General features: G+C 38.7%; 11 protein-coding genes and 1 long non-coding RNA gene across 16 annotated transcripts in view; 7 read left to right on the forward strand and 5 right to left on the reverse strand.

Annotated features, from left to right (window-relative positions):
• Window positions 1-2894: 2894 nt before the first annotated feature.
• Window positions 2895-9700, reverse strand: serpinf1 (serpin peptidase inhibitor, clade F (alpha-2 antiplasmin, pigment epithelium derived factor), member 1). Its single transcript, XM_063011581.1, has 8 exons — window positions 9630-9700; window positions 7566-7645; window positions 7302-7488; window positions 6538-6693; window positions 5356-5559; window positions 4967-5106; window positions 4049-4259; window positions 2895-3781 (listed from the first exon to the last, which is right to left on the reverse strand). Exons 2-8 carry the CDS (start codon window positions 7629-7631, stop codon window positions 3516-3518), a joined length of 1230 nt encoding a protein of 409 aa, XP_062867651.1. The 5' UTR covers window positions 7632-7645; window positions 9630-9700; the 3' UTR covers window positions 2895-3515.
• Window positions 9701-10760: 1060 nt separating this feature from the next.
• Window positions 10761-18381, reverse strand: serpinf2a (serpin peptidase inhibitor, clade F (alpha-2 antiplasmin, pigment epithelium derived factor), member 2a). The gene is made up of 8 exons (XM_063011981.1): window positions 18353-18381; window positions 14992-15063; window positions 14390-14627; window positions 14161-14304; window positions 13880-14068; window positions 13027-13169; window positions 11739-11940; window positions 10761-11550 (listed from the first exon to the last, which is right to left on the reverse strand). The coding sequence occupies exons 1-8, from the start codon at window positions 18359-18361 to the stop codon at window positions 11189-11191; spliced, it is 1359 nt and encodes a 452-aa protein (XP_062868051.1). The 5' UTR covers window positions 18362-18381; the 3' UTR covers window positions 10761-11188.
• A 12879-nt stretch (window positions 18382-31260) lies between these two features.
• On the forward strand, window positions 31261-45351 carry slc13a5a (solute carrier family 13 member 5a). The gene is made up of 12 exons (XM_063011033.1): window positions 31261-31392; window positions 33067-33195; window positions 33786-33922; window positions 34161-34354; window positions 35236-35419; window positions 35532-35654; window positions 36224-36436; window positions 38082-38188; window positions 40802-40923; window positions 41285-41446; window positions 43573-43710; window positions 43795-45351. Exons 1-12 carry the CDS (start codon window positions 31288-31290, stop codon window positions 43918-43920), a joined length of 1740 nt encoding a protein of 579 aa, XP_062867103.1. The 5' UTR covers window positions 31261-31287; the 3' UTR covers window positions 43921-45351.
• A 1279-nt stretch (window positions 45352-46630) lies between these two features.
• med31 (mediator complex subunit 31) lies at window positions 46631-49003 on the forward strand. The gene is made up of 4 exons (XM_063011805.1): window positions 46631-46792; window positions 46964-47038; window positions 48199-48295; window positions 48561-49003. The coding sequence occupies exons 1-4, from the start codon at window positions 46771-46773 to the stop codon at window positions 48775-48777; spliced, it is 411 nt and encodes a 136-aa protein (XP_062867875.1). The 5' UTR covers window positions 46631-46770; the 3' UTR covers window positions 48778-49003.
• A 2502-nt stretch (window positions 49004-51505) lies between these two features.
• Window positions 51506-65100, forward strand: LOC134330283 (multidrug and toxin extrusion protein 1-like). The gene is made up of 18 exons (XM_063011340.1): window positions 51506-51560; window positions 51600-51730; window positions 52406-52507; window positions 52603-52671; window positions 53063-53211; window positions 54309-54351; window positions 55511-55555; window positions 55745-55842; window positions 56102-56199; window positions 57618-57731; window positions 57823-57890; window positions 58699-58807; window positions 59102-59177; window positions 59506-59575; window positions 60097-60229; window positions 60349-60443; window positions 64684-64762; window positions 64850-65100. Exons 1-18 carry the CDS (start codon window positions 51506-51508, stop codon window positions 65074-65076), a joined length of 1761 nt encoding a protein of 586 aa, XP_062867410.1. The 3' UTR covers window positions 65077-65100.
• A 3867-nt stretch (window positions 65101-68967) lies between these two features.
• slc47a1 (solute carrier family 47 member 1) lies at window positions 68968-81693 on the reverse strand. Its single transcript, XM_063012134.1, is given in 17 exon segments — window positions 68968-69298; window positions 70170-70303; window positions 70496-70590; window positions 71527-71659; window positions 72433-72502; window positions 72621-72696; window positions 72945-73053; window positions 73415-73482; window positions 74315-74428; window positions 75534-75631; window positions 76120-76217; window positions 76327-76371; window positions 76854-76896; window positions 77498-77646; window positions 78696-78764; window positions 78914-79015; window positions 81523-81693. Coding segments are annotated over 17 exon segments (1905 nt in total).
• A 13816-nt stretch (window positions 81694-95509) lies between these two features.
• Window positions 95510-99359, forward strand: tmigd1 (transmembrane and immunoglobulin domain containing 1). Its single transcript, XM_063012135.1, has 5 exons — window positions 95510-95612; window positions 96750-97022; window positions 98426-98710; window positions 99080-99183; window positions 99342-99359. Exons 1-5 carry the CDS (start codon window positions 95510-95512, stop codon window positions 99357-99359), a joined length of 783 nt encoding a protein of 260 aa, XP_062868205.1.
• Window positions 99360-110965: 11606 nt separating this feature from the next.
• si:ch211-122l24.6 (uncharacterized protein LOC557261 homolog) lies at window positions 110966-113640 on the forward strand. Of its 2 annotated transcripts, none has more exons than XR_010015044.1 (5): window positions 110966-111083; window positions 112134-112244; window positions 112461-112592; window positions 112989-113103; window positions 113476-113640. XR_010015044.1 is itself a non-coding variant. In XM_063012048.1 (5 exons), exons 1-5 carry the CDS (start codon window positions 111020-111022, stop codon window positions 113593-113595), a joined length of 552 nt encoding a protein of 183 aa, XP_062868118.1. In that variant the 5' UTR covers window positions 110971-111019; the 3' UTR covers window positions 113596-113640. The 2 variants fall into 2 exon arrangements, 1 of the variants encoding a protein (XP_062868118.1); XM_063012048.1 differs by having other exon boundaries at window positions 110971-111083; window positions 112451-112592.
• A 684-nt stretch (window positions 113641-114324) lies between these two features.
• On the forward strand, window positions 114325-122433 carry LOC134330347 (uncharacterized). 4 transcript variants are annotated; one of them, XM_063011437.1, is made up of 7 exons: window positions 114325-114497; window positions 115287-115435; window positions 116401-116727; window positions 117156-117445; window positions 117567-117662; window positions 120898-120937; window positions 121442-121500. In XM_063011437.1, exons 3-6 carry the CDS (start codon window positions 116410-116412, stop codon window positions 120926-120928), a joined length of 735 nt encoding a protein of 244 aa, XP_062867507.1. In that variant the 5' UTR covers window positions 114325-114497; window positions 115287-115435; window positions 116401-116409; the 3' UTR covers window positions 120929-120937; window positions 121442-121500. The 4 variants fall into 4 exon arrangements, with proteins under 4 accessions (XP_062867507.1, XP_062867505.1, XP_062867506.1 ...); XM_063011435.1 differs by lacking the exon at window positions 120898-120937 and having other exon boundaries at window positions 121442-122433; XM_063011436.1 differs by lacking the exons at window positions 120898-120937; window positions 121442-121500 and adding an exon at window positions 118764-119106.
• Window positions 115038-222711, reverse strand: plrdgb (PITP-less RdgB-like protein). The gene is made up of 22 exons (XM_063011434.1): window positions 222670-222711; window positions 192639-192737; window positions 177198-177302; window positions 164983-165053; window positions 160479-160699; window positions 156029-156218; window positions 154256-154378; window positions 149495-149682; window positions 148299-148441; window positions 147792-147962; window positions 146034-146159; window positions 144315-144463; window positions 138749-138859; window positions 138042-138158; window positions 136693-136841; window positions 136467-136616; window positions 135645-135828; window positions 134125-134247; window positions 132042-132433; window positions 128495-128793; window positions 128334-128391; window positions 115038-115442 (listed from the first exon to the last, which is right to left on the reverse strand). The coding sequence occupies exons 1-19, from the start codon at window positions 222692-222694 to the stop codon at window positions 132095-132097; spliced, it is 2784 nt and encodes a 927-aa protein (XP_062867504.1). The 5' UTR covers window positions 222695-222711; the 3' UTR covers window positions 115038-115442; window positions 128334-128391; window positions 128495-128793; window positions 132042-132094.
• Window positions 222712-226218: 3507 nt separating this feature from the next.
• Window positions 226219-229175, forward strand: LOC134330720 (uncharacterized). The gene is made up of 2 exons (XR_010015028.1): window positions 226219-226334; window positions 228252-229175. It is a non-coding gene; the product is annotated as an uncharacterized LOC134330720 (long non-coding RNA).
• Window positions 229176-236444: 7269 nt separating this feature from the next.
• mrm3b (mitochondrial rRNA methyltransferase 3b) overlaps window positions 236445-240546 on the reverse strand; it is a 5846-nt gene continuing 1744 nt past the window's right edge. The window contains exons 2-5 of the mRNA XM_063011611.1: window positions 240509-240546; window positions 239447-239614; window positions 237051-237961; window positions 236445-236550 (exon numbers count right to left, since the gene is read on the reverse strand). The exon at window positions 240509-240546 is cut by the window's right edge and continues 207 nt beyond it. Coding sequence (XP_062867681.1) covers window positions 237399-237961; window positions 239447-239614; window positions 240509-240546 — 769 coding nt within the window. The 3' untranslated portion in view covers window positions 236445-236550; window positions 237051-237398. The remainder of the gene's footprint in view (window positions 236551-237050; window positions 237962-239446; window positions 239615-240508) is intronic.

Consider the following 240546-nt stretch of genomic DNA (forward strand, 5'->3'; position numbering starts at 1 on the left):
ATCCCTGTTGCTTGTGCACCTTTTTCTACCACACTTTTTCCTTTCACTCAACTGTCCATTAATATGCCTGGATACAGCACTCTGTGAACAGCCAGCTTCTTTAGCAATGATCTTTTGTGGCTTACACTCCTTGTGGAGTGGTAGGCCACATAAAATGACAGAGCGAGGTCAGCGGATGCATAGTGCACAGAGGTCGCCAACTTTCTGCAGAGTCAATCGCTACAGACCTCCAAACTTCATGTGGCCTTCAGATTAGCTCAAGAACAGTGCGTAGAGAGCTTCATGGAATGGGTTTCCATGGCCGAGCAGCTGCATCCAAGCCTTACATCACCAAGCGCAATGCAAAGCGTTGGATGCAGTGGTGTACAGCACGCCGCCACTGGACTCTAGAGCAGTGGAGACGTGTTCTCTGGAGTGACGTGTTCTCTTAGTTCCAGTGAAAGGAACTCTTAATGCTTCAGCATACCAAGAGATTTTGGACAATTTCATGCTCCCAACTTTGTGGGTACAGTTTGAGGATGGCCCCTTCCTGTTCCAACATGACTGCACACCAGTGCACAAAGCAAGGTCCATAAAGACGTGGATGTCTTTATTTTTCTCTCTGAAGTAAGGGATGAACAGCACTAATCTGCCTAAATGCTGCTAAAGGAACAGAAAAGAATACAGAAATGTACTATGTACTATGTACTATGTACTATGTACTATGCTAAATGAACAAACACACAGAAAACAAGCTAATATTTATGTAAGTAAAAAATAGAAATTTTAAAATAAAGTTTACTATGCTAACAGAAGATAGCAGCTGGCCCTCAGATTAGGTAAAGAAACAACACGTGCATTTGAACAGATAGTTGGGTTGATTGTGTTAAAAGTGCTGGAGATAACTCTTTGTGCTGAATCTAAAGGCCTATAATACGTTTTCCAACTGTCTCTTAAAAAAGTGTTTCAGACCTTTCCCAGAAGAAAACACAATTTCAGACTTGCTGGGAAGAGCACATTCTGATTCTCCAAGACTGTTTCAATTTGCTTACACTGAAATTTCCCATGACATATGTATGACTAAAATGCCTTTTTAACTGCTGTTCATTTAGTAAGAAAACACCATCTGTTCTGAATAACAGTTGCATAACCATTCAGCCAGCCAGCTGGACAGATCTGTAAGCTGGACAGATGGTTTTCATTTTCAGATATTTTAGTCTGGGAAAGGTCTGGGAGAGAAATGATCATGGCTGTGTCTGTTGCACACTTCAGAAAATGTACTTTTTAAGCATTAATCTTAAATATTAAAGCTCATTTGATCAAAAATGAGCAGGGCAGTCTGGAGCATTGTCCTGCTGGATAGACCACTGCTCAGAACTGAGAAACATTGTCAGAGCAGAAGAATAATTATCCTAATTATAGAATAATTGTACCTCACCAAATTTGATATGTAGGTGTCGACAGGTCTCTGATGACCAGGTGTTGGGCCATGCTGCAAACTGGTCCCATCAAAGAAGATAACCTTCAGCTTTCTATGGTCCGGTCATTAAGGTGTTTTACATTAATTAACTTTAGCCTGTTTTTTTTTTTTGCTTCTTACTAATGAAGGGCAATTTTCAAGTTCTGCATGACTTAAGCCCTGCCACTAGGATCTATGGCGAGGAAGTTTCAAATCATTCCCACCCTTGTCAGTTTGCCATTTTTATAGTACACTTTATATCATCATACTTAAATGTTACTGGCATTCTAATAAGTTGGCGGTCATGCTGATCAGTGTAATGTCGTTTTTATTATTTGCCAGTCCATAGCTTTGTGCTACCCATTGTCTGCTGCTTAACCAGTGGTGTAACTAGGAGCTCATGAGCCCCAGTGCAAAAAAATTTTTTGGGCCCCCTCAGCAAATTTCAGATATATAAAAGCAATGTGCAGCAATGGGGGGGGCAGTGTGGTGGGGGGTTGAGTTCATGTCGTGGAGGGCCCCCACCTGCCATGGGCCCCAGTGCACCTGCCCCCCTGGTAGTTACGCCCCTGTGCTTAACCTTGTTCTTATGATCCTTTAACTTATTTGGACATCTAGGCCAACTTAGATATTTAAATTACAAATAGCTGCCTTCTAAACAATACGTTTAATTAGAAAAAGAAGTTAAATATAAACAATGTTTTATTTACATTTTACAAAGTTATAACCCTTTTTTGTAGCTTCCAAGAAATGGTGATACATCTAATCCCTTGGTGGAGATGTGAAATTATCAAACAAACAAAAAATTGGCAGCCTCTTTTATTTCCTAATACTCAGACGATGCAGTAGTCTAATATGCTAGCCCTCTCCCGGTGACAGGCCTGAGTTAAGAGTCTCAGCGGTGTAACTGGCTGTGTCTAAGAGAGAAAAAGCCAGATCAGAAGTCACCTTACTGCTGCAGCAACAGTGACCTTAATTGTCTTGTCAGGATGTTGGCATGAGTGGCAAAGGATAGAAAGAGATTTTTTGCTGAGATTATGCTGTGCGTGATCCGCCATGTATGTGTAAGCTCTCTGTTAGAATCCACTGCTAGCAGATGTAAAAAAGCAGCTGGCATCACATGTTTTGGGAAAGGCATGTGCTAGCCTGCATCCCTTCTGGGACCTTTCTGCTGAGGGTGACAAAACAACCAGCAGAGGCTACCAGAGTGCACAGGAAAATTGGGCAAATGCACATTGGGATAATGAAAAATCAAGCCCCACCCTAAGACATTTTACATATTTCTTACATTTTCATATTTTTACACATTGTTTCATTAAATAGATAATCAACCACAAAGACGTTTTGACCCATCTTTAACAAGGAGTCAAATACTTCTAGAGTTTAATATAATTCATATTCTTTGACCCGATGCACACAATTGTAAATATCCCTAAAGAACAGACAATACAAAGAATATTTTTGCAACTTTTTATTTAGCTTAATATACACATTTAGATAGCTGATTCTAAATATTCAAATAGGGATTGCCAAGCACCAAAAAGAATTTGACAAAAATATACAGTTGGGATTATATTTAAATCAAAAGGAATAATGAAGCATTTCAATTTTTAATCAAAATACTTAGCCAATTTAAATAAACTGTTAATAATAATGAGGTTAGATTGCTGGTGTTTGATGGTAATTTGCCAACATGGCAAAGCTTGGCATGGCAAAATATGAGCTTATAAGCTCGTATGTAATGTGCAGTATAATTCAATAAGTGGATGATTACTAAGCATAATATGACTAAAACCTGCTGATTTGTTTCTGAGCATTACTGCTGACCACTGATAGGCATTTGCAAACCTGTGTTTATGTGTTTATTCACAAGTACAGACATATTAGGAAAATGTTTATATAAGTACTTGTGTTTTCTGTGTAAATGTGCTTTGCTTGATCTCTGTATAGATGGCTGAACATGCATTAAAGAGCACTGCAGAAATGTATATTGGGAGTCTGTACAGTAATCAGATAGAAGCCTACAGCTTTGTGGTATGTCAACATTTACTTAAGTGTGTATGCATGTGTGGTGTGTTTAAGCGCTCGCCAGGTCGCGTGGGTTCAGTACCTTTCCAATGAAAAGTAGCGCCCCTGATGGCTCATCGCGAATCAGGAAAATGAAGGGCCGGTTCACACGGTAAGAAAGGGCCAGTGATTGGCCATTGCCTGGTGAGGTAGTGCTGGCATACTGGCTACCCTCTGGTGCTGTCTCCATGACAACTTTCTGACGGACTGTGCTCAGTTTCACTGGTTGAGCTGTGATTTTGGTGAGGTCTGTCTCCTTCAGCCATTCAGCCAGTCCTTGAAGTAGAAAAGCAGAGGGAAGGCAGAAAAAAATTAACAGTAAAGTGTTTTTAATTCTGTAACTGACAAATCTATCATTTCAGTCTGCCTGTCTCTAATCTGTTTATAATTGTTAAGTATATCAGTAAGCATTGCCAGTTGTCCGCATAATTCTTACCTGAAACTTGTTCTAAAATGATGAGTACATTTTCATATCACCCAGTACATATGCTTACTGATAATCTCAAACCTAAAATATAATTTAGGGTGATGTCTGTGCCTTACCTATGTCAGAGAGAGGACCCAGCAAGTCTGTGCTGTAGACAAGCTTAAGTACAGGAATGCTAAGCTGCACCTGCGCTGGATGGAGGGTATTGGCCAGGTCTTGCACAAACTCTGCAGTCAGTGCCTCCTCAATCAGAGTCAGATTTTTGGTCACCTCGTCCGGCAGGAAAATGTACATGCTGACTCCATTCTCCATTGGAACTTGTGCTATCTTTAATTAAATTATTGGGGGAGAAAAAGACCAATAGTTAGTTTACCCTACAGAATATAATTTACCTCATTATTTTACAAATATAACTGGATTTTTGCAATCACATGATAGCTACCACACTGTAAGGGTGAGTTTTAGTTGTTCCCTTAGAGACACAAAACTGAAAGTGGACTAACTTGCCATTACAGTATTTATTCATTTACTAACAGATGCTTGAGATTCATTAAAGTGAATTTGACTAATGGTAAGACTGGAATGCCTTTTTCATTGGGCTGGGAATGGGCTTCATTTTAATGATGGCTTTGTTGCTATCCAGACTATAACCTTTAACTTAATATGGATAGATAATGGATAGATATATTAGATCATTCATGTTTGCCTTGTCATTTTTTAATATTAGAGACATTTGTGGAGGTTAAACTCTACTTCTTTGTCTTCTTTTTTCAGAGAATACAGAGAAAACAGAGAATACTGGACAAATTACATTAATATGTCTTGATAAATCTTATCTATAGGCCCTAGCCTTTTTCCCACAAGTGGTTTATGGACAAAAACAGCTTTTTTCAATGCTTTAGCAGTAAAGCAATATTATTATAAAGCATTTTTAAATAAAAATGTTACTGTTCCCCTTAAAAACTAAAAAAAAAACATTTAACATAAAGCTATTTTTTTGACTACAGCAGAGAACAAGAGCTATTGATTTTTACCGTGCAGCCAAGGTCTGAGTCAATGCCCATCCTTAGTGGGTAATTCGCTTCCTGCATCATGGAAATGCGTACTGGTGCCTGTCCATCCAACTGGAACTCATCCATCTTACTGGCCTGGCTGAACCTGGTTACCCACTTACCTTATTAAAACAGCATCATATAAAATGAACCAAATTAATAAACCTCGAACTGGTCTCAGGAATTCAACATAATATTACTAGAAATATTGACTTTATTGTTATAAAAAAGTCAATAAAGAAAGGCTTTATTGTTATACATGCAAAAACAAGTGTATAGTATAATAAAATTATTTTCTTTGCTCATGCCAGCTACTGATTTTAGAGAGCAGTGTTTAAAGAAGCATAAACCAGTTTTAGGAAGCTACTGACCTTTAAAGTACGCTGCTCCTACAGGGACCACTGATGGATTACGCGGGAGGGCAGATGAAAGGACACGGTCCACTTTGCCACCTGTCTGCTGTTTAAACCAATCATTGATAGGCTTTAGTTCCCGAGCTCCGCCCATAACAGTTTGAGGACGTTCCCTGTACTGCTTTTCTACAGTGTTGAGAAAATCCATGCTGGGTTGTAGTCCTCAAGAAAAAAACACCAAAATTAACATATAAATACTGTATCTTCTTCTTTCATAAAAGAAAGGAAAATGTATTATTATGAAATGTAAAAGTAGCTGTTTGATTTGAATTACGTTTTATGGCTTCCATTTTTGATTGAAGAAAGAGGCAGTGCAAACATTTTATTTGAAAAAAACCCACAGTCACATTTAAGACCACTTATTTAGCTGTCGTGCTGTTACACTGACATGTAGGGGGTGTTCGAAAACCTAGTGAGCTGCCTTGCTGTCTTATTGCCTACATAGGCAGCTGCTAAGTAGAGAGGATTCTAATCATTGACTTATAAGGCAGGTTATTCAAACGCGCTACTCAGACAGCGATTCCATCAGTTTTCGCTAACTAAGCTAACACAGATATCCTCATGCCATTCAAACCAATGGGATGGGGTGGCACAACGTGCTAGCATGTCAACTAACATCTCCCTCTGTGTACCGAAAACGGTTAAATTCGCTGACAAGCCCGAATTTGCAAATAAATTCACTTGTACACTTTTATACAAATATCAATAAATCAATAAAAAGCAATAATAATTTATTTACGTTTGAAAATAATTCATTTCTCTGCACTGTCCTCCATGTTTTTTTTTATTTTTCTGTGAGAAAAGTTGTGCCGCATTGAATGCTGGGATTGCCTTCACTGCTAAGGAAGCATCAGATGCTCACTCGTTCTTGAGTCGAAATACTGTTAAACTTTTAAGATACCTTACTAGTGAGGATATTAAGGCATCTAAGAATTCGAACAGCCTCCTTCTCTGGAGCATGCATAGGATGATGTAAAATGCTGTCTATGTAGAGAGCTCCCTAGGTTTTCCATCACACCCATAGTTGCAAAACACATGTGAATTTAGCAAAAATATAATGTAACACTACAGTATTATTATATTAACAAGTGCAGGACAATTTAACAATTCACTTTCAAGTTCACTCTTAGTCAGACTCACTTCTGGCCACAAGGAGGCGCTCTACAGAGTTGAAGCCTTTCCCCGCGGCTCTAAGAGAGGAGAGCAGGTCTCCAAGAGTGGAATGAAGCTGCGTGTCCTGCAGGGTGTGGTAGCGTAGGACGCGGAACATCTGCTTCATAGCACGCTCAGACGCTCCTGAAACAGCACAAACGTGTTATTAACAAGTCTTAACACACAGTGTGTGATTATATCCAACTTTCTAGTGTGGCATTATGCTGTGATTTAAAATTAAGTGGCATGAAGCTAAACAGCATTTTTAAAGTTAATGTTTCTTTTTGTCAGATGAGCCCAGGTGCTGGAATAATTACAGACACATGATTGTATACACATATTTATTTATACTGATTTTCATAAAAGAAAATGAATTAAAAAATGTAAGCTAAGTTACACAGGTAGTCCCAGCGGGAAAAAATATAGCACATCTTAGCAGGAAACCCAAGGGGTATAATAGCATGTTTTCTTGCTTTCATTTTGATTTAATTTTATTGACGGACTCGATGTCAAGGTTTTAGGTACAGCCCCCAAGCATATGGATGTCCTACGAAGCATGTTTGCGAAAAGTGGAACAGACAGTGGAATTCAGTCAGGTAATCAGTCAATCAGAGAATAAAATGCCTCTTGTATTCTGCAGCAAATGAGGGAATACTGTAATATACCAAAAATTATTAAAGGCACCCCATATCACTGCTGTTAGTATTTACTAAACATCGCTTAAATTCTCAGTTACAAAAATGCAAGCTCACCCATAGAAAGCTGTGTGAAGACAGCTGAGATGCTCACGGGTGACAGGAGGACACTAGCCTTGGAGTTGCGGGTAGCCAATTTACGAAACAGGTTGTAGCCAAAGTCAGAGGTTGCGGCAGCCAGCTTAGTACGAGGTGTAGTGAAAAGGTCAACCACCTCCTCCTCACCTCCTTCCTCTGCCTCTAACTGAGAGATGAATTGCAAAGAGTCGTGTGTGGGGGATAAACATGATATTTGGATATTTAAAAGAAAGGCTGGCTTACCAGTTGAGCATAAGAGAGGGAAAGAAGACCCCATAGACACAGCAACACAGCTGTCCTCTTCATCATGATTGACAGAGATGCTACACATACATAAAGACATACATGAATACAGACATAATACCAGCTAAGGTACAGATTCTTCATGATGAACACCTCATTAGGTTCAAAGTTTGTGAACCTTTCAGAATTACTTGTAAAACTTGCATTGCAATTCAGAATAATTAAGATAATTAGTTATGCTACACACACTGCTGTGCTACACACAGATACACATGTGGAAAGTTCATCATGCAGTTAAACTCAGTACTGACAGAAGTTTAAATGACATTTTAAACAACATTCAAACAATGACTTCTTTGTCGGTTATCCGTTAACTGTTTAATCACTGAACTCCTGACTACAAAAAGTCTACTACTGCTGCTATTACACCAATGCTGATGGAGGTAAAACACAACCAAAAAAATGGCAAAAGACCTGGAGAACTCTTTAGAATTTGCTGAAACAGACACCACACAAACATATGTTAGTGCAGGAGTTTTCCACCATGGGGTCGAAACGATTTTCCTGACACGTAGGTGTGATTTAAAAAAAATATTTTTTAATATTAATATAAATTAAGGTGTTAAATAATACTTTACTTTTTCTTGCAATGGTTCAGTACCCAGTATAAAGCTTCTGCATATGTATTTCCAATCATGCAATAAAATGTCTTGGTTGGAAAATAGATCTGGTTCATATGCAGGTCAGTCCATGGTGTGTGGGTGTGGGTGTGTGTGTGTGTGTGTGGGGGGGGGGGGGGGGGGGGGTTGAGTTGGGTAACATAAGTAACATGCACAAATGTGTAAATAAATTATAGTACAAATTATACTAGAAAACTAGACTATTACTGTGTCTAAATGAGTGTTATTGTTTATTGCATATTAGTAATGCACAGCTTTTCTTACATATATTTTTTGTAAATGAGTTCTAAAAGCATGCATGCATGGAGGTATGCAGCCTGCAGCCTAACTGTTGCATCAGCTTTGATGAAGTACATCAGTTAGTTAGAAACAAGGACAAGGTGGTGCCTGCACAGCACCTTTCAAGACACACACACATATATTTTCTTAATGCGTGTGTTTCAGCAGCACATCTGGTTGTCATTGAAGTTGAGTTTTCTACTGGAAATACAAAGAACTTCCATCAAAGAAATAAGCCACATCCCACTCATCCCACATTCCAGTTTCACATGTCCATCCAACTACAACACTGACTCCACTATTTTGGAATTTAAGAAAAATAAACGTTCACTATAGGCAGAGGCAGAGCTCTAAAAGCAAGACTGAAAAACTAAAAACTGGCTCGAAAATGGTTGTAAGAATAAATGGCCATTTATTATATGGCTTTAAGATCAATGTTTAAAACATCCAGCATATGCATATATTATTTTAATAAAAGCAAATTAAGATTTTGACAACAAATAAAATAATGAATTTTCTGTCACTTCTACATGCATTATTTTTACTTGTGCAAAACCTTTCTGATATGTGATATTTAGTCAATATATAATGTGCATAAGTATTCTTCATAAATAGACCAAAAAACCCCAAAAAACTGTTTTAACCAATATTCGTAAATATTCCTAAAAACATTTTTTTAAAAAGACTTTAATAACATTTTATATAAACGAATGATGAAATATTTATTTTTGTTTAAAAACAAGTAAAACAAAATATTTTAATAGGTAAATCCTAACTCAGAGATTTATGCAGTAGCTATGTTCTTATTTAAACTGTCTGTACTGTCAAGATGTAGCAAAAAAAAAACAGGTTTGTATTACTGGATTGCCCCATGTGTGGTTTGTCAAATATAAAAGCAGCCTGTTATACTGTTTTTAAGTGTATGGAAAATGTGCACTTTTGGCTTTGGTAAAAGACCAGTGCATAAATACGACTACACCAGTGAATAAATACGACTGCCCCACCCTATTCACTCGTCAACTAATAAAAAAAAAATCTTTACTTAAAACGACGTTCAAATCAATAAATATTCCTAATATATAGAAAACAGTAAAAAAAAACTAACCTATTCTTCTGGGTAGCTCCAATTTACCTCGGTTCCTCCCGAACGCACCTCTATCCCGCACAGCACTCTCACTTGTATCGACTGAAGATTTGTTTCCTGCAAACGACTCCGCTTAATTGGAATCGATTCCCAAGTACAAACGAATCAAACGTTATCTAATCAGGCTAGTAAGAGCAGAAGAAGGTAATGCTCACTGTTTAAAATGTAAACATATTCCGCTTAAACGTCACGTTTTGCCTAACTTAAATGTTGTGTACAATGTGTACAAGACATTTTATGTGTAAGTGTTCACGTATATGTTTTATTGTATTGCTTTAGAATGTAAGAGAATGTTAGCTTGCCAACATCAGCTAACGCTTTTGTTTATAAATATAATCTACCGTATGTCTCTGCTTTATCCAGTTAAATATCGCAACGTTTTCTATGAATACTATTTAGACTCATTTTATTTGAAAAGTACAGCACATAAATTAAATTATAGCTTGTTAATAGACTTTTGTATGGAACACAAAAAAACTAATTATTTTAAAAGTGGAACCAACACATTTTAATGTTTATATAACATGATTACAACTGCAATGTTCAAAGTTCATAATGCAGTTTTAAAACTTGCCTTTTGGTTAGGTCTATTTAGTGAAATGACATAGTACTACTAAGCTCTGGTTTCCTCCCACAGTCCAAAGACGTGCAAGTGAGGTGAATTGGAGATACTAAATTGTCCATGACTGGGTTTGATATAACCTTGTGAACTGATGAACCTTGTGTAATGAGTAACTACCATTCCTGTCATGAATATAACCAACGTGTAGAGCATGACGTTAAAATCTTAATAAACAAACAAACAAACAAACATAGTACTACTATTTATATACTACTTACTGTACTGAACTAACTAGAGTGCTGTAATCACACACTCTAGTCATAACTGAGAACTGGGATTGCTTGGAAATTGAGCCATTTAATTGTAAACAGTGGTGATCTCTAGTATTACTACCATGGCCAGGTATACATGGCCAGGTAATTATTATGTATGACATCTGTAATCATTTTGACGATTTCACAGCTTAATGTTGCCCTGCTTATTAGCATTGTAGTTTAAATACATGTAGAAAATAACAGTACACATGTTAATTTAATGTTTAGTGATTTTATTTTTACTACAATTTTTTGAAACATCTGACCCAGGAAAAAACAACAACTTTCTAACAACATGCAATTTTGGCTTGACAGACAAAAAACAAAACAAAATACTGTACCAAAATGAATAAAATATGTATATCAGCAACCCATGTACAATGAGATGGCTGAAATGTTTTTTTGTTTGTTTTTAAATGTCCCATTCTATAAAACACTATAACTAACATATAGTAATCAGAGGGTTTAAGTACCCAGTTGGATTTTTGCTGTAAGTCCTTGGCCATTTTGGCTGACTATCATACAGTGTGCATGTAAAGGTACAGTGTGTGATAGGGACAGCTCAATTAATTTCGTGATCTTCCTATAGGCCATCTTTCCCCCACATGTATTATTTGAGAGGTCATGTTGTTTTCTTTTTTACATCAGACATGGATCATATTATGAAAGGGGTTATCATTCTGTGGCTCATTGTTTAGCATCTTGCTATTGGAAGGCCCTGTGGTTTCTGGGTCTTCACTTGAATTAGCCGTTGCTCTGGGATTTGGGTTGGTGACCATTCCGAGGAAGAGTGGTGTGTGTGAAACATCATCCACTATGGCAAAGATGAATGGCATATTGACAGCAAAAATGGGCACAGTGCGTACAAGAGTGATAGATGTAGCAGCCGATGCCTCTGCTCCCTGCTCATTTAACTCCACACTGGAGGCATGCTGAACACCAGAGACTACCAGTGGGCCCACTGCAATACCAGACAGGTCAGGCCCAGAGAACAGAGAACCGAGACCTGAACAAGTGAAAGAACAAAAAGAATGAAACAAACATTTCTTAAGGCTCTAGATCATAGGTTCTTAACACATAAGCCGCGGTTAAAAGTTTATATTGTAGAGCTGTTAATGAATGTATGCAGCCTGCTTTTAGCTACCACTTTGAGTTAAAAAAAAAAAAAAAGAAGAGAAAAGACTGTACTCTTACCCATGCTTATGAGTGGTTGTTGCAAATCCTGTTTATATTCAAGTTTAAACTTGGGCAGCTTGACAATCATTGGTATTTCACTTGGAAGACGTTTATATAGGTCAGAGATGTTGAGGTTGGAGGCAACTTTTGACAAATTATGTGATGGCAATGGCATGACCACCAGAAGGCTTGTATTTCCTTGAAAAGGGAATCGAGCAACCTAGAGTATAAGGAATACATGTAAACATTTTACTAAAGTAGGGGACATGTACTTTGAATTTAAAAAGCATTTAGACCCCTTGGTTTTTTGCACATTTTATTGTTTTGTAGATTTAATTTGGAATGGATATAATTGACACTTTTACCCATCAATCAACATGTAATCACCTATAATGACAAAGTAAACAAATTAATTAAAAGTTGACAAATTAAAATGTATTATTGTAATCAGAACCACAAACCATTTGGTGTGGCACTGTGGTAATTGTGGAAGGGTACAATCTGTTTGCATTGCTTTGTTGATGTTTGAATTGGACATAGTTTGCCATGAAAAAAAGACATCATGAACTTCAATAAACTCTCTGTGGATCTCTTTGATCAATGCTTAGATCAGGGCAAGGATTTAAAACAATATCTTAAGACTTTTTGTATTCTCAGAATCGGCCTTTATCATTTTTACAAGAAAACCCTAAACCTTCCTAGATTTTGCATCCGGTCACAAAGGTCCTTTGTCAGGAAGGTAAGAAAGAACCAAACATTCACTCTAAAAGAGCTTTTAAAAGTTCTGTGGGAAGATGGAAGAACCTGTTGGAGTGTTGGATAAATCAGGCTTTTACGACATTGTGGCAGGACAGGGTAAAAGGCATATGACAACCCACTTAAAGTTTGCTAAAAGGCTCTGGCAACATAAGAAAAAAGATTTTCTGGTCTGATGAAGTAGAGTCAACACTTTGGGCAGAATAGCATGCACTATGGTAAAATATGGTGGTGGCAGGATTATGCTACTGGTGTTTTTCTAAGTGTCAGGATTAAAGACTACATGAAAAAAATATGAGATGGATGAATGCAGCCAAATACAGGAACATAGTTCATCTTTTAACACAACAATGACTTGATGAATACAGCAAAAACAACATACAAAAATGTGTTGCTCTGAACCCCATCAAAGGTTTTGAGTACTTTTGTAAATAAGGGAAACGTTTTACCTTAACTGCTAAATACAATTAAAAAGTCATTTTCCAGTAGTTTAACCACATAGTTTAACAAATCCTAGGCCCCCAGGATGAATGAAATAACACCAGACTACCTGTATGCCTTGCTCTCCATCTACAAATGTGCTGAGTGGATATTTGGATCCCATCATCATGTCCACCCTTACAGATGTCTGTCTGTCAACGTAAAAAAGATCCTTGGCAGTAAAGCGTTCGTTAAAACGAGACTTCCACTCCCCTAAAAACAAGACTTAAGAGTTGATTTCTGCAAATATAAGTGGTTTAATAGACTTGCAAAGATAATCAGATAACTATTGCTTTATGATATTCGGTTAAGATGTAATCAGATAGTAACTATTGCTTTATGATATTTAGTTAAGATATAATCAGATAGTAACTATTGCTTTATGATATTCAGTTAGTAAATAAAACAGGTACATTTAGCTTTATGATCAATTGCATTTTTCGTAAAGATGGATAATGAGAAAATGTCTATGTGGTTTAAAAGCTTTATTGCACAAAATAAATGACTTAATTGTAAACTATGATCAAAGGCAATTTATTGTAAAATAATTTTTACCCCGACATTTAGTATTGTGGAACCTCCAGATTGTATATGTTGTAATCAAACGACTTTTGTGTAGATTTTAAAGTGTTACAGATCATTGTCCTTCTGGAAAATCTAGTCACAAAACAGTTTTACATTTTTTGGCAGAGGCAGCTAGATTTTAAAATCTTCTGATATGGCATGTACTTTTATTATTGCCAGAGGTAATTAACCATGAATACATTTTTACCTTTATCAGTGGTGTCAAACTGTTGGAGCTGATTGTAATAAATTAAATTGACTTCTGTGTCAATTAGAAGACCTCATGTACTTTCATGACATCATACAAAACAATCAGAATGAAATTTAAATCAGACCTTGCAAATTACACTGTGTCTTACCTTTAAAATGAACAGCATTTATCAGCATTAATACCACATTGGGTGGAAGAGTTGACAAAAAGTTGTGAATGTGATTATTGGTGGTGTTTTCCACCCACTGATTAACTTCCTCTATAGAAGTGAGTGGTGTGGGTGATGACCTAAACAGCTGAAGAGATCTTTCCACAAAGTCTTTCTTCAGAACAAAACCTGTTAGGGATAACAAATGTACTTACAACTAGGGTTTACTAAACAATAATGTGTAATGTAATGATGTGTTATATTGTGAAGTTTAAAGATACCTGGTTTGAGGTAGATACGAGAGGCCACTTTTACGGCCTTGGCGAGTAGTTCTTCGTGGAGGCAGCTTACGATTTTGTAATAATCAGGTAACAAACGTGCATGCAAAGCTTCTAGTAGCTGATCCTCCGTTTCATTCATGGCACCTGTTAAAAACTATTTTAGATATTCAGAATATTTAAATATTTAGAATGGTAAAACTTAATATCAATCACATGTAAACCCACTTACCCACAGCTAACTGTGTGAGTGCAAGTGAAATACTTAAAGGAGACAGAACAACATTTGGTTGTTCAGGCCCAGGCTGTAGATTCTCAAGTAGCTTCAGACCCAATTTAGTTATAGCACCACCAACTGCTTGCTGAGTCGCTAGACTAAAGGCATTACAGTCTTTCTTAACCTGGTGCAAGAGACTGTCGTAAGGGTGAGAAGAACTGTCCAGAGCAGCATTCGCCTTACGTACATCACCCTTTATAAGAATAAGGAAGAAGAAAAGAGAAAAGATATTTTTTCTGTAGATTTAACGTAATTTTTTTATATATATATGTTTAGTAGACTTATTCGCTACAAAAAGTGCTAGACACGTTTGTCCAAAGTTGGTTACAGAAGGGATTTAATTTACTGCAATTAAGGTCAGAGCTAGACAGCATCTACTTTAATTTTAATTTTAATAGTTTGAAAATGAAAACAAAACTATACTTCAGGTTTAGAAATGGATTGTTTAGAAATGGACCACCTGGTTTGTGGTATTGCTTAACTATTAGTTTTTCAAAAGCAGTACAATGAATGTCATGTTTTTAGACATTGTGTTAAACATTAAAGACTTGTCTTACCGTCATTCCACATCTAAGTAAACAGATCAGAATAAACAGGGAAGGATGGAGCTTCATATTCTCAACAATTACCTAAAAATATAATTTGCATTATGTTAAATAATTTTAGATACATATAAAATGTCACACACAAGTTGTTTTGATATATAAAAAAAACAGACCAAAATAAATCATTACAGAACTTCTTTCACCTTTAATTTGACCGATCTGTACAACTAAACTGAAAAACAAACTGAAATCTTTTATGGGGGTAAAATAAAAAACACCACTATGTTTTACTGTGGGTATGGTGTTCAGACTTGGTTTTATCAGCACATAACACACATGCTTTTGGCAGACATAATGTAGGTTTTTGCAATGTACCTTGGCTTGGATGTTTTTCTTGCCATCCTATCCCACAGCCCAGACAAATGAAAAGTATGGGAGATTGTTGTTAGATGTAGTACACAACCAGCGCTTGCCAGAAATTCCTTCAGTTCCTTTAATGTTGCTCTAGGCCTCTTAAAAGCCTCCAAGACTAGTTTTCTTTTATTGGAGAGATGTCCAGTTCTTGGCAATGCCACCATTGTTCCATATTTTATCCACTTGTTGATGACCATCTTTTATGTTATATGTAATGCCTTGGATTTTTTTTATACTTTTCTGCTCACTGATGCTTTTTAACAATGAGATCCCTTTATTGTTTGTAAGCATTTTGTGGAACATGGTAAAACCTTACTAACAGCTGAACTTTATATGGGGTTAATCAAAGTCACTTTAGTTGATGGCATGTCTGTACTGACTACAATTTAACATAAGTTTTTTAACTGAATTGCAGATATTATAAGTCACAATAAAGGTGGAAATAAATCTGAAATGATTGATCTTGGTCTGATTTTCTTACATCAAAAAACCCTGCCACTTAAACAGTGGTGTATAGATCAACTATACATTTGCATAAATTACAGACATTGCAATATATACATACTTTAACAACAAATTCATTTACATTAATAAATTGTATCATGTACACCCATACACGTGTATATGCGGTTAGAAATATCCAACCCACCAAACAAAATAAGGACTTATAAATCTAACTTTTTGTTCTGCATAGATAATTTAACTTTAAATCAAGTTTTTATCAGTTAAAGCAACAGCAAAATGACTAAAGACAACAAATGGTCTAGTATATAATGCAACAGGATATTTTATTAATACTGCCATGTCACAATTATTTAACCCTACATAATATTACTGAGCTTAAAACCTACTGCTAGCCTTTATGATCTATAGTTTGGTTACAACATATGTAAACAATTAGGAACTTATTGACCTCCCTTAATTTGCTTTAGCTGTGATGTATTTTATAAATACCACACATGGATTTGTGTTTAAGGTGTGTTGCAACCCTGGTGAAAACTAAAAAGCTGTCACAAAAGCTGAGATAGGACATAATTTTTTTTTCCATCAAAGGGGCACTGGGTAAAGAAGATTTCCAAAACCTTTAACATTTCTAGAGACTATTGGGAGTACTGTCTGCAATTTCAAATTGGGGAAAAAGCCCAATATTTCATCCAGATGCCTTAGCAATCTCATGAGGACAAAAAAAAAATCCATGTGTTACTGCAAAGGCTTACCGAATCAGCTGATAAAGGCTGGGGAAAATGTGTCAGTGGCAACAAATAGATCACTTAACCAATGACTTTATGGCCAGACTCCTGTTGACACCAGTTACCAATTCACCTGCTTATAAAGAATGTTTTATTTTGCCCCGTCTAAACTTTGTGCTGACTCAGCTTAGTTTGTCCATTAAATAAAAGTTCAGGAGAACTAATGAATCACATTTTACTAAATGTACTAACTTTTCTGGGAATAAGATTTAAATATATGCTGATAAGCCAAACATTAGGATCACCCACTAAAAATGTGTATGGAAATGTCTTTTTTGTTACAGTTGTGTATGTGATGGCTAGGGATACAATAACTGTTGATAGTGGCTGATAGTGGTTACTTATAGTTCACATATTGAATGCAGCAGATATGGGCAGGCATAAAGACCTGAGTGACTTTGTTAAGGGCCAAATCGTTATGGCCAGGCAACGGGGTTGAAGTACCTCCAAAACAGTAAGGTGCGTTTACAGGCAGCAGTGGTTAATACCCACCTCTGAGGAGAAACAAGCCACAAATCGCTGAGGTTGTTTTCCAACCAAGACTCATTGATGTCAGAGAACATAAAGGCTGTGGTGTTGTGATGGTATGGACCAACAAAAAGGCTACTGTGGCTCAAATTTGAAATTTGTATACTGATCATTTTAATACTGGTGATGAAATAAATGTGTCACAACACTGAAATCTTGCACTGAAATCTTTTGTGTATGGGGCTGTATAGTCTCCTGTCCACTTTAGAAAAAAACAAAATGATCATTCAGGCATTGGAACTGGACATCAGAGCAATTGAAGAAGATTGACTGGTCCAACAAATTCTGTTTTCTTCAAGATCATGTGGATGGCCAGGCATCTGCACTGTTTACCTGTAGAGGAGATGGAACCAGGATGCACCAAGAGACAATCCACTTTGCAATGTATGGATCCTCCTTCAGATATCTTTTGTCTTGTGTTATAGATATCCTAGTAGGTAGGAGCTGTTTTGAGAGTGGTTCTAATGTTTTTGTGTTATTGGTGTGTGTGTGTGGCAGCTGTAGGCTATGCTTACGTTTATGCTCATGAGGTTTTTACTTTTTGGGCCAAGCTTTTAAGGCATTTGGCAATGACCATGTAAAATACTGTCTCTCCTCATCAATGTGTTTTGACTTGCAACCACTGTTTCTCTTTTTTGATGCTAACTGTCCAAATTTGACATACAGTGCAAAAGAGTTGTATGAATTAAATAATAAATCTGGTAAGCTGACTGGTACACTTACAACTGATCTCTTTGGATTTTAAATATGTGTGATTTCAATGTATATATATATAGTCACTGGCCACTTGGCCCTCTGTTTTGGAATAGTGTAATTTTGTACCACATTATTATAAAAAGGACATGTTCTTTGAATTATGGTTTGTAGCTTTTAACAATTAACATTTTTAAAAATTGCAAATAAAAAACAATAAAAAAACAATAAAAAAAACAATAAAAAAAATATAATTACATAAAATTTTAAATGCTAGCTTTCACTTGTATTGGACCCAGAGCAAACACTGTTTAAGTTTAATGATTTTCTTTTTGAATAAGATACCTTTATTTTTTGCAAGGTATCTTGCAGTATACAAGATGCATATTTAATCTCCTCTCACATATTGATTAGTGTGCTATATGCTAAGCCATTAATATGGTTTATTTAAGATTTAAAACAAACAAATAAATAAAACTTAAACTTACCAAACCCATGTTTGGACTGGAAAGTGGTGAGAAATATGAGGGATGTAGCTCCTGAACAGATCACTGAAGCTCAACCACTTTCAGGCACCCCACTGCTGGTTAATGTTTTATTTATCATTGATTTATGCCTCGACATGTATACATGAACAAATTGAAATAAAAATATAACCCAGAGAGTGTGTTTATAGATTATTTCCACCATATGCTTAAGAATGTGCCTAATATGTATAAAACCTTAAAGGCAAGATAGTAAAGATTTATTGTTTCTTCATATTACACAGTAGTAGTAACATGGTTAAAAATCTACAATTTGCTTATCTTGTGTGCTATGGACTGTTGGCACTTCCACCCACACAGGACCTTGAAGCCTTTTACCCCTCTGCACTACAGGCAAGGGGTTCCAAAGGCAGTCACTTTGGGTGCTAAATATATCCAGTGCGTCAAAACGAAACTGTAACTTTTTACTAAATGTAAAAGTTTTAAAGACATAACGGTTTATAAAAGTGCACAACGATTTAACATCTGGAGCAGTTTTTAAAAGAGCAGTGCTTTTATAATTGCTTTAAAAAATAACACTGAGTTTGCACAGTTTAGTGTCAAAAGTTATTTTTTTGTTATTTATATTTTTAGCTCTTACATATCCTATGGGAATGTACATTGATCAGCCATAACATGTGTTGTGCTAGTATGAGTGGATCAGACACAGCAGCGCTGCTGGAGTTTTTAAATACCATGTCCACTCACTGTCCACTCTATTAGACATTCCTACCTGGTTGGTTCACCTTGTAGATGCAAAGTCAGAGACGATCGCTCATCTATTGCTGCTGTTTGAGTTGGTCATCTTCTAGACCTTCATCAGTGGTCACAGGACGCTGCCCACAGGGCATTGTTGGCTGGATATTGGTTTGTGGACTATTCTCAGTCCAGCAGTGACAGTGAGGTGTTTAAAAACTCCATCAGTGCTGCTGTGTCTTATCCACTCATACCAGCACAACACACACTAACACACCACCACCATGTCAGTGTCACTGCAGTGCTGAGAATGATCCACCAAACAAATAATACCTACTCTGTAGTGGTCCTGGGAGAGTCCTGACCATTGAAGAACAGACGGACTACAGTCAGTAATTGTAGAACTACAAAGTGCTTCTATATGGTAAGTGAAGCCGATAAAATGGACAGTGAGTGTAGAAACAAGGAGGTGGTTTTAATGTTATGGCTGTATGCTATTATCAAATTGGAAAAAAAAACGTGTTGACCACACCATTGTTTAGATTTCTAATAAATTGAACTAAGAAACTGATCTGTTAAGGCAGATCTGACACCTTATATTATAGACTTTAATATTTACTTACTATCTACCTCACTTTGAATAGATGAAGTTAGCCTACTACACTTTCTTAAACCTAACTCAGTCAATTGGACTACTGGAGCTTTGTGAAACGCGTTATTTATTGGTATGGTGACATCTGCTGGTAAATCCGTGTCATTGTATGTTCTTCATTTGTTCTTTTGCCTGCACGTTTCATAAATTAAAAAAAAAAGTAATAATTTCGTGTAATTGCGTATAATCTGTGTGCAAAATTTCAACTGCGTTGAAAAATAGCTGCATGCAACACAGTGCAATTAACCAAAGCAGTCTTACATAACTTAAATAAACTTAAATTGGTAAGGATTTTGTACCAGTAGTTTTTTATAAAGTATACTTCTTTACACAATCAAGAGTAAATGTTTTACCATGACCGTATAAGCTGTTCTGCGGCCTTTCTCATATTAAACTTTTGGTGACCGATAACACTTATGCTCCAATATAATACTGTAAACTAGCATATCATGAAAATGCTCAGCCTATTTGTTTTTACATTAGTCCCATAGAACAACACCTACTGAACATCACAATATCAGCTGTACACCATGCTACCTGTACATGTTTTAAAGAAGCTATTTTAGGCTTCATCTTTTTAACTTAAAAGTTTTTAAATGCACTCTCACTTTCATCCTTTAAATGGAGTAAAATTATCACAAGATAAATTAGTTACTGTAGCATGGACACTTGTATAGACCTGTCTTTTATTGTAAACATGTGAATCAATGGTATAAATCAGCCTTCATTGTAACCCCAAGTTGTACCATATTACTGCTGATATTTAAGTCTCGTGTCTTAGCCAGGCGTTTAACAGTCTGTCTGAGAAAATGTCTGAGATAGAGAAGGTCGAATAGAGATCAAGACACTGACAAGAGCAGTGTAAGAATACAGAGAAAGCAGCGGGGTCTAGATACATGCTGAGGCTCTACTCAGGAATTCATTATGCAATCAGCAGAGGTACCAGAGTTCATAGGGAGACTGAGTTCATCAAAAAAATACAGCAAGTTTCATACAGCAGTTAGCTCAGCACGTAGGTTTTGCAGGCAATGATGTACTTTACAAGTCAATGTGCAACATACACGTATAACACTCAAATTGCCAGGTATAAAACGGATAGTTCCGGTGTTCTGTCGATTTATCCTACCCATCGATTTGTCCTACTGAGCATGCGCACATCGGTTTTGACTCGTTGCGGGGAACGCCTATAATTCTGTGCTACCTTTGCCTAATTTATTTGTTCTAGCGGTTAGTAACGTATGGTTTCGTTTTAATTCTTTAAAAAGTTTAAAGTTTAAGTGTATGTAATGATGTTATTATGTGACTTTAAAAAAAAAAGCTATATAAAAATATTCAAAGTGCTTAAATGAGCTGTACTTGATTGATTACAGTTAAATAACTGTGTATCTTAATAATGCTGTGTTAACGTTGTATTTAACCACGTTTATACATGCCTTTGGTAATTTTAGATGCGTTTTTCATACATCTAGAAAAGCCAATCATTTTTAAATAACCATCTGCGACCTTAACATTATGACAACACAAAATGTATTAGGTTATTTTTCAGTTTTGTGCTTTATTAGCAGTTCAATATGTACAGTAACGGTTGTTTGAAGTTAAAGTTGAGTTTAAAGTGAATTACTGAATGAATATGTTGAGCATTTATTACGTTTTTTATGTACTCAGTTATTTGTATATGTACAACTATTTTTTGCTGCTCCCCTGTCAGTTTAGTTCTAATTATTTGAGATTAAGATGTTCTTCGGGTTAGAATATTATTTACTACAAAATCAAAATGTACATACATCATACACACATACACATATATATATATATATATATATATATACATACTGTATATACATACATATACTGTATATACATATAATACTCACTACATAGCCAACACTACATATACACACTACATAGCCAAAAGAACTCGCTTGTAGTTCTACAATTACTGACTGTAGTCCATCTGTTTCTCTGCATGCTTTGTTAGCTCCCTTCATGCTGTTCGTCAATGGTCAGAACCCCCACAGAGCAGGTATTATTTAGGTGGTGGATCATTCTCAGCACTGCAGTGACACTGCCATGGTGGTGGTGTGTTATTGTGTGTTGTGATGGTATGAGTGGATCAGAAACAGCAGTGCTGCTGGAGTTTTAAAATACAGTGTCCACTCACTGTCCACTCTATTAGACACTCCTACCTAGTTGGTCCACCTTGTAGATGTAAAGTCAGAGACGATCGCTCATCTATTGCTGCTGTTTGAGTCGGTCATCTTCTAGACCTTCATCAGTGGTCACAGGACACTGCCCACAGGGTGCTGTAGGCTGGATATTTTTGGTTGGTGGACCAATCTCAGTCCAGCAGTGAGGTGTTTAAAAACTCAGCACTGCTGTGTCTGATCCATTCATACCAGCACAACACACACTAACACCATGTCAGTGTCACTGCAGTGCTGAGAATGATCCACCACCCAAATAATACCTGCTCTGTAGTGGTCCTGTGGGGGGTCTGACCACTGAAGAACAGGGTGAAAGCAGGTTAAAAAGTATGTAGAGAAACAGATGAACTACAGTCAGTAATTTTAGAACTACAGAGTGCTTATACATGATAAGTTTTTCAGGATGAACTCAAGTTCATATGCATGTATAAATAGCTGGAGGTAATATTGTTATTGAACATTTTAAACTAGTTAGAATTTTGCTAAACCAGATTTTGCCACTGTCTCCATTAATTAATAGGAATTATAAAGCCAAGTGAACTTCATGACAGCAGGGCTGAGTGGTGATTTAAGACAATGCAGAGGATTACTGCATAAGTTGCTCCATGCTGCAAGACAGAGCTGACAAGAGCATGATTGAAATGATAGATATTTAGAGCAGCTATATTATACAGATATACAGATATATTTTATCTAATTTTACCTTTATTATTAAAAAGTTATTGTGAACATTATTTACTGATTTGTACAGCATTGTTACCTGTTTTACTCAGGTGCAGTGTGACAGTAGATGGGTACATTTTAATGTGCAGAATATAACAAATCACACCCAAAATACATATGTAAAAAATGTAGACACATCCACCAGAGACTCAGGATGTGTTGTTGTTAATAAACTAGTTTAAAAATTACACAATTATTTGAGATGTATGGGCTGTATAGTGGCTCAGTGGGTAGCTTTGTTGATTCACAGCAAGAAGGTCCTGGGCTCCATTTACAGGTGGATTCTTTCTGTGAGGAGTTTGCATGTTCTCCCCATGTGTATGTGGGGGGTTTTTTCCGGGTGCTCTAGTTTTCTCCCACAGTCCAAAGACATGCAAGTGAGGTAAATTGAAGATACAAAACTGTCTCTGACTGTGTTTGATATTAAATGTGTGAACTAATAAATCTTGTGTAATGAGTAACTACCTGCCCTGTCATGAATGTAACCATGATGTTAAAATCCTAATAAATAAATTAAAAATTAAGATAAATGTCTGAGAGACAGGTCAATAAATCAAGTGTGCTACCTATCATTTGTAATAAAATATAAGCCCATCGAGATGTGCTAACACTATTTATAATAAGACATAGATCTATCGAGATGCGCTGTCTATTGTTTATAATAATATACATACCTATCGAGATGTCCTACCTATTGTTTATAATAATATACATACCTATCGAGATGTCCTACCTATTGTTTATAATAAGATACATACCTATCGAGATGTCCTACCTATTGTTTATAATAAGATATAGAGCTATCGAGATGTCCTACCTATTGTTTATAATAAGATATAGAGCTATCGAGATGTCCTACCTATTGTTTATAATAAGATACATACCTATCGAGATGTGCTACCTATAGTTTATAATAAGATACATACCTATCGAGATGTCCTACCTATAGTTTATAATAAGATACATACCTATCGAGATGTGCTACCTATAGTTTATAATAAGATACATACCTATCGAGATGTGCTACCTATAGTTTATAATAAGATACATACCTATCGAGATGTCCTACCTATTGTTTATAATAAGATACATACCTATCGAGATGTCCTACCTATTGTTTATAATAATATACATACCTATCGAGATGTCCTACCTATAGTTTATAATAAGATACATACCTATCGAGATGTCCTACCTATTGTTTATAATAAGATATAGAGCTATCGAGATGTCCTACCTATTGTTTATAATAAGATATAGACCTATCGAGATGTCCTACCTATAGTTTATAATAAGATACATACCTATCGAGATGTCCTACCTATTGTTTATAATAAGATATAGAGCTATCGAGATGTCCTACCTATTGTTTATAATAAGATACATACCTATCGAGATGTGCTACCTATAGTTTATAATAAGATACATACCTATCGAGATGTCCTACCTATTGTTTATAATAAGATACATACCTATCGAGATGTCCTACCTATTGTTTATAATAAGATATAGAGCTATCGAGATGTCCTACCTATTGTTTATAATAAGATACATACCTATCGAGATGTGCTACCACTAGTTATAATAAGATACCTATAATTTATAATATGATAGACATAATTTTAATAAGAATAGATCGATAAAACTTAAATATTTACTACAGGAATACATTTCGATAGGGTAGGACAAATCGACAGATAGATCTATAAATCTGCGCTACGGTAGGAAGTTTCGATAGGGTAGGACAAATCGACAGATAGATCTATAAATCTGCGCTACGGTAGGAAGTTTCGATAGGGTAGGACAAATCGACAGAACACCGGTCCTAAAATCTGATTGGCTGAGCCGTGTTCGAAGCCGTTGTAAAATCCCCGATAAACGCACACCTATAACCACCTCACATCATTCCATATTAATAGATGAAAAAGAAAAGAAAAAGAAAAAGTGAATGTTATTTTCGCCCTCCGCTTCGCGTCGTGCCAAAAACGTCATCCCCGTGCTAAAATCACAGTAACGCACGGCCTCTCGTGGCTTATTGCTTTAGTATACAATAATACTCATTCCTGGTCTTTCTAACACCATTCTCAGGTTTAATATTATTTGTATTTGGGGACATTCCTTAAGAAACACTGTGTTTGTTGTCTTCTCGCTAACCTAACCTTGCCGGGTTTAAAGTACTTCATGTAAATTAACCTCTAGGGGGCGCTGCAATGCCTTATTAGATACAGCAGACGCAAGCAACTGTTAGATTGGTTGTTTATTAGGATTTTAACGTCATCTTTTACACTTTGGTTACATTCCTGACAGGAACGGTAGTTACTCAATACACAAGGTTCATCACTTCTCAAGGTTATATCGAACACAGTCGTGGACAATTTAGTGTCTCCAATTCACTTCACTTGCATGTCTTTGGACTGTGGGAGGAAACTGGAGCACCCGGAGGAAACCCACGCGGACACGGGGAGAACATGCAAACTCCACACAGAAAGGACCCAGGACCTTCTTGCTATGAGGCGACAGTGCTACCCACTTAGCCACTTATTATTATTATAATTAGTATTAGTAGTAGTAGTCGTTAAAAAATATTAATTAATTAATTAATTATTAAAATATTTCTTTCAGTGTCATAAATTGATTATTCAATGCTGTGGTCATTTATGAGGCGCTACTTTTGGAGCCATTACCAGCTATTTAGTAAAAAGGCTGCCTATCCCTGTTACTGAGCTGTAACATTGTGACTTCTGTTTTTATTTGCTATTTGTCCATGTTTGTATATGCTACCCAACCCTATTATCTTGTTTCCTTTGGAAACATTATATCATTATTTATTTTAATTTTATTTAATTTAATTCATGCTTGTCCCTTTTTTGTTAGTAGTATTTTAGCCACAGTATTGTTCTACCTTGGTCCAGCATCCTGCACTTCATTTGCAGGCTTCACCTTGCACCCCGTTAAAATGTTAAAAGTTTTATACTCATTAAAAATAAAAAAACACAACACAAACAAAAAACCCAAGGGTTCTGAACACTTTCAAATTTCATTATAGCTAATGATAACTAAATGACTGATTATTACTTTTCATCATTTTTTAAACTTGAATTGTTTGTGAACAATATGTTAAAACCTTTTCCCAGTCACATGGCATCTAGCTTTTAGAGGCAATGTAAAAATTGTAATCTTTGAGAATCAGTGGGAACAACTCGTCATTTGATGTACATTATAGTTAGTGTTTACTGTTGCTGTTTCTGAAGATCTTACTCTTAACCTTACTTCAACACACCTGCATCAGATTGTGATAAAGCCTCTGCTGATCAGGTTTCCCCACAAATTTGTAAGGTCTTAAAGAAATATCATCCATGACCACATACAGAGCCCCATTGTCAGTTTCTCAGCAGATCTGTTGGCTTGCCTCGCCTCTCACCCTGTGTAGAGTTTCAGCAAGACCAACACAGTCGATCCTCATTGTTTATCTCAGTGTCACTTCTCCTCTTACACTCCACACAGACAAGACCTTCTGTCTACCTGCCTTCTATTTTATTTCTCTATGTATCTATCATTCAACTTTCCTCTCCTAGCCCTGCCTTTATGCTTGCATCTGGTTATCTACAGTATATTATTACTGTTTCCTGACTTCTTTCTTGGGTCAAGGTCCTAATGTGAGGACAGAATAAATAAAACTGACACAATCTGCTGATATTTGGATTTTTCAATGAATCAGTTTGAAGAGGGTAACATCAGGCAAATTACACCATTGGGTAAAATGGACTAGACATTATTAGTCTTATGTGTCTAGTCTTATGCATTATGTGCAGTATTCTTGAAATATGTTTCAGATCCACTATGACCCTGACAGGATTAAGCAGCAAAGACTAAGCATTTGGTGTTAAAAAAATCTCCCAAAGGTAGTGAGAGGGCTGTACAGGGTCCTTGGGACCAGGGTTCAAATCTCCCCTCTGGTCTGAAAAGGTGAGCATATTCCTCTAAGCATTGGTCCTCTGGGGTTTTCATACCACCTAGTAAGACTATGCAGAAGATTTGGCTACTGTAAATGGTAATGAATTGGTGCTCTGTCCAGGTATGTTTCCACCTTACACTCAGTGTTTTCTCATGGCATCACGAAGAACCAAAGTGAGCACAGGCACAATGTAACTGAATACTTAAAAGATGGATTTCTGTGGTGACATACAAATAGTATGGTAGGGTTGATTTGAACAATTTGTTTTTGTCTGACAAGAGTGGAACCCACTTGTTGTGCATTCTAAGACGCTGTTATTGGAGTCACCACAGCCTTACTGTCCGTTCAAATAAATCTGGTTATTCTCTAAACTATCATGTAAACAAGGCATTTATGCCTGCAGAATTGTACATGGAATGTACATGGAAAAGCAACATCCTTTAAATAGTGCTTTTTCAAATGTCCCAACAAACAACATTGATTTTATAGCGAGTGCTTAGTTTGATACGTATCTTATTTAATTGTGCTAATTAATGTCTTCACTGCAAGGAGGTACAGAACTTAAACTATGACAAAGATTGTCATTTACTGTGAAACAAAACAGATACAGTAAAAAATTGCTAAGTCATTCTTTCTTAACCTTTTAATGTTCTAATCCATACACCTTATCTCCTGCTTTTCAATCCTTAACTGCTGATACTGTCAGTGCAAGAATGTATAATTTTCAGAAAAAAATGTCAGTTCATTTGAACCATAAACTTGCCACCCCTTTTACAGGGATAAAGAACTGTAAATCATATTTGAATTGATTGTCAATCAGTGGGTAAATACATCAAGATGAGAGAATGACTTGGCCAGTGTAAAGGATTGCAAACATACTGGTTTTATAGCTTAGATCTTTAAAAAATGAATTCCACATTATTGTATAATAAATGGTATTGCTGCACATATTGTGTTTTTGGCATCCCTATGGTTGTGAATATTGACCAGTGTCTAGTCCATTTGACTGTATCGTTTTGTCTTTGTACAGTGGGACAGTGGTAGCCCACTTTGTAGAGCTTTGGGCTATCAATCAAAAGGTTGTAAGTTCCAATTCTGACTCTGCCATACAGCCACAGTCCTTAAATAAACAACATGTTGAACTCCAAACAGACAGTAAAATGGAGCTTTTTTATATTTCAAACATAGACCCATTGACCTTTTAATATAGTGTGCAAAAAGTCAAGAAGTCTCAATTCAATACTTTTCTGAATTTTATAAATTATATTAAACAAGCACATACACCTAACTCCTCGTTTCATAGTTGTGAATATTTCATACATATACATAAAAAGAGATTGCTAGAGGGATTTTATGTGTGTGTGTGTGTGTGTGTGTGTGCATGCACAAAAAAAAGGGACATCAGTACAATACATTTGGTGGTTTTGTGCTTTGTACCAATGGCTTAAATGACAACTGAGCTTGGGTTTTCTTTGGAAATAAAGGCCAATGTGCAATACCAAGGTAAAAGAATTGTTAAATAAGTGACCAGGGGTTGAAAGTACATCAACACAAATGGTTAAAATTAAGTCCTCTCTCACAAAAACAAATTAGAACATGGCTGCTGTCAAAACACAGCAAACAGCTGGCCACTAATATAAAGGCAAATAAGAAAAAAAATATAAGGGAGACTTGGACTGAATTACATAAGCAATTTTATTTAATTGTTTCAATGCTTCTCACTTTTATTGTCACTGAATGCAAAACCAAAGGTTAATATGGAGAAGCTAATAAATGGCATGTACTGTATTTGTGTTGTTGGAGAAAACCAGTGCAAACGTGGGGTAAACACTTCATGTCACACTTCAGGCAAAACTATTTGCTGTTCCAGGTGTCTTGCTATTATATTATGTATAGCAATGGTATTCAAACTGTTTATTTGCAGTTAATTAGTCAGTCTACAATTATGGAATGACAGGAAGAAGTGTGAGCACTTCTAAATGCCATACAGTGGGGCCAAAAAGTATTTAGTCAGCCACTGATTGTGCAAGTTCTCCTACTTAGAAAGATGAGAGAGGTCTGTAATTTTCATCATAGGTACACTTCAACTATGAGAGACAAAATGAGAAAAAAAAAATCCAGGAAATCACATTGTAGGATTTTTAAAGAACTTCTTTGTAAATTATGGTGGAAAATAAGTATTTGGTCAATAACAAAAGTTCAACTCAATACTTTGTAACATAACCTTTGTTGGCAATGACAGAGGTCAAACGTTTCCTGTAAGTCTTCACCAGGTTTGGACACACTGTAGCTGGTATTTTGGCCCATTCCTCCATGCAGATCTCCTCTAGAGCAGTGATGTTTTGGGGCTGTCGCTGGGCAACACGGACTTTCAACTTCCTCCACAAATTTTCTATGGGGTTGAGATCTGGAGACTGGCTAGGCCACTCCAGGACCTTGAAATGCTTTTTACGGAGCCACTCCTTCGTTGCCCGAGCGGTGTGTTTGGGATCATTGTCATGCTGGAAGACCCAGCCACGTTCCATCTTCAATGCTCTCACTGATGGAAGGAGGTTTTGGCTTAAAATCTCACGATACATGGCCCCGTTCATTCTTTGCTTAACACGGATCAGTCGTCCTCTCCCCTTTGCAGAAAAACAGCCCCAAAGCATGATGTTTCCACCCCCATGCTTCACAGTAGGTATGGTGTTCTTGGGATGCAACTCAGCATTCTTCTTCATCCAAACACGACGAGTTGAGTTTTTACCAAAAAGTTCATGATATTTTCCCAATCCTGTTCTGGATCATCCATATGCTCTCTGGCAAACTTCAGACGGGCCTGGACATGTACTGGCTTAAGCAGGGGGACACGCCTGGCACTGCAGGATTTGAGTCCCTCTCGGCGTAGTGTGTTACTGATGGTAGCCTTTGTTAGTTTGGTCCCAGCTCTCTGCAGGTCATTCATCAGGTCCCTCCGTGTAGTTCTGGGATTTTTGCTCACTGTTCTCATGATCATTTTGACCCCACGGGATGAGATCTTGACCCGAAGGGAGATTATCAATTGTCTTGTATGTCTTCCATTTTCTTACAATTGCTCCCACAGTTGATTTATTCACACCAACCTGCTTGCCTATTGTAGATTCACTCTTCCCAGCCTGGTGCAGGTCTACAATTTTCTTCCTGGTGTCCTTTGACAGCTCTTTGGTCTTGGCCATGGTTGAGTTTGGAGTCTGACTGTTTGAGGCTGTGGACAGGTGTCTTTTATACAGATAACGAGGTCAAACAAGTGCCATTAATACAGGTAACGAGTGGAGGACAGAAGAGCTTCTTAAAGAAGAAGTTACAGGTCTGTGAGAGCCAGAAATCTTGCTTGTTTGTGGGTGACCAAATACTTATTTTTCATACTAATTTTCTCATTTTGTCTCTCACAGTTGAAGTGTACCTATGATGAAAATTACAGACCTCTCTCATCTTTCTAAGTAGGAGAACTTGCACAATCAGTGGCTGACTAAATACTTTTTGGCCCCACTGTATATATAGTCTTGTTGCAAGGTGGTGAAGCAGGTCTTGTTGGTGCTACACAGTTCAGGTCCATGTGATTAAAATATACTTTTTGGTTAGTACTTTTACTCATAAAAACATGCCAGTAGGTGAACTATCTGCTCTTAATTGCCATTGGGGTGTGTGATGCCCTGTGATGGCCTGGCACCCTGTCCAAGGAATATTCAAACCTGTTTTTACACAGGCTTCTGTATAGAAGTGCAACAGGAAGGCAATCTTATACATTCATGACGGTATAGTATTTAACCATTTCTTACTCAAACTATGAACAAATTAAAAATGTCACATTTGTCCTTAAATATTGTCTATCCTAAGTGGGAATAGGCATAAATGGCCCTTAAAATACAATGTATTCTAATAGTTATGCAGTCTGAAACATTTAAAAGTGACAAATTAGCAAAAACAATAAATTGGGATGGGGAATTTTTAGTGGTATGTGGCAAAAAATTATTAAAATTTTGAATAACAGCAAAACACTGTCATTTTACTGAAGTTTTTGGCATCTTTTGGCACTAGGATGTACTGTAAATTACAAACTGTAAATTGGAATCCACTAACTTACTGTAAGAATTTTACAGTATATAACTACAAAACGTCACAGAAATAACTAAAATCTCAAGTCTATCACTGTTGTTTTTGTTACTTACAGTGCACGCGCGTGTCCATGCTTACACTTTTTACACAATTGTGTTTTACACACAATTTACACAGTTGACTTTTGTATCTATAAATGTGGACAAAATGTACGTAACAAGTGTAATGATTAAGTTTGAGACAACACAAATTATAATCATTAGTATTTTGTTGCAAAGCTGATGTTGGGAACTGCGGCTTCGACACGTCTATGACTTCAATTAGTCAAACTAGTGGTTGTGAGCGTGCATGCGCATTTATACGGGAGCGTGTACGTGAGCGTGAGTGGAGGAAAGTAATGAATGAGTGTGTGTGTGTGTGTGTGTGTGTGTGTGTGTGTGTGTGTGTGTGTGTGCAAGAGAGAGCGAGACAGAGCTCGAGCTCTGATTGGTAAACTGCGTTTCTCTCTCGCGCACCTTCTGAGAGGTCGTTCACAGGCGCGCGCACACAGTGGATTTTTTACTAGCGCACTTATCTGCAACATCATTAGCTGAAGATGGTTGGATCTCTGTTTAAATCCATTTGGGGATCAAAAAATGGACTTATTCTATTCTTCACTCCGTTTCTTCTCCTCCCGTTGCCTCTGGTTGTTGGAACTACGGTATGACAAACTTTTTTACTGTTTAATTAAGTTGTGAAAGTGGCACAGTTCAGTGACAGCACCGTACATTGTACTTAGACCAACTCTGGGTTGTGTCAGTTAAAACGTTTAAGCATTAAACTTTAAATAACAGAGGTTTGTACAGTGCAGTGAACATTTAAGGAGAAAAATGCTCAAGCTGGTGACTCTGTGACTCTTACCTGACTGACTTTTGACCTGTTAAATAAGAAGCAGCTGAAAGTTGTAGCTTGTGAACACTGCACTGCTGTGAGTTTTGGTTTGGTAAGTGCACAGACGGTGTGAGGACTGCGTGAAGCTGGCTCAAACATTTCTCTGTTTCTCTTAGGCTCTAACACACACACACACACACACACACACACACACACACACACACACACACACACACACACAATGCCCCCTGCAGCCCCCTTGTTGTCTTTACGCTTTGTGTCTTAAAGAAACGCGGATTCTATACCAAATGGTGGGAACACAGAGAGCTTCTCGTACTTAGTCCTTTCATTTCAGCTTCTAAAACATTCCTGTCATATCAGCAACTGATGGGAACACTGATGTGATCTAACATTAAGCAAAGTTAGCTAGTGCAATATGTATATAATTTCACATCACTATATTGGAGGGGACATTTTGGACATATTTGAATATTGGAGGGGACAGGCCTCCCGTAATATATTGTGGCGCTGGCGAGCAGGAAGGATAGCGTCAGGGCCGCGAACAAGCTGCCTCTGGCAGTTCATTCAGTGATTTAGGGACAGACATCCATTCATACACACATACATTCATACAACAGACAAACATATAAGCTACTTACCCAACCCTCACCGCAGCCACCCCACTCCCAACAACGGGATACACGGCTACGGTGAGCTTAGACACCACTGCCGCAAGGCTTTCTGGGTAAAGCCTGTGCCGACGCTACAATATATTGTGACTATTGCATTGTGCAAAGAGCACATGGACTGGCCTAGGAATGCAAATTTTACCAATTTCCTTTGAACGATAATGGACTGTCATTAGTCACTGGGTAAATCATTATTTACATGCTTATAGCATCTTATTAAAATATAAACAGATAAAGCAGATAAGCAGAGTTTTATCTTCATACTGGGGCATGAAGCAAAATATCCACATACTCTCATGTAAACAATTCAAGTTACACGCAGGTCAACAAGTACCAAGTTTAACATACAGTCACACTCCATACTGACACTAAACTTATTCTCAGCAGCCAAGTCTCATTTGTAAAATGGCCCTGAATCCATTCAAATGTTAAGATCACCAAACATCAAAATTCATTCATTCACTGTGTGTTTTACCACAGCTTTATACATGTCATGGTCACAATGGGTCTTATTCATTGGGCCAAAGGCAGGAAACATCCTGGACAGGTCGGCATCACAGGGCAGATACACACACACACACACACACACACACACACACACACACACACACACACACACACACACACACTTAGAGCAATTTGTAGTAACTCAAACTGGCCTGACTGCATGCTTTTGGACTTTGGGGGGAAAACAGAGAATCGAATTCAGATCATACCCACTGCTCCATTGTGCCATCCTCATTAAAGTATAGTTTTTAAAAAGAGAATTTGTGTTTTAAATCTTGTTATTCTTGTGGTCTTCTAATTCTCTACAGGAGGCCAGCTGTGCATATGTTATTGGGCTGATGGCAGTTTACTGGTGTACAGAGGTGCTGCCATTGGCTGTCACTGCTCTCTTACCTGCTGTGCTCTTCCCACTGTTTGGCATAATGGAGTCTAAAGATGTAAGTTTGGATACTATTTTTTATTCTAGCAAGGAATTTTAAGGAATTTTATAAATGTTGAAATAACCCACTAACGGATGATAGTAATAAATGAATGCATTCTATCTAAACTAATTGTCATCAGTTATCTTTTTTAACAGAAACGCACAGTTTAGGACTTGTAGCTGATTTTAGGGAAATTTAGAAGGTCTTATGGAAAAATGCTTTTTAAAAAATATAAATAAATGCTCTATGTCTGAAGATTTATTTTAGACAACTGAAAATAATCTTTTGCTAAATAGGACGAAATGTCACTACATACCAAAAACTCTAAAGTTCCTGTGGAGGAAGCATTATGCTTTGATCATGGTCTGAAAAGCTTGCAATCACTATTGGAACAACTAATTTAAAATTCTATAATTTTTTTCAGGAGAATGTCATTGTAATAAGTCACCTAAAGTTTAATACCAGATGCATTATTTGCATGTTTAATGTGCAAATTTTGCAAAAAAAAGTTTTCCTGCAACTGTATATTTTCACATTAATTCGTGGATAAACCACTCAAGCACTGGCTTCCTTGTACCTATGCAGTTGTATGTTACATGTACTAGGTGTGTATGCAATACCTGAAGGACACAAACATGCTGTTTTTGGGTGGATTGATGGTGGCTGTGGCTGTAGAGCACTGGAACCTTCACAAACGCATTGCACTGCGAGTTCTGCTGATTGTTGGAGTCCGGCCTGCTCTGTAAGTATCACAGCATGTCTGCCATAAAGCACCTTATCTGTAGATGTTTTCATATGTATTGTGCAATACCTAGTCATCTCAGTTGAGTGTTTTGTCAACACTGTCATCCTTTATCATTATTATCATTACTGCTGTGTATAATTTTTATTATCATTACTGCTGTGTATCTATTCATAAAAGAGATGAGTGAGAATCCAGATATGTATTTGTTATGGATTTCCTGGTTGTTTCTGCACAGGCTGATGTTGGGCTTCATGAGTGTGACTGCATTCCTGTCTATGTGGATCAGTAATACTGCCACTACGGCCATGATGGTGCCCATTGTTCAGGCAGTCCTGGAGCAGCTCAACACAACTGGAGAGGAAGAACCTGTAACCATTCCCTCTATAGATAATGAGGAAAAACTGCCTGAGAAACAGGCTGATGGCCAGGGTAAGAATAATAGTATGACCTGGGCACTAAATTCTGTGATGTGTTGAGCACAACTGCACCTTTCATGCCTTTATTGAACACTTTCATTAATCATTTACAGTTCATGCTGGTAGAAGTATGTGAACCTTTGGGCTTCAGTAAAATAACTGAGATTAGCACACAAGGACTAAGCTCCTTCTCAGAATGATCTTTTTTACGTAAACCATGCTTTGTTCATTGTATATTTCAGAGAAAAATAATTATGTAAATGCATGCAATTGATAAAGTTTATCGACATATGTACAGATCAGTGTAAAGACAAATCTTCAAACTGAAAAACTTCTTAGGAGTAATAGTGAGTTATACAGGATTCACACTACAAGCACAATGTCTAATGCTGGAGTAGGTTTAAAAAAAAAACAAGGGTAGCAGGTGCTCAGGTGGCACAGTAGTCTATTATGCTAACCCATCACCGCTGAGATCCAGGTTCATATGCCAGCAGTGCTATTGGCCCACCGGGCTTCTACACAGATATGATTGGCTTAGTAGAATCTGTCTGGTGCTTAATAACATTAAATACCTAAGTAAATCATCAAAGTAAAACAAACACAGTTTGTGTTAAAATAGCCAAGTAAGGTCCAGATCTTAAACCAATAAAGGTGCTGTGAGATGACCTGAAGAAAGCCATTTATTAAATAAATCCCAGAAATTGGATTGCAGTGCAAATTCAATTCTGCAGGGGAAACATTTAGTAGAAAGATGTTTGTCTGTTATTATAACTTGGGTAAAAATCAGACCCAAGGTGTAAAAATGTCCAAACTTTTTCTTGTAATTTCATGCACTGATATTTATTATACTCTCAGCTTAGTAAGATCTTTCTATTACTTCTTTCTTGTGTGCAGTGGTTCTAAAAGGCCTCAGTTTTTCAATGGAGGCTGATGCAGTGGACAAGTCCAGGGAAGCCAAGGAGAAGTTGAGCATGTGTAAGGGAATGACACTCTGTGTCTGTTATGCTGCCAGCATTGGTGGCACAGCTACATTAACTGGCACCGGCCCCAACCTGGTCCTAACGGGACAGATGAGCGAGTAAGTCTTATACTGTTTTTACATTCTGTTTCAAATTAAAACCTTTGTAGCAGGAATTTGCCAAAATTGCTCATGTTGTGCAAAATAATTTAAGGCTTATCTGCCTCCTTAGGCTTTTTCCAGAGAATCCAGATGTTGTGAACTTTGCCTCCTGGTTTGGGTTTGCCTTCCCCAACATGGCTATCATGCTCTTTGCAGCTTGGATCTGGTTGCAGTTTGTTTTTCTTGGCTTTAAGTAAGTGTTATCACCAAATGATCTCTATTTTATTCACTATCATAAAATGTTAATGAACACTTAATGTTAATGAAACAATCTTTATTGTCTGTACTTACTGGTGTGTATTTGGCTACTTGTGAACTTAGACATGAACAGTCAGAAAGTGCTATTTAAGTATGATTATTTTCCCTCAAAACCATTTACAAACAAAAATAATGTAAAAAAAAAAAAAAACAGAAACGTGTTGAACATTTTGCAGTTGTTTATTTTAAAATGCACTCAGTAAACAGTAAAAGTCATTTCTTTGCACTTCTTCTAGTTAATTAATTAATTTATTTATTTAGCTGATAATAACCATCAGAGGGTCAATGAATACCAGCTCAAGAGACTAATCTGGACAGCAGTCTGCTGTGTAAATAGCTCTAACACACTTCGAAAAGCTTTTTCTCAGTGTTTAATAAGCTGGCTGCTCGTTGACCACTCTTTTAAAGTATTTTTTTTTATGATACTTACTTTTTTTAACATTGGTGAATTTTGGCTACATTGCTCCTACCCTAATGAACTCTTCATTTACCTTTTCTGTGTAGTTTCAGGAAAACATGGGGCTGTGGCTCAGTAAAGACAGAGAAAGAAATTGCTGCATATAAAGTGATCTATGAGGAGCATCGAGGTCTCGGCCCAATGTCTTTTGGGGAGATCAGTGTTTTAACACTCTTCATTCTGCTAGTGGTGCTGTGGTTCACACGTGAGCCGGGCTTTGTGGTTGGCTGGGCAACGCACCTCTTCAACAGAGAAAAGGAGTATGAATTTACATGTCACACACACACACACACACACACACACACAGAGTAAATCAATTTTGTTACTCATAAACAGGGACACTCCATATGTAGAAAAATAAAACAAAAGATAAAATAGAAAAAGAAGGCACATGCCAGATCACCAAACAGAAGTGGTGTTTGTAAACTTAAATGTAAGTTTTATTTATTTTACCTTTAACCCACTGGGAAAGGACCAGATTTGGCATTTATAGGTGTTGGGGAATTTGTTCTTTTGTTGTTTACATGAAATTCTTACTACTTGAACTTTGATCCAATTATACTTGACTTTATCTGGATGCTGTGGTGGGCATCAGGTAATCTTGGTAAAGCATCCTTTACTAGACACTGGTCACTACCACTCATGTATTCAACATAATGTGATGTCTTAATAAATCACCAACATCAAAATAATACAAACATACATAAAATAGTAATTCAAAATTATTATTGATTTTAATTAAGTAAGCACAATTCAATTGTGACAAATTAAAAGTGTGACAAATTAAAGGGGTCTTTAGGTTGACATCACTATCTGAGCTCCACAATCTACATTAGATCTTCAAATCTTCAAAAATGACAAGATATCGTGACTGAATATTTTTACTTTTAGTTTTGTAATGATTTAAATAGGACTGCCTTTTGCAGAATATACTAATCAAGGCTACAATATTAAAATTTAGTTAGTACAAAAAATTAGTTAACTTAATTGATCACATGTTCTGTTCTGTCTAGTATTAGAACATTATTGTCTGATCCTACTGTCTTTTACTGTAATGTAAAAAAGAATCTGCCCTAAACACAAAATGCTTTTTTAAGATCCATGATGGTTTAAAATGTTGTTTAGAGGCAGGTCATTGTCAGATTATCTTTTTTTCTAATGTACACAATTTTGGAAAGAGAAAACAAAAACAGCTGAAAGAAATTCTGCACTAATTCGGCAGTTTTAAATAAAAAGAATGACAGACACATGTTAACATATTGAACATAATGTCAGAATTTATACATGTACGTAGATACTAAGCAGTCTAAGTGGGGCATAGCTACTGACATTGGGCCCTTTAAAAGAATATAGCTACTGGTCTTTCTTCAAACCTCATTTCCAGAAAAGTTAGGTCACTCTGATGTCATCTGATGTTGTGTGACATTCAGGATGATCGGAACAAAAAGTGAAAAACACGATTACTCACTAAATAAATAAAAAGCCAAGAAAAAAACAGAACAGAGTGTCTCGTGTACACAGATAACCTGCCCGTGAGGCAAATATACTAGAGTTTGGTGAAATAGATGAAGAAAAAAGAATCAGAGGTTGCTCTTTAGCCTGGTGCATCAGTATTTGTATATTGTCCTATCAGAACATGTGGCGTAAATCCCTTATCTAGGTCAAATGTTGATTCATGAATCGAATTTCCAGTAGGAAGCAATTAACAAATAGTGTTTGTGTACATTGTGCTACAGTGCTCAATAATTAAGATTTCATGTTCTTATCAGTTTTAAACCAAATTGTAGTTTTTAGAAATGTATTATACTAATATTTAACCATATTTTAATATTCTTAATTATTGTGATAAGCACATTTTGCTTTTATTCTCTTTTAACATGTTACCTTTGGTATTGCTCTGAACAGGTACGTGACAGATGCAACCGTGGCAGTGTTCGTAGCTGCTCTGCTGTTTGTGCTTCCCTCTAAACCGCCTAGACTGTTTACCTGGAGGTCACAAAGCTTTGATACAAGTAAGGCAAAGGCATTTCAGCAGCTTTTATGCACCCAAGCACATACAATTATTCAAATAAGTCAAATATATTGGTAACAAATAGGCAGGTAGGAGACAGGACTACAGTAGCAATTATTTAATATGTTTGCATGAAAGACAATTACAGTACACTGTAATTGGTAAATGCTGAGTTAGCAAAGCAAAAAAACTACAAAATGAATAAAATGAAAGTCTAAATGAGAATGTTTAAAATAACTTTGGGTAGACCTGACATGCCATTTATATGGATACACCTAAATAAAATGGGAATGGTTGGTGATATTAACTTCCTGTTTGTGGCACATTAGTATATGGGAGGGGGAAAACTTTTCAAGATGGGTGGTGACCATGGCGGCCATTTTGAAGTCGGCCATTTTGGATCCAACTTTAGTTTTTTCAATGGGAAGAGGGTCATGTGACACATCAAACTTATTGAGAATTTCACAAGAAAAACAATGCTGTGCTTGGTTTTAACGTAACTTTATTCTTTCATGAGTTATTTACAAGTTTCTGACCACTTATAAAATGTGTTCAAAGTGCTGCCCATTGTGTTGGATTGTCAATGCAACCCTCTTCTCCCACTCTTCACACACTGACAGCAACACCGCAGAAGAAATGCTAGCACAGGCTTCCAGTATCCGTAGTTTCAGGTGCTGCACATCTCGTATCTTCACAGCATAGACAATTGCCTTCAGATGACCCCAAAGATAAAAGTCTAAGGGGGTCAGATCGGGAGACCTTGGGGGCCATTCAACTGGCCCACGACGACCAATCCACTTTCCAGGAAACTGTTCATCTAGGAATGCTCGGACTTGACACCCATAATGTGGTGGTGCACCATCTTGCTGGAAAAACTTAGGGAACGTGCCAGCTTCAGTGCATAAAGAGGGAAACACATCATCATGTAGCAATTTCAAATATCCAGTGGCCTTGAGGTTTCCATTGATGAAGAATGGCCCCACTATCTTTGTACCCCATATACCACACCATACCATCAATTTTTGTGTTCCAACAGTCTTGGAGGGATCTATCCAATGTGGGTTAGTGTCAGACCAATAGCGGTGGTTTTGTTTGTTAACTTCACCATTCACATAAAAGTTTGATTCATCACTGAACAAAATGTTCTGTGTAAACTGAGGGTCCTGTTCCAATTTTTGTTTTGCCCATTCTGCAAATTCAGTGCGCCGATCTGGGTCATCCTCGTTGAGATGCTGCAGCAGCTGGAGTTTGTAAGGGTGCCATTTGTGAGTAGCTAATATCCGCCGAAGGGATGTTCGACTGATGCCACTCTCCAGTGACATGCGGCGAGTGCTACGCTGTGGGCTCTTGCTGAATGAAGCTAGGACAGCCACTGATGTTTCTTCATTAGTGACAGTTTTCATGCGTCCACATTTTGGCAAATCCAACACTGAACCAGTTTCACGAAACTTGGCAAGCAGTTTGCTAACTGTAGCATGGGAGATGGGTGGTCTCGTAGGGTGTCTTGCATTGAAATCTGCTGCAATGACCCGGGTACTGCGTTCACCAGACATCAACACAATTTCTATCCGCTCCTCACGTGTTAACCTCTGCGACATGTCAATGGCTGTAAACAAAGAGAAGCTTGTAAATAACTCATGAAAGAATAAAGTTACGTTAAAACCAAGCACACCATTGTTTTTCTTGTGAAATTCTCAATAAGTTTGATGTGTCACATGACCCTCTTCCCATTGAAAAAACTAAAGTTGGATCCAAAATGGCCGACTTCAAAATGGCCGCCATGGTCACCACCCATCTTGAAAAGTTTTCCCCCCATATACTAATGTGCCACAAACAGGAAGTTAATATCACCAACCATTCCCATTTTATTTAGGTGTATCCATATAAATGGCCCACCCTGTATAATGTTTTATGGAAGACAGTGAGAAAAACATGATACAAAAACTAGCCTACATGGCAATGCATTGTGACATTTAAAAAAATGGTAGCTAGTATATAAAACATCAGAGACACTTTTAGGAAGTTGTAAGGAAATGCTCCAAGTGTCCCTAGCATTCTTTATTATTTAATTTATTTACCTTTAGTAGCTGTGTTATATTGGTCATGGTTGTAGTGAATTAATCCTAGGTCAGGGTTGCACTGAATCTATCCCTGCAAAGCGGGATTGCAACTTGTATGAGAAGACTGTCCATAACAGATAATTACTTTCACACCCTCACAAAACCGTTTCAGACACAGGGCAAACAACATTAATTTACATTTACATTTTCAGCATTTAGCAGACACCTTTATCCAAAGCGACTTACATTACAGTATACAGTCTGAGCAATTGAGGGTTAAGGGCCTTGCTCAAGGGCCCAACAGCAGCAAACTGGTAGTGGTGGGGCTTGAACCAGCAACCCTCTGATCACAGGTCCAGTACCTTAACCACTAGGCTACAGCTTGCCCCTGAACTTATCCAGAATAAGTAGCTGGTGTTTTAAATTATACAGTTGGGTTTAGAAGCTAAAATAGAAGCGTATGTTTGCTGGGGATACTCAAAGCCTGGATTTGTAACTCCTTCATTGGACTATGAGCGTTTAGAAATTTGACAAATGTCCACATTGTGTTCCAGTACCCCAGACTGACAGTGAACCAAGAACAGCTTTGCTGACCTGGCAGGTGGTTCAGAAGAAGATGCCATGGAGCATAATATTGCTACTTGGAGGAGGTTTTGCTCTGGCCAAGGGCAGTGAGGTAAAAACACAGTTATATGTTGTTTTACATTCTTATGTAACAATACATTTAAATAAAATCAGAACCAGAATTATTGTTTAATTAGTTTTATCCAAAATCTAAACTTTAACTGGAGATTAGGAAAATAATATCAGGACGAAATGTGTGCATATCCACACAATATGTTTTGAAAAGCACAGAATCAAGCATTTGGCATGGCCCTGTCTTTTAACCTTTCAAATACTTTTTTAGTGTAAAATTGAGCTAATTAACCATATAACCTTTTGATGACCTTTGCTTACTTTATCTAGAGTGAAAATAATTCTAGAGCTGACTGTTCTCCATGTTTCTAATCTTTTTATACATGTATCCAAACATGTAGGACTCAGGATTATCCAGCTGGCTTGGAAGTCAGATGACTCCACTCCAAACCATTCCTCCATGGGCTATTGCTATTATTGTGTGTCTGATGATAGCCACCTTCACTGAGTGCGCAAGCAATGTGGCCACAGCTACCCTGTTTCTGCCTATCCTTGCCTCTATGGTACAGAACCTTTTTTAATAATACCTGTATGTATTGATTCGTGAAATTAACCAAATTGCTTCTACTATACAGATGTAATAGGAAATATTCAAACCACAAAACTCACCTTAAACGTTATTATAATGATGTGTATAGAATTGAATGAAGCTATAAAACAAGTCTCGGCAATTTTAATAACATAAATCAACATAATTTTGAGTTTAAATGAAAAATATCTAGTTAAGTAAAAGCACCTTTAATAAGTAATATTCGTAAGTGCTAACAGGCCTCTGACACCTCCTTTGTGGAATCTTTGCGTTTGGCTTGTCTTACTTGTGTCTTTGTGGCTTTTTTGGGACTTCGGTTTACTTACACCTTCCTAAAAAGTGTAAGTGAATAAGTGAGTCAGTATTTGATGCCCTGTGCTAAATTAAAGCCCTGTCTTTGGTGTATTCCACCAATATTATTGGTGTAGAAATGGGTTCAGTAAATGAATTAATGTGTGAACTGGGATGTATTGGTGCTTTATCATGTGTGTTTCCCGCCGTGTGCCCAGTATTTCTTAGTTGTACCAAATTTACTATAACCAGAATGAGGTGGTTATTATATGTAAATACTTAAATGAACTAGATATTTAAATAAGCTAAATAGATTTACAAATGACCTAAGGTTTGTAACTTGTCTTGAAACTTATTTACTCTTGCACAACTTAAGACAGACTTCATCTTATTTCCTTTTGGCACAAACTGCTGTTTTTAATGAATGTAGAACATTGTAAAGAAAGCCTTTGAAGGAAGAGATTTATATGGGCCATGGTTCATGTAGCTTACTGAGCAAAGCAATGAAGATGACATTGTCACAGAAAGGGTGAAAGAGCTAATGAAGGATTTACCTCACACCAACAAATCTAGCACTTGTGTTATTGTTGATCTTTTTTCTTCTTCTGAAAAACATCAGACTTCAGAATTAGAGCCAGCTCTTTCTTTCAGTCTGTGTGGATTTATTGCACTGTCACACTTTGTTTTTATGCCCACCATTAGATACAGACAACAAAACCTCACTCACGAGAAGATTTAAACAATATGTTTTTTAATAATATTATAATATATCTGCTGGTTAAATTTACCCAAAATATTCCTACTTTAGTATAAACTATATGCCCGACGTTTATGGTATCCCAAGCATAAGCTTATTGGACATTTCATTTGAAAGCCATTAAGAAGCTTGCTCCTCTTTGCAGCTTGTAACATCCTTCACTTTTCTGGGAAGATTTTGGAGTGTGTCTATTAGCAACTTGTGCTCATTTATTCAAAAGCTAATATGCAAGCACTGATCAGCACTGATTTTGGACAAGAAGGCATGGCTAGTAATGTTTTAGGTAATCTAGGAAGTGTTTTATATGATTATGGTCAAGGCTTTGTGCAGACCATTGGAAATCATCCACAGTAAACTCAAACCATGTCTTTATGGATCTTGCTTTAAACACAGGGCGACAGTCATGCTGGAACACTAGGTCGGAGGCATATAATTACTTTAATGCAATGGATTTTATACACGTTACTGCTGTGTATATATTTTATATAGTGTATTTCCTATCCTGGGAACACTCAGCACTGGGTGCCAGTCCACTGAAGGGAATTACAAACTAAATTACTCACTCCTAAGGGCAATTTATAGTAGCAAGTTAACCTGCTGGTATGGCAATGATTAATATGTTTAGACAGCCAATAGCAAATTGTTACCTGGTGCCACAGCAAGTAATATTAGTACACTAATTCTGTCACTGGATTTGGCTATAAACTGGGTTATATTTAGAGACCTCAAAAACCAACCTCTGGTTACAGTTGGTGGATTTTCATTATTACTACAATATAATAATTGCAATCACATGTGAGCAATTTCCTGCTGTACCCTAAACAGCATCCTTTATAGTAGAGTGTAACTACACCATTGGCAGTGCACTAATTTGATGTAGTATTTAATATAGAATTTGAGCTTTGCCTTTACAAGTTGTTGGATTGCCTCACAGTTGCTCAGCTTGGCTTGCAGGCAGTATATGTGTTTGTTTCTTAACCTTTATTTAAACGTCTATATTTATTATTTTTAGACACACTAGCCTAAGCTAACTTATTATTCTTATTTCTCAGTCCCAGTCTATAGGTGTGAATCCACTGTACGTCATGATTCCCTGCACCCTTAGCGCTTCTTTTGCTTTTATGCTGCCAGTGGCAACCCCTCCGAATGCCATTGTTTTCTCCTATGGGTACTTGAAGGTGTCAGACATGGTAAGTATAGTTAGCTAAGGTTTAGTAAAATAACTTGTATTTACAAATTCAGCTCTAAACTAATAAAGACTTTTTTCTCCTTAGGCCAGGACAGGTATTGTCATGAACATCATTGGTATCATGTGCATAACCCTGGCAATCAACAGCTGGGGGAAAATCATTTTCAGTTTAGACTCCTTTCCCACTTGGGCTAATGTCACAGAGGTTTGAGAGAGTGGACTCCACCAGCAGAACATCCATGATGCTGTATTCTCAGTGTCATCTCCTGTCTCCACTAAGTTGCTTTAAGCTAAAAAACTGAAGGTGGCACCAACACATCACACCAGTGACCGGTTTTGTGGATGAGCCATGAGCTAATACACTGTGCCAGGTGGACATGCAGTTTATTAATACATTTGTAATGTGCAAATAGCAATAGCTGTACAGTAACTACCTTAATGACCAATTTTATATAAGGGCTACAATCGTATTTGTATAAGATTTTTTAAATATTATATTTATATGCGTACATGTAAAAGGGTATTCTATTATTACTGCTTATTATTGCTATGATTAGCTATTCAGGTGAGCTTATTTTTATTATAGTATTTGTTTATGTAATATAAATGATAAAAATGAAATATTTTTCCATGGTAGTGCAGGTCTGTATTAATTTGGAATTAAGCTGGTTTGCCAATTTTTTCAATAATGTGTGTTGTTTGTGCTTCTCTGTTGTCTTATATTAAGTTTTATGAAGGCACTTAAAGTGACACATTGAGCCAAAAAGTCACTAACTGTATATTTTTATTACATATATTTAACAATGTCTAATAGCTTTTTAATTACTTTTACTTCAAATGTCTTTTAAAATAATTACTAAATTCTAATGCATTTACATTTGTTAGTTTTATACTTGAATATATGTTAGTTTTAACATGAAAATACAGTGGTGCAACAGTTGGTGTTGGTGCTTTGTATTAACATGGGTCTTGGGAGTTGTTTGATACTTGCTTAAGAAGTTTTGCATGTTTTCCCTGTTTTTTGGTATTTCAGTAAACTCCTTAAGACGAGCAGGGAGTGGCTACTCACTTAAGAACTGGTGTAGGTTAGTAAAAATGTAAGTGATAGCTCAACAGTTAAGGTACTGGACTAGTAATCAGAAGGTTGGTGGTTCTGTTGGGCCATTGAACAAGGCCCTTTATCCTTCAAAAGGCAGCATACGCCCTGGACATGTCATCAGTCCATAACATGGCAGAGACAGACACACCTACACAGAGGGCAATTTTAGTTGCTCCAGTTAGCCTGAGGAAACCGGAGCACCAGAAGAAAACCCACGTGGAGACGGAGAATATGCAAACTTCACTCAGAAAGGACCCTGGCTGCTGGGTAATCAAACCCAGACATTTCTGCTGTTAGGCGACAGCGCTACCCATCGCCACAAGTACTGCCCACAGTGTTGCCAACTCCTCAGTAAGGAAAGTAGCTATTGGCTGTCCTAGAAGTCGCTAAATGACGTCATTGCCTAATTTGCATATGATTTTGTATGATATTTGCATGTAATTGACGCTGTAGAAGAGGAATAACATCGTGGGAAAGACAAAAAGTGGGTAAAAAAAACACCCTAAATATGTTTAGAACTATAAATGAACATTCTTCTGTTAATTCGTGGTTTGTTTTTGTTTTTTAAGAAAATACTGAGCTACTCTGGGCAGGGTTGCCAGATTGCGACAGTAATTTTCACCAAAATGCATGAAAAAACGCCCAAAACACAGGATAAGCAGATGGTGTTTAGCATTTCACAAATAATAAACCAGTTAAAGCATCATGACCTACAAATTAATATCTTAAAATGTACAGATCAGTAATTATACATTATAAAGGACAAAAATTTTTTTGCTTGCATGTCTTTAAAGTAGCCTGCCAAGTTTGTAAAATGCATTATTTGTTAGGACACACAAACCTTTGCATGTAAATAAAAATAAACTTGCAAGCAATGAAAGTTCAACCTCTCGTACATATGAGACTTGCTTACCTTCATATTCAACTCAAATCACTTGTCTAACATATGAATCACTGTATTGATGGGCGTGGCAACAGTGTCTTGGACTGGAAAGAATAACCTGTCAATCAAACTTTTGACAACGGGTTGGATGTGGTGGGAGAAGGTAGGGAGAAGGGAGACCTATTTATATTCCACCTGCTTTAGCAATAGCTTTTTATTTATATTTTAAGCTGCCAAAATAATTACAAACCAGCCCAAATTTTGTCCACCTGCCAAAGTGTGTTTTTCCCTGCCAATTTCCAACAAAATCCGCTCATTTTGGTGGAAACCCGCCCAATCTGGCAACACTGACTGTGATACTGACCGCCCGTGCTTGAGGACAGTAACTGCAGAACAATGTGTGTTTTCACGTTCGAGTCTCCAAAAGTCTCCAATAACACCAGAAAAAGTCGCTAGATTTGTCGCTAGTCGCTTTTTTGAAAAAAAGTCGCTAAATATAGCGACAAAGTCGCTAAGTTGGCAACACTGACTGCCCAGTGTCCAATTTAATTAAAATATTGAGAATTATTGATGAAAAATGAGTGGTCACTTTTTACTGACGTAAACTTCATTTGCTTTCTGGGAATTAAATTAATATTTTTAAACAATTATTCATTTGTTTACATTTCATTTAAAGGTAAACGTTAAATAAAAATAGCATAATTTGTATCACTGCTTACTTAATTTACGAAATACATTCATATTTAAGTTATATATAAATGTAGCCTGTGTTCCAAACCCCACAACACACACTAAAAGTAGTCTAAATAGTGGAAAGTATCTAGTGCGTATTGTGTTATTTAAGACGCAACCAATAAGCCCACAAACAGATCAGAATGTCGTAAAATATACTCTAGCGTGTTGTTATGTACGTCAAGAAAAGCAGTTTGTTGGCAAAATGGCGTTGGTTGTAGTCTTATCTATGTTCCTACGCGTTTAAGCTTCAAGCCATTAAATAATACAATTAGAGAACATTTGTTTTGTCTAATATGTTTAATAAGTTTTGGTAAATCGACGTTGTTGGCATCAGATTGTGTGAAATGGCTGGAATCATGGAAACTGGTAAGTAGTGGTGTTTTTCCGCACTATAGTAGCAGTAAGCTAAGCTAGGCTACCTCAGCGCCGTGAGTAATTTAAACTGGGAATAAACAATAAGTGATGTGAGTCTGCAAACCAAAATGATTTATATCTAATGTTTTCTATTTTCTCCGCTTTCACTGTTTTTTCTCACAGAGGAGCAGGCAAGACATCGCTTTCAGGCTGAGCTGGAGTTTATTCAGTGTCTGGCAAACCCGAATTATCTGAACTGTAAGTAAGAGAATATTGATCATAAACAATTTAGGTGAACCGATGTTGTATTGTAGGTATTTAAAACAAAGATTAACAGTCAAGTGAGCGTTAAACCAGTTACGAACAAATGTAAATACGTGTTATAGTTATTTTATAAAGACATTTGAGGTAAAAGTCATTTAAAAAGCTGTTAGACGTTGTTCTATGTAATATCTATATACAGTTAGTGACTTTTTTGGCTCAATGTGTCACCTTAAGTGCCCGCATACAAGTTAAAATAAGACAACAATGAGGCACAAACAACACACATTGTAGAAAATTAAACACTACCATGGAAAAATATTTCATTTTTATCATTTATATTAGGGCAGCCGGGTGGCTCAGTGGGTATCACTGTCACTTTACAGTAAGAAGGTCCTGGGTTTGATCCTAGGCGGTCTGGGCATGAGTTTTCCTCCGGGAGCTCTGGTTTCCCCACCACAGTCCTAAAATATGCAAGTGAGGTGAACTGGACATATAAAACTGTGTTCATGACTGTGTTTGACATTAAACTTATGGTAAACTGATGAATCTTGTGTTACGAGTAACTACCGTTTCTGTCATGAATGTAACCAAAGTGTATAAAACATGACATTAAAATCGTAATAAATAAATAATTAAATATAATTTATATTACATAATCATTTACTATAATAACAATAAGCTGACCTGAATATCTATTCACAGCAATAATAAGCAGTAGTAAAACAATACCCTTTCACATGTATACATATAAATGTAATACAATAGTTAAAAAATTTTTATACTGGTATGATTCTAGCCCTTATTTAAATGGATCATTAAGGTAGTCAATGTACAGCTATTTGCGCTTGACTTAAATCAACCTAAACAGATTTTGAAAATTAATTGAAAAGACAGACAGCTTTAATCGCACAATGACTTATTCATACATTATTGATTTACCAGTTAAACATTCCTAGATATAAGCCTGTAACAATAAAGTATCTGTTTAACATGAACCTTGCTAACAAGGAAAATAAACATTTTAAGCTAAACATTGTTAGTTTTTATATTAGGCTAGATAATCCTAATTACCATTTCATATGCATCACACATATGAACACGAATCGCAGGTGTGTGGACCAATTTGTGTTTTTCTGACATGTTTCTTTTTACAGTTTTAGCTCAAAGAGGCTACATGAGAGAAAAGCCTTTCATCAATTATCTGAAGTATTTGCTTTACTGGAAGGAACCTGAATATGCTAAATTCTTAAAGTAAGTGCCATGTTTAAATAAGCTGATTATTGTATGTTATTTAAGAATTTGTCTTTGTTTAGTCTGTCAGTTTAAATTTACTGTATTTCTGTATTCTCAATAAACATTTCCTTACTCTATCTCTTGATGCATGCTCACTACTCTAGTTCTAGTAAACACCAGTCTAAGAACACAAATCTTCTGAAACCTTGTTAGAATAAGAAAAATAGGTGGATGAACAGGTTTGTGTGTGTGATGAATTCTAATCTTTTGTATAACTCATTAGATATCCACACTGCCTGCACATGTTGGAGCTGTTGCAGTATGAGCACTTCAGAAAGGAGCTAGTGAATGCTCAGTGTGCCAAGTTCATTGACGAGCAGCAGATCCTGCATTGGCAGCACTACTCACGCAAACGTACACGTCTTCAGCAAGCTCTCGCAGAGCAGCAGCAGCAGCAGCAACAGCAGACCGCTCCGCACAACAACACTGTCTCTAAATGAACATGTCGCACATTACCTAGTGATGTGCACAGAGAGCATGGACATTATGTAAAATATGTACAGTTTCTGCTATTTCTTGGTTTGGTGACACTGAAGTAGGTTTAACAGATTTGTTATTCAGACTGTCAGACTTACTTTTTATGTTTTGTTTAGATGGAATTGACATTTGTGCTATTGTTTATCTTATAATGCCAGGTAGTTCAATACAAATTTAAACCTCACCTGTAGGGGAAAGTCTTTTTTTTTTTTTTTTTTTTTTTTTTTTTTTTTTTTTTTTTTGCAAGACCCACCCCCCTTTTCATAATAGAAATTTTTATAGTTGAGCATCTCAATATAAGCATAATTTCAAATGTCTTAATTCTCTCCACATTTGTGCATGGTCATGTCTTGGTCCCCCTCATACCGCCAAAACAGCCTGTCACTGTCATACATGGACTTCCACAAGACCTCTGTAGGTGTCCTGTGTTATCAGACACTAAGTCATTAGCAGCAGATCTGAAAGCTCTAAGTCCTGTAAGTTGTGAGGAAGGGTGGGGCTCCATGCATCAGACTTGTTTGTCTAGCACATCCCACAGATTTTGATTGAGATTTAAGGAATGTGGAGGCCAAGTCTATACCTTGAACAATGTTGTGTTTTTCAAACCATTCATGAACAATTTTTGCAGCATGGTCTAGTTCAGATTCTCACATGCAGGAGGTGGGCAGGCGTCAAAAAATCTTAGTATAAAATGAAGCTAAAGATTGTCTGTTAAAATACTCGTTTAAAAACATTGTTTCCCCTAATCTGTGGCCAATTGAGTGTAACAAAAACTTTTCAAGTATCTGGGGATAAATAAAATATATTCTGTCCATAATATGTACAAGACAGCAATGTTCTTCAATAACCTTTTGCCTGAACTGTAACTTATTTGATCATTTTAAGTGATGCAACAGAGCTGCAAATCTGTCATGTATTAACATATTTTGTTAATGGTTGAAGTCTGATGTCACATTAACACACCAAGAAGGACAACTGATCGAAATATATTTTCATTAAAAATTTATTTTAAAAAAATCGCATTTATCACTCCGCATTAAAAGGTGTAATGATGATAATACCTAATAATAAATAACTAAATAAAAGTATACAACAGAAGTCTAAGTAATCAGACATAAAATATTTATTGATACATACAAGTAATTTTGATAACATAGGTTGACAATTTTTAGTTTCATATCTTAATCCTACAGTCTAAATGTTCATGTACACCATTATTTAACCTCCAGTCTCAGCACCTGGTGAAAAATCATTTTGACTTAATAACCTCTAATAAGTGATTTTGTTAAGTGCTAAAAGCTTCTGACGCCTGTCTTGTGAATTCTTTACCAATTTTCCTCATGTAAAGACTTTCAGCACATTGAGGTTTGATGCCTCTCATGCTGAAACTGCTTTCTTTAAATTCCTTCAAAGATTTTCTATGGTATTTAAATCTGGAGACTACAAAGACCACTCCAGTATATTTTAGGACTTATTCCTTTACTATGCTTTGGTTGACTGGGCAGTGTCGAAATGATTTTAACCAAGACATGGATGTTGGTGACAGGCTGTTCTGAGTATGTCAGAAACTGCTGATGCCCTTGAATTTTGTGAATCAGTCTTGTGATCATACACAAAATGGTGCAAAAAAGCCTTGTTGAGCATCTCATAAAGGGGCTAAAACAGTATGAGACCACGTTGGTCTTGTACCACTCCTTTTACCCAAAATACAACTGGAAAGTTGAAATTTGAGAAAACACTTTCTGCTCTGTTGAATTTAGATTTGTGCTGCAACATAAGATAATGTAGTATTAGATAATACAGTAGTATTCAATTAGGCTGATGGTGATGGTTGTTATTTATTATGGTGGAAAATATTTTCTGGTACACAGTGGATTTCCTATGCCAATTGAGAATTATTTGAATACCACACTTGAAAATGATTGTTGATCATGTTTAATCTTAATGGCTGCAATTTATAAGCTTTATAAGAAATACTTCCAGGGTAAAACTGTACCAAGTCTGGTATGCCAGATCATTTATGACAACCCCTATACAGAGGGGGCCCAAAAATATATACACACTACAACATGAAAAAAGCTTTAACGTTTTTACAATCTATCTGTTTTGTAATACAATCATGTTGATATGGATCAAATGTTAAAGTATTGTTTTTAATACCTAGTGGAATCTAAGCTACAACGCATTGAGGCTTATCTAGGAAAATAGCCTATCATTCGTATAGTGATTGTAATACAGTGGCCATCAAGTGTGCTTGCTGTGTATCATAGTTCACTATGTACTCTTCCAATAAGCTCCTATTGCTCCTTCAGTCTGTGTTTCTTTAACGCAACCTGAGCTGAGTCCTGTCACAGTTGGTATTTATGTAAGCTCAGCACATGGAGGCTGTCAGTGAGCTTCTCGTGGAGGTCTGAATTGTGCTGAACGGGGAACCCTAGTTAGCGTTTTGTTAAAAATTCACCTTCCACTAAGTCCACTTTGATGTACCGAAACGCCAGAGATTTTCCTCTGGTGCTGTCATATCCGTAAACTTTACCTTAGTCATCTAGATTAGTGATCGCCTGATCTTATTCACTAGATCTACTCCAGAAATCAGTTCCACTCCTCACTTCTCATCCAGCTCCTGGTACCTAACCTGCCTGGAGTGGAACTAAACTCTGGAGAAGGTACCGCAAGATTTAGACACTGATGATGGAGACAGAAACAGAAGTTAAGGTAAACGGAGTTGCAGCTGGAGAGGATCACAGTACAGATGTTCACTCTGGATCCAACTCACACAGTACAGATGTTCACTCTGAATCCAACTCACACAGTGCGTGCGCGAGTACAGGAGGATGCGCGCGCAAACTGCGGAGCTGCATTCCGGTCAATTACAAAGAAGAAATCGTGCAGTTAATTAAATTAGCAGGACCTGTGGTAAGAGCAAGCAAATACTAAACTGTTTTAACTAGTTATTAAATACAAGTGGGGCGAGTGCCTCAAAGTTCAAGGATGATGAACCGGGGTTCAAACTTTGTCTTGAGTGACGTAATAATTTTGCTATGTGATTGCATGTTTCTATTCCGGTTTTCTCTGACCCCCCAAAATATTCATTTAGATGTGGGCCTATGTAATAATTTGCAGTATACTGGTGTTCAGAGCATGTTTTTAGATAAATTCTGACCCACATCAGATTATATATTGTTATTATTATTATTATTATTACTACTACTACTACAAAAGTATGAATGGAGCAATTTGGCATGATTTTATGAAATATTTAAAACTGTGATGTCACAAAATCAGACAGCTTAATGTTTTTTTTGTCTTAAATCAAAATATTAGTACTTGTTATCAATAATTCATTTTTTAGTTTGCATGTTCTCCCCTTGTCCTTGTGGTTTTCCTCTGGGAGCTCCGGTTTCCTCCCACAGTCCAAAGACACGCAAGTGAAATGAATTGGAGATACAAAATTGTCCATGACTGTGTATGACATTAAACTTGTGAACTGATGAATCTTGTGTAACCACTAACTACATGTTCGGTCATGAATGTAACCAAATTACAATCAATTAACTAATTTGTGTTTCTAATGATTGTTTCTTTATGCAGTTTATTTCACAGTTAATGATCTTCCTAATCAGTTTCATTAGCACAGTCTTTTGTGGACATTTGGGGAAAACAGAGTTGGCAGGTGTTGCACTGGCCATAGCTGTAAGTAAAGTGACAAGTTACTCACTGTTTTATTAATAAACCTGATATTTACTGTAATGTAGAGTTCAGATTTGTGATTTCTTTTTATTTGTCAGGTTATTAATGTCACGGGCATTTCTGTTGGTGCTGGAATGGCATCTGCATGTGACACACTGATATCTCAGGTAAATGTTTTAACAATAACCAGAAAGAAATATATCCACAGAAGAAACATGTTTACTGTTGGCTGGTTGGCTGGCTATCTACTGGCCAGTCGTCTGATCAATCGACTGACAAATTCCCATTGTGAAAATGTATTAGTAAAAGTTTCTTGGGACATCAAGAATTAGATGTAGTAATAATTACCTGGCGAAAATTCTGTCAGATCTTTTTTGATATTCTTCTACATCAAAGTCCTTAGCAGCTGAGATGAAAGTACTGAAGGAACCCGAATGAACTGGATGACCAAACAACTGAATATATTTCTTACTTTGCTTTTTGAATGTACACTCAACTGTACCAATGTCAGGGGTGTTGTTATACCCACAGCTATAATTGTCAACTCTTTCTTTGCAGACATTTGGAGGAAATAATATGAAGCGTGTGGGGGTGATCCTGCAAAGGGGGATCCTCATTCTACTGCTATCCTGCTTTCCCTGCTGGGCCATCTTAATCAACACAGAGTCCATCCTGCTAGCTGTTCGACAGAGTCACAGGGTTGCCAGGTATGAACTGCATTCTGATATTTTTTCTCAAATTTGACAAAGACTTAAACAAAGACTTGGCTTAGTTTCCTAAGTCATGGCTTAGTCATGTTTGTCATTATTTAAACTAGCAATACATTTACTAGAACACCATCACTGACATCAGTGTGCCTTTTTCCTGATAAACCATGGAATTTCTAGTTTAACTTATTCTGTAAAACTTATACCATAACTGGTACACTAAGCTGTAATAAAAGACAATGAGTTTGTCTAGTTTTTCTGTTTCATAATTGCCCTTCAGTCTCTGGTAGTAAAATGAGTGTCTTTAATTTATAAGGAATGTAAATCATAAGCTCTTGTCTCCAAATACTTTTTTAAATGGCAAAATATTAATTGCACATTTATGGTGTTTAGTCATTGCTGTAACTGACAGTAACTGATTACATTAATAACTAACAATATATCGTCATAAGTATGACCAAAGGCAGACCCCCCTCCCAGTTATTGGGGCAGACGTTGGCCATATGTGGTCACCTAATCATAGGCTTGTTGGACATACCACTGCAAAACCATTAGCATTAAAATAAAATTGTGCCCCCCTTTGTAGCTATAATAGCTTCCACTTTTCTGGGAAGGCTTTTCTCAAGACTCTGGAGTGTGTCTGATGGCATCTGGGCCTATCCTACTGTTGAATAAGAAGGCCTGGTTTGTAATTGTAATGTTTCGATTTATTCTAAAGGTGTTTGTTGGGGTTGAGGGTTCTGTGCAGGCTGTTTACACCACACTTAAAAGTCATGCTTGGACCTTGCATTGTGCATAGGAGGGAAAGTCATGCTATAACAGCAAATGTCCATCCCCAAACTTTTACAACAAAGTTGGAATCATAAAATATACTTTTGGCCTTATAGTATATATATTAACGTTTGCCTGTTATACATATGGATTTGATTATCATATTGTTATAATATAGGTAATTATGTTTTTGGTGTATTTATTTGCACAGTGGATTGTCTATTAAATATATACCTTCTACACCATTTTTAGTGGATGTTATAACATTTGGCAAGGTTGATGTCCTGTTACAAAATTCATTTGGTGTCATGTTTTCTTCTCCACAGTCTTTCACAGTTGTATGTGAAGATATTCATTCCTGCCCTGCCTGTAAGTTTCGCCTTCAGCTTGTTTTTTTTTACCATCCATGTTTTTCATCCATCCACCATGCATAATAGTCCACTAATTAATATTGTATTTCTGTTGTTTTTTGTACAGTCACTGTTATGCTTTCTTCTTTATTTATATACCGCAGACCTGGTAAATCTGAAGATGTCCCTCATATAATACAAACCTCAATTTGTTGGGACAGGATGTAAAATGCAAATTAAATTAGAAAGCAGTCATGAATGTAAAATTACTTTGACCTGTACTTAAAGATATGCAGTATTATACTGTACCTTCTCACTACTGTTTTTTTTTATTTTTATAAATTTGTTACTGTTTTAAATATTTCATAATATTCCTTATCAACTTTATTGTTATTATAAGTCAGATCTGCATTATGTGACAGGGACAATTTAACTAAGAACATTGTGAAGTGTTATAAAACATTTATGTTTAGGAATAAAATCACCATCCAGTATTTTACATACTGTACTGTAACATATTTGGACACCCCTGTTTAATGTAGAGTTTACTGTTGCTTTCATCTAAGCAACTTAAATGTATGATCGAATAAAATCTAAAGGTAAGGTCTTGCTCAGGAGCCCAACAGTGGCAATTTGATAGTGTTGGGACTTTCCAATCATTAGACCAGTACCTTAACCATTTAGCTAACATTGCACTATTGTACCCAGCCATATGGTTATACATTCTTTATCCTTCATTAACACATATTGCCAGTAGAATGAGTAGAAATCTAGAGCTTAATGAATTCCATCATGAATTTTACTGTCATATAATGCCACACACACATTCACCCATACAGTCACACCTACGGCCATTTTAGTATGTCCAGTTGGCCTGACTGCATGTTTCTGGACTGTGAGAGGAAACCAGAGCTTAGAGAAACCAGAGAAAAAAATTAACTTGATATGGCCCCAATGACAAATTTGTAACTTTTAAATAAATTGGAATGCTGACTGCTTATCAGGCCTTATTACATACATCAAGACACAGCCCAGTTTTTGTGAATAAACAAAATCAGCAAACAAGAACCAGCACCCAAGCAAGAATTTTTGGAAATAAGATGTTTCGCAGGTTCACATACTTTTGGTCCTGTAGTGTACTTTATCTTTCTAAATTGCACTTTTTTGCACTTTTTCAGGCTGCTTTTATGTACCAGTTGCAGGCACGGTATTTGCAGAATCAGGTAAGGACTTTCTATCACATGCTGAAAAGAATTATACTAAAAAGAATAACGTTTAAGAATATGTAGATAAAATTTTATTAAATTATATTATTAAATTATATAGATATGACATTAAATGAGATGTAAATGCATTGTTGCTAGATTTAACATTTAATATTATAAATGTAATAATATTATTTTTTCCTTTAGGGCATTATATGGCCTCAAGTGATCACAGGAGTTGCTGGCAACATCCTAAATGCTTTAATAAACTATATCTTTCTTCATGTGTTCAACCTGGGTGTACCGTAAGTTTTTTTATTATTATTATTTCATTTCCATAGTTGTTTTTTAAAATATTGTCTCATTGCTTTGTGTCTTACTGGTTAGGCAAAGTATAGGAGTCTGTTATTATATCTTTGGTTGGGACCACATGTTATGAGAAATGAATGTAATGAATGTCCTACTCTGCCTCATTTTTCCTTTTTCCAATTTGTCAAATAAAAAAAAACGAAAGAAACAGTTTTGTTTGGGCATTTTGTGAAACTGTTAACACTTTGTGCACAGTGGTTCTGCGGCTGCAAACTCCATTTCTCAGTGCTCTTTGGCACTTTTTCTTTATATCTACATACGCCGGAAGGGTCTACACAAAGCTACATGGGATGGTAAGTCATGTGGTAAATAATGCTACATTATTGGTCCCATATCAACATTTCACTTGTTGTTTAAATAAAGCATAAAGCTAATTTAATGTATGCTCTGCTTTGAAATTACTGAAAGGCATTTCCCTTCTTCCAACGACACACTGGATAAACATAAAGTAGTTTTTTTTATGATTTTTATTTTTCATTTATTGAAGAACAAAAGAAGTTGGCCATGTGTAAAAAAAACCCCACCTCTCTAAACTGAATAAACCTTTTTTTATTATATATTAGGCCATGAGGAGGCAGACTTGATCTTGTACTTTGGATAACTGCCCTTGTTACATAACCCACTTGCACTTGAGCTTTATATTACTGATTAATGACCAGGTTTTTTCTTCTGAATTTTCTGGTAGAGAACAAAATTCCTGGTTCTGTCTATTATAGCAAGTCAGCCAGGCCTTAGGGCCACAAATAATCCCCACACCATCACACTTTCACCAGCATGTTTGATTGTAGGTATGATGTTCTTGTGTTAAATGCTGTGGTAGTTTCACTTCATGTGTAACAGGACCCGTGTCTTCCAAAAAACTCCACTTTAGACTCATTAGTCCATAGAATATTAGTTTTAAAGGCTTGGAAGGTATTTTCGTAATTTTGAGAAGTTTTTATGTTTTCCTGGTTCCTGGTCGAAAATCAAAATATACCCCTCCATGTCGATGGCACCTTCACACATCAGCAGTGGTCGGCTTACAAAATAGATTGCTTCATCGTCTGAACACCTCTGTTACTAATTCACATCTAAGAATCTGCAGCCCTTGCTTTCCCTACAAAGGTCAGCATTCATGATTTAACCATTAGAAATAGACTTGGTAATGAAAAGAGTTACAGGACAAAAACTATTGCTAACCAAGAGGATCATAAAGATTTCTAACAATTACCAACAAAACTGTAATGACCTCTAAGCTTTTAAGAATAACGGGAATGTTCTTGTTCCAATTTTTTTTACATTTCAGTTTAAATAACTTTTAACTGGTTTATACAACTTAGGCAAGCTGAAGAACAATATTTAACATGACTATGTGTCTCAAGTTTAAACTCACCTGTTTTAATACTTATTTTGTAACATTTTAACAGTGTAGAGTAGAATTTAGTTAGTCTGTACAAGACTTACACACATACTGATGAACATACTAAGACAAGATTTGTTATGTAAATCCCCCTAAACCAGCCATTTATTAATTTAATAATTTGAAGTCATGCTTTTGAGTTCATCCTGAGGATTAAAGAACATGGAGTTTTTGGTAATTCATACCTGTTAACAATATCTTACAAATAGCAAACATACTGTAAACTGCAATGTCTATTGTATGCTTTCAGCTTTTATTTTACTTGTGTTGTCTCTCTATTTACCTTTCATCCTCACACATTTACAACGACAGGCTGGTCTCGTGATTGCCTACAAGAGTGGGGTGCTTTTATTCGTCTGGCTTTACCTAGCATGTTAATGCTTTGTGTGGAGTGGTGGACCTATGAGATTGGAGGATTCCTGGCAGGTCTCTGTACTTCTTTATTCAGTTATATTACATTATAGCTTCATAACCTTTTACCGAGTCATTTGATTCCTTGTGTTATTTTCCATTACAGGACTGATCAGTGAGGCTGAACTGGGCGCCCAGTCTATTATATATGAAGTAGCCACTATTGCATTCATGGTAAGAACAAGACTAAATAACAGAACATATTACATACACATCAACACTTCTTATATAATAATAATAATAATAATAATAACTTGCCATTGTCATCCTAGGTCTGCTCAGTGGGGTCTTTTATATTAAACACATAAATGAGTACACATTATTAACATAAAAATATAGTCCAATAACTTAATATATAATTGCTATTATTATTATTATTATTATTGCTTATAATTGCTGATTGACCTGCAATCATATATTAAATATTAAATATTTATTAAGGCAGCACTAAAATTGTTCCTTCACTGATATAACACTGTATAACACTGCTAACTTCAGCTGTTCACAGTCATGTAAAGAGTCTCCCAACCATGTAATCCAGCACTGTCAGCTGGTCAAAGGGTCAAAAACCACAGTGAAAGTGTTTTGTAACAACACAGAACCTAGATATTTAATACTTCTTGTTATTAACCTCATGAGACTAAAAAGGTGCAACATTTCTGTTTTTCCTTCCTTAACTCAAAATATGCTTTCTGTTTGGTTTAGATAGTTTATAACAAGTAAAACAATCCTATTACATAAGCAAAATAAATGTTCTGTGGTCCTCAATGTCAGGTGTGATCTTCTGTAGTGCAGTTCAGTCAATGATTGAGGCACTATGGTAGAAAAGTATTACATCTTTAACTTAAAGTAAATGAAGACTCTTGTAAATAGAGACTCACAAAAAATGAGAAGCATACATGGCCAATAATATTATTAATAATTAATTGTTTAATTTTCACTCCATATATCTTCATATACTCACACTGTTAAACACTGACAGTTTCCTCTTGGCTTTGGTGTGGCAGCCAGTGTGAGAGTTGGAAATGCTCTTGGAGCAGGAAACACATATCAAGCTAAACTTTCCAGCAAAGTCTCCTTGCTCTGTGGACGTAAGTAAACTTGGGATCAATTGCTAACTTAAAATCTATAGTCTATATATGTGCACTATTTATCTTTTTAATTATGTGTCTTAAGTTAATATTGGAAGTGAAATTACCAAGAACTATGTCTAAACATCTATTCTCAATAAATATCTGGAGTTATGAGTAATAATGAGTATGCATGACGGCAATGTGAAAATTAATATAAATTATAAGTGTTTAGTTACAGTCATTGCAAATATAACAGTAACAATCAGAAACTGAAATGTTTGTTTTCTAATTTTTTTCATTTCTGCTTTCTAGTCCTTGTCTCGTGTGTTATTTCTGCAGTAATGACAGGATGTAAGGACTTCATTGGATACATTTTTACAACTGAACAGTAAGTAAACTAAGTTACTGTTATTGTGAAAGTGATAAAAAATCTGTCCAGGGTAATTCTGCCCTGAAAAGGTGAAACCGGTCTTACTGGCTTCCTTACCATGATAAAGCAGTTGATGAAAATGAAATAAAAATCATATTGTAAAATGCCTAATTCATTATTGGTCTAATTAATTATGGGCATATATTTGAATTTTTAAATAGTTGAATAAATGGGGTCAGCTTTTCCCTGGACAAGCTTCACAAATGCACTAAGGTGGGGCTGAACGTAATGCAGCTTCTAATCAATCTTCAGTGAACACTGATCAGTATTTTTATTTTCTCAACAGGGAGATTGTGCACAGAGTTTCCCAAGTCATGGCTATGTATGGAATAATTCATCTGTTTGATGCAACAGCGGTAAGAATTTTATTTATTTTGAACAGGGCAGTGGTGGCTCACCAGTTAGGTTACTGAACTAGTAATCAGAGGGTCGCTGGTTCAAGCTCTACCACCACCAAGTTGCCACTGTTGGACCTTTAAACATGGCCCTTAACACTCAATTACTTGCACTGTAAATGGATAAATTTAAATAACTTATAGAAAAAAGTCAGATGTAAAATGCTATAAATTTAGATATATTGGTAGATGTACATACATGATTTTGCTAAACATTTAAATTGAATAAAGGTCACTTTCTGTGAGGAGTTTGTCATTTTATCCTGACAAAATATGCCAGCAGGCAAATTGTCTACTTTAAATTTCCCATAGGTGTGAGTGACAATTTCTTTTATTTAAAAATACAAACTGCAGATTCAATATGTTAAAACAATATAATTAGTATTTGTACAATCCAGATGCTGGTGTGCTTTATATTTTTTGGTTATTGTTACTGATGATTAAAAGGAGACATTGCTCACATGTTTTTTGTCTGATCATAGGGTATAACAAGTGGTATTGTCAGAGGTGCTGGAAAGCAACTGCTTGGTGCTCTGTGTAATATTGTTGGCTACTATTTTGTGGGTCTCCCAATTGGGGTGTCCCTCATGTTTGCACTCAAAATGGGAATAATTGGTAAGCAAAATGAACCATTATCCTATCTCAAAGGTCAATTCATTACCATGTTCATTAACATATATTGTATGTGTTGTACTTATTTCTGTTCACCATTATTGCTTTGTCTGGTTGGCTAGGCTTGTGGACTGGGCTCTGTGTTTGTGTCTTCCTGCAGTCCATCTTCTTTCTTATTCTAATCTGGAAACTTGACTGGAAAAAAGCAACTGAAGAGGTAAGCCACTTTCATTCAATAAAAGAAATGTGGGCACTAATGCAATACAAGTATTCAGAATACTTGGATTTAGTTTAATCTTTTTTTGTCTTTTATAATTAATTTACATTTACATTTTCAGCATTTAGCAGACGCTCTTATCCAGAGCGACTTACAGAAGTGCTTCTATAGTGAACATTTTATTTCTCAAGTTTAGGTAAACAACAGTCAAAGAACATAAATCTGCTAAAACCGGTTAGAACCAAAGTGCCTTTTTTTTTTTTGGAAATGGAAAAGAATGGAACAAAATGTTAGTAAATAAGTACAAGTCAGCCTAAGTGTTTAGTAAAAAGGTGGGTTTTTAATCGTTTTTTAAAGACAGCAAGAGACTCAGATGTTCAGACAGACAGAGGAAGTTCGTTCCACCACTTCGGCGCTAGAACAGAGAACAGCCTTGATGCTTGTCTTCCTCGAGTCCTTGGTGGAGGATCAAGTCGAGCGAGACTAGAGGCTCGGAGGTTGCATGGTACAGAGCGGGGTTTGATTAGGCCACGAAGGTAGCTTGGGGCTGGTCCATTTTTGGCTTTGTAGGCAAGCGTCAGTGTTTTAAACTGAATGCGTGCAGCTACAGGAAGCCAGTGAAGAGAACGTAGCAGTGGGGTGATGTGGCAGTGTTTGGGTTGGTTAAAAACCAGACGTGCAGCTGCATTTTGAATGAGCTGTAAGGGTTTAATCGTGGACATGGAAGCTCCAGCCAGAAGGGAGTTGCAGTAGTCCAACCGTGAGATTACAAGTGATTGCACCAGAATCTGGGTAGCTTCCCTGGAGAGAAATGGACGAATCTTCCTGATGTTGTACAGGAGGAACCGACACGCTCTTGTCATGTTGGCTATATGAGGAGAGAATGTCAGCTGGTTATCAAGGACAACACCAAGACTTCTTACCTTATCAGATGGTCTGATCTGGGAGTCATCCAGAGAAATGACTAGGTCCTGGGTTGGAGACTGATCTCCAGGAATGAGCAACATCTCTGTCTTGCTGGGATTAAGTTTTAGATGATGAGCCGACATCCATTGTGAGATATCTTGCAGACATGCTGAGATGCGAGCTGAGACTTGCGTGTCTGAAGGAGGAAATGACAGAACGAGCTGAGTGTCATCTGCATAGGAGTGGTAGGAGAAGCCATTGGAGGCTATGACCTTGCCCAGAGAGCTGGTGTAGATAGAGAAAAGAAGTGGGCCAAGTACAGAGCCCTGAGGAACACCGGTTGAGAGAGTGCATGGGAAAGATATGGATCCCCTCCATGACACTTGGTAGGAGCGCCCTTCCAGGTAGGAGGCCATCCATTGCCATGCTGAACCTGTTACTCCAAGGTTGGAGAGAGTGGTCAGGAGAATGCTGTGATTCACTGTGTCGAAGGCTGCAGAGAAGTCAAGAAGAATAAGGACAGATGACAGTTTGGATGCTTTGGCTGCATGAAGCTTCTCAGTAACAGCTACAAGAGCTGTTTCTGTAGAATGTGCTGCCTTGAAGCCAGACTGGTACGGATCGTGGAGGTCATTCTGAGTGAGAAAGGCAGATAGTTGGTTATAGACAGCACGTTCAAGAATTTTGGATAGAAAAGAGAGGAGTGAGACAGGTCTGTAGTTGTTAATGTCTGTAGTGTCTAGTGTAGGTTTCTTAAGAAGGGGGATGACCTGAGCCTTCTTAAAAGCAGTAGGGACAACACCTGATGTCAGGGAGTTGTTGATGATGGGTGTGATGGAGGGGATTAGGTCCTGTGAGATGTCTTTGAGGATGGTGGATGGTATAGGGTCAAGTGTGCATGTAGTGGGATTGCTGGATGAGAGGAGCTGTGTAACCTCATCCATGGTGAGTGGGGTGAAGCTGGTGAGTGTGTTGGTGGGTTGAGGGTCAGTTGAAAGTGGGTCAGTCAGAGAGAAGGATTGATTGATTTTGTTGATCTTTTCCTGAAAGAATGTTGCAAAGTCAGTAGCAGTGAGAGGCAGAAGGGGGAGGAGGAGGAGGGTTTAGAAGAGAGGAAAAGATAGCATGAAGCTTACGTGGGTCAGCAGCAGATTGTTCAAGCTTGGCTTTGTAAAAAGATGTTTTTGCAGCAGTCACGTCAGATGAGAACCTGGACAGCAGATCGTGGTAGGAGTGAAGATCAACACCGAGCTAAGATTTCCTCCACTTTCTCTCAGCTGCCCTTAATTCTCTTCTGTTGCTGCGCAGTGCATCTGAAAGCCAAGGAGCAGGGTGAGAAGGTTTTCCTCGTTTGAGGGTAGGAGGACAGAGCTGATCGAGGGATGTTGAAAGAGAAGAGAGTATTAGTTGCGGAGTTGAGTGGAAGGGTAGCAAGCATGTCAGGGTTAGGTAGTGAAGTTAGGATGGTGGAGATCAGCAGGGAGGGAGATAAAGAGTGAAGATTGGGGCGTGTTGTAAGGGTGAAAGTGTGGTTGGAGGTAGGAAGAGTTGGGAGACAGAGAGAGAAGGACACAAAGTGATGGTCAGAGAGGTGGAGTGGGGTGAAAGTGAGGTTCAGAACAGAAGCTGGACGGCTGAAGACCAGGTCCAGAAGATTGCCTCCTTTGTGTGTCGGAGGGCTGTGGTTAAAGAGGAGGTTGAAAGATGAAAGAAGAGGAAGAAGACAGGAGGACTGAAGTGTAGGGAGATTAAAGTCACCAAGAAGAGTCAGAGGAGTTCCATCTGAAGGGAAGAAACTCAGAAGAACATCCAGCTCTTCTATGAAGTCTCCCAGTGCGCCAGGTGGTCTGTAAATGACAATGATATGAAGAGTAATCGGAAAAGTAACAGTAATAGCATGAAATTCAAAAGATGAAATGTTAAGGTGAGAAACATTCACAGTAGTGAATTGCCATTTCCTGGTCAGGAGCAAACCTGTACCACCACCCCTACCAGATCCTCTCGGTGTATGAGAGAAGGTGTAGGCAGAGGATAAGGCTGCTGGTGTTGCTGAGTTCTCGGTGGTGATCCATGTCTCAGTCAGTGCCAGGAAGTCAAGGCTGTGAGAAAGTGCAAAAGCTGAGATAAAGTCAGCTTTCTGGACGGCTGATTGACAGTTCCAGACCCCACCTACCACCACTGTTTGAGACTGTTGCAACAGTTGGGGGTAGATGAGGTTGCTGGCGTTGCTGCTCCTGTAATGTGCCCTCTGATGTCTGCAGGGTCTGTGAGATATAAGCACAGGAATGTTTGAGTAGCACATGCTGAGAAAAAAGTTTGATAGATTGAACAATGTCAGAGACTGATAGTACTTACCCAAGTTAGTTTAGATTAGTAGAAAAAAAAAAAAAAAACCTAGTGATAGAGAAGACCAGCTGCTAGACGGTACCGTCTGTAGCGGAGATTTAATTTTATACTAAGCTTAGCCCTGCCCCTCAATTCACACCTAGGCCTCCAACAATAGGCACCTGAAGCCACTTTAACCAATCAGCAAAACACAGATTAATGCATCAACAGACTATCTTTTAACAATAGTTAAATGCTACTTAAATGCTACTTCAATTCTAGCAGTGTTAATAATCAAAGTTACAAAGATAGAGTCTAGAACAAGTTACAGCAAAAAATATACACTTTAACCAGAAGCTTACCTTACCCAGGAATACAAATTAACACTATAAAAGTTACAAGCACTTTTTTTAGTGTTTAATGTAACACATGTCTTAGTGTGCATACTATTTGTTGCCATCAAACTGCATGTGCACTAATGATGAATTGGTGAACTGAGGAAACTTTATCTCCCACTATCAAAGTATGGGAGCAGATATTACCAAGTAATTGTATTACCATACTCAAGACAAAGTGTGCAGACGCATCTGATTATTGTTATATCTGTTATCAGTCATTATACTACTTACTATACATTTATTAGATCATTTCTAGACATTGGTTAAAACACTGATAACTATGTGCCTGTCCATTTAACTGCTTTTATTGACCATTGAGCTGGTTTAACAGTTGCAAAAATAAGTTCAGCAGGTTTGTGTCACAGTGGATCTGGCCCACCAACCATTACCCTAATTAATAAGACAAAGACATTGTTTGATTTAGGTGTTTTGCCTTTTTAAAATGTATTCTAAATGTATGTTTAATTGAATTACATTTGTTGTGTGTTGTATATTACTGTATATATTACTCTATACCTTTAGGACGGTCTGTTTAGTGTTAGAATTGTTCGAAACTACTTTGCCCAACCCTATAAATCAGTGCTACATCTGTGACTGTTGGGGACTTTCAGGCTTTAATAAGAGCAGGAGTGCAGGCAGAAGATGCCCAGAAGGAATCCTACGCCTTAGAAAATAAGTGCTCTGAGGAAGGTAATATGGTTTTATTTTCCTACAATGGCACTGATAAAATTATGTCTCAGACTGAACCTTATATAACTCTCTCATATCCCTTTACAGATTTATCACAGTCTCCCCATCCCAGTGAAAAAAAACAGACTGATACTAAAGTGGAGACTCAGGTCAAAGATGAAGAACTAGCTGAGGATGAAGCAGCGGTCACTGTGGGTAACGTGCTGACCACCAGACAACTGGTTGTCCGTCGAGGTCTGACTGCTCTCCTGATGATCCTCATACTCGCTGGAGGGATCGCACTAAATGAGTTTCTTACACGCCTTCTCAGATGAGCAGTGCCAACATGTTACCTTCCTTAGCAAATATTTTGAGAAACAGGGAGGCTGGAAATTATACCCTGGTCAGGAACAGGGGTTAGACTCTCTCTGAGAATGTGAAAACAAGAAGCAAAACGATAGCCAAACTACTGTTAATACCAGATTATTAGCTAGACCATGACTAACCTTTTCTTCCCAAAATACACAATGTAAGTTAAGCCAAAGAACTACAGAACAAGCTGTGGGAAAATAAGCCAGAAAACTTAAACTTGAAGTGACATTAAAACAAATGCTTGTTTTAATTGTGAAATTAATATTAGTTTTAACACAGTTATATGTTCTATGTTATTTTAAACATAGAGTTCTAGTACACCAAGTGATATGTACTCCATTTGGATTACATTTCTACAACTACTATATATGCATATGCACTGATTATTCTTTTTATTTGTTTACATACACTTGTAAGGGGCATAAAATTTTCTGTGCCCACATACATAGAACTAGAACTAGTGTTGCCAAGGTACAAAAAACTTCAAACTTTCAAGTTATTCTGAACAGAAATTATACTGAATTATCAGATGTAATCCATAATACAAGAACCACCAAAAAACAGGTCTGCCAGAATTTGAAGATGCTGGTGATGCTGGTGATACAGGTGATGCTGCTCATAGTCCAACAAGCTCACAAATGCCTGTTGTTTTCTTGTGCCTGTCTTGAACAAGAAATTTCGGCTTATTGCTAAGGTCCTGGAGCAGGGGACTTTTTGTTTTCTCTCGACAGTGATCCATGTTTCAGCAGCTTTTAATTCATGCAGACCTGTTGGTGGTGGTTCTTATTACATCACATTTGACCATCCTGGCAAATTTCCTTTCAGTTTAATGTAACCAAAAGAACAAAAAAAACATGTTTTAACGTGTACAATTAAGTTAATACATTTGTGTAGGCACAGAAAAGCTCTAGTCAATTATAATGGTTAATAAGGAGACAAAGTTAAACTGCAATGTTAAATAACATTTTGAATGCATATTTTGACTCAACATATTTCTACTAAAGCCCTTATTTCTATTTTCTATAGTGTTGACAGACACTATTAAATAGTTTTTCTTATATTGTATACATATTTGAAATGATCAGGAAAACAGTTTAGTATTTCAGTGCCACTTTGTTATATTATATAAGCACATATAGTATATTGTATTTTTGGATCATACTCAAAGTTGAGTGCACAGGTAGTGTTAAGTTAAAGCCAGATTTCTGGACTTGAGTTCTAACTTATCTTTGTTTATTGAGCAGTAATCACCTTTGTTCAATTCTTAATATGGTTTGCATTTTGCATTGTTAGTCTTTGAAAAACTTTGTTGTTCTAAATTTCTGACCTTAAGTGGTCAAAAAGAAATAAATTAATAAAACAAAGCCTAAAGCTGTGTTTTAATATATTTCTTAACATTTACATTTACATTTTCAGCATTTAGCAGACGCTTTTATTCAAAGCGACTTACACAATGAGCAGAACATTAACAGTGGTTCATGGCAGTGCATTGGTTTATTGTAAGTCTAGTGTGAGTCTTGTGTTTTCAAACAAATTAGTGCAGTTAATTTTCCTTGCCTTTGTTAAAGGAAATAAAATTAATAGGAAAGGTTTTTTACTGTCTGTGGGAATTTGTGCCTATTCAGTCAAAACAGCATTTGTGAGGTTAGGCACAGTTGCTATCGACATTTTAATTAATCCCAAAAGTGTGCACTGGATTAGAGTTTCATTACATAAAACAAGTTAAAACCATGTATTTATGAACCTCTCTGTTATGGGGTGGTGAGCGCCTCACAACAGAGAACAATACTGAGACTGAAAAGCCACTAAATTAAAAAAGGAATATAAAAATGAATTAATTAACAAAATAATAAAACTCAAGAAACTTCAGCTTAAGATACCCGATTCACCGGCGAGTTACAACCCAAACACTCACAGGAGAACCAGAAAGCAGAACATATACATTTACATTTTCGGCATTTAGCAGACGGTTTTATCCAAAGCGACTTACAGTTATGACTGAACACAATTTTGAGCAATTGAGGGTTAAGGGCCTTGCTCAGGGGTCCAACAGTGGCAACTTGGTGGTGGTGGGGCTTGAACCGGCAACCTCCTGGTTACTATTCCAGTACCTTAACCACTTAAAGCATAAACAAAGATTAATTAATGAATTAATAAAGCTGCCACATCACTATAGTTCTACCTTCATTAAACTCCTTCTACTTTCATGAGTACTCTTGTCCAATTGGATGCTTACAGTATAATACTCTAGGGTACCATGCAATGGAAAAGGGGACATTTGTACACAGGGTGTTTGTGTGTATGGTCTCTCCTCTATTGGTCCAGTTATTTTCTGGTCATGAAAGAGAATTTGCCAAAATGTGAATAGATGAAGCTGTTGGTGTTTACAGTGTGTAGACAACTATAACATTTATTTGATAATCCAGCCTTGTAAAGGGATCAGGCAAGTCCCATGCACAATAGTTTTGTAAAATCTTTTTGTAAAATCTTTACTTTTGCCAGCAATAAACATAAGGTTATGTATATGTGTAGCATTTAAATAAAACATTTAAGAAAAAAACAATGCGAGTTCTGACTGTAAAAAGCACACATTTATGAAAATTAATTCAAGTGAATATTGTTTTCATGAAATGTCATTGATCATTTGACAAGTATAACAAATAGAGAAATACAGGAATTAGACATAACTGGTAAAGTATGCTACATTCATAAAACAAGACAAATATTATACACTGACCTGCCATAACATTATAACCACCTCCTTGTTTTTACACACACTGTCCATTTTATCAGCTCCACTTACCACATAGAAGCACTTTGTAGTTCTACAGTTACTGACTGTAGTCCATCTATTTCTCTGCATGCTTTGTTAGCCCCCTTTCATGCTGTTCTTCAATGGTCAGGACTCTCCCAGGACCAATACAGAGCAGGTTTTATTTGGGTGAAGGATCATTCTCAGCACTGCAGTGACACTGACAGGTGTGTTAGTGTGTGTTGTGCTGGTATGAGTGGATAAGACACAGCAATGCTGATGGAGTTTTTAAACACCTCACTGTCACTGCTGGACTGAGAATTGTCCACCAACCAAAAATATCCAGCCAACAGCGCCCCATGGGCAGCGTCTTGTGACCACTAATGAAGGTCTAGAAGATGACCAACTCAAACAGCAGCAATAGATGAGCGATCGTCTCTAACTTTACATCTACAACTAGGCGGGAGTGTCTAATAGAGTGGACAGTGAGTGGACACTTTATTTAAAAACTCCAGCAGCACTGCTGTGTCTGATCCACTTATACCAGCACAACACACACTAACACACCACCACCATGTCACTGCAGTGCTGAGAATGATCCACCACCCAAATAATACCTGCTCTGTGAGGGTCCTGACCATTGAAAAAGAGGGTGAAAGCAGGTTAAAAAAGTATGTAGAGAAATAGATGAACTACAGTTAGTAATTGTAGAGCTACAAAGTGCTTCTATATGGGCAGGTGGAGCTGATAAAATGGACAGTGAGTGTAGAAACAAGGAGGTGGTTTTAATGTTATGGCTGATCAGTGTAGATTATCAACAGCTAATTACGATATAATCCACACAACTAATATAAAATCTGATCATATTTTGACCCTGATGCACAGTAAACCACAAAAGGAGCACTGAGCAGCTTTCCTCTTTGCTAAATCATTGCAATGGGTTAGAACGGTCTGTCTTAGCTGGTTCAACAGAGACTCCTGTTCAATGGAGTGTGAAATACTTATATACATAATTTAAGCCTGGTTTATGTTCCTTCAGATACCTTGTGAAACAGAAAGCTAATTCTTCTACAAGCTTGTACACTTTTTGACAAGAGTCATTTCAGGAAGTAGTTAGCTGGATGTTGGGAATGACAGTGGTGCTGGTGTAGTTCCCCCAGTCCACTGTATGGTTGCTCTTAAGGTGGAAGTATGCCTTTGGTGCAGGGCACGTCAGGTGAACAACGACTCCAACAATCAGCAGCAAGACCGCAGCCAGTAAAATCAGTCCTCTCCTTAGCACTAACTGTTGAATGGAGAGCAGGGATTTGGTTTGATCCTTATCCACCTCCCCATCCTCCACTTGATCTTTACCATGTTCAGTTTTCTCTTGTTCTTTGGTGCTTACTGGGCTGTAGGCATTTACTTTAGAGCAGCTGTTTACAGGTAGTGCCTAAAATGGGATAAGGAAACATTTCCAAGTAAGTTGAACAAAGTTATCAAACATCTACTGTATATGACTTACTACTAACACTGTTCATAATTCACTGTGGAAGAATCTTCACTATTTTTTGCAGAATAGCTTTAAATCTGACTCAACTGAGAGGTAGTTGCGAACTACTTGTTTTAAGTCTCATCCCAGCATCTCTACTGGGATTTCAGACTGTAACCAGGCCAACACTTTTGTTCATTTTTAGCTGTATGGAAATGGTCTTGCTTTTATAGCTTGGATAATTTTTCGGCTGCATATTATCACCCAGCCTCACCTCAAGAGGAATGTGTTTAATTAATTGTTATTACAAATTAATATTGGTCTAAAGTGCCACCCTGTGGTCAAACACTGCTAGATACAGTCAAAGTCAAAGTCTGCTTTATTGTTACTACTGCAATATGTACAGGACATACAGAGGATTGAAATTATGTTACTCTCAGACCCATGGTGCAACAATAAACATTAAATAAACACTAAACCTAAAATATATGAAAAATATAACAATTGAATAAACACACTAAAACGCAAAATATATTCGTATAGAGTCGTAAAATATGAAAAATATAGGTCCCGATATTAACAACCGAGACAGTAAAGTGACATAATGCAGCTTAAAGTCTTTGGGTATGACCAGTGCAGTTTTAAACAGTAATGCAAATTGGATGAGCTTATAGACAGGTTAAAGTGATGAGTGCGTTAACAGTTCCTGGGGATGTTAAAGTTTGGTAATTGACATGTTAAAGTTTGACAGGGTAGGTGTTTGATACACTGTGTACCAAACCTCCTGTGGTTAAAAATTATCATATGGATTAAATTACTGTAAAAAAAAAAAAAAAGGTGCTGCATCGGGCATTTTTTCTACAGTGTTCTCTCTATCAAGGCTCAGTAAGTCAGTGACTGAAACACCAAGTTGTGCCTTCTTTCCAATACATGCAACTCTTTCATTCCTCCCAGCACGTTTCAGGGCCTAAAGTTCAATAAATAAAAAAAGCATAAATAAGTTTACACAGGCTGTAGCTCTATACTGCAGCAAACTGTTTTAAAAATGCCATATTGAGAAAGTACATTTTATAGCCTTATACACAGCAATCTATGCAGCTATATATCTTTATAGTTTCTTACTGTAGCCACGTCTCAAGTGCCATGCCTTAATCCCTACCTGCTCTGTGACCTTTTGCCAGTTGAGTTTAAAAATGACAGTGATGAAAAAGCAGGCTTGGATGATTACACCAACCAGGAGACCAAGTGTTAGACCTAAGCAGAAAAGAAAGAAATTGTGCTTTAACTTTAAAAATCTTTAACATTGTAATTTGTTTAATTTAAACACATTAACCAGCATATACAAACTGTGGAGAACAAAACAGTAACAGTACATGTGAGAGTCACACATTTCAAGAGCACATCTAACCAGCCGAAAAGACTTGAGAGCTATTTAAAGTTTCCTCCTGATTGGGCATCCAGTTTAGAGAGACGGCCCAAACTAGACAAGGTGCTGGTGGTGCCATACACCTACCATTTCCTCAGCAGTTAAGGTACTAGACTAGTAATCAGAAGGTTACTGGTTCAATCCCCACCATCACCATATTGCCACTGCTGGGCACCTGAGCAGGGCCTTAACCCTTAATTGATGAAATTATATTTAGCCACCAGTGGGTCACTTGAGATAACAGCATCTGCAAATGCCACAAATGTAAACGTAAATGGACAATCCTAAAAAGCCAACGGATGACCTTTAACCCCTAATTTTTGCCAGTCATTAAATACTGTGGGGGATCTATAATAATATGAGGCAGTCTTGCAAAAATCATTACTAGTGAATATCTTTGTAAAATTCTACGAAATTCAACACATCTGAGGCAATATCACAAAACCAGATGCACCCTGTGACATGTTTTTTTCTGATTCAGGAAAGAAAATGCCCCATGCCCTGGTTTTTATGAACTCCAGGCAGAGGTAAACCTCTTTTCTTATTCTACTCAATCAGAACTGAACATGATTACAGTTTCATAAAAAAGTTCTGTAGTGCAAATGAGATCTACACAGATTTCATCATATATGTTTTTAAAGAATGCTTCAATTTCTTATAGTTTGTCCAATTCTTGAAACTAAAAAGGCTAGCGCTAAAAAAATTATCATATTTTAACTTCTTAAAGGACTGGGTAAAGAGTGTATGGCAGAAGTGGTGATTACCAAGAATCCTGAGCTCCACAGCAAACATCAGGGAAATTCCCAATGGCAGTCCAATACAGTAATAACAGACCAGGTTAGATACAGCTGCTATCTTCTACTTTCCTGAACCCAGAATAATCCCTGAACTCACACACTAGATTGAAAACAAAATCATAAAATAAGTGTAAAAAGGAGTGTAGAAAACTTAATTATTAAAATAAAGTCAATCTTTACTAATTGCTAACAGTATAAATATTATTATTATTAAAGGACTAATTATTAAAAAATAAGTAATTGCCATGGAACCACTTTAAAAAGTGTACAAATGATAGTAGGGGCATCCAAACTGGCTGGATTGAATAAACTTTAATCTGCAGCCAACTGAAAGTTTTAATGATATTTTCAGAATTAAATTTTGATGCTGAATCTGCACTCAAAATGCACCTGCAATTAATGTTAAAATTATTAAAAGGACAGCACTTCAGCTCCAGTGGTCTCTTAGGTGCTGCACAACAACATAGTTTCTGAGGTTGAAGATTTATTCTTAACCTTCAGTCATTGACTTTAAATAGTTTTGCTTGTTCTTTTTGTGGGTACTCTAATTTACTTCCAATAACATGCAGATGCACCAAATAGGTCTAACATACAGCATACGTAGATATGTGTCATTCAGCAGTTAATAATTGGAGCCTTGACAAGGGTTCTTTTCTGAATGAATAAGTTTATATTAACGTAATGAAATATTATGTAATAAAAATATAAAATTAATTCATCAAAACTAGTTTATTAATCTATTACATTGCAGAATTACTTGTTCAGTGGTTTCCATTATTGGCAATATTCATGTATTTATTATTATTATCATTATTATTGTTGTTGTTGTTGTCAAACTAATACAATTTTCAGGTGACAGTTATGATAACTCACCACTAGTGCATCAAAAAACTGTAGGAAAACATAGAATGTCATATTGTCTGATACAATCTCAATGATACTCCTGCAGGAAATAAAAAATAAATATTTTAAAAAACATGTAGTATCATGTAGTCTTTCCTGAATGACATATTTTTATTGATTATTCTTTACTGAATATACTAACTTGAATTATTACTTACTTATCAGTTGTAAAGATACGGCCCAACACTGATTTGGTAGAACCAAGCACAATCCCCTGTAACACAGCCAAGACTCCTAAAACAAAGAAACCAACAATGTTGTGTCAGAAAGTAGCCCAAAACAGCAGTAGACAAACATATTTTAAAAAATTGAGTGAATTTAGGTAAAACAGGCCTTCGTGTAAAATGTGCAAAATAAAAATTAAATATACTAGCTTAAATGCTGTTCACAACTATTACAAACTAAAAGAAAAGTGTTGCAATTTTTAAAATGAGCAGTAAAATCATAGCCTCCATCAGTGTTCTTGACATTATTTATCTTACCTGAAACAATGAGAGTCACTTTACTGGTGATTAAGGCTCTGGGGGTGTCTCCTGCACCCAAAGCATTGCCCACACGTACACATGCTGCTGCATGAACACCCAGAGGAAACTAGAAAAAATGTGTCTTAGTACATTTACTGTTGGACTTACCTAACACATAATGCACAGATGTTTGAAACACTGCTGGCAAACCCATTTGGGCCTGTAAATTAGCCAGCAAGCACAAAATAACATGACACTTAACTGTCATGCACTGGTTATATAAAACCTGATTATATAAGATGTGTTACAAAATGAATTAATGATAGCAAGACCCTATTTATAGCAGCCCTAAACGCTCTCTGTTGGCTACTGTTTAGCATAAAATAAACTAACAGCTAACAGGTAATCAAGACAAAAACACATAAAAAAAACTGTCAACACACATCTGTCAATAAGTACTAAAGAAATATTGAGAAACTCATGCTGACCATGTAAGTGATGGCTCCAAGTTCTATCAGCACATGTTGGGCAGCTAGGTCCACCTCCCCCAGCATACCTACCAATGACATAAAGAGTATGGTTTTAAAACATGTAGTGAAATAATATTTGTTATTTATTCTCTCACAGAGAATAACTGAGAAAAAGAAAGCGTGACAATAATGATTGTGGTATGACATGATATCATATTCAAGGCCAAATAGTGTGTGGATACTTGACTATGAGCTTGTTAGATGTCCCATCTCAAAACCAGGGACATTATTGTGGATTTGCCACCCTTCCCACCTGAAGCAGCCTCTGATTATCTGGGAAGACTTTCTATAAACGTTTTAAAATGCTTTTTGATATTTGTGCCTATTTAGTCAAATAAGCATTTGTGAGGTCAGGCACTGATGTTGGAACATCTCTACCAGCTCCGTTCGGGCCAATGGATTCTTTATGCTATTTTTTTTGTACACAGAGGCACAGCCATGCTAGAACAAAAAAAGAATCAAAGAACTTTTACTTTATATGATATAGCTGATATACACACTTGTTAGCAATAGCTTTGCTTTAAACAGCTAAACTTAATTAAAAGAATAGGCAGTATCAGTCTCCATTGGTCTAAAAGGATTTCACTATATTTTGAAAGATGAAAGCCATGCCAGGCACTGATGTTGGCTGATTTGTCACACACTTCATTTTCAGTGAGCATGTGTGCCACTTTGGTTGGCTGCTGTTGTTCCTAGAAATTTCTGCTTTACAAAAACAGACAATGTGCTTCCCAAGATCCCTCATTCTACAGAGATTGCATGGCTGTATACACTTTTTATTTCTATAGTAGCAACGTGTAGCTAAAATAACCAATTTCACTGGTTAGAAAATGTATCTACATACACAAACCCACACACCTGCGAGGAAACCTCCAATTTCATAGACCCACCACTCAAAGCAGAGCATGAGGGTACTAGGGATGGCGAGTCGCATGAAGGAATCCCACTCCTGCAGTGAAGCAGTTGACCAGCCTGAAGAGGGAGACACAACACATATCACTACATATAGATATACAGCTTTACTGCATCAGCAGTATACAGATATACATATTTACTGCATCAGCAGTATACAGATATACAGATTTACTGTATCACAGTATACAGATATACAAATATACTGTATCAGCAGTATACAGATATACAAATTTAGTTTGGTTCCTTATCATTTCACATACACTCAGCTCCAACAACATCCATGCCCTTTATAAACATGGATTTAAAAAGTTATGGAAAATTGTTTGTGCTTAATTAGCTCAATCTTACACAGAAATATAAATGTTAAAATGTAGTATTTTTAATCTTATTTAGGTAACAATGGTCAGAGGGACTTGGTTTTGTCGGTTTAACAAAAGGCTACAATGTTTTGCAAATTTTCAGCCATGATCCTTAATAACATTTTTCCTACGAGGCAGAAATGCATTTTTATCCTGGCATGTTACAGCTCGGCTGCTCAAAACAGCTCCGGTTGCTTACATTATACGGTTATTGTCTTTCAACCATAAACATAGCATATGGTGTTTTCAAACATGTAGATATTTTTTTTTGCCATTGACAAATGTATTCTTTTATTGTAGTAAAAAGTGATATTCTTAAAAAAAAGTAATAACAATGCCCATCTGTCCATGAGCTGAAGCTGAGGTGTAATTGGGCTATACAGCTATGCATCTGTTAAACAGAGTTTTGGAGTGGCCTAGTCAAAGTCTTAACCTGAACACAGAACAGTGGTGAGACCTGAAAGTAGTTAATGACTATAAAAATATATGTAAAAATTTAAACATGTTTTTTTTTTTCTTTTAAATCATCAAAGTTTTGGTCCACTAGTAAACAAGTTAATGGGGGTAATTACTTTTACACAGTGCCGTAGTGCTCTGGGGTATTTTAAAGTAATGTCAGTGTAAGCCTTGGTTTCAGATCAGGACTTTCTCAAAATATTGACACAGGCTTACTAGAGTAAATCTCTGTGTGTGTGTGTGTGTGTAAGTGTGTGTGTGTAAGTGTGTGTAAGTGTGTGTGTGTGTGTGTGTGTGTGTGTGTGTGTGTGTGTGTGTGTGTGTGTGTGTGTGTGTGTTTTGCTCACCACCCCATGTGCTGACATGCAGTTTTTTCCAGTGGATGTAACTGAACAGCAGGAGACAGATAGAGATGTGAGAAATACTGCTGGCTGCAGCTGAGCCCCTGCAAAAAATATACACAGCAATACTTCTAATGAAAAGCAGATTCATTATACAAAACAAATGTACAGCACTCTATACACACACACACACACGCACGCACACACACACACACACCTGCCACCAGGTGTGGAACAGTGGGTGACCATGTCTTACACACACACATATACACACACACACCTTTGTTCACTTTTATTACTTTAATTCAATACATTTTTTTTCTTAAATTGTTATTACCATTTGCGCTTTTCTTCTTACACTTTTATATGTAAATCTGTAACTTTATATATTGTATATTTTCTATTATTGTTGTTTTTTATTTTTTATTCTTATTTTACTTTATTCTTATTATATTTTCTAAATATGGTACCAGTCTTTGGCAATACAAATGTCCATATTTTGTCATGCCAGTGAAGCTACGTTTGAGTTTGAGTGAGTGAGTGAGTGATTGTGGTAAATTACAAGCCAGGTCTTTGAAATAGGTAGACCTACTTTACTCCCAGTCCCATCCAGAATATGAGGACATAGTTGACCCCCACATTTAATATGTTGGCTACAATAGCGGTGTACATCTGAGGCAGGATGATTCCCTGAAACAGAACATGATTTCTTTATTACTGCGCAAGCAACACATTGGTACACACTGTTATTATACTTATTATACTTAACATTGAGTCTGGGAAGACTGTAGCTCTGTACCTGGTTCTGAAGGTAAGCAACCTGCAGGTGATGCAAGAACATGGCCTAAAACAGAAAAAAAAACACATACTTTAAATAATCTACAAAAATAATAAACAATCTATTCATAAAATACATTTTCATTATTATGTAACATATCTACATTACATTTGTGAAGAATCAGGTACTTCTACATTTCAATATTTTAGTTTTTTTTGTCCTTTTGTTCTGTTACATATTTAAAGAAATTGAACCTTAACAGTCTGTGAGGAGTCTGGCATGTTTGTGTGAGTTGCCTCTGGTTATTTAAGTTTTCAGTTCTTTTATGTCCCAAAACATATTTACAGGTAGTTTGGTAACTCTAAATTGACCCTTGGTGGGAGTAAGTGGGTAATATTATAATTATAATTATAAGAATGGATTGGTGGTGTTGTTTGCAGGCTTCTGACCTACCACAGTGTTGGTTAGAGCAAAACAGATAATGGTGATGAATATTTTTTATTGAATGTAGCATTTCTTTACACATGCTAATAAATGCAATCACTTACTGGAACTGCTGGCAGGAAGGCAAAAATATACAATTCTGCAATTCTAAGGGGAAAAAATGTTGAAATTATACAATTTCTTCAAAATGTATTAATGAATCAATGTACTCATTATTTGTTAGGCGTGTTATAAGGTATGCCTGTCTTGTGTCTTCACTTATTAAACTTATTATCTTTAACACCTATCATATTGGGGCACTTTATTTATACAAACACTGACTGGTCTATTGCACAATGCATTATCCATGTACTATCCATTCATTATTAAAAAAGAGGCTGCACTTGACAAGTCAGTACAACTAGAGGAGGGCAGTGTAAATTTCCTCTTTATTTACATGGGCTCACAGATGCCTGATTTTGCCAACTGATTTTGTTCCCTTTTATTAAAAAGAGAAGATTGGAATACCAGCCCAGGAAGCTGCAGGAATCTTTTCTCAGACTCCAGGCCACAAATCGCTATGGCATGATTAGTGATCAAATTTCTCCCAAAAATTTTTTTGTTCTACCACATAAACTATTAGTATCAACTGGTTTTATTTCCTACAGTTTTATAACCTTTAAGAGACTGAAGAAATTACAGATTCAAATACTTTTTTTAAACACTGTATTTTAACAAATCCACTGTATGTAGTGATGAAACAGGTTACCTCGTGACCTCGGCTTCTTGTTGTAAGAGTAACAGAATGGACCTTGAGTTGATGAGGATTGCCCAGCATGGCAGGCAGAAGAGCAGCAGGATGAGGATACTTCTTTGCAGAATCTCCCCAACACGCTTCATGTTTTTACTGCCAAACGTCTACAGACCCAAACCACCACAGATAAACAGGTAAAATGTACATACAGCACAGATGTGCACAGACTGTCTATCTGTTTTGGCACTTATTTTTGTTTAGATACATGATGAAACCTAATTGATTTCTGCTTTAGTGTAATTTAAGAACATCTATTTTTTTAACCACTATAAATATTAGGGTGCCTGCGGTAGCTGGTGAACTTACCCGGGTTCCCAGCGAAGCAGGTGTTACAGACCAAATAAACAAAAGGCCTTAAATAAGAGGCCTTGTAATTAGGGCTGACGACCCGCAGCTGCAGCTGGCTTATTTAAGCCTGCGCAGTGCAGTAGTGGGTGTCGCACCTTTGGCTTTTGTTTGTGGCATGTTAGCGGTCTCCACTCACTTTTTCAGGGCAAGCTGGTTACCCCAGGTGACTTGTAGGTTGGTTGGGTGTGTAGGCTGAAAGGCCGAGGTAAAAATAGGTGTTTCTTTTACTTCTGGCAGGGAAAGTGTGGTGCGACTCCGTTCAGCCTTCGAGCTGAGTTTGTTGGCGGCCGTTTTGCCGGTCTTTGTAGTTACTCGGGGCTTTGCAGTTCTCTAATCCCCTTGCTTCTTTCTATCTGTTATAGATCGTCTCTCCCCGATACCAACATGCCTCGATCCTGCTAGACGTGCTTTCGGCACCCGCGTTCTTTATCACTGAAACTATTTTGTAGTTTAACTTTTTTCCCTAATTAGCGCTTCATAAGCACGCCGAGGTTTCCTTTCCATACACCAGTGTGGTGCATGGTGAGCGTGACCGCCTAGCTATCTAGCGATCGGGGTTCGCGTCTCATCTTTTGTGTTGTGTTTTTTCTCTTTTTCAGTTACTCTTGCCAGCGGGTATCGGCGGCGTCAATCGGGGTTCGCCCGATTGTTTTTTGTTCCAGTTTTTACCTTTTTCTTTGGTTCTTTTGATTTAAATAAATAAGCTTTTTATTTTTTTAAATCTGCGTTTTGAGTCCTCCTCCTTTCCACGTAACAGTAAACAGATAACTTATCATACTAAATACTGATAATACTAAAAGCTCACCTGAGACACCAATGTGTCACACGCCAGGGCAAGACCACACCCTGTAGCTACTGTGGTAACACTGACAGTCTGTGAAGAAAAAAGATAAGAAAAAGCTGTCACTGCAAGGGTTCTTTATTGTTATTATTATTACACAGCCTTTACTTTTATTTTGAAGCTACTAGTCACTACACATAGAAAGTATCCAGAATTTATCATAAAAAAATAAGACTTCTTACTGCAGAAGCCAGTGCAAATCCAGCCAATTCAGCATTCCCCAGGTGACCAACAAAGATGGTGATGACAAATGGCTGAAGGAAGTGTAAGATCCGGGAAGTGAGCTGCAAAATACAAATAATATAAAAAGAAGACTGACTGTATAAAGTATAAAACATTTTCAGAAGTTTACATACACTGGAACATGTATGTCATGGGATTTGTATGCCTTGGCATTTCATTGATTGGTTTGTTTGTTTTTTCTTTGTTTAATTTTACTGTGAATTTTCTGAAAAAAAATGTCAATATCAAGATTATTGTCAGATTATGATCAATTAAAGATTATTGATTTGGATAAAAGTTTCATAATTTCCTTTAACTTTATTGCTGACTACAGCAGATGACTGTCTGGGCTTTAAAAGACTTAAAGTGAGTAGATTTAAAGTAAATATAATTACTGTATTAAAAATTATATTAAATAAAAAAACACAGGTTATAGATACTTATAGATATTTATAAATAAAAAAAAGTAAAAAAAAAAATTATTTGTCTTTATAACCTGCACAGTCAATTATTTGTAGGTATCCTGATAATGCATTATCTTATAAATAGGCTTCATACAAGACTGTCCATTTTAAAATAGTTTCAGCACCAGCTTCAGCTTAGGTAAAGCTGAAAATACACCAATTGTCTTACTCTAAACTGGCTTTCTCATCCTGAAACATGTTTTCAATCTAGAAAAAGCCTAAAAGGCTCATCAGACTACATTTTCCAGGGCCCATTGATTCAGATGTTGTGCTGCCTACACAAGGCTATATTTGTTTGTGCACTGGTCTTGGGTAGACATGGTTCCAGGAAATTGGGCTGCCATAAATTCCAACTTTGTGAAGCTAAAGATGCCACTTTCCCCCTAAGACAATCTAAGAGCAGATGTGCTTTAATCTTTTCAAAGTTAATTGATGTCTTTGTCAGTGAGCTTTGACAGTTCATGTTTGGAGATAGATTGGAGATTTCCTTTTCATTTTAATAGCCCACTTAATTCTGGTCAGAGTCATGGAGGGTCTGATTTTACCAGGACACAGGGCAGGAATACCCTGGACAGGATGCCAAACCATCACAGGGTTTTAGCCATCCTCCCACAGATATCTGTGTAGACTAGTAGACTCTAGCGTGACCGCTGTGCCACCTGAGCAGTGCACCTGCAGATACATTGTCTTCTTGGAATTCATTTAACTCACACAAATTGTCATAACTTGTTCTAAACTAAAGCCTTCTTATAGTAACACCACACAAGGGTGGCCACCAGTTTGCAAAACATAACATGGAAGAATCTGTAGCGGGTACAATGTAAAAAATACTTTTGATACAACACAACGACAAAAAATATTCTAAACCTCCAGATTCTGAATCTTTCATTCTCCCCCTCCTCCAAAATAACATTTTACTGATAAATTCTGCATCTCTTTGTCACACCACATTGATTGTTGGGACTTTGGGGGATAATACAGACTCACTGACATCACTGGTCCAGTTGTCCATGAATAGCATTTTCTCATAAATGGTTTTAATAAGAGGAAATAAGCAACAATGCAGGTGTTTTGAAGTTTTTTGAATACGCAGCATATTGTTCCGCTAACTAGTGTCACATGTGACTGTTTCCCTTTAATTTTTAAAACATATTAAAGTAAATTCAGGTAAATTAATCACTTTTAGCTTCTTGCCAAGATATTTCTATTGTGTGTATATTCTGTATAACATAATTAAAAAGGAGAAATTAATTTTTTAGCACAAGCTCAAAAATACATTAGGTACATGAGGCCATAATTTACTGCTCTGATTTAATTTTAAAGAATATCAATTAAAGTTCATTATTTAACCAAAAAGATGCGTATTTATAAATTCAGACAAGGACCATATTTTTATTTGTAAAGAGCTTATGAAATCAAAATACAAGAAAGCTTTTTTTATCCAACCGTAAGTGTGTTTAGAACTTGCTAGATGTAACTCATGTGAGTTTAGTGTTTCAAATGCCCTGCAAATCTTGTACGTAGACATAGCATCATAGACTCTATTTAGTACCAGAAGATTTAAATAAAAATTCAATACATCTGCTGAGATTAGGTCCTGGTTGAATTTACCAACAATAATGTAATTCAAAAATATTTTTAAATTTACAAAAAAGTTGTCTGATAAAACAAAATTACATCCTTGGCATGACTATCCCATTCCCATGGCCTAAACCTCAATAAAGCCCTGTGGAGTGAGTTGCAAAGGTAATGAGCAAAAAAGGACCTTGGAGTCTAGAGAATGTAAATTCTGTATTGAAGAGTTATCTTAAATTCCTTGTGCTGGATCCTCCAATCTTAACTTGAATTCTAGGAAATGCCTTGGTGATTTAAAGTTATTGTTAATGTAGTACAACTGTGTGGCAGTTATTGTAAAACGTTTTTTTTTTTTTTTTAAACATTTTTATAAGTGTTTTTGCTTACTTAGAGGTAAATTTTTAACTCTTTAAATCCAATGTAACCTGATTTACACCTCAAAATGTGCTATTCTTGCACAAAACTTGTTGTACTTCAAAATTCACCAAGTGTGTAAGGTTTTTAAGGATGAAAGCAAGGAGATAACTCACCAGAGGCCCTGTTAGACATAGTACTTGATAGAGCTCCTCTCTGTAGACCAGGGGCACCCAGCGTTGCACAAAGCCACAGCGGAACAGTCGAGAACTGGGTGCTGTTGCCTCGGTGACCAGACCGGTGCCCGCCAAGGGGCTTGCAGTCTCCGAGATGCCAGCTTTATCCATTCAGTCTTGACAGAGGGGGAGAGGGGAAGAAAGTAAGACAGAGAACACCAGAAAAAGAAGTCCTGTCCAGCAGTGGGTCCTGAATCTGTGCTGTCAGTCCATGGAGGCCAAGTAACAAAAACAAGTGCAAAAACTAGAAAGGGGGAGAGAGAGAAAAGAGAGAGCGAGATATATACAGTGTATCACAAAAGTGAGTACACCCCTCACATTTCTGCAAATATTTCATTATATCTTTTCATGGGACAACACCATAGACATGAAACTTGGATATAACTTAGAGTAGTCAGTGTACAGCTTGTATAGCAGTGTAGATTTACTGTCTTCTGAAAATAACTCAACACACAGCCATTAATGTCTAAATAGCTGGCAACATAAGTGAGTACACCCCACAGTGAACATGTCCAAATTGTGCCCAAATGTGTCGTTGTCCCTCCCTGGTGTCATGTGTCAAGGTCCCAGGTGTAAATGGGGAGCAGGGCTGTTAAATTTGGTGTTTTGGGTACAATTCTCTCATACTGGCCACTGGATATTCAACATGGCACCTCATGGCAAAGAACTCTCCGAGGATGTGAGAAATAGAATTGTTGCTCTCCACAAAGATGGCCTGGGCTATAAGAAGATTGCTAACACCCTGAAACTGAGCTACAGCATGGTGGCCAAGGTCATACAGCGGTTTTCCAGGACAGGTTCCACTCGGAACAGGCTTCGCCAGGGTCGACCAAAGAAGTTGAGTCCACGTGTTCGGCGTCATATCCAGAGGTTGGCTTTAAAAAATAGACACATGAGTGCTGCCAGCATTGCTGCAGAGGTTGAAGACGTGGGAGGTCAGCCTGTCAGTGCTCAGACCATACGCCGCACACTGCATCAACTCGGTCTGCATGGTCGTCATCCCAGAAGGAAGCTGACGCACAAGAAAGCCCGCAAACAGTTTGCTGAAGACAAGCAGTCCAAGAACATGGATTACTGGAATGCCCTGTGGTCTGACGAGACCAAGATAAACTTGTTTGGTTCAGATGGTGTCCAGCATGTGTGGCGGCGCCCTGGTGAGAAGTACCAAGACAACTGTATCTTGCCTACAGTCAAGCATGGTGGTGGTAGCATCATGGTCTTGGGCTGCGTGAGTGTTGCTGGCACTGGGGAGCTGCAGTTCATTGAGGGAAACATGAATTCCAACATGTACTGTGACATTCTGAAGCAGAGCATGATCCCCTCCCTTCGAAAACTGGGCCTCATGGCAGTTTTCCAACAGGATAACGACCCCAAACACAACCTCCAAGATGACAACTGCCTTGCTGAGGAAGCTGAAGGTAAAGGTGATGGACTAAACCCAATTGAGCACCTGTGGCGCATCCTCAAGTGGAAGGTGGAGGAGTTCAAGGTGTCTAACATGCACCAGCTCCGTGATGTCATCATGGAGGAGTGGAAGAGGATTCCAGTAGCAACCTGTGCAGCTCTGGTGAATTCCATGCCCAGGAGGGTTAAGGCAGTGCTGGATAATAATGGTGGTCACACAAAATATTGACACTTTGGGCACAATTTGGACATGTTCACTGTGGGGTGTACTCACTTATGTTGCCAGCCATTTAGACATTAATGGCTGTGTGTTGAGTTATTTTCAGAAGACAGTAAATCTACACTGCTATACAAGTTGTACACTGACTACTCTAAGTTATATCCAAGTTTCATGTCTATAGTGTTGTCCCATGAAAAGATATAATAAAATATTTGCAGAAATGTGAGGGGTGTACTCACTTTTGTGATACACTGTATATATATATATACAGTGTATCACAAAAGTGAGTACACCCCTCACATTTCTGCAGATATTTAAGTATATCTTTTCATGGGACAACACTGACAAAATGACACTTTGACACAATGAAAAGTAGTCTGTGTGCAGCTTATATAACAGTGTAAATTTATTCTTCCCTCAAAATAACTCAATATACAGCCATTAATGTCTAAACCACCGGCAACAAAAGTGAGTACACCCCTTAGTGAAAGTTCCTGAAGTGTCAATATTTTGTGTGGCCACCATTATTTCCCAGAACTGCCTTAACTCTCCTGGGCATGGAGTTTACCAGAGCTTCACAGGTTGCCACTGGAATGCTTTTCCACTCCTCCATGACGACATCACGGAGCTGGCGGATATTCGAGACTTTGCGCTCCTCCACCTTCCGCTTGAGGATGCCCCAAAGATGTTCTATTGGGTTTAGGTCTGGAGACATGCTTGGCCAGTCCATCACCTTTACCCTCAGCCTCTTCAATAAAGCAGTGGTCGTCTTAGAAGTGTGTTTGGGGTCATTATCATGCTGGAACACTGCCCTGCGACCCAGTTTCCGGAGGGAGGGGATCATGCTCTGCTTCAGTATTTCACAGTACATATTGGAGTTCATGTGTCCCTCAATGAAATGTAACTCCCCAACACCTGCTGCACTCATGCAGCCCCAGACCATGGCATTCCCACCACCATGCTTGACTGTAGGCATGACACACTTATCTTTGTACTCCTCACCTGATTGCCGCCACACATGCTTGAGACCATCTGAACCAAACAAATTAATCTTGGTCTCATCAGACCATAGGACATGGTTCCAGTAATCCATGTCCTTTGTTGACATGTCTTCAGCAAACTGTTTGCGGGCTTTCTTGTGTAGAGACTTCAGAAGAGGCTTCCTTCTGGGGTGACAGCCATGCAGACCAATTTGATGTAGTGTGCGGTGTATGGTCTGAGCACTGACAGGCTGACCCCCCACCTTTTCAATCTCTGCAGCAATGCTGACAGCACTCCTGCGCCTATCTTTCAAAGACAGCAGTTGGATGTGACGCTGAGCACGTGCACTCAGCTTCTTTGGACGACCAACGCGAGGTCTGTTCTGAGTGGACCCTGCTCTTTTAAAACGCTGGATGATCTTGGCCACTGTGCTGCAGCTCAGTTTCAGGGTGTTGGCAATCTTCTTGTAGCCTTGGCCATCTTCATGTAGCGCAACAATTCGTCTTTTAAGATCCTCAGAGAGTTCTTTGCCATGAGGTGCCATGTTGGAACTTTCAGTGACCAGTATGAGAGAGTGTGAGAGCTGTACTACTAAATTGAACACACCTGCTCCCTATGCACACCTGAGACCTAGTAACATTAACGAGTCACATGACATTTTGGAGGGAAAATGACAAGCAGTGCTCAATTTGGACATTAAGGGGTGTAGTCTCTTAGGGGTGTACTCACTTTTGTTGCCGGTGGTTTAGACATTAATGGCTGTATATTGAGTTATTTTGAGGGAAGAATAAATTTACACTGTTATATAAGCTGCACACAGACTACTTTTCATTGTGTCAAAGTGTCATTTTGTCAGTGTTGTCCCATGAAAAGATATACTTAAATATCTGCAGAAATGTGAGGGGTGTACTCACTTTTGTGATACACTGTATATATATATATATATATATATACAGTGTATCACAAAAGTGAGTACACCCCTCACATTTCTGCAGATATTTAAGTATATCTTTTCATGGGACAACACTGACAAAATGACACTTTGACACAATGAAAAGTAGTCTGTGTGCAGCTTATATAACAGTGTAAATTTATTCTTCCCTCAAAATAACTCAATATACAGCCATTAATGTCTAAACCACCGGCAACAAAAGTGAGTACACCCCTAAGAGACTACACCCCTAAATGTCCAAATTGAGCACTGCTTGTCATTTTCCCTCCAAAATGTCATGTGATTTGTTAGTGTTACTAGGTCTCAGGTGTGCATAGGGAGCAGGTGTGTTCAATTTAGTAGTACAGCTCTCACACTCTCTCATACTGGTCACTGAAAGTTCCAACATGGCACCTCATGGCAAAGAACTCTCTGAGGATCTTAAAAGACGAATTGTTGCGCTACATGAAGATAGCCAAGGCTACAAGAAGATTGCCAACACCCTGAAACTGAGCTGCAGCACAGAGGCCAAGATCATCCAGCGTTTTAAAAGAGCAGGGTCCACTCAGAACAGACCTCGCGTTGGTCGTCCAAAGAAGCTGAGTGCACGTGCTCAGCGTCACATCCAACTGCTGTCTTTGAAAGATAGGCGCAGGAGTGCTGTCAGCATTGCTGCAGAGATTGAAAAAGTGGGGGGTCAGCCTGTCAGTGCTCAGACCATACGCCGCACACTACATCAAATTGGTCTGCATGGCTGTCACCCCAGAAGGAAGCCTCTTCTGAAGTCTCTACACAAGAAAGCCCGCAAACAGTTTGCTGAAGACATGTCAACAAAGGACATGGATTACTGGAACCATGTCCTATGGTCTGATGAGACCAAGATTAATTTGTTTGGTTCAGATGGTCTCAAGCATGTGTGGCAGCAATCAGGTGAGGAGTACAAAGATAAGTGTGTCATGCCTACAGTCAAGCATGGTGGTGGGAATGCCATGGTCTGGGGCTGCATGAGTGCAGCAGGTGTTGGGGAGTTACATTTCATTGAGGGACACATGAACTCCAATATGTACTGTGAAATACTGATGCAGAGCATGATCCCCTCCCTCCGGAAACTGGGTCGCAAGGCAGTGTTCCAGCCTGATAATGACCCCAAACACACCTCTAAGACGACCACTGCTTTATTGAAGAGGCTGAGGGTAAAGGTGATGGACTGGCCAAGCATGTCTCCAGACCTAAACCCAATAGAACATCTTTGGGGCATCCTCAAGCGGAAGGTGGAGGAGCGCAAAGTCTCGAATATCCGCCAGCTCCGTGATGTCGTCATGGAGGAGTGGAAAAGCATTCCAGTGGCAACCTGTGAAGCTCTGGTAAACTCCATGCCCAGGAGAGTTAAGGTAGTTCTGGGAAATAATGGTGGCCACACAAAATATTGACGCTTCAGGAACTTTCACTAAGGCGTGTACTCACTTTTGTTGCCGGTGGTTTAGACATTAATGGCTGTATATTGAGTTATTTTGAGGGAAGAATAAATTTACACTGTTATATAAGCTGCACACAGACTACTTTTCATTGTGTCAAAGTGTCATTTTGTCAGTGTTGTCCCATGAAAAGATATACTTAAATATCTGCAGAAATGTGAGGGGTGTACTCACTTTTGTGATACACTGTATATATATATATAGAGAGAGAGAGAGAGATAGAGAGAGAGAGAGAGAGAGAGAGAGAGAGAGAGAGAGAGAGAGAGAGAGTTACTTATTAAATAACCTGCTGCCTTTAGCCACCCAGTGAGCCTGAGACAACCCCGGCCACAATCAAGCTCTTTATAATTCCCTGTATTAAGTTCAGCATTACTAGAAAGTGGGAGGAAGACCTCGGCAACACTGTTCCACACTGCTGTAATCTTATCAAGAATGTTTGTGAAAAGAACAGAAAGTCTAGTCTTGGCCTAACCCGAAGTTGTAACCTATAAATCCCATCATTATTTAACTGGGTCAGGAATAAGCAGCAAAAGTGTAATGGTAAAGTGGCAGAGGGCCACATATTGACCCTTGAAGCACTGTGTGAACATTGAACTCAAGCAGCTAAGTATTAATCGCCCTTTGGTCAGAATTTTGTTCTGGGTCTAAGCACTTAATGGTCTTTTTTTTTTGCTTGGCACAATTCCAAATCAGGGGGTTTAATGGGGGAAATAAATGACACAAGATTTTTGTTGATCATCATTTATCTATCACTGATTAATCTTTAAGAGTATGACAATTGCATTACCTGGTAAAATTACAACACTGCATATCACATATAACCTTTGGTCATACTGTTCCTAACTGGCTGCAACCAGTGATGGCATAGTTAACTTTAAAAAGTAACTTAGTTACTTTATTGATTACTTGATTTAAAAAGTAACTAAGTTAGATTACAAGTTACTTTATTAGTTACATTCAGCAGCTGCCGTAATGCAACTGGAGCTGCGTAGGCGACTGAAGCGGAATAAGAAACAAGAAAGACGCGGAAAAAGAGTCCTCTGTTCACAAGTGTAAGTAAGATAAATAAAATAAAATTTTTAGAGACAAATAAATAACAAAAAGATGATAAACATCCAAATTTTGGCGAGTGGGGTTTGTAATGAGTCTGTAACTATGGTGATATTACGTCATCCCGTCCCCACGTGTAGTACGTAGCGGTGTTGTGTGCATACTGCACACTTCTGTACTGAAAGTATGTACAGTAATCCCTCGCTATATCACGCTTCGACTTTTGCGGCTTCACTCTATCGCGGATTTTATTTGCAAGCATGTCTAAATATAAATCACAGATTTCTGCAGACAAGGGGTGTGTTTGAAAAGCTAGCTCTCTCTCGACATAGACGCATTTTACATCATGCTGTGCGCGCTCCCGATTAGGAGGCTGTTCCAAATCCTAGATGCCTTAATATCCTCACTTCTTAACATTTCAATGTTATTTTCACTCAAAAACGAGTGAGCATCCGACGCTGCCTTAGTGATCAAGACAATCCCAGAATTCATTGCGGGTCAGGTGCTCCTCTCTCGCAGAAAAATAAACATGGCTGACGGTACGAACAAACGAATGGAGTTCTTTTCAAACTTAAATAAAATATTACTGATTTTTAACTTGTATAAACTTGTACCGAGTGTTTTTATTTGCAAGTTCGAGCTTGTCAGGAAATGTAACCGTTATCGTTACATGAAGAGAGATGTTATATTGACGTTAGCATGCTGTGCTACCTCAATCCATTGGTTTTAATGACAAGATGCTAAATGCTAAAGCCGATGGAATTGGGTTATAAAAATAACCATATAAACACATGTTTTTACTTCGCGGATTTTCACTTTTCGCGGAGGGTTCTGGAACGCAACCCCCGCAATCGAGGAGGGATTACTGTACTTCTTTACCGGCCGAGTAGTGCATACTTCCTCCAATCTAGTGCATACTCTGTAAGTATGCGATTCCGAATGCAGCTTGTGACTTAATTGTCGCATAGGCCAGACGTCACTCCCCGAGACGCAAAAATAGTAACGCACAGTAACTTGGATAAGTAACTTTAATCTGATTACTGGATTGGAAATAGTAACGCGTTAGATTACTTGTTACTGAAAAATGTGGTCAGATTAGAGTTACTGACATCAGTGGCTGCAACATTTAACCCCAATCAACTCAACAAGTCTTGCACAACTTTTATCAATCTATCCTATAAATGTATAGGTAAAAGTATTCAGTCCAAGATAGAGAATACAGAAAATAAAAATATACACATTACACACATACAAAAACTTTACCCGTTGTGTCTGGACCACTTTAAAACATTAACGTACCATTTTTTTACTTTTTTCTATGGATTTGTTTAACTGTCAAACTGTGTTGGTATTGGCCTTGCCCATTACTATCTCTCATAAGGAACCTTGTCATGTGCAAACTGCTCCATACGTACACCGACCAGGCATAACATTATGACCACTGACATCAGGTGAAGTGAATAACACTGATTATCTCTTCATCACGGCACCTGTTAGTGGGTGGGTTATATTAGGCAGCAAGTGAACATTTTATCCTCAAAGTTGATGTATTAGAAGCAGAACAAATGGGCGAGTGTAAGGATTTGAGCAAGTTTGACAAGGGCCAAATTATATTAGCCTTACGAATAATCTTAAATCCTATTATTTGTTGTTGAAGTTTAAAATGCAGTATTATCAGATTAAATAAAATACCTGGTTTTACAGTTTTACAGCTGGTACAGTTCCAAACAAAGCAACAGAACCCGCGTAGAGTTCCTAAGATCCTAGGTTCGATCCTCGTTTCTGGTCACTGTTTGTAAAGAACTTCACATGTTCACTTCTGGTTTGTTTGGGTTTTCGTAAGGTACTCTGGTTTCCTTCTGTCTGAATATAGTAGGTAAATTCAATTATTTGCCTTAAGGTATGTGAATAAATATGTAACTGTATGTTGCCCTGTGATGGATAATGCCCTATCCAGGGTGTATTTTTGCCATTGAAGTGTTTACAGGCAGCGCTGGATTCATAGCAAGCCTGACCAGGATGAAGGAGTTAGTAAATAAATTACTGGAATACTCTAATGTCATACAATGCCATCTGCTGCATTTACTATGGTACAGTCCACTCTATTCCAGTAATGTTTCTCATTTCACCAGTTCATTTATTGAATTCAGTAATTCAGCTACAGCAATCCAATTTGTAAACAACATGCAACCACAATTCAGAACCAACCCCTGCTGTTAGGGCTGGGATTATACTTCAGGTAATTCACTAGGAAGCAGAACAATCCTCGTGCTCTATGCACGTGTCGTATTAATTTCTTCTGATTCACAAACAATGTGCTGAATAAACATAGGGAACTCACAGCAAGTATAATCCTGCAGTGGGGATTACTGTAATTAGTTATTGCAATACATTCAAAATGTATTCTGAATGAATTCTGAGGAAGTTATACTTTTATGTATTTTTAAAAAATAATTTACTGAATATATTTAAAATTCTATTCAGTATTTACCCATAAATCTTCAAAATATTATCCCTGGTTACTGCACAGCATAAACAATCAGCATTGTTAGAAAATGTCTTTTACAGTAGCACTCAAAGAAAACCTTTGACTGTCACGTGCAAGGTAAACTTGAGGTTTATCAGATAGGCGTGGAGAAAGTAAAGATAACAATAAAAAAGTTGTATGGTGTTGTATATGTATCTTTTTAATCAAGCACAGATGTTGGTCAAAAAGCCTGGCTTGCAAATTGCAAGTTAACTCATGCTAAATGTGTTTAATAGGATTAATGTCAAAGGATCTTAAAGTTGTTTTAAGTTTTACAAATCATTTTATAGACTTTGCTGGGATGGCTCGGTGACTCAGTGGGTAGCACTGTCGCCTCACAGCTAGAAGGTCCTGGGTTAGATTCCCAGGTGGAGCGGTCCGGGTCCTTTCTGTGTGGAGTTTGCATGTTCTCTCTGTGTCTGCGTGGGTTTCCTCCCATAGTCCAAAGACATGCAAGTGAGATAAAATTGTCCATGACTGTGTTTGACATTAAACTTGTGAACCAGTATTCACAAGTATTTAGGTACATGTAAATAGTTTTGACCTACGATACACCCATGCTAACTATTTTGCAGACTGACAGATGTACACCGATCAGCCATAACATTAAAACCATCTCCTTGTTTCTACACTCACTGTCCATTGTATCAGCTCCACTTACCATATAGAAGCACTTTGTAGTTCTTCAATTACTGACTGTAGTCCATCTGTTTCTCTACATGCTTTTTTAGCCTGCTTTCACCCTGTCCTTTAATGGTCAGGACCACCACAGAGCAAGTATTATTTAGATGGTGGATCATTCAGCACTGCAGTGACACTGACATGGTGGTGGTGTGTTAGTGTGTGTTGTGCTGGTAAACAGCAGTGCTGCTGGAGTTTTAAAACTCCTACCTAGATGGAGTGGACGCTGCCCACAGGGCACTGTTGGCTGGATATTTTTGGTTGGTGGACTATTCTCAGTCCAGCAGTGACAGTGAGGTGTTTAAAAACTCCATCAGCATTGCTGTGTATTATCCACTCATACCAGCACAACACACACTAACACACCATGTCAGTGTCACTGCAGTGCTGAGAATGATCCAACACCCAAATGATACCTACACTGTGGTGGTCCTGTGAGGGTCCTGACCATTGAAAAACATCATTAAAGGGGGCTAACAAATAATTGTAATTGTAGAACTACAAAGTGCTTCTATATGGTAAGTGGAGCTGATAAAATGGACAGTGAGTGTAGAAACAAGGAGGTGGTTTTAATGTTATGGCTTAATGTTTGTCATTACAGAAAATGTTTTTACTGCACAACATGCAACGACGTTGAGCTCTGCACCATTTCAGCATCACACTGGTTGTTGGTTAGAATTTAATATAGTGAGTGCACAACACAAGCTATACAACTACCAACAGACAACTTGTTCTGGTTTCCTTTTAGAGGCTTTTTGAAACTTAGTAGAAGCTACAGCAAAATAACTGATTATTTTTACATGCTAAGAGGTTTAGCACTATGAAATACTGCATTGTATACATAAATATTGTATAAGACTGTTAATATTATCTGTATTGATAAATACAGCTTTATCTTCCCATTAGACCGAATGACAATGGCTCGTTAACATCTCTTAGCAGTTGTCTTGAGGACATAAAGAGGTGGATGGCTGACAATTTTCTTCAGCTGAATGAAAGCAAGTCAGAGGTTATCGTTTTTGGGGGTCATCACATCAATAGTGTCTCCAATAACCTTGGTCACTTGTCTACATGTGTCAAAACATCTGTGAGAAATCTTGGTGTTATCTTTGACTCTGACCTCCGATTTGATAAACAAATCAACTCTGTGGTAAGGAATAGCTTCTTCCAGCTCAGAAATATTGCGAAGATTAAGCCTTTTCTCTGCTATTCTGACCTGGAAAAAGTTATTCATGCATTCATTTCTGCAAGAATTGACTACTGTAATTCTCTGTATATTGGGATTAGTCAGTCTCTGTTGCGGCGCTTGCAGGTAGTCCAGAATGCAGCAGCAAGGTTACTGACTAATACCAAGAAAAGAAACCATATTACACCAGTCCTTGCCTCACTACATTGGCTGCCTGTTCAGCACAGGATTCATTTTAAAGTGCTTTTATTTGTTTTTAAAGCGCTTAATGGTCAAGCCCCGGCTTATCTCAGTGGTATGCTTTCTCCCGCAACCGCACAGCGATCTTTAAGATCAGCCACTCAGAATTTGTTGACTGTTCCTAGGGCTCGTTTGAAGCTAAAAGGTGATCGTGCATTTGCAGTTTATGCTCCGAGGCTATGGAACACTCTACCTCCTAATATTCGACAAGCACCTTCGGCCGCAGTTTTTAAATCACTCCTGAAAACATACCTTTATAAGCTGGCATTTGAACAGTGAGGAGCTGTGTTAATTTTAATTGTTTAGTCTATTTGTATTTGTTTTATTTTGTCTCTTTCTCTGTATTTTTATTTGGTTCTTACTTTTTTAATATAATGTTGTGTTATGTATGCTTATTCGATGTACAGCACTTTGGTCAACGTAAGTTGTTTTAAGAGTGCTTTATAAATAAAATTTACTTACTTACTACTTACTATTGTTCCGTAAGCTATGCCGCGTAACACTGAGGTCGCAGTGATCCAGCAGCGCCCTCTGATGGACAAAAGCCCGCTGTATCTGTTGTTTTCATAGTAGTGGTGCTGAAACGGTGCAAAAAGTAACTCGCTATGTGGTCGATATGTACAAGAAACAGATGGTGAGGCCACATGCTGGACATAAAAAAAACAACAATCCTGGTATGTTTTACTGACAGAAGTCTATTAAGGCAAGCATGTAACAATATAACAGTGAGGGAAACTAGGCCATATTAAACAGTAAGTTTTAAAGCTTTACTTTATTTATTAGACATATATTTTTATCCAGCGCAACTAATAACTAAGCTAATCAATTGGGGTTTTAGGGAAGTACAGTGTATGTTTTACTGATTACAAGTCCTAATAATAGGATGACCAGAAGTCCCACAATTTCAGGGAAATGTCTTCAATTTTCTTCAGCACTCGTGTCATTAGTACTTTGGCCAACAGAGGGGGCTGCTCGCTATAGCAGTTCTATCGACGTCTTCGGATTTCCTTCCTACCTTTATCTACTCAAATCTTAGAACAAAAATAAAACTAAATAAAATAACGACCACCTTTACGTAAAGATAAATCGTTTTTGATACTTATTGCCGTATGGTCTTATACTTGCTACATCTGCTGATAAACGGCATGAAACAGATGAATTTTCTCAGCTCATTTTTCTGACAGGAAACTTTCACAACTGCAATACTCACAGTTTTAAAAAAGGAAACACTTAATCAACACCAAGTCAATTAAATTTAAGACATATCAAGTGTCAGGAGAGGTTTATTGTCATTTCAGCTATATACAAGTACATATTGAAACGAAACAACGTTCCTCCAGGTCCAAGGTGCAACACAGAACAAAAAGTGCAAGACAATACAGTACAGTGCAGGTAGACAACAGTACAATAATACGAGAATGCTTAAAATAAAGAAAGAAAGACAAGACTAGAGACAAGTGTTGGTTAGTACATGGTACTGAGTAAATAATGGCGAGGTAGATTATACACAAGTTATGTGTATCAGTCAAGTCAGACTCATTTATATAACGCTTCTTACTATGAACATTGTCTCACATCAACTTTACCCCTGCTGAGCAAGCCGAGGGCGACAGTGGCAAGAAAAAACTCCCTTAAAAAATTACAGGAAGAAACCTTGAGAGGAACCCAGCAGGAACCCATCTTTCTTGGGTGGCCTAGAGAAGTTCTTTATTTTTAATCCTGTCTTTGAAGAAGACCTGGACATTATAAGTTCTGGACATTTTTGTTGCAACATGCCAGATTCCCGTCCCATCTAATAGGGGCACTCCAGATTTTTGTTGCGCCCTGCCAGGTTCCTGTCCCATCTAATAGGAGCAGCACCGTTGGCCCTGCAGTCTCGATCCGCAGTCATCAACCTCGGGAGGGTAAACAGGTTTCCGTCAGAACCAATCTGTCAATATAGCAATTGTGAATCAATTTCACCAGCTTTGGTGCAAATGAAAGTGGAAACGGGTGCACTGAAGAGGCAAAAACAAAACAAGACAAACTCTAAAAAGATATTGGTTTTGCAAATGGCGGCCACAGACAATTACTTCTCGTGCCATCACAGGAAAGTTTTCCCAGCACAATCTTAAGAGAAAGGAGGAGATGAAAAGACATGGTCCGTTACACGAGGAAAGCTAACCAGGGCCACAAAAGTGCGTCAACCGGAGGCATTTCTAGGATGTCATCTTTGGGTGGGCATTTTAATTATTTGGCTGGACAACAACAAAAATGTTGCTTTTCCTAATCAGGGTATGTAAACAAGGGTGTAGTCTGATTATGAGGAGGAGGCAAAAGGAATATACATCCAATTTTATGGGGGCTAAAGCCACCTATCCAGGCTGGAAGATTTACCTAGCTAACTAAATAAAAACTAATCATGTTATTTTATACCTATTTTATACTTATAATTTATACTTAGCTTTTTAATGTGTTGGTTTATTTTAAAAGAAAGAGAAAGATAATGCACAATTAGCACAATAATGGAAAAATAAAATTATACTTAACTAGAAAAGATATTGGGTCAAAAAGAGTCAAAAGAAAGGTCAAAAACAGTGAGGAGTTAGAGTAGGGGAAATGCAGTTTTAAGGAGGATTGAAATAAGAGTGGTAAAAAGAAATAAATAAGCAGACTAATAAGAATGAAGCAAGGAAAGCAAAAACAGTGAGGAAGAAAAGTATGTTATCTGATAGCCATAGATAGTTACAGTCATGATAGAGATAATACTCAAAGGGTCATCGAGGTGTATCCCATAAATCTGTTCTTTACACAATTAATTATAACTTAAGTTAATACAATGGTAATCAAAGTCATTTAACGCCTTCTTCGGTATCTAAAACTCAATGCTAAAATTGATTTCTTACACACACACACACACACACACACACACACACACACACACACACACACACACACTCACACACACTTACTGAAAGGCTATTTCTTGTTTTGTTTAGCTCTTATGGCTGAATTAAAGGGAATCTAAACAGTAATGTTCCAAAATCTTGTGGAAAGTGTTTTAAGCAGTGAAGGCTGTTAAAGCAGCAAGTAGAGAACTAACTGTATAAATAGCTATAAATATCTTTTTTTAAATGATATGTATGATGAGTACATTTAACAACAGATTTAAGGTTCTGGTGTCCAACTAAACATTAGTGTTTCATTCAGAGAACTGAATAAAAGTACATTTATGTAAAGATAAAAAATAATTATGTCAGCAGGTACGACTCTGTCCCTGCTTACCCCACCTGTAGAATTTAAATTGGTGCTGGCAGTACGTCACTGTTTGCACACCTTTAAAAAGGTGTATGACCGTGAGCCAAGGAAATGTAATTCTCTTATACTGCTATAAAATAGCTAACCTACACAATATAAAGCCCTGCTACGAACACTAAAGCCCTTTTAGACATTTACAGTGCAACCTTTGGATTCCCTGGAAGCATTATTAAAAATCTCTGTACAGAATCATTCATAAGAGTCACAGAGGTTTGGTAAGTAGATTTTACATGCTTTTATGTTTTTCTAATTAAAGTCACAGCAGTAATTTTATTTATACATTTATTGTATTTCACTGTGATTATTAAATAAGCTGTTTGTTTTAATCGTTTATATCCAGCTGAAGTTAAAAGAGAAATGCATGTCATGGCATTCTTGGGATTTCAATGTTTTTTTATTTCTTTTGTTTGTTATGAGTTTTGCTCAATTCTCTGACATTTAAAAATGTTTTATTTTTAAACCAGTTTAATGTGACCAAAGAAACTAGTGCCCAACTAAATAATAAAACTGTTGTTTTGTTTCATTTATTCTTTCTTTGTTGTTTAGGTTGAGAAACCTGGAAAATGAAAACATCCTTGTGTTTCCAGTTGTTCCTCATATACATCTACAGTTGCTTTGTCTACACTGACAATGGTAAGACTTAGAAAAACATCACAGAGCACAGGGTAATTTGCAAACATAGCATAAACAATCAGTTCTATCTTTGCCAATATTTCAAAACATTTCCTAACATTTCCAACAACAATCTCTGAGCTTGACTATAAATGTACGAGTGTTCTTCAAAAAGTTTCCACACTTTTTAACTAAATTAAATTTCAAAAACAAATGACATCACTTTTCTTCATAGTCACCTTCAGATGCATTTTTTCCAGCGTCGTACCAACTTTTTAATGCCATCAGCAAAAAATGTTTTTGGTTGAGCGTGTAGCCACTGATACACTGCTGCTTTCACATCATCATCACATGTAAATCTTCTTGAGCGGTCCAAAAAGTTGGAAATTAGATGGCGCTAAATCCGGATTAGAAGCTCTCTCTCAGTCCCGACCAATTACTACTCCTCCCACCCTCAACGTTTCCAACCAAAACATAAAAGTGCAGAAACTTTTTGAAGATCGCTCATATGTACAATGTAGTATAATGTGATACAGACTTTGTGTTTTGTTTAATTTTACCAGTCACCATTCAGTCCAATCCACCAACAAATGGAGGCTTCATTCAGACAGAACCAGAGAGTACAGTGTCTCTGACCTGCACTGTTGATGGATCTGCTGGTGCAGAACTACAATGGTACAGAAATGGACGACTGGTGAATCTCAAAAAGGGAAACAACTGGGATGTGAGCCACCTGTGTGTGGAACCAGTCACCAAAGGCGATAATGGAGCCATCTTTACTTGCAAGTTAAAGACTAATCCTGATGTGAATACCTTCATCCAACTGGAAGTCAACTGTAAGTTTTAGATATCAGGGATCCAATGGGGATTGTGAAATCAAAGAGTTTCATTCTTTCATTGATCTTTATGGGTACAAAGTGAAACACTCTCTTGACCCACAGCTGGTGCCTTAGCATATAACAAAATTCATCATAGTAAATACATTTTAGCATTAGGACAGTATACAGCCAGCTTCAGATTTCTGGCCTATACATGTTTATTAATCACTAATCAAATGTAAGGGCGGCACGGTGGCTAAGTGGGTAGCACTGTCGCCTCACAGCAAGAAGGTCCTGGGTTCGATCCCCGGGTCCGGGTCCTTTCTGTGTGGAGTTTGCATGTTCTCCCCATGTCTGCGTGGGTTTCCTCCCACAGTCCAAGGACATGCAAGTGAGGTGAATTGGATACACTAAATTGTCCATGACTGTGTTCGACATAACCTTGTGAAATGATGAATCTTGTGTAATGAATAACTACCGTTCCTGTCATGAATGTAACCAAAGTGTAAAACATGACGTTAAAATCCTAATAAACAAACAAACAAACAAATTATTTGTAATTTTGCTTAAACAGAAATAGAAAAGCTTATATATATATATATATAAGCTTATAGTATATAAATTACCTGTGTCACATATTTACCCTGGATATCAGTGTTGTAGTCCTGGTATTGTCTTGCTGCAATAACCATGAACTTCCCAAAAAAGACATCACCTAGATGACAGCACATGTCTTTCTAAACTCCCAATGTACACCTCTGGGTCAATGATACTTTCACACATATGCAGGTCACCCACGCAGTGCACTCCCATACCATGCCAGATGTTCGTTGCACCTTTCACTAATAACAGCCCGGATGGTCTTTTCCAGCTTTGACACAGACAGCTCAATATTTGTTTTACCTGGAATAAAGGTGAAATATAGATGTATCTCAACACAGAGATTTCAGCAGCATTTTTTGCATAGAAATGATGTATGACTTTCTATCTGTTGATGCATGTTCAATAATCCAGGTACACAAATCCACAAAGTTTAATCAGTTCATCTGGACACAAGTTTGTTGAACAGACACGTTTCGCCACTCAATCCAAGTGACTTCTTCACTAAAGAAGTCACTTGGAGTGAGTGGCGAAACATATCTCTACAACAAACTTGTGTCCAGATGAACTGATTCAACTTTGTGGATATGACTTTCTAGTTCTGGCTTCCCGGCACATTTCTTTATCAGTTAAATAAGGGTTCAAGAGAAATTACAAATCACAAATTCTTTATGTACTTCATGTTACAAAATGTCCCAACTTTTCTGGAATTTTTGGTGCTATGTCCTCAAGCATTAGTGGTTTGATCAGTTTTTTGTTTTTTTAATATTATTTAGAAGCATGGTTTATTACTTTACAGAAACCTTTTACATCTCTTGCAGATCCCCCTAACCTAAATGGCACAGAAGAAGTCCTGGCTGGAGAGAAAAGTGACATTGTTCTCTCATGTGATGTTCAGGCTAATCCATCAGTAACAGTAGTGTGGAAAAAGGATAGTGAGCTTTTGGACCTTTCTCTTAGTAACTACAAAACCAGCAATAATGGAATTACAGCTGCACTTTATATTTCAAACATTAACCATAAAATCCATCAGGCTGTGTACAGCTGTGAGACCACCTCGTCTATATATGGAGTAAAAAGCAAGAACTTCAAGGTCATTGTTGGAGGTTTGTGACTTATTATTAATAATAATGTCAACTGAAATCCAAATGTCCGGCTACACTTAAAGATTTATACAATCCTAACCAAATGTAAGAGAGATTTTATCAAACAACTTCCCAAGTTACATTTTTTTTACATACATACAGACATTTAGCCTACCATCGACAAGATTGGTAATGTAATAATTTAATATTATTTAGTTTACAACAGACGTTTATTCACCTTTGCTGCTCTGAATTAAAGGCACTGCTAAATACCAGAACTAGATAAACACTTTAACATTAAAAATTTAACATACTAAGCATTTTCTCATTTCTACATAAATGACTTTTAATGGTTTAAACTGACCACTTCAAATTTCATTTTACTTACAGATGAAGTGATGAAGTTTCCCCTGGGGCCTGCAATTGCTGGCGTGGTGATCCTCTTCTTTACATTTCTGCTCGCTGTGTTCTCCAGATGGAAGAAGATTGTAAAGGTACAGTAGTTTCAATTCTTTTTGTACGATGAGAATGTCTGAGAATGGGTCAGAAAAGGTAAAAAAGGAGATGAATATATTAATATATGAAACATTTAAATACATAATTTCTTGGCTGTTTACTTGCATTTTGCATGTGATTTTTTATTGTCTTGCAGTGCTTTAAAAAAGATTGATGCTCATCGAGGGTCATCGTTTAGGGTCATTGCTTTAATGGAATGCAAGTGTGAAGAATTTGTATTTTTTGTGCAAAAATTGAACAACAATTTTAAATTATTAGTAAAAATTGATATGTTTAAATAAAAAATATTTCCAAGACTGCCTGCATCTAGTCTTTGATCTTTTGGCTCAAGTAAAAAAAAGGAGTGGCAAAACATCTGTCATAACTACTGTAGTACTTGTTTCCTGTCTTTATGACCCTTGTGCTTTGAAACGATAATTAAATAGTACAAGTGCTCCACAAGGTTTTTAAGAAATATGTTACTCATTGACCACTAATTAAAAATGACGAACACAGTGCAATGACGTCTGTAAATTCCATGGCAATATAAACCCAATAAAATATACAGCTATATTAAATCCCAAGGTCGAGGTTAAAGATTTCTATTGGTACACATCAATAGCATCAAAGAAAATTCTAAATATGCCTCTGCTTGGTTTGATTTCTTTATTAGGATTTTAATGTCATGTTTCACACACTGTGGTTACATTCATGACAGGAACGGTAGTTACTCATTACACAAGATGCATCAGTTCACAAGGTCATATTGGACAGTTTTGTATCTTCAATTCACCTCACTTGCATGTCTTTGGACTGTGGGGAAAAAACAGAGCACCCGGAGGAAACCCATGCAGACACATGCAAACTCCATACAGAAAGGACTTGGGATCGAACCCAGGACAGTGCTACCCACTTAGCCACAGCTGTGCTTGATTACACAGCCAATAGGGTGGGCTAACCAGTAAGCACTTAGTTATCATACCATACATTTTTCATTCCATCTCAAACAATGATTGGGATCCCAGATTGATGATATCAGGCAGCTGTTTTAAAGCCTGTAAATCAAGGCAAAGGAATGTTACAGGCATGAATGATTCAACATGGGTTACACAAAAACCCACCACTAACTTCCTGTAAGTGTGGATGAAACCACAAAGTTTCAGTTCATGTGCAGTTCCCAGAGGTTTATTTTTAGTGACACATTAATTAAGTATCTTGCAGTCTCTCTCTTTGCAATCAGTTATCATGTTTTTTTTTTTGGATAGTTCTTCATACACTTTGGTACGTTTGCTTTCCAAAGTGTCCTAGTGTTCCATCATTCTCATTAAACCAGTCACACTGAGCTTGGATTCTATGCACCCTCCTGTGACATCCACTGTGTCAATGTTGTGTTGTGCTTGGACATAAAGCACAAAAGGCAAAGAGTGATTGTGTAGAATTGCTAACAGATTGCTAATTTAAAGTAAATGATACTTTAACTCAAGGACCAACATCTCTGTAGCTAAAACAACCTCATAAACCCCCTCCGGCTAGCACATTTTCTGGTAGAGCATTGGTCCTCAGGTCACCAGGTCCTCAGAAATGAGAAAGTGTTTCCTTATCATTGCACTACCTTCACCATGCTTAACTGTCAGTATGTTCTTACTGCAGAATACTGTGTTAGCTTTACACCAGACTGAGTGAGAACCATGTCTTTCAAAATGTTTAACTTTTTACTTTTAACAGATATTTGTTTTAAAAAGCTGTAATCAAGATGTTTTGGCAAATGTGAGATAAGCCTTATGTTCCTTTTGGTTTGCAATTTTTGCCCTGATACTTCTTGGTGGATCTCATTTTCGCCCTGCCTCTTTTTAAAGGTAAATTTACTGACACTGAACTTATCTGAGAATTTTTAGTAAGCTGGCCACTCCTTTCATATTTTCTTTATTTGGAGATAATGGCTTTCACTGTTTTGCTAAAGTCATAGAGTATTAGAAATGGCTAATGTGTTTTCAACTTAAATTTTCTTTTCTTTCAAAATGTGTGTGATTTAGCATGGCTAGTTATAATAAAGACTGTGTTTGTCTAGTTAATTAAAACCCAATTATCAATTAAATTTGACTAAATATTTGATTGAGCAATTAAGAGAGCAATTATTTTACACAGGGCCAGTTGGCCTTTAATTAACAAAATCAATTAAAATATACCTGTTTACTTAGGTTTGCTTTGCCTTATATTGCCTTATGTTCAAATATCTTAAGCAATTTACTTCTGCAAACACCCTATATTATCAAAAGTATTGGGACACACCTTCTAATTATTGAGTTCAGATCCTTCAAACAAACCAATTACTATCAGATGCATTAAAATGTAAAATAAATTATATGCCTTCAAATATGTGGCAATGGGCAATGTGGCATAGGGAAAGGTTATTTCTCTTTTCTCTATAATGATTCACTTGTGCACCAAGCAATGTCTATGAAGACATGGTTTGAGAAGATGAGAAGAAACTATGCAGAGCCCTGATCTTAACCCTGTTGAGAACCGCTGAGATTATGTGGAACGTAGACTGCAAGCAAGGCTTTCTTTTTCCACATAGGTGCCGGAGTACATTCCCACAGGCACACTCCAAATTCTTGTGGAAAGCCTTCCCAAAAGAGTAAAGGTTGTCATTGCTTTAAAAAGAGGATGGTGGTGCCACCATATTAATACCCATGGTTTCAGAATGCATCCAATATGTTCACTGTAATGTTTCTGGATACTTTTAGCCATAGATTGTATGTGAAAATTATAAAAATCAGAAAGGGCCAAATACACAAATACTCAAATACAACATGACATACCATGACAGCTCAATGTCTTGAAGGATGAAGCTGAAACTGAACATACAGTGAGTTCAGAACGTATTCAGAATCCCTTTGACTTTTGTCTAGGTCCAAAGCTGCAACAGTGGACAAAACCTGGAATTTATGGGGAAAACTAAAGCTAATTTTAGTATAAGAATTTAATGAAAGACTCCATAGTTCCTTGTCTATACTGGGCACTTCTCTTTTTTGAGGGTGCTCAACAATGCACATCTTTAATGAAGTGTATTTTATTTATTACATAATATCATTTTAATTGAAGGAAAAACAAATTCACGTTGGATAAACTTAAAACTTAAAACTGAGACAAATTTTAGCTAATTGAAGAAACTGATATCTAGAGTCTTTTGCTCCCTGAGCACCATGTAAAGTTTGGTTAAAAAGCAAACATTTACACTAGGATCACAGATTAAAATGCAGGAGTAAAATGGTGGCTTTCATCCGTTCCATCTCACAGCAGAAATACATGTTGCAAAACAACTCATTGCAGTCCTAAATGGTACCTTGTAGTGTTTTCTCCCATCACCTGTAGTTAGATAGGCGAAAGATTCATAATGGGTAAACAGACAACTTCTTGATTCTTTCCCTCACTTTACTAATTGGTGGGCTGGGCAGATTGTTGAGCTCTTGTCTTTAAAGCTTTACAGTATAGTATTAAATCCTGCCTCAGGTGGCAGTTGTTACCACTTATCCTTCTTCTAGTCCAGCTAGAGGAAATGCTATGGCTGCATCATAGGTTTCCGTCAGCTGTAATTCTCTGCAAGAGCAACATAAAAAATTTCAAATGTTCATCATATACTTTATTAAATGTAATATTTTATATTTGTTGTTAAATAATAGACATTTATTAATAAAATGCTTTTAACCAGGTGCTTGTACTTTGACAAGACATATTAGGCAATGGGCACTTCCACTGGTGTCCACCACAAACTGGTGACTTTGTTGGTTATTGTAAATGACCTGACATGACACTAGATAAAATAGGCACATTATCAATAATGGTCATCAGTGGGTTCAAGCATCCTCCACCAAATTTCATTCTATACATTTTCACACATGCACATACAATAAACAGTCAGTAAGTCTTTTGTATAATATATATAAGTAGAATTGATCTAAATCCACATGAGGGAAGTGGCACAGTCTGAAGTCATGATTTCAGTACCTAAATGGTTGAAGACTGGTGAAAGCACAACTGTGATTCTTCACATCCTTCCTCTTTTCTCATCTCCTGATCTGATGCTGCCTCCGGCTAGAGGAAATGCTGTGGTGGTACAAATGGCTGCATCATAGATTTCCGTTAACACTTTCCATGCACCCTATCTAACCACAAAAATATGGTTTATGATTTGTCTTATTGTTGTTTTTAATTGTTCAGATTTAGTTAAAACTTACATGTATACACACAAAAGGGCTATGAGTATATTAGTGCTTTTTATTTTCTTAAAAGATCTGAGTTTGTTTAGAATCATGGTCTTGTTTTTTTCTCCACTACATTTTTCAGTCACTTGTAGTGGGTCATGAAGAGGTGCAACATGTGGCTAAAAAGTATGTGGCCACCTGACCATGAGCTTGTTGGATATCCCATTATAAAAACCATAAACATTATTATAAAATAGCTTTAATTTGTTTTAAAAGTTTTGAATGGGGATGGGGTCAGGGCTCCATGCAGGTCGCTGGAGTTCCTCCACAGCAAACTTGTGAAACCATGTTTTAAGGACGTGGCTTCATGCACAGGGACACAGTCATGCTGGAACAGGTAAAGGCCTTCTCCACAAGGTTTACATCTAATTTATAATATCTGTTAACTTGTGCCATGAACTGTTGTTAAACTACAACATAATTAACTAACGTAGTAGCCTGGTTAAAGCCTGGTTACTCAGGAATTATGTTAAACTAAAACAAAACATAATAAGTGACTTTCTGGACACTTCATTTCATTTTGTCAAATAGTTATAAATGTGTTTTTTGCACCACATTTCCTTTAATTTCTGATGTTTTTAACTAAAACTAAAAGGAGAAGTAAGAAACAGATGATTCAGTAACATTTCGTAATCAAACACAAAAGACTGACATGCTTCACATGACCAAAGCTAAGGGTGGACATTTCATTTTCAGTAAAAACCCCCTTTATCAACTGGGATACTGGATTTTCCTCTGCAGTTATCTTAGTCATTGACCACAAAATTGCATCACTTAAAAATGCTGACAATGTACAAAGTTTATTCAGAAGGACATTTCTCTAAAAGGAATTCCGGACAGCAAAGCATCCGGGGCTTAAAAGTATTTAAGATGACCAGTGAGCATGAGGCGCAAAAGCACACTTCAGCTTCAGCCCTGCATTTATAGAAGATACGAGGTGATCTGAAAACAAACATCCCATCATGCATTTCAGCCAAAAACTGGGAAGCCTTGCTCTTATTCTGTGCATTGCTATAATGGGCACAAGTAAGTACTGACGATTGCTGTTTTGCCTTTTTTTTTGTGACAATTTGTAGCATTGCTAAATCACTGATATTTCACTATACAATTGGTTCTAAACATAATCTGGGATGTAAAGCAAGTTTTGTGGGTAACAAACTCTCATTAAAGTATAGTAGTTATAACCCTACCGTATATTGGATATTAAAAATGTTATAAAACTCTTTCTCTATGTGCTTCTCTCAGGTGGCCAAGAAAAAAAATCCATGTGCTGCACAAAGGCTTCTACTGAAAACATCACCACAACCATAACAGGATTCCAGCTCCAGAAAAGGAATCCTCCTTGTATCAAAGCTGTCATGTAAGTAGAAATATTTAAAAATTCACATATTAAAATGCCTATTAACTCATTTCCAGTAGCATATGAATCCTAAAATATACCTGTTTTCCTGCAGTTTTTACACAGCTGAAGGTTCCAAATGCAGTCACTGGAAAGAGAGCTGGGTGATCGAGAAGGTCAGGGAGCTCAGGAAACTTCAGGTCACTATGTAAGTAGTTCAGTACAAATTTCTACAAAACATGAATATGGTAAAGGATGCCCTATTGATCTGTCCCAAAATACTAGTTTAGTGCACATAAAGCATTAACTATAAAAATGTTTTATAGGCCTTTTGTTTTACTTTAGCAAATCTGACGAGATTGTTTTATTATTTCTTACAGAAAAGAGATGAAGCTGAACAGCACAACAGTGGTACCACAGACAACTGGCTCTTCTTAAAAGCAACTCTTAATATTTTGAATGTACTGTAATGTTATACTTTCAAAATAATGTTTTTATTTATGTTTTTCATAATATATTTATTTTATGTAAGTTATCCTAAAATATCTGACATATTTATTCAACATATGTATGTCATTTCCTTTGTAAATGATTTCTGATGTAAGAAAGATACATTACAAATGATGTTTTATAATTAAAATACAATAAATTACGCATTGTGTTTTCAGCATTTATTTACATCATAAATTGATTGTTTAATAAGTTATTAATGTTTCTCAGCAACCAACACTGTTTTCTTTTTTCTCTCTTTAAATTCAGGAAATTTTGCTTGTTATGTATTTTTCTGTAAGGGTGCATGTACAGTTAAAGCCAAATTGTTAAAAACACCAGAAAGAGACATGAATGCAAATAATCTTTTTATGTGAATGATGGGTGTAAATGAGTGTAAACATAAAATATATTGGGTTAAAAAGATAAATACAAATTGATATTAGTGTATAAAGTTCTATCAATTCATAGGGATGCAAATTTTGCCAATTTACTTTTAATTTTTTCCAATAACTCACTATCATAAGTCAACAGTTAACCATTAACAGGCAGACTTAGGCCTACAAAATTCTAAAAATTAAATTAAAAATATTAAAGTTTCATACAAACAAGTCTTATGCGTAACAAGGCAAATGTGGCAGTAATGTAAAATAAATATTAACATAAACACTGAGCAAAACTAGTTCCACATTCAGAATGTACATTTAAAACAAGAACTAACCTGCTAGTCAAAAAAATAAAAATTATTATGATGCAAAAGTAAACTCATATTTTTGTTGAAATAGTTACTTGTAAGCTTAGTCACTAGTGTTAGCTGCTAAGCTAATTGCAGTGATTTGTGTTTCTATAAGCACTCTGTATTTATATTTATCATATTAATATTGTAATACATACATTTTGGTCAGATTTCTTGTTTCTGGGTGCTTTGCTTTCTCACAACGTTACCATCATGGTGTAATTTCCCTCGGGATAAGTAAAGTCTCTATCACCACCAAGCGGCTAACTCGTAGTTCTGTTTGCTGGGTGAATAAATGTGTAGATTTTTAATAATGACCGAATACATTTGTCCTTGTTAATTTAAAATAAAAATAGGTGCTATTCTGTTTACATTTATAAGCACAAAGTCAAAAGAAAACAGCTCTTATTCACCAAAACACAACACACGGAATGAGAGCCTCATTACATGCACAGACGGAATGAGGGCCTCACTACGCATGCTCCGATTCACGAAACTGACTTACGTATTAGGGTCGTTTCGTGAATTTGCGTAAGGTGCGTAAAGTACGTAAGGTGCGTCTGTACTTTACCTATGATTATTCACACTATAATTTTTACAAAATTGCCCCTGCTTCTGTATGTGTAGAGAAAAGTATTCATAAAAGTACAATCTTCTGTCAGAAATAAAAAAAAAAAACGGAAAATATCTGATATACATTTTCGGCATTTAGCTTATGAATGCTGTTAACAGATGATCATTTATCCAAACAACGATCCCTGGCATCCTAGCTGAGTTTGTCTGAGTTTGTATGGTTTCCTCTCATTTCACTTCTGCTTCTCCAGCTTTCACCGAGAAAGAATAAATAAGTTATGTAAGTGTCTTTGCTGCTACTTTCACTAAACCGCTAACATAAACAATACTCGTCACCTCGCTAAACACAGGTGACTGACTCAGACCAGCAGCTAGTAATGAACTATTGAATCACTAAACCGACACATCATTCATGTTAATGCACATTATAATATTGCGTATTTACATTTAAATTAAATTCTTTATTGCAATTCCATATATAAAAATAATAATTTTTACTTGTTATTTATGACAGTTTTGATAATAAACAGAAATTTGACCAAATGAAGCGTTTTCAGAATGTTTGTGGTGTTTCTGCGCCATCATATGGATCTTTGCTGAGGTAACTTGTCCAGTTGTTATCCCTTGATGCATGCTCAATAATCCAGGTACCCAAATCCACAGTTGAATCAGTTAGAACTCTTTAATTTGGTTCTGAGTGTCGGTTCCTTCCCTGAAATCTGGAATCAAAGTCTCATAACACCAATCTACAAAAGTGGAGATAAATTCGACCCTAGTAATTACCGGGGCATCTGTGTGAACAGTAATCAGGAAAAGTTATTCTGCACCCTGACTGAAAAATATGTAGTTTAAAATTATTCCAAAATATTTGCACATTTTATTGATTTTAAAAAGGCTTTTGACTCCATTTGGCATCAAGGATTGTTTTATAAAATATTGGACAGTGGTGTAGGGGGTAAAACATATGATCTCATTAAATCCATGTACACAGAAAACCAGTGCGGAATAGGAATTGGCAATAAGAGAACACATCTCATCTCTCAGGAGCGTGGAGTGAGAGACAGGGCTGCTGTTTAAGTCCAACTCTATTTAACATTTATAATAATGAATTGGCCTCCAGTCTGGAGTGTAGTACAGCGCCCGGTCTCACTCTACATGACTTAGAGATTAAAATTCTGCTGTATGCAGATGATCTGGTCCTGCTGTCCCCAGCGCTAAGACCCAGATCTTAGGGAACCAAACACACATTTAGATTAGGAAATCATAAAAAAATTAAGCACACTAAAGATTATACTTTCCTCGGATTAAAAATGAGCTCAACAGAAAACTTTACCCCGGCAGTAAATGAACTGAGAGAAAAGGCTCGCAGGGCCTTCTATACCATAAAACGTCAAACATTCATCGAAATTCCAATTCAAATCTGGCTCAAAATTTTTGAATCAATAATTGAACCAATTGCTCTATATGGCAGTGAAGTGTGGGTTTCGCTAACACACCATCAATTCCACAATTGGGACAAACATCCATTAGAGATCCTGCACACAGTGTTCTGTAAAACCATCCTAAAAGTGCACAGACACACAACGAACAATGCGTGCCTGGCAGAATTAGGCCAATTTCCACTTATTATAAACATACCAAAAAGAGCAATCAATTTCTGGAAACATCTAAATGAGAGTGACCCCCAATCTTATCATTATAAAGCCCTGAAACACCAAGAGCTGAGCAAAGATACCAGTCCCCTCATCCAACTGGTCCTGAGTCACTGCACCGATACACCACTAACACACACCAATACACTACTAACACACACCGATACACTACTAACACACACAAACTTCAACTCCCTCCCAGACCCTGACAAACTGCCCCACCTACTGGGGGAGCACAGAGAGCGCTGCACACTAGCAGCACTCTACACACACACCTGCCACCAGGTGAGGGACAGTGGGTGACCATGTCTTACACACACACACGCACGCACACGTACTCACACACGCATACAACTAATTATTATTTTTATGACTACCTCATAACTGTTCATTTTACCATTTTTATTGTTACTATTTGCACTGTTTTCATTATTACTTTCTTCTATTTTATTTATTTATTTATTTTTGCATCTGTAACTGTTTTGTATGTTCTCTGTAACTGAGCTTTGGCAATATGAATGTCCTTATTTGTCATGCCAATAAAGCTTCCTTTGAGTTTGAGTGTGCACAAGAAACCGGGTGGTTTTATACGAGCTGAACGTGTTTTTACTTCTTAAAATATGATGAATAAATCACACACTGAACACAATATGGCTGTTTTCTTCTTTTGATAGAAACAGTTAAGAGTGCAGTGCTAAAATACTCGTACAGGAATGATAAACATGTGCATTTATAATTGACTGAAGTTCCACTTTTCTGGCTTTTTAATAAATAATAAATAATTTAAATTTATTTTCACTTGGAGGTTTTTCATACAATCATATACAGTACAATAATATAATAACAAAACTACATTTTCACGCACTTCTGTGGCTTACAAAAAATAAAGTAAACAAAAGTATTACTGGAGAACAAATGTTTTAAACTTTTAATTATTTTTTATTTTATTTTTTTTCATTTACTGCAGTAAAATATCCCCATACACACAGCCTCTCTCTCTCTGCTACATGTGCTTGGTCTCCTGTGCTGTTTAGTCACGTGACGGGTAACAAAACACAGCAGAGCAGGAAGGGAGGAGTGAGGTGAGGTGAGCATGTAAGATGTGAGAGGAGCTGCTACTGTATGTACAGACATGATCTTTACTTTCTGATGAAACGGGAGAAACTACTGAATGTTGCGGAGAAAAAGTAAAACTAAAGTATCGATCCCATCACACTAGTGTCGATCCGATTCCAATACCAACGTTGGTATCGATAATATCGATATTTGGATCGATCCGCTCATCCTAACCATAATTCTCATCACTATTCTAAACTGTCGGTGCTATCTAGTGTGCGCCACCGATACTGGGATAAATCCCAAATGGTTAAATGTCCACTTATTAGTGTACTGTTAAAAGAAAGAAGCAGCCTTAAACTCTAGTTACTCTACACCAGAGGTCACTAACAGGCGGACCGCGGTCCGGGTCCGGACCCAGAAGCTGTCCCATACGGACTCGGACCTACAGCCAAAACAGAAAGTTATGATTTGAAACCTGACGGAGCGCTTCTATTTTAACCGGCGCAGCTTCTGTACCATTTACGGTAGCGGTTTAGTGGATGAGAAAACGCACAGACACCAGAGATCACGTGACACCACTCAGCCAATCAAGTCTGTGCATTCCAGTCGGTAAACACTGCAACTCTACAGATGAGAGAGTTAGAGGCGAGTTACATGTGAAAAGACGGTGGAAAGAAAAAGAAAGATAGCGAACGTAGAACAAACGAAGGGAGAGATACAGACGACTGTGCAGGAGAAAGTTGAGAAAAGACGAGTGAGACAGGAGACAAATGACGCTCTCCAAAAAAGAAACGTGTACAGCGAAATTACAGCATTTAATCCGTGATGGAGAGACTCATTTCTGTTCTTACTTCCCACTGGAGCACAATTTATTTTTATTTTCTCCTAATTTGATAAGAGAAAGGTTTGATAAGGTGGGGTGGTCCGGGTCCTCTCTGTGTGGAGTTTGCATGTTCTCCCCGTGTCTGCATGGGTTTCCTTCGGTGCTCCGGTTTCCTCCCACAGTCCAAAGACATGCAAGTGAGGTGAATTGGAGATACTGAATTGTCCATGACTGTGTTGGATATAAACTTGTGAACTGATGAACCTTGTGTAATGAATAACTACCGTTCCTGTCATGAATGTAACCAAAGTGTAAAACATGACACGTTATAATCCTAATAAACAAACAAACATTTGATTTGACAGTCAGTTATTGATTACATGCAGATGTTGATACAACTACTAGGCTACTTATATATAATATATATCAATATATATATTATATATTATGCAATGATAGCTCAGTGGTTAAGGTACTGGACTAATAAACAAGGTTGCCGGTTCAAGCCCCACCACCACCAAGTTGCCACTGTTGGGTCCCTGAGTAAGGCCCTTAACCCTCAGTTGCTCATTGTGCAAGTCGCTTTGGATAAAAGTGTCCGCTAAATGCTATAAATATATATATTTACTGTATATATAGTTAAACATTCCGGACCTTTGTTTCAAGAAATTTTCTCTAACTGGACCTCTTCAAATTTTAGTTGAATACCCCTGCTCTACACGATACACTACTAATTAAACAACAATCCATTTGAAACTCAACCCAAACTGTTACTGTCTCTGCTCAGACACACAGACCGCGCGCTTCTTCATTTTCAAAATGTAACGGTTTTCTTACAGCTGTTTTCTACTGTTAGCCGTTTCTAATTGTTGTTAGTATTTTAAATCAATGTATGTAACATGGGGTTATCACTTTCTTACCCACGGGTCACAGAGCAGGAATCTTATGAAGATCCTGATGAAGGTAAGCTCGTGGTCTCATAAGGTTTCACACGGTAGAGATATTTAATTATATTTTATATTGATTCTAAGATGTATTACATTTTAATATCTCGCATGCAATGGCAAAGCAAGACATACCATTCTTAATTTTTATTTTTGTTATTGCCAGCAAACAGGTAACAAATACCACATTGAGAATTCAAAAGGCATTATAAAAATACCTAAACAACATGTAATGTAGTATATTGTTAAAACTAAACAAATGCTGATATGTCAACACATTAACCATTAATTGGGGACCAAAATGTCTAAAAAAGTGGAGTGAGGATATTTTTAAGATATTTTAGCCATTGTAAAATATATTAGTATGCAAAGGATTTTAAAAGCACTTTTAATGTTTACATTTGTATTTTGTTCTATATAGGACAATTAAGCTTTATGCAGAAATTATACTCTACAGTATATGATAGTATTTTAACATAACATGTGTTCTTTAAAACTTTATGTTGGGACATTAAAGGTGCTCTATTGCTGGAATGTCAAGTGTACAGTCACAAAGTCTATTAGTGAAATTGTGTCAGACACTTGGAAATAATGGAATTTTGTTTTGAATGTGTTTAATGTTATAAAACAAATATATAATACTGTAAACTGTGTCTTTCTCTAAAAAGGAGACTTAAAAGTTCACTTTTTACACAATGCGACATGATAAATGTGATAAATCTGTAACTATTGAAATTGGCATCAGAGAAAGAGTTTTAAGATGAAATTCTGATTTAGGATAATGTGTGATGCACACTCTCACATTATTTACTTTTGGATTTAATTAAGGTGCAATTTAAAACTACAATATTCATTGCCACAGAATTATTTTCTGATTAATCATATTCCATAGTTCAACGTTTAGTGGATTTTGACCCTTGGTTAAATATAACAAGTTAAAATTGAAATGCAACTAGGACCCTTCCCAGCTTTTAAGAATATTGGTCCAGCTGTTTTGTCTTCACAATGATGTTGTTGCAAAGAAGTGTAGAGAGTCTGTGCAAAAGTGTATGGAAAATATTTTTTGCAGAATCAGACCAATTTGATCTTGCCAGGGCAATCCAGACAACAAATGAGAAGTATACTTACACTATGGTCCAGCAAAGGATCCGTTCCAACCAGGAAATTGCCAGAATGCAGAGTAAGTAACAATATGCATTAGTTAGTTTGTTAGCTAAATGATTAACTGGTTAAGTGATTATACCTGTTAATATATTAATAAATTAGTGGCATGACTCAAGACCATGAATAAATACACCTAAACCTAGAGTTCTTTAACTGTCTTGGCTAACCGATTGTTTACATAGCAGTAGATGCTATGAAGTGAAGAAAACTGACTTCTTACAGACCTATTTAGAAACTGGAATACCACAGCCCAAGAACTACAGAAGACATTCCTTCATTGGACCTCCACAGACCTGCTGAACTTATGGCATCTGTTTGATTGGTTTGATGCCAACAAGGACAGACTGCTGGATTTTGAAGAGTAGTAAGTAAACAATATGAAATGCTATATTGTCTAGGCTCTAGATGGCAGCACAAACCCACATTTAATAGGTTGAACTTAAGACGTGTGTACGTTTATTAAATATGTTAAGAAAATAATCGATGATTGGTGTAGGATTTGGATTAGAGAAATCTGAAGTTCATTATTATATTTAAAAACAGCTAATCTATTGCTAGGCGTACTTAAGTCCAGTTAAGAGCAGGCCATCCAGTATAACAGGAATACCCAGGAAACCCAGACATAAAAAAAATGCTATAAAAAGCTATAATAAATTGTACTAGTAAACATGCATTAGCAAGAATACATACCTAAATATATGTAATTTGCCTTATATTTGTAATATTAAATTCCTTCCTCTTCACTTGCAATCTCTTACAGCAATGCATGCATTGATCACATTATGAACAGTGCCACTCCTGAAGAGCGCAAGGCCATGTTCGAGGTGGCTGATGTACACAAGAACAACTGCCTCAACTTTGAGGACTTTCTACAGGTAAAGATTTGTTATATCAAAACCTTGTTCTAATACTATTTTAATCAAGTTAAATTTAAAAGATTAATAAACAAACATCTTGCATGTTTGTAGTGTCACCCATGTGAGAGTTACTGCTTAAAGAGAACCATGGGAAATGCACACCTTAAATCATTTAAACCATTTAGTTCCAGTTATTTCTAGCAAAAACTGTAAACAGTCATTAAACATGACACATGAACATCTTGTCTTCTGTTTGGGGCTTCTAGCTTCCTATTGTTCCTTTATGTGTGTTCATCTTGTTGCTGGCCTTTTTTTGCTCTTTTAACTTTAACTCTTCCAAACATAATTGTCTTTTCCAATTAATAATATTTTATGTTCTCTCTCTATCAGCTAATGCAGGGAAAAATACATTCACCTGTGCCTAGCTGTTCTAATGCGGGGGATCAAGATCTTGTCAACATGGTGGCCAATATGGACACATTCCAGCAGATGTGTTATGGTGTCTTCTGAGCCTCAAACTAAGCCTTTGAGATATTAAACATGAATATATTACAATAGTACAACACACCTTTATCCAGGACCTTATAGGTGGATTTTTTTTAACATTAATGTTTGTGATGAGCTTTGTCAATTAGTCATATTGTTCTTTTAATCAAATTTGAAAATACAATTGGTATTGTATAAACATTATGAAGCATGTCAGACTTTCCAACACTACATTATTTAAAACAAAAAAAGAATTAATATTGTGATGTGTGTGTCCAGAATACATTAACATGGTTAGATTCTGAGCAATACGCTACATTAAAATTTAATGACCTACATTGATGTTTTTCTGGATTATGACTGAGAAACACTGAAGTATATCTTCCAGACGTGTGCCAGTTTGTTGTCTCTTTGAGTAAACGTTAGGAGCCAGAAAGGACAAGTCAAATAAATCAAAAGCATTTGCATTAGGAATAAAATGCATACTGATTTACCGTATTGACATTTCATAAATGTTCTCCTCAGGCTGTGTATTTAAAACAGTTTTGAGGTGAATTCATGAATAAATACATTCATTGATTAGGTAAATCAGTCAGTAGATCAGTGCACACATCAATGACAATAAAATTTCTCATTTTAGTGTTAAATAATACAAATCAAACAGTCATGTTTTGGCTATCACCACAAATCTTAATAAAAACGCTTGTACTTCAGTCAGTAATGTGGCAGTAGCATAAGGCATAAAATCTTACAAACAAGGATTAATTTCTTTTCATTACCTGATTAACCTGGTTGTGTTTTTGGTTGTTGGTGCAGCACTGGCTGGTGTGATGTCTAAAGTGAGTTAATCCACTAACCCTGGGGTCCAGGATTGGAATCTCTCTCGGCTGACTGAGCGTCTACATACAGACTTATAAACCTTTACGGTATTTAGAGGAAGCTTTAATCCATAACGATTTACAATTGTGACCGAATACAATGCAAGTATTTGAGGTTTAAGACCTTGCTCAGGGGCCCAGAAGTGGCAAATTTGAGCTCTTCATGGGAGGGGGGACTTGGCAGCGGCCCTGTAATGGATTGGCGTGTGCCACTGCATTACAGCCAGTAATTACAGGAAAGCAGGACCCACTGTGACCCCGTAAAACATGAGAATTAATGAATGAATAGGCCTATATGCACTGTGCACTTTTAAATTAAGTTTTTTTCCTACCAATATATGTAAGGTTTTGATGCGTTTAAGAATCAAATGCATTTTGAATTAAGATATTTATTTGTGGGTTACTTAAACGTTTACTTGAATTCGCTTACAAGGTTATTGTTAATTTCAAGTAAAGTATTGGATACTTTATACAACATTGGTACTGTGTAAGTATTAAATATTAACCTTTTTCAGTGTACATTGATATAAGTGCTGTAGGCTTGTACTTTCATTTTTTAAATTATTTTATAAGAAAAAAAAAACACACATTAGAGTAGGCTTAGCTAAAATCGTTCATTTCGACTGGGTTAACGCCAAACTAGCAATACTACTAAACAAAGAGTCGTTTAAGAGCTAAAAGAGTCGATTGAAATGATTCATTAAAAACACAAAACAAAGTAAAGTGAAGAGATGAAACTCATCTCCAGATTCTTTTGTTTGAGACGTGACATCACATTCGACCAATCCTGTTGCGGTATACAGTTAATGAACCAATCATAACGACGATGACATTTAGGAGGCGGGATACGGAGTGCTGTCCAATCAAAGGCATGGGAAGGGGCTCGAGGGTTGTGGTCCTGCGTAGGCTGGGAGAAGATCCGCCAAATTCAAACTGCAGACAGAAGCGGAGCAGCATCACTGCGCAGTGGGATAGCAGATCTCAGGGTAAGAGCTGTGGTCAAAATTAAAACAGTGTGTTTATATTCAGTTCTTCCCGAACGTTTGTTTACATCATAACATTTGTGTGAAAACATTTCAATGTTTCGAAGTGAACTGGTTTGATTCTTATATGTATTAAAATCACATTCAGTGGCACCTCACAGGGCTGCTGTTTGTAAATATTTACGAACGTGTTTAAACTATTTTAAATTCAGCTTCTTTTAACTGGTGCTCTGTGTGTTTTTAAAAAGAGCGCGGTGGCTGCTAGCTAGCCGAGTAGCATGAGAGGAAAGTCAGTTGTTGTTAGCTCCTTTGCTAACTAACTTAGCTAAAACGGTTCACTGCACAGCGTTAAAAAAAGCTACAGACTTAACACGTTTAAGATTTAAATTCAGTTAAAAATCAGGTTATTTTATTCAGTATTACCTTTTTTGTTTAGAAGAATGGCTGAGTAGCAAGTAGTGATGTTCAGTACGCGAAGAACCGAATCTTTGAAATGTACCGACTCTCGAGTCACTGTGAGGCAATCATGACCTCAAAGACTAATTGAGATTATGTTCACCAAACAGCAATAAATCGTCTAGTTTCACAACGGCAAACTCTGGTTTACGAAAATGTGTGTATTTAATTACTGGACTAAATAACTAGTTTGCAGGTTACATATTTTGCTGGGTGATTCGACTATGTGTTGTGTATTGTATTGTGATCATTGTTGTTTGTTTTCAATGTCTTATGTAAATTTGTTTGTATGATTGTTCCTCAAGAGGCTTTGCCTTTTGCCAGGCCGCCATTGTAAATAAGAAGCAGTTCTTAATGACTTGCCTGGTTAAATAAAGGTTAAATAAACCTATGAATCACTTCTATAAAAGATATAGACCATTTGTGCACTAACTATATAAAGGATTTTAAACACGTGTGTCAAGTAGCTTATTAGTTGGTCTGTACATTAATCATTCCTTTCTTTCTTTCAGGCCCCCAGCATGTCATCATCTATAACAAGTGGTGTGACTGAGCTCAGCTCCACAGTGTCTGGGATGTGGCGTTCCCACAGTGTGCTTTCTGAATCGGAGGGCGAGAGTTCCCCAGAGAATGTGCAGCAGTTCCGCAAGATGCGCTCCTCCACCTCACTGAATTCCCTGCGCATGTCACTGAGGAAGCGTTTTCCTCTAAAGTCTGTGCAACCCAACACTATTATTCCAGAGAATCCCACCTGTGAGTCACTACAGATCAACAAAAAACCCAGCACAGTGACCCAGATCAAACGCACTGCTAAGAACTCCATTGGCAATGCTTATCAGGCAAGTTTTCCCTCAACTGTGGGGCCTGCTGCCCATAGGTGATGTGTATAGACATTCTGTTTGGTACAACTGATTTGAATGTGCTTACTTGCTCTTCAGTAGACCCAAATACTAAGAAATTCAAAAATACATTATTTGAAAACAAAGCTAAACTTTCACTTGTGATTTTTAACTTTAGATTTGGGGTCTTAATTATTAGCAGACATTGGCAAAATTATCATGGCCAGGTGACTGTGTTGAAGTTACTCAAACACCAAGTGGTGCTAATAGGCAATCATGGTGAGTAACCACTGACAGTTGTCCAAGGAGGGACAAACCACTAATCACCATCAAGTTAATGGGCAGCCAAAGCTTGTTAAAAGAGATGCAGATATTAAGAAAAATATCAGCAAATTACTCACAGCAGTCTTTCTTTGTATATATTTCAGAAGTTTCAAAAGATCAACACTTCACGTGAGGAGTACCTGGTCAGAACTCCTGGCAAAACAGCAGAAAACAAATGTACTGCTTCAGCCACACGTACCCCCAAACGCCAGGTCATGACACCCAGGTGCACCCCAAGATCAGGCACCAAGCGCATGCCAAAAGCAGCAGCCACTCCTGAGTCCAGTGATGCAGCTGTGAGAGCAGTGAGAACGGGGGGCACTAGAAGGCAGCTGGTTCGCATGGCAGCACTAAGGAGTCCTTTTGCATCACCCAACACAATAAACCGTCGCAGGTGAGCAGTTTTTAAACTTAGATTGTTGCTTAATTTTGTCAAGTAGAAAGCAGATTTGAAAGTTTGTTAAATGTCCAGCCAAGTGCACTTGATTAGAAGATTGCATTATTTTTTTATGCAGGGAGTTGGATCAGGATCTGGATTGTGTATCAAAAGGCCTGATGAAATTAAAGCGCCTCTCTATGGCTTTTGATGATGTTATCGGGAGACAGGAACGGTGAGTAAAATGTCAGTTGACACTATAATACAATACTGGAAATGTGATAAAGTGACACGTTACTTTTCTGCAATTAATATCAAGAGGTCTAGATAGAGGTACAACATCTTGATAATTTTGTTGTTTATAAAAGTGTACCAGCATGAGTGTTTTTTTTTTCATGTGCCTAACATTTTGTATCACAATTACAACAAAATGTTGTTTTCCCTCTACCCCACTCATTTGGCAGCATTTTAAATAAGAAAGAACATATCATCTTAGAAAAATATAATCTTATTGGTATATTAAAATTTTCTTCCGTTTGATACAGGAGAATTGGTCTTTTTGCACATAAATTGTATTAAAATGGTGCAATTTATTTAAAGCTGTGTAATAAAAGAACCTTTCATTAAAAGTAGACAAGTGTGAAGCCATGCCTCAAGATTTTAGAGAACACATCATGTGATAAAGAAAATATTAATTAGTATTGTAATTATTATTTAGTATTGTACATGTAACTGCAAAACGGGCATCGTCTTGTGTGGCCCTCGATGAATCTCAGCGGTATCCGCACAGACATGCTAGGCTAATGTCCAGGGGTGTGTGGGGGGTGTCCCAAGCCTGGATAGAAATAAAACCGGAGGGATGCATCGGGAAGTGCATCCGGTGTAAAAACTGCAAAGTTTTGTTTGCGGACCAGAGCCATCTGTCAATTCAATCTGACTGAACTTTGACCCAGTTTGCAGCTGACCTTTTCTAAGCGCCTTCAATGAGGTAAAAGTGACTCAGGCAGTACAAACATGGAGGAAAAGCTGATTCTCACCATGTTTCAGTACCCTGAGCTGTATAACACAACTTTAAAAATGTACCACCTGCCTGAAATCTACAGCCAAACGCTGAGCAAAGTACAGTTTGTGCCCAGCCTCATCCAAATGTCCCCTTACTTTCCATGTATTTCCTTAAGACAGTAACTACACATTTCAACACCGTTTTGCAGTTCCTCTTTAGTGGTTCCCCGTTTCCTGTCTGTGATTTTGGGCGGCTGAGCAGTTTTCTCATTGGCTTTCTGCAGCTGCTCTGTGTTCTGCACAACCTTCTACAAAATATTCCTCACGCCCACAGGTTCAGCATTAGAGGAAGAAATGCAGACGTTTGGGGATGGTGGATTGAGCGCCTCTTTCACAGATTATGAACTGAATATTGTGTTTACACAGTAAAATGACTTATCCGCTATATATTGTGTATTAATTTAGTCACACTTGTTACTAGTGTAGCTGCTTGCCTGACTGTTTGTAAGATAGAAAGCTTTGATTGTACTGCATCAGGATGGAAAGCCCATGCTGGACTCTCATTATCAGAGCATGCAGTGTACCCCACCCCCTTAAAATTCCACACATAACTTCCTTCCTGCCAAGATTTTTCAACTCCTAGAAAATTCCTGAGAAGCAGTAGGGGCCTCTTTCCACTGCACAATGCATCTGAACTTTTGGCACCGGAAAACTGGATCTGTTTTTTTCATCTTTCAGTCGTCCAGTGCTACAGGTTCCAGCTTTAAGATAGACATCACTTTGTCATCTCACAATAATGAAACTTTACATGCTAACAATTTCAATTTACAATTTGACTATAGTGCTTGGGGGCCGCAGCGTATTATGATAGGTCATCGCCATTGAGATCTAGGGTCGAACCTTAGTGGTGCTATCAGCCGGCCAGGCCTCTACTCAGACATGATTTGGCTATGTCTAAGGATGGGGGTAAATTGGCCAAAGCCCTGCAGTGGACTTCCTGCTTTGAGTTTCACGGTAGAACTGCACCCACCATAACCCTGACCAGGATAAAGCAATTGTTAAGAAAATAAAATGAGTTTGATTGAATGTTGTAAATTGGATTGCTCTAACACATGGTTCAAGACACATGGTTCCCATTTAATTAATATGAGATTTTTTTCTCGAAAGCCTAGTCATACAAAAAGCTGATTTAAAAGGCATCACTTGTAGCTTGTACCTTCACCAGCTCAAGAAGCTTCAGTTTCTGTCTGTGAGGAGTTTAACCTGCACTTTTTTTGCTACATTTTCGCACTTAATTAATAAGCCTCTAGACATTTTCAGACTTTTGGCATTTCGTCTTGGGAATTTACACGTGTAAGTGTCTCAAGCCCTGAGGCATGAGGAAAATGTTGGTAAGAAATCAATTGTGTGTGGCTGATGTGCACTGACCTTTACTTGTTTAGCACTCGGGTGGCACAGTGATAAAGTAAGCAAGCCCACTACTGCAGAGAACTCAGGTTCAAATTTTAGTTGCACTTTCAGTCCCGATTCCATGCCTGAATAACATAAGCAAGGGTTGTATGAGGAAGGGCGTTAGATATAAAAACTGAAGTCGGGTATGCGGATCAGATCCACTTTGGCGTCCCCCAAATATATGAGATGTGAAAGGAGGAATAAAAATTGTGTGGTTTTGACTTTGGATATAATTTTTGTTATTTCCATTCAACATTTAACCGGCAATAATGACAAAGTGACCACAAGCTTTTAACATTTTAAATTCCTCTGCATCCTGTTAGCTTTAGTCATCCTTGAGCTGTGTCTAAAACTCAATTGTAGTTTTTAATTGTGCTGCAATTAAAAAAAAATTAGACATCATTTGTAAATGGCACAAACCTATGTCTCTGAGGGCCCACAATTTACACTGTATTGTCAGGATAAAAACCAAGCCATGAAGTCCAAGGAACTGTCTGTGGATCTCTCTTATTAATTTATGTAAAGGTATAGATCAGGATATAAAACAATATCTAAAGCTTTAAGTATTCCCAGGACCACAGTGACCTCAAAATGCAGTGTCATGTAGAGAAATAGTAGCATGCAAACAGAAATAGTTCAAAACGTAAGTGCTTCTTATCAAGTATCAGTGGTGGGTTCCCATACAAAGCTGTACCACTGTACGGAAAGGCACGATATGCTTCATGTTACCTCCTCCCCCTCTTAGAGCGGCCATACGAGTCCCAGGGAATGCAGGTTATAGCAACAACTATAAGAAACCCCATCCATCTTCATGTCAGGTTGCGTCTACTGACTGCATAGCAGCCGGTTACGCAAGTTGGTGCAACCTGGCAGACTGTCTTGCCATGGTTGCCAAAATAATGGGACACTACCAGTAAAAAGTGTACACAGAATATTTTTTGTTTGATTGTTTTCCACTTTATTTTCACTGTACGACCTAACCTGACCAAAGACTAACCTGTGTTTCATTTCGGCAGCAGCAAATTCAGGTACTCTGTGTTGGAGTAACGGCAAAAGGTAAAATCATTTGAAAAGCTGATCTAAAATGAAAGTCAGTTTGAAGTGCATGAAGGTTGAACTGTGATGTGAAAAGCTTTCATGCCAAACTATTAAGTTCAGCGAAAGTGCTTTGGGCTGCTGCACACCGCACACCTTTTTACCTAACTTTAAAAAACTGCTAAAACTCATGCTAATAGCTTTTGGGCAGTACAGTGCATGTCATACAACAGCCAAGATACAACATTTTCTCCAGATCTTAAGCTTAATTTATGCTTTGTCAGAAGAGCTGTGGAGAGCCACCTCAGATGTACCGTATAGAGTCTGGAGCATTAATGGTTACGCAGTACAGTTGGAGGTTCTACATCGTCGTCTTTTGGCAATGTGACTTATCTAATTCCACAAGTCCCCTCCCCCTAAATCACTCCTGTTCTGAAGCATAAATCAGGCTTTACCATTTACTGTGACAGTAAATAAAGTAAGCATCACAATGACTGTGGCTGGCACTATTTTTACTTTTTTTAGGAGTGAAGCTATGGAGCGCTACAAAAGAGTGTTGGCTCAGAGTTACTCCAACCAGAGCAACACCACGGAAAAATTCAATCCATCTTCTGTCCGCCAGAAGAGCCGACGAATCCGACACAGAGTGGCCAGCTGGACCGACGGTGCTGTGTGAAACCTCCTCAAAACCACATGATGTGGGACCCCACCCATTACCTACAGTTAACTTCACACTATGAGAGTATCTGAGTCTTTGTACATATGCATGTCACGGCCTTGGCTTGGTCCAGTAGTAGTGGCTTCCTGAGGGAACTTTTTTTTCCTCATGGTTACTGTTAGTTTCAGTGTGTGTTGTATAAGAACTATCTTCATGTTTAACTGCTTGTGTGATCTGTTGAGGTACAAGCGTAGAAGTATTAAGTCCATTTTATAAGGAGATCGCTGCCATGCTGTTACAGTGTAAGTATCCAGCACCAAATTTGCATTGTGAAAAAAACAAGTGTCAAAGTCTGACAAATGACAAGTGTTACAAATATTATAGTGTGATATAAAGGGCTCATTATCAAAATTATCTTTCTACTTTTGTATCAAAATGGCTTTTGTACCAAAGACTAGTAATAGGTAAATATCAGCAATGTTACACTTCTTAATTTGTTTAATACTAACACTAGTGAAATAGCAGGAGGAGCAGGAGTCTTCATCAGATAGTTTACTAATAAACTAGTTTTCTAGTTGCATTGTATTGTATTCACTAAGCTGCCTCTTTTATTGTGGCATTTCTGTTTCTTACTGAAAAAAGAAATCACTGCCACAATAATGTGACTTATCTGCATCTTTATTTTCTCTTTTGTAAGCTAAAAAAGTAACTGACACTAATAGCTGTGAACTGTAATCACACGGAAGAATACGGTGCAATTTTGTTTGAGAAGAAAACGATTTGAATTGCAAATAGTGTCAGAATGACCTGTAATACAAACATTAACCTTTTGTACCTATTAAAAAAACCTTTTTATTTATTTAGTTGTCTGCAACTTTATTTTCCTTTTTTTAAAAGATACACTGGGTGTGCAGTCAGGTGGTGCACGCCAGGGTTCAAATCTCAGCAGTGCTATCGGTTGGTCAAACGTCTACACGGACATAATTGGCTATGTCTGGGGAAGGGAGGGGGGTGGCCTCTGTGACCTGCAGTCACTACTGCGACCCTGACCAGGACAAAGCAGTGGTAAAACAAAATGACTTATTGATTAACACTTAAGAATTAAGGGTCATGCACACTTTTTGGTAAAGGTATTTGGACATCTGACCATCGGCCTGTTGGACATGCCATTTCAAACCCATAGGCATTAACATGAAGTTGCCTCAATCCCCCTAAAACGCCTAAACTTAATCATTAAGGGGTACTCACATACATTTGATTTTTAAGAATCTATAAACTTTATTAAATGACATTTTTGTGATTAAATAAGACATGCATACGGTAACTCAGTTTATACATCTGATAGTGTATAGTTAATGTAATCTGACTTGATTAATAATTGATTAATTATGTGCACATATTACAGAGCCAGTGGAACACTGGTGTATTTTCCAAGGTCAGAAAAAAAAAACAGTCATCTTAGGATAAGAGATTTTAAAAAGCAAGAAAGAAGGTCCTGGGTTTGATCACCAGGTGGGGCGGTCCGGGTCCTTTCTGTGTGGAGTTTGCATGTTCTCCCCGTGTTTGTGTGGGTTTCCTCCAGGAGCTCTGGTTTTCTTCCCACAGTCCCAAGATGTGCAAGTGAGGTGAATTAGAAATACAAAATTGTCCATGACTGTGTTTGACATTAAACTTGTGAACTGATGAATCTTGTGTAATGAGTAACTACCATTTCTGTCATGAATGTAACCAAAATGTGTAATAACATGACATGTTAAAATTCTAATAAATAAATAAAAAGAAGACTTACATCAGCTTAGGCTTAGATGCTGCTGAACAAAGAAAAAGAGCTTGTGATCCAAAATTGACACCTTAAAGCTTGATCAAAGTTTGTTGCAGATCCTGGAACCACAACAGCCTCCAAGCCCTTCTCACCAGCTGTAGTCAATCATAACCACTAATGAGAAATTTAAAAACCTTGCCACAATGTTTAATGAACTTATGGATCTTTCCATACCATTAAATGAATAATCAAAGTTGCTGTGGGGTGATTTACTGTTTTAAGTACGTCTGTCATTACAGAAGTCGTGTTTATTTGCAACCATTAAGAGAAGTGGATAAGCACACATTACTGCATTTTCCAGTTCAATGAAGCTTATCAATCTAGACAGCAGCAATAGATCAAGCCAGGATTTTTAATGCAGCATGTCAAAAATCAAAGCGTTGCATTTCTTATACATACACATGTTGGGAATCAATTATGTGTGTGTGTGTGTGCATCAGTCTGACTTTTTTTCTACAGAAAGGGTGAAAAATAAATGGAAAACTAAAATAAAATCAAGTCGCTGGGTTTACCTACGAGAAACCACTTTCATCAGGGTCAGAATAATCCAACATACACCGACCAGACATAACATTATGGCCATCTTCCTAATATTGTGTTGGTCCCCCTTTTGCTGCTCCATACGCAACAAACTGTGATGCACTGTGTATTCTGACACCTTTCTATCAGAACCAGCATTAACTTTTTGAACTAAAAAGAGGAATGAAGACAGTTAGAGTTTGGATTTCACTCAGCATCTTCCACACAGTTTTGATTGGATGTCTTTAATTGTTAAAAATGAACCAGTGTTTCGTTTCCAGCACTTCATATGCTCTCATACAAAAGATACCATTTTTGCAACAACACACTTGTTTAAATTATGTACAACTATATACAGTGTTACAGTACAAGTATGCCGCTTTGGCTCTTTGCTAGTAATGTACAGTGTTATCAGCTTCACAGAACAGATACAAAACACTCTGACGTCGTACATGCTGCAGCTGTTTGTGTACCAGCAGATACTGATATTTAAATCTAATACGTAAACAATCACTGTGCAATGTCTTAAGCATGGGAATGCAGTGGGAGGAAGGCATGTGGGTCATTTGGACACTTGAACGTCACTCTTAACAATGTTTTTTGTCTGTTTATCAAAATAAAATAACTCCGCAGACTCAGCATGCTCACATGTTTACATGCAGGTCATTCTAAAACCAAATTGTGAATAAACTTTATATATGACAACAAAAGACCTGCAGGAGAGTTAAACTGACACTGCACCATTCTACCATGCAGTGTTTTTTGCACAAAATCCGCATAGAGCAGTCATCAGAAAGAACCCTGACATGCAACCCAATAAAGAAAAAAAAGTCATCTGAACATCTCAAACAAACAAAAAAACACTAGATAGGACAGTGGCATTTTGGAAACAAATTAAATCATAATAATAATCAGATTCTGGCATGTCATTTAACATGTCATTTAACATTTTATAGAATTGTGCACTTCCAAGTTTGTGGAAATAATAATATAAAAGTCCACATGACAACACAAATCAGAGTCCATAAAGAAATAATTTAGCAGGCGAGAGAAAACCGAAGAAGTAGAATACACCCACAAGCACATGACGCACTGAACAGATGAGGCAGTGATTTAATTCAGGTCCCTGGGAATATACAGCTGTGCTAAACAAACAGTACCTTTTACCTTTGTGCTGCACATCACAAAATGTGGAAACAAGCCTTCCTAGACAAGAAAAGGCTGTTAAGGGCCATACAGTGGGGCCAAAAAGTATTTAGTCAGCCACTGATTGTGCAGGTTCTCCTACTTAGAAAGATGAGAGAGGTCTGTAATTTTCATCATAGGTACACTTCAACTATGAGAGACAAAATGAGAAAAAAAAATCCAGGAAATCACATTGTAGGATTTTAAAAGAATTTATTTGTAAATTATGGTGGAAAATAAGTATTTGGTCAATAACAAAAGTTCAACTCAATACTTTGTAACATAACCTTTGTTGGAAATGACAGAGGTCAAACGTTTCCTGTAAGTCTTCACCAGGTTTGCACACACTGTAGCTGGTATTTTGGCCCATTCCTCCATGCAGATCTCCTCTAGAGCAGTGATGTTTTGGGGCTGTCGCTGGGCAACATGGACTCCACAAATTTTCTATGGGGTTGAGATCTGGAGACTGGCTAGGCCACTCCAGGACCTTGAAATGCTTTTTATGGAGCCACTCCTTCGTTGCCCGAGCGGTGTGTTTGGGATCATTGTCATGCTGGAAGACCCAGCCACGTTCCATCTTCAATGCTCTCACTGATGGAAGGAGGTTTTGGCCTAAAATCTCACGATACATGGCCCCGTTCATTCTTCCCTTAACACGGATCAGTCGTCCTGTCCCCTTTGCAGAAAAACAGCCCCAAAGCATGATGTTTCCACCCCCATGCTTCACAGTAGGTATGGTGTTCTTGGGTTTTTCTTCTTCCTCCAAACACGACGAGTTGAGTTTTTACCAAAAAGTTCCATTTTGGTTTCATCTGACCACATGATATTCTCCCAATCCTCTTCTGGATCATCCATATGCTCTTTGGCAAACTTCAGACGGGCCTGGACATGTACTGGCTTAAGCAGGGGGACACGCCTGGCACTGCAGGATTTGAGTCCCTCTCGGCGTAGTGTGTATACTGATGGTAGCCTTTGTTACTTTGGTCCCAGCTCTCTGCAGGTCATTCATCAGGTCCCTCCGTGTAGTTCTGGGATTTTTGCTCACTGTTCTCATGATAATTTTGACCCCACGGGATGAGATCTTGACACGAAGGGAGATTATCAATTGTCTTGTATGTCTTCCATTTTTTTACAATTGCTCCCACAGTTGATTTATTCACACCCACTTGCTTGTCTATTGTAGATTTACTCTTCCCAGCCTGGTGCAGGTCTACAATTTTCTTCCTGGTGTCCTTCGACAGCTCTTTGGTCTTGGCCATGGTTGAGTTTGGAGTCTGACTGTTTGAGGCTGTGGACAGGTGTCTTTTATACAGATAACGAGGTCAAACAGGTGCCATTAATACAGGTAACGAGTGGAGGACAGAAGAGCTTCTTAAAGAATAAGTTACAGGTCTGTGAGAGCCAGATATCTTGCTTGTTTGTTATTGACCAAATACTTATTTTCCACCATAATTTACAAATAAATTATTTAAAAATCCTACAATGTGATTTCCTGGATTTTTTTTTCTCATTTTGTCTCTTATAGTTGAAGTGTACCTATGATGAAAATTACAGACCTCTCTCATCTTTCTAAGTAGGAGAACTTGCACAATCAGTGGCTGACTAAATACTTTTTGACCCCACTGTACCTTGCGTGTAGTAACTCGATGAAATTTAACTTTGTTTAACACTGAATTTAGTAACACACACACACACTTAACTACTCAGAATGTGTGTTGGTCAATCTCAGCAAATTTAGTTTAATGTTTACAAGGTTTCTAAGTGGAAGATGGTTGTATATGAGTAACAGGACTGAAAGTAACAGCACTGAGATTTTAACATAGAATTGATGAATACATGAAATACAGCAGCATGGAGTTCATGCTAAAAGCACAAGAACACTGGGAACAGTCTAGTGATTTATCCAAAAATGTTATTTTTAAAATAAACAAACAACAACTGAGAAAAGAATTAGGTAACGAATGAAGGTTTAGATTCATCTTCTTAGTCACTCACTCACTCACTTTCTTAACCTCTTATCCAATTAGGGTCGCAGGGGGGTGCTGAAGCCTATCCCAGCTTTTCACTGGGCGCAAGGCACACAGTAACACCCTGGACGGGGCGCCAGTCCATTTGCCTATAGGGCAATTCAGTGTCTCCAATTAACCTGACTGCATGTTTTTGGACTGTGGGAGGAAACCCATGCAGACACGGGGAGAACATGCAAGCTCCACACAGAAAGGACCCGGACCGCCCTGCCTGGGGATCGAACCCAGGACCTTCTTGCCGTGAGGCGACAATGCTACCCACCGAGCTGCCCTTCTTCTCAGTCAGAATTACAATATTATCAAACATACAGGGAGAACTTACTTTAGGTCTTCCCGTGGCCTTCAGTAGATATGGATCATGTAAATTTTTGGTGAAAATGTGACTTGACTGATGATAATATTTCCAAATTTCTCAGAAGGATGAAGTATGTTAGGCTAACAGGGCTGAGTGAAAATCTGGGACATGACTAAAATATTTATAGTATTATAGTATAGTACATATATAGTATTTTAACTACATTATTATAAATATATTATGGACAATAAATACTAAAAACATGATTGGGATATGGAGTTACCAAACAATGCAAGGAAAAAGCATTTTTGAAAGATTTTACTCATTATACGTCATTGTAAAGTGTAGTGTTGGGGGGGAAGCTTGAAAAAATAAAACATTTTCAGTGTTATAGGGAGTTTTATTAACGTTTTAAATCATATATCCTAAATTTGCTATTAGATCAATGTGCAGGACACTTTGCTCAATTAAAAAATTCACTTCAAAGTTAATTTTATATACATTTATACATATAATGTCCAAAGGATGGAAATAGCACTGATTTGGCGGAATGGTCCTATAGCAGTTAAACAGGGCAAAATTCATATTATGGTTTTAGATGAGATGGTCAGAATTTTGGTGTCCACTAATCACTGACCAAATTGTGTACAAGAGCCCAACGTGTTTTTGTACCTTTATCTGCTTTGAAAAAATATATAATAATAATAATACATTTTATTTATATAGCGCTTTTCAAGATACTCAAAGACGCTTTACATAAGACAATGGTATTAAAAAATGCATTTACATGCATTTTGTGTGATTTTATGTCACTCTGAATGAATGATGGGTCTGAAATCTCTGTTAATAAGCGCTATTTGCTGTCAGACTGGGATGGCAAGGCCACCAGAATAATTTGAACAAATACAAACCTGTCACTGCTGTGCAGCTATAAATAGATCTGGATCAGATGCTTACGCACACGGTTACCTTCACAAAAGACCAGCACAATAGTCAGCAGGGAACATGAACACCACATACAAATTGAGTTACCGTTATATTTTCTGCATGGCTGCTGTGCTTCAGCCTTTACCTGTCCATCAATCATAATTCCACTGTCCTCCACTCTACAGCAGTACCAGCTCGACTGAGACCTGTTGCTGAGTGATGGGTGAGATATCACACTCCACTCAATTACACTCCATCACTTCATTCCCTTCTAAGCACTCTATTGTTCAGCACGTTTCATTTCTACCAGCTTTTATGTGACCTCGTCTGCCGACATGTTCCCCGTGTCCCCATTAAGCAGGTGTTTGAAGTTTGAAGAAGAAAAGATAAACAGCTCCAGAATCAGGGCAGGATCATGAGATGGTCGACAGAAACGTGGACACACTGTGAAAGGAGAAAGGAGAACAACAGAGTGATCATTATGCAGCTGTATCAATTTTTGTGTTTCACAATGGCGTCTCTACAGCACACTAGGCTAAAGACTGAGGCATTATTTCATTTTTTTAATTTATTTATGCATTTTCTCCCATTTTCTTCCGATTTAGCATCGTCAATTTGTCTTCAGCTGCTGGGGATCCCTGATTGTATTTGAGGAGGGTAAATTTTCTAGTCATGCCTCTTCTGACACGTGTGCAGTCCTTAGCGGACCCCTTCTTTTCGCCTATGCAATGTCTCTATCTGCTAATCAGCATTTTTGAAGACCCCACCCACATTGTCCGGTCATCCCGCACTAGCAGGATGTCCAGTAATTACGGGGAAACCAGATCCACTGCAACCCTGATCAGGATAAAGTGGTGATAAAACATGAAAGAAATTAAATGAAATTACATCACTGGCAAGGAAAATTTTTGTTTCCGCTTGGCTGGCTTGTGTGCAATATTTTTTAAAAACAAGACAGCTTTGATGTACGTTGACTGTACAGAGGATTTAGAACGTATTCTGACCCCTTGACTGTTTGTGCACTTTATTTGAGGTAGATTTGATTCTGAATGAAAATAACTGCAACCTTCACCCATCCATCTACACTTCAAAGTGATTTTTCTATTCAGAGTTGTTTAAAATGTATTATAATACATTCACACTTCAGTGTTGTTTTGGCAAAGGTGTTTGTTAAAGATGTTCCTCTATGTGGCTACATTTATTCATCCCTCATTTCTCATCAGTGTCTTTCTTCCTGCCGCTGTCAAAACTCATAGCATGATGCTGCCACCCCCAAGTTTTATCACAGGGATGGTAATAGCTAGGCACGGTGCTTGCTGTTCTGGACAAATAGTTCAATTTTCATCTCATCATTCATCTCACATGACAAAGAGTGCTTTACATGTCATTTAGTAAACTCCAAGCTTTCGCCTTGCCACTCCGCCATAAAGGCCTTATTTATGGAGTCCTGCATAGATGGTTGTCTAACAAACAGGTTCTCACAGCTCTGCACGGTACCACTGAAGCTTTTGTAAAGTGGTCGTTCTCTCTTACCTCTATGACCAAGCACCTTCTTGCCCAGATGCACAAGATTTTGCAGGACAGCCAGTTCTAAGAAGGTTCAAAATTCTGCAGAGCTTCCTCTATTTCAAAATTTAGGTCACTGTGGTCCTGAGATCACTTAAAGATTATGATCTAAGCCTTGCCACAGTTTGATTACAGAGAACAAAAGACAGTTCCTTGAACGTCATGGCTTGTTTTTTTTGTCCTGACAATGCAGTGTAAATTGTAGACCCAGGTGTGTGGTTTTCCAACAATGTCCAATCAATTCATATTGCACCAGATGGACTCGACCCATCTGACCTCAACGTGAAGTGCAACAATAAATGGTCTGAATGCTTTTTTAAATTAGATTGTAGTATTAAATTTTTACAATTATTACTCTTATTATTTTTCCAACAGCTGCTCCTGTATATATAACAAGATGCGCCACAGCGGCTCTGGTCTGAATACCAGACCTGGTACAGTGTTTACGTTTAATGCCCTTCCTGATGCAACCCTCCTGTTTTTATCCAGGCTTGAAACCATAACAACATGTTTCACTTTATCATTATGGGTAATTAAGTGTGGCTTAATTAACAAATTAGCAATTACATCAATTCAAAATTAAATCCAGAACACATTAAAATGTGCAAAAAAGTCCACGGGTCTGAATATTTTCTGAATCCACTGCGCATATTAGAGTGTAACCATTACAACCAGCAAAACAGTTGTAAAATATTTACATTCTGCTATTACAATAGATAGTGTACAGGACAACAAGTGTAAGAAGAAAACAAAACAAAAGAGCACAAAATATCATTATATAAATCATATAATTAAATGCTTCATTTTAATTAAAATTACAGTTTATAATAACGATTAATTATGGCTACAGGATGTGAAACCTTAAAGCAGAAAAAAACACAGAATAGCCAGTTAAGGTAGCATACATGTTCCCTACAAGTGTATGTTAACATTTGACTTTACTCTAACATGAATATCTATACATTTTTTATAATACCTATGTGATGTAACTAGGTGAAGTTGCCTGGCAGGTATAGTCTGCCTTTCAAAGTGTAAATTAGAGTAATCAAACCAGTGTTTTTGTAGCTTACACGAATGCTGACAGCATTGTGAAAAAGGTTTTCTTTTTTTCTTCCTTTTTATGACTACTACCCCTACATAACATAACAAAAAGCACAGAATTCTGTAATGGATGCTGGGAGAAAAACAACTCAAAGCAGCCAATATGTAAGTACCATTATCCCACTGAGCCATGAAAAGTGCCTCAAAAAACCAAGTCCAGCTCAAGTCAACAGAGACAAAGAAAGCAATCATTTCCCTCAGCCGGAGCAAAGCTCACAATAAGAGTGAAAGCAGTTCTTCTCAGGCCTCCCGCCTGTGTCATGCTGATTGGCTTATTCAATCTCTGACTACTACTGGAGAAACAGGGTGACGCAGAGGAGCTCAAGTGCGTCAGCACAAAACTAAATGCAAGCTCTGTGAGTCAATGGGCCTCTCAGTTTCAGTCTGTTCCTACTTTGCACCAAATTACTGTCTGCACACTGAATCAAAGCATTTATAGAATGACAGAGCTTAAGTGGCAGAGCAAATAAACCGCTATGGCTCAAATACAACTTTTTAGGTGGTGTGCTAGTCTGATATTGAGAGAACATGACAAAATGACATCTTAGCAATTAAATCTTTTCTTCACACATTACTTAATAAAGGATGACTTCAATATTAGGGATTTTATTTCATTTTTCATATAATTTTATTGTCATGAACCATGTTATCCTGGTCAGAGTTGCGGAAGGTCTGCTTTCACCAGAAAAACAAAGGTGAAATACCCATCACAGTTTCAAACTGTTTATGTTAAATGATTAATTTTCTTTTGGCCCTGGCCATTAAATACCAATGGTGCAAAATACATTTTATTACTAGCAAAGTGGACGTTATTTTGCTAATCTTAAAGACAAAATCCAGTATATACAATATGTTTATATACAGTTTAGTAAATCAGTCTGTGTGGTTTACCACATGCAAACTCTTAATAAATCAGTTCTTGAATGCCAAGCTTAATAAATGGTGTTTGTAATTAACAGTGCCTTTTTTTCAATAAATGAAGAGGCTTCTCAAGAATCCCTGTGATAATTAAAACAAACTCTTACCAGCACTATGTCCCTTGTTCCTCCTTTCCCACTAACCAAGTAATCATGTCCTCTCAAAATGCGGCAGTAAAGCCGCCGGTTTCGTCATCCTGATCGTCAAGTTCAATGCGGATCTCAGGCCCGTCCCTGTGGCTCTCAGGCTGGCTCTGAGCGCGCTCTGGTTTTGGGGTTGAGGACAAGGAAGAGGGTGGAGAAGCCTGCTGCATGGACATAGCACGCCGCAGAAGTGGTGTGCGCTTGCAAGAGAGGAAATCTGCCGAAGGCGACAAAAAGTCGGGCTTGGTGGAGCGACCGAATGAGCCCTGGCGCAGGATCATGCGATTTTTCTTGGAACGTGAGCCATGTTCAAACTCCAGAGCAGAGAGGTGAGCTGCGTACCCTTCACTCAGGAACTGAGAAAGACATACAGGTAAAGAGTTAAAAGTGAGAAAAAAGGCATCAGTTATTTATTATTTATTAGTTTTTAATAGTTTGTACAACCTCCCTTAGCAGTCATAATGCATTTGGAACTTTAGTCCTAATCTGGGATTTCTAGCAGGTCCTGCCACAGTGTCTAAACCAAATTTATTTTTCATTCATTCATTCATGCTCATCAACCACTTTACCCTGGTCAGGGTTGTGATGGGCCCAATTCTATAGAGAAACACTAAACATAGGGCATGAATACCCCGGACAGGTGCCAATTCAATGCAGGGCTTTGACCATTCTCCGCTCAGACACAGCCAATGATGTCTGTGTAGACGCTAATCTGGCTGATAGCACCTCTGAGTTTCAAACTCACATCTCAGCGGTGGTAAGCTGGCATAATAGACTGCATTTATATTATATAATAAGTGCTAGCCGAGATGTTTTTATATAGTCTCAAGTCTGGACTCTGAATGACTAATCAATGTGTTAAGGCAGAAAGCGTAGGCATTATTGTGACCTACCACACTGTAATAGCAGCTAATGCTGAAACTATTTAAAGTTAATATTAGAACATCAAGAGATCTTACAAAAATCTTGGTGCTTAGCTCTTCTACTCCAGTGTCATTTGCTGGGACTGAGAGAAAGAGCCCTGCTTAACCGAAGTGCGCACTGGGAAGAAACTCATCAAACACAATCAGAGTAAGCTGCTGTCTTATTACAGGCTGAGATGAGTTTATATAGCGATGTGTATGTGAGAATGTGAGCTTGTCTAAGCTTAGTGGGATTTTAATGGTAGGGCACAAAGAGAATTATTTACAAGCATAGCTCAGAACCAAGTTAATGATTAGGGGTGTTGGGGTTGTTTAACATTGGAGGGGAAACAAAATGCTATTACTGAAATGAGCACCTCTGTTGTAACACAGAGGTCAGAGGAAAAGGACAAGTTACCAAAGGTTTATGGACTTTTGGTATTTTACCTAACAGTTCATTTAACCCTTTACAAGTCTCACCAAGAAAATAATGTTTAAAAAATTATTTCTTTGCATTTTCTACTTTCTTGGGACTAAACCATCAACAAGCAATTATTATTTTCTTACTAGTGCACACAGAATTTTTTATAAGCCTCTACCAAACAGTTAAGATGATCATAAAAATGATGCAACTTTTCATGGATGATTTTTTAGCTGCTAGCTTCAAGCTGACATATAGGTCATACGTATGTACATGTACATACATAAATTGGTCAATGAATACTGTACATACATACATGCACACGTCCATACATTTTCTATATATTGCTTGTATATAGTCTTATAGTTTGTATATTTTTGTGTTTAATGTTTAATGTATACATTGCTTGTATTCTGTATTTATACTAGAGAGATACCATCAGCCAGAACCAAATTCCTTGTGTGTATCCACATACTTGGCCAATAAATCTGATTCTGATATAGGTAAGAGAGGCTGTTTTCTTAAAAAAAGTGTCATTTACTAATATTTTTAAGTTTAACACAGGTCAACCAAGGAGTAGATACAGCCCAAACAATATTATTTAAACACATTTTTACCCAAGTATTTACATTTAAAGTAAGCTCAACCAAATGGGTCACTATCGTAATGCTAGATTAATAGTTATATCAAGGTTTTTGTGTACAAAAAATGACATTATTCATACTTGACACTGGTGTTTCTTTGATGGTCTTCCCACTATGTAGATATGAGAGGCTTCCAGTCCCAGAGCACTGTACACAGACATGTCCTTCATCGAGCCATACGCTGCACCGATCTTAATGTGACACTACAAAGCACAAACCATATGCAAATAAAATAATTATTAGTTACGGTAAACTATTTTATTGCCTTTTTTTCCTAACCAAGTCAATTCTACATTGCTCTTGCAACCTCTGACACATGTACAGTGACACATGCACATCCTAGTCAGGATTTCAGTGCGTCTGGTTTCCCTTTAAACAATGGTTGCAATGCAGTAAGTAACACTCCGGACAGGACGCCAATCCATTGGCCACCCCCCAAGGCACAGTTAGTCGTGTCTGTACGTAGACATTAGACCAGACAATAGCACCGCTGGGGATCCAAACCCCTGCATCCCAGTGGTAGTGGACTAGTGCCATGTATTAATAGCAAAAACCTAATTCCCATTTGAGACACACTTTGTCTTTAAAACAGATTTAATCCTTCAATAGGATTCATTTAGAAGAAAATCCTCCAGTTCCTTGTTGGATCAATCAAAAGATCTACTTTACAGTTTGCACTTCAGAACCTTCCATAATGGTTTAATGCTTTTAAATCTAGTAGTCTATTAGAGAGCTTTACTTTATATAATGCTTGAAAAATGCACCAATATCACAGAGTGTTTTCACCGTTAGTTTAACCTGATCCTGTTGAACAACCATGCACAAAAATTGCACCATACCAGGTATTGTGGGATGAAACATCCGTTGGCCTCCACCAAACACAAAGAAAGTAAATTGTGGCTATTATGGCAAACATTTACTCACAATACAATATTATTCTTGTTTTAATGGTGTCCAGATTTTGTGCTCCTTACACTTACAAAACAGAGGTATGCCTTTTTGTGCACTGACTTTTCATGCAAAAGGATTTCAGATACCAGCCCCGTCATAAAAGGCAGCTTTGTAAAGTCTATTATGTCATTTTTTATTACTTGTCACAGAAATTTCTATTCAACATGGGTGTTTTTGTAGATGTTCTTTTAAAGTGTTTAGAAACTGTAACTGTGAAGTGCTGTCTGTATCAACCTCTGCTTTCTTTTTCTAATGTGGTCATAAATTGTCAGATTGTTTCCATTGGAACATGAAATAATCCTCTGGTCTTTGTGAAGGATGGAACTGCAGCATAACATTCATGGTTTAGAGCAGATTTAAAAATGAATTGCTTTGTTGTTTTGGACTTCTGGTCACACTGAGCTACCTGAATTGTATGTGAAATAATTAACACAACTCAGGGACCCAACAAAGCATAAGAGGGAATGTCAAGAGCACTGAGCCAACTTGTTCCCATGTCATGAATAGATTTAGCATCCTAATTTTTAATTAATGTGACATTAACCTTTGTGCACCATTCACCTGCCTTGGATTTCAAAAAAATTGTGTTGCACTGCTTTTTTAATAATAAGTGTGTGTTTTAATGTGTGTGTGTGTGTGTGTGTGTTACCTCTTTAACAAGACTTCTAAGAAAGATGGTTTTCTGACGCAGGGGGTCGTGGACGAGCCCCTCAGCAAAAAACACCATGCCCTGGGGAAAGTTGTGCTGTGAGAGCCAGGACACCACCCTCTGTTTCTGCATGTCAGGTCGGCCAGTGATGTAGATGATCAGGTAACCAAGGTCCTGCCAGTGTCTGTAAACACAATGTCAACGAAACATATGGCTTTTAGTAATGAACAGGTAACAATTTCTTTATAATACCTGGAAGCTTTACTGCTCTCATGTTCTAAAAATTTACCTCTCTGTCTTAAACTAATTAAGCAGCTTGTTTGTTAAAATTTTTTTTTCCCTTTTTAAAATGTGTGGTGTATCTGTTCGAAACTGTCTAGACACTTTATTTACATACTACTGAAAACATTAAAGACTCAAAGTCCAGAAAGACAGGATCTGACATTTATGGTTTGGAGAAACTCCAGCTGCCTGCGCGAAGCCCTGACCTCAACTGAATGGGCACAGATACCCACAGACACACACTAAATCTTGCAGAAAGCCCACCCTCAAGAATGGAAACTGTTATAGCTGCAGGTGGGGGGAAAACTAAATATGAATCCTGATGGTTGTAAAATGGGATTTTGTTCAAACTCATGGTCAGATGTCCAGATACTTTTGGTCAAATAGTGTGAATGAATTTGGTAACAATGAAAATTTTTATGCAAGAGCCTAAGTGGAATCAAACATAGCCAATCATGTTTGTGTTGACGCCCAGCCGGCCGACAGCACAGCTGAGATTCAAATCCCAGCAGTGGTGAGTTCTAGCACATGCACACTTACCTAACCACATCTACAGCTCCAGGTCGGACTTTCGGATCACTACCCATGAGCGATACGCTGGCAGCAAAGGAGCCATCAATACTGAAAACCACACAGTCCATTCCTTGCGGCAGTACAGTCAGGAAGGCCTCTGCACTCGTCTGGTCACCTCTTGGAAATTTGTAAGCATTATGAAGATTATATTAATTATATTTGACTATTAATGCTCGACATAAAGAAAACTCACTTGACAACCATTTTGATGGGGTAGACACCAACGGATAGTTTTTTGTTTTGTGGAATGGTGTAGGTAACGCGTCCACTGTTGCTGGTCACCACAGTGTCGAAAAGCACCCAGCGTCCAGATCCAGGCTGGGTCGCCAAAAATATATCCACCTGATTGAAACAGAGTCCAAATTTTACTAGTTACTACATATGGACAGAAAAAAACACTGAAATGATTCGAAAATAGTTATTGCTTAGTTATGCTTGCATAATTTGTTCCTTAAAATTTCAGAATGGAAATTCAGTGCTTTGAGTATTAAGTAGTAATGCTGTTCAATACAAGGAGCTTTCATAATGTTTTATCAGGGCCTCTATTTAATACCAGAAAAAGCCCTGCAAAGTTTGGAATGTTTTCCTAAAACCTGACCAACCACCTCGACCTAAACAAGCATAAAGAGTGGCTGCGTCTAAAATCGCAAACTTAAACTGTACATACTACGTTAGAGGCAGTGCACACTGCTCGGCCGGTAAAGCAAGCTACACGCAACCTCAGACGTACTACGTCCGCCATCTTACCAACGTCACATGATGCATGACGTCACATCGCCACAGTTACAACAATTTTAAAATCAGACAAAATTAATTCTGTCGTTCTCCACAAAGCTACTCATAACGTTACTCAGGGTTGTACTTAATCATAACAATTAATGTTTGTCTTACTCTGCTTTCTGCCATCTTTCTTCTTTCTCTACGAATGCCTTTGCAGCTCCAGTTGAAATATGGGAGAGATTATCGGACCGCAAGTGTGCTGTGTCTGCATACTCAAAAATGGCTGCCCATGCTGTAGGTCATCCGGGTACTTTTCACATACTGTTTAATGAATACTACATATTTGAACACACTACCCACTCTTACGTACTGCTTTCGCGTACTGTTCAGTATGGACGTGTGCGATTTCGGACACAGTCTGGGTCTCTGTCAGAGGTCAAAGCAAACTTCAAAACCCAAAGCATACATCAAAAAGCACCCATGTCCAGAATTCCAGTAGAAAGGTCTAAGAACTAATTTACAGTTAATGAAAGAGCTTGATTTGAGTTATTGTCTTCACAGGGTGTACTAACAAATATTAAGAAGAGGGCACCAATAATTTTGTTCTGTTCTGTATGGAACGTGTAAATAGCAAAGCTTTTGTAATTGCAACAGTTTTCTGGAAGAGTGGTGCATTTTCTGAAACTAAAAGGCAGGGGTGCCAGAAATGCTTAACCAAAAAATGTTTATCTAACATTTGAAGCTAAAAGAATGAGACCAATAGCAAGTGTAACTTCAGTAATTCAATAAACTCTGTAATCTTTGATTTGGGTTAATAAGTACCTTCTCTCCTGTCAGGGTGACCATGTCCAAAGGGCCGTACATGAACCTCCCAACCAGCGTCTGTAGCCCATCCTCCGTCGCAATCACATCATGCACTCTGTGGTTAGCTGTAACATTCTGCAAACATTAAATTCAACTGTGAGAGTTACATCACCAGACCTGTTTATGGTTCACTCTGCCCAACATCCTGCAGTGCTATATGTGTAAGTGTTCTCCTGCACTGTGAAACATGACATTTCTTCTTCAGTCCACTCTATAAAGGCCTCCAGACAAATAGCTGGTACTTTTAAGAGCTGTGCTGCTTAAGGACTTTATAAAGGTGCAGGGCTTGAACTGTTTCTGAATAACAAAAAACCTGAAATCTAAAGAGCTAGAACTTTTTGAAATTTTGGGTCTGGTTTCCCTGGAAACACTAGGCATGATGCAGTAAAACAGAGCAGGATAACAACTCATCGCGATGCCTCTGCCTAACCCCCCTCCCCAAGACATAGCCAATCAAGTCTGTATGAGGGCGATAGCACTGCTGGGGATTGAAACCTGGATCCCAGTGGCAATGGGCTAATGTAATGGACAAATTACAGATTCTTGTTTATAATGCATTGTACAGAATGTCCCAACTCTTCTGGATATGCGGTTTGTGCACTGCTTTAGTAGGAACCTGGAATTAATACATAATTCAAAATACGGTTACAGTAACAGCATCTAACCCGCAATTTGACGTGAGTTCTTCTCCGGAGCCACTTCTCTCGAGGGCTGGACGGAGAGATGGGTACACAGCAGTCTGCCTCTCCCGCCTTCAGACAGTCACAGCGCAGCACCTGCACAAAAGCGTGTGTTACATGGTTTCTGTTCACCCCAGCACAATAAAAATGATCGAAAGCCTTTTGACCCACCAAACTTTTAAATCAACATACATAAAGCTTTAATTAATGTACGTTGAAGTCTGGAACAGCATTTACACTGGTAAAACATGACAAAAGTGAGTAAAGCTGTTTTTCACAGAGCTTTAATTCTGCCATATTAGTTACATTTACATTTTCGGCATTTAGCAGACGCTTTTATCCAGAGCGACTTACAGAAGTGCTTCCATAATGAACATTACCTTACTCTAGTAAAAGTCCAAGAACCAAAGGGTTTTTTTAAACGCAAGAAATAAATAAGAGCATTAGTAAGTACATGTCAGCTTAAGTGCTTAGTAAAGAGGTGATGAAGGTATTTAATTGTCTTTTGAAGACAGTGAGAGACTCAAATGTTCAGACAGACAAGGGAAGCTCATTCTACCACTTGGGGGCTGGTACAGAGAAGAGCCTTGATGCTAGTCTTCCTCGAGTTCTGGGTGGAGGATCTAGTTGAGCAAGACTAGTGGCGCGGAGGTTGTGTGGTAAAGAGCGGGATTTTACTAGACCTCGAAGGTAGCTTGGGGCTGGTCCATTTTTGGCTCTATAGGCAAGCAATTTAATAATCATGTAAGCTTTCGTTAAAGAAGAACATGATGGATGCTACATTTTGCTAAATAAAAAATGTCTGTCCTATGTATCAATCATCATTATTCACTCCATGTAATCCATGACCAAGTTTGGTGCAGAAGAAATCCCTGCCCAGAGCCCTGACCTCAAATCCTGTGAGAGGGTGAGAGTCCAGCGAGCTTATGCTTAGGTTTTATATATAGCATATATTTATTTTATAGTGTATTTGCCATGACACATTAGTTTTTCATTTAAAAAGAAATATGATTTCTTTCACACATCATCTACACTAGCTTCAAGATTTTCTTTGCAGTTTAATCGTCATGGTTCAACTGGCTTTGTACTTTTTAGGGAGATCAGAGTGAATGCTTGTTGTAAACGCAAGGGTAAAGTCCATTTGAAGTAAACTTGTAACCTCAGGGCTCAAAACAAGAAAATACTGGCAAGCTTTAGTAAACTGTTGTAACAAATAGGCTAACGTGACAAGAGGGGGCGGACACACACGCAGAGATGTTTTAACAATGTTTAATAAGAACAAAAGACACAAGACAGGTTTGCACAAGACAAGACATACAAACACATGACCTGCTAACTGCTAAGCATAATCCAAAGTCATGACCTGAAACCAACCAAAGATCTATCCAAAAGCAATCCTAAGAAACCAAAATAACCTCTGTCGAATGATCTGCAGCTGCTCCCTTAAATGCCATGGGCATTACACCTGAAACAAGGAGCAGCTGTGGATCATTAGCTACATTGACCAATCATACAGAGGAGGCGTAGGCTTGTCAACCTAAACAAATCACCTACAACATGTGCTCCCGGAGCACATAGAGGCTGGATTCTGGAACTGTACACAGTAACTGGCATTAACTACATAGGGCACAAAGGTTCATTACTAGTCTGGATGACAGTAAATATTTGTTTGACGTACACATTTATCGAACTGACTCAAATTCTGTCACAAAGTCACAAATTCTGCATATGGCCCAAAGTGAAAGTTCAAGTTGCTGCTATTTAAAGCAACGTAGCAGTTTGTTATAATTTATTTACAACACATACATACATACACAAACCCCATTTCTGGTAAAAGAAGAATCTGTGATTTCTTTATTCTCTTCAAAGACGAAGAGGACTTTCCAATTCAGCGAAAGGCGCAAGAGCTCATGGTATGATGGTATCATGGTATGGGGATGCATCAGTGCACATGACATGGGTGACTCATCATGTGACTGATGGTACCACTGATGTGAGGCGTATAATGGAATTTTAAAGACATATGCTGCCATCAAGGTGACATCTTTTCCCAGGAAGACCATGGATATTTCAGGAAGACAATGCCTGGCCTGATATTGCCTGTGCTACAAAAGTGTAGCTTCATAGACACAGAGGGTCTGTTAGAAAACCTAGTAAACTCACTACATAGGATTTTTCAAGTCATCCTAGGTGCACTCCTGAGAAGAAGTCTGTTTGAATGCTGCCTTATGAGGTGCCTTATTTTGAAGCTATAAACTGCCTGAATAACGAGGGAGTTTGTTTCCTTAGGCAATCCCAGCATTGTTTTTTAATTTGTATAAATCTGTACAAGTGTCATTTATTTGCAAATTTGGGCTCGTCAGTGACAGTTTAACCATTTTCGGTAAACTGAGGGAGATGTTAGCTGGCATGCTAGCGGGTCGTGCCACCTCAGCCAATTGGTTTGAATGGCCTGAGGCTAACTGTGTTAGCTCAGTAAGTGAAAACTTACTCTCCCATAAGTCGGTGACTTACAATCCTCTCTACTTATGCAGCTACCCAGGTAGGCAGTAGGCAGCAAGGCAGCTCACTAGGCTTTCGAACAGACCCAGAGTGTGAGTGCTTGACTGGCTGCCTGCCTGCAGTCCAGATCTGTCTCTTATTGAAAATGTATTGCACATCATAAAAAGGAGAATCAGGCAATGACGACCTTGGAAAGTTAAGCAGCTAAGATCTAGTAGCAAGCAAACATTGGTTGGCTTTACAACACAACTTTAAGAGAGTTCACAATTGTGATGCTATTTTTCAAACTGACCCTGACGCTGTAATATTCATACTGTCCGTCTGGCTATTAAGACCTGATTATTATGTTTGGATGCTGTGCTGCTGTTCAGCTCTGACCTTCGTGATGCCACATTGAGATTTTGCAAAATAAAAATTCTACCCTTGGGCTCCCACCTCCTTTCCAACAGACCCAGAGTGTGTATGCTTGACTGGCTGCCTGACTGCAGTCCAGATCTGTCTCCTATTGAAAATGTATTGCACATTATGAAGAGGAGAATCAGAAAAAGATGACCTTGGAAAGTTAGGCAGCTGTGATCTAGTAGCAAGAAATTCCACCTGCAAAACTGCAACCACTAGTCTACTCAGTCCCCAAGGATTAAAAATTGTAATTAATAGGACAGGTGATGTAACTTTGTGGTGATGATTTTAATTAGGTATTTCTTAATCCCCCTAGTGACATTCACAAGATGTGGCAGATGAATTTGACTTGCTATTAATCCTTAGAAATCTCCTTGGTGGTGGAATATTTCGGTTCCTTTGCTCTAAAAATAACTGCTCTCTCTTTCTCTCTCATTTGTCATTGTGGCTGACTTCTCAGAGGTCTTGTTCTTCTGTGTTTCATCTCTCTCTTCCTTCCCAACCTGCCTACTTAGTCTGGCAACCAGAGAGACAATTTTCCCAACTGCTGAGATAAGAATAAGCTCTGCTTTTCACTTCCTTTTAGTTAGATCCATAGTAAATCATGCGTTTCTAGAAATAACCCCAGGTTGGATTAAGGTATTTTCCTTTTTCCATTTTAGACAGAAAGCAGCACGGGCGACACGATGGCTCAGTGGGTAGCACTGTCGCCTCACAGCAAGAAGGTCCTGGGTTCAATCCCCAGGTGTGGTGGTCCGGGTCCTTTCTGTGTGGAGTTTGCATGTTCTCCCTGTGTTTGCGTGGGTTTCAATATAACCTTGTGTAATGAGTAACTACCGTTCCTGTCATGAATGTAACCAAAGTGTAGAGCATGACGTTAAAATCCTAATAAACAAACAAGAAAGCAGCACTATGCTTGGAAGACAATATTTTTGTTTTGTTTTTGTTTAAACAACATAGACATGTATTTTAATCATATTATTAACATGCATGAGAGGTGTGAGTCAGTGAGAGCTGACACCAGCTGTGCCTATCTTAATCACATGCAAATCTATGCGGCTCTACAACACAACTTTAGGAGAGTTCACAATTGTGATGCTATTTTTCAAACTGACCCTGATGCTGCAATATTCAAACTGTCCGTCTGGCTATTAAGACCTGATTATTGTGTTTGGATGCTGTGCAGCTCTGATGTTCAGCTCTGACCTTCGTGATGCCACACTGAGATTTTGCAAAATCAAAATTCTACCCTTGGGCTCCCACCTCCACATGGAAACAAATACAGAGAGGAAATAAAAAAGAACTGCAGAAGAATAGAAAACTGCAGCATATAAAGGCAAAAGAGAACTTTTACTCTATCTAGACACTGACCTTGAATACAGTAATACACCTAATAATGTTGCCATACAAAACAGCCCAAATGAAGGACTATGTTTATTTTTATGTATTTTATTTTTAAGGTCTAAGTTTAGTTTGGTGTGTGATCTAACTACCAACCTATCCATTAGGTTGATTGTTAATTACTAGCATCAATCAGCACTTTGATATGTAAAAATTTAAAGCAATATCATCCACAGAGACTAAAACATTGTTTCATGTTTTAAGAAAAATATCCTCATGGCAGTGTATGTCAATGATGAATCAAGACGAAGAACAGAGTGCATAATAAAGGCTCACTTAATGATACACGGAAACTTCACAATATGATTGGTAAATAAGCTAAGCTAGTCCTAACAAAAATCTGTTTGTCATACGCTTCACAAAGCTGGACTTAATGGACTTTGCATCATTTGCTTTCAGCAGGTGCCCTATATATTAAGAATGGCCATCACCCACAAACATTTAATTAATTAAAAACTATTTGCCGCTCAGTTGGCTCAGCGGTAAAACATTCTAGCACACCAGAGCTGGGATTTCAAATACACCGTATCGGACACAATTGGCAATGCCTGCAGCAGACGAATACTGGCCTCATGAGCTAATTCACCGAGCATGTGGGCAAAAAAAAAGGGGGTGGTGGACTGCGCATGTGTCAGATGGAGGGAGCTTAAGGCAGGCAAAAATCTCCAGCAGCGGAAGATGAATTGACGAATTGATAAAATAGCAACAAAATGAAACATTTCCAGTCCATGGGCACTGAGAAGTGTAAAGTGGGCAGTGATGTGCACTGGCTCGCAATCTATTATCCAATGAGTTCCAAAGACACTCAGTGGAGATCAGGTCAGAGCTCTGAACAGCCCACTGGAGTTCTTATTTTGTGGACGTGGGCACAGTTAAGCTGGACCAAAAATAGCTCCTTCCACTTATTTCTGCAAACAAATTGTAGGCATATAATTTATTTTCTAGCATTGATATGGTATAAATGGGGTCAAGGCACCCAATCTCAATGATACAAGAGAAAAGCAGAGTTTGCCCTAATTTTGATGACTGAGTGGTAGCTACGAGCTGTGTGACCACAGACTTGTTTTGCTAGCTGCAGCTATTTTGAGATAGCAAACAGCTCTAGCTTTGTCAGATGAAGAAGTAAGATAATGCTGTTAGGCTCAGCGTAAAAGCAAACAAGCTGTCAGCTTTAGATCTGCTAGAGCCAACTTTCCTCTGATGGAAAGGCTTGTCATTTTGTTTGCTCAGCTGATGATTTGCTACTGACCTGTCTGAGGATGAAGGCCACGGTGTCTGTAGATTCCCAGTAGGAGGCATGAAAGAGTTGAGGCAGGGCTACAGTTGGAAAAGCAGTCAGCACATCGGGACAGTAGAGCACGTAGTCCAACCTCTTTGTGCCCCACCACCCGCTGCATACTGTAAGAGATTAAACAGATGAAATGAAGTCAGGGCGAAGATACAATCACAGTGTCACAATCAAGACATTCAGTTAGATGCAGAAAAATAAAATATTTTTAAAAATCTGGCAAAGCCACAGGTTTTAAAAGCCAGAATAGAGACAGTTATGGTGAAAATAGGAAATTGCATCTTAATGTTTTAATATAATAACTTTTCCAATAGGGGTTAGTACTGTAAATGTAGGGGCAGTTGTAGCTTAATGACAATTGTAGCTTAGTGGTTAAGTTAATGGACAGGTAATCAGAAGGTTGCCAGTTCAAGCCCCACCACTGCCAGGTTGCCACTGTTGTGCCCTTGAGCAGCGCCCTTAACCCTCAGTTACTTAGATTGTATACTGTCACAACTGTAAGTCACTTTGTATAAATGTGTCAATGTGATCAATGCCGAAAATGTAGATGTTTACCAGATACAATAAATATGTATTTTTTTTACCATAAGAACTGCCTGGTGAAGGGCTGTGTATTACAAAGATGCTACAGGGAAGAGTTTGGTACAAAAGGTCTGATGTAATCCAGTAGGCAGTGGCAGCTCAGTGGCTAAGGCACTAGCCTAGTAGTCTAAAGATTGCTAGTGCTGGTTCAGGCCCTATCACATCCATGTTGCCCCAGAGCAAGGCCCTTAACTCTTAATCGCTTGCACTGTATTTAATCAATATTGTAAGTGGCTTTGGATAAAGTATCTGCCAAGTACTATAAATGTTAATGTAATTAATGGACTAGGCCGTTTCATGAATTAAAAGATGTTGAAATTGGGATGCATGATCATATTAGCATCAGCAAATATGATAATGATAATTATCTGAATTGGACCGGTGTACAGGTTGACTAATAACTGCCAAACTCTGGGCTTAATAAATGTTTAACCTTTTTCTACACAAACGGCACAGATGACTTTGCAGGACTGAAATAATTTTAATTACAGGTTATTTAGATTAGTTTTAAATAAAAGCAGTATGAGAGGACCTCAGGGAAGTGGTTTTAAAGGTAATCCATTTACTCTTTGTGGTAATAGCACAGAGGTGTGTATTAAAGGATTTAAGCATACCTCAAAGTTATAAAAGCATTTGATAGGTTTGATAGAAGCATCTTATGTAGGGGAGGACATGAAAGGGTAGCATTAAAAAGCAGACAGAGTGTGAGATTTCATGTTCTGTCTTTAGGCGAGACGCAAGAGCAGAGTGTGGTTTAGTGGGAGGGTTAGCACAAGGGCAGCGAAAACACTGCAAGAGCTAGCAGTCTTTAAGATAAAAGCTGGTCGTTATTTATAGACCTGTTATCCTTATGAGAACACAGACTTAATCACAGATTTAAGAGCAGTAACAATGGGTTGTACAAAAAGGTGGAAGTGTGGTTGACATATTAAATATTTGAGCACACATTTTACATTACAGCAATTGTAAATGTTGTTTAAGGATTTGAATCCAAGATGCTAAACTGGATTTTCTATGATACAAATGAAATGACATTCAATAAACAATTCCAAACTTAAGGATCTAAGGTTCAACATTTAGAATGAATATCAGACTTACACTGTGCGATAGACTGGCTGCCCTCAGGCTTGATGTTGGGAGGTGTAGGTTCAGCACTCCCCGATTTGCAGCTTGCAGCCTGAACATCTGCATTACTGCCTAACAGCTGTTTGACCACTGTGTCAGCTAGCGAGAGAACAGGATCAACCAACAGCAAATAAAACTTGAGCAATACACACTGTTATTAACACTCCCTCAGGCCACATTTCCACATATTACTGCTCCAGATGGAGCTCACTGCTCTTTCAAAGCAAAGAGATGAGTTTGGTCCAAGAGGTCTGATGTAATCCAGTAGGCAGTGTTAGCTCAGTGGCTAAGGCACTAGCCTAGTAGTCTAAAGATTGCTGGTTTAGGCTGCATCACTGCCAGGTTGCCACAGTTGAGCCCCAGAGCAAGGCCCTTAACTCTAAATAGCTTGCATCGTATTCGATCAAAATTGTAAGTCGTTTTGGTTAAATGGCCTGCTTAGTACTACGTACAACCCCAAATCAGAAAAAGTTGGGACAGCATGGAAAATGCAAATAATAAAAAACACAGAGTTTCTTACATTAAATTTGACTTTTATTCCATTGCAGACAGTTTGAAACTGAGATATTTCATGTTTTATCTGCTCAACTTCATTTCATTTATTAATTAATATCCATTCCTGCTTTTTAGGCCTGCAACACATTCCAAAAACGTTGGGACAGTAAAGCATTTACCACTTTGTAATGTTGCTATTCCTTTCCATCACATTTTTTCAATTAAGGTTTTTACATTATGAGTTGGCTTACTATTTAACTCACTGCTCCCTGCTTGTCTATAATGCTGGACACAACCATTATCCAACACACAAAGAAAAATCCACACATTCTTAATACTGCACCATGGGTAGCATGTTCAAATGTGTGAGTCAGAAAACGTAAGCCTCACTCGCCCAGCATGCAGTAATAATTCTGCTTTAACCCCTGTGTGAAGCTGCCATGACCTTTACCTGACCGTTTAAACATGTCTAATAAGAAATCATTTTTTGGCCCAGAGTGCTGGTGTTAAAAATAGAGAAAACCAGAGCCTGAGAGATTCACCACACTAACAGCTACTGAGCCCTTTAACCTGCACATTTTCAGCCAGACGTTTGTGAACTCCTAAAAAAAATAATGAAGATTCATTTGAGTTTGGTTCCCCTTTACTGCTTCACTCTTCTTTCAGGCTTTACCTGTAGATATTGGAACTGCAAAAGAGCAGCTGAGATTTGCTTCCACAGGAGTATAGGTGAGTATTGGTTGAGAACTGATTTTTTTCCCCTTTTCTCCCAATCCAGTCATTTCCAATTCCCAGTTGTGAGTCTGGTGCACCTTGCACAACCCCCAATCTGATCAAGGTGATCCGAATCACTATACACTCCCCCCAACAAGTGTATAATCCGTGGTCTTTTCTAATAACCTGCCACTTTTGGGTTCCCACCTAGAGCCATATCACATATGGAGAGTCACACTTTGCTCCAAATGACTCCCTCCCGACATCCCATGGGGGCCTGGACCAGTCCCAGTCCCATGACCAATTGTTTTTGTGTGGACGACCGGCCAAGTAGGTGGGAGGGTTATGTCAGGAACATCCAGAAGGCCATCCAGTGTGAAAACTGTGCCAAATTGGGTATGTGGACTACAATTATCCATGTGTGGCAACCGCTAAATACAGAATAAGACAAAAGACAAAAAACAAACAAAAACAAAACAGCCTAATAGTGTATGTGTGTGTGTAAAATATGTATATTATTACCAATAAGAGTAGAGCGTCCGTCTCCCAGTGGATAGCGCTGGTAGCGTGACACACTGAAGGGGGGCAGCTGGGTGAGAGGTGGGTAAAGCAGGGGTTCAAGTCGTGACGCTGACGGATCAGATGGGTAGAAGAGATTAAAGATCTGAGAGCAAGCTGGACGCAATTGAGCCACTGCAACGAGACGCACGAGACAGAGAAAAAAAAACATTTTACACACCCACTTGTAGCTGGTATCTACCATTTCACACCTCAATTTTTCCTGTATTACCGCAAAGCAGTATTAGCTAAGTTTGGCATGTGAAAGAAGCTAGAGAGAGAAATGAACCACAATGTTGGTTCAGGGAGAGGAGTACATTTTCTCAATCTAATTAATCTTGTTAGGTAATTACAAAGCCTGTAATAACCAAGTGAGAATTAAATCCAAATACACACTGTTAGTTCCTCTGCTGTATTACAAGAATGTTTTCAAATCAGTGTGTCAGTGGGTGTGTTTTGAGTGTTAATTACCTTGAACAGCAGGCAATACAGTTCTCCTCATGGCCAGCACCAGTCCCAGTGGGCAGCCCAGTAAAAAGCAGTCTGAGACTTCAAAGTCAAAGCAGCCTGGATTCACAGCCAGTGCAGAGCTACTCTGTTCATCCTGGGAAAAACTAGCAACAAAAGGGAACAGAAGCATTTAATGGTCAATGTACTGTAGATTGTTAATAGAGGGATTAAACAAAAAGCAGCACCACTGAACCGTCTTTGAGGTATACTTAAAAGAAATTACAAATACAATATGTATGCGTTATACATAGGGCCCTCCTCATGAAAAATGTGCTTAATTTCATGGATTTGTAAAGAAAAGTGCCACATTTCATGACAGTCATTAAATTACACCCATGAATAGAATGATAGAATAAATGGAAGCAATACAATACACAGCACAGCCTACACTAACAGTTGAATGTAAACCTAGAACATTCAGCAATGGTGCGAGGCATCACGTTAATTAAAATTCTTGCCCGTGTTTTGACACACCCGCCTCTGCGTCCACAGAATTGGTTGGGAGTTTTCCAAGCTCAGCTACCAGAGTCGTGTTTTAGCTGCTTTACACATCTTGGACATTTTGACTAACCAATAGCTGTAGGATTGCTAGGATCGCCTCATATTGCAAATTAACCCGTAAACGTGAGGCACTTGAAGGTTACACAAATGAAAAACATTAAAGCACTAAACACAAAAAGCAAATTGCATATTACACAGGAAAAGGCTCATGTCACGGTCCGTGATGCGATTATCACGACAGTGAATTAAGGTAGGGCCTTATTTATACATATTTTAGGGTAGGGGTATAAGGGGGTAATTCTAGCCAACATCATGACTTTTTTCCCATTTTCATAAACTGCTTAATCCTGGCCAGGGACACAGCAGGCCCATTTTTACCGGGTGACACTGATTGGCTACGTCTGAGTGGGGGGATGACCAAGGCCTTGCAATGGACTGGCAATCAGTTCCTGGTGTTACTCCATTGTGCCCAATGATTCCGAGGAAGCTTGACCCACCATGACCCTGACCAGGATAAAGCAGTGGTAAAACAGGAAAATAAAATCATGATGCTGAACTCAAATCTTAGCAGTGGGGATTAAAATTGTTAATAATTAAATGTAAAGAAAACAATTTCTACAAATGAGTAAAACTGGCCAGCAGATGAAAAGCCTAACCTGCTGAAGAAGACCTCTCTCTGACTTCCTGTTATATCCGTGTCACACGAATCGCTCTGTTTGCGGATGAGTGGATGACGGGTAGCTGGTGCTGCTTCGCAAGGAGCCGAAATATCAATGTTGCTCTTACTCAGGCGCTTGCTGCTCCTCAGAGAGGGACTCAAACTGCTCATCCCACCTGGCTTCTCCTAGCAAGATCAGAAAGATTATGAAGCTCTCCTTAAAGATATTATCTTCAGTGTATAAAGGACTGACAAAACTGGTGCAGTAGTTAAAATCTCTCCCACATGCAGTGGATATAAAAAGTCTACACACCCATTACACTGGCAGGTTTTTGTGATGTAAAAAATCAGACAAACTACAAAGATGAATCATTTCAGATTTATTTTAACCTTTAAATCTCCATCTGTGCAATTCAACTGAAAAACGAACTGAAATCATATAGAGGGGAAAATAAAAAATAAAAAAATAAAATAACATGGTCGGCTGTGTTCAGAATCAACCAATCCCATTCAAACAAGTTTAATACTAGTCAGTACCTGTCATCAGTTAAGGGGCTCTTATTAACCCCCCAAAAAATTCAGATTTACTTAGTTGAATCTTACAGCAAAAGCCATGATCCACCAAGGGCTTACAAAGTATCAAAAGGATCTTATTGTTAAAAGCTATCAATTAGACAAAGGGTACCAAACTTTTCAAAGGTATTACATATACTATAGAACATAATGAAGACGGTTATCAACAACTGGATACAATATGACACAACAGTGACATTACCAGGAACTGGACTTCCCTCCAAAACAAAAAACTTATCAGGGAGGCTACCAAGAGGCCTACAGCAACATTACAGCAAGTAGTACTACATGTGACAACACTCTCCTGTATTCTTTATATGTCTGGGCCATGGGGTAGGGTGTCAATAAAACATCCAGCCCAGCTATACATTATGTCGTGTGGGAAAATGTTTAGTGGTCTGATGAGGTTGAACGTTTTGGGGATAATTCTAAAAGGTATGTTTGGTACACATCACTAAAAGAACACCATACGAACAGTGAAGCATGGTGGTGGCAGCATTATTATTGGGTCTGTTTTTTTTCAGTCAAAGTGTCTGTGTGTGTTTGGGGGTTATGAACAGTTCCAAATAACACAAAACCTTCAGGTCTCTGCTAAAAAGATGAAGAGAAATTTTACCTTTAAGCTCAACAACAATCCAAAGCATACCTCAACATCAATAAAATACATCAATAAAAGAACGGCTTTACCAGAAGAAGATTAAAGGATTGTAATGGTCCACCCAGAGCCCAAACCTGAATCTAACTAAAACTTTGTAAAGTGCCCTGAAGAGGGATGTGCACAGGAGATGCTCTTGTAATGGCCAAACATTTCCAAGTCAAGACGTGCCATGCTGATAAACTCCTACCTAAAAAGACTGTATGCTGTTGCCTCTCAGGTGGCGCAGTGGTAAATTATGCTAGCACACCAGAGCTGTGATTTCAAATACATCACCAGTACAGCACCAGTTAGAGAGGAAGCATAACACAATTGGGAAAAAATTGGACACGTTAAAATCAGGAGAAAAAAGGGAGAAAATGCATTAAAAAAGACTGTATGCTGTCATAAAATTAGTTTAAGGGTGTGCATATTTATGCAACAATATCATTGTACGTTTTTTTCTCTTTTTCTAAAAGATTTCAGTTTGCTGTTAAATTGTATTGCAAGTCATATAGAAGCCCAGAGTAAAATTCTGTTCACACTTTTTTCCTGGTCTATTCGGGTCAATGCTTTTGTTGGACCCAGGAGTGCAAGCCCTGGTAAGCTGTGCGTAAAAAGCCCCAGAACTGCAACAATCAAAAACATGGAGAAATAGTGTGACTGGATCTGTTCAAATGCACTCTAAACAAATACATTGCACTAGCATTAAATTCAACACACAATAACGTCTACAACCTTAATGATATTTCAATTTACATTTGTTACTAATACATGAATTTAAAAATGGAATGTCCAACAATGATCAGGTGTCCACAAACTTTTGACCATACAGTGTAATGAAAAAATGCAAACAAGCACTAATTCATATTACTGTTATCTTCTTCCAATTTGCCAGAAGGCATTTTCAGTACTTGTAAAACATGCACGAGCTGACAAAGTCAGTGTTTTAAAAAGCTGCTGACATGCAAAAAAAAAAACCTGTACATTATTTATGTGTGCTGTGCCTAAAGCTTCGGCCGTTTGTAAACTATAGTCTTGCTGAGCTAGACTTTTACTCTGACTGGAGAATCGGTTGGGTGGGAATAGTGATTAGCAAGAACTGTAATGAATTCAAAGCTAATTTGCTATTTTTCTAACAATGCTATTAGAAGCAGCCACGTTTTAAATCACACTGTTTTTACTGAATGGTACACCCTATGTACCACATTGAACGCTTTTTGAGACATGGCCAGAAAATAAAGTGTAGGCGCTCAGGTGGCGCAGCGGTAAAAAACACGGTAGCACACCAGAGCTGAAATTTCGAACACATCAGTTCAAAACTCAGCTCTGCCATCCGGCTGGGCTGGGCGCCTACATGAACAACGATTGGCTTGTTGTTCATACAGGGTGGGAAGCTGGATAGGGACTCTCTCATGACTGATGCAAATATGACCTCTGCTTGTTGATTGATTGCTCCTGGACAGAGACAGAGTGCATTGATCAGGGTGTGTCTCTCTGTACTCAAATCTGATCTGCATATGAACTCGCCTAGTGCAGGTGAAAAGATGCAGTTGATTACTGCACACGTATCGAGGGGGGGTGTTAGTTTCGTTCTCCTCAATCGGAGCGGGGATCGGCATCAGTGGAGAGGAAGCATAATGCAATCGGGCAATTGGACGTGCTATAAGTCGGGAGAAAAAGGGGAGAAAATGCATAAACAAAATATATATATATTTAAAGAAAATCCTGTGTAAACAGTATCCACATGTAAGGTATTACCTGCATAATTGTATCATGCAGTACACCTGCCTAAAAAATGTAAAATTATGTTTCACCATTCTCTGTTTCAAGTGTTTTTCCTTTTATTTGTCACCCTTCTGTATATTTCTTTAAGCACTTGGAGCCGTTTATCCTCCAAAAAGCTAATATTTCACGCAGGCTTTAAGACTGCTCAGAGCTGAATGCTGCTCCTTTCCCTCAGTCTCAAAGTAGCTGTAGCTTCATCCACTAATGCAGCATGTGCTCTATATATAAGCGGCCCCCATCGTACTGCACAGGTGACTGAGCTCTCATTAAAGCATCAGAACAAAGTGGCCAGGCAGACCTGACTGCTGGGAATCACTGCCTGGGCAACTGCTGTACTCCTGCATTAAACTTGAGTCCGCTGGGAAAAAGAAACTCATTTCAGCCATAATAATTGCTCCAAATGTAGTGGCTAGATTGAAATCAGAGTCTGTTCTGGTAATTAACCCAGGTTTTAAAAATGTTCCAAATAAATTGTGCTGACGTCTTTTAGCAATTTTAGATGGATTTTCAAAGTAGACGATAAGTGGTGATTTACATACACTTGTTGGTACAGACATGTAAAAAGGCCTATGTAAAAGCCTAATGTTGGGCGCTCAGGGGCTGCAGCGGTAAAACACGCTAGAACACCAGAGCTGACATCTCAAACTCGTCGGTTCGAATCTCACCTCTGCCACCCGGCAGACTGCGCGCCTACACAAACATTGTGTTCAGGGGGTATAACAATCTCTGCTAGCTAATTGATGTTGCCTGCACAAAGACAAAGGATAACGGGAATCAGGGTGAGTCTCTCTGTACACAAAAGCTGAACCCACCACCGTTAAGATCTGACTTTGAATCTACTGCTATTGATCAGCCAGGTGCATACACAGACACAATTGGGGGTGTCTGTTGGTCAAAGAAATTCCTTATTACTTCTGCAACTGTGGCCTTTTTTTTCTTTATCCTGGTCAACTGGTCAGGACTGCAGTGGGACCGGTTTAACTGGGAAACACTGGGCACAAGGCTGTGATGATGCACGGCCAGCAGATAGGACCACCAAGATTTAAACCCTGGATACCAGCAGCAGTTGTTACCTTTCACTGATGTGTCTATAGCTGAACAGCACTAAAGCAACATACTATTTTTATACTTTATTTAATCTGCACTTTTACTGAGCAGTCATTTAAATATTTATTTATTTATTTATTTATTAGGATTTTAACGTCATGTTTTACACACTTTGGTTACATTCAAGATTCATCAGTTCACAAGTTTAATGTCAAGCACAGTCATGGACAATTTTGTATCTCCAATTCACCTCACTTGCATGTCTTTGGACTGTGGGAGGAGACAGGAGCTCCCGGAGAAAACCCACACAAACACAGGGAGAACATGCAAACTCCACACAGAAAGGACCAAGACCACGCCACCTGGAGAACAAACCCAGGACCTTCTTGTTGTGAGGCGACAGTGCTACCCACTGTGCCACCGTGCCGCCTCAGTAATTCTAACATGTAAATATTGTCAGCAAAAACACTTGTATCTTAAAACAAAACATGGATCTCCTTCATCACAAGATGGCCATGTTAACATCAAAACGATTTTCATTTCTTTCAGTTAAATTCAGACTGTATGGTGGATTTACAGACTTACAGGTTTCACTGTTTTAAAAGACTGAATGTTACAGGGAGAGAGAAAAACAAAAGCAGGCAGGCTAAAATAAAAAGACTAGAAGCTAAACACAAACAGGATGATGTGGATGTGTGGATGAAACTGTGTGTTTACTTTAAGGCTCTCTGTACTGTAGTTCCTGCTGTTGGCTTTAGGGCTCTCCTGATGCCTGTCACCACTAAAACAAAGTGCATCAAAACAGAGCACACCGCCAACACAGTCTGCCACCAAGCATACCTGAGAAAAGAGAAGACGTGAGAGAAAAAAAACAGTCATAATGTCACTGGCAATGTGTACTCACAGCATGAAATGCTAATAGTGATAATAATGTGTTTGATTAGTTTGATTTGCTGACCTCATTTCTGCCTGATTAGCATGTTCATTAGCTGCTCTTTAGCTTCAACGACAGCAACTAAACACTTTTTATTATCTGGAATTAGTTTGGGGGCTCGGGTGGCGCAGCTGTCTACCCCCCTTAGACACAGCCAATCATGTCTGTGTAGACGCCTATAAACCATTCCAGTCAAGCACCTATAACCTGTGTGTTATGGTTAAATATTTCAATCATTTAAATAATGAAATACATCAGCATAACACCTCCAATCACCCAATCACCATCCAATAACCCAGCAGATTTATTGGTAAGCCAGGGTAGATAGTTGAACACAAAGTGGCTTAATTTCAGACTGAATTATAAAATAGAATATAATGTTACATTGGCAGCATTTAACAGATGCTTTTATCCAGAGCGACTTATAACTATGACTAAATACAATTGAGGAATTCAGGGTTAAGAACCTTGCTCAGGAGCTCAACAATGGCAATTTGGCAGTGGTGGGGCTTGAACTGGCAACATTTCGATTACTAATTCAGTACATTAACCGCTTAGCTACCACTGCCCATCATTTAGTAACAGACAAGAACTGAAAAAGAAGTTTTTTCCACCTTTATCTCCCAATCTAACCAATTCCAATCCCGACTGTAAAACTGCTGCCGTTTGCACCATCCCCAATCTGATCATAGAGAGCTGGATCACCACACATGCCCAGTCTGCTGCTGCTTCTTACCAGCTGTCAGTGTTGGGTTCCACACAACGCTGTATCACCCACAGAAAAGCCAAGCTAAACTCCATGTGACCGCCAACAACCCTAACTGTGCCAAGCCAACTGTGTTTGTTTAAATACCAGTCCAGTTTGGTGTCTCTGCTGGGATTCAAACTCTCAACTCCACAGTGGTTTATGTATTTATTTATTAGGATTTTAACGTCATGTTTTACACACTATGGTTACATTCATGACAGGACATGTAGTTACTGGTTACACAAGATTCATAAGTTCAAGTTTAAAGTTAAACACAGTCATGGACAATTTTGTATCTCCAATTCACCTCACTTCTTTAAACCCACACAGACACAGGGAGAAAGGACCCGGACCACTCCACCTGGGAATAAAACCCAGGACCTTCTTGCTGTGAGGTGACAGTGCTACCCACTAAGCCACCGTACTACCCTCCACAGTGGTGTGCTAACACCGCTGCACCGTCCGATCGCCTCTTTGAGCCATTTTTAGCTACTCCACCCATCTCTGCACATGTGCATTTGCTGGTATGTATTCTCTTAGATGAAGCACTCAGACTGCGACTCTGAATATGTTTCTAGACTTGAAATGAAATGAAACCTCTGAATTTTTATAGTGTAATTACAAATTTCCTGGAGACAGACCACCACTATAGTTATGCCTAAAACTGATTGAAAATCAGATCTGACAGATTCAGTGCAACAGCTATTAGGAACCTAATCCAATTTCAAACAAATAAATTTAAGACCAAAGGCAAACGTCAAAGAGTGTGTTCTTTGTGTCAGTGCTTAGACTTTGTAAGAGTGATTACCTGTCCGGTGAAGCCGAGACCCTCAGGGGAATGAAGAAAGTCGGCGTAGACCCGATTGGCTTGAGTGATGACTGACGCTACAGCATACAGGTAATGAGGGGCTGCGGCGGCCAGGATAGGCAAAGCAGCCAACGGCAGATGATCCACGCTAGTGCAAACGCTGCTCTCGTCATAGCTGTAAGGATTTAAACTACAAAAAAGGAAAATTTAGGTCAATTTATTATGACAAGCCTTAATTATTTCCCAATAAAGCGCTGTGGCTTAAAACCCTACAGTGGATTGAAGGCCTGAGCAAGGTGTTACTGCCTTGTGTTCTGTATTTCCTAGGGTAACCAGAAACAGCATTACCACAATAAAGCGGTTTTCATTTTTAACAACCACTTCATCCTGGATCGGGTCTTGGTGGGTCTGGTTTTACTGGGTGTTTAAGCCTTACCCAATACTAACAAGTGTGAAAAAATAAATTACACACTTCAACCTGTGTAGCAATAGCCTGGATATGGCCAAGTTTTACAGGCATGTGCCGCTGTGCACAGTGCAAGCCCATAAAGACTTGATTTGATGAGTTTGGTGTGGAGAAATACTGATGGTCTGTACAGAACCATGACATTAACTCCATAATAAAAAACCTTTTGGATTAATTGAAAGTTTAAGTGCAAGCAAACCTTATCATGCAATATCAATGCCTATAGACACCTACTAAATCACATTAAAAACCTTCCCAGAAGAGAAAAGGCTGCAAATGGGGGATAAGACTTCATATTAATGGCTTTGGTTTTGGAATGGAATGGGCAACAAACTCATGTACTGGTATTCACATACTTTGACCAATTAGTGTCGATCAGGCATATTTTCAGAAATTAAATGAACGCAGGGCTATTTCTAAATTAAAAGTATGTGTTTCAATCATTCATTTATAATACAATAGCTGCAGGTATGACTGAATTTCCAGAAATGCAGTGACGTATGTGTCCTAAAGGTAAACGTGTGACCTTAGGTGTATATGTATGCATGTCAGATTGACCTCAACAGAAAAGACGTCATGAAAGACATCTTCCAGCCCAAACTTAAAAATAATCAATTTCAGATCTAACTCACTGATGTGGACTGAATGCTAAGTGCAGAGCCTTCTTTGATCTTTGAAGCATTACACAGAAGTGCAGGTCATTGCTTAAAGGCGTTCACACAGCCTTAGTTACTGATCATTTCATAACATCATCAGATCAGGTCATAGACTCCATGATGACATTTTTAACATAAATGTGAAGCTCGATCCTAATTAGAAATAAGTAGAAATTGCTGAATGTTCCCCACTTCAAAAAGCAGCTGAGAACTGGACAGACTGTGCTTCTTACAAATGTGCATGTCTGATTAAATTGGTGAAGCTCAAGTATTCCTCCTGTGTTTAACCCTCTACTGCATGGTTTTCTTTGCAACTTTTATTTAAAAATTAACTTAAGCAAACCTGATTTGCCCTTACATGGAAGGTGGGGCATTGTTTAACCAGTTACGTACTTGGATGGCATCACTTGACATTTATACAACCCAAAATCTTACTCTTTCCCACATTCCTGAGGAGTTTGAGTCACCTGCAGAAGGGTTCCTCAGAGTGGCAGTTTAAATAAACAATTATTATGATACGTGCTGAAGTTTAACCTTTAGTTAACTGCTTAGGGACGCAGGTTAACAAAGACGATTCATTTTGCAATGCAGCAAAGGCTGTTCTGTTATGCAGGGGGTAAACAAATTTTTTTTAAAAACACCACAAACACATGCACATGAGTTTGATGAAGAGGACATTGGAAGTCTCAAAACATTTGTTAAATAAGAACAAATGGCTTCAAAAAGGGAAACCGATGGCTGACTGCCAGTGATAGACGGGACAGTCTTTAGGTTCTTAGTGTCTTACTTCACTCCCTTTATATATATATATACTTTATATTTACTACACATAACCACAGATACATTCCAAAACCATGAGGAAAGTCTTTCCAGCAGAATGGAGGCCGTTTTTTGATGCAAGGGTCAGAAAGTTAATGTTAACTGCCATGAACAGGGGGATATACTGCCCAAATCCAGATCTGACAAGTTTGTAGAGGTACTGTATATCCAAAAGTCTTCTGCAAAGTAGTGAATAAGAAATGAAAAATGTAATTTTTTTTATTTAAAATTAATTTTAGACGAGCTCTAAAACATGTTTTTACTTAATTATTACGGGTGATTAAGTGTAAATTCACAGCTGGTTTAAGATCTAGACAGTTTTGACTGAAAGGGCAGTAAAATGTAATGGGTGGGCAATGGAGCTAGCAGAGGCAAGGGTGGAAACAGAGAACATAAATCAATGCATTATGTTTTCTTAGTGCAAGATTTAATAAACGTAAGATGCACAAGATATGCAAACATAGAGAAGTTACAGTAACAGAAACAAATTTAAAAGGCATGCAGAAAAAATATTCAAAGTAAATTCACTTAGAAATGAGAAACAACGCTCAGGTGGCGCAGCGGTAAAACACACTAGCACACCAGAGCTGACATTTCAAACTCGTCGGTTCGAAACTCAGCTCTGCCATCCGGCTGGGCTGGGCGGCTACATAAACAACAACTGGCTGTTGTTCATACAGGGTGGGAGCTGGATAGGGACCCCTCATAACTGAGGCAATTACAACCTTTGCTGGCTGATTGATGGCACCAGCACAGAGTTGAGGGATAATGAGGATCAGGATCTGATCTGCATATGAACTCGCCTTGTGCAGGTGAAAAGAAACAGACGGCTACTGCACACGTCTCGGAGGGGGCTTGTGTCAGTCTCGCTCTCCTCAATCATGGCGGGGATTGGCATCAGTACAGAGGAAGCGTAATGCAATTGGGTAATTGGATACGCTAAAAGTCAGGAGAAAAAGGGGAGAAAATGCTAAAAAATATAAACAAAAAAAAAATAGGTAAAATGTGGATGTGTGTTTGAACCCACATAGATGTTAAAATCATCCAAATCACCATCCTGTACAAAGTCTGGGTTAAAACAGGTCTGTCGAGCTGCACGTCATGGTTCACCAAGACCATGGTTCATGGTTCACAGGGCCAATCAGAAACAAGAAATAACTTTACACTGAACAACAAGAAGTCATGTTTGTGAAGGGCTCAAAAACAGTTAAAAAATGTATTTGCTTGCTGTGTGCTGGAAAGGTTGGGGGATTGATCAGAAAGAAAATCTTTGGGGGGCACGGCCCACCCCAGTCTCACTCTAGCGCCGGCTCTGTCCACAACACAATAAATTGCGCAAAATGGCAGGAGGTCTGAATCCTTTCTGAACCCACTGTAGGTCTTATTCTTGTTCATATTTATTGCTTTGTGGAACATGGCTGTGATAAACAGCTTTATAGCAGCTCTGGCAGCCGTTTGAGTGCCCCATGACACGGTGCAAATAGCTAATCCAACCATGACCCTGGCTTATAGTGTTTAAAGTGCTTTTATTCTCTAGTGTTCTTCTCAAATAAATGCATTGTTTTCCAAGTACAGCTTGCAGTCAGAATTTTAACCTTCTGTTAGTGAAGTAAACAGTCAAAACAACAAAGTTTAGATGCACAACACCAAGGCTCATGTTTCCATCTTGGGGCAATACGGTGGCTCTGTGGGCAGAACTGTCACCTCACAGCAAGAAGGTCCTGGGTTTGATCCTCAGGTGGGGCGGACCCGGTCCTTTCTGTGTGGAGTTGGCATGTTCTCCCCATGTCTGTGTGGATTTCCTCCGGAAGCTCCGGTTTCCTCCCACAGTCCAAAGACATGCAAGTGATGTGAATTGGAGATACAAATTGTCCATGACTGTGTTTGACATTGAACTTGTGAACTGATGAATCTTGGTTAATGAGTAACTACCGTTTCTGTCATGAATGTAACCAAAGTGTGTAAACATGATGTTAAACTCCTAATAATAAATACATGTTCCCATCTTAGGTTTTTAATGTAAAATATTCTCTCACCGGGGAACTGGTGAGGATTAGATTGGGTGGAATATGGGAAAAATGGGAAAAAACTATTAGACAGTAAAACTGTGGTTCTGTATTTTGGCCTGTTTCACTCATTATTCGGTGGATGTACATTTAAGCACATTCACATACAAGCAGAGCTAACAATCCACACTTACACCCCTTCTTTATTAGAATAATAAGCCAAAAGCTAAATAATCAGATGTACACCCTATTTTCAAAATTATGTGGACACCTGACTATGATCTTGTGGAAATCCAATTCCAAAACCATGAGCATTAATATAAAGTGGTCACCTCTTTTTGGCTATAATATCCTCCACTCATCTTGAAAGGATTCCCACATTTCCATGTCTGCTGCAATGATTGTACAATTGCCATTCTATTATTTGAACCAGACGGTGCACATAATTCTACTGTAATTCTACTGCAAGAAAACCATTTAAAGAAAGATCACTTTAAACTCACTGAGAGACAAGCGAGAAAGCTTCGGCACACACGGGTGGGCAGGGCACCAGACGGACTAACATGCTGTCTGCTGCTTCCTGGAAGTGAGCTCGAGCCACCCGCTCCAGCACCGATGCCAGTGTAGCAGCATCACCTGCCTTCCCACCTGGATCACCACCTCCAGAGTCCAGAATGTGACCTCCATGAACCACCAGGATCAATAACTGTGTTCTGCATTTTCTCTGTAGATGTATGTGGACAGGAGGAAACATAGAGGGGAAAAGAATAACAATAAGGAAAATTAATGCAGGTGAGCACCGTCATTTGAACTCGAGTAGGACACGCATCAAGGCTCTTGTCTATATTTGCACCCAAGTGGTGGAACGAACTTCCCTCGTCTGTCCGAACATCTGAGTCTCTTGCGTCTTCAAAGACGATTAAAGGACCACCTCTTCACTAAGGCCTTATGCTGAGCAATAAAAGCCACTTTCCTTCTATAGCATCTTATTTAAAAAAGAAAAAAAACACTTGTTCCAACATGGTCTAACAGATTCGTATCCTTATACTGTGGAAGCTCTTCTGTAAGTCGCTCCAGATACGAGCGTCTGATAAATGCCGAAAATGTAAATGAACACATTGTTTGAAACAATAATGTAATCGCTTTTAAAGATCGTGATGAGTTTAGATTACACAATTTCTCATAAAATCTTTGCATTTTATTGTTCAAGAAATCAAGAAAAAATTATTATTCCTATACAGCGCTCGGTGTACCCGTAAATTGCGCTAGCCCACTATCTTTGGTATCCAGGGTTCGAATCCCCTGTGGTCATATCGGCCAGTCTGGTGTATACACACAGACAGACTGGCTGAGTCTCAGGGTAAAGGGATGTGCTTAAAGCCTGGGAATAAATTGGCGTCCTTTCCAGGGTGTTGCATTACACCCAGTTAATCCAGAAATCCAGACCCACAGATCTGGTATCAATATGTAATTGGAAGTGTCTTCATGGTCTTTCATCTTGCTACAATAAACTTATCCATAGTGCAAAATGCACATCCCTAAATATTCTAATGTCAAGCACCAGCATCTTAGGACGCATTCACATGGGAGCGGCAAAACCGCTTCCCTGAGCCGTGGGCACACCTTTGCCACAGCAAAATATTTCTGCGCTTGCCACAGCGCTCTAAGTTCACCTGATTGAACTTTGACCTGGTCTGACCTTTTCAAAGCACCTCCAATTAGACAAACTGTTTGATATAATGCGGTAAAAGCAACCCAAGCAGTAGGAATAACGCTTAACGTGAACAAAGCTTAACGTGACTTACTGTACTAAAACAACAAGCGAGAAATTTCATTCGAAGAGAGAACTTATGACCAGTAATACTTAAAAGAAGTTTATTGTTCCTATGTCATTAATTTAATACATTAAACTAAGTTAAGTTTTTTAACGATAAGTGTTTTAGATCCTCTCGGAAAAGCTGATTCTTACAATTTCTCAGCACCTAAAGCTATAACACAAGTTTAAAAGTAAAACAGTAGGAAAATCCAGCTAAACACAGATACATGCGGACGCATTCAGAAGGGATTTGACAGTTATTCCACACAAATACATATTTGTCTGATATTCACATTTTGATGACGTTTTACTGAACCGCTCAAGCCAAGCGCTGGACAAAGCGGCAGTTTGCGCCAAGGCTCGTGGTGAGCGATAATCCACCCTTAGCCTGTAATGAGGTTAAGAGCTATTGTGGTCACTTTCTAGTTATACTGATAACAGCAACAGTAGGGGTTTACAGCTGGACCTATGGATCTATGTTATGGCTGGAACTTATCTGAAGGATTTACTCCACTGTCCCTCAGTCCCCTCAGAAAGCAAACAACATCCCCTAAGCCAGTGGTGTCCAAACTTTTTTCTAGGAGGGCCAGATTTGATAATGTGAAAGTGCCCAAGGGCCAACAGTCCCTGATGACATTATTTTAAACAATAAAATATGCAGGCCGCTCAGGTGGCGCAGCGTTAAACTACGCTAGCTCATCAGAGTTGGAGTTTCGAATACATTGTATCAAATCTCAGCTCTGCCTTTCCGACTAGGCTGGGCGGCTGTATGAACAACGATTGGCTGTTGTTCAGGGTTAGAGGGTAAGAAAGTCGGATCATAGGTCCTAGGGCTGGGCGATATATCGAGATTTTATAAAATATCGATATATTTTCATACGCGATATAAGATAAGACAATATCGCATATATCGATATAGAAGTTGCGTTCCAGTTAGATCCGACAGTTCGTCTTTCTCTTCTCCCAGTTTGTCTCTGCGCATGTTCACCTGCCCCGCCTCTCTCCCTCACTGAACACAACTCGCCCCTCCCCACCGCCAATCCCTTTCATTTATGTAAGTAAAACTCCCATGATAGCGTGGAGACGGTGGAGGAGCTGGTTAGTAAATAGAATAATAATGGCTCAATTATTTGGAGATGGTTCGGATTCAGTGGTGGAGAAGTGTCAGGTGAGCAGCAGAATAATGTATTCAGTAGAGAATGCCGAAAACAAGTCCAGATAAAAGGTTCCAGCTCCGTGTACCTTCATTCGTTTTTCACTTCAAATCCCAAAGTTGAAAAACAAGAAAACGAGTCGTTATTCGTTTCAAAAAACAATATTGGAAAACGGAAATACATACAAGCACATGCACGCGCTGACATGCATGTATTTACTTCATATATAAACGTTTATACTGGATGATCGCCGGACGTCCAACACGTCATTTATTTATTTATCATGTATTATAGTATTTCTTGTTCTTGGCCAATAAACAACCAAAAATTTATAAAATTGCATGAACTAACTCTGCAGTAAACAAGGAGCAAACAGCAATTAAACAACAAATAAAGCTGTTAAATAATAATAAAGTGCATAAAGCAGAACGCTGATTAAAATGCATTAAATGTTGTAATAGTTACACAGTTACATGAACGATTAGTTCTGCCTGTATTACAGAACTGAGTTCTATACGGTAAAAAAAATATATATAAATGTTAATGTTGTGGCGACTGATGTAAAATAATGTATAAAGTACAAGTGTGTGTGTGTGAGGGGGGGGGGGGATGTATTAACGAGAACGCACAGCGGGAGACGATAAATTCTGCTCTCTTCCCTACACACTCGCTCCCTGCGCCCTATAGTGCACTTAACATTCTTAAAGGGCCAGACAATATATTTGTAATTCACATTACACGACAGGTGAGACGTTAGAAAACAACAAACATTTTCTTAGAATAGCTCTTTTTTTTTTTTTTTTTTTAAGGAAAAATAGTTCTTGTGTGAAGCTTCCCCAGCATGAATATTAATAAAAGTGCCTGTAAAAAATTTGGAACATGTAGCTTTGTCTCAGAAGTGTCTTTTTGTTATTACCTTATGGGATGAAAAAATATCGAGATATATATCGTATATCGCCATTCAGCTAAAATATATCGAGATATTACTTTTGATCCATATCGCCCAGCCCTAATAGGTCCTTATAACTGGTGCAACTGTGGCCCCTGCTGGCTGACTGATGGCGCCTGCACAGGGCTGAGGAATAATGCTGATGGGGGTGTGGCCCTCCATACACAGTGCCCGTCAAGTGTATGAACTCGACTTGTGCAGGTGAAAAATACAGTCTGTACTGACTGTGCTTACCGGAGGGGGCGTATTTCAGTTGAGAGGCGTCCTCAGTCAGCGGTGAAGGGTCGAATCAGTATAGAGGATGCAATCAGGGTAATTGGACATGACTAGACTGGGGGAAAAAATTGGGGGGAAAAATATAAATAAATAAAAAAAATGCATATAATACGCTGTTATTTAATCATTTTATTTTCACACAGTGAACAACAACCAAATGTAAACATTCAGGTGCCAAACATGGTTTGTGTTTAAACTATAACAATGCATGGCTACCTTTGGAGTATTTCCTGGCATACAGAACCATAAGACAAAAGAGAAAAAAGATGTTCATATTGAACAAACCTTGTCACTGTGCTTAAGTTATCTGGCTAACTCAGGAATCATGCTTTTCAAAATATTTTGATCTAATATAATAAAACAAGCAGCAACTTTAATTCTTAATGCCAGTTTGTTTGGTTAGAGGTATTGGATCATGTTTACAGAATGATAAAACAAGCCCTACTTCTGACACTGGAGCCTAGGTGCTTTGTTATAAAAAACTAAAATGAAAAGGGAAGTCCACAGTCCTGTCATTTCTAGAGGCTGCTTTAAGGAATTACTAGGTGGTAACCACTGGTGTCAGTTCCTCACTCAAAATGACTGTTTTAGGTTTGATAGGTCACACAATAAATACAAATTGACATTACAAACCCTTAACTAGAAATGCCAGTTTTTTCTGTAGACATGATTACTTTTGCACATGGTCTTAATCATGCAAAACCTTTATAACCACACCCTCGTTTGCTTAATCTTACTAACCACAGCTGCTATATAAACCCTTGAGGTGTCAAAGAACTGTAGCAATTAAAGGAAAAAAACAGGGCACCTACCTCCAGTTCCTCGAGGCCATCTACACTGCTCTGTGGTGCACAACGTGGGTGTCTTAGCCTGTACAGACTTTCTGTAGAAAAGAGGGGAAAAGAACAAAACTTCAGCTGAATAATAAATGTCGTCCCTTGTTCAAGTTCAAGTGGATCTTATAACTTCAGTGCCACCAGAGCACCACAGACAGCTAAATTTAAACTTAATTCAGGTTGTTCATCTTTTGTAAAAGCCTTGATTCTTAAAAATGATACTCCACACTGACCTCAGCCTTTATTATGTGATTTAACAGTGAAACAAATATGGTGCCTTTGAGAAACATTCTGCTCCCCTACCCATTTAATAACTTTTTTAGAGGGAAATGATTTCTGAGATATATTTTTATTTGTTTCATTTATCATCAGAAGTTAACGAGCCCTCAGGTCGCTCAGTGGTCTATTATGCTCTCTCACGACCACTGAGATCCAGCTTTGAGTCTCAGTCTGGCTGGAAGTCTACACAGATGTAATTGGCTATGTCTGCGGGGGATGCTAAAGCCCAGTGATAAACTGGCACTCTGTTAAAGGTATTTTTGCATTTAGTCGACAGTTTTACGATGGACCAGACCTACTGCAAACCTAACTAGGATAAAGTGGTCCATTCTATGCCAGTGTGGGCGCTCTTTTCACAGCTGCTGGTGTAATAAGGGCAGCTCATGCCTTGCTATTGAAACGCAAGGCAAAGCCAAACGGCAAGATATTTATCAAAAGAGCAACAAGGCTGTGGCTAGAAAGGGGACAGTCGCAAATAATTTAAGTGGCCAAAATAGCAGAAACAAAGTAATAAATAAAGGCACAAAAACACCCACAGCCCACAACAGAGAACGTACATAGAACAGGGATAGCACAGAACGGAGAACTGGTCGTCACCAATTATGCAGTCAGATTTACATCCAGGATCGGTCAAGACCCAGACTAACAACAACCGCCACTTGTTCTGTTAAACAAAAGGGTACCAGTGGACACTGTGCTACAGATGGACCAAAGAGGTAAAGTAGAGGGAAAAGGAATGTTTTAAGCAGGATGAGGAGAGGAAGGCCAAAGAGAGGGTTTATGGATACGGTGAGGGTGGACATGCATGTGGTTGATGTGACAGAGGAGGATTTTTAGTACAGGATAAGATGGAGACAAATTATACACTGTGCCAACAGCAGCATGCCAAAATAAAAAATAATACATCTGCCAGACGTGTTTTTATCATGTCTTATCTAAGTACGGCCAATTCCCGTTTTGCACTGTGATTTCCAATTACACTGTATTTTAACAGGCTAAATGCAGATTAGTGAGTGTATGTTTAACTGACAATGGCATTTTCACCATAGACTGAATGTTAATGGCTTTAATTCAATCCAGCTGAATCATTTTTGCTGATAAACAAAGCTGTCTGTACCAAATCATTTGCGCTGAATATGGTTTGTAATTGTTCATGCCGAAGTCCTTCCCGGTAAAGACCAAATTAGACCGCCTATTCATCTTACTCAGAACAGTTTGTCTCTACAATGGACAAGAGGCCCTGGTCTGCCTGTTTAATTATACCAAACATAGTAGGTATTTAAATAACATGCAGTAAAAATCAGATATTATTTAGACATTCATTATGTATAGATAAGGCACTACCTGATTCACGCCGTGAAAATCGCATCACAGAGCTGTTTAATATGCAATTTGCTGTGAATTTCAAACTTTAAGTTTGTGCTCAGCGATTTAACATTTTTCATTCACATAGTGTTCCGGTGTCTCATGTTTACGGGTTAATTTGCAATATGAGGCGATCCTAGCAATCCTACAGCAATCGGTTAGTCAAAATGTCCAAGATGTCGAAGTGTAAAGCAGCTGCACGGCGCCCCTGGAGCATACTGAGCTTCTGAGATCAGACGAGATCAGGCGTTCTCAAGGTGGTGTGGTCGTAAGCAAGGAGCACATAATACAAGGAAATTAAGCACATTTTCCTGTGATTTTGGAGGGCCCTATGTATAGCATTTGACATTCTGAGATTCCACCTCCATTAAATAGTTCATTGGCTTTACTGGCATTTTTGCTTTGTGGCGGGATGCATTATCCTGCTGAAAGAGGCCACAGCCATCAGGGAATACAGTTTCCATGAAAGGGTAAACATGGTCTGCAACAATGCTTAGGTAGGTGGTACGTGTCAAAGTAACATCCGCATGGATGGCAGGACCCAAGGTTTTCCAGCAGAACATTGCCCAAAGCATCACACTGCCTCCGCTTCTTGCGTTCTTCCCATAGTGCATCCTGGTGTCATGTGTTCCCCAGGTAAGTGATGCACACACACCGCCATCCACGTGATGTAAAAGAAAACGTGATTCATCAGACCAGGCCACCTTCTTCCATTGCTCCGTGGTCCAGTTCCGAAGCTCACGTGCAGCCCCATACGCAACAAACTGTGATGCACTGTGTATTCTGACACCTTTCTATCAGAACCAGCATTAAGTTCTTCGTCTGTTGGCCAGCCTTCGCTCCCCACGTGCATCAATGAGCCTTGGCCACCCAAGACATGTCGCCGGTTTACCACTGTTCTTTCCTTGGACCTCTTTTGATAGATACTGACCACTGCAGACCGGAAACACCCCACAAGAGCTGCAGTTTTAGAGATGCTCTGATCCAGTCGTCTAGCCATCACAATTTGGCCCTTGTCAAACTCGCTAAAATCCTTACGCTTGCCTATTTTTCCTGCTTCTAACAAGATAAAACATTCACTTGCTGCCTAATATATCCCACCCACTAACATGATGTGATGAAAAGATAATCAGGGATAATTTATTGTTGTTTCAATATAATCTGCTAATTCCACTTTAAAACTAGTGACACATTCCACCTCTGAGCACGCTCAGTAAATGCTTGTGATTGATTACAATGTGGAAAACATACAGCTTTAATTTTAGTGCACATGAATATCAGCTTCAGCTTGACTGCATTGCACTGGACGTCATAACAGCAGTGTTCCTCCCAGAACACAGGAGATTTAACAGACCCCTCTCGCATTGCTGAACAGGAACATTGAATTAGTCACAGAGTTCACAGCAGAACATGGGCACTTCCATCTCTAACGTAAACACGTCTTGAGTTATCTTTCTAACAGGGCATACTTGACTCTGTCGCATTCCGTTTATACTGCGTTACATCACTTACAGCCATTTTTTTATTTAGACCATTACTAAGGCTATGGCTCAGGTCACAATAACCCAGGATTAATTGTGTCATTCTAGCTGCCGCCTCTAACAAACAAGAGCCAGAGACTGTCAGCCGTGTGTGCAGTCTGTATATTGATGTTTCTCCACTGGGATTAGAGCACCAGCAGATATGATTAACAAAGGCAAATCCCCTTTTAAAATACAACTTCAAGGCATGAGCCGATAGCAGTCTAATTTATTCAAGAGGAGTAAAACCTTAAATTATTTGCAGCCTGGAGAAATTTTATTAATCTGCCTATCAAAAAAATCATATATAGGGTGCAGCAGAGCAAACCACATGAATATTTTCAATATGCCAAGCAGACCTGGATGTTGCACTCATTGGGGAAATTTTAAAGATATGCAGTTAGAGATAAGCTATATGGCCAAGTACGTGGACACCTGGCTATGAACTTATTGGACATTTCATTCCAAAATTATCTGGGCTATTGAGAGCCTCCACCTCCAGGAGTGGTGTCTGGAGTGTGTCTGGAAAGACTGTCCTCCAGCTGTTAGATGATTTGCCTTGACTTATCCCTGCATGTAAATGACTGAGCTTACAGTTAATGACCCTTCTATACTTACTTATAATAGCATGACCTGTGGAAGCATTGGGTCTGTCTGAGAACCTAGTGAGCTGTCCACATAGACAGCATTTTACGTCATCCTACGTGCACTCCTGAGAAGAACGCTGTCTAAACTCTCAGATACCTTAAAATGCTGCCTAATGAGACACCCTATTCTGAGTAATATTCTATCTGAAAAATGAGGAAGCGTCCAATGCTGCCTTAGTGGTGAAGGCAATCCCAGCATTCAGCGCGACATAACTTTTCTCACAAAAAAAATTACAAAATAGGCAAACAAATGCAGAGCAACGAACGTGTTCTTTTTAAATGTAAATAAATGTGCACAAATTTTTACTTTGTATAATTTATTTATTAGGATTTTAACGTCATGTTTTTACACACTTTGGTTACATTCATGACAGAACAGGTTACTGGTCATGGACAATTCCATACCTCCAATTCACTTCACTTGCACTGGGAGAACATGCAAACTCCACGCAGAAAGGACCAGGACCGCTCTACCTGGGAATCAAACCCAGGACCTTCTTGCTGTGAGGCGACAGTGCTACCCACCGAGCCACCGCGCCGCCCTTTAATTTGTATAAAGGTGTACAATTGTAATTTACTTCCAGTTCTATGAATGGCCTGAGGCTAAGTGATCGCCGTAATTGCTATATAAGTGAGTCTAAATAATCTGTCTTATGACTTTAATGTCATGAATCATTTCTACTAGATAGGAAGTAGGCAGCAAGGCAACTTCTAAGGTTTTCAGACAGTCCCATTGTTTCCATCTGTTTCAATCTCTATTTTGTGCTATTTTTAACTAAATACTAATAAAAGAGAACTCACAAATGACTGCTTTCTATTTTTATTTGCACTTACTTTCTTACTTACAATGTTTTGGAAGTGTAGCTGCATTAATTGTAGGTCATAACACTACTATAGTCAGCTATGCAACAGTGACGTCCTCCCCGGTCTCTTATCTAGCAATGCCATTCCTATGGCAACGCTCTACATCCAATTTGTTTTGTTTTCTTATTTGTGTTGCACGTGTATCTTAAGCTTTTGTTTGTGATTTGTTCCTTGCCCATTGCAATCACGCTGAAATCGTTTGCAAATTTCCTGCTGTCTTTTAATCAGTGTGTGCTTGTGTCCCTCGGTTGTTGTTTTTTTCCAGGCCTAGTATTGCCTTTGCTGGCATTACAAAGCATTTCTGTGTATTCTGGATTCAGGTAGGTACTATTTTATGTTCCTGTCTTGTATTCCATGTTCTGAGTCCTGTTATCCCGTTGGTCCTAGCTCCTGTCATTGATTTGTGTTCATGTTTCCTATGCTCTGTTCTGTTTCTGTGTTTATATTAGGGCTGGCACCAATCCGATACTCGGTATCAGTATCGGTCCGATATTGGCCTAAATCACTGGATCGGATATCGGAAGGATAAAAACGTGTGATCCAATACTGTTGTCTAATGTAAATAACACTTAATGTAAATAAGGTCATTCAGAAATTAGAACACACTGATCTACTTAAACTTTTACCATTTTAAAAAATCATCTACTACTGCCACATCTAAAAACACTGTTTTACGGCGTGTCGTCCAAAGTGTCTACAATTGGAAGATGTGAATGTCAATCAAACGCGATGGACCAATTAGAATTGACGCAGTGCTTGGTTGAGATTTTCCATTAAAGTTCTGTCAAGTTTTTTAGATGATTAAAAACTAAAGCGCGCTTATTAAAAAACCCTGCTGGATTTTGAAGAGGACGTCTGTGGCTAAACGGGGAACGGTGTAGTTTGTTTTATTTCATGACACTAACGGATTCCATTTCATTGAGGATGTGAGAGATCTCCAAGCCGGGACAAGATAGATACATTTGTTTAATTTTTATTATTTAATTGTTTCATTTTTATTGTTAATAAATAATATTTTTTATTATTTATTTTATAATTTCTTTCGCTGGCTCTTAAAGGTTGCTCAAGGTAGACTTGAGAGTTGACAGATCTAGAATTTTATACTGAAATTTTATTTTGAAAAAAATTGTTAAATACAGATAAAGTTGTACTTTAAATTTTATTTTAAATGTTTGTATGGTGCTGTTAAACAAGCCAAAAATGCTGCTAAATGTTCTGTGTGTAAAAGTGAAAATAAAAACAGCAGTTTTGCATTAGCGTGATGTTGCAGGTTCTGTATTTATTCCTTTAGAATATTTGTTTTACAGTCTGAGCATTGTTATTTAGATAGCTACTTTAACCATTGAGACATGTACAGTATTATTACTGCTTAGTTGTTTGAGAGGAGAAATGACGGTATCGAATTGGTATTGGTATCGGCAGATACTCAGTTTGCAGTATCGTTATTGGACATAAAAAAGTGGCCAGCCCTAGTTTATATATTATGTTCCAGGTCTCGACCCTTGCCTGTTTGAAACGATGGCCGATATTATGCACTTGTGCCCTGCCCCGCATCACAGCGGTTTTGCTGTTGGTAGTCAATTTGTGGGTGAAAGTTCAGCAAATCTGAACCAAAGTTGTCCTGATTTGACAGTGTGAAGCTGATAATCTCCCACACACTCCACTGAGGTGAATGTCATTTTGAAGGCAGAACTTCCCATACATCAGAATGCTGTGACTGAGGCTTTAGATATGAATGCAATGACAAATAAAATAAGCCTTTGAAACTGTTCTACTGCAGACATACAAATAAACAGCAATGTTTTTCACATAAACAACATCACTCAAATTCTCTCTCTCTCTCTCTCATTAGTCTTTTCCAAACAGCAATTATTCAAATGGCTGACTCCCCTGCATCAAAACCCGCTGCCATCTCTATTCCTATTTTACTTCAAATGCTGTATAAACACTTGATGGTGTGTTCAGTGGAAGTGTAGCACAACACAGCAATTACGTAAATTGTAGGCTGTTGCAAAAATCAGCAGAGAATAGTAAACATCTCACTGGAAAAATGGAAGCCCAGAACAACACTGATAATGCAATGAATATTTGATGACCAGTTTTCTAAAGAATTGTGCTGGAATGAAAACACTTGTGATGTTTAGCTCAGTCATCAACCATCACAGCTCTCTCATTAGGGCCACTTTACTGCAATACCTCGTAAAACCAAACCACTTACACCAAACTGCACAAGCTACACAATTACTAAAAAGCCAAATACATTGCTTTTATCCCCCATTCATCAAGGGGGACTCATTATCCTAGTCAGGATCAACACAAATATATGGCAGCAGTAGCTCAGTGGTTTAAATACTGGACTGTAAATCAGAAGGTTGCGGGTTCAACCCCCAACACTGAACGGGCGGCACGGTGGCTCAGTGGGTAGCACTGTGGCCTCACAGCAAGAAGGTGAGGCGGTCCAGGTCCTTTCTGTGTGGAGTTTGCATGTTCTCCCCATGTCTGCGTGGTGAATTGGAGATACAAAATTGTCCAAGACTGTGTTTGATATTGAACTTGTGAACTGATGAGTAACTACCGTTTCTGTTATGAATGTAACCAAAGTGTGTAAAACATGACGTTAAAATCCTAATAAATAAATAATAGGCCCTTGAAGCCCAATTGCTTGTATTCAACCACATTTACATTTTCAGCATTTAGCAGACGCTTTTACCCAAAGCGACTTACAGTACTGTGACAGTATATTGTATAATTGAGAGTTAAGGGCCTTGCTCAAGGGCCCAACAGTGGCAACCTGGCAGTGATAGGGCTTGAACCAGCAACCTTTCCATTATTAGTCTAATACCTTAACCACTAGACTACAACTGCCCACAGATCATAGATCGCTTTGGATGATCTGATACATGTTGTAAAAGTAAAATACTTTAATATATACAGTACCTGCAATATTTTTTGTTAATGTGATTTTCCTATATAATGTGACACTCAAGCACTTTATTAGGTACACCTATTAACTATGTCTACTAACTTGCTAAATTATTTTACACTACTACCATAAAAATACATTTTGGTATACAAGTACTGGCTGTAATCCATCTTTCACTCAGTACACTTTGTCACCTCCCTGTACCCCATTTCTCAGTCAAAAGGGACACCCAAATGTTATTTGGGTGATAAACTATTCTTAGCACAATGACAATAACAATGACAATGAAAATGACATGATAATGTGTGTTGTATTAGTATGAGTTCATTAGGTGCAGCAGTGTTGGGATTTTTATACACCTCAGTGTCAATGCTGGGATTAAAATAGCAATCCAAATCAATAATCAGAAAGTGTGCACTTATGAAAGACTGGAGGAATTTAATACACATTGTGCATAAAAAAAGAAAATAGCTCTCTAAATAAACAATGACACAAAGTGCTATTTAATATGCATCCAATGCATAAATCCACTTCAAATGTACACATACAATAAAATGTCATCTGACTTTGCATTTATAAATATTATACGTAAAGGTTACATACAAATATGCTAAACTGTGGGATCTTAGGTAGTCTAATATGCAAGTCCACCACCAAAACTGTCTGTGACTGTGGGATAGGAGATCAGCTCCTTGAAATTGAGTATATCCAAAACTGGGAGCAAAGACTTAATACTGTGATCAGCGCCCATGCCAAAGTTCACAGTAAAGTTGGGCCAATCAAAATGTACGTTTATTTGGATGTGAGCTGAATCTGATATGTAATTGGGTTCAGTAGCATAACAATAATTTAAAACATAAAGGGCAAGTTCATGGGCAACACGTGGCTCAGTGGGTAGCACTGTCGCCTCATAGCAAGAAGGTCCAGGGTTCGATTCCCAGGTGGAGTGGTCCGGGTCCTTTCTGTGTGAAGTTTGCATGTTCTCCCCATGTCTGTGTGGGTTTCTCCCACAGTCCAAAGACATGCAAGTAAAGTGAACTGGAGATACAAAATTGTCCATGACTGTGTTTGACATTAAACTTGTGAACTGAGAAATCTTGTGTAACCAGTAACTACATGTCCTGTCATGAATGTAACCAAAGTGTGTAAACATGACGTTAAAATCCACAGTCTGTGACTGTGGGAAAGGAGATCAGCTCCTTGAAATTGAAGAGCAAAGATCTAAAAATACTGTAATCGGTGCCCATGCCAAACTTTACGGTACAGGTGGGCCAATCAAAATGTAAGTTTATTTGGATGTGAGCTGAATCTGATATGTAATTGGGTTCAGTAGCAGAACAATGATCCAAAACATAAAAGCAAGTTCAGAGCTAAATAGCTGAAAAGAAATACAATTCAAGTACTTGTGGGTACTTGAATAAAGTCCTACTTATACTCAACAAAGAAGCTGTAGCAAGACCTGAAATGAGCAATTCAGGTTCAAAAATCAGGAAGTTTTTCATGGACTATAAAAGCAACATATTTAAACCAGAGACCTGATTAACAGTGGAAGCTTGATGTGTTCCCACTACTGTGGTGTTTTCAATTAAGTCAGCCTGAGCAGAATGAGATGTTAATAAGCTACCCTGTTTATTAAAAATGCTGCACGTTATCAGTAAAATCCTAAATCAAGTCAGAGGCTCTTGTGAGGTTCACTGAGTCTCCCAGACTGAGTCAGTGTGCATCCTGTGGAGCTCATAACACTTTAAAGTGTGAGTGTGGCTATACCCTGATTATCTCAAATATGCAGAATTAGCTGCTGTGTGATCTCCCTCTCTAACAACGACCTCCATTCAGTCGCTCAGCAGGAAATGACAGTCCATGCACCATCACATGAGCTTCTATTCTGTTCTAAATGTGCGCTCATTTTTACCAGTCATAGCTACTTCACGCTTCTTAAGACTCTTAAGAGTCTGCTGGTGGTTAGATACTGTTCATGCTGATGCAGGCTATTACTCTGCAAAAACATTTAATGGCTGGTACACTCCTTTAAACTGCAGATATCTGTATAAGTGAAAGCTCAGTGCATTCAAGGCACCGTATTTAGTGAATCTACACAATCTGCCTATAAGGATGTGAAAACCCCTATCTATTTATTAAATTTGAATGTTATGCAAACTGTAACTCTATGAAAGCCACTTAGATTCCTGTCCAGTTACTTCTAATCCTCCTGGCAGATGTTCCCATGTCCACTATTAAATCCCTGAAACTCACTGAAAGTGCAGCTGCTCGCCTGGTTTTCAACCAACCCAAACACCACCACATCACCCCACTGCTGCGTTCTCTTTACTGGCTTCCTGTAACTGCCCACATTCAGTTTAAAACAATGATGCTCGCCTACAAAGCCAAAAATTGACAAGCTCCAAACTAGAGATGCATGAGTACCGATACTGGTATCGGGTATTTGCCCGATACCGCGCTCATTAACTTGTACTCGTACTCGCAAACAAGGCTTCGATACTAAACATCCGATACCGTGTGCCTAGTGCACGTTGCTGCGTTATGCCTGGTTCACACTACACGATTTTTGCCCTGGTTTTCGCTCGGCGACTGGTCGGCGCTAGATTTGCCGGCTCGGGAGCAACTCGGCGTTCGCTCGGCGATCTAAACTCGGCTCTCGATCGCTAAGTGTGAACTATCCAACAACTCGATCCGACCGGCTCGCCGAGCGCTCGGCGACCAGATCGAGATTTCTAGCATGTCAGATATCTGATCTGAGATGTGCGACTGGGAATGAGTGACATGTCGAACAGCCAATGAGAACGCAGGATACGGTGTGAGGGGAAACGCAGGAGAGGAGTGTAAACAGGTGGGACAGGGGCTTAATATAGTTTATATCAGAATACACCGGCACACACACGTTTTACAGTATTTCTGACCTGATCGTTCTCTACAAAACATAACACCAAAACACCAACATTGCAAAAATATTTATTAACCTCCAACTCATTAACTCCATTAACTTATTAACTCCATCATTCTAAATAGGTGTTGGTATCGGTATCAGTATCGGCAAGTACAAAAATACATGTACTTGTACTTGTACTTGGTTGGGAAAAAATGGTATTGATGCATCCCTACTCCAAACTACCTTAGAGAGCTCACCACACCCACGCTTTGCGCTACTGTGCAACCTCCGAGCCACTATTTTCACTCGCCTTTATCCTTCACCCAGAATTCGGGGAAGACACACATCAAGGTTTTTTTCTGTACCAGCACCCAAGTGGTGGAACAAACTTTCCTGTCTGTCCGAACAAAAGACATTAAAAACCACCTCTTAAATAAGCACTTAAGACTTAAAACTAAGGGTTTTAGCAGATTTGTGTTCTTGGACTGCTGTCTACTTTAACTGGAGTAAGGAAATGTTTACTGTGAAAGCACTACTGTAAGTCACTCTGGATAAGATAATGTAAATGTAACTGGCCCACCAGCTGTAGTGCTCGGCTGGGGGACTCCGTTATGGAATCATGTCCTTCAGCCTTGCCAAACAATAAAACTAACTTCTCACCACCTCCTTCCACAGTCTGACTAAAGAGCTAATGGCAGAACACTGGCAGGTGGCAGACCAGGCGTTACTCACCACATTCTCGCAGAAGCAATCCAGATTTTGAAAAAGGGAACCACCACACACTACCTGGACTCCACCCACTCCTAATCACATACACTTTTCAGACAAGCAATACTATGCACCCGCCCCTAAACATCCACATCTGTGCTTGTACTGAAAGTCCCTCTGATTAAAAATGTCAAAAACCGGTGCTCAGGTGGTGCAGCTGTAAAACATGCTAGCATATCAGACTCGTCGGTTCAAAACTCAGCTCTGCCATCCGACATGCTGGGCGCCTACACGAACGATTGGCTGTTGTTCGGGGGGGGGGGGGTTGCCGGAGGGAACCTCATAACTGATGCAATTACGACCTCTGCTGGCTGATTGATGGCGCCTGCATTCGAGGGATAATGCGTTGATCAGGGTGTGGCTCTCCATACACAAAGCTGATTTGCATATGAACTCGCCTCATGCATGTGAAAATTTGCACTTGGCTACTGAACACGTTAGGGGATGTGTGTTAGTCTCGGCTCTCCTCAGTCAGGGTGGAGTTTAACATCAGTAGAGAGGAAGTGCAATGCAATTGGGTAATTGGATATGACTAGATTGGGAGAAAAATTGGGGGAAAATGCAACAAAAAAAAGTCAAAACCCAAAAACATACTTTAGAGTAACAGTAGTGGTTTGTATAAATGAAACTCAGGAATGCTGATCTTAGCCCCATCAAACATTCGTAACAAGACCCCAAAGTTGCTGCATATTGCTCTCTCACTAAACTGCTAGAAATTTAAAAGCAAGAATTATGCAATGATGAATGATGCAAAATCTTTCTTACTTGGGAATTGACGATATTTCAGTTTCTGACATATAACTATAACTGATTTTTTCTTCTTTACTATTTACTAAAATAAAATGATCTGAATGATTTGCAATTGCAGGCTGTGACAGTTATTCATGAGTGAAATAAGTGAAAAAAGAATTAAAGGATGAATACTGTGAAGTTAGTACCTTGTGAGCGTTCTAAGTTGCCCAGCGTCGCGATTTGCTCCACCAGATCGTTTGAGTTCCACTGGCTCATTTCCAGAAGCATGGCTGTCTTCCCTTCCATAACATCTGACAACATGGAGAAAAAAAACAATTGCAATGAAAACAATTTCAGAGACACTTCAGGAATAAAAATCCAATTAGTTGCTCAGCAAAAACCAGTTGGCTGAGTTTTGCTTTAATTGTTTATAGCAAGCCATTTCCTCAGATCATTATGGTGGCAGTTATTAGTTCCCAGTGCTAAATAAATCAATATTGGCAAATCATTCGGGGCAGTCATGCTTCACAAATCAGAGAGAGCATTTATACTATCACAGAGAAAGAGTTTTAAAATACAAATACAACACAAAGACTGGAAATCATTCAAAAATGTGCAATCTGAATACAAATACACTGATCAGCCATAACATTAAAACCACCTCCTTGTTTCTACACTCACTGTCCATTTTATCAGCTCCACTCACCATATAGAAGCACTTTGTAGTTCTACAATTACTGCCTGTAGTCCATCTATTTCTCTACATACTTTTTTAGCCTGCTTTCACCCTGTTCTTCAATGGTCAGTACCACCACAGAACCACCACAGAGCAGGTATTATTTAGGTGGTGGATCATTCTCAGCACTGCAGTGACACTGACATGGTGGTGGTGTGTTAGTGTGTGTTGTGCTGGTATGAGTGGACCAGACACAGCAATGCCGCTGGAGTTTTTAAACACCGTGTCCACTCACTGTCCACTCTATTAGACACTCCTACCTAGTTGGTCCACCTTGTAGATGTAAAGTCAGAGGCGACCACTCATCTGTTGCTGCTGTTTGAGTTGGTCATCTTCTAGACCTTCATCAGTGGTCACAGGACGCTGCCCACGGGGTGCTGTTGGCTGGATATTTACATTTACATTTTCAGCATTTAGCAGACGCTCTTATCCAGAGCGACTTACAGAAGTGCTTCTATAGTGAACATTTTATTTCTCAAGTTTAGGTAAACAACAGTCGAAGAACACAAATCTGCTAAAACCTGTTAGAACCAAAGTGCCTTTTTTTTTTTTTTGGAAATGGAAAAGAATGGAACAAAATGTTAGTAAATAAGTACAAGTCAGCCTAAGTGATTAGTAAAAAGGTGGGTTTTTAATCGTTTTTTAAAGACAGCAAGAGACTCAGATGTTCGGACAGACAGAGGAAGTTCATTCCACCACTTCGGCGCTAGAACAGAGAAGAGCCTTGATGCTTGTCTTCCTCGAGTCCTTGGTGGAGGATCAAGTCGAGCGAGACTAGAGGCTCGGAGGTTGCGTGGTACAGAGCGGGGTTTGATTAGGCCACGAAGGTAGCTTGGGGCTGGTCTATTTTTGGCTTTGTAGGCGAGCGTCAGTGTTTTAAACTGAATGCGTGCAGCTACAGGAAGCCAGTGAAGAGAACGCAGCAGTGGGGTGATGTGGCAGTGTTTGGGTTGGTTAAAAACCAGACGTGCAGCTGCATTTTGAATGAGCTGTAAGGGTTTAATCGTGGACATGGGAGCTCCAGCCAGAAGGGAGTTGCAGTAGTCCAACCGTGAGATTACAAGTGATTGCACCAGAATCTGGGTAGCTTCCCTGGAGAGAAATGGACGAATCTTCCTGATGTTGTACAGGAGGAACCGACACGCTCTTGTCATGTTGGCTATATGAGGAGAGAATGTCAGCTGGTTATCAAGGACAACACCAAGGCTTCTTACCTTATCAGATGGTCTGATCTGGGAGTCATCCAGAGAAATGACTAGGTCCTGGGTTGGAGACTGATCTCCAGGAATGAGCAACATCTCTGTCTTGCTGGGATTAAGTTTCAGATGATGAGCCGACATCCATTGTGAGATATCTCGCAGACATGCTGAGATGCGAGCTGAGACTTGTGTGTCTGAAGGAGGAAATGACAGAACGAGCTGAGTGTCATCTGCATAGGAGTGGTAGGAGAAGCCATGGGAGGCTATGACCTTGCCCAGAGAGCTGGTGTAGATAGAGAAAAGAAGTGGGCCGAGTACAGAGCCCTGAGGAACACCGGTTGAGAGAGTGCATGGGGGAGATATGGATCCCCTCCATGACACTTGGTAGGAGCACCCTTCCAGGTAGGAGGCCATCCATTGCCATGCTGAACCTGTTACTCCAAGGTTGGAGAGAGTGGTCAGGAGAATGCTGTGATTCACTGTGTTGAAGGCTGCAGAGAGGTCAAGAAGAATAAGGACAGATGACAGTTTGGCTGCTTTGGCTGCATGAAGCTTCTCAGTAACAGCTACAAGAGCTGTTTCTGTAGAATGTGCTGCCTTGAAGCCATATATTTTTGGTTGGTGGACTATTCTCAGTCCAGCAGTGACAGTGAGGTGTTTAAAAACTCCAACAGCGCTGCTGTGTCTTATCTACTCATACCAGCACAACACACACTAACACACCACCACCATGTCAGTGTCACTGCAGTGCTGAGAATGATCCACCACCTAAATAATACCTGCTCTGTAGTGGTCCTGTGGGGGTACTGACCATTGAAGAACAGGGTGAAAGGGGGCTAAAAATGCATGGAGAGAAACAGATGGGCTACAGTCAGTGATTGTAAAACTACAAAGTGCTTCTATATGGTAAGTGGAGCTGATAAAATGGACAGTGAGTGTAGAAACAAGGAGGTGGTTATAATGTTATGGCTGTTCGGTGTATATCCATACTTTTAAGCTGCAGCATTAATATGAAGCATTTCAGTTATTTTAAAGTAGCATTTAAATACATACAGTTTAACACAGTGATTAAATACATTTTGCTCATTGTTTTTTTCTCTTTAAATTTATCTTTGTAAATAAATACAAGTGCTAGCACACCACTGTGGAGTGGTAAAACTGGTTTGACCGCCTGCACTTGTTTTTGTTGGACAGTGTCAAAGGGTGTGTCTGGTGATCGTCTCTTCTTGATGAGATCTATGGTTGTGCAAGCGGCAGTGGATTCACAATTGGGATTTGGAAATTGGGATTGGGATTTATTAATAGTGGGTTTCCATTGCTAACTGGTGTGTATACAGACACAAAAGTCATTCTGACCTTAAAATATAATTGAACTGTTTGTGCCTGATAAACTCTATACACTATGAAGCCAAAATGATGTGGATATCTGTTATAATGATTAAGTTCAGGTGTTTAAACCACATCTACTGCAGGTGTATACAATCAGTTATATAAAGTACTGTACATCGTACACTGATCAGCCATAACATTAAAACCACCTCCTTGTTTCTACACTCACTGTCCATTTTATCAGCTCCACTTACCATATAGAAGCACTTAGTTGTTCTACAATTACTGACTGTAGTCCATTTGTTACTCTGCATGCTTTGTTAGCTCACTTTCATGCTGATCTTCGATGGTCAGGACCACCACCGGACCACCACAGAGCAGGTATTATTTAGGTGGTGGATGATTCTCAGCACTGCAGTGACACTGACATGGTGGTGGTGTGTTAGTGTGTGTTGTGCTGGTATGAGTGGATCAGACACAACAGCGCTGCTGGAGTTTGCTTCCAACTTTTAGACAATGGTCTGTGAAAGGTCTTTCCTTTTCCAGCTTAACTGCACCACTGTGCACAAAGTCATGTCCAAAACAGAATAATTTATAAGTTTGATGAGAAGGAACTTTAGTAACCACTCAGGGAACACCATTGAGATGAATTGGAAGGTCAATGTAAGTCAGGCCTTCTGATCTAACATCACTGCCTGATCTCACAAATGCTCTTTTGACTGAACAGGCCCCCACAGACACACTTCAAAAACTTGTGGAAAGCACTGCCAAAATATTGAAAGATGTTAAACACATTTTTTCTATAGTAGGGTTTTGTTATTCTGGGTTTAGCAGATTAACCTAAGTTTTAAAAATCTAATTCATAAAAAAAAAACATTTTATTAGTCTTTGGTTATCTTAATAATATGTTCAAATCCAAAAAATTGCAGTAGTGGTTTCACAGTGGAAATTAACTTGTTTCAGCAGTAAGAGATGGGTGATAAAAAAAAACAGGGGAAAAGACAACTAAGTAAAAAACCAAAATTAAAAAACGTAAGTAACAGACTTGAGAGCTGCGTAAAGGGACAATAAGTAGAAAAAAATCTAAAAGGTGGGACTGCAGTAACTGGCTGCCACTTGCACAGCGCCGCCTTTTTTTGTTACTTTTTGTAGTTTTTATATAAACCCTGTCTTATTTTCTTGAGTATTTTCTACTTATCGTCCCTTTATGCAGTTCCTAAGTATGTTTCTCATGTTTTTTAATGTAAGGTTTTCACTTAGTTGTTTCACCCTATTCTTGTACTGCTGAAACAAGTAAATTTCCCCAAGGGGGTCAATACAGGCTTATCTTAGCTTAAAACACATTACCATTAAACTTAGGAGAAGTAAAAAAGCTGATCTCTGGAATACTTTCTGGAGAGGTAATGGACTGTTTCAATGGTTTGACCTGGTACTCTTAGCTGAAATAATGCCATGCTTGGGCGGTGCAGCAGTCTATTTCACGAGCCTATTACAACTGAGATTAGTAGTAATAAAGCAGTACTATCAACATGATTGGATATGACTTGGAAGAAAGGACAGGGGGAGGGGTTTGGGTGAAGCTTTGCGATGGTTTGGCACCCTGTCCAGGGTATTCTTCCCTGCCGCCATGTGTTTCCTGGTTAAACTGACCCCACCGCAACCCTGACCAAGACCAATTGTGTGGCCTGCCCAGAGCCCTGACCTTAACCCCATCCAACAACTGCTTATGTGGCTAAAGAAAATCAAGTCTCTGCAGTCCGGCTTTTCAAAAATTTACTTCGTGTGGGCCAGTGGTAGCTCAGTGGTTAAGGTACTGGACTGGTGATTACAAGGTTGTAGCTTCAAGCCCCACATCTGCCAGACTGCCAGTGTTGGTCTCTTGAGCAAGGGCCTTAACCCTCAGTTGCTTAGATTATATACGGTCACAATTATAAGTCGATTTGGGTAAAAGCGTCTGCTAAATGCCACAAATGTAATGCTTTGTTTTAAATCCAATGTTAGAATGTCTTTACCCCCAATGGGTTTTTTGAACAGGTGTTTTGGTTTGACCCTTTCTCTGCGATAGTTCTGAATCACGTCTTCAGAATGGCCCTCAACGCTACCACAGTGTAGTGTGGGTGGACAAACAAACTAAGCTGGAAGGTAAAAAAGGTCAGCTACACAGATGCCAAAACAATTAAATGTGAAATGCCATGGCTAAATTTAGCCCTCTTTTTCCCCAACAGGAAAGGAAAGGGTAAAAAGAAGGAATCTAATGAGGATAGATCACGCTGCCAGCCTGGTTCTTCACCTCCAGCTGTGAAGTAAGTAGGCAGTTTTTGAAAAAGAATCTGTTGTAATTTAGACTTTCAGAAACCCGTTTCATTATCAATACATTATCACACTGAGCATTAGCCTGAAGCAGAGTAATCATTTCACAACCGCTGGAACTAAATACAAACGTTTTCCTCAGCGTTTGTTCCATCGCACTCTAAGCCATCAGTGTCTGGGGGCCAAATAATTGCAGGCTGTGTTCACATAAAAATAATGCAAAGTTGTTATGATGAATGGACTAGGACCCAAGGTGCAGAGAAAAATAATAGATTTTATTTAAACAAAAGGCAATATAAACCAAAAAAGAAAAAAGTGAAACAAAAACAAATCGGGAGAACCCCGATTGAGCTGCTGGATCCGCAGGTGAGGGCAACTGAAAAAGAGAAAAAAAAATAACAATACGTGGAGACGCAAACCCCCGGTCACTCAGGTGCAGAATGTTCGCGTTAACCATTGCACCACACACTGATGAATGGCAACAACGCCCACCGCGCTTAAGAAGCGCTGGTTGGGGAAAAAGGCGCAAAAATAAATGAGTGCTCCCAAAAAGGGGAGATTCCGAAATAACTAGAGTGTTACGGGAGAACAGGATCGGTGGCTGCTCCTGAACCACGTATCTGGTGGTAGGAGACAGCCAACCGGTAATATACAAAAAGAGATGAGTTAGCGAGATATTTTTAGGCGGATTCGAACCGGGAATGGGTCTGGTACCGTTCGGGCTACCTTCTTTCCCTAACAAAAGGGTGAGTTGACGCTCTCACACAAAGACCAACAGAAACAAAAGGTGCGACGCCCACTGCTGCACGCTGGTGGCCTAAATAGGCCAGGTGCAGCTGCAGGCAATCGCCCTAATCAGCAGGCCTCCTACAAGAGGCCTTGCTTTGCTTTGTTCTGTAACGCCTGCTTCGCCGGGAACCTGGGGTAAGTTCACCAGCTACCGCAGGCACCCTAACAAAAGTAACTTAGTTTATCTATATTTAGATAAGTAAAATTTAATGTGTATTATGTATATTAGTATATGTCATTTTTTTTTTTATTGCTAAGAGCTAGTGAAAGAGCAATTATCCATCATTCAAACTGGACATGTTCTATGTTCCATATCTGTTACAGTTAAAAAATGCATAAAACATTGCCACCGGTCGGCTGGGCGTCATCTAGCGGCCATAACTGGCAGTGCCTGCAGCAGACATGGTTCTGCTAGGGCGGGATGACCGGACTATGTGGGTGGGGTCTTCAAACGCTGTGTAAGGACCCTGATTGGCAGATAGAGAGGTGCCTGTGCAGAGTGCATAGGTGAAAAAGGGTTCTGCTAAGGGCTGCACACGGGTCAGAGGAGGCGTAAGCAGCAATATACCCACCTATCCCTGCAATCAGGGATCCCCAGCAGTGGAAGACAAATTCACTACGCTAAATTGGGAGAAAATGGGAGAAAAACCAAAAATAAAACAGAAAAAAATGCATAACATGTTAAAAATTAGTGGTTTAAAATTAATATCCAGAGTTTTTTTGACCCATTCATTTTAATTAACCGCTATATCCTGGTCAGGGTTCTGGTTTAACTGGGACACACAAGGCGCCAGTCCATTGCAGGGCTTCGCCCATCACCGCCTCTCCCTCAGACCAAGCCTCTCTGTGTAGACACTCGGCGGCCAATAACACCTCTGAGATTCAAACCTGGATCTCAGTGGTTGTAGGCTAGTGTAATATTATTATTATTATTATTTCTACTAAATGTTACTAATACTAATAATATAAATGCATAAAAGAGTTTTTCTGCTTGGATTACAAAATCAGCTCTTTTCTCTGGAAGAAACTGGTGCATGTGAATTGTTGGTGACCCTCAGCAATCTGAGCTCCTCTTTCAGTCTGTAGCTTCGCTCTCAGTTCAAATCAAGCATCAGCTGTCGAACAGGAATTTAAATGAACTTTTTAAGGGGCAGCATTCATCAAACAATTCATTTTTCAGTTATTGTTCAACTGGTTTATCTTCAACATCCTGACCCAAAAGCTTATTTTTTTATGCTGATGATAAAAGGCCAGACACATTTTCCTCTGCCAAAATATACATTGAATTGACATATAAAACATCTGCATTTCTTATCTGAGTAATCTGAGTAAAAAAAACATCAGAAGACAGTAAGTCAATGAGTGCATATTTCATGAACTATAGTTTTAAATGGCACTTAGTATAACAGGACAAGAGGACGAGAAATGTAATATGCAGACTCCATGTGTAAGTTCCTCTTCTGACACTGACAGCTACACATTTACGCATGTTCTGTCAGATTAGTCGTGACAAGCACCTCAAATACCCTGTACAACATTCAGTCTTGATATATATAAACAGGAGAAAGAAAGACTGACAATAACTGCAGCTGATGAAGAGAGACAGACAGCAAATGCATATATATGAAAGAAATAAGACTCAGTAACATCAAAGAGAAACAAACCTAATATACAGTACAATATCTATCAAACAATATCAAATAGAACATCAAACATTCACTTAATATCAAGTGAGATTTATTCCATTATAAATAAGACTTTCATGTACCAACAAACAAAGGGTTACGCATTACTTTATATAAAAGAGCTTAGGATCTTCAGATTGTCCCTTTGAGCTTCAGTAATGAATCAGCAATGAATTAAGACTTCTCTAATCCCAAAACAATACAACTCTTTGTACTTTTATATTTTATGTTGTATGGCATGAGTGAGCACGTGTGGCGTAATGGTAAGAGACACACTGCTTCCAACAGCAGTGCCTGAGTGCTGGGGACTTTAAATCCCATGCTAGTCTCACAAATACAGACGGCGTAACATTAAAACCACCTCCTTGTTTCTACACTCACTGTCCATTTTATCAGCTCCACTGACCATATAGAAGCACTTTATAGTTCTACAATTACTGACTGTAGTCCATCTGTTTCTCTACATACTTTTTTAGCCTGCTTTCACCCTGTTCTTCAATTGTCAATACCACCACAGGACCACTACAGAATAGTTATAATTTAGGTGGTGGATCATTCTCAGCACTGCAGTGACAATGACATGGTGGTGGTGTGTTAGTGTGTGTTGTGCTGGTATGAGTGGATCAGACACAGTAGCGCTGCTGGAGTTGTTAAATACCATGTCCACTTACTGTCCACTCTATTAGACACTCCTACCTAGTTGGTCCTACCTAGAGACGATCACTCATCTATTGCTGCTGTTTGAGTTGGTCATCTTCTAGACCTTCATCAGTGGTCACAGGACGCTGGCCACAGGACGCTGTTGGCTGGATATTTTTGGTTGGTGGACTATTCTCAGTCCAGCAGTGACAGTGAGGTGTTTAAAAACTCCATCAGTGCTGCTGTGTCTTATCCACTCATACCAGCATATATATATATATACAGTGCTGCTTGAAAGTTTGTGAACCATCCAAACATGGTCATTGTTTTCTAAAAATTTTTTTAAATAATCTTATGAAATGAACATCCAAATCTCAATTTGTAAAGCAGACCTTCCAAATAAGGGACACACAGAAAAAATATATATATTTTCATTATTTATTCAACAAAAGTAATTTATCTCTCAAAAAACAGAAAATCTGCCAAGTGCAAAAGTATGTGAACTCTTTTAGTTAGTAGCTTGTGGCCCCTTCTTTTGCAGCCATTACTTCAACCAAACGTCTTCTGTAACCACAAACGAGTGTCTCACATCTGCTTTTTGGGATTTTTGCCCACTCCTCCTTGCAGAACTCTGCCAGTTGAGAGAGGTTGGAGGGACATCTGGCATGTACCGCCCGCTTCAGATCTTGCCTCAGCATTTCTATAGGATTGAGGTCCGGATTTTGACTGGGCCAATCCAGAGTGCGAATCTTCTTTTTCTTAAGCCATTCCTTGGTAGTTTTGTTGGAATGCTTTGGGTCATTGTCTTGTTGCATAATCCATTTCTGTCCCAGCTTCAACTCCCTGACTAATGGCAGGAGATTCTGGTCAAGAATTTGTTGATAGGCCTGGGAATTGATGGTTCCCTGGATAATATGGAGTCGTCCAGGTCCTGAGGCAGAAAAGCAGGCCCAGACCTTCACATTTCCACCACCATGCTTCACTGTTGGGAGGAGGTTCTTCTCTTTATATGTAGTGTTGACTTTTCTCCAAACATGGCGCCTGTGATTGTGGCCAAATAATTCAATTTTGGACTCATCTGTCCAGAGAATGGACTTCCAGAAGTCAATGCAAGTCAGTCAAACAACTAAACATCATTTCTCAAATAAAAAAAGATTAGATGTTTAAATAATATTTTCCTTTACCAGGAAACATAATAAAAAGTTATATACTTTTGTAACGTGTTGCCTTTAGCACTTTCTGACTTTCTGGCAGACAGTGGGGTAATGAACAGTCATGAAAAAGTGAGAGCCTGATGCCTGTGAGATCTCATTATGATATGTGGATGCTTTTGACAAATGGGCAGCACTGCAAGCCAGTTCTGTACAGATGAGCTCATTAGGGCTTTGGGACAAGTTCCAGTACCATCACTATAATGTTGTGGAATGTGAATATAGCAGCAAGGGTAACATCACCTTCATTTTCTGTCTATTAAAACTACATAAATAAAGATGTGATAAATATTATACATTTTGTACGCAGGCATTACGGCCTCTATCTGAGTACAGTTTTACACAATGAGACAGGTAATACCACCCCAGATTTACCTCTAGACTTTAGCACCTCTTAGTTGCATGCAAGTTGGGGTTCCCTCGAAACACAAGCGCTTCCCTGTTAATTTAGATTCACCTTTAACTTTAACTTTTCTTTTGGTGTGATTTCTCCTCTGGTGACCAGCAGCATTATTTGTTTGTCTGACAGTGGGTGTGTTCGAAAACCTAGGGAGCTGCCTTGCTGTCTTACTGTCTACATAGGCAGCTGACTTAGTAGAGAGGATTCTAATAAGTTAGTGACTTAAAAGGCAGGTTATTCGAACGCACTACTTAGCGATTCCATCGGGTTTAGCATTTCGCGTTTAGCATTCAGCATCTCGCCATTAAAACCAATAAACTGAGGTAGCATAGCACGCTAACGTCAATAACATCTCCCTTCATGTACCGATAACGGTTAAATTTCCTGACAAGCCCGAACTTGCAAATAAAAACACTCGGTACAAATTTATACAAGTTAAAAATCAGTAATATTTTATTTACGTTTGAAAATAACTCGTTTCTCCGCCCCGTCAGCCATGAATGCTGGGATTGTCTTGATCACTAAGGCAGCGTCCGATGCTCACTCGTTCTTGAGCCAAAATAACATTGAAATAATAAGATGCCTCAGAAGTGTGGATTTTAAGGCATCTAGGATTTCGAACAGCCTCCTTCTCGGGAGCGCACAGAGGATGACGTAAAATGCTGCCTATGTAGACAGCACACTAGCTTTTCGAACACACCCAGTGTGTGGTCTCCACTGTATTTCACCATGAACATGATTTCCTTTCATTTTTATGCTTTACCACCTCTTTATCATGGTCAGGTAACACACATTCAGATAGAACGCTGATCCATCGTGGGGCCTCGGCCACCCCTCCTTAGACATAGCCAATCATGTCTGTTTGAAGACGCCCAACCGGCTGATAGATGTATTGAATCCAGCTTCATTGTGCTCCCAGAGTTGGTTTATGTGCCACGTTTATGGGATAAGCCAACGCCTCCTCTAGTCTGATTGGACTGTAGCAAATGATCCAAAGCTGCTCCTTGTTTTAGGTGAAATGCTTAAGGTATTTAAGGGAGCAGCTGTGGATCATTCGACGGAGGATATTTTGGTTTCCTAGGATTGTCATGCTTTTGAATAGATCTTTGGTTGTTGTCAGGTCATGATTTTGGTTTATGTTCTTGCTCACACTCATGCTCTTGCTTCAAGTCTTGTTTTGTGTTGAAGTCTTGTTTATGTTTGGTGTTAGCATATATTAGCTTAGCTTAGGGTCTAGTATAGTTTAGTCAGGTTTCATGTGTGTTTAGTTTAGCATTAGATGTTAGCTTAGCATTTAGCTTAGATCATGTGTTAGTATGTTTTGTCTTGTGTAACCCTGTCTTGTCTTTAGTTATTATTAAACTTTTTGTAAACATCGCTGCGTGTGTGTCCGCCCTCTCTTGTCTTGTTAGCCCATTCATTACAGTAGCACCACTGGGGATTTGAATCCTGGATCTCATTATTGCATTATTACAGGTTGAAGCCCTGCAACAGGTTGGTGCCCTGTACAGGGTATTCTTTCCTAGCATCCAGTGAAACCGAACCTGCTGCAGCACTGAACAGGGTAAAGTGGTTGAAAAAAATTAAAATGTATCTTTACATGTAATGTCAGGAATTAAAGAATAAATTAATCAAAACAGTTTGACCAGTGATGCCTCCTAAAAAAATAGAAATGTTCACCAAATCAGACTGAAATGTGCTATAGCAGCCTCAGATCCCTCCATTAACACGTTTAATTTGATTATATATTGGATTCTCAGGCAGCACAGTGGTAAAATGACAATAATATTTGCATTCGGGGAGTGTACCCCACACAGTTTCCATCCAGGGTGCTCGAATCTGCACTTGTTTTTATGCAATTCAAATGAACCACATGTGGCACTAGCAAATGTTTCCACCTACACAAGTGGATAAATGGGATGGGGAAGCAAATTGATGCAAGGGTGCTGCCAAGTGTTTGCTCAGAAATGTAATGAGAAAATGCTACATCGGGGAGCTTCTTGCATAACATCATGGGACTACGTTGTAAAATTCATACAGCAGAGAATACTTGATTTGGACCTTTTTTACACCAGATGGCCTTACTGACACAGCACTCCTTATTTTATCTGTGCTTTGAACCACCTTTTAATGTCTAGACTGTTCTGCCAGAGAAAACCTGCATGTCAATCATCTGCACCTCCATGACTCCTCTGCCGGTCATAAATGGCACAGCAGATGGACATGGTTCTGTAACTCGTGCCCCTAGCTGATCTCCACAGCCTGTTACACAAAGTTTATGGACAAATGAACACAAAAAGGCATGGAGCTCGATCATTTAAAGGCATCTGTGTATGATAATTTACAGAATTTGAACAGATTGTGCATTTCTACACAGTAAAAACTAATATGTGTAACCTTTAAAGCAATTCCCCTATAAATAATTTGTAGAACTAATATATTTTGGGGGTTTTCCCCTATTTTCTGCCCCCCTCCAAAATGTCTGCATTCTCCAGGCACTTGTTTTTACCTGTCAGTTGCGGGGTCTGTCTGGTGTGAAACGCAACATTATTACAGAAGTTCTGCAACAGGTTGGTGCCCTGTACAGGGTATTCTTTCCTGTCACCCAGTGTAACCGAACCTGCTGCGGCCCTGACCAGGATAAAGCGATTGATTAAAATAAATGAGATGTCACCTCTGGGGCATTCTGCTTTCCCAGGGTAGTTCTGGTGTGAATAGGGATGTAACGATGCACCAGAAGACAGTTAAAAATCAGTGCACATGTGCCACGATTCGAACCGGTTATTCATTTAGCAGCAGCAGAGGGCACTGGCGCTATTCAACTCGCCTGGTTGACGGCACTTGCCAGGTAGGAGATTTTCCAGCCAAATGTATTTATGTGAGGATACTTTCTTTATTTGTATTATTCATTTATTTATATAATGTTGGATTTGTTTTAATTTTACACAATAAGCATTATTTGGCATCGTTTGTACCTACCTCAGAAATAAAATGACATTTATTATTTAGATCAATAAAAGATAAGCACAAACACAGTATTTTATTTTTTTTTTTAAGAGAAAAAATAAAAGGAAACTTTGTCATAATTTGTCTTCAATTGCATTTTGTTTAATAAAATCAGGAAAAAATCCTGTCATGAACCCAGTATCGTGAATCGTATCACATCGTGGGTAGAGTGTATCGTTACATCCCTAGGTGTGAAGGTCAAAAGAGGTGCAACACCGGGTGAGTTCCCAGACAGAAATAAGTATGCCGGCATCACACACCAACAGCCAACCAGCCCAGCTTCAGAGAAACCATGATAAAACTCCTACCTATAGCTCCCACATCAATCATCTGCGCCTCTGTTTCCCTTCTGCCAAAAATGGCAATGCAGAAGGACACGACTCCGAACATGGCTCATTCAGCAGCTGCCACATACATATTGGCATAGATTCACAGAAACACCAAGTCATTTTAAGGAGGAATGTTATGCTTTCTTTGGTGAAATTGAACCTTGGTGATAATTAAATTTTTCAGCAAGACAATGATCCCAAGCACACATCGAAGTCATTAAAGCTTGGTAAAGAAATCAGTCTTGAAATGTCCTCTCCAAATCTAAGTCCTATAGAAATCCCTTGGTGGGGTTTAAATAATGCAGTAACAGTGCTAAAGTCATTAAACTGCAATGAGCTAGAAGCTTTCGCTTAAGAAAAATTGGCAAAGATTCCACAAGAGAGGTGCCAGAAGCTTGTAAGCACTTAGTGAAATGGCTTATTAGAAATTTTCATGGCAGAAGGATTTTCTACCAAGTACTAAGGCTGTGAACTGAATAACAGGACACATGGACATGGTCAAGAAAAGTAAGTGTAGATTTCTGTTATTAAAACTGCTTGTAAATATCAATAATATATATATATATATATAGGGCTGTCGCGCTAACCGCAATTTTGAAATATTGCGGTATAAACCAGCCAACCGCAGGGCATGCCAAGCAACCGCAACACCGCGGTGTTCACGTTTTTTCTTTCTTTCTTCTCTTTTTTTTTTTTATATTGTTGCAAAGTCCATCTTGTTTTACGCTTACATTCGGGCGTAATAAATGTTAAATAAATTCATAATGAAAATGAGCTAGGAGCGACATTTTCCCGCCACCTGTTCGCATGCGTTGCTGCCGAGTGTCAGGCTTTGTGTTTAAAAATGTAAACAATCGCAACAGGAATTATAGGCAAGTTTATTAATGATTAAATTGAGTTCACACTCAGTAAATACTTGTAATTTAGACTATATTCAAACAGGCTTGGTGTACTAAAACACTTAATGACGGTTAATATGGAATTGCAGCCTGCAAATATTCTCTTGCTGGCTTGCTGGAATGATTTAAATGTATTTTTTCGTTGAATAAAAATGTATTGAAACGAATAATAACTTGAAATGTAGTATATATTGTTATGTTAATTATACCTACTAAATAGATAGTTTGTCGCATTGTAAAGTCGCATGCAGGTACAGTACACGTGTATTAGTGTAACGAGCCCCATCAGAGAGAGTTTTAGTACCGAGGGGAACATTGCTACCCCACTCAGATCCTCTCTGGAACCACATCAGGTGAACATGTTGGTTCTTCTAGCGCGCATGATAACGCAGGTTTAAACTCTTACAGACTTTATTCTTTATTCTATTTTTTTTTACCATATTTTGATTAGATGTGCATTTAAAATATTTAGCCTAAACACTTTTTTTTTCGTTTCACAGTGTATATCTAGCCTAAGCTAAATTTAAACCTTTTTTAATAGAGAAAAGATGTGCATCCCTGCTCTGTTCTGTATTTAACAATAAACACGCATTTCATTGGTCTTAAAGCTGTCTCATCTTTGTCATTATAAAGCAATAATATACCGAATCATAGCCTAACAATAAAGCTTGTTTATATAGCTCTAAAATCCAGATTAATTAAGTAATTTTCAAAAACAAAAAAAAATGTCGATATTACCGCATACCGCGATATTGAGACAGGTTGAATATCGCAAGGGGAAATTCTTTCACCGCGACAGCCCTATATATATATATATATCTGTATATATCTGTTTACTGAGACTTCTTGTTGTTGTACATTTTCCATTTATTTACATCAGCATAATACCTTTCAGGGTGGGGGAGATGAATATTTTTGATTGCAGCTGTATTTATATTAGTTTTAGTTACACTGTTTTACACACGACAGAGTATGTTGTTGAGAAACCGGCAACTACTGTAGTCTCTATTGTGGTTGGCAAAAAAATGGAACTATACATCTATGTCAACTATAACATCTGTATGAAACAAACTTCACTTTAATCTGCTAACAGCATGAATAATATCATAACGTACCTCGAGCATCAAAGAACTCCTCGTCCGAGTCCTCATCCATGGACTCTTGTGCAATGTTCTGGAGCATCCAATGCGTTGCACTGTATTTTCGGGATGGATCTAGAAAAAAGCATTTAAAACAGCATTTAAACAAATATTCAACTGAATTGAATTTAATTTCATGTGTTACCACTGCTTTTTCCAGGTCAGAGTCCTTCATCCTCTTTTTTATTATTATTTATGATTTATCAGTGAATATACTCTATATTGAACAGTGATCTCTTTGCCAAGGTAAAAAAAAAACACGTTTTGTAGTCAAAGACTCAGCCTTTCCTAGATGCTGCTTTTGTACCAAACCATGATTACAATCGCCTGTAATTAAAATCGCATCATTATTATTATTAGTTTTTTCACCTCGTTACTAGCCCTAAATTGCCACCGTCCCATTTTTTTTGGAATGTGTTGCAGGCCTGAAATGCATGGAATGGATGTTTATTAATAAATGAAATGAAGTTGAGCAGACAAAACATGAAATATCTCAGGTTCAAACTGTCTGCAATCAAATAAGAGTCAAAGTAAATGTTAGAAACTCTGTGTTTTTTTTATTATTTGCACTTTCCATGCTGTCCCAATTTTTTTCTGATTTGGGGTTGTAACAACAAAAATTACAACAAAAACAGGTCATCTATGAAAAGCTGATGAAGAACAGGTCATACTAATTGCAGTTAAGAGAGCTTTACATCATCATGAAAGAAACACCTGCTACTGCTTTTCTTTTTCCTGTCCGGGTGTGTTACTGCATTGCAATGATTCCAGGGAAACCAGACCGGTGGTAAAACATGAAAATGAATGCATGAATACAGCATCAAAACAATAAAACAAGTTGCCAAATGTATATTTTTATGTTTTTTTAAACCCACAATCCTTAAAATGTAAGGCACAGACAGCTAGAACAAGCACATTTTATGTCAGAGTTATCCATTTTTTATTCCACATACAAATGTGGTTAGAATCTTAGCAGCTTTGTACCTGAAGGTGAAGCTATAAAGCCATTTATACCTTTTAAGGTCAAATCCAAAGACTGGGTCTGGCTGGGTAGTCAAGACTACATTATCAGGGTATAAGTCTATATGTATTTATATGTGGGTCATTTTTAGGTAAGACAAATTTCAGAATCAGAATCTTTAAGTACCAGATGTAAAGGAAATTCTCTTGGTGCAGGTGTCAACATATATACATCAAATTAAATAGAAAGAGGAACACTATATATAAACACAGAATAAACAATACAACAGTAACATAAACAGTACAGCATCAGACAACTGTGCAGTGGAGATGTACAGTTCACTGACAAACTTAATAAATTTGTCAAACTTTAATAAATATGTGCATTGACTGTATGATAAAATCATGTGCATTCTGTTAAATTTACCCATTAATTTTAAATGTTGGTTTTTATTTTTTGTTTTCGGCACCATACTTTCGGCTGTATCCTCTAAAGCCCGTTAGTCCCCCTGAAAGCAAATATAACTTTTGCATATATGGCAATTAAAAAGAGGTGCCAAGCCTCATTTAATAACATCCCTTACTGAGGAATTTCATCCCAATTTGGACTAACACACTCCTTGCTAGTTGCCTAAATTTACAGAATGCTACCACATACGAATTACGTTTCCCAAACAATTTTTTTTCCAATGCAATTAAGTTTTACAGATGCCAGCAGTGCATATATTACCAGTCCAGATCTTATTAAACACATAACAGAAGCAGAACATGAAGAATGGCACAGTTCCCCTGAGCTCGGCTTGTGTGGAATACACTGTTGCAATAGCACGTCCCTGAGGGAACACCACTTTGAAGCCGAGTGTGGTTAATTAAAACGGAAATGCGCTTCTGCTGCTGGTGTTCCAAACTGAGAGCTAGAGGTGGATTCAGCTGAGCTCTGATAAGCACAAAAAGATCTTTCTATTCAAGCCTCATTGTTTCACACTGTTTTAGAGAGAGGGCATATGTTCCTCTGGCACTTCTTAACTCAGAGCCCCAGTTCCCCTTGGCAGACACAGAGCTAAAAAAAAGAGATCTGTTCATGTTTACAACCTTGTGCAAATTCAACAAAGACTCAGGCTCGCAAAATAAAGCAATGATTTCATTAGAGACCAGAAAATCCATACCCGTTAATTAGTGTCCAGCCAGGGCTATTGTTCTCTCTTATTAATTCAGCAGAGGCTGTCAGTTATTGATCTGCTAAACTTTAGCCAAGTCCAAGTTGATGGAACCAGGGCTAAGCGGACAATCATTTTATATCAAAATAAAATCACAGAAGGTATGATTTTAATTAAAGCTTAGTGTATTACCAGGTCCACAAAGTGGCCGATAACTCTTATGTATGGCTTAAACATGTCCCATGTTGCCAGTTGCTTAATGCCTAGTTCACACTACACGATTTTTGCCCTGATCTGCGCGAGATTTGCCGGCTCGGGAGCAACTCGGTGTTCGAAACTCAGCTCTCAATCGCTATGTGCGAACTACTCAACAACTCGATCCGAGCGACCAAAGTGAGATATCTAGCTTGTCAAATTTCTGGATCTGAGTTGCACAACTGGCAATGAGTGCTATGTCGAACAGCCAATGAGAACGTAAGATACAGTGTGAGGGGAAACGCAGGGGAGGAGTGTAAAAAGGTGGGACAGGGGCATAATATAGTTTACATCAGAATACATCGGTACACACACAAGTTTTACAGTATTTCTGACCTGATCGTTCTCTACAAAACATAACACAACGTTGCATTGCAAAAAATATTTATTAACCTCCAACTCACTATAGAACCATCCATGCTGCTCGCATAGCCAAATCCACTCAGATTCATTTATTTTTCTTCTTTGCTTGAACGCTCCACATCAGCGCACAAACTTTGATCGCTCGCTTCTTGTTGACGTGCATTTTTGGACGCGGTATCATTAAAACACTCGTCACTTCTCGCGTTTGTTTTCGTGACAAAATGTAGTTTGGGAGACCAGAGAAGCTCGCCTGCGATTCCAGTTGGTGATAGATGGTGTAGTGTGAAACCCCCTATCGCCGATCAGTCGTGTAGTGTAAAAGCCACAACGACTTGAAAGACTCCTGATTACAAGAGATCCAGTTGTGTAGTGTGAACTGTAGAGTAGGGGTGTGCTGTATCGTATAGTTCACGATAATACCGGTATAATTTTTAACACGATTAAAAAAAGCCCATATCGTAATAATAGCAATATTCTGCGTTGTTTACGTAATGACGTCACACAGCTACGCAAATGGCGTACGTTCGTTACGTGGGTCATTTGGGCACAGCAACGAGTATGGCAGAAAGCGGCTCTGCGGTGGAGGAGCTCGTTCCAAAAACTCCAAGTCCACCATAAATTAATCTTTGGCAACCCAAACCCCAACCACCGCTTTGCCGGCAACTTTTTTGCAGAAGTATTTATGCACGCAGGTTCATACAGGGACGCAATTCAACAGCGCACCTCCACCAAACAATGCAGGAATACTCTTAACATTAATGTCAACCACCAACGCAGAAGTAGTACTACTGCTACTTAGTACTACTACTGTACTTAGTAGTAATTGTGGCGCGCTACGAGTAAAGGCGCCACCGGGCTCTGCGCGTTCCAGTGTTGCCAGATTGGGCGGATTTTGTTGGGAAACAATTTAATAGCAGTTAAATAACACTTCTATTTTAAAGAAAATATTCCGTTTTAAAAAGCTCCAGCATTGAAGAAGGTTATTAAAAGTAAAGTCAATTTTCAATGCTGATTTGGCTTAATAGTGTTGGTCAGTCTGTATCATATTGTTAAAAGAAAATTAAGATTAGTTTTCCATGCATTCCATTTCCATTCCATTCCGCTAGCATGTTCTGGGGTTCAATTAAGTGTCATCATTACACATGAGTTGGCAGCCAAATTATTAGGTATTGCAAAGGAATATCTTTGAAATTCTTCCTCATAATGTTAAGGTTGCTATATATTTTTTTTTTTTTTTTACTTGTCAGGGAAAATGAAGAGAAAAAAAGCTTAGTAGTATGCGGGTCTTCGTGATGTAATTCTACATGGCACTCACTGCCTGTATAGGTAAATGAGTGAGTGACCACATAAAAAAAGGTATCAGTTTCTGTGCGACCCCTGTGTAAGCAATGGTCTCAGTCTGGCCACCCCTATGGAAATTGTCTGACTCCGCCATTACGTTACATTATTTTTACTGGAAAGACAAAATACAGAAAAGTGTGCGTAATTCTTACATACGTCTTACATTGTTTTACGAAGTGTTAACTTATATTAATTCTAAATAAAAACTGAACATTATTTTTTTTTGCAAAAGTGTTATGGGGAACGTTGGGGGAATGTTCATGTGGAAACATTGGGGGAACGTTCGGGGGAAACATTATGGGAATGTTCGGGGGGAACGTTAGTGAAGGAACATTGAGGGAACGTTCGTGTGGAAATGTTGGGGAAACGTTCAAGGGGGAACATTGAGGGAACGTTGGGGGAACGTTCGAGGGGAACGTTGAGGGAACGTTCGTGTGGAAACATTGAGGGAACGTTCGTGGAGGAACGTTGGGGGAACGTTCGTGGGGGAACGTTGGGGGAACGTTCGTGGGGGAACGTTGGGGGAACGTTCAAGGGGAAACGTTGGGGGAACGTTCAGGGGGAAACGTTGAGAGAACGTTCGTGGGGGAACGTTCGGGGGGGAACGTTGGGGGAATGTTCGTGCTTTTAAGTAACTTTTTTTCTTATATTCAAGTTAAGCTGCTACACAGATTTCTGTTCATTTTTAGTGTATCACTACATTAAACAGATTTTTTTTCTTCGAATGTAAAGTTTAAAGTAAAACTGTAATTATCTCACTCATTTTGGTTGATTTTGTAAAAATACAAAACATTAAGCCAATAGCTTGGATGCAGGCAATTATTTTCCAACAGCACTGCAGAGCTATTTAGTTGTTAAACATGTACATTGGATTAATTTGAATAATTGTAATGTAGTTGAAGTGTGCACTGTGTGAACAGTATTATCCAGTTCTTATCTAGACAATATCTAGAAAATACAAGTATCGGTTTGAGAATCGGTATCGGATCGGGATCAAAATTAATAATCGGGATCAGTATCGGGAACAAAAAAACGTGATCGGGACATCCCTAGGGGGAACGTTCGGGGGGACATTGAGGGAACGTTCGGGGGGGGAACGTTGGGGGAACGTTCGTGAAGGAACATTGAGGGAACGTTCGTGTGGAAACGTTGGGGAAACGTTCAAGGGGGAACGTTAAGAGAACGTTCAAGGGGGAACATTAAGGGAACGTTCAAGGGGGAACGTTAAGGGAACGTTCGGGGGAAACGTTAGGGGAACGTTCGGGGGAAACGTTAGGGGAACGTTCGGGGGGAACGTTGAGGGAACGTTCGTGTTTAAACATTGAGGGAACGTTCGTGTGGAAATGTTGGGGAAACGTTCAAGGGGGAACGTTGAGGGAACGTTCGGGGGAAACGTTAGGGGAACGTTCGGGGGGAACGTTGAGAGAACGTTCGTGGGGGAACGTTGGGGGAATGTTCGGGGGAAACGTTGAGAGAACGTTCGTGTGGAAATGTTGAGGGAACGTTCGTGGGGGAACGTTGAGAGAACGTTCGTGAGGGAACGTTGGGGGAACGTTCGGGGGGAAACGTTGAGAGAACGTTCGGGGGGAACGTTGGGGGAACGTTTGTGAAGGAACATTGAGGGAACGTTCGTGTGGAAACGTTGGGGAAACGTTCAAGGGGGAACGTTCGGGGGAAACGTTAGGGGAACGTTCGGGGGGAACGTTGAGGGAACGTTCGGGGGGAACGTTGAGGGAACGTTCGTGTTTAAACATTGAGGGAACGTTCGTGTGGAAACGTTGGGGAAACGTTCAAGGGGGAACGTTGAGGGAACGTTCGGGGGAAACGTTAGAGGAAAGTTCGGGGGGAACGTTGAGAGAACGTTCGTGGGAAACGTTAGGGGAAACTTCGGGGGGAACGTTGAGAGAAAGTTCGTGGGGGAACGTTCGGGGAACGTTCGTGGGGGAACGTTGAGAGAACGTTCGTGAGGGAACGTTGAGAGAACGTTCGTGAGGGAACGTTGGGGGAACGTTCGGGGGGAAACGTTGATAGAACGTTCGTGGGGGAACGTTGGGGAAACGTTCGGGGGAAACGTTGAGAGAACGTTCGTGTGAAAACATTGAGGGAACGTTCGTGGGGGAACATTGAGAGAACGTTCGTGGGGAAACGTTGGGGGATTGTTTGGGGGAAAACGTTGATAGAACGTTCGTGGGGGAACGTTGGGGGAACGTTCGGGGGGGAACGTTGAGAGAACGTTCGTGGGGGTTCGTGGGGGAACGTTCGTGAAAAAACATTGAGGGAAAGTTCGTGGGGAAACGTTGGGGGAACGTTTGGGGGGAAATGTTGATAGAACGTTCGTGGGGGAACGTTGGGGGAACGTTCGGGGGGGGAAATGTTGAGAGAACGTTCGTGGGGGAACGTTTGGGGGGAAACGTTGATAGAACGTTCGTGGGGGAACGTTGGGGGAACGTTCGGGGGGGGGAAATGTTGAGAGAACGTTCGTGGGGGAACGTTGGGGGAACGTTCGGGGGGGAACGTTGAGAGAACGTTCGTGGGGGAACGTTGGGGGAACGTTCGTGGGGGAACATTGGGGGGTCGTTTGTTGGGGAACGTTCGGGGGGAAACGTTGAGAGAACGTTCGTGGGGGAACGTTGGGGGGGAAACGTTGAGAGAACGTTCGTGGGGGAACGTTGAGAGAACGTTCGTGGGGGAACGTTGGGGGAACGTTCGTAAGGGAACGTTGGGGGAACGTTCGGGGGGAAACGTTGAGAGAACTTTCGTGGGGGAACGTTGGGGGAACGTTCGGGGGGGAACGTTGGGGGAACGTTCGGGGGGAAACGTTGGGGAAACGTTCAAGGGGGAACGTTGAGGGAACATTTGGGGGAAACGTTAGGGGAACGTTCGGGGGGAACGTTGAGGGAACGTTCGGGGGGAAACGTTGAGAGAACGTTCGTGGTGGAACGTTGGGGGAACGTTCGTGAAGGAACATTGAGGGAAAGTTCTTGGGGGAACGTTGGGGGAATGTTCGGGGGGAACGTTGGGGGAACATTCGTGTGGAAACGTTGGGGGAACGTTCAAGGGGGAACATTGGGGGAACGTTCGGGGGAACGTTCGGGGAATGTTTGGGGGGAACGTTCGGGGGGACATTGAGGGAACGTTCGTGTGGAAACGTTGGGGGAACGTTCGGGGGGAACGTTGGGGGAACGTTCGTGAAGGAACGTTGAGGGAATGTTCGTGGGGGAACGTTGAGGGAATGTTCGGGGGGGAACGTTGGGGGAATGTTCGGGGGGGGAACGTTGGGGGAACGTTCGTGGAGGAACGTTGAGGGAACCACCCAAACATTTGCTCAACAGTCCACCCAACCATTCCCTTAAGTAAAAATAGTTCTTGTGTGAAGCTTCCCCAGCATGAATTTTAATAAAAGTGCCTGTAAAAAATTTGGAACATGTAGCTTTGTCTCAGAAGTGTCTTTTTGTTATTACCTTATGGGATAAAAAAATATCGAGATATATATCGTATATCGCTGTTCAGCGAAAAAATATCGAGATATTATTTTTGATCCATATCGCCCAGCCCTACTGTACAGCAACCTGACGATTTGTAGTGTGAACTTGGCATAATAGAACTACCTTAACCATCTAGCAACATTTTGTGGAATTCTACAAATGATTGGCCTTTCATCAGCTCTGCATTATTCCAAAGACTGAATTCTGTTACTATAACAATGTTATAATACTAGTATTGACATTTTCTTTCTTTCAGAACATACCAGAATATCTGTGATTTTATGTGCTAGCACAGGCAAACAAAATAAGAGAGAAACTGCCAGCTATCCAACAATAGCATAGCGAACTAGAAGGAAATAAATTGAATTTTTAGTATCAAGATCAGTATGTGTCATGTGCCATGTATGATATGACAGGTCCATAGCAAAGCTGTTGGTATGAAAAGTTGTCAAACTGGTACACAAGCAGGCAGGACCTTGTATGTGTGGCAGTATTTTGTTTTAATATAAACATATCCTTATCCTCATAAAAAGTGCAGGGCTTCCACCACAGTGGCAGCATGTCAAGGAATTACGTTGTACTGTACATGTGTATATGTATATATGACAAATAAAGGCATTCTTCTATTTTGGCACTGTCCTAAACCACATGAAACAGTACTGCTTTCCTTTATGTAATTCCCTTACTGAAATCTCTACACTGGTTTGTTTTTACTGCAAGAAGTTCAATACTCTTAACCTTATTTCTCAGAACTACACCAAGCCAAGATCACACCAAGTTCTTTAACTTGAAGGCACCTGGTTTGTCTTTCTCTAAAATCTATGCATGCCTGTAAGGTAAGATCTTGTTCCAGTGTCATCTACAGTGGTAAAACCTGATTTCACAAGTAGTAGAAACAGCTGTAGGAAGTGTTTTACTTTCGTCCACAAAAATAAAATGAAGCAGAACATTATGACCACCTTCCTAACATTGTGTTGGTCCCCAAACTGCTGCCAAACCAGCCCTGATCCGTCGAGGCATGCACTAGACCCCTGAAGGTGTGCTGTGGTATCTGACACCAAGATGTTAGCAGCAGATCCTTTAACTCCTGTAAGTTGCCTCCATGGATCGGATTTGTTTGTCCAGCACATCCCACAGAAGCTCGATTGGATTGAGATCTGATGAATCTAAAGGCCAAGTCAACACCTCAAACCCGTTGTTGTGCTCCTCAAACCATTCCTGAACCATTTTTGCCTTGTGGCAGGGCGCATTATCCTGCTCAAAGAGGCCACAGCCTTCAGGGAATACCGTTTCCATGAAAGTGTGTACATGGTCTGCAACAATGCTTAGGTAGGTGGTATGTGTCAAAGTAACATCCGCATGGATGGCAGGACCCAAGGCAGGTTCCTTCCTTGGACCACTTTTGATAGATACTGACCACTGCAGACCAGGAACACCCCACAGGAGCTGCAGTTTTGGAGATGCTCTGACCCAGTCGTCTAGCCCTTGTCAAACTCACTCAAATCCTTACGCTTGCCCATTTTTCCTGCTTCTAACAGGATAAAACGTTCACTTGCTAATATATCCCACCCACTAACCGTGATGAAGAGATAATCAGCGTTATTCACTTCATCTGTCAATGGTCATAATGTTATGCCTAGTATTATTGTCTTTGTTTAAATGTGCATATAAATTTCAAATTTTGTATTTAGTGTTTGGGCATTAATAAGTACTTAGTTTAAAATGAGCAGCATTGATCTCTAGTCTACCAGGCAATACATACTGACAAAGCTTCAAACACTGGCCTAAAAGATTCAAAATAATCAGGGACAAAACGTTTATAAAAGCCTTAAAAGCTTTACCTCATTAACCCGAGAATAAAAACATCTATTAGAGTAAAAAACCTTTTTGCAGTGCTAGAATGCTCCATCGCTGCTCTTTACCCTCACCATGTTTTACCTGGTCTGATTCAGTCAGGCGCTCAGGTGGTGCAGTGGTTTTTTTAATGCTAGCCCATCACTGCTTATCTGGGTTACATTTACATTTTTGGCATTTAGAGGATGCTTTTATCCAAAGTGGCTTACAGTATACAGTCTAAGCATTTGAGGATTAAGGACCTTGCTCAAGAGCCCAACAACAGTGGCAACCTGGCAGCTGTGGCGTTTAAACCAGCAACCTTATGGTTACTAGTCCAGTACTTTAACCACTAGGCAACAACTGCCCTGTTGAAATCACAGTTCAAATCACAGCGGTGCTATCGGCTGGTCTGGTGTCTACTAATGACATACATGATGGGCTATGTTTAAAACCATGGTATAAACAGACGCCTTGTGCTCAGTGTTTCCCAGTGGAACCGGACCCTCCGTGACACTGACCAGGGTAAAGTGGTTGATTAAAATTAAATGAAACAACATCAAATTTCAAATTCACATTTTTTTAAGTGCATGACTTTTTAATGGCGTTCTGACACTGGGTCATTAGCTCTGCAGTACCAGCCTCCCTGTAGGCACTTTCACAGCTGGTATGATGGGTCTGTTACTTTCACACCATTATTCTTTAATCTTCACCTGCTTTATTTCATTAGTGATAAAAGCCCTGGCCTTCTGACTTTTAATACAAGTTCAATCTTAATGCTTCATGGTGATTAAATACTTATTCTTTCTGCTGTGAAATACCCTACACAGTCAAAAGTATAAACCTCTACTAATAGATGCACAAACCAAGCAATTTATATAGACATACATTAATAGCACAAAATTAATCATGATGATCATGGTGTTATCGTTTTATTCTCCGTTTTTCTTCAGCATTTTGAATTACATACACAAAAAGACTCTACCTCCTTTAATATATTATTTAAAAATGTGGGGCAATAGATGAGATCATTAACAGCAGGAGGAATTTAAATAAGCCTGGTAATTCTATCGCTAGCAGCTGCACTATATTTGCATAAAAGTATTATACAGAGCTTTGCAAATTAAGCTAATCTTTAAGTTTACCCATGATTTATGTGAAATGTGTTATACCAGACCCTAATGTAACAGAAACAAACCAGCAGTATCAGCAGTATATTTCTCTAGGAATAGTGTTTACACAGTTCACACCTGACTGCATGTCTTTGGACTAGTGAGGGGAAAACTGAGCACAGTGAAAACAGACCATGGCAGCCCTGCCAGGGAATTGAACCTGGGCCCTTCTTGTTGTGAGGCGACAGTGCTACCCGCTGATATCAACCAGTTTATCCTGTTCATGATTGTGGCAGGTTCAGTTCCACTGAAAAACACGGGTGCAAGACAGGAATACCCTTGCAGGAATATTGTCGATCCATTGCAGGGCTTTGGCCATCTAACCTCCCTCAGATGTAGCCAGTCGTGTCTGTGTGGATACATGCCGGGCAAATAGCACTGCTGAAATTTGAACCTGAATGTCAGTGGTGGTGGGCTATCATAAAAGACCTTAATAGACCCAATATGGTGATGGTAAAATAATTATTTATTTACTTTCTTTTACCTCCACTTTTTGTGGCTGCTACCGTATTTAGAAGTCGCCACAGTGGATCATTCTGGTCCACATACCTGATTTGGCACAGTTGCCCATCACAATGCAACCCTCCTTACTTCTACCCAATCTTGGGACCGGCATTGAAAGGGTACCAACTATGCGCCTGGCTAGGATGTTCGGCCAACCCCCTGAGGCATAGCCATTATGTGTGTGTAAAATTTCTACCTTTGCATATATACATGGGGGGGATGGGGCGATGTATCACACATTCTATTAGAGACAAGCAAAGGTACAATTCAGTTCTTGCATTTCTGAATGTGTATGTTAAAATAAGTGAATAAGTGACGGCAAGTGTGTCTTAAAACTGTAATGACAAATTAAAATAGCAAATCCACCATGACAAGTGAAGTGTGAGGCACCCACACTACCTGCGGCGCCACCAGGACAGACTATTCATGATGAGGTGCAAATTCTAGATAAAAGGTTCCATATAAATACAGTAAACATAAATAACAGAGCTGGATAATGAAAGTACAGAAAAGCCAGATGGTGGCTCACCTGCAGCTCAGAAATAAAAAAATGATGTAAGAATGCAAATTTTTTTATCCGACACCCTAAAACTGTTTCCTTCATACTTCATACTAGTTTTTAATTTCATGCATGGAGCAATGTAATGTAGCTTTGTGTATCCGGTCCACTAATAAACAAACACACACACACACACACACATACAAACAAGCACACACACAGAAGCACACAAACACACCTCTCTAACATGAAAACAATTAAACCGTGGTAAATGATAAGAAATGAATGCAGGAATAAACAGGCTGGGATGAAATAATTGAAACACCACATGAAAAATGAGCTTGACCTGAATTAACTACCATTGCATGAAATGAGTATAATGCAGAAAAGCATGGGAACAGTAAACTCCCACTTAACTTGACATTTGTTGGGTGTATGTGAAAATCTGATGTACAGTATATATTCGGTGAAGTCTCAGCTGGTGGTGTGGCATGCCGATGGCATTCTGGATGCAAACTGCCTCCAGAGGTGATACAGTGACATACCCTGCATGACATCCTGAAAGTGAATCTTGTCCTGTGGTGGCATGACTGCCCTTTGTCTTTTTTAAGAGTTTGGGTTGTTACTTGCTGGTGGATCGAGTAACCAGTGTTTTGGAAAGGATGCCAAACCATGGCAGGGCACCAGCCATCACCGAGACATTCCATGACAGATTCCAACCCTGGATCCCGGCAGTAGTGAGTGCAATTTACCACTTCAACCGCCCGAGTGCCTTAAAGTCGTGTTCTATTTATTAATGTGCTTGAGGTGGAAGACAAAGTGCATCTAAACAGTAGATGTAGCTCAAGAAATTACCAATAAAGTACATACAGAGTAGGTGTTCTGTATTAATTGATCTGTCAGTCTGTTTGTTACACTTTTGAACAATACAAAATATTATTTTGACAAGGTCTATCTGTTATTTTTACATTTGCAGCATTTAGCAAACGCTTTTTATCCAAAGCGACTAACAATTATCAATGAATACAATTCAAGCAATGAGGGTTAAGGGCTTTGCTCAGGGGCCCAACAGTGGCAACTTGACGATGGTGAGGCTTGAACCGACAACCTCATGATTACTAGTCCAGTACCTTAACCAATGGGCTACCACTGTCTGTATATAAATATATAGTGTAGTCAATTTGTCTTCCACTGCTGGGGCTCCCGATTGCATTAGAGGAAGGTATATTTCCTGCTCATGCCTCCTCTGACCCGTGCGCAGTCCTCAGCGGACCCTTTCTTATTCACCCATGCTTTTTAACAGACGCCTCTATCTGCTAATCAGGATCCTTGCACAGTGTTTTTGAACAACCCACCAACATAGTCCTATCATCCCACCAAAGGTAGACAATTAGAGTCTGCTGCTGGCACTGCCAATTATGCCCGCTAGATGGTGCCCAGCCAACCGATGGCAACGCTGAGTTTCAAACCGAGGAGTTCAGAATTTCGGCGCTGATGTGCTACCTGGGCGCCCCCACTGTCCACATTTTAATATAAATAAATAGTTATAATAAATTAATATAAATAAAAATATTGGTTCGTTATATGCACTATCTAAAAACAAATAGAATATAATGCTATACAGTATATTTGATTTGAAAAGAAGAAAAACCCAGCTGAATCATTCAGGCTTAGTGGGACCAGTTTTGAGTTTTTTGGTCTTCCATATCTTGCTTTTTTTATTGCCCTTCCCTGATTGTATGCGGCAATTAGCTACGGATTTAAATCCTCAGTCTGCCCACAGTTATTGAGCGTTATCACAAAAGTCACACTGTCAGAGAATTTATCACGCTCTACAAAACATACACTGTGTGTAAATGTGTGTATCGCAATGCTCAGACTTTAAGTAGGCAATGTGCAAACTGAGCTATTTTATGTTTTTTGCATGCACATGGTTTCCTTTGAGCCAGCAGTAAGACCATCTCTTATGCAATGCACTTGCTTAGCTGATTGAAGCTGAGTTTTAGCTGAGCTTTCATACAGAAGATTTACCAACCACGAGACACACTGAGCCTGCATAATCAGAGCTGCTGGCTTAGGGACGGTGGGAGTTTAAGTAAGAGCAGAAGAATTTTAACCATGTAGAAGCTCAACCATTATATGTCCCCTGCCAGTAATAATGCCTCAGTTGTGATATACAGGGGTTGGACAAAATAACTGAAACACCTGTCATTTTAGTGTGGGAGGTTTCATGGCTAAATTGGACCAGTCTGGTGGCCAATCTTCATTAATTGCACATTGCACCAGTAAGAGCAGAGTGTGAAGGTTCAATTAGCAGGGTAAGAGCACAGTTTTGCTCAAAATATTGCAATGCACACAACATTATGGGTGACATACCAGAGTTCAAAAGAGGACAAATTGTTGGTGCACGTCTTGCTGGCGCATCTGTGACCAAGACAGCAAGTCTTTGTGATGTATCAAGAGCCACGGTATCCAGGGTAATATCAGCATACCACCAAGAAGGACAAACCACATCCAACAGGATTAACTGTGGACGCAAGAGGAAGCTGTCTGAAAGGGATGTTCGGGTGCTAACCCGGATTGTATCCAAAAAACATAAAACCACGGCTGCCCAAATCACGGCAGAATTAAATGTGCACCTCAACTCTCCTGTTTCCACCAGAACTGTCCGTCGGGAGCTCCACAGGGTCAATATACACGGCCGGGCTGCTATAGCCAAACCTTTGGTCACTCGTGCCAATGCCAAACGTCGGTTTCAATGGTGCAAGGAGCGCAAATCTTGGGCTGTGGACAATGTGAAACATGTATTGTTCTCTGATGAGTCCACCTTTACTGTTTTCCCCACATCCGGGAGAGTTACGGTGTGGAGAAGCCCCAAAGAAGCGTACCACCCAGACTGTTGCATGCCCAGAGTGAAGCATGGGGGTGGATCAGTGATGGTTTGGGCTGCCATATCATGGCATTCCCTTGGCCCAATACTTGTGCTAGATGGGCGCGTCACTGCCAAGGACTACCGAACCATTCTGGAGGACCATGTGCATCCAATGGTTCAAACATTGTATCCTGAAGGCGGTGCCGTGTATCAGGATGACAATGCACCAATACACACAGCAAGACTGGTGAAAGATTGGTTTGATGAACATGAAAGTGAAGTTGAACATCTCCCATGGCCTGCACAGTCACCAGATCTAAATATTATTGAGCCACTTTGGGGTGTTTTGGAGAAGCGAGTCAGGAAACGTTTTCCTCCACCAGCATCACGTAGTGACCTGGCCACTATCCTGCAAGAAGAATGGCTTAAAATCCCTCTGACCACTGTGCAGGACTTGTATATGTCATTTCCAAGACGAATTGACGCTGTATTGGCCGCAAAAGGAGGCCCTACACCATACTAATAAATTATTGTGGTCTAAAACCAGGTGTTTCAGTTATTTTGTCCAACCCCTGTAACTCTGGGAGGGAATTAATGGTTCTTACTACAACCTTGCGTATATGGTTAGAATGACTCTGCCTGAAATAACTTTAGGGGCAATTTAAAATCGGATTGCTTGCTGGACAAGATGGTGCGTGGCGAGTTCCCCTGCTTACAACAGGACTTTAATAGGAAGGAAGTGCATATGTTGCGGAAATTCTGAGTTTCCCTAATTCTCTGTAGTTCATGTTTTTTTTAGGGTTATACATTTCTAGTTTCTCATTTCTCTGTGTCCGAAATATTATTCCTGTAGTTCCTGGATTAAACTCCGTCTGTATTACGTCATGAATTTGCATTAAATTTTCATGAATTTGCATTTTGTCTGTTTAAGGTGTTTAATGACCATGAATCATCTATCTGCTTTAATCAGGTAACCAAGCACTTTTAGACATAGCTCATGAAACACTGGTGACTAAAATGTGTGTTTTAAGCTGCACTCTTATGCACCACAAAAAAATAATTATACACTATCTGTTACATTTGCTTGTGGTTTGGGATGCAGCCAGAAGATCACTTACATGTGTGCTTTAAAAACAATGTCCCGCCAGCTGTCATTGTTTCCTATGGAGTGTGGTGGTGCTGCTTAGATTGCCGCTGCACTTCCCTGAGCGTTGCGCTCGCAATTTTTAAAGTTCATCTAACTGAACTTTCACCCAGTTTACCTCTGACCTTTTCAAAGCGCCTCTAATGAGACGAACTGTTTGATATGATTAGGGCTGTCGCGCTAACCGCAATTTTGAAATACCGCGGTATAGACCAGCCAACCGCAGGGCATGCCAAGCAACCGCAACACCGCGATGTTCACGTTGTTTCTTTCTTTTTTGTTTCTTTCTTTTTTTTCTTTTTTTTGTTGTTGTTGCAGGGTCCATCTTGTTTTACGCTTACATTCGGGCGTAATAAATGTTAAATAAGTCAAGTTTATTAATGATCAAATTGAGTTCACACTCAATAAAATACTTGTAATTTAGACTATATTTAAACAGCCTTGGTGTACTAAAACACTTAATGACGGTTAATATGGCATTGCAGCCTGCAAATATTGTCTTGCTGGCTTGCTGGAATGATTTAAATGTATTTTTTCGTTGAATAAAAATGTATTGAAATGAATAATAACTTGAAATGTAGTATATATTGTTATGTTAATTATACCTACTAAATAGATGGTTAATAGTGGCGCATTAATAACCAGGCTAGATTTCCTCTGCTCTCTAAAGTCGCATGCAGGTACAGTATGTGTGTATTTGTGCATCGAGCACACCATCAGAGAGAGTTTTAGCGCCCCGGGAACATCGCTACCCCACTCAGATCCTCTCTCAAACCACATCAGGTGAACATGTTGGTTTTTCTAGCGCGCATGATAACGCAGGTTTAAGGTCTTACAGACTTTATTCTATATTCTATTTTTTTTTTTACCATATTTTGATTAGATGTGCATTTAAAATATTTAGCCTAAACACTTTTTTTTCGTTTCACAGTGTATATCTAGCCTAGGCTAGAAGCTTAATTTAAACCTTTTTTTAATAGAAAAAAGACGTGCATTCTTATTGCGCATCCCTGCTCTGTTCTGTATTTAACAATAAACACACATTTGATTTGTCTTAAAGCTGTCTCATCTTTGTCATTATAAAGCAATAATATACTGAATCACAGCCTAACAATAAAGCTTGTTTATATAGCTCTAAAATCCAGATAAATTAAGTAATTTTAAAAAACAAAAAAAATGGTGATATTACCGCATACCGCGGTGTTGAGCCACGCTGAATACCGCAAGGGGAAATTCTTTCACTGCGACAGCCCTAGATATGATGCGGTAAAAGCGACTCAGGCTGTATAAACAGCGCTTAACATGAACAAAGCTTAACATGACTTATTGTACTAAAACAATGACCAAGATATTTCAGTTGTAGAGAGAACCTATGACCAGTAATAACTGAGAGAAGTTTAGTGTTCCTATGTCGTTCTTTTAGTACATTAAGCCACGTCAAGCTTTTTTCACAATAAGCGGTTTAGACTCTCTTGAAAAAGCTGATTTCTCAGCACCCGAGCTATAACACAAGTTATAACAGTGAGGAAAATACAGATAAACACAGCTGTATGTATGTGGATGCTTTCAAAGTGGATTTGACGGTGTCGTGGAACACTATGATGACGTTTTACCACACCGCTCAAGCCAAGCGCTGAGCAAAGCGACTATTTGCTCAGAGGCTTGCAATGAGCAAAGCACAAAACACTTTCATTTGAATGCGCCCTTAACCTACATATAAACTAGAAGGAGACAAAGTAAGAAACAAGCATTTATTTTTTCTGTAGAAGCTCTACAATGAGTTGCAATCCAAGAAACAGCAGCAAGCAATGAGGCAATGAGACATACAATAGTGAACTAAGAATTTCTCATTTTGATGCAAATTAGGCAGGATCCCAGTCATTGGCAATTATATGCTGTGAGTGTCTGAAATGATTCCCTCACAGTCTCTTTCTGAGTCGCAGTTCAGTAAGTATGAAAAAGAAAAACAAGAGTCAGCATGGGCCTGTGATTATGCAAGCAAATACACTGTAGGATTTGATGCACTGTAATTGTTTCCGTACCTTCTGTTGGTCCGTACCAGATGCCATAGCCTGTTTTTTTGGCATCTTGGCCGCCCAACAACCTGTCAACATAGGCTTGTCCTTGCTTGGACCACTGTCAACGTTCACTCGGTATGAATGCCTGTAAGCACCCCAGTTGCTTCAGAGATACCTCAACCCAGTCATCTACCCATAACAATTTGGTCACTCATGTCTTTCTGTTCTCCCAAAGCAACAACAGCAAAGGTTTCCTACATATCCAACATTTACATTTAGCAAAGGGCTTGTATCCAAAGTGACTTACAATTAGGACCATATATAATGCAAGCAATTGAGAATAAAGGGCTTAATGGCTCAACAGTGAAATCAAGTTCATATTCTTAGCTCTGAGTCGTCAAGCAAAAACAGCTTAGCTCCATCCTTTGGTTTTCACTCTCTATCAAAGCTTGATGAGAGGCTGGCTGACTTCCTACAATTCAATTCTCTCGCTTTAAAAGCTGTTAAAAGCTGTACTTATTCTAAGCTGTTCTAAATCATATAATTAACATTAAATCATCATGTACAGCCCGCTAGCCAGAGTGGGAAAAGTGAGTAGAATGTGCAGAAATAAAGACTTTAGACTAACAACCCTATGCTCCAGGGATATGAATTTAAAAACTTAGACTACATAAGTATCGAGAACTAATAATAAGTGCTCTATAATAAGCACTCTAACTGCCACTGTGGAACTTGTTCAGGTAAGTGACATTTTTTATTGTTTGGGTCTGTAGTCCATTACAATAGATAAAGGTTCAAATGCTGAAGATCAGTTCTAATTTCTTCATATATTTTTACAGCTGGCTAGTCAGACTTTATCTGTAACGAAAGTAAATTTGAAAACTTGTGAGTGAGTTTGGCTTAAATGTGGGTGTCTTATCAGGGCAGGACAAAATGAGGTGAGAATAGAGATGGTTTGGGTATGTACTGAGGAGAAAGAAGGGTGTTGAGAATGGAGACGGCAGGCAGGAGGAGGAGATGAAAGTTTACGGATGCGGTTAGGAAGAACATGCAGGTGGTTGGTCAGGACAGGGCAGGATGGAGCTGCATGATTCCTTGTGGCGACTCCTGACAGGAGAACCGGAGGAGAACTGGAAACAACTAGATAGAATCAGTGGGAGCTCAGAGGTTAGGGTACTTGACTAGTAATCAGAAGGTTGCCAGTTCAAGCCCCACTACTGCCAAGTTGCCACTGCTGGACTCCTAAGCACGGCTCTCAACCCTTAATTGATCAAATTGTATTCAATGGTAATTGTATGTTGCTTTGGATAAAAGTGTCTGGTAGTCTGCTAAATGCCAAAAATGTAAATGTAAATTTTTTTTAACTTATTCATTAATTTCCCTGTTAACCACAGAAAACCAAAACCCACACGCTGTACTGGGCGAGTTAATCTGTGTATCCCTCTCAGGGGGAAAACAAAGCATCTGCAAATTATTACTGACAGTGATCTGTCAGCTTCTGTAGGGATTACCATATGCACATGGCATTAAGAGCTGGTAATGGCATTGTAGAGAAATAAGGGCTTGAGGAAATCTTGTTAAACCTTTTTTCTAAATCTCATTTTACAGTCTTTTTGAACTTGTGTGTTGCATAAACCACATGGTTTTGAAAATGCCAAATTCAAAAGGACCTTGTTGTTTAGACACTGGTGTTGAGGAACAATTAGGACTGAATATGGTAGGAAGCAACTTTTTAAGTGGTATAATAGGTTTGATGAGTATGTTGAGCTGCTTTGCGGCACTGACACCTCAAACCTAAATCGATATCACTTAACATTATCTCTAAACAGTTCCAAACAACTACTAACAATGCCATTTTCCAAAGTGCACCATTATGTTTGCTTTGCTTGTCTGAAGTTCTTATGATTGCCAGTAAAGCACTGAGAACAAAAATACAGCACATCGGGATTGGTCAGAAACATGACTGCAATGCTGGGATTTAATGCTTTGAAATAAGAATGGACAAAAACCCTTTCTATCCAAGCATGGTGTTATTTTTAATGACATGAGAAAACCAAAAAATTATGATCTTAGTTACATATAATTAATGAATTGTGCAGATGTACTCACTGAAAACTCCACCAGTAAGGATGTATCAGTTAGGACACTGAATAAAAGGCAAATATGGTTCCAAAAAGCTGAATCAGCACTGGATTGGAATCAGAATCCAATCTACTGACATATTTCACTGCTGTCAACAGACGTGTGCGGCAGTTTTGCTGTACAGTCATTGCATAATCTGATAGTTACAGATTTGACACCACTATTATAATGAAAATAGGCAGCACTATTAGAAAGCTGGTTGAATAGGTGCAGGACTAAATGACCCTAGTATTAAGCCACTGCCAATGGCTGGTTTCATGTTCTAGGTTACTTCCCACCTGGACTGGAAAAATCTAAATTACCCCGAGTTGTAAATGCCTAAGTTAATGTGGAAGTGTGTTGCCCTGCGATAGGTTCTTCTTTGCGTCTAGTCTTTCTTGATGATGCCAGACCCACTACAGTCCTAACCAGGATGAACTTAAAGAATCAAAACTCATAAAGTGACATGCAATTTCCTCTTCCTTTATGGTTTGCAAGACACAGTACATTGTTATCATGGCTGTGTATGACAATCAGACACTCATCAGTCCATCTCATCACAGCTATTGTTTCTTCAAGGAAGAGCAATCACCATACAAAACAGAACAACAGCTTCCCAGAACCCCAAATCATAACCTATCAAAACCTTACCAAAATACTATCAAGCCTCTTTAACACTGAAGTATCAGGTAATTACAGGGTGGACACTGTAGCCACAATCATCACAGTATGTGTAATGAAAGGTTAACAAATCATAAATGTAACAACTAGCTCACTGGCCAAGTAAATGTTTTAACGTGCACGTCCAGACAACATGACTTTTTAACAAAAAGGTATTTATTGTATAAAATGTAACATATATAAATATACATGTATACATACAGTATATGCTAAGAGATCAAAGCAAAAAGATCTAACAATGTTTACTTTGGAATCTGACATTATTGGCTGTGTCTGAGAAAGGAAAAGTCAGATGGGTTTCCTTTCTTCTGTCTGGTTGAGGCACCAGCACAAGCAATGGAGAATTCATATGGGACATAGTGTGCTATCCTCTATGGGAATCAACTGCTAGCTGGTGTAAAAAGGAAGCACTGCACTTGTGTTGGAGGGGGTGTGTGTCAGTCAGCTTGGAAGTTGTGCAAGTGGCAGAGGAACTGCAACCGAGAATTGGAAATGACTACATTGGAAAAAATGTTATAAAGAGTGATGTTATGAAAACTGCTATCTGGTCTATCTAAATTTTAGCAACAACATTAAAGCTTAACAAGAACAGATGTTAAGTTTTGTTTTAATAGCCAACAAACACCAGCTGGCAAGAGCAACTTACAGTTAATTACAGTTACTTACAGTAATAAATCATTTCTATATTTATACATTTAAATCTTTAATCACAGCATCAAAAACGTTGTGGTATAGTAATGATAGAAAGGTAAAGAGAGAGGGAGAGAGAAGTTGACCCAGACTTTAAACCCTCTCCAGGATGTATTGTTTAACATTGTTCCTAGTGTTACCCATTTAAGACTGGGACAGAAGCTGCTCAGGTGGCGCAGCGGTAAAAACACACGCTGGGACACCAGAGCTGGGACCTGGAATACATCGTATCAAGTCTTGGCTCTGCCTGCCGGCTGGGCTGAGCACCAACATGAACAATGATTGGCCTGTAGTTCAGATAGGGGTGGGATATTAAAGCCTTTTATCACTAATGCAATTACGACCTCTGCTGGCTGATTGATGGTGCCTGCACAGAGACGGGAAAAGAGTGCGGATCAGGGTGTGTCTCTCCATACACAGTGCTGATCCGCACTGCACTCGTCAAAGTGTAGGTGACAAAATGCATACAGCTGCTGCCCACGTGTCGGAGGGGGCATGGGTCAGCTTTGTTCTCCTCAATCAGAGCGAGGATCGGCATTGGTGGAGAGGAAGCATGACGCAATCGGGCAATTGGACGTGCTAAAAGAGAGAAAAAGGGGAGAAAATGCATAAACAAAATATTTTAAAAAATTTGGGACAGAAGATAAATTGATGACTCTGTCTACCATAACCTTTATTACTGTTATAAAATTTGTCCAAATTTATTTTGGAGTAATGTTAGAAAGTCGTTCATATAAAACTAAAGCTAGGATTTTAAATGTAAAATGACTAAATTTAAAATTAAGGATTGTTACAAAGCTGTACATATAAACACAATTTAAAAGTGCATCAGACTTGCAATGATCTTTTTCAAGTAACAAGCTGTAGCCTAGTGGTTAAGGTAGTGGTCTGAGAATCAGAAGGTTGCTGGGTTAAGCCCCACCACTGCCAGTTTGCTGCTGTTGGGCCTTTGAGCAAGGCCCTTAACCCTCAATTGCTCAGACTGTATATTATCACAGTGCTGTAAGTCATTTTGGATAAAAGCGTCTGCTAAATGCCTAAAATGTAAATGTAATGTAAATGTAAAAACTATAGTTACCAGAAAAATACTTTTTTCAACATGAATACAAAACCAGAATGAAACAAAGATGTTTCTGAAATAAGAATTAATATAAATAAGAAATAAATGAAACACATGTACAATACTTAATTTACTAGTTAGACTTATAATTACATGCTGCATAATACTGGGAAAATAACACATTCATTAATCATAAACACATCTGAAAAAAACTTCAGTTAATTTATATTATCAAACTAATTTATTTAAATATGGTAATCAGATACTGTTTTCTGCAGAGCAACAAAGACAAACTGTAACTATGCATGAGAGCACTATACTGAAATGCATGCACAAATAAACTAAACCAAATAAGGTGTGGAGTATGTTCTTATTTACCTATTTAGAATAAAATAATAATATTTGATTTAAAATTTAAGTGGTCTCTGTCTCATTGCTGAACTATTATTTGAATTCTAACAAAACATCACATTATTTTTACATCTGAAATTACTAGGTCAGCCAGAACGAGCCATTCTTTAATTTTATTCTCGCTATTAAAATTCCATCACATTTGTTATTACATGCACGCCTTTAAAATCACACACCCCACCCATTAAATTACCAGTTATGTCCTGGGTAAAAGTGCAAGGGGGACAAGCACAGAGTTTCTTCCTCACAGAAAACAGCTCTCTATTACTAAAATGATGTAGCAAGCTCTGAAATCCAGGAGGACCTTATTAAAAAAAAGAGAACCTTATAACTGTTTGTTTTCTCTAACCACCGCGACGGTTACAGGGGAAATCTGCAGTCTCTCAGCAGCACTGGCATTACACCTCACTTTTTTGTGCAAGCAGATCACAGATTTTCCATCAGAAGAGATGAGCTGATAACCCAGTTCCATCTCCGGTTGATGGAGGTTAGGGATAGAGGGCTTTGTATTTGAGAGGTGCAGGAAAATCACAACCTCTTACAACCTTTTACAAGACACATATCCCTGTTTTAATTGGTTTATTAAGAACAAACTCGCATGTTATTGTCAGTGCTTTGAAGTTAAATGCTGCCTGCATTAATTGGAGGTTTCATGCTGTGCAGCACAAGAATCTGTCAGGGAAGACACAAGCTGATGCATTTAAAGGGAGGAAAACAAACACCGTAGTGAATAGCAGCTTTATGTAATGGTAAAGTCTGTTTTTAGTTTTACACTGTGATGCATTATTAATAGTGGTGCAGACTAGAATTTATACCAAATGCATAAAAGGCACAAAAGCACCAATCAGAACCACTTTGTAGCGCTAAAGAAAACCTGAAGCCTGACCAATGCAGCACAGAGCACAGATAGATTCATGCCTGAAACAAGTCAGGTCAGTTTATCAAAAGAAAGGTTTAAACACTTAGTAATGCATTATCTCAATCGGTTCTGACGCTCATGGGAATAAACTGACACACACGCACAAACACACACACACAATTTGACCACCTTTTTATCTGCATTGTCCATTTTTGTTAGTGCCTTTGTCTACCTTTGTTAAAACATTCGCACTTTACTTCTATTCTGCAGTAGTTCTGCTTCGACAGGAGGCCATCTCCCAGTACAGTTTACCTGTAACCTTTCCCAAATGAAAATGACTTAGAGAAAATAGATAGAGAATCAATACATGATTGAATGAATAGATAAACGATGAGTAACAGCTGTGCAGGAATTATCGTGTTTAAACTGTGGTGTGTTTTAATTAGACAGGTCAAAATGTTCATACGGGCAGGTATTTATATAAAGAATCATTTAAAGTGTAATATATTTAGACTTGTCTGTGTTTCTCTGTGTCCACAAAAAGGCTCTCGTGTACTTCTTTCTAAAGTAGTTCTAAAAAGATCTTTCTAAATAATGGATCTTTTTTTTCCATCAAATAACAAACAAACTAAAATGTCTTCTGAACATAAAATAACAAGCAATTTTAAAGCAATGCTTTTGTCAGGCCGTGGTTTGAATGCCTTTAATGGCATTTAAATATGTACTTTATTTTAAAACACATAAAATGTATTGCATTAACAAAAGACATTGCCAAACACGACAACTGTCCCCACAATTGTGTTCATTTTCAGATTTTACTGGGTACTAAGATGGAAGTCATATACAATTTAACAAATTGGTAGCCCAGTAACTGTTGAGAAATAAAACCAACAACAACCCTGACCAGGACTAAGGGTAGTAAAAACATGAAATTAAATGGAAAAAACAGTATAAACAAATGTAACATAAAGTATATTACACTAAGTCAAAAGTTTATAAATGCTTGTAAGGGACATGGTTGTTCTTTGATTTTATTGAGTTCTGCAACTGAAAATTTTCTCACAAGAAATCTAGCTACTTTTTATCTAGCTACAATGTGTTGCTGAAACATCTAAATCATTTAAACATGTTAAACATGAACACCTAGTAAAAGAAAACACAAATAAATCTTAAATATTAAAGGTTTTTGTTTAAATTAACATTTTACTGAGTCAGACAAAAACACTTAAGACATGGCTCTTGGAAATTGCTACAACTAGCCATCCTGGTAAGCCTATAATAATAGCTTTTCAGACGCATGCCACATCATGCATAGCCACCATGACTTCTGCTAACATCTGAATACCACCTAAGCTTGTATTAACTTGCTATTATTAATTAGATTAGAAGTGATGTACAGACTAAATCTATTTAGTTCTCATTAAAAGTTACCTGCAGTAATATAAACCTAGGAAAGCTTTAAACAGCCATGTTCACTGATTTTATATGACTGCTAGTGTCTATCTGTTTTCTCCTAATCTTGAATTATTTATGTCATTATTACAAACAGACAAATGTTGTTTTTTAAGATCACAGGATATGTTTATGGAAATATCAAAGAGTATGATAAAACTTAAAGGCATAAACATAGATTACAGGAGATACCGGCAAACCTTAACTTAAATCTCTGCAGAAAGTGTCATTGCTTGAAGCAATGTAGAAGGTCCCGGCACATTATTAATCAGTGTGCCACATTATTTTTAATCAAGGTCAGAGACAATAAATTCAATTGCTTGCTGGAGAAAGCATAAATAAACTTGTTATTATGGTAAAAGTGGAACTTTAATATGTACTATTGATATCAGTGTAAAATAACTCTTCTCTTTCGATACACACTCTGTTCTTTTACTATCAGACATAATAATGTGACAAAATCCAGAGAATCCAGAGAAACAGCATTGCAAAAGAAACAATTGATAATCTATGATAAATATCATAAATATATAGAAATAGATATTGTCACTTCATAAAATGAAGTCTGGAACTATTACTAAACAGAAAGCCATCCATCCAGCAGAAACTCCACTGAGTTTTCTAGGCCCAAGTTCACCTCAGATTGATCAAAAAGCAGGAATAACAGATGCTGAATCAGTGTCAGAGACAAAAAAAACTATGCAGACCGTTATCGGTGAAAGATGCAAAAACCAACGTCTGTCATGGTATGAGAGTGCATCAGGGTCCACGGCACGGGTTACTTCCATATTGGTGAAGGTACCAATAATGCATGCTCATGCTCCCATGAAAGTGATGCCTTTTCTCAGGAACTCCATGGTTATTACAGCGAGACAAAGCCAGGCCTCATACTGCATGCATTACCACAATGTGGCTTCATAGAGTGTGTGTGCTTGACTTGCCTGCCTGCAGTCACATAGAGGAGAATCTGACAACCTTTGAGTGTGTTGCAGGCATCAAATTTAAAATGTATTTCTGTGTACAAAATACAATTAATATGTTTAGTTAAAAGCTTTCTTTGTACTTTTGCCTGAGAATTAACAAATCAAATATTGCATTTTACAAAATGTCAGAACTTTTCCAGAGTTTGGGTTTGTAGTTATGTATAATCATTTGACATTTTATTAGTGTATCAGAAATATTTATTATTTAAATATTATTAACTTTATGAAGGTATCACTTAATGAATGTTTTACATGCATCACCAATGATGGAACAGATCAAAATGAAACTACATATACAGGCTAATTAAATCCACATCTGACACACACAGACTGCTGTTGGAAATGTTATTTAATTTTCCGATGAGCCAGATAAATAGGCAATAACAAGACGATCTGATAAGTATACGGGTAATTCAACCTCAACCCTAGTCAACACATCAGGTTATGAAACACTGGCGTGTGAACAGTAAGATTTAGGACATAAGGTGCTCTGAGTGTCAAACAAACCATGATGAATAAGTACAACTATAATACGTCTCACTATATAAGGACACAGATACAAGGAAAATGGGACTGCAGCAGGTATAAATAAGGTCAAAGTCTTTTCTACTCAGAAGAAAACATGCCCTGTGTTAACGTTATGTAAAGCATGTCTATGGCTGAGAGATACTGACCTGATAAGGTAAAGAAATGTAGGTGTATGACTGATATACAGTGGTCACAATTCCACTTTTTGGAGCTGTTAAATTTTTATGTACAGAAACACCAACCATATCCAAATTGTACTGATAATCTTCTGCAGAACACATTATTAGGTTGACTATCATGTTTGAGGCTCTAATCCTTCTAAAGTAAATAATGATCCAATCATGCTGAGACAAGCTGAACTAATAAATATTACACAGGCCATTTCCTGCAGCTTCACCATGCAGTGTACTTAATGACTCTAGTATCTTGCCTATTTTGAAGTGTTTAACTATCTTCAGGCTTCTAACTTTGTATCTTAAAGCACACTCTTACAAATAAGTGTTGTAATTAGGATAGTCCCAGGCACTTACAATTTAAATGGTGATCTGCCGGAGCAGCTCTCTAATACGCTAGCCGACAATTGGTAAAAGGTTAGAGAGAGGGATTCACCTCTTTGCCACTGAAACAGCGACTCCAACTGTCTGACCAGCGGAGGGAAAAGTGCAATCCTCTGGACACTCAGAAAAATCCACTGGGTGTGTTCGAAAACCTAGGGAGCTCTCTACATGGACAGCATTTTACGTCATCCTATGCGCGCTCCCGAGAAGTAGGCTGTTCGAAATCCTAGATGCCTTAATATCCTCCCTACTCCTCCCTGCCTTAGCAGTGAAGGCAATCCCAGCATTCAGTGCAGCACCACTTTTCTCACAGAAAAATAACAAATATGGCAGATGATGTGAAGCAAAGAACAGACTTATTTTCAAATGTAAATAAATTATCATTGATTTTTAATTAGTATAAATGTGTACAACTGTATTTATTTGCAAGTTCTGGCTTGTCAGGGACAGTTTAACCGTTTTCAGTACATGGAGGGAGATGTTATTTGACATGCTAGCGCGTTGTGCCACCTCATCCCATTGGTTTGAATGGCATGATGCTAACTGTGTTAGCTTAGAAAGCGAAACCCGATGTTATCGCTGTCTAAGTTGTGCGTTCGAATAACCTGACTTATAAGTAGATGACTTATTAGAATCCTCTCTACTTAGGCAGCTGCCTATGTAGACAGTAAGACAGCAAGGCAGCTCACTAGGTTTTCGAACACACCCACTGTGTAAGCCTACAACGCTTCTCTGCCAGCAGGGGCATTGTGGCCCAGCCAAAAGGTCATCAGTGTGCACAGGGAAATTTAGCATTTAAAAATTGGATGCAAAGTGAGGAATATTTTAAATAAGGCTACAGGCTACAGTGGACACTGGCTCATTAGAACTAAACAGTTGAAGATTAAAAAAAAACATTATCTGGTCTAATGAATCTCAAATACTGCTTCAACTTGCAGATAGTATGCTCAAATTTAGTGTAAACAGCCTGAATCGTTGGACCGAACCTGCTTTGTGTTAAGAGTTAAGGGTGGTGAGGTAGTATAATATAATAGGAAACGTTTCCTTAGCACACATTGGGTGCCTTTATACAAATGGAGCTTTTTTTAAATACCACAGCCAAACTGAGTACTATTACTGACAGTGTGCTACCCTCTATGGTCAGACATTACCCATCTTAAAAATGTACTGTACACTAAAAGTTTCCCCAGTCACTAGAACAAAATCTAAAAGCGCAACAGCAGATTCAAACAATGAATGTGCATCTGACCAATCAGAAGCATGTTTTAATTTTCATGTTTTTTTTAACCATAGCTTTATCATAGTGTTACAGAGAGTCAGGTTTCGCCAGAATCACTGGGTGCAATGCAATAACACACCCCGAACAGGATGCCAATCCATCACAGGGGCTAGGTCATCCTCCATTCAGACAGAGCTAATTATGTCTGTATGTAGATGCCCGACCAGTCGATAGCACAGCTGGTGATATGAACGCTGGATCCCAGCGGTAGTAGACTAGCATAATTTAGAGCACATCAGCAGCAATTCTGTAATGCACTTGTTACAAAATGAACACGACTTAAAGCATGCTACAAAACTCTTTCTGTCTTGGTATTGAAGTTTCTAACTCACAAGCTTATTCATTCTGATCTGCTGCTGATCAGCTCTATATCTTTGAACATTTTAGCAGCATGGCGGCACGGTGGGTCAGTGGGTAGCACTGTCGCCTCACAGCGATTCCCAGGTGGGGCGCTCCGGGTCCTTTCTGTGTGAAGTTGGCATGTTCTTCCCATGTCTGTGTGGGTTTCCTCCGGGAGCTCCGGTTTCCTCCCACAGTCCAAAAACATGCAAGTGAGGTGAATTGGAGATACAAAATTGTCCATGACTGTTCTCCCCGTGTCTGCATGGGCAAAGTGGGCAGCACAGTGGCTCGGTGGGTAGCACAGTTGCCTCACAGCAAGAAGGTCCTGGGTTCGATTCCCAGGTAGAGCGGGTCTGGGTCCTTTCTGTCTGAAGTTTGCATGTTCTCCCCGTGTCTGCGTGGGCTTCCTCCCGGAGCTCCGGTTTCCTCCCACAGTCCCAAAACATGTCAGTGAGGTGAATTGGAGATACAAAATTGTCCATGACTGTATTTGACATTAAAATTGTGAGCTGATGAATCTTGTGTAACCTGTAACTACCTGTTCTGTCGTGAATATAACCAAGGTGTGTAAAACATGACGTTAAAATCCTAATAAATAAATAACATTCATGACAGCACTGGTAATTACTGGTTACACAAGATTCAACAGTTCACAAGTTTAATGTCAAACACACAGTCATGGACAATTTTGTATCTCCAATTCAGTCTTTGGACTGTGGGAGGAAACCGGAGCTCCGGGAGGAAACCGACGCAGACACGGGGAGAACTTGCAAACTTCAGACAGAAGGGACCCAGACGCGCTCCACCTGGGAATCGAACCCAGGACCTTCTTGCTGTGAGGCAACTGTGCTACCCACCGAGCCACTGTGCTGCCCACTTTTTGACCTTTACCCAGCGTCTCTACAAGTGCCACTAAAGGAAGTAGTGGTGTAAAAAAATTAAAAAAAAAGCAGTGGAAGGGTGTGTTGTACTGTGATAGACTGGCGCCCTGATTTGACACCAAGGATTGGGGAGGGCACCGCGACCCTGACCAGGACAACGCTGTTCGTAAAACGAACGAATAAATGATAAGTTTTACAACCGTCCAAAATGAAATGTACATGGAATGCGGAGGTCAGTGTAACTTTGAAGAGTGTAACAGCTATTGGCTGTTTCAGAGCTGTGAGAACATCTGCTGCACTACTACACACCCCCTTCCAATCCCTATTAGAACACAATACACATGTCGAGGCTGGGTTTCAGGACATGTTCAGCTCAGAGAGCGTTTTAATGAACTACCGGTACTGAATGTTTGTTATCTTAGCACACCTCAGTCAGTGTCCGTTAAAATGTCAGTGCGTCACCAGGTGCTCATTAACTGACCGGACATTCCTACAGTACAATTCACTTCACACCGAGCTTACTGCTAACACTGAGAGCAAACAAACAGGTCAGTTCTTACCTTTCTCTCGCGGTTCTCTCGCCATGCTGTCGGTTCCGTGTGAACGGCGTGAATGGAGACTGTGCGCGCTCGTGTGTGTGTGTGTGTGTCAGAGTGTGTATTTCTGTGTGTGTGTGTGTGTGAGAGAGAGAGAGAGAGAGAGTTCCTCGCGCTGCTCGCGTCGCTGCTCGCGCGTCTGTCAAAACGACGTTTTCCCGCCCAAAATTCTCTCAGCCGTTTTATCAATTTTCAGGTAACATCGAAAGTTAACGATACAGCCAATCAGCTAGCCAATCAGATGCACCGACCGTTGCTTTGTCCAATTATCTTTCAGCCTCATTTCTCATCAACCTATCACCTGTTATTCAGTGCTTGAATGGAGGTTCATCTCTCTCTCTGACAGAAAGTCCAGCTTCACTAGATCCTCAGTGGCGGTTCTGGACCCTAATTTAACTGGACTAGAGTGGGTCTAGTCTTCTTCTTAGTGGTGTCTGTTACAACTTTTGCTCTCCAACATTTTGAACACACTATAGAAGTTATTGTGTGCAAATTGAGACACAGCCCTCCAGCTTGCTAGCTTATGCCAAGTTCACACTACAGGACTTTCCAAGTCTTCAGGTCGCTGTACAGTTCACACTACACGACTGGATCTCTTGTAATCGGGAGTCTTTCAAGTTGGTGTGTATTTCACACTACACGACTGATCGGCGATAGGGGGTCTCACACTACACCATCTATCACCAACTGGAATCGCAGGCGAGCTTCTCTGGTCTCCCAAACTACGTTCTGTGACGAAAACAAACGCGAGAAGTGACGAGTGTTTTAATGATACAGCGTCCAAAAATGCACGTCAACAAATAGCGAGCGATCAAAGTTTGTGCGCTAATGTGCTGCGTAAAATCAAATCAAAGAGAAAAAATAAATGAATCAGAGTGGATTTGGCTACGCGTGCATCATGGATTGTTCTATAGTGAGTTGGAGGTTAATAAATATTTTTGCAATGCAACGTTGGTGTTATGTATAGTAGAGAACGATCAGGTCAGAAATACTGTAAAACTTTTGTGTGTGCCGATGTATTCTGAAACTATATTAAGCCCCTGTCCCACCTTTTTACAACTCCTCCCCTGCATTTCCCCTCACCCCGTATCTTGCATTCTCATTGGCTGTTCGACATAGCACTCATTGTCAGTCGGGCAACTCAGATTCAGATATCTGACATCCTAGAAATCTCGCTCGGAAATCACTCGCTGAACGCACGGCGAGCCGCTCGGATCGAGTTGTTGAGTAGTTATTACAATGTACCTTGTAACTCGACAAATGTATTATATGTATTGAATAATGACGCTATTAATTACAAATAATTCATCTTACATATTTGTTCTGCAATATAGTACAAATACTGCAACGAAGAAGTAAAGGTAAAGTGCAGGTTTTATTGTATTTTCATATTGATTAACTGTTTTTAATTGTATTTCATTCATCATTCATTCTTTATCCGCTTATCCAGTTAGGGTCGTGCAAACTCCACACAGAAAGGACCCGGACCGCCCCACCCAGGACCTTCTTGCTGTGAGGTGACAGTGCTACCCACCAAGCCACCTAATTGTATTTCAGTGTTTTTATATTATATTTGTGTTATTTTCAGTGTATAAGTGTCAAAAACAACCCCATTATTTTACATTAGTCTAAAATACAGTATATGCAGTTTTACGGGACCATGGAACGCATTAACAGGTTTCCCAAACATCCTGGGAAAAAATACCTTAAAACTCATCGCCTTTTAAACTCAACGCCACTCCCAGAACCAATTGACGATGAGTTTCAAGGTACCACTGCATTTCACTGACAGTTTATTTACTCTCACTGTGACAGTGCAGCTCCAATCATGCATTTAAAATAGCCTGTACTGCTGTCTACATGTCTAAACATCTTTTATTTGTTTGACAGTATTTGCATTTTTACTTACTTCTATTTACAAACCCTATTTCCAGAAAAGTTCTGACGGTTTCTAAAAATGCAATAAAAACTGAAATCTGTCATTTGTTTGCCCACTTAAACCTTTATTAAACTGACAAAATTGAATTATGTAACACATTCGAAAAAAGCTGAGACAGAGGATCGATTGTTTAACACTGGGTCACATCATCTTTATTTTTAATTAAACTTTTTAATCATTTGGGAATTGAAGATATTAAGTATTGTGATTTTGCAAGTGGAATTTGTTCCCATCAGTCCATGGTCACCGTTGTCTGACTACTTTCTTTATGATGTGCCTACACACTCTATGTCTAGGAAGCCACTTCCTCTGCATCAATGGTACCATTACATATATGCAGATCACCCATGGGCACTGATGCACCCCCCTGCCATCACAGGTTGTTTTTCGCGCTTTAATTGGTAACAGTTCAGATGTTCTTTTTCATCCTAACATTATGTTCCAGATTTTCTGGAAATAGGGCTTGTATTATTGGCAGTAATTTGTTGGGGAACAGTAGATTCAAAAAGTAGATAGGCCAATCAAGACTGTTTAAGTGTGTGTGTGTGTGTGTGTGTGTGTGTGTGTGTGTGTGTGTGTGTGTGTGTGTGTGTGTGTGTGTGCTTTTAAAATAGTCAAGTCTCAGGTGTAAGTTTTAATGGTGCTGGCCTGGCTGGGTGCTCAACAGGCACATTTGATTGTTTTTGAGAGGAAAAAGGCCAAATGGGGGTAATACTGTACGCAGCTGTGTTCACTACTATCAAACTTTACCCTTCTTAACTTTTTTTTATACTGACTTTAATGTCATAATATACTTTTGATGTCAACTTAGCCTTTTTTAATTATACCACATTAATTTAGATACTTAACTTCTATTGCAATGACGTGCCTTTGTTCCAGTGGAAGGTAAACTAATTGCCTAAGTTATTAACATTCACTCTGTCCACAAACTCACTGCACCAAACATGCCAGCTTTATAAAACCTAATTAAACTAATTGCTTTTAGAAGTACTGTCAGCATTAGAAGAAGTGGATCTCATTAGAAAATGTAGGTCTTTAAGTCATGCCAGTAATAGATGATTTTAGTAAGTTCTTTAATTATTCATATGCTCTTGTGGTGAATATGTGCTCGAACTGGTGTAAAAGATAACAACAGCAAAGAAAAAGTACCAACTGCCGCCCTGGAAATAAGTTTTAGATTAACACAAACAGGTCATTTTTGTACCAGGCAGTGATCCATGGCTATCTATGATTTTAGTCCAAGCCATGGAGCATGGGTGAAGAATATATGGGTCAGTTAATGATTATTAATTGGAGTCTGCAACTATGCTGCTATTATAGTAGATAATATATAGTAGATACAGTATATCTCAGTGCAGCTGAGATGTGTGGTGATATTTTACATCAGCCTGAAAAAAAAATACATGTTTCAAATATCTTGCAGCGCATGCCAAACAAGAGTGTTTGAAAAGCTTATAATCCTCTGCAAACCAGCACTTGTTTGCAGTCCCACCAAAGGTCACTCAGAATAGAAATTGCCTCAAGGACCTCAGAAAAATCTTAATAAGTCATTTAATTTAATTGAAGAACAGAAATAATAAAATGTAATAACTGCTACTTTTTGGTCAGGGTAGCAGGGGCTTCAGTGACACCTTGAAACACTAAGTGGAGAGAGAAATACACCCTGGACAGGGCATCAGTCAGCTGCAGGGTAAGACACAGTCTTTTACACTCTGGGATAATTCAAAGATGTCCATCGATCTTCTGATTGTTTTTGTGTGATGTATGAAAACCTGAAAGGAATCCCACAGAGACACATGGAGTACCGATAGCTACAGAAATACTGGCATTCTTTGTAAAAGCTTTATAGCAAAGACAGTCTGATATGTTTTTACATCTTCTGTAATTTTATGTCCATAATGTACATGAGTCCATGTATCTGAAAAGGGTTCTCAGAATCGTTTAATAAAAACAGCCCCAAATAGAAAAACCCCAAATAGAATCTCAAATATTTTAAATTGTGGGAGCTAAGTTCTTTTTTGTACAGCCATGCTTTATTTTGTGATGACCTATGCTGTTCTGAGTGTTTGTTGCCAAAAAGCTTTACCCTTATCTGACATTAGAATTCAATTTCAGTCAAGTTGGCTTTTTCAGCAAAGTCCCAGTGATTAAATTTGTGGTTGTAGAAAAGAAAAGGCCATATTTAAAAATGCTTTCAAATGTTTTTGGCAAGTAACTAAGTAATCCTAAAAAGTCATCATCTTCAAAAATTATTAACTCTTCCTCATTCTGTAAGCATCCTCCTCCAGGCAGGCTCATTACCTATTTGTGTTCTCTCATTGTTTCGTGTTGATACATGACAAAGGAAATTGATCTTTAGGTATACAGTCATGTGAAAAAGTTAGGACACCCAATGAGAACCTTTGTCTTGTTGAACATATTGAAACATATGGACATTCGAGCTTCATTTGAACAGTACTGAGAGATGGAGCTTATATCATAAAAATTATAACAAATAAAACAAACAAAAAATACTTTTAAACACAAGCTGTAAAATGTAATGAACAAAAATGGAAATTTATTGTGAGGAAACAGTTAGGACACCCTATGCCCTAATAGCTGGTATTTCCCCCTTTGGCTGAAATAACCTCAATAAGACATTTCCTATAACCATCTACCAGTCTCTGACATCGACTGGAAGAAAGTTTTTCCCACTCCTCCATGCAGAATTTCTTCAGCTGTGTGAGGTTTGAGGGGTTTCTTGCATGCACAGCACGTTTCAAATCACCCCACAGCATCTCAATACGATTAAGATCTGGGCTTTGACTTGGCCATTCCAGAACTCTCCATTTCTTTCATTTGAGCCATTCCTTGGTGGGTTTACTGGAATGTTTTGGGTCGTTGTCATGTAGCATGGTCCACTTCCGCTTAATTTTTAGTTTTTGGACAGATGGTCTTACATTTTCCTCAAGCACCCTCTGATAAAGTGAAGAATTCACTCTCTTAGTACTGTTCAAATGAAGCTCAAATGTCCATATGTTTAAATATGTTCAAAAAGACAAAGGTTTTCATGGGGTGTCCTAACTTTTTCACATGACTGTATAAAGATGTATATCTGTTTATCGGCCCACTTGAACCTATAGTACATTAAGTCTTTTATATGTAGAACACATATATCGTCACATACATGTTCATGGCGTGCACAAGACTATTTACATTAATATGCTAATATTTAAAATGCTTAAAACTGATCTTTTGGCAATTTTTCATACTGTTGACACTTCCTGTTTTAGCTGTGAAATGTTAGTGGGTATTTTTGGCATGCACATTGTGAAATGAAGTGGTCATCAAACACATCACTCCTACACAAGCACATAATTTAGTGAAATAGTGGGGGTTTGATAACATGGTAAATGATAGGGCATATTTGAGGGCAGTAAGTTGTTAAGTACAAACATGATCATGATTCATGTAGAGACAACAGTAACTATTTATTTACATATTTACAAACCCAATTTCCAGTAAAGTTATATGCAAAAAAACAAGAATCTGTGATTTATTTATTCTATTCTTTTAATATATATATTTTGTTTATGCATTTTCTTCCCTTTTTTTCTCCCTTGTTTAGCACATCCAATTGCCCAATTGCATCATGCTTTCTCTCCACCAATGCCGATCCCAGCTCTGATTGAGAAGAACGAAGCTAACCCACGCCCCCTTCAACATGTGGGCAAAAAATCCAAAACAAATGTGGGCACCTTTCACTAATAACTCAATCACTTTTGGCACAGAGAACTCAGTGTTTGTTAACCCTTCATGATCAACATTTCTAAGGGCATATTTTTTTATGAATATGAAACAATGATGTAAAATGATGAAGGAATGTAAGAGTGACTGGGGAATGTGAGAATTGAGGTCACCCAAGAATTCATTTGGAAATAATGGTATTTAAAAGACGTTTGGTATTTAAACGACGGGATATTCCACTAGCACACCAGCGCTGAGATTCTGAACTCCTTGGTTCAAAATTCGGCGTTGCCACCGGTCAGCTGGGCGCCATCTAGCAGGCATAATTGGCAGTGCCTGCAGGGCGGGATGACCGGACTATGTGGGTGGGGTCTTTAAACGCTGTGTAAGGACCCTGATTGGCAGATAGAGAGGCATCTGTGCAGAATGAATAAGTTAAAAAGGGTTCCGCTAAGGGCTGTGTGCGGGTTGGATGAGGCATGACCAGCAATATACCCACCTCAACTGCAATCAGGGATCCCCAGCAGTAGAAGACAAATGACTACTCTAAATTGGGAGAAAATGCATAAATAAAATTTAAAAAAGACATCATCATTGAACAATAATAAATAAATAAAAAAAAATAATGATGTTCAGATTGATGCTAAATTGTACAAATTGGTAGCTATAAACGATAATTAGGGTATAAAAATGGTAGGGTATAAAAGACCCTGCACATTCTCAAGCTTCTGAGTTGCTTCTGGAATCAGCCCAGTTTGTTTTGGATTGTAATAGCCTTAATAAAATCATTGATTATTTTTCTACAGCTCCAAGTGTAGTGGTGAGTTATTTTATTGAACCAAATTTTCTTGTTAAATCTGTTTATATCCAACAACAGGCATCAAATTTTACATTTGTTTAATATATTGTGTTATACTGTTTTTACAGTATACAGTTAGATCTAGGTTAGAAATCTTTGTATGTTTGTTAGTTAAATGAAGGTTTGTTTATATACATAGACATACATACATACACATACATACACTATATGGCCATAAGTATGTAGACACCCCTTCCGATTATTGATTTAAGGTATTTCAGCACAGTCCTTGCTCTTGTATAGGTGTAAAAAGTTATGCATTCAACTTTGTGACAAGAGTTTGAGGAAGGTTGTTTCCTGTTCCAGTAGACTGTGCCCCTATGCACAAGGCAAGGTTAATAGAGACATAACAGAGGGAACATCAGAAGCTTGCACAAAGCCCTGACCTCAATGATAAAAAGAAATCAGAACATCAATTGCGGGCCAAACCTTTTTGGCCTGCATAATCACCTGACCCACAGACACACTTACGTCATGAGCAAAAATATTGTAGAAAGCCAAAGAAAAAATGTCAGCTGTGACATCTGTGAAGTAGTGGTCAACACTATATTTATGTCCCATGTGTTTGAAGGTAAGTATACACTCAGCCATAACATTAAAACCACTTCCTTGTTTCTACACTCACTGTCCAATGTATCAGCTCCACTTACCATATAGAAGCACTTTGAAGTTCTACAATTACTGACTGTAGTCCATCTGTTTCTCTACATACTGTTTTAGCCTGCTTTCACCCTGTTCTTCAATGGTCAGGACCCCCACAGGGCCACCACAGAGCAGGTATTATTTAGGTGGTGGGTGATCTCAGCACTGCAGTGACAATGACATGGTGGTGGTGTGTTAGTGTGTGTTGTGCTGGTATGAGTGGATCAGACACAGCAGCGTGGCTGGAGTTTTTAAATACCGTGTCCACTCACTGTCCACTCCTACATAGTTGGTCCACCTTGTAGATGTAAAGTCAGAGACGATCGCTCATCTGTTGCTGCTGTTTGAGTTGGTCATCTTCTAGACCTTCATCAGTGGTCACAGGATGCTGCCCACAGGGCGCTGTTGGCTGATATATTTTTGATTGGTGGACTATTCTCAGTCCAGCAGTGACAGTGAGGTGTTTAAAAACTCCACATCCAACTGTGTCTTATCCACTCATACCAGCACAAAACACAATAACACACCACCACCATGTCAGTGTCACTGCAGTGCTGAGAATGATCCAACACCTAAATAATACCTGCTCTGTGGTGGTCCTGGGAGAGTCCTGATCATTGAAGAACAGCATGAAAGGGGGCTAACAAAGCATGCAGAGAAACATATGGACTACAGTCAGTAATTGTAAAACTACAAAGTGCTTTAATATGGTAAGTAAGCTGATAACATGGACAGTGAGTGTAGAAACAAGGAGGTGGTTTTAATGTTATGGCTGATCGGTGTATATATTCTTCACTCACTTTACCTCCAACACATCCCACAAGTTGCAAAACACTGTTGACTTAAATCATCCCTGATCTGGTTTATGAATAAAACATATTATTTCCTTTTTATAGTAGTACATCTTGTAATGCCAGTCTAGAGGCACTTGGAAAATGTTTTATGTTGATTTTTATGCCCCGGATAGACACTGTTCATGTTCATAATCAAGTAAAAAATAATCACATGCATTTTGCTAATCCTCAAGGCATACATTTTTCTTTCTCAATTCACCCACTCGAAACTGAAAACTCAGGCTTACAGGCTTCTAATCCACACATATTGAATTTGAGATCACATTAAATTTTATGTTTACAGCATTTGTTCTTGCAAACATTTGCTTAACAATATTAATTTTTCATTAACAATGCACAGGTTTTAATAGATGAAAATATTCTTTTATTGGGCATTCCAGTGGATCAGTGACACATCTCAGCTGAGCTATTGACCAGTCTGCACCAATGATTGGCTGCCTTTGTAGGAAAAGGAATTGTTATAGGTACCTGCATGAGGAGTGACTGATCATGCATGGCAGTGCTTGGCTCTCCATTCATGATACTGTGCTCTGTGAGACCCAGCTTCTGGCAGGCGTAAACAAGCAGTCGGTGGCTGCAGCATGACTGCAGCTCTTCTCGCAGCAATGAGAGAGAGCTGCAATCAGGAGAAATTGGACTAGATTGGGGAGAAAAATGGGGGAATACTGAACATCTTTATAATACACTTCATTTTGTTGAGAGGAAACACTTGAGCACTTTAATCACAGATGCTAGACACCAGGCAGTAATACACCCTGGAAAAGCTAAGACTGTAAGACACCACACACTCACCATCCACTTACCGACTCTTAGCTAAAGGCAGTTATAGCAGCCGGTCCACATTGTACATGTTTTAAGCAGTGGAAGGAGACTAAAGAACCCAGAGCAAATCCATGTAAGCATGTGGAGAACATGTGGAACATCAAACCACACACACAGTTTCCAGAGATGATTTGGCACTCAAATCCTCTGCTGTGGCACCATAACACGCATATTAAATTCACAAGTGGTCTTTGCCAAACAGAAAGTTCACATTTGAGAGAAAAGGACAGCTTGGCAGCTTAGTGTGACATTTTAGTCTATTTACACACAACAAGAAGGAACACCCACAGAATAAGAAAATAGCAAATAGGGTACTGGTACTGGTGGGTCACTGGTTTCAGCCCCACAACACCCGAATTAGCCACTCTTGGCCTGTTAGATTGTATCCTATAACAATTTTAAGTTGCTTTGGATAAGAATGACCCCTAACTGCTGTAAATGTAATACAATAGAGGTTATGTACACAACATGAGCTATACCCCGATAACATTTAAACCACCTCCTTGTTTCTACACACATTGTCCATTTTATCCGCTCCACTTACCATATTAAAGCACTTTGTAGTTCTACAATTACTGACTGTAGTCCATCTGTTTCTTTGCATGCTTTGTTAGCCCCCTTTCATGCTGTTCTTCAACGGTCATGAACCCCACAGGACCACCACAGAGTAGGTATTATTTGGGTGGTGGTTAATTCTCAGCACTGCAGTGACACTGACATGGTGGTGGTGTGTTATTGTGTTGTGCTGGACTGAGAATAGTCCACCAACCAAAAATATATCCAGCCAACAGCGCCCTGTAGGCAGCGTCCTGTGACCACTGATGAAGGTCTAGAAGATGACCAACTCAAACAGCAGCAATAGATGAGCGATCGTCTCTGACTTTACATCTACAAGGTGGACCAACTAGGTAGGAGTGTCTAATAGCGTGGACAGTGAGTGGACCACAGTATTTAAAAACTCCAGCAGCACTGCTGTGTCTGATCCACTCATACCAGCACAACACACACTAACACACCACCACCATGTCAGTGTCACTGCAGTGCTGAGAATGATCCAACACCTAAATAATACCTGCTCTGTGGTGGTCCTGACCATTGAAGAACAGGGTGACAGCAGGCTAAAAAAGTATGTAGAGAAATATATGGACTACAGTCAGTAATTGTAGAACTACAAAGTGCTTCTATATGGTACAGTGGGGCCAAAAAGTATTTAGTCAGCCACTGATTGTGCAGGTTCTCCTACTTAAAAAGATGAGAGAGGTCTGTAATTTTCATCATAGGTACACTTCAACTATGAGAGACAAAATGAGAAAAAAAAATCCAGGAAATCACATTGTAGGATTTTTTAAGAATTTATTTGTAAATTATGGTGGAAAATAAGTATTTGGTCAATAACAAAAGTTCAACTCAATACTTTGTAACATAACCTTTGTTGGCAATGACAGAGGTCAGATGTTTCCTGTAAGTCTTCACCAGGTTTGCACACACTGTAGCTGGTATTTTGGCCCATTACTCCATGCAGATCTCCTCTAGAGCAGTGAGGTTTTGGGGCTGTCGCTGGGCAACATGGACTCCACAAATTTTCTATGGGGTTAAGGTCTGGAGACTGGCTAGGCCACTCCAGGACCTTGAAATGCTTTTTATGGAGCCACTCCTTCGTTGCCCGAGCGGTGTGTTTGGGATCATTGTCATGCTGGAAGACCCAGCCACGTTCCATCTTCAATGCTCTCACTGATGGAAGGAGGTTTTGGCCTAAAATCTCACGATACATGGCCCCGTTCATTCTTCCCTTAACACGGATCAGTCGTCCTGTCCCCTTTGCAGAAAAACAGCCCCAAAGCATGATGTTTCCACCCCCGTGCTTCACAGTAGGTATGGTGTTCTTGGGTTTTTCTTCTTCCTCCAAACATGACGAGTTGAGTTTTTACCAAAAAGTTCCATTTTGGTTTCATCTGACCACATGATATTCTCCCAATCCTCTTCTGGATCATCCATATGCTCTCTGGCAAACTTCAGACGGGCCTGGACATGTACTGGCTTAAGCAGGGGGACACACCTGGCACTGCAGGATTTGAGTCCCTCTCGGCGTAGTGTGTTACTGATGGTAGCCTTTGTTACTTTGGTCCCAGCTCTCTGCAGGTCATTCATCAGGTCCCTCCGTGTAGTTCTGGGATTTTTGCTCACCGTTCTCATGATCATTTTGACCCCACGGGATGAGATCTTGACCCGAAGGGAGATTATCAATGGTCTTGTATGTCTTCCATTTTCTTACAATTGTTCCCACAGTTGATTTATTCACACCCACTTGCTTGCCTATTGTAGATTTACTCTTCCCAGCCTGGTGCAGGTCTACAATTTTCTTCCTGGTGTCCTTCGACAGCTCTTTGGTCTTGGCCATGGTTGAGTTTGGAGTCTGACTGTTTGAGGCTGTGGACAGGTGTCTTTTATACAGATAACGAGGTCAAACAGGTGCCATTAATACAGGTAACGAGTGGAGGACAGAAGAGCTTCTTAAAGAATAAGTTACAGGTCTGTGAGAGCCAGAAATCTTGCTAGTTTGTTATTGACCAAATACTTATTTTCCACCATAATTTACGAATAAATTATTTAAAAATCCTACAATGTGATTTCCTGGATTTTTTTTTCTCATTTTGTCTCTCTCTCATCTTTCTAAGTAGGAGAACCTGCACAATCAGTGGCTGACTAAATACTTTTTGACCCCACTGTAAGTGGAGCTGATAAAATGGACAGTGAGTGTAGAATCAAGGAGGTGGTTATAATGTTATGGCTGATCAGTGTATTTTCAGGTGTCCAAATTCACTAGATAATTAGCCCTCTCATTACTCCAAAAATCTCTCCAAACCACACCATGTTATGCTAACCTAGTGAGTAAAATTCTCGACTCAATAGTATTGTAATATACATTTAATTTTACGTGTTTGTTGAAAGCTGCTACAATTGCAGGTCAGTGTGCATCCAAAAAGACAAACCAGATAATTCAAAAGTTCACCACTGACTTTTTATAGAGGTTATTGCAGTCATGTTTTAGGTCACAGTGAACTCCACTAATTCTCTTTTAATCAGCGCCATTACAAGATGAATTATGTAAAGTATAAACAAAGAAGCCTTTTATGCATGACCATAATGTGATCAGCCTCAAGAAACAGATACACCACATGGTCAAAGGTATATGGACACCCTTCCTATTTATTGAGTTTAACTGTTATAAAATCAAATATATAAAACAAATCATATGCTTCCAGCTTTGTGACAACATGACGTGTGCACAAAGTGAGGTCAATTATTTGCATGGTTTGATAAGTTTAGTATGGAGGCTCTCTAATGGCCTGCACAGACCCCTGACCTCACTAAACACCTTTGGGATACATCAGAATGTCAATTAAGCCAGGTTGTCTCTTCCTACAGCAGTGCCTGACTTCAGATGGATCTCAGTTGCAGGGGAATTTAAAAAAATGCATGGTACAATAAACAACATTTAAAAAACAACAGGTGTTCAATGTAAGAACTGTAACAACAATTAAGATGCGTGATGTGTGATGCATGATCTCTGTGCAGGCTGGAACAAAAGGCCAGATTGGATCTGGATGGGTGAAAAATATTCCACCAGTTTTTGGGGAGACGAGCATACCCTTTGTAAAAATGAGAGCAGCGCTGACGTCAAAACCTGCCTCATCTTTACCTCCATCACCCCTCCTCTCTGTTTGGTCTGAAGCCTATTTTTAGGCTCTCATCTGTATTGAGTAATAGGTTGGCTAGTTGTCCTTTTCAGGAGTTTTTAATCATCACTTGTATCCCAAATATAATAATAATATCCTGGTCTGAGTGGCATAACATTTCTAAAAAATCATTTATTGCAAATGCAAAATCATTACAAAATAATGTTTTTGCCAGGGGTTTATTCAAGGCCTGCACATGTGTATAGTGTATGTTTGTTTGTTTATTAGGATTTTAATGTCATGTTTTACACTTTTGGTTACATTCATGACAGAAACGGTAGTTACTCATTACACAAGATTCATAAATTCACAGGGTTATATCGAACACAGTCATGGAAATTTTGTATCTCCAATTCACCTCACTTGCATGTCTTTGGACTGTGGGAGGAAACGGGAGCTCCTGAAGGAAACCCATGCAGACACGGAGAGAACATGCTTCACACAGAAAGGACTCGGACCGCCCCGGCTGGGGGTCGAACCCAGTACCTTCTTGCTGTGAGGCAACAGTGCTACCCACTGAGCCCTTATAGGACCCAAAACAGAGTGCAATGACAGGACAGCATTTACTCACACATTAACTCAACTCACTAACAGAAGCAATTTAACATGATCATTACACCTTTTGGAAGGTAAGAGGAAACCAGAGTACTTAGTACCCCATTGATCCATGCCTTTAGTCACTGTCTGAGGAGTTTTGGCACAGTTTCACCACAGACAGAAGATAGATTGACTTCTCTAAATTGCCAAACGCTTACTACACTGATCAGGATACAGTAATGATTGCAGATGAATAAATAATAAGATCAGATAAAACATCCCCCTGAGCCAACCTGAACCAAATTCAGAGCCTTGTGGGAAATCGTATCACTAGCTGGTGTAGTGGCTCCCTCTAGTGATTTTTTTGGAAGCATTACCTTTTTAGTTATTCATTCGTTATTAAAAATATAAAAAAAATGTACTGATGTGCAAAAAAAAAAAATAATAATAATAATAAAGCAGATTGACTGATGTGTAAAGAATTTATAAAAGCAGATTTACTGATGTGTAAATAAATGATTTATTTTAAATTAAGAAAATGACATTTAGAAACTTGCCATAATAAATATGTTTTGGTGTGTTTTTATATTCATTTAATTATTTATTAGGATTTTAACGTCATGCTTTACACACTTTGATTACATTCGTGACAGGACAAGTAGTTACTGGTTACACGAGAGTCATGGACAAATTTGTATCTTTAATTCACCTCACTTGCATGTCTTTTGTCTGTGAAAGGAAGCACAAAGAGGGTTTAAGCACAAAGAAATAGACATTTTCAAGAAGCTGATGGTCAGGCATCCACAGATTTGATAGGTGTGATTATATTAAGTACTTTATATTGAATAGTGTATCATGTAAATGTGCTTCTGACTTCACATTCCTTCATCACAGCAAGTATGCATAATGTTTGTGTAGCTGAGATGTTTTCTACTCGTGTACTACCATAATCACGGTTTATTTTCACGCTCCTATTAAGTAAAACACATGCAACATGTGCAATCTCTGATTGCTAGTATAACATTTATTTTTCTGTTGTTGTTGTATAACAAATCTGTTTGTGTTGTTCGTATGGTTGAAGTGATTATGACTCAGTGAAGATCAGACCACAATTTAAATACATTTATTTAGAAGTCCAGCAGATTTCAAAAGATTCACACATATTTCTCATAATATCTATAAACAAAACATTTTCCTTTTTACATGTTAAAGAATTTTAATAGACTTACTTTAAAGCTTTAATTATGTTTAAATCTGGTGATTGGAAAGCCTTTTTAGGAGTCTGACTATTTTTGCATCCATCAAACAACTCTTGATCCATTTCAACAATATGCATAGAGGCATTATCATCCTTTTAGTCCTGTAGATTGTCATTCATTTGTTGGGTGCTATACAGCCATAAAAAAATACTGGACCCTTAGATGTAGAAGATATGTTTACAGCTCATAAGACCATATTCTTTTCCACTGCTTATGGGTCTAGAATTTAGGCTCCTTACTCCAAGTTCTGCATCTTTACATGCTTGTTTTTTTCTTCTTTTTAATGATAAAACTTCTAATTTTGCACTTTGAAATCATTTATGACTTTAAATGACTTAACTGTGACCTCTCTGTCTCATTTAAAAGCATTACTTGTCTTCTGCCCTCAAACAGCAGGACACTGGCAGCCATGGCCGAATTCAGACTGTCCACCCCTTGCACCATAGGGACCAATAATCTTCTCCCCCCTGTTCTCTCAGCCAATCGCAAAGCTTCCTGGCTCAAACCATGAGCCTCTCCACCAATCACAACAGCCGTGTGCCCACTAGTCCATTTCATATGATAAGGCTGAGTCTCTAAAACAGGGCCTGACTGCTCATAATCTTCATTGTCACTAAACTCTTCATCTTCATAATCACTTCGTCTGGAGTTGTGACGACTGCTGATCCATCCATGGTCTCCAGCTTTAAGCTGCTGCCGAGGTGTTGCTGTGAGTTCACGCTCAGTTCTCGTGCCTTTGCAGTTGTCAGCCACATGGACATTTGTGGTAGCAGGAAGGTGGGTGTAAATATCGGACCAGGTAAGGTTAGGGATCATGGGAAGGCGAAAGTGGGAGCCCATGGCAGCACGGAGAACCTTGGGCTCCCAGATGTCAACACAACCTGGTTGAAAGATGAAAAAAGAAAAGAAAATTACATATGAAAAAAAACTTACAAATGATTTTTATGCACAAAATGTAAGTGATGCATGTTTTTCTTCATGCGTAGTGTGAAAGATTTTCAAGTCAGCTTGTTTTTTCATGCTTTGTGTGACTTTCAGGTAGCATTTCTTAATGTAGTGGTGTACTGTGTTAAGTGGCATTGGTTTTCCGAAGTACTCCTGAGCCAATGGGTGTGTTCGAAAAGCTAGTGTGCTCTCTACATAGACAGCATTTTACGTCATCCTGTGCACGCTCCCGAGAAGGAGGCTGTTCGAAATCCTATATGCCTTAATATCCTCACTTCTGAGGTATCTTCATATTTCAATGTTATTTTGGCTCAAGAACGAGTGAGCATCCGACGCTGCCTTAGTGATCAAGGCAATCCCAGCATTCATTGTGGGTCGGGTGCTCTTCTCTTACAGAAAAATAAACATGGCTGACGGGGCGGAGAAACGAATGGAGTTATTTTCAAACGTAAATAAAATATTACTGATTTTTAACTTGTATAAACTTGTACCGAGTGTTTTTATTTGCAAGTTCGGGCTTGTCAGGAAATTTAACCGTTATCGGTACATGAAGGAAGATGTTATATTGACGTTAGCGTGCTGTGCTACCTCAATCCATTGGTTTTAATGGCAAGATGCTAAACGCGAAATGCGAAACCCGATGGAATCGCTGTCTAAGTAGCGCGTTCGAATAACCTGCCTTATAAGTCACTGACTTATTAGAATCCTCTCTACTAAGGCAGCTGCCTATGTAGACAGTAAGACAGCAAGGCAGCTCCCTAGGTTTTCGAACACACCCAATGTGTCTATTTATCACAGTAGCATGACAGATTCTCCTGCAATGCTTTCTGAGGGCCTCAAGTCATCTACATTCAACAGTTGATAGATGAGATTGTGTTATATATGACTTTCTGTATCACAAAAGTATAAATATGAAGTTACACAAAGACAAAATGTCCTAAGTCATTAATAAACATGAGGAAGAATAGGTAATACTTACATTAAATAAGACAAAAGTGTGTTGACCTGAAATTAGCCAGTGGTGATTTTAAAAAGAGCTACAGGCCTAAAAAAACGTATATCCATACTTTTGGCAAAAACTAACAAGTTTAAAAGAACTGGAGCTGTAACGAACCTGCTTGGAAAAGTATTTTAGTGTGTTTTGCTGCCCCCCACACACACTGAAGAGGATGGATAAAAATGTCAGGGTTCTGTGGAGGCCACTGAAGTTCCTCCACAGCAAACCAAGTCTTTATGAATCTTGATTTGTGAACAGAAACACAATCATGCTGGAACAGGAAATGGACCTCCCCAAACTGTTGCTACAAAGGTGGAGGCATTTAATATATTTTATATAGTTGATTTTTAACACCTAAAATCGACAGGTCTTGTGCATCAAAGAGTGGATGAATACTGTAGAGCAAATTTAGTTCTCATCATACCTGTACTGAGCAGCACGTTGTGGCACCCAGCAGCAGCAGCACAGCGTAGGGTTGCACCCAGGTTACCTGGATCTCGCAGATTATCACAGATAAGTGTCAAGGGTAATGGCTTCCCATATTTCTCCTCAGAAAATTGCATCTGGTGAGGTTCTGGACGCTTGAAGATGGCTGCAAATCAGCAATTGACAAGCAATTAAATGTTACATGTATGGCAACACACTGCCTCAACAGAGGAAAATAAAGGGTGAGATGGATGGTAAAAATAGTTCAATGGCATGTGTATAATTTTCTTATATTGGTACGGTTGTTGGGTGTTCCAGCTGGGAAAGTCGTAGCCTAGACAGTAAAGTTTTGGACTACCAATCAGAAGATTGCAATTTTGAGTCCAGACTCCAATATGCAGCCACTGTTGGGCTCTTGAGCATCTCTCTGCTCCAGGGGCACGGTACAATGGCTGACCCTGCGCTCTGACCCCAGCTTCCAAACAAACCGGGATATAAGTAATTATTGCACACCCACCAGCTAATTGAATACAAATATTTTCATGTATAAGCTGGTACACATTTGGGCACCCAAGGCCATATTACATACACCATATGGCCAAATATATGTTGATCTTGGACCATGAACCTGTTTGTCATCCCAATCCAAAACCATGGGCATAAATATAAATCACCTCCACTGTATCTAGGAGTTTTTCTTTTAAAGTTTCAAACCCAGCCCCCCTTACCTTAGCCCTTACCTTACCATTTTCATCAAGTTTATGTAATTATGCTTTTTGAAGTGTTACCATCTTGCATAATGACAATTCTTGCCCAAGTTTTGACACAATACAACTGGGTGTCCACACCTGCACATGCCAGAATTCCTATTTCATGGCTTATACATTTAATATAAATTTACCAGTTTTTATACAACTTAAATAGCTTGTTGCAGAAGTTGTTTAGTTTCTATTTATACAACAAAACATGTCTTAGGCTAACAAAGTTCCATGAAACTTTATATGATAAAAAGTGTTTTTTATAGATTATGCAAGCCAATCCACCTCTTCTAATGCCTTACCTATCATGTCTACTGGGGCATCAAGATCAGGCCAGATC

This window comes from Trichomycterus rosablanca, chromosome 16, assembly GCF_030014385.1.
Source record: "Trichomycterus rosablanca isolate fTriRos1 chromosome 16, fTriRos1.hap1, whole genome shotgun sequence".
In the NCBI taxonomy this organism is placed as follows: Eukaryota; Metazoa; Chordata; class Actinopteri; order Siluriformes; family Trichomycteridae; genus Trichomycterus; species Trichomycterus rosablanca.

Bases quoted from the DNA above. Each gene is read 5' to 3' on its own strand.
- serpinf1 (XM_063011581.1), bottom strand. From the start codon at position 7,631: ATGATGAAGAGGACAGCTGTGTTGCTGTGTCTATGGGGTCTTCTTTCC. The intron at 5,560-6,537 runs GTGAGTCTGACT...TTTTTTCTTGAG, and splicing joins GCGCCTCCTTGTGGCCAGAA to GACTACAACCCAGCATGGAT. The intron at 5,107-5,355 runs GTCAGTAGCTTC...TGTTTTAATAAG, and splicing joins AGGAGCAGCGTACTTTAAAG to GTAAGTGGGTAACCAGGTTC.
- serpinf2a (XM_063011981.1), bottom strand. The intron at 14,628-14,991 runs GTAAGACAAGTC...ATTCTTATAAAG, and splicing joins TACTTAGATGTGGAATGACG to GGTGATGTACGTAAGGCGAA. The intron at 14,305-14,389 runs GTAAGTGGGTTT...AGTTTTTAACAG, and splicing joins ACTCACACAGTTAGCTGTGG to GTGCCATGAATGAAACGGAG.
- slc13a5a (XM_063011033.1), top strand. From the start codon at position 31,288: ATGGTTGGATCTCTGTTTAAATCCATTTGGGGATCAAAAAATGGACTT. The intron at 35,655-36,223 runs GTAAGTGTTATC...TTTTCTGTGTAG, and splicing joins TTTGTTTTTCTTGGCTTTAA to TTTCAGGAAAACATGGGGCT. The intron at 40,924-41,284 runs GTAAAAACACAG...CCAAACATGTAG, and splicing joins CTCTGGCCAAGGGCAGTGAG to GACTCAGGATTATCCAGCTG.
- med31 (XM_063011805.1), top strand. From the start codon at position 46,771: ATGGCTGGAATCATGGAAACTG. The intron at 46,793-46,963 runs GTAAGTAGTGGT...TTTTTCTCACAG, and splicing joins GGCTGGAATCATGGAAACTG to AGGAGCAGGCAAGACATCGC. The intron at 48,296-48,560 runs GTAAGTGCCATG...ATAACTCATTAG, and splicing joins GAATATGCTAAATTCTTAAA to ATATCCACACTGCCTGCACA.
- LOC134330283 (XM_063011340.1), top strand. From the start codon at position 51,506: ATGGAGACAGAAACAGAAGTTAAGGTAAACGGAGTTGCAGCTGGAGAG. The intron at 51,561-51,599 runs GTACAGATGTTC...CACACAGTACAG, and splicing joins TGCAGCTGGAGAGGATCACA to ATGTTCACTCTGAATCCAAC. The intron at 60,444-64,683 runs GTAAGCCACTTT...GGGGACTTTCAG, and splicing joins GGAAAAAAGCAACTGAAGAG to GCTTTAATAAGAGCAGGAGT.
- tmigd1 (XM_063012135.1), top strand. From the start codon at position 95,510: ATGTCAGCAGGTACGACTCTGTCCCTGCTTACCCCACCTGTAGAATTT. The intron at 97,023-98,425 runs GTAAGTTTTAGA...CATCTCTTGCAG, and splicing joins CATCCAACTGGAAGTCAACT to ATCCCCCTAACCTAAATGGC. The intron at 98,711-99,079 runs GTTTGTGACTTA...TTTTACTTACAG, and splicing joins CTTCAAGGTCATTGTTGGAG to ATGAAGTGATGAAGTTTCCC.
- si:ch211-122l24.6 (XM_063012048.1), top strand. From the start codon at position 111,020: ATGGGGTTATCACTTTCTTACCCACGGGTCACAGAGCAGGAATCTTAT. The intron at 112,593-112,988 runs GTAAGTAAACAA...AATCTCTTACAG, and splicing joins CTGCTGGATTTTGAAGAGTA to CAATGCATGCATTGATCACA. The intron at 113,104-113,475 runs GTAAAGATTTGT...TCTCTCTATCAG, and splicing joins ACTTTGAGGACTTTCTACAG to CTAATGCAGGGAAAAATACA.
- LOC134330347 (XM_063011435.1), top strand. From the start codon at position 116,410: ATGTCATCATCTATAACAAGTGGTGTGACTGAGCTCAGCTCCACAGTG. The intron at 116,728-117,155 runs GCAAGTTTTCCC...TATATATTTCAG, and splicing joins CCATTGGCAATGCTTATCAG to AAGTTTCAAAAGATCAACAC. The intron at 117,446-117,566 runs GTGAGCAGTTTT...TTTTTTATGCAG, and splicing joins AACACAATAAACCGTCGCAG to GGAGTTGGATCAGGATCTGG.
- plrdgb (XM_063011434.1), bottom strand. From the start codon at position 222,694: ATGGCGAGAGAACCGCGAGAGAAAG. The intron at 146,160-147,791 runs GTAATAATATAC...TTCTCTCGCTAG, and splicing joins CGGACGCTCTACTCTTATTG to CTGACACAGTGGTCAAACAG. The intron at 134,248-135,644 runs GTAACACACACA...TGTGCTTTGTAG, and splicing joins TTAGAAGTCTTGTTAAAGAG to TGTCACATTAAGATCGGTGC.